Here is a 265,147-nt window from a genome sequence, read left to right as displayed (position 1 = left end):
GTTTCACTTTTTTGCCTTTTTAAGCCCCAAAAACGCCATTTTAAGCCCCAAAAACGCCGTCGCCGTCTAAACGAAAGGCACATCTGATAAAATATTTTTACGTTTTCACCCGCGAGCGTTCTCGTGTAAACAGGGCCTTAAAGTGAAGCTCTTTCCACTTGTTAGGTAACATAAACTTAGTAATGCCAGTCCATATATTAATAGTAAAAAGAGAAGGATAATTTAATTTCCATTTGAAAAAAAAAAAAAAAAAAAATGCTTTGGGATGACAGCTGATTTTCCTAATAAGAAATCTTATAATCCAAAAATTTGAACATTTGACATTGGAAAGCTCCAATCCTCCAATGGATAATTGGGGAATTTCACAGACTGATACTCTGTAGCTACAGTTTGACCTAACCATGTGCAAAAGTTTAGGTGAAATAGAATTAATAACCCAGTCATAAACTTTAGGTGAGGAATCTATGGAGGTAGATTTGTGTCTTTATTATTCAATCAAAAAAAAGGTTGCTTCAATCAAAAAATATATTTTCAATCAAAAAAACCCGTTTCAATCAAAGAAAAAAAGTGTTTGAATGCAAAAATATATTTGAGACTCAAAAAAATGCATTTGAACACTATTTTTTTTTGCTTGAAAATGTTTTTTTTGATAGAAGTGAAGGTTTTTTTGTTTGAAGCAACTTTTTTGATTGAAGTATTGTTGTTTTGTGTTTGGGCCATATTATGGGTAGGACATTTGTGTCTTTATAATTCAATCAAAAAAGAAGTTGCTTCAAACAAACAAAACATATTTTCAATAAAAAAATCACTTCAATCAAAAAATAAACCTTTTCAATCATAGAAAAAATGTTTTTGAATGCAAAAAAATATTTGAGATTCAAAAAATTGCACTTGAACACTTTTTTTTTGATTGAAAATGTTTTCTTTGATTGAAGTAATCTTTTTTGTGTTTGGACCATGTTATGGGTAGGACATTTGTGTCTTAATTATTCAATCCCAAAAAAGTTGCTTCAATCAAAAAAAAAACATTTTCAATCAAAAAAAAATAATTTCAATCAAAGAAAAAACTGTTTAAATGCAAAAAAAAAAAAAATCATTTGAAGTGTTTTTTTTTTATTGAACTTTCTTTTTTTTTTGAATGAAGTGAAAAAAGTTTTGAAGTCGTTTTTTTTTTAAATCATTTTGACACAAACGTACCGCAGTGGGGGCGGGTGCTTCCCCATTGGTCAGACATGCTTGAGTGACAAGTGTCTACACCAACGACGTCTTTCTGACAAGCAAGTCATGGTCGCCACTCGCCAGCGAGCCAGGAAGCAGTGGTGGAGTTGTTGGTAAGTAGATAAAACCGTATTAAAATGATTGGTGTCACGTTATTAGCCTACTCTGTTTGATATTTCGATTAAACATACAGCTTGCTAACTTAGCTCACGTTGACTAATTTGTGTGATGGTGTTAGATATCTGACGCCTCATATTGTCAGGCAGGCTAGCAGGGTGCGCTAACGGCTAATTGAATTGTTTATTTCACTTAAGTAACGTTACAGAGGCTTGCTATGTGCTAGTGCTATATTGTGTTATAATACGTAACGTCATTAGTGGTCAAACAACAGTCCACAGGCCAACTGTTGCCCACAGCGGTGGTATGCAACATTATTTTCCGTACGGGACGGCATATGTAAGCCCCGCTCTCAAAATAACAGCATCTGCCTCTGTGTCTGCGAGCATTTGACTGTGATGGTGGGGAGACCACTACCCGTGAGCGAGAGAGAGAGCGGGACGGTCAAATAGCTGTAATCCTGTGGGCTGTGTGAGAAGATAGACTCAGGCTCTGCATGACCTGTTGCTGCTAAACAGGCAGCGCTGTGGGCAACAGTTGGCCTGTGGACTGTTGTTTGACCACTAATGACGTTACGTATTATAACACAATATAGCACTAGCACATAGCAAGCCTCTGTAACGTTACTTAAGTGAAATAAACAATTCAATTAGCCGTTAGCGCACCCTGCTAGCCTGCCTGACAATATGAGGCGTCAGATATCTAACACCATCACACAAATTAGTCAACGTGAGCTAAGTTAGCAAGCTGTATGTTTAATCGAAATATCAAACAGAGTAGGCTAATAACGTGACACCAATCATTTTAATACGGTTTTATCTACTTACCAACAACTCCACCACTGCTTCCTGGCTCGCTGGCGAGTGGCGACCATGACTTGCTTGTCAGAAAGACGTCGTTGGTGTAGACACTTGTCACTCAAGCATGTCTGACCAATGGGGAAGCACCCGCCCCCACTGCGGTACGTTTGTGTCAAAATGATTTAAAAAAAAAACGACTTCAAAACTTTTTTCACTTCATTCAAAAAAAAAGAAAGTTCAATAAAAAAAAAACACTTCAAATGATTTTTTTTTTTTTTGCATTTAAACAGTTTTTTCTTTGATTGAAATTATTTTTTTTTGATTGAAAATGTTTTTTTTTTGATTGAAGCAACTTTTTTGGGATTGAATAATTAAGACACAAATGTCCTACCCATAACATGGTCCAAACACAAAAAAGATTACTTCAATCAAAGAAAACATTTTCAATCAAAAAAAAAGTGTTCAAGTGCAATTTTTTGAATCTCAAATATTTTTTTGCATTCAAAAACATTTTTTCTATGATTGAAAAGGTTTATTTTTTGATTGAAGTGATTTTTTTATTGAAAATATGTTTTGTTTGTTTGAAGCAACTTCTTTTTTGATTGAATTATAAAGACACAAATGTCCTACCCATAATATGGCCCAAACACAAAACAACAATACTTCAATCAAAAAAGTTGCTTCAAACAAAAAAACCTTCACTTCTATCAAAAAAAACATTTTCAAGCAAAAAAAAATAGTGTTCAAATGCATTTTTTTGAGTCTCAAATATATTTTTGCATTCAAACACTTTTTTTCTTTGATTGAAACGGGTTTTTTTGATTGAAAATATATTTTTTGATTGAAGCAACCTTTTTTTTGATTGAATAATAAAGACACAAATCTACCTCCATAGGAATCCACTCCAAAAAAAGTTGATAAATTCAGTGTAGGAATAAAAGCCATCCTTCTTCAACAAATCCAAAACAGAAATTACACCTTTGTCAACCCAATTCTTAATAAAGATTTTCACACAGCACATTCTGATTGTTCCATATAATACTCCTATGACGGGAACAATTGTGGGAAAAGGCAAGTTTACAGGCCTCCAAGGCTAAAATTAGCAAGCTTGACCGGAAGTTTGTTGCATTTAAAATCGCAAGACAAGAAAAAATTGAACCCCCCACATTTTTCAAAGATGAATTTAGGTATGTAAAACCATAACAAATTAAGAGTCAGCATTCAGGCAGCGTTTAATCCAGCCGACCTTGAAAACCTGACTGAGAGTAGGCTACTGAAGTCCATTCACACCTCCCTCCAAAGTATTTCTTATCAGAGTCTTCCTTTTAACATATTCAGGTTTATTTTTCCACAAGAATTTAAATAGTATGGAGTCGATAGATGAGCTGGTTTTCGGGTTGACATATAAAGACAAAGCTGGGTAAACAATCCTAGAAATGCCTTCAGCTTTAGATATCAAGACACGACCATATAGATGGTTAGATTTCTTTGTAGCCAGCAATTGAAGACATTCTTTAATTCAACTTTATTTTCAGGGTTCTTTTGCTGTTCTTTTATGGATGTGGCAGATCACGTTGCCCGTCAAGTTTCGTACACAATTACTCATCCAATAATGAGTATTGGTCCATATAGTGACTTGCGCTGAGAAAAGTAATAGACATCACGTGACAACACCATACGTCAGCAGCGATTTTCGTTTTTCTTTTATTTTAAAGCTGTAAATATGCATCAAAATAAATTAAATAAAAACGTTCACGCTGCAAAACCTATTTTAACTGAATTTCACAGCAATTCAATCGCAATTCCACCTGCTTGTTTTTTTTTTTGTACAGCAATCCTCATTAAACGTTACAACGTTTTGCCACAAGGTGGCAGCAGTAAATGTAAAGTCAACCATGGTTTGCGAAACTGTTTTGTTTTGTATTTCTTTCATTTGACGTCTTGCTTCAGTTAGCTGGGTATATAAAACTGGCTATATTAAAGAGAAACTCGAAACAGAGAGTAAAAGGCAATCTTCTTTCAGAAAAGTTTGATTATGTGGCTCGATACGATAACCCTTTTTTCACCCTGTTTCCCCTCTGATAAATGCGGATGAGTTTCAGAAACACCCGCAATGAAGGCCCCTCCCTCACCCAGACCGCAGAGAACATAAAGACACGAGGAAATAGATACAGAAAAACACAGTTCAGTGGGTTACAGTCTCTGGAGGTTAGAGGAGAAAACTGTCTCTGAACTGTGAATGTCTCTCATCTGTGCATATGAATTAGTAAATTAAAAGAAGCATCTGTTCATTCCTCATTTGAATATCCTCAACCAGCTGGGGAAAACACGAAGAGTTTTGCAGGTAATTTAAGGAATTTAAGGTTCTTGCAACATTGCGGGCTCATGTTTACTGAAATTTTTCCTTTTTCTTTTCAAATTTGTCACTTTTTGGGGGGTGCTCTAGTGGCTACTCATCTCACTTCTATGCTGTGTTTTTCTCTTCTTTTAGTGCTTTTGTTGTGACATGTTTTGAGTTTGTTTGCATGTGTGTGGAATGTTGAAAAGGGGGTGGTACACCGAAACTGTCTGGAAATGAACTTGCTATTTTGATACATTTGTCAGGGTTCTATGTTCATAACAATATGAATTCTTTTGTGATTTCCTGGCTTGAAAAACTCATTAATTAAATTTTGTGAGTGCAGTCTCTATAAAATATGTATCATATTATTAATAATGTAACCAATAATCCCTTACATTTGCCAAAATTATAGGAACCTTGATTTAGTTCTTCGTAACATTGTATTACATTTTCTCTACTGAAAATGTTACATTCCAAACATACTGATTTTTTTTAACAAAAAAAAAAAAAAACATTGTCCCTCTAACAAGTTGTTTATGCATGTTCAGTTAGTTCACAAAAAGTTAAAGTTACAATGGGTCTATGTGTTTTTATCGTATTTGACACATGATGCTCATATAGTGTTGACATATTAAGAATATGGAGGGGAAAAACACCTCAGTTTTATTCAGAGGCCCAAACTGAGCAAAAATGTGCATTTTGGTGCAGTTGCTGATTTTTATAAGGCCAAAACGTAAGAGGAGATTCTGATGAAAGTAAGATGAATGCATATAAGTATCAGTTGTCAACTTGTCACTGTATATCTCCCAATAATATGTCTTAAGATGATATGTAAATGCTTAGTTTTATCTGTAGTTTTTATTGTAGGGGCAAAACATATAATGCAATGCAATATGATTGAGAGATGGACAAATAAACGTTCCTCAGAAGCCTGATGGATCATATTTGATTTTCACAAGAATTGAACATGATTTAACAGTAAATGTTCATCTTGAAATATTAAGAGAAAAGATCCTTGAGCATTAGAGCAAGATAACATAATTTGATATGATATTTTTTAATGCAGTGAAACTGCCACATTTTAAGTGTCCAGGTATCAGTGGTCCAGGTACTTTCTGAGGCCTTTCAAACTGCCCAAATAAATATGTCACCAGTTGAAGACACACCCTCTTTAAAAACACACCATCGCTGACTCATTCTCATGATCCTGATAGTCGAGAATGAAGAGCCATGTGTTGTGAAAGGGATTTATATTGTGTTTGTCTTCAGAAACTAGGATCATTTGTGCTGTCAATTGGATGGTGTGGTTCCAGTCTAGATGGGTGTATGGTGTCTTAAACAGATTAATCTGTGCTTCATATCGATCTTTCCTCTCTCACAGTCGTGTGTAATAGTTTTACGGCTGTGTGGTGATGTGAGTGTTTGCAGATCCTGCAGGACGACCCCTGAGTGATAAAAAGCAGAACCATACAGTAAACGAAAGGAGGGGCCAATAGTGTTTATGAAACTTTTTTTTTTTTTCCCCTTTTTGGCTGTTCTGGTTTGACAGTGTGACACTGACTCATGTTTCACTGATCATGTGACTGATCATTATTCTGCATGAATGTTAAACAGTTTTACATTAGGAATAGTTCCTGCCATGTCATTCCAAACCCATATTCTTGAGGCGAGACACTACAGGCCAAACCCAGAGGCCTGAGATTTCTCTTCCATAACGTTTCTTCTTTCAGACTAGTGGAGAGAAAACATCCATAATGCACATTTAAGTGTTTGTTTTATTACACTTTATCTATTTGCATTTGTAGATTTCATTTAACCCATATATTTAATGGCCGTAATTTTTGAGACCGAAATCTCTACTTCAGCAGCTTAACATACACCATACTTTACAGGTGTATTTCTATTTATACTCTGAAGGTTTTTACAGAAGGGTTTGTTCATGTATCATTCACCTGATATGTATTTAACATTTTATTCCTAAAAACATGATTTATTTTTCTTTTCTGAAAGTATTTTCTGATTTATAGAGTGATAAAAAAACAACAACCCTGTAAAAAAAACTTTAACTCCAGTGTTCAGATGTCTATGCTGGACATTTATGCTATTGAGTATTTAATTAGATTAGCTCATTTGCATATTTAAACATAACAAATCAGAAAACTTGTAATACAAAACAATTGTCTTGTACTGTGATTAATACACTGGGGAAAGTATGGTGATATACAGTATATGCCATAAACCCATATTATTGTCTTTTACACAAAATTATATGTTTGGGAGAATGTCCAAGCTTCTGGGTTTTCATTTTTGTGTTCTTTTTCCAGAGATTTGCATTGTATGTTGAGCGTCAAACTGTGTTGAAAGTGATTCACGCCAGAGAAACGCATCCAGAACAGTGTTTCTACATTAGCCTTATGGGATGTTTTATAAATGACACTCATATAACTCGGTTCTTGTTCTGAATTACTACCCTATTTCCTCTGAAAACATTATGTAGAAGATATTGCAGTAAAGTAATCCCAGCAGCGCCGTCAGAACATTCCTGCATTCTGATCTTGTGTCTGTGTGTCGTTCCAGATTGCAGGATGTTCTCGTCAGTGAAGCCGTTTGAAGGGCAGCAGTTTTCAGCCCTGAGGAAACAGTGCCAGCAGAACAGGACTCTGTTTGAAGACCCACTCTTCCTCCCGGTGGACCAGTCGCTCTTCTATCATGGAAACCGCATTGGAAAAGTCACCTGGAAGAGACCAAAGGTATAAAGAACCTTGTTACCTGTTTTCCCTTTTCAAGAATCCCCTTTTCAAGAACTACAATGAATGGCGCGTTTCGACTGCAACACGATTTTTCTGGGTTCTTATGAAGTGACAATGTTTGTTTGACCTTCTTAAGGCTGAAGAATGTAGAGTGGTTAATTTATTTTTAAACACTGTTCCTGAACATTAAAACGTACTTGGTTACTAACGTAACCTCGGTTCTCTCTAGAGAGGGAACGAGTACTTGCGTAATATCTTACGCTAGGGGAAAACCTCTTTTCCTCGAGATATTGAAGCCAAAAATTATCCTTAATTTTGCAATAATGTAAAACGCATTGCAGCAGCATGCAGACATGGGCGAGACAGCTCGCGCGCCCATTGGCTGCTCTGCGGCAACTGCACCAGCCTATCGAGAGAGGCCCCTCATGACGTCAGAACCAATGAGGGTGCTTCGCGCCCACTACGTCATGTCCCGCCGAAAGCGAGTTGGGCTTGGGTTATAAATACGGCCCCGAGAAGCTGGTTTGGTCAGTTTTTCATCGCCGAAGCGAATCAGAACGTGACGCATGCACGGCAAGATACGCAAGTACTCGTTCCCTCTCTAGAGAGAACCGAGGTTACGTTAGTAACCGAGTACGTTCTCTTACGAGAGGTTCTCTCGTACTTGCGTAATATCTTACGCTAGGGGAACACAGTGTAAAACGCCGTGCGTGCTTGAGATACAACACTAAAGTCCCAAGGGCAGGTACCCGGGGCTCATATAGTGCCTAATCACAAGGGACTCACAGAGAATCCGGGAAGAGGGGCTAGAATAGCATCATTCCTATAATATAGAGCTCTAATAAGAGCAGATTATATCAAGTGTTCCACACAGCCAGGGCGAACTCGGCCTGGACTGATAAATATGGGGGACTTACGCACTGCCCACAGAAGTATACAGACGATCAGTGATCGACGCTCTATCAGTTTCAGCATCCTGAGCCGATAGCATCGGGCAGGCAACACTGAAAAATTAGACCGAGAGCAACTTAGCTTGTAAAGCGGGAACCTCGAGGTTATAAAACCTTATAAATGTAGACGGGGAGGCCCAGCCTGCCGTCATACAGATATCTTGCAAGGTAATCCCACTAGACCAAGCCCACGACGAGGCCATGCCTCTTGTGGAGTGCGCTTTGACACCTAACGGGCATTGCAGGCCCTTGGATGTGTAAGCTAGCGCTATAGCATCAACTATCCATCTGGATAAACTCTGTTTTGACGCAGCTAGTCCCTTAGAACGTCCGCTGAACAAAACAAAGAGCTGCTCCGTCTGTCTGAAAACAGATGAGCGAGACACATAGGCTCTTAACGCCCTGACCGGGCAAAGGAAGCCTGCGTCCCCTTCCTCTTCAGATACCGGCAGGGCCGACAGGGAGATCACCTGTGCCCTAAACGGTGTATTGAGGGATTTAGGAACATATCCGTGCTTTGGTTTGAGTATGACTCTCGAGTCATTAGGCCCAAACTCCATACATGCCGCGCTCACTGAGAGCGCTTGCAAGTCCCTTATGCGCTTCACTGAAGCGAGAGCCAGAAGAAACACTGTTTTGAGAGACTAGTTTCAGGTCTATTGGCTGTATTGGCTCGAATGGGGCACCTTTCATGGCTTCCAGAACCGTGGAAAGGTCCCAAACGGGAACCGAGGGAGGTCTGGGAGGATTCAGCCTCTTAGCTCCTCTAAGGAAGCGAATGACCAAATCGTTCCTTCCTAATGACTGGCCAAGCGGTGGTTCAGCGAACGCTGCTATGGCCGCCACATAAACTTTGAGCGTGGATGGGGCTCTGCCCTTATCCAGAAGCTCTTGTAAAAGGAAAGAACCTCTGGCACCTGTCGTGGATATTTTCCCTAAACCTAACTACCTGGGGCGTCTGCACTCGACACCCACCTGATCTTAATATCTCTGGCGTCTACACTCGACACCAATACCTTAAACTCTCTGGCGTCTGCTCTCGACACCAATACCTTAACTCTCTGGCTCTTGCGTCTTCAGTCGACAACTGGCCGAGTTTCTAACTAACTTGCTTCCCTAAACTAGTTTCCTAAACTAGCTTCCTGCGCAGGAATAAATCGACAAACAGACCTGCAATTGTCCTTTAAATGCTTTAATCACGGCCAGGAGATCTTCCCGAGCAGTTCTCAGGGAATCTCTCCCAAGAAGCAAGGCCGGAGGATCTCAGACAAATTCCATTGAGAATCCCACCGAAAAACACATATACAACAGTTTTTATAGAATCAAGAAAACAAATAAGACTAACATGTCACCTTCAATATGATTGGTTCAATTGGTTCAAAAGCCCAACCTTTTCCCTCTGTCACTGGCAAACTCTGATTACTTATCACAAGGTTTTTGCGAACTAGTCATGTCTAGTTTCAGTTCCCCTTTCTGTATTAATACCCATAGACACATACACTCAAAGTCACAAGTTTTTCCCCAAAGAGTTTGGAAACATTAAAAGCATATGAATGTTATTCCTGCAAGAAAAACAAATGTTAGTTAATTTTAAAGTTGATTAATTAAAATCCACCACACACCCCACAGTGTGAGGGTGAAGTGCCACGCGCTGTACACCAGCTAGTGAACACAGACCATTTTGAGGAATAGAGCCGCCTCGTAGATGGAGCTCTAGCCTGCGTGATCGTGTTTAACACTCCCGCTGGGAGGTTAACGGGTACCCGTTGATGGCCCACCCATGAAGGGACCAAAGCTCCGGGCAAGGATGCCAGATCGAGCCGTTTGCCTGCGAGAGGAGATCCCTCCTCACCGGTATCGGCCACGGGGCGGTACTCGTCAGCTGCATCAGGACTGGAAACCAGGCTTGGTTCGTCCATAATGGGGCGACGAGTAGCACTGGGCATCCGCTTTCCCTGATCCGCTCTAACACCTGGGGTAGGAGCGTGACAGGGGGAAACGCATAGAGCGGGCAGCGGGGCCAGACGTGGGCCAGACGTGGGCCAGCGCATCCCTGCTCTTGGAGAAAAATTCCTGACAGTGAGCGTTCTCTTGAGACGCAAATAGGTCTATTTTCGCTCTGCCAAATGTCCTCCATAGCAGTTTGACTGTCTGTGGGTGTAAAGACCATTCTCCTGCCGGAAGATTGTTTCTGGACAGTCTGTCTGGTCCCACATTCAGGTGGCCGGGCACATGCGCTGCTCTGAGCGAGCACAGATTGTGCTGAGCCCAGACCAGGAGGCGTTCCGTCAGCCTGTGAAGGGTTCTGGATCTGATACCTCCTTGGTGATTTATATAAGCCACCACTGACATGTTGTCCGAACGGACCAGGACGTGGTGTCCTATTATTTGGGGACAAAAGCGCCTCAGCGCGTTGTCGACTGCCATCATTTCCAGGCAGTTTATATGTAGAAGCTTCTCCCGTTCTGACCACTGGCCGAAGAACGGTCTGCCCTCGAGCAGCGCTCCCCATCCCGAGGTTGAGGTGTCCGTAGACACCACCTTCACACTCGAGGAAGTCCCCAGGCTTACACCTGACCGGTACCAGTCGGTCGCTGTCCAAGGTTTCAGAGCTGCGACGCATTTCTGATCGACCTTGAGGCGCAAGAGACCGGAGGTCCACGCTCTGCTATCATGTCACAATAAGTAAGCAAGAATTTACAGACAGTGAATCTGAGACTTTTATTTGTTCTGTTTGTGTGTCTTATATTTGAGAGGGTTGTCACTCAATGCAGAGAAATAAGTAATAAAAAAAGAGACCAACTATATGCTAGTGAAGGACTGGCTTTGCTTTGCTAGCGTCGTTGTCGCTAGGGTTGGGTAGCTACAGACAGCACCGAGCTAATACGGCACTGGTGCCTTAACGACCGTTATTTACCGGACCGAATATCAACGCGCATTTCTGTGCTTCATTTCAGTGCTACTGTTATGTCTGTGCTTCTCTTGGATGCTCTGAAAATGGACGTTAGAATAACAGAAACATCGCTTCGCTGCGCTTGACACTAGTAAGTCAGCAGTTAACTTTAGCATTCCGTTAGCTAGTAACGTTAGCTGGATTAAACACGGTTAAAATGCTGGCCAAACAGTAGTGTAATGTGTGACTGTATTTCACTGTAGATTAGGGGTGGAACGGTACATGTATTCGTATTGAACCGAAACGGTACAGGCGTCACAGTTCGGTGTATAAATTTCCACGGAGAATACACGCTATAAAAATAAATAAAACTCGCGTGCAAAGTAATGCGGAACTACTGTTAGATACGCGGGTTCTTTAGGGACACCTAATCTGTAGCCAGTGTTGCCAACTATTTTCAAAGGAAAGTAGCTAATGCCTCCCACGAAAAGTAGCTAAATGTCGCTAGATGACGTCATGCGTCAATTAGCATATTCATGACGTCATCGCGGCGTACTTGCGTTCTGCCTGCCTAATGTTTTTTCTCATTAAAATCATGCTCACATACTGTATTTTAATATAATATAATATAATATAATATAATATAATATAATATAATATAATATAATATAATATAATATAATATAATATAATATAATATAGGCTATATAGCCGAATGTCCAATAAAGCTGTTCTCATTTACTATATTTTTTTGTCAGACAGGCAAGCGGGCTGTGTTGTTGACTTGTTTACTGCAGAATACGCTGGAACAGTCGCAATTACTGGAACTGAGCGAGCGAGAAGTTTCGTTGGGAGTCCGGCCGCAGCGGCTAGGAATACTTTGTGTTGCCATAGAAACAGTGTTTGGGTGCAGGCGAGCGGGTTGTACAACGCGCTCGTTGGCTGCAAAATACACATCTGCAGTCGCCTTTAAGGGAACTGACAGAACGAAAGCATTGACGGCATAATTTTATGTGCCAGTAGACCCGGGATTCGAACACGGGTCTCTCGTGCGAAAGCCTTAGATTCCGCCGCTGAGCCACAGCGGGGGAACACATAAGCTTTCAGTTAGCACGAGCATATATGAAAAATGGAGGTTAAGTCCAGCCTCGGCGGGACAAAAAAACACTCTTTTCTCATTTCGCCGGTGAATGGGGCGCAACTAGGACGGGGTAGCTTTTCTTATAACGTAAAGAAAAAACTAACCCCGTGACCGTCCGCTTCCGGTCTCCCTTGTGAACGGCGCAGTTTGCGCGGCTCGAACAGAGGGAGAGAGAAAGCTAGCCCCGAGCAGATATCATCCCCCCCAGACGTGGCTTCTTGGTCTACATCCACGACGGAAGCGGCGGCACGCGGCGGCCGCTGTCCACCAGGAAGAGACTCAGCGAAGCAGGTTAAGCAGGCGGGCGCACCAGCGAGCTTTGCGGGCTGGGGGAGGTTCCGGGACCCGTTGAGTACGGCGCTTTTTACGGCGCGGTACCGCGGCGGGCGGAGGTGCTGTCTCGGAGAAGGATGCCAGGCGAGTCCTCAGAGTCACCGTAGGCATTAGCTCGCTGAGGGCAGCGCCGTCAGCGAGCGTGAGAGCTGCGTGATCCTTACCAGGAAAAGGGGTGTCTTGAAAAAGACGCCCGGCTCTTTTAGTGCAATGAGAGTGTGTGTCGCGGCGGCGAACACACACACACATACACAAAACACAGTAGCAGAGAAAAGGATATGTACGCCGGAAAGCGTGAGCAGGAACGGCGACTGAAGGCGGCGAGTTGTTGACCAGCAGCTTCAGATGCAGCACTAATCCCGCTGAGTGCTTCTATCAGACGGCGCGGCTTCTTCCTCTCGGGATCCAGCGATGCGTGAGCTTCGCTGAAGAGATGAAAAACTGACCAAACCAGCCTCTCGGGGCCGTATTTATAGCCCAAGCCCAACTCGCTTTCGGCGGGACATGACGTAGTGGGCGCGAAGCACCCTCACTGGTTCTGACGTCATGAGGGGCCTCTCTCGATAGGCTGGTGCAGTTGCCGCAGAGCAGCCAATGGGCGCGCGAGCTGTCTCGCCCATGTCTGCATGCTGCTGCAATGCGTTTTACATTATTGTAAAATTAAGGATCATTTTTGGCTTCAATATCTCGAGGAAAAGAGGTTTTCCCCTAGCGTAAGATATTACGCAAGTACGAGAGAACCTCTCGTAAGAGAACCCAAGCGTTTATCTGTGCGCTGCACATTTTTTGGAGAACAGCTTGTTTTCTGTTGCTTTTGTAAGCTCTCGCTTTTGTAAGGCTGTTCACCACTCCTTAGGAAAATTAGCCATGATTTTGCAATCGATTACTGTTTGTATTACCTTCGTTTTCCGACAAATATACTAAACCTGTCTCCTAAATAACCTGGATGTAGTCATTAATCATATTTGAGCTCTGTGCTTATGGAAGGTGTGGCTCTTCTGGCCGTAGATCTTGTGTAACTGTACACCACTTGTAACTTACGCATTTAAACTGATGCCAGATTTATGTGTTTGTAGTTAAAACAATAACCTCTACATGCAGTCCCCTGCTCGACTCTGTTGTGAATATTATATTTGGCCAAAGATTATAATAGTTATTGTTTAGAAATGTGCCTGAGTAAAGGTTTGTGTACAGGAATAATTTCCTGTAGCTGTCATGCTGTGTGATAAATGAATCTGTTTTTTCAGCATATAAATAAATCTGAACCAGGATGTATGTAGATAAACAATGCCAGAAATGGGTGGCTTAAAGTTGTTGATAAAATCTGTTTTTATGTGCAATATTTAGTACGCTGCCATTCAAGTTTGGGATCAGTAAGATTTTTTGAAAGAGTCTCTTCTGCTCACCAAGGCTGCATTTATTTGATCAAAAATTCAGTAATACTGTGAAAAATTATATTATAATATTATAACAATAACAACTGTTTTGTGTTTGAATATATTTTAAAATGTAATTTATTCCTTTGATGCAAAGCAGAATTTTCAGAATCTTTTTTTTTTTTTAAACAGAATTCTTTTGTAACTTTATAAATGTATTTACTGTCACTTTTGGTCAATTTAATACATCCTTGCTGAATAAAAGCATTAATGCCTTTCCAGAAAAAAAAATCGTACTAACCCCAAATTTTGAACAGTAGTGCATATTATCAATTCACAAAATCAGTAATTCATAGATAAGCACAATTTAAGCAAAAGCCTATAAATAAAAGGTCTTTAAGATAAATTTTGCTTAATTTCTTAATAGTACTATATGAAATGTATTGTGTCTCTTTTTTTTCTTACCTTCCCTACTGTTTTCAGTGTCTTCACAGCAGCAATTAGCTAAATCTCATCACACAAAAACAAGCCTAAAAGACCCAGTCCATTAAAGGCTGTGGGAAAAGTCCTTTTGGCATTCCATTAACTAGTTAAATATGCATGAGGTTTTAAGTAATCCACTGAATGGATTGTCAATGTTAGACAAGCTTAAAGGTTGTTTTAGCTAGTGAGCGGCTAATGTACCTTGTTTGCTCACTGATTTTGATCTGTAGATTTGGCTCTGGTTCATATGTGATTTATTGTTTTTTTCTACCTGTTTTATCATCCTCCAGGTGAAAATGGTGCTTCTGATGACTTAGTAAAGTAACAGTGACTCTCCTCAGCAAAGCGCATGATTTGAGGAATCATTCATGTCAGAAATACAAACGTTACACCTCAAAGTTTAATGCTAAGAATGAGCGGTTGCAAATACCACTAAACAGTCGGTCACACACACAGAGCAGTGTGTTTGCGTTTAGGGAGCATTGCTTCAGGACACTCCCTTTTTCACCGTCCATCATGAATTACGGTGCTCTGTTCGGGCATGTGAGTGCAATGCAGTTGAACAAGTGCAATACAATCATCCGTCCACTGAAGACCTCCTGTGTCATGAACTGCACCGTTTATACCGTTTGTCGAAGCAGCCGGTGGCGAATACAGACCTTCACTCATGAATGTCACATGAAGCAGCTCTTCCTCACTGCAGCTGTTGTTTTCTTTAGCATCTGAAATAATAATATCTGTTCTGTTAAGTCGGGAAGGGAGAAAGAATGCTTAGGGAAAAATTGAATTGTGATTTTTCTCTGTTTTATGCCATTTATTTTATGATTTATTTATTTATTTATTTATTTATTTATTTATTTATTTATGCAATTGGAGTTTAAAATGCATTTATTAGAGCTTCAGATTTGCTATGTTTGTTGTTTATAGGGCTACACAAAAAGGGGCAAAAATTATATTGTGTGTTTATATAAATAGCATAATAATATAATAGTCATTTATTATAATGATTATTTGTTTAGGCATATATTAGGCACATAATATAAACACCAATACAATATTACCATTGTAATAACTAGTGGAAAATCGTAGGGAACCCTTAAAGGGATAGTTCACCCAAAAATGGAAATTCTGTTATCATTTACTCACCCTCCAAACCTGTATGAATATTTTGAATATAAGATTGTCAGTAACTAAACAGTTGATGGACCCTATTGACTTTGATAGTATTTTTTTCCATAATAGTATGGAAGTCAATGGGGCATATCGACTGTTTGGTTACCAACATACTTCAAAATATATATATTTTTTGTGCTCAGCAGAATAAATTAATTCATACAGGTTTGGAACAACTTGAGGGTGAGTAAATGATGACCGAATTTTCATTTTTGGTTGAACTATCCCTTTAAAGTTTCTCCTTTGTTGGCATCAACACCTTTAGATAAATGAAGCTTCAACTTGTTTTTTGCGTTTCAGGAAAAAAAAAAACTAACCTTAAACTAATCTTATAAGTGGGTGTAGTTAGTTAGTTTTAGGGTGAACGGAATGCCATTTCAGTAGTACTCAAAGTTGTTGTGCCTCAATGACACTAAACAGGTCAACCAAGAACAGAAAAACATGGCTGGTTGAATTACAGGTGCTCGGTTTTCTTTTTTAATAAAAACACGCTGTCCTGCGGCTGTGGTCCTTCTGTAACTGGACTGTATGTGAGAATATGGAGCACTGAATCATGGGAATCTCTTTGTCTCTCTATAACAGGAGCTCTGTGAAGACCCACACTTGTTTGTGAATGGAATTAGTGCCCATGACCTGCACCAGGGGCAGCTGGGAAACTGCTGGTTTGTGGCAGCGTGTTCCAGTCTAGCCTCCAGAGAAGCTCTGTGGCAGAAGGTGAGTTCATGTCATTATTGTTCCCATACTAAAAACTAGGGCTGATCCAAATACCATGAACATCGAATATTCAAGGCTTCGGAGAGAGGGGGCTGAACATATACTTCTCTCTAATAAAGGCAGGAATCTCTATGTGTCTGTCTGTCCGTTTGCATTTTGATTATTTTGAGAACCGTTCATCCAGTCGACTTCACAAGGGAGTGCAGTGTCGCATTTGGGGCACATGCGAGACGCGACACATTCAGAATTAATAAACTTTTAATAAACTACAGAACAGCGTGAGCGGGAAGCGGCGCGCCTCACGCGAGCAGGGCTTATATGCTTCGAGAAAGGACACTGCACTAGTGATATAAAACACACACGCACACAGGTCTGTTTATTTAAGCAATACTTTTAATAAGGTAGTCTAATATTTTTCTGACTAACAAATTACTGACACAGTAAAGGGTAGATTTAAATAAAGCAAAGCCAAATTTAATTAAAGAAAAACGAAATTTAAATAAAGAAAAACGAAATTTAAATAAAGAAAAAACAAATATAAATAAAGAAAAACGAAATTTAAATAAAGAAAAACAAAATTTAAATAAAGAAAAAAATAAATTTAAATAAAACGAAATTTAAATAAAGAAAAATGAAATTTAAACAAAGAACTAAATTAAGTTAAATTAAAAACGAGATTAATTTAGATTGATAATAACGGGTAAAAAGGCTAATACATTTTGTTTCTATTATTCTATTTTCCACAATGTCAAAGCACAAACCCAAAACACAAGCTCAGGCATGCACTTCTGTCCACACACACACTCTGCTGTTCTGCGCTCTAGCGGAGAATACTCCCGTTGCAGGAACACTTTAGTAGGCCAAGAAGAAGCAAATATATTTATTAAGTATAACGAGGTTGGGTTCCTTCAACTGTCCATCCTATTAAAAATGGCTAGGCTATATAAGATAATTGTAAAAAAGAGTATTGTATTTCACCAGATTTTATAGTGTTAAACATATTCAAGCTATGAGAACGTTTCGAGGGGGATGCCAGGGGGCTGTTCCATAAACCAAGATTAGAGTATAAGCCAGGCTTATTTCGGTTAGTCAGGCTTATTGTCGGTGGATTCTGTTTCATAAAGCAAACTTAAAATAGTTCAAACTCAGTTACCCTGGCAACTTATGCTGGGAAACTAGCCTGGTCCAGGGCAGGCTAACTGTCAGGCTAAGCCTCAGTTGTTACACAGATCCTCTAACACTGACCAATAGGAACACAATGATACTACCACTGACACTCTCTCATACCATTATTGGACTTTATTAACCACTATTAGTCCAAAAATAAATACACAGTATACAGAAAATCAACTTAAATAAGGCTACAATGATAAATTAGACAATGTAGACCTATATATATATATATATATATATATAGATAGATAGATAGGCCTAAATACAGTATATATACTACAGGTTTTCTTTTTTTACTGGCTGAATGTTTTGTGCCCAAGATTTAATTAGATTGTTTTAAAGATTTATGAATACATTTCTCTCTGGTTTTGTTTGGCAGCTGTAGTACATGTTTATGATTATTAGAAGAACATTAGAACACAATCTGAAAAAAGCTTTGTAAAGCAGAAGTTAAAATCACAAAATTAAAAATAAATAATTACAAAAGCAGAGTATAAATTTTAACTGGTAAGATGAATCTGAGCTTAGTAATTGACAGTATTAGCCTACATTTGATTTACCCCATTACAATAGTCCCTTTACAGTTAATTGCTTTCATAAAAATATACACACAGGTTTAAAATTCTAAATAAGGCACATCTAATGTCCAAATATTTTATTTTATATATATATATATATATATATATATATATATATATATATATATATATATATATATATATATATATATATAAATGTACTTTATTATGTCTTTCAATTCAAAAACATTTAACACAATTATACAAATTGACAGTTCCTTTAAAGACATCATATTTTCCCCCAATAAATATTCCTTATTTTTCCTTCTACTTTTTTTCTTTTGTGATATACCCACCAACACATAGCCTAAAAACACACATGATTAGAACAATAACCAAAAAATACATAGACACTTTTACATATGATTTAAGGGGGAAAAGACAAAAAACAATAAATAAATAGTAATAAAAATGTAACATTAACATATTTATATCAAACTCTTATAATGACACATAATTCCTAATAGTTATTCAAGTAATATTATTTGAATATCAAATATTCAATATTAAATAAGTAAATAAATAAAATAACAAATAACTAGAAATAAAAGGGAGGGAGGGTTATATAAAAATGTAGTTAATGTAGGCTAATATATATTCCTTTATTTTATGAAATATTCTTTGATTTTAGAGTTGCACATATCTTATCAAAATGTATACATTTGCTCTTAATTTAATGTTATCCTCTCCATAATGTACTTTAGAAACTAAATCTACTCATTTAAAACTGGGGATTCTTGCTTTCTCCAAAAAAATATTGCATTAAAAGCTGTAATTCTCAGCATTCTAAATAAGTATACGTCATCTTTATTAAGTAGCATAGGTCCTATACCCAAAACTATATTTTATATCTCTATATATTTAGTTTCTTAAAAAAAATCTTCCCTGAATTATAGGCTACTTCACTGAAGTACTTCTGTTTGCTAGAAGTTCAGTGCAACTTATCCAACATCCTAAAGATAAATTATTATAATTAGAAGATATTTCTAGTGTTATAAAATATCGCATATTAATTTTCCAAGCAAAATGGATACATTTGCATGACTTTCGAACATTTACAGATGGAGAATATAACTGTAAAATGTAAGTTTTGAACTGAGGGGGGGGAAAAAACATGTCACAAACGCATAAAACAGCACACAATATACGCTGTTTGATGGTGGATCGATTTGATCCACGATCGACCTCTAGGGCTGCTTCAGAAACGTGTGCACACGCAATTATCTAGACTAGATAAACCTGGATCAAATTAGTGAGATTGCGTGAGCTTCAATTACCTTTTATGGAACCACTTTAGCCCCAACTCGTTTGTTAGGCTCATTCAAGTCCGGTTTTGGAGTTTAATCCCCGCTTTTCTAAGCGTCTTTTATGGAACAGCCCCCAGGTGTGCAAAAAAACAAACAAAAACAAATATTCGAAAATGTCAAATTTTCAAATCGAATACCAACCCACCGAACGAATATTCGAATAGTCGGGTCCAGCCCTACTAAAAACATGCCTGAATACCATAGTTACCAATCTATTTTAACTTGACATGGTGTCTTAAAATGTAGTGTGAGATATTGAAATATTGTTAGAAAAAAATCAGAGTCAGCAACGCCAAGGTCACAGGTTCGATTCCTGGAGAATGCATGAATTGATCAAATGTATATCTTGAAAGCAATGTAAGTCGCTTTGGATAAAAGCGCCTGCTAAATGCGTATACATTCAAACTATAGCACTGACAGAATGCAAGAACCCTTGCAGAATGTTTATTTATTTGAATTTCTTGTTTTGATGACAGTAATCGCTAAATGTAAAAAACATTTTTGGTTCCCCATAAAACCTTTCAGGGAACGGTTCTTAAAAGAACCAAGTGTGAAGAACATAATAAATTAAAGGACCTTTTCCACTATAAAGGACTAGCCTGACTTCGTCATACTCATATTCTAGTCAGAATGTGAGTCTGATACCGCTCCATATAGATTTGATTATGGGGCGTGTCTCAACCGAACTAGGAAAAAAAAAACCTCTGCACTCAATTGGATAGACCTACAACCAATCAGAGCAACGGAGTAAATGACGCATGTTCTTCATTCATATTTTCAACCAACAAAATGTCGCGGGCGCGGCTCTCTGTTCCTCTTTTAAAATGAATGCGCTGTCGATATCTTCTATAACAGACGCGATGGCGGAATCTACACATGATGTTTCATAAACAAAGTTCGGGAGGAGCACGTACAAATAATCAATCCAATATCAACTTGTCATCAAACAATACCATGTCTAACGTTACCGAGGAAGCATTGTCAACTTACCTAACACTCCTTGACAGTTTTTCAGCATCTCTCGGTCCCTCCACCACCCCGAATCCTCACTCTTGCCTTGTTCTCTCACAACCAGGAACACGGGGGGAGTATGGCTACCGAGCCCACAGCCCTCTCCTTGGACAGCACGTCATATACGCATTTATTCTATCTTACTTATTTGTGTGAACTCGTGACATCTCATATAGCCTACGCATTTATTCTATCTGACTTATTTGTAAATGTGAACTCGTGAAATCTCAATTCTCCAGCTGCAGTCGTCTTTGTTGTAAACTAATTCAAATCAAGCGCTCTTTGGTGACGTGGGTGATTACGTAACCGCAGACCATCTGTCCATCATCGTATAAAGCCCGCCCTGGCAATTTGATTGGCTCGGCCTTCTAGGAGCCGAGCATAATTACTCCTCAATGGATCGAGTCCAGACCGAACTTCCCGACCAAAAAATGTTGTGGGCGGGGTTCGGGCTGGCACCCAGGCTAATAAAGGACCTTTTGTGGAATGGAAAATATCCATGGATGTGAAAGGTTCTTCATGGAATTGTAGATGCAAGAAAACAAGCTTTATTTTTAAGAGTGTATGGTATTTTGTCTGGATTGATGGTTACTGTGATATGTTTTTAAGGATTTGAACAACTGCTCTGTAATCGTCGATATCGGCGGTTCATCTCAACGCCCACCCCCTTATCATTAGTTTGGTTAATGAATAGGTTAAATGTCCATGCAAGTTAATATTCCCTCTTGTAAGAATGAGTTCACTGATAAGCAGGATATACTAGTCAGAAGATGTGGGAAATATCATATGAATTATATCGAGCCTATGCCAGTGCTCGAAGTGGGCCAATTCTCTGACTGCCCACAAACCCCCTGCCCCCCCCAAACACAATTTCAAACAAGGGGGAGTACCTTGGGAGTACGGGCACTGTTTTTCCCACTTCAATCACTGGTTTATGCTGTGGGAAATCATTCTCCTTCAGTCTAGACTGGCACATTTACAACCTATTCCATTGCGTACTAGCTGGTAGTGAAACGTCATCATTGCTCGACCCCTTAGGGTTAATTATCATTGCCTGGAAAATATTACATATTTCACACTTGTTGACTTGTATTTTATCTGTCCTTGGTGTGTCGTCACCGATATATACTGTTTATATTTGCTAGAATCATTAAATTGTAAGGTTTCATTACAAAATGTTTTTGTTTTGTTTTTTCAAAAGAAAATCTAAATTTTCATAACCAAAATGACTGCATAAATTCATAAACACACTTCTGTTGAAAAATGATGGCCTATGCACAACATTATGCCATATAATGCAAAACATAACTGATTGATATTTTAGTATTATTTATATATTCTATATTTGCATCCGCATCCACAGTGAGCTCTCGGATGAGTTTCCTGTTCGATCTGGAGTTCGACAATGTTGTGTGGTTTCACCATTACTGTTATCGACTCGATCATGAGGAAAGCTTTCCAGGGCAGGACGGGTGTCCAGTTTGGAGATGTTGACGTTATAACCAATCTAATGTTCGCTGATGATAGTGCCGTATTCGCAAATGTTGATGAAGATGCCACTGATATTCTTACGATATCGCCAGTACAGCCAAACCGTATGGATCAACCATCAATATTGACAATACTGAAGTCATGACAACAGATGGTTCACAAGTCGCTGTCTACCTTAATGGCATCCAAATCGAACTAGTTAGTGAATTGCTGTGGTTCGGTCACGTATGCCGAATGAATGAACGACGTCTGCCGATGACTATGATGGCAGCGGCCTGCGGCCTGGAAGGTTCAATAAATGGCGCCCAAGAAAACCTGGACAAAACAGATCAAGGCTGACCTTAAAAACAAACGAGTCTGCCTCCCTGATGCCAAATATAAAGCCCTTATCCGCCAAGACTGGAAAACCATTGTACAAAATTTCCGTGAGTCAGCGGCACCTACAGCAGCATATTGGCTCCGGGATAAATCCTGTCCAAGTGTTTGCTAAGGGCTGAAGAGAGAAGAGAAATATTCTATTATTGTATTTATTAATATTTTGATTATAATTAGCATTTATTTAAGATTTTTCAGTTTCATTTTAATTATTATTTTAAGTTTTAGTTGATTTTTAGTTTTTTTAAATTTCTGTTTCAGCTTAAATTTATTTTTGTAATCCGTTTTAGTAATTTTAGTTCATGCTTAATTTCAGTTAGTTGCCAAGGCAACATTTCTAATTATTGTTTTTCTAAGTTTTTAATCTAATATTTATATTTTATTGCAGCCTTTTAACATTAACATTAACAACACCGTTGTAGTTTTTAACACATTTTTACTGATGCTTCCAAAAGTTTCACAAGCCATTTTTGCAATATTAACAGAACAATCAGACATGGCGTGAATGCAATGTTAGAATGGCACAGTTTTTTGAACGTTTGTCTGTCTAACAAGTAGGGCTGCACAATATATCGAAATTATCGAAATATCGCATATGTATATATCGCAATAGCTTGCAATAACGGGTCATGAACAAAAGACAAAGAGAAAATCACTCACAGCTCTTGGATGAATAACTTTTGTAGCTTTAATAAGAATCAGTATATATTTAATTCATACAGTGAAAACTAAGCAGTTTTTTTTTTTATTTTTATTTTTTTTTATTTGATTATTAAGTTTCTGTTGTTAAATAAACCTAATGTTGGCCTACCTGAAACCCTGAACCCCGTGGTTTACACTGATGTTAAAATAACACTTCCTATGCTACAGTAAAACTGCTGTTCACTTTCAGAATTTGTAGGGATGTTTTCTTGTCACAAAAGGAATGTGAATCCCGTATGTAGGTTATATAATTTTAAAGATAATTTAAGTTTATTTTACACACTTTAAGCATTATCGTATCGCATATTGAATATCGCATTATTATTATCGCATATCACATTTTTTTTCAGTATTGTGCAGCCCTACTAACAAGTAATAAATGTCATTTTTGTTTGCATTTTATGAAACTTGTGTATCATGAAAAAACCCTCAAACTCTGCTCAAGGTTTTCTTGTTACTGTTTTATTTACAGTGTTCCGATGGCTCCTCTATAATGTAAGGTCATCATTTCTCACATAATGTGATCTTTCCTCATTACACGGTGTCTGCAGGTACTCTGTAATCCTTATAAATTGAGCCATGGGATGTGCTTACTGAGAAAATGAAGCATTATTAGGACGAGTCTTGCTTAGACTGAATGAGATCGCATTGATGGCTTGTGACTAATTGGAGACTTGGGGTTATCACCTTGGCTTGCTCTATTTTCATTTGTGTCCACACACGATGCACAGTCGTGGACAAACATCAGATCCCACGAGATGACTTGTTTGTTTCCATGCGTTTCAGTTTTCCAGATCCAAATGCTTGGAAAAAGTTTTTTTTAAAGTACTTCCGTTTACTCGAGAGCTTACAGTCGTACGTCATCCGTCCATGTCGCTCCACGTAATTCTCATTAAAGAGCCTCATGGGACGTCCTGCCTGTCGCTGTCACACCGCAGCGCTTGCAGTAATGCACCTTACACGGATACAGTACGCTGAGCACTAGAATCCCTCCTTGTTGTGCGTTCTGTCTCTGCTCGACAAGTTGTTTCCTCCTGAGGTCTAATTACTGTCCGCTAACTGTTCCTGCGGTTCCCCTGAAGAGCCCCATCAGACACACACTCATAGATCTCATCTGGCCACACACTCATACCTAGTGAACTGCTTACCTAGGCATATAAAGGTGCTAAAGTTAGGTACGCGGTGACCTTATGTTGCAATTTAAGATCTCCTTTTGACCATATTCTAAGGCAGCATCACATCTCTGCTTTAACAATCCCAGAACCCATTGCTAATTAAATAAAATAATTGTTGACTTTTTACTTGATACTTTTTCAGTATCACTGTTATTTTAGTATTATTTACTATTATTATAGTTTTCTTAAAATTTTATATATTTTTTTGTTTATTTTCTTTTAATTTTGGCCATTTTTAATGCACTTTTGTTTTTTTGTTTTTTTAAATATTGCTACTTTATTTTTATTTCCACTGTAGTTTTATTTATTTCCAGTTAGTATTGTTATGGTTCAACTTATGCTTATTCTGGTTAGTTGCCAAGGCAGCGTTTCTAATGTTTCATGTTTTCAGATTTATTTAATTAACAAAAATGTTTATAATAGTTTTAGTTAACAATAATAAACCTGTTTAGTACTGCATGAAATATCAATAAAACTGTCCTATTAAAATGGTTTGTTTTTGCTGTCTATTTTTATTCTTCTTAGAGTGTTGCATAGTTATCTTGCCAGCAGCCATATCACCCTGTAGCCCAAGACTGGTTGCCCACTGAAGCTAAGCAGGGTTGAGCCTGGTTAGTACCTGGATGGGAGACTCCTGGTTGCTGCTTGAAGAGTGTTAGAGAGGCCAGCAGGGGGCGCGCACCCTGTGGTCTGTGTGGGTTCTAACGCCCCAGTATAGTGACGGGGACACTAAACTGTCAAAAAGCACGTCCTTCGGATGAGACGTTAAACCGAGGTCCCGACTCTCTGTGGTCGCAATATGGTTGGATGTTCTTCGAGTGAGTGCAGAGAAAAGCACTATATAAATGAAATGAATTATTATTATTATTGTTATTATAATTATTATTAAAATGCTAACTTGGGTATAGTTCACCTATAAAAATTTAAATTCTGTCATTTACTCACCCTCAAGTTGTTCCAAACCTGTATTACTTTCTTCTGCTAAACTCAAAAGAAGATATTTTGAAGAATGTTGGTAACCAAACAGTTGATGAGCCTCATTGACTTCCATAGTATGGGAAAAAATACTATTGAAGTCAGTGGGGCCCATCAACAGTTTGGTCATTTTTGGGTGAAAATCCCTTTAACGCTCTATTGGAATCAATTGGGATTTGAGGTCACACTTTATTTTAAGGTGAAATAGTTGTACTTTTAACTACATGTACTTATAGAGTCACGGTTAAGGTTAGGGTTTGGTTTAGGGTTAGTTTCTTGTAATTATGTATAATTCACGGTTATTACCATAGTAAGTACATGTAGTAATGTGTAACTATTTCAGCTTAAAATAAAGTGAGTGTGAGTCACGTTAGGTAGGCTTTTTTTGTGGCTTCCTTTTAAGGTTTTTGCCAAAGTCACATGTACTCTTCACAGTGCGGGAAACCCTCAAATGCACTGAAATGGTGTATATCAAAAATACTGTTTTTTTTCTTTTTTTTTAACCATTATTTGGAACAGAGCTATAGATGTTCACACCTGGGGGAAAAGTTTTGAAAGATAGTGAGAAAGTTACGTTGACACATTAACATTATTTCTTTGACAGGCACATTTAAATGATTACCATTTATTGACTGCTTAGTTGCCTTGTTTCATAGCACACAGAGAACATTTTGGAGGTTGTATGTGTGAGAACCGTTATTTTGCTGGATTCTTTCAATGAACCAGTTAAATTTTCAATTGAACTGAACTAGTTTGATTCTTATACAACTCACTCTCCTTTCATTCGTCAAACAAAATGTCAACGGAAACACTTGATGATGTAAAGGACTGAAGAATTGGCTTGTTGAACCGGTTCATTGAAACAAACTGTTAAAAAGAACCCGTTCATGGAAATGAGTCAGACTTCCTAGAACTAATGTGTGGCATTTGCCTGAAGGCTGGGCATATTGATTGCATATTGATCCAGTTTTGTGGTGGTTAGTGATGGACACTGGCCGAGTCTGTCTCAGTTGACCTTCCAGTCAGATGCCTTCACCATATCAACAAAACATTCACATACAGAAACAGAATGATTGACAACACAATTTATTTGACTGTAGATTCGCTCTATAAGCATCATACTGGCATTGGTTTACATGTGCACCAGACAAAATCATCCAGCAATAGCTTTCTGCATACAAACAATCTTACTACATTTTTCTGGACGGCAGGTTAATGAAACCATCATGAAGTTCAGGAAACTACAGAGGACAAGAGCTAAAGAAATTGAATGTTTTTTTTTTAACACAAAGGGCTTTCGTTGATTGGTAAAAGAAAAAGGTTTTGACTGACCATTACATAGAGCATCTAACCTGTCTGCGGTTTTAGGATTCGATCTGTCACTTGTTTTTGTTGAAGGTCAAAGAGCAAGAGATTTTCTCTTTCGTCGCTCCCTCCTTATAGGCGAATAGGAAATACATCACTTTCCGCACCTTCGCCAGCTCAGCTATCCTCTCTCCGAACTCCTGGATGTCCGCCTCCAGGCATTTGATGGGCAGATCGTCAGGATCTCCGGCGTTCCTCCAGAACTGGCCGATGGGCTCCAGCAGCTGCCTGGTCATCAGGTTGGTCAGGTCGGGCGTCCAGAGCTGGCAGATGCCGGTGACTGTGAAACGGCCCGTTCCTTGCAGGGTCACGTTCCAGTGGGAGAAGGTAAGCTCCTGCTCGCTGAAGTCCAGCCGGTAGACGGACTCGTACGGCAGGAGAAGCCTCTCGCCGTCCTGCCTCTTCTGACCCCTCTGCTGCAGCGACTGCACCCTCAAACGCATCACCTCCGTCAGCTGCAGGTCCTCGGTGAAGGTCAGCTCCATATCCGAACCCATGACCCGATAATCTTCAAGTTGAGGAAGGAACCGTCTGCTCGTGGCTTGTGTCTGTGTGCGACTGAATAAACTCTCTCCTCTTTCAACCTTCACTTTCCATCCCCACCCGCTTCTGTGGCCCCCACGGGCAAAAAGCCTCATTTAGTTGGGGACTTTATTGATTCTGCCTCACATGCTCTGAGCCTCTGGATGAGTTTTGGGAGCAGGAGGAGGAGCAAACCAACCGGAGACTCGCTGTTAGAGTTTGACGTATTGCAGCACTAGGCAACAGATGCTTGCTGCTGTTCAAAAAACTTTAAGGATTTTTTTTTGCAGGAGTTTTTGTTTGTGTGTGTGTGTGTGTGTGTGTGTGTGTGTGTGTGTGTGTGTGTGTGTGTGTGTGTGTGTGTGTGTGTGTGTGTGTGTGTGTGTGTGTGTGTGTGTGTGTGTGTGTGTGTGTGTGTGTGTGTGTGTGTGTGTGTGTGTGTGTTAAATATACATTGGATTAACAGCATTTATTTATTTACAATTAACCCAGCATTGTCATTAACAATGCATCTGAACATTTTACTTTATTATTATTTTTTATTCCATTGTCATACAGCAAAAATCCAAATATATAAGTTTTGTATTCCAATATTTTTTTTTAATCAGCACAAATGCAGTTGTTGTACTATGATTTAGAAATTGTTCACATACTGTATAATATGTTTATTGTTGTTGTTGTTGAGTTTAGTATTACGGTATTCTGAATTGCAGGGAGAAAAATATGCTTAAAATGTATTGAAATTCAAAAATTCAAGTTTTGTTAAAAAATTTGTGTTGTTATTGATACCTAAAAGTAAAACTATTACATTTTGTTTTCTGTAGTTGAAAGACTAAAATAAAATAAATATTAGATGAAAAACTTTTTAAAAAATGAAAAGTACTAAAATTACTAAAAACAACTAAACTGAAAAATAAATTCCAAATATGAATGAATGCTAAAATAATAATAATTATGTCATAATAGTAAAATAACAGTGCTTAAAAATAGGGTTAAGTTTTTGCAAAACAATTATTCAAGCAAAACAGTAAAATAAAATCTTATTTTATTTCTTTGATTTTGGAGTGAAATTTGACCTGGGCATGTTCTTTCATTTGATTCACCCATAAGCTCCTGTAATTCCATGCATTTTAATGTTTTTTTATTCACCATATTTTTCTGATCTACATCAGGTCTGTCAGTGTAAGGTTAAGTTGACTCCAGTTATAAAATAAACTGTATTTTGCTGTTTATAGGTTATTCCTGATTGGAAGGACCAGGAATGGGAGAAGGAGAAACCAGAGAGCTATGCTGGGATTTTTCATTTTCGGTTCTGGCGTTTTGGGGAATGGGTGGACGTCGTTATTGATGACCGACTGCCAACCGCAAACGGGAAGCTCATCTACTGCCACTCCAACGACAGTAATGAGTTCTGGAGTGCTCTGGTGGAGAAAGCCTATGCCAAGTAAGTACCACGACCAGTATAAACAGAAAAAAAAATGCCTTATTGAATAAAGCTAGCAGACATTTGGAGGGATATATCAGATATAGGTTGATGATGATGATAATAATAAGAAATGTTTTAATGACGTCCTTCACTAAACTGGTTTGTTTATCTAATCCCTCATTTATCAGGTTATGTGGATGTTATGAGGCTTTGGATGGTGGCAACACAGGTGATGCTCTGGTGGATTTCACTGGCGGTGTATCCGAGCCCATGGATCTGCTGGAAGGGAAGTTTAACCAGGAGGAAGAGGCCCGCCATCAGCTGTTCGAGCGGGTTCTGAAGGTCCACAACAGAGGAGGCCTGATCAGCTGCTCCATTAAAGTGAGTTTGATGTCAAGTCGCATGCATTTGTGTTTCATGCAATAAGAAATGTCATAAGCGTCTTTTATTGCAAAAGTCATATTGGAATATGCATGTTTCATGACTATACTTTTCAATGCAATGTGTATTTTATTGTTTATTCTGTTGTAATGTCCTGCTTCATAGACATCCATTATACGCGTGTTACTGTAAACACAATTTCTATTTTTTTTTTTTTTTTTTCTTCAAAATGGGTAATCAACAGCATGCTGTACACAGAGTTTAACTTTCATTTAAAGCTTTTTTTAATTAGTATGCAATGGCCAATTAAAGTTCGGCTCATTGACTCAAACTGAAACTCCTCATAAAACAAATGCATTTGTGTTTAATGCAATAAGAAATATGATGAATTCAAGTTTCATGCCATCCAGTCTCATGTTTTCACACTGTTTGGATTCTCTTTTCTGTAGGCGACCACTCAGGCGGACATGGAGGCCCGTTTAGACTGCGGCCTGGTCAAAGGTCATGCGTATGCTGTAACTGACGTGCGTAAGGTACGTCTGGGCACCGGCCTGCTGGCCTTCTTCAAATCAGAGAAGCTCTCCATGATCCGTATGAGGAACCCGTGGGGTCAGAGAGAGTGGAATGGAGCTTGGAGCGACAGGTTTGTGAACATCTGCAAGCTGTTAGTGTGTGGTTTATCGCTAAAGCAGACGGTACACATTTAAGCATGTCCGCATGATGTTCCAGCATAAATTTGCACAACTACAGGAGACTAAATTCATTACAGTGTTTTCTGCATTTGAACTGTCAGCGTTGTTTGTGCAATAGGAAAGGGAACTTGGCCTTATTTTTAGCTGGAATTTTCCCTGGCCTTCCTTGATGTAAATAGTTTGATTTGCGACTAGAGACACTTCAAATGATCATCTAAACAAATTTCCCATTTGGTAGAACATTTCCTATTAGGAAGAGAAATTAGGAAGAGAAATGATTTAAATCAAAACATGCTTCATAAATGAAAAAGGATTAAAGTATAAACGTTATTGTGTACCATGCATAATGCACATGCAACCATGTAAAAAAAAAGATGCAATGGAAAAAACAGGAAATATGCTGACACAGAGACGCTTTGTTTCAAACCAACGATTGTGAATTTTTTAAATGCTCTGTGTTTTTGTGCTCATGCTGCCTCCTACTGGAGGACAAACTGAACATCAGGTGTCGTATTCAGTATTGAAAAGGTGCACTAAATCATTTTTTGTTCATGCAAATACAGCAATTGTCTTTGAGTTTATTCTGATTGTGTTCACTTTGCAAGATTTTGGGAGTGAAAATCAGATTTAAATGTGAGAGAGAATGCCCTAAATCAGGGGTCTTCAACCAAAAACCACTTGTTGGACAGAAAGACCGTGCTGGGACCTTATAACATACATTTAATTCTATATTAATGTATTTACATACTTTTTATTACATACTTAACATAATTTTTACTTTTTGTCATGCTTACATTGCCAGTCCATTAAAATAATTATATTTTAATGTAGTACAAAGTCATATTGTTTATTAATTTTTATGTGGGAGGGACATTCAATCATACATTTTGATGACATACATTTGAAGGAAACCTCATTTTTACATTTGTAATACAGTATTTTACAAAGCCCCGCACATGATATGCACACAATTTTGTAGCCACGAATTAAGAATTTGTTTCCATGACTTATTAATTTGTTCCCTCGTTTCAGGAAATCGTGGCCACGTTGTACTAATTTGTTTCCTCGTTTCTAAAACAAGGGAACAAATTAATTAAACAAGGTAATGAATTATTAATTTGTGGCCATGATATTTTTTTTCCCCTGTATGTCATGTTTGGGGATTTTTCTTTAATGCATATTAAAAAAAAATTTCACCAAATTAATCTGGGATCAAAATCAAAGCAAAAATGCAAAAGCAAACATTTTCAGTTACCAGAGCCATTTGTGAAATGCGTTGTTAGCAGGCATATTTGTCAATTTTATTATTATTATTCTTTATTACAGTGGAAATTGAATTACCACACTATGGTTTTTTTTTTCTGAATCCATTTCTGTTTGTCTCTGAATCTGTAGCTCAGAGGAGTGGAAGAGAGTCAGTAAGGGTGAGCGAGAGCGGTTGGGTGTGACCGTGGAGGATGATGGCGAGTTCTGGTGAGATTAATATCTTTACAGGTTTTGCTGTGTTTCAGGACTTTGTGCATTAAAATTGTGAAGGACAATTAGAAAATCTGTTAAACAAAGGAATATTATGATCAAATCCAACTTAAGCTCCATCTGTGACATGGTGTCGATTACCACAGAAAATCATTTTGCGTCTTTCAGCTTGTCAGTAGAGCGTTAAAAAAGGGTTTAAAAGCAGAAATGTGACGCTTGTATTTGGTTAAAGCGCTTATACTAATTCTTTGGTGCAAAAATAAATGTTATCCTCCTGTTCTGGCATCTTTGCACGCATCATATGAAAGTTACTGGGTTTACCTGGTTTACATGGTTACCTGGTTTACAAGTTACAGGAGCACTGAAATTTTTTACAACGTTACATGTTGCATTGCATGTAACTTTTCACACAAAGTTAGTTTTATTGCATTATTCATATTTGAACGTGCATAACGTCTGGCGACTATACTTTTCAAAATGGTGTGTGTATTTTATTGTTTATTGTGTTGAAATATCCCATTTAATTTATTAAAACACACATTTTTCTGTAATTAATCGCGATTAAGCACACATAACATTAAAGTTTTCAAATTGTTTTTATATTGTAATAATTTCACATTTAATCTCCAAATAATGTAGAAACAACATAAAAACAGTTTAATGGCATCTTTTTATGAACAAAGGTCAGTATCACCGATACCAATACTGCTACTGATTAGGGGTGTAAATCGGACAGTTCATCACGATACGATACGATATCGATTCTCTCAGCCAGCGATACGATATTTGCCGATACCTCAAAAAATTCTACGATACGATTACGATTCGATTCGATTCAGGGCTATATCGATCGATTAATCGATATTTAGATATTATGTGCCAAGTGTCAGAGATGGGGGACTCGAGTCACATGACTTGACTCGAGTCAGACTCCAGTCGCAGATTTAAGGACTTGAGACTTGCTTGACCTAAATAAAGAAAATTACTCGACTTGACTTTGACTTGAGATCCAATGACTCGAGACTTGACTTGACTCGAACTGTATGACTCGAGAATGACTTGATATACATTTTTATATAAATCATCGCAACATCAATTGATGAACAAAATGAAAGCAACGGAACCATTGACGCCAGTCATCAGATTCTGCGCGATTGCGTGACGCTGCACAAGCCCAGAAAAAAACTACATCGCAGTGAGCGCGCGCTAAATACAAAAACATCTACCAGCATCGTTTCTTTTTGGATATAAACAGGGCTGCCAACTTTTGAGTTTAGCTTGGAGTGAGATTTTTTTGGGGGGGGGGGGGGGGGGATGCAATAAAAAACAAATATTGCATCACAATAAGTGTAATTGTGATTGTCAAAACATTTGGTAACTAAATAGAATTTTATGAAGTTTAGTGACAACATGTTACAATCAGTGTTCGAATTGAGGGGGGACTGGGGGGGTCCGGGACCCCCCATAAGCATCAAGGGACCCCCCATAAGGCCCAAAAAAATTACCTCGGGGGGTCCCCTGGTTTTTCATTAAAACTAAAATAATAGAAACATAATTTATTATATAGCCTATATATTTTTTTAATCAAAGTATTGCGCTGCCGCTACCATTAGAAAGTAATTCAAATTAGATTTGCGTCTGAAAAGACGCTCAAGTGCGCCACACGCTGTTTTCTGAAGGAATTTACTGACTGTTGAATTTATAAACAGATACATTTTATTTATCGTGCCATTTATACGGCAATTTTTTTTTTTTTTTTTTTTTTTTTTTTTTTTTTCTTGTAAATGATACGCACTGCAAACCCATTGGGTAGGATTAGGGTTGTGGAGTACGTGCGTATTACACGCCATAAAGTGTGTAGCCTATCATACTGTATGCACGCAAAAACTATTTTTGGCGAATAAATGGTAGCCTACGATAAATAAATTTCGTGCTATAGATAAGCACTTTCACGAGAGTCTGGCAGAGTGGATCCTCATTTTCACCTCACAATGACGGTAAGATAATATTTCTTTCTTTTATGATTGTTTGGTAATTTATTGATCTGAATAGAATTTCGACATTAACGCTTGTCCGGGACACGTGCGTGTGTTTTTTAAGGGACAAGTGAAAGAGAATTGTACTTGCCCAACCGGACAAATGCCCTGATTAAAACAATTTTCAATATCAAAAAAATAAAACAAGAAATAACGTACTCGGTTACTAACGTAACCTCAGTTCCCTGAGAGTAGGGAAAGAGTATAGAGAGTAAAAATTAGGGAAAGAAATGCCCTTTATAAAGCTAAAAACAACAGTGATGTAATGAAATATTGACAATTTAAGTTTGAAGGGAGTAAAGCCTTTGTTTAGGCTGGAAATGTAATTTTGACACAAGAAGAACTTTAAGAAGTACTTCAGTGTGATATTTTATCATATTATCATGCTTAACACTGAGAATTTTAATAATTGAAATGTGATGATCATATGCAGATATCTAAATCAGAGAATATCATAGGTTTGGGCGGTTGGCGGGTGGATTATTTATTTTTAACAGCAGTTTCGAGGGACTCAAAGTGCACCAGATTAATGAATTTATCTTTAAAATGTACAAAATTTTCTTCCGGGGGGGCATGCCCCCGGACCCCCCTAGAGGTACCGAGCTCAACCCACAAAAATAGGCTACTGTGGGATACACAGTCGGCTATATGATGTTCTACAAAAAATACACATTTTATTATCTTATTTAATACATAGTCGGGATTTTAGCACCTACGCCTCATTTTGAGCCAGGAAAAACCTGTTAATGCTCAGCTGCAAAAACATTTTCTGTAACACTAAAAGTTAAGTAAATGAAATTATAGTGTTATATGAAATAAATAAATGAAAATATGTATATTATTACGTTTTTTTGGGGGGCAGGGGCGGGGGGGACCCCCCAAGAGCTTTGACACAATTCGAACACTGGTTACAATGTTTACATTGTACAATGACTGGTAGGATACAGTTTTTATTATTGCTTGACAAAAATTTCAAGATTTCAATTCCATTCTTGTGATTTGATTCCGATTTTGATTCAATATTGACTAATTTGGATACATGTTTATTTTAAATTTTATTTAATTATTTCTATTAAAAATAACAAATTAAATTAAATATAATGCAGTTTTTGTTATAATAACAATTATTTAATGACACAAGTAAAAATATAATAAATATGTAATATAGTGCTCAGCAAAATCTCCTCTCTAGCTATTTTTTCTATTCAGTTAACGTGCTATGGTCATTAAATGGCTGTTATATTGACCTCTTTCCGTGGTTGAAAAACACCTATTGGTCGATATTATGTATACTTTCGGTAAGTTGTACTGCATCTTTAAATAAAAAAGTAACAGATGATCGGTTCACGTGCACTTGAACTGAGGCGCTCAGCGATCTGTCACGTCACATTTACAAGCGCCAAACGTATTTTTGTCTGAATTTCGTAATAAAATTGACAGAATCTAAGAGCTGAGAATTAGTTTAATATTAAAAGTACCTCTTTGCTCCGCAATTTTTCTGTGGTGAGAAATTGGATGTGTGGCGTGAGAGCGTGTGAAAAGTGTCAATTGCGTGAGTCTCACGCTCAATGCGTGAGAGTTGGCAGCCCTGTATAAACACTAAAACTGACCATATTCATACAAGAAGATTTGCTGCATGCATAATAACTGGCAAGGGATATCGGACGACCATCACAAGCTCGAACAGTCGAACTTCATTCACCACGTCTAAAAGTAAGACTTTTTAACCTGTTTGTTATAGTTAATTTGACTATCTTTAAATCTAGAGAGAATATTGGTCAAAACAGCATGCCTCTTTATACACAATTATGTTTTCAAATGTAGCTTAATGTTGTCAATATTCAAATGATAATTAATGATGGCATATGTTTTGTATAACATTTGCCACATTTCTTTCCAATCATACTTTAAAGCCAAATATGTCGTTCTTTCCAATGACAAAAAACAACATAGAAAACTGTTAATGTTTTGTCGTGTTTTATGTTTCTCTTAAAGCAGGGTTAGATGTTATCAGGGGTCTGGGGGCAAAATGCCAGCAGAATTGATTATTAATTATGCAGAATTGCATGTTAATATGCACCCAAAATTCAAAATGTGGTGGAAAAATTGCCCTAGTATGAGTTATTTTTATAATTATAACATATGATATTAAAAAATATTTCCAGAATATTGGCGCGATTGCAAATGTGATAATGATTTTATAAAACAGATCAGTAAACAAAGAGTGAATATTGTGATGTGACATTTTCGACATAAAATTCCAAATATTCTCTGTTTTTGCTCTATTTCTCCAATGACAATAGTTCCAAACAAGCCACAGAAAGAGTTATGAGTATTTGTGATTCAGTGACCTAGTTGCTTAGTTCCAGAACGAATCTGCCGTTTTGAACAAATCAGTTGAATGAATGCTTCTATGACTCGCACATTAAGACGGTGATTTGGCGGCACCTATTAGCGGTTTTAACTTCATAATTAAAAATAGCCTATACAACTAATATAAAGGGGATGCCAGTTTGAAGAATGCCATTTGGTGGCATAGGAACCATTATACTTGAATTGTGAATTGTTTAATACCTTTTAATGGTCTTCTGCTATGTTTGAGGCATATTTATTTTTTCATGCTTTAATGTTGGCCTAATTTCAGTTACATTTACATTTTAGGCTATGTAGTTTGAAATTTTATTTATTTTTTATTTTTTAGATTTTTATTGTAGTAAGCACTCAGCTGTATGTGTAAATGCATATTTTAAAAAATGCTGCAAATAAAACCATAGTCCACAGCTTCTGTAGTTTTAACTTATTTTAATATATAAATTCAGTAAAATCATCAAACGTTTGTATGACTTGCCAGTGACTTGTGAGCTACGACTTGACTTGCTTGACATAAAGCAGTGACTTGACTTGACTTGACTTGCTTTTCACAAAATTGACTTGGACTTGCTTGAGACTTGAAGGTTAAGACTTGAGACTTGCTTGTGACTTGCACATGTGTGACTTACTCCCACCTCTGCCAAGTGTACACAACCAGTTACATTTATTAACTCACACTAATACATGCAAAAATATATAACATGAAAGTTTAATTAAACTCTTTGAAAATTGCACACCCTCTCCCAATTGGGACATTTACAAGTTGTTTGTTACAAGTTTAAAATAAAAAACATGATATATGAAAATGAACAAGAACGGAGTTATCTGTTTTTGCAAATGAACTCTATAACAAGAGTTCATTTGCAAAAACAGATAACTCCGTTCTTGTTCATTTTCATATATCATGTTTTTTTTTATATTGTGCATTTGAATATCAATCAAACTGCAGCCATAATAACAAAAAAAAAAATACAGGTAACTTATAAAATTAAAGTTCATTGAAAGTATTTTTTTTATATATATATATATATATATATATATATATATATATATATATATATATATAATATATTTATTTATTTATTTATATATATATATATATATATATATATATATATATATATATATATATATATATATAATATATATATATATATATATATATATACGCAATACAGAGAGCTTTTCCCTCACCACTAACGTGCTGTTTTAGCAAGATTCCGTGAAAAAGTTTCAGCTTTTATTTTCCTAGGTTCAGAGAAGATATCACGGGTTCATCAAGTTCGCTGAAATCCATCCTCGATCACTTTTAGTCAGCTTTGTCGAAACTCCTCTCAGCTAGCGCGTCTTTTCTAAGTGACAAGAAAGCGAATACTGCGCACTGATTCGCTAAAACAGACTTTTCGGGGCTTGTCGTTTCTGCTGTAAAACATGAACTCGCGATGCCTTGACAGTGGAAAATATGGCTTTTGTGACAAAGGGTTCAGTCAATCTTGTCAGGCGTCTATTTCAGCGGAGAAAAGTTAAGTGAGGATGTGGAGTGTGTCAAAATAAAGGTAGGCTACCGTATAACGATATTTTATGTGTGGTATCGATGCATCGTAGCCTATCGTTAGACGTTTGATAGATGCATCGATCCATATAAATTATCAATCCCCCCTCAATTTTAGCCATTATAAGCATTCAGCATTACAGTATAATTAAAAGCTATCAATTTTAACATTTTATTAGGCTTTTAAAATATATAACAACTTTTAACGTTTTTAACCCTGTATAATAAATGTCACATTTACCTGTGCCCTTCAGTATATCAGGGCTCAAGTTTTTTTCTGTTGACCCAGTCAGACTGGTTCAGATTTTGATTTGCGCTTGTTTTCATTGTTTTTGAGCCATATAACCTTGTAAACAGTGCTTTAAGATTTTCAGGTAGGTCTAACAGAAAGGATATATACAGAAATTGCATAAAGTTATCAAACACTTAACAATTTTTTATGCATAAATTATAAATTAAATATAGGTTAATCCTTATTAAAGCTACAAAAGTTATTCAGCCAAGAGCAGTGAGTAATTTTCTCTTTTTCCTTTGTTCTTTGATTGTCCTAAATGACAGACAGAAGTGGGTTTATTAGGCTGCTGTCACTTTAAGATCTGACGCACATGACTCTGTCTGATCTGATACGCATCCCATTTTCTCACTTTACGTTCATTAAAGACTTCATTCAGCTAATTTAAGACTGTGCTTATAAGGATACTTGACATAATGGGCATTTTTTTGTGTGTTTTTGTCCGTTCAAGCGCTGTCTGAAGCTGCTTTCTGTGCTCACGAGTGTGTGTCACACAGACAGGAGATTCTCAGACGCGCGCCAGTACTGCACTGCCTTCTCTTTTGTGTCTTATCATGCTTGAATGATTTAAAAGCATTTGCACGAATAAGAGCGTGATCATATAATGCAACGCTAGCCAAAGGATAACAGATGCTGCGTTCATTGCGTTACATTTTTTTTTACACTATTTTTTTTTATTGTTCATGTAATTAACATGTTAATTTAGCCTAAATTAAATTCATTTTATTTCCAAAATAGATAAGTTGATATTTTCTGTGGTAATCAACCGCATACTGTACTGCATAGTGTTTAACTTTCATTTAAAGCTGAATTTTATGGATGTAAAGTATGCAATCAAGCCTTTTATTTTAGAATCAACTCGTGGACTCAAACTGAAACTCCTCAAAACTCTTCAGTACTGTCATTGTCTTGTTATTGATGGTCTTTTTTTATTGTACTGCTGTGTCGTAATCTTTCCTCTCTCAGGATGGATTTTGATGATTTCTGTAAGCATTTCACAGACCTGATTCTGTGCCGCTTGATTAATACGTCTTACTTGAGCATCCACAAGACCTGGGATGAGGAAGTGATGCGAGGCTCCTGGTGTCGCCACGACGACCCTTTAAGGAACCGATCTGGAGGCTGCGTTAACCACAAAGCCACGTTCCTCCAGAACCCACAGGTGCGACACTCATTCATAAGTGCGTGTTGTGGTGTAGATGTGTCGTGTACTGAAGAGCGTCACTGTGTTTTTCAGTACGTGTTTGACGTGACGAAGCCAGAGGATGAAGTTTTGATCTGCCTACAGCAGCAGGACAAGAGAACTCAATCCAAAGAAGGGAAAGGAGAGAACATGGCCATCGGCTTTGATATCCAAAAAGTATGTCAAGTCCCCTTTATTTGTATAGCACTTTAAATACACATTATTTCAAAGCAGCTTCATAAGTCATAAACCAGAAAAGATCAGAATTAATGGCAAATTCAAAATCTGCCATAAAGCAACTCTAAAAAGACATTAGTGTCATCATTCAAGTTGAGTCAGTGCAATGTTGAATCTATTCAGTTCAATAACATTGTAAAGTTCATCAATTATGAAACGAGTTCAATTCAGCTATAAGCAGCTCTACAGAAGACAATGTCATTATTCGACTCGAGTCTGTTCAATAGCTATTTTATGCACATTTTGGGATATTGCATAAAAAACGCTGGATAGAAACACCAATATGCGCATACATTTTAAAAATGTGCATAAATGAATGTAATGGAAACACAATTACTGAATAAATCCCTCGATGCGCAACATACTCAAAGGACTCAACAGAGGATGTGATTGGATAACTAGACTTATTAGCGGACCAATCGCATCGCAAAGCATCTCAAATGTTGGTTGGTTGGTCGTTCTGAAATGCATGAGTCAGTCTGTCATCAAAATGATTTGGTATAATGACTTCCCAGAAGCCTCTCACATGATTGCATTCCCAAAAACCAGGCATCCAACCGCAAGATAACGTGACAGAGATTATTGCATTGCATTATTGACAGAGACACAAATAATTAATGATGTACACACACTGTACACAGTGGCTTTCCCAACTGCAGCAACTTAAAAACATTTATTACAGATATTTTGTGTCAATTTCCAAGGAAGTGACGTTTTTTGTTCTCTTTAACACATTTGATGGAAACGGTGCTTTATTCACAAATGTTTTATGCAATATTCTAATTTTGCACACGTTAAATTGGCAACTTTGGATGTAAACAATGTTCGATTCAGTTCAATAACAGTGCTGATATTGCAAAATTAGTGTCATTATTCAGCTCAGTTCAGTTTTCAAAGTTTTGTTCTCGCCCAAAAGTGTCAGTGCAGTTAAATCGATAATTTTACTGAATTCGAAGTGTCTTTAACAACTTTAACTAAGCAAGCCGAAAGGTGACATTGGCAAGGAACCCAAACTCCATCAGGTGACAGAAATGGGGAAAAAACATTGGGAGTATGCACACATGCACACCTGTTTGAGCGAGATGTGTTCTCTGATAGGTGGAGCTCAACCGGACGTACCGCATGCACAGCATTCAGAAAACAGTGGGCAGCTCCATCTACATTAACTCCCGCAGCGTCTTTCTGCGCAAGGACCTGAAGGAGGGCCGCTATGTCATCATTCCCACAACCTTTGAACCCAACCTGCAGGGAGACTTCCTGTTGCGTATCTTCACGGATGTACCTTCCGCCTGCAAGTAATACGTAATATATTGGACATTATTTTCTTTTTTCATTATGAATAATGAATGCATCGATGAAGATTGTGTGGTTTTAAGGGAGCTGACAGAAGACGAGCCGCCCCAGACGTGTTGGACGGGGTGTTGTGGGTATCCAAAGCTGGTCACACAGGTGCACGTCCACAGAGCAGACGGACTCAAGGCTCAGGACGCAGATGGATGTAAGTCATGTCATGTTCTCTCTGTTTTTTTTACACAATACACCTTATAGAAATGCTCTGGATAACAGTGTCTTCGTAACGAGATCAACTATGATAGTTCTGAACAAATCAAGCATGTTCATGATACATGTAAGAACAACTAAGTTGTATAAAATGGGGGAAAAAAAGTCTAGTTCAAAATGCATGTGCCAAGTTTTTAGGAGTATGGTATTTTTTTTATTATTCATATTTGTTATTATATGCACTTGACATTTTTACATATTAAAAAAAAAAAAAAGGCTTGTAAATGATCTTTGCTTTTGAAATTCTTTTGAAACATTTACAGGGCTGCCAACTCTCACGCATTGAGCGTGAGACACACGCAATTGACACTTTTCACACGCTCTCACGCCACACATTCATTTTCTCACGCACAGAAAAATTGCGGAGCAAAGAGATAAAAATGCGTTTGGCGCTTGTAAATGTGACGTGATAGATCGCTGAGCGCCTCAGTTCAAGTGCACGTGAACCGATCATCTGTTACTTTTTTATTTAAAGATGCAGTACAACTTACCGAAAGTATACATAATATCGACTAATTAGTGTTTTTCAACCACGAAAGAGGTCAATATAACAGCAGGAGAACAATTATGTCACATAACGTTACGTTTCAGGAAAGCCATTTAATGACCATAGCATGTTAAATGAATAGAAAAAAATAGCTAGAGAGGACATTTTGCTGAGCACTATATTACATATTTATTATGTTTTTACTTATGTAAAGCGTTTAAAATAAACCAGAACTGCACGCATATTTAAATGTAATAATTTTTGTATGTAAAAGTGTAATTTAATGTAAAAGTTTTTTTTATGCCAGAGTTGAAAGCTCCATTCTAATATGTATAATTTAGGTAGGTATTTGAATGTCTATAAGTGACATATTGTGGTAGTTTTATTCTGAGTAGTAGTTTTATTTTTTGTTTTTATTTTTTATTTTGTTTAGAAAAGCCTTTCTAGGGACCTGAGATGCAAATTAGCTTTTGCTATATTCTCTATGTGCAATACATATGTTCCAGTTTTGACTGGGATCATGTTTTTTTGTACTGTCCCTATACAAATAAAGTTATAAATAAAAAAATTAATATGTCATTAAATAATTGTTATTATAACAAAAACTGCATTATATTTAATTTAATTTGTTATTTTTAACCTTTAATAATACCAGCAGATTGGGCCCTCTATGTTTACAGCATTAGGTGAGATTATTTTTTTAAATAAAATTTAAAATAAACATGTATCCAAATTAGTCAATATTGAATCAAAATCGGAATCAAATCACAAGAATGGAATTGAAATCTTGAAATTTTTGTCAAGCAATAATAAAAACTGTATCCTACCAGTCATTGTACAATGTAAACATGTTGTCACTAAACTTCATAAAATTCTATTTAGTTACCAAATATTTTGACAATCACAAAATCACCAATCACACCCCCCCCCCCCCCATCCAAAAAAAATCTCACTCCAAGCTAAACTCAAAAGTTGGCAGCCCTGCATTTACAACCATTTTTAAACAACTCTAAAATATTGTGTTAAAACTACCAAGTAAAATAATCAAAAAAATTCTAATAACTGAAATGAATGTCACTGTACACTAGTCTAGCATTCAAATGTTTGGGGTCTGTAAGATGTTTTAATGTTTTTTTAAAAGAAGTCTCTTATGCTCATCAAGCCTGCATTTATTTGATAAAAATACAATAAAAACTGTAATATTGTGAAATATTATTTAAATAACTGTTTTCTATGTGATTTATATTTTCAGTTGTAATTTATTTGGGATGCAAAGCTGAATTTTTAGCATCATTTCTCCAGTCTTCATATTTTTTGTGGAAGCTGTGATATTTCTGAATTCTTCTTCTTTCAAAAAACATTTGAATAGAAGTGTACTTGCTTTAATCTATCAAATTTATATTATTATAATTACTTTTATTGTATTTATGCGATTTTTAATCGAACAAATCTTGAGATACCATAAAAGATCAAATTATCTGATATTTTAAGAAACTTTGAGACAGTCATAAGACTACAGCCTGTGTTCTCTGTGATGTCATTTCCTATTTCAGGATTTGCATGTCACATGACAACTCAATGCCAAACTACTTATTACTACTATATTTCTTTGAAAAATGTTTAGCTTTTAATAAGACAGTTACCAACATGTGTATAATTGAAAATAAGTGCATTCAGATCTTGTCTTTGTGAGTAAATTGACCCAGTAGTTTGATGTTTTTGAATGGCTGAGTTTTCCTGTTGTTTCAGCGTCTGATCCGTACGTCATCATCAGCTGTGAGGGAGAGAAGGTTCGTTCTACGGTGCACAAAGACACACAGAGCCCAGACTTTGACGTGAAGGCTGTTTTCTACAGGAAGAAGCCGAAAGAGCCGATCTGCATTCAGGTGACACTCTTTTAGGAATCAGTTGTAGCTGTTTCCATCCACAAAATTCCATTGTGTAAAATTGGAATATCGCATAAAACATTTGCAAATAAAGCACCGTTTCCATCACATCTGTTTAAGAGAACAAAACTTCTTGGGAAATCGAAGCAAAATATCTAATAAAAATGGAAGTTGCAGCAATCGGGAAAGCCACTGTGGCTTTTTTCCCCTATACATCATAAATACGCAATAAATGCTATAGGGCTGGTCCGAACACCATTTTTTGAGGAGGGAAATAAAAAAATTATAATAAACGAGGCTCAAATATCCATTTTGTAACAGACACGCGTGTTTATTTGAGCACTTCCGTCAATGAAACAATTAACACACTAAAGCATGTAAAGCATTGAAATAAATATCAATAAATAATGGTAACTTAAATAATATAATAAAGTTAAATATTTAAAAAAGCTTAAATGTATAGGCTCATGCACAACTCTTTCGTCATGAATCAAAATGTTTCCATGGCTGCGATGTAACATTGCTAACCTATTCTTTATTTTGTAAACAAAGCTTTGTGCTTCACTCGTGTCATAATATTCATGTAAAACAGTTAAACAGCATGCACATACAAAAAAAATGGTGCTACTCGGCCACTGCAGTGGTGCGGTTGTCAACTTTACCGGCACAGCCCTAAATAACGAAAAAGGCTTATACGTTTTGTTTCTATTATTCTATTTTCCACAGTTTCAAAGCAATGCAGCTTAACCCAAAATACAAGCTCATGCACATTCTCTAGACAGAGAATACTCCAGTTGTAGGGAACACTTTAGTAGGCTAAGAAGCAGCAAATATATTTATTAAGTATAACGAGGTTGGGTTCCTTCAGCTGTCCATCCTTATAAAGATGGCTAGGCTATATAAGATAATTGTAAAAAGAGTATTGTATTTCACCAGATTTTATAGTGTAAATATTGAAGCGCAAATAAAAACCGTTTCGAGGGGGATGCCAGGTGTGTGAAAAAAACCAACAAATAAAAAAACGAATATTCAAATCCCAAAATTGAAAATCAAATACCAACCCACTGAACGAATATTCGGGTCCAGCCCTAAAATGCTCTCATGTTATATTGTTTACATGCTTGGTGTTTGGGTATGCAATCGTGTAAGACCATTCTGGGTATTTGAATGCGTATCAAGGGATTTATTCGGTAATCATGTTTCCATTATGCGCATGTCGTCTTATTGTATAAAAAAATGATCTGCCTCAATTGAGCCCATATATTTTTTATCTGCATTTTTACAACTTATTTGCATCTTGCCGTTTCTATCCAGCGTTTGTGATATCCCAAAATTCACATAAAAATAGATGGATGGAAACATAACTATTGTCTATTGTCTAACTATTGTCATAACTATTGTCATGATGAATGGAGTTTCCCTCCTCTGTAATCTGCCTGTTATTCTCAAGTCTTTGTTTACCTTTCTGTTGTGTCTGTCAGATCTACAACAAGAACCTTCTGAAGGACTCGTTCATGGGTCAGGCGACCTTGAGCGGTGACCTGTCTGACCTGCAGCAGCTTCACACACTTCACCTGCGGGACAAAGGAAACCGGCAGAACAATGACCTCCCGGGTCTCGTCTCGGTGAGCCTCAGTACCAGCGATGTCCTGACCAACATCTGACCTCACTCACGGTCAAGCTGTTCCTGTGGTACTTTATCTGGTGTATTACACATGTATTTACAGTCATTTTTTTCTTTTGAGAATGTTTCTTGGAAGGAAAATATACTTGTTTACAAGCACTTTTTACACCTTAAAGCTGTCATTTCCTGGTATTAGGTGCTTCCTATTGTGTTTGTCTTGGAAATATATATATATATATATATATATATATATATATATATATATATATATATATATATATATATCTCAGATATTATAGGACATGCATCCATCACTATATGAAATAGCATGCTGTATATGCATTTATCTAATTCCTCTCTCCACTATTCAGGTAAGGTAGTGTAGATATGTAGTAATGAATTTCAGTTTCATATTTGTATAACATAATTTGGCCAAACAATCAGTAATGGAAGGTAAAGGACTTTTTTCTGTTTAATCTCTGTTTACACTAAATATGTAGGGCATTCCTTTTTATGTATTTCTCTCTTTTAAATATTTGTCATAATCTAGTTTTGATTTTTTATGAACCTGTGCCAAGTTTGTCATGCTTTTGTGAAATGAAACATTTCTCCAAATTATGTTTTATCAGGTGTTTTTTACCAGAATCCAGGATTCCTTTGTTTAACATGGTCTTCGAAGTGAAGGTATCAGACAGACATGTGAAAATGTCCCTGTTTAAGGAACAGCTAATGTATAATACATACAAATCTGTTTGAGAGCCATACAGCTGTTCTATATAATTTTAAACATTAAATATAAATATTCTACTATAAATATTGTTTACTATGATATGTTATCCACCCCTTGAGAGGTTATCTACGCAGTGTAAAGACCAATTATAGCCACCAGGTGTCAGTATGTCATCAGAAAGTGAGAAGCACGTCACTCAGGTTGTGTTTTTTTTTTATTATTAATTGTGTTTCAAATGGTAACATGCAAAACTAATGTACTTGTGTTTTTATATATATATATATATATATATATATATATATATATATATATATATATACACATTTATTATACATTATATAAATATTTAGATTTGGTCATTTTCTACCTCTTCACACACTAATGATAATACTAGTCATAAACAAACTTCAAAAACTAAATAATGTCATCATCAAGCCAAATTCAAATATTATCCTCTGTTCTTTTTTTTTTCTTTGATACAAAATGCCAAGACACTTTTTACATCTGTGCCATTTTACAATCACTATGAATTATTTTCATTTCATGTCTTAAGTTTTACAATTTCTTTCCATGCAGTGCCTGTTGTTGTTTACAGATGAATAGATGTGCCTTATCAGAATGGGTAAAATAGCCAAAGAAAGCTTTATCATATTCTGTGAAAATTTTTGTTGATCTTTGTTTTTTTGTATATTTTGACTGATTTTCTCACTATTTCACAAAATGAAATAAAGTTTAATTGAATGTTCAGTTATTTGCCTGTAATTCTTTTTCTTGCACAAGTTTTGAACAGGGTTCCCATGATCATGTAAGACTTGGATATATATATATATAATACTTTCAGCTATTTGCAATGAACAAATCTAACAAAAGTAATTGAAATAGCTGTGGTTTCCCCAAATTCAACTGAAAATGCAACTTTTAATCACTTCTGCAGTCTCAAAATTATTCAACCCCTTCATTGCAAGCATCTTTAGTACTTAGTAGAACACCCTTTTACTGTTATGATCTGCTGCAAACGAGATGTATAATCAGACACCAGGCACCGTTTCTGAGGAATCTTAGCCCATTCCTCATGAGCAATGCCTCCAGTTCAATAATATTCTTGGGTTTGCGGGCTGCAACCACCTTCTTCAAATACCACCAGAGATTTTCTATGGGGTTCGAGTCAGGTGACTGTGATGGCCACTGTAGAATCTTCCAGGACTTCTTCTGAAACCAAGCCTTGGTGGAATTTGAGGTATGTTTGGGATCATTGTCCTGTTGGAAGGTTCAATGACGCCCGAGCTTCAGCTTCCATACTGATGGCATGATGTTTTCTCCTAGGATTTCCTGATGCTTCAATGAATCCATCTTGTCTTCCACATGCTGCAGGTTTCCAGTGCCAGAGGATCATTGAGCCCCCAACATGCTTAACTGTAGGCAGAGTGTTCTTTTCAGCATATGCTTCATTCTTCTTCCTCCAGATATAAAGCTCATTCAGGCCGAGAAGTTCCAGTTTTGTTTCATCGCTCCACAGAACAGAATCCCCAAACTTCTGTGGCTTATTTATATGATTTTGAGCAAATTTGAGCCGACTTTACTTGTGCTTTTTGGTGGTGTACGTCTTGGAGTTCTGGCATGTGTTTAGTATTTTCTGCCCCGTCCAGGTAGTGTAACCACTTTTCTTTTAACTTTGAATTTGCGAACTATGCTTCCAATGGTGTCTCTAGGAACATTTAGTGCCTTTGCTATCTTTTTGTATCCTGCTCATTGTTTGTGAAGGGCGATGATATCTTCTCTTAACTTTTTGGACCATTCTTTTGTACCATATTTCTAACATGCAGTCAAACGTGATACTCATCAAACCCAGCCAGTTCAGATATTTCATGTGTTCTAGCTCCAGCACACCTGGTGCAACTAATGAAGCCCTTGATAAGTTGCATCAGTTGTGCTTTAGACAACATTTGTTTTGCAGATTAGTGCTGTTGTGAGGAATTCTATTCAAGGGATTAAATAATTTTGAGACTCCAGAAGTCATTAAAAGTTGCATTTTCAGTTGAATTTGGGGACACCACTTGAAAATTTTGTTGTGTTGAGCTTATTGTTTATTGCAAACAGCTGAAAGTCTATATATATATATATATATATATATATATATATATATATACACAGTGCTATGCATAAGTTTAGACACCCATGCTAAAGTTGACTAAAAAGAGGAATAAAAAATCATCTTTTGGAAATTGAACTTAATGCCTTAATTAAAAAAATTAGGAAAAATCCAACCTTTAAGGACACCAATTTTCTTTGTGAATGAATAATGTATCGTAAATAAATAAATGTTCTTCCTTAAAATACAGGGTGCATAAGTTTGGACACCCCTATGTTAAATTCCCATAGAGGCAGGCAGATTTTTATTTTTAAGTATTTTTTTTTTATTTTTTTTTTAGGATACTATGCATCCTGATAAAGTTCCCTTGGCCTTTGGAATTAAAATAGCCCCACATCATCACATAGCCTTCACCATACCTAGAGATTGGCATGGTTTTATTTCAGTTAGCCTAATAGCTGGTTTGATTTGCATTGAGAGATGATCTTATGGAAAGTACTCCATGCCAATCTCTAGGTATGGTGAAGGCTATGTGATGATGTGGGGCTATTTTAATTCCAGAGGCCAAGGGAACTTTATCAGGATGCATAGTATCCTGGATCCATGAAGTAAGTCCTCCTGGGACTTCTTCCATGCAGCTCACTTTTGCTCAAAAAGCGATGGATGGTGCGATCAGAAACTGATGTACCTTCACCTTGGAGTTCAGCTTCTCTTTGGTTCTTTTTCTACTATTCGCACTATTCTACTATCCTTCTGTTCAGTCTGCGGTCGATTTTCCTCTTGCGGCCGCGCCCAGTGAGGTTGGCTACAGTTCCATGGACCTTAAACTTCTTAATAATATTTGCAACTGTTGTCACAGGAACATCAAGCTGCTTGGAGATGGTCTTGTAGCCTTTACCTTTACCATGCTTGTCTATTATTTTCTTTCTGAGCTCCTCAGACAACTCTATCCTTTGCTTTCTCTGGTCCATGTTCAGTGTGGTGCTATTTAAATAAGCTGAATGACTTATTACAAGATTGGAGACATGTATAATACTTATTAAATAAACAAATTAATTTGAAATATCACTATAATGCAATTATTTATTATCTTTTCTAAGGGGTACCAACAAATGTGTCCAGGCCATTTTAGAATGTCTTTGTAGAATAAGCAATAATTCATCTCTTTTCAAGAGGAATGAAGCATTATTTCAATGAGCTGTAAGGGTACCAACAAATTTGAGCACGTCTGTATGTATGTATATGTATGTATATGTAAATATATATGTATGTATATATGTATATATGTATTAGAGCTGTCAAACGATTAATCGCGATTAATCGCATACAAAATAAAAGTTTGTTTTTACATAATATATGTGTGTGTACGGTGTATAATTATTTTCTATATTTAAATACACACACATGCATGTATATATTTAATAAATATTTGCATGTATATACTGTGTATATATATTTATATTATATATAATTTATATTATATATAAATATTTTATATATAAATAACAAATTTTTCTTAAATATATATGCATGTGTGTGTATTTATATATAGAAAATAATTATACTCCATATACACACACATATATTATGTAAACACAAACTTTTATTTTGGATGCGATTAATCGCGATTAATCGTTTGACAGCCACAGAAACTGACGTATTTTTAAATGTGTGTGTGTGTGTATATGTATATATACATATATACAGTATGTGTATTTATTTATTTATTTTTAAATTCACCACAACCTAACTTAATAATTTGTACTGTTTAGTAAGCATATACACTTGAAATCCAGTCAAAAGTTTGGAATAATTAAGATATTCTGAATGATTTCTGAAGGATCATGTGACACTGAACACTGGATAAATTATGCTGAATTTTCAGCTTTGCTTCACAGGAATAAATGACAGTTATTTTAAATTGTATTTACAGTATTTTTGATTAAATAAATGTTATTTTTATAACTCCTTTTTAAGAAAGTAATGAATATGGCAGACTTGAGGAAAAATGCATGCACATCTCTGTATATTGTAGCCTACCACAACCGACTTATGTTATGAGAGGCATCCTAGAGAATCTACTTGTCATCTCCAGGTTTCACTGCAGTAAAACTTCAGATCTCAAATCAAACGGCCCGGAAAGCAGTGACCTTTTCATCAATAATACAGTTAGGCCTACTTGTAAAATACTGGCTGTTCATTTACATTGAGAGTTTGATTGTTGGACGTCTTTTTATTTAGTGTATCTCTTGCATGTTTAGAGAATGTTTCGTATTGCGTGTCTCTGTGTGTGTGCGTGTCTAACTTCTCGTGACTCGTGAGCCTCCTGCTCCCTCCTGTCACTCATTCTGTGTCTGTCCTGACTCCTCCCTCCCCGTGAAGGATCAGTGACCATGAAGGAGAGGACTGGAGAGTGTCGCTATCCCCATAGTCATCCTCATACAGCAGTGGAGGCAGGTGTCACACTCCGAAGACGACACACAGGCCTGTGCTCTTCATCCAGAGTCATTCTTCATCTCGTCTGACGCACCTGTGGATGTCTGGAAACACACAGAACAGAGTCTTTCCTGCGTTGTGGTGAGTGACCAGTGTTTGGTTCTTCATGTAGGTTTAAATCTTATTACTGAAATCATTTTCTACCCTTTCATTTCACTTTGTTTGTTTGTTTATTAATTCATTCTGTATCCCTTGTACAGTTAGTCATTAGTGCTGCTATACCTGTTTATATCAGTAAATCTGTAAATAGCACGATGGAGTAATTACATTTAATAAGCTATGGTTTTTTTTTTGTACAAAAAAAAAATATTTCTAAAGCATTCTGAAACTCACTCTCACAGCCATTACTGTTTATCAGATGTGTTTCTTAGATTTATAGAGGTGACTGTAAGCAGTGAAATTGGAGTATTTTGTCTGATGTATGCTAAATTACAGTGTCTTCTCAAGGACGAGACACAGATTGCATGGAGGTTTGCAAGTTTTTCTTGCTTTTCAGCATTTCGTTTATCCTCTGGCTTGTCAGAATTTGCTCTCCAGTTGAGTTTTCTTGCCAAAAAATGACAGCAACATCTAATTAATAATGCATTGATATTTGAAGCCAGTACAATTTAAGGAACCTGTCATAAGAAATCCACTGTTTCCAGTGTGAATACAGGGTGTAGAGTGTGTCTGTGAAACCTCTAACTTGTTACATAACCAATGAAAGATAAGTCTAAAGATCAGCTGTGGGTTTAAAATAGTCCTTTATTGGTATTTTGGGCGTTAAGATTTTTCTTTGGCCGCTTGAATCTGTCCTGTCATTGGTCAGAACAGGAATCAGATCGGCACCCTGTGGATTTTGGACTAAGAAGTTCTTAAATTGGCCTGATACAAATCATGTTTTAAACATATCCTGTACACGAAACAAGAAGGCCTCCATATCAGTAGGAGGTACCACAAGTGTTTTTTAATGTTATTTACAGTAAAGTTTATTTTACAGGGAGTTTTCAACATGTTTTTATTTATGTATTCAACAGCAGTTAAATGCAGACAGCTTTTATGTCTGAAGTTTACAGTTGGAAATGATTAATTGATTAGTCAATTGGATTTTGGTTGATAAATTGGTTTAGACGGCATCATCGTGGTTTTAGTTGATGTATAACAACCCTGATGTAATCAGAGAAGAACCTTTAAGGAAGTTCAAATGCTTAGAAAGTAATAGACACCCCTCCATTTTTTTTTTCTAGTTCAAGTCTAAAATTAAAAAAAATATTTTATGTATAAAATCAAACTTATTTATTTATTTATTATTTAATTTATTAGAATTTGAATAGTATGATATTCTTATGCTATTCTATGTTGTCATGTAAATGCCGTGGTGCGTGAATATGATCATCATTCAGTTGGTACATATCAAAGTACCATGATATTTTTTGCCACAGTACTTTTTGTGAGGGAAATGAAAAGAAATGTGTAGTGGCTCTTCAGCACACGGACCCAGTCCCGTATTTATTAGTCTGTTTAACCCCTCTCCCGTGCATCCAGAGTGTGCAGTCTTTATTCCCAGACGTCAGCTGGTTTAATTAGACAGTAAAATATTAATGTCCATGTGAATGCAGCTCTATTCAGCACATTTATCCTGTTCGCCCCTGCGTGTCCAGCCCAGATTAAACAGACTTGCAGGAACTACACCAGAGTCTGGACCAGAGTTAACTAAAACATTTTAGTTACTTGAAATAGATAGATAGATAGATAGATAGATAGATAGATAGATAGATAGATAGATAGTCTTGGTAAAGATGGCTTAAAGAGATCATGTTTATCAGGAGGTCATAGGTCAGCTGTTGTCAAAGGGAAGTTAAATAGAGGAAATGTGAGGCAGGTCATCCACGGCTGAATAATTTAGCATGAGAATGTTTACAGCTGCTATTGTCTTGTTTGTTTGACCTTTTTTTCCCTTTTTTTATACACTTTAATTTACTGCTCTTGCTTTTGATATGGTTATTGTTTGTTTCTGTTCACCTGGTTCTTAAAAGCTACGGAGGCAATGTGTTTGTGTGTCTGCTTGCACAGTAGTCAACATTCGAAGTGGATCCAAAAAGTTCATCAAAGTTGTCCTAAGACAAGAACGGGTATTGTTCAAAATTCATGTTTAACTTTGATGAAAGGTTTTGATCCACTTGAAATGTTGACTACTGTATTTCAGTGTTGTGTGTCCCATTGTCCACATGAAATCAAAATGGCCAATTCCTGTTTTGTTTTTATTAAATATTGCAATATTTATTATAAATGATTGATTTATCCATGCGCATCATTATAATCTTTAAACAAAATAACTTACCCTCCATCTTGTAGCTCATCTCTCCTCTGATGATGTGTTTTCTGGCGCGAGGGCGGGACAACCTGTCACTCACAGGAGATCTACCAATTGCAATCCACAACCATCTAATCAGTTCCCCATGGTCAAAATCAAATCCCGCCTTACATTTGTTTCTCATTCGAAAAGCCGTTTCACTCGTATTCATCACAATAGGGAAGCAACATCTGTTTCATGCTGATTTTATATATATTTATCTGTGTGTTTATCTGACTTTCAGTGCTTGACGTTAATTCAATTTCAATTTAATGTGCAACACAAAAACAGTATGAGTGTTGCATGAGTAGTTGCCATGTTGCTCCATCTAAAAAAAATAATAATAATTTTATGATTAATATTCTATATTTTTTATACATGCAGGCTTATGATCTCATATTACTTGAAAGACTATTTGCAATATTTGTACTTTTTTTGTCATACAGTATTTGTATAATAAAACAGCTAAATATTATTAAAAATTGTGAGAACTGAGAAATGGAAAATAAAGTAGGTTAGAGTTATGGGTAAAGTATAAAATAAAAAAAACAAGGTGAATAAATGTCAAATAATCATTGTACAAATCGAGTTAACAAATAGTATAGACAAATGAAATAAAGCAATGGTGTAAAATTAATTTTAAAGAGAATTTAATTTTCGAGTTTCGAGTGACAGATAATCTGAATCTAATGCTCTGTGCTTCACTATGTGTTTGTGTCGACCAGAAGCATTTTGTTGGTACTGTATTATGACGATGCACTTTAAAAGAAAGTTTGCAGATGTGTATGTCATGATTATGTCATGCACACTGTATGAGTGTTTTGGGTAGCACTAATCTTGATGTGTGGCTCTTTCTCAGGGCCTCGTGTGGTGACGTCTGATGTCCAGGAGGAAACACAAACAGCACAGTCATGGTCATTCTACAGCAGGTACACAAACACTTCTGCGGAAGTCTCTGAACCAAAAATGTGACATGAGACCTGAAGTAATTTAACGTCGTCTCATGTGACAGTTTGCAGACTCTGCTCAAGCTGTGTGCGTTCATGTGTTTTGAAAGAGGCGTAGCTTTGGAGAGAGCACTCTAAAAAGAGGGTGGGATCTCATGCTTTCAAAGCTAGCTTGAGTAAAGTATTTGAGTAAATGTTATTAGTTACTGTACTTAAGTATCTTTTTGGCTATTTGTAGTTTTACTGAATATCATAGATATAAGCAACTTTTCTTTCTTTCTACTCTAAAATTCTACTCTTTCTACTCTAAAACTTTCTAAAATTACTTTCTACTCTCTTACATTTTTGAATAAGTACTCTTTATTCCAATATATTTGTGATGAGTAATGCAACTGCTGAATTCGTAACCGCATACTAACATACTACTCTTACTATCTTTGCCAAATAAAGATATGGAAAATAGGAAAATACGTAAAATAGTAAGAGTAGTATAATACTGTAGTATGCAGTTCCGAATTCAGCAAATACTCCTTACGTTTTGCATGGCACCTAACTTTTTCTGCAGTAGCCTAGTTTATTTCTGCTACAAAATAAGCAATATCGCCATCTACAGGGCATTGAATGTACTATATCTTACTCGCTTGCTTACTGAGCCCTACTCACCTAAACTAGTCAACAAGGCTATTTTACACGAATGCGAGTGCAATAGCAGGTAGTTTTTTGAATCGCAGGTGTTTCATAAATGAGATGAGGATATAGCTGGAGCCGTTGAGGAGGCTGAAACCAAGTAGGCTTTGAATATTTCATTTTACTTAACATTATTTTATTTATCTATTATATTGAAGAGACCTTGAAGAGATTTTGGTTTACTTGTGCCTGTTTTGAGCACTTGAGCTTAACTGACCTTGACTGTTTGTAGACGTTTAAGAGACTCTTGTGTGGACCTTGATTTATTGGAGTTTTGAAGTGTTAGGTTTTATTTTGATTTTCGAAAATAAGCATCCTCACAAATCAGCCGTTTCTTGTTTTTCACTCTTAGGTTTTCAGGACTAGTGTGCGTCTCTGAGCCTACATTCAGTATGAGTAAAATACTTATGTTCATTTAAAACCAGATACTTTACTCAAGTCATATTGGAATTGGTGGTTTGTAACTTGTAATGGTGTAACACAGTAACGTATCTGGGTTTCGCTTTATTTTGATGGTCCCTTTAACACATTCTGTTGACTATATAAGTAAAGTTGCACCTACATTTCTACTAACTCTCATTGGAGTATTGGTTGACTGGTTGGGTTAGGGCTAGAATAAGTTGCCATGTACTTGCAAAGTTACTTATATTCAGTAGAATATCTGTTGGAGGACCATCAAAATAAAAAGGTAGCAGATATTAAGCAGACCGTCTATACTCTGACTGCTAGTTGACATGTCGTTGCAAAGTTACTTATAGGCAACAGAATGTTAAAAGGGACCATCAAAATAAAGTGTTACCGCTTTTACTCAAGTGTGGTTTTCAGGTACTCTTTACACCTCTGCATGCTGGCTGTGAATGTGTTTTGTTCTTTGGTGCCCGTAGAGGTCAGTTGGGAACAACACTGGTTTGACATTGAGACACATGTAAACACTCGGTCCAGAAATAAAGCTGCTTCAGTGGAGCGGAGAACGTAAATGCTGTTAACTAATTATCTCTAATCTGATCAGGGTCTCAGTACCATATACTCTGCCTCTGCCCTCAGTAATTTGTCAATCTGTATTGGGGCCAGTGACAAATAAGGTTTTCAACTGATAAAAAATTCAAATAGGTTAAAACTGCACATCAAAGTAGTTATTATCTTTATGGGGATGTTTTTTACTTATTACTAAAATCTCAATTTTAAACAATGTATTTTAAGCGGTTTAACTGAGAATCATGTGACAACACAATTGTTCTTTCAGCGTGTTGTGAATTTATCTTTCTGCTGTTTGTCTCGTTTAGGCTACTTCTTTATTAGTGCTGCTCGGGTTAAAGAAGTTGTTTGCATGTCTGGATTCTTGAGTTAAGACTGTTGTTTTCCACAATGTTCTAAAGACCCTCTAATTTTGTGATAAATGACAGATTGTGTTCTCAGTTCAACTGAGAACAACCTGAATCTCATTACCAGTGCTCATTACTAGCAGAAAGCTGTACAAAACAGTGGTGTAGGCGAGTCAGGGGCTGGTTGTCACACTTTTTACTGCAATGAATACTTCTCAGAGTTGGCTTATTTGTGAAGGTCAGTTTCTGTATAAACACAAATAGGACCACTGATAAGGACCAGGACTAAAAAAAAGAAAAAGAAACATTCACCCCATAGCAGGGCATGTTGTAAGTTGTCACCTTATACCTACTGTTTATTGATGCTAAAAAAAATAAAAAAATAAAAAAATTTTATATACAGTACCAGTCAAAAGTTTGGAAACACTACTATTTTTAATGCTTTTGAAAGAAGTCTCTTATGCTCATCAAGCCTGCAGTTAAAAAAAAAAAAACAACAAAAAAAACACTAATATTATGAAATATTATTACAATTTAAAATAATGGTTCTCTTTTTTAATATACTTTAAAATGTAATTTATTTTTGTGATGCAAAGCTGAATTTTCATCAGCAAGTACTCCAGTCTTTGGTGTCTTATGATCCTTCAGAAATCATTCTAATATGATAATTTGATACTCAGTTATTATCAATGATGGAAACAGTTGTGCTGTTTAATATATTTTTTTGGAATACTTTTTTCAGGATTCATTGTTGAGTAAAACGTTAACAGCATTTATTCATAAAAACAGCATTTATTCAAAATAAAAACATTTCTAACAATATAAATCGTTACCATCACCTTTTATCAATTTAACGCATTCTTGTTGAATTAAAGTACTAATTTCTTTAAAAAAAAAAAGTTATTGTTCCCAAACTTTTGAACGGTAGTGTATATTGTTACAAAAGATTTCTATTCTAAATAAATACAGTTCTTTTTAACTTTTTATTCATCAAATAATCCTGAAAAAAGTATCTCAGGTTATAAAAAAAATATTAAGCAGCACAACTGTTTCCAACATTGATCATAAATCAGCATATTAGAATGATTTCTGAAGGATCATAAGACACCAAAGACTGGAGTACTTGCTGATGAAAATTCAGCTTTGCATCACAAAAATAAATTACATTTTAAAGTATATTAAAAAAGAGAACCATTATTTTAAATTGTAATAATATTTCATAATATTACTGTTTTTTTTTTTTTGTTTTTTTTTTTTAACTGCAGGCTTGATGAGCATAAGAGACTTCTTTCAAAAGCATTAAAAATAGTAGTGTTTCCAAACTTTTGACTGGTACTGTATATATATATATATATATATATATATATATATATATTCAGAAACTTACCTTCACAAATAAGCCAACTCTGAGAAGTATTCATTGCATATATTTTATTGGATTGAAATTGAAACTGAAAAAAATGTGTAAAAACGATTCATTAAACATGAAAAAATGAAAAAAGGTAAATGCATTTTTGTCATGACAACTCTCGGAGTGTTTATGGATATGGCAATGTTAATATGTTTGGTCTTGGTGGAATAGATCTGCTACGCTGCTGCTGCTGCTGCTGTTTGTTTTTGCTGCTGCTACAGAGCAAATACGGGACTTGCTACTGCCAATACATACATGACTGCTGTGAGCAAGTAATGCCGAGTTCACACTGCATGATTTTCAAAGTAGTCGGGCCACTGTTCTTTTCACACTGCGTGACTATCTGGGGTAACATTCAGTTGCTGCTATGTTCACACTGCACGATGGATCGGCGACAGTAGGTTTCACACTGCATGACTTTACAAAAGAAAGAATCGTCGACAACTTCTGTCTGGTCCGCAAACTACATTTCACAACCAAACACACGCGACAAGTGATAAGGAAATAACGCAAGATATTGTGTGCGTGAGACTGAAATTGTTAAAAATGATAGCCTGCAAGAAGATTTGCGGCGAAAAGGAGAGAAAAAAAACCTGATAATGCAGGAGGAAATGGTTGGGGAGACGAGGGGAGCAAGGATTGTGTGTTCTTCAAAGAGAGTTGGGGGTAAATAAATGATTTTGCAATGTGCTGCTGTTGCTGCTGGTCAAGCAAATGTGTGTGCTTTGCTGTTTGATATAGTTGTAAATATATCTATTAAAATACTGACATTGTGGTCTATAACTCCTCCTTGGCTGTAGGTCATCGGTGATGTAGTTTTCAGTCAGAACACATTCACACAGCTGGATTATGAATCGTCGACAGGTCCAGATATTTAGCATGCCAAATATCTCACAGGCGTCGGCGATTCTCTCAGATCGCGTCTTTGATAATTCACACTGCGTGATTGTCACTCACGTGAACAACCACCGATTTGCCTACGATTTCGGACATTTGTCAGCGATCTCCCAAAACCTGTCGGCGAGCGAAAATCGGCCCTAGAATCGTTCAGTGTCTGTGAACTCGGCATAAGACATGCTGCTGCTGTACAATATAGCGTACATGAATTACCCGTAGCAGATCTATGCAGGTGGAGCTGGGGAAGGTGGAGGGTTTCTGCAAGCACACTGAAACTGCTACAGCAAAGCTGACCAAGTATTTGAAGGTTGATCAGCAAGCTCATTGGTTACTGATACAGCAGGAACCAATCAGTTGTGCCCTATAGAGAATGGTGTGATTGCAAGCAGATTGAGTTAAGGACCTATCAGCCTGTGCCATCTAGAGTTTCATGACAGAACTTTGTATAAATTGATGTTTTAAACAATTGTCCATTGGGTTGGCTAACAGAAATATAAAACAAATGTGACAACTTGCCCTATCTGAAATGTATGAAAAAATGATAAAAATAGTAAATAGTGACTCTTCACTTATTATATGTTAGTGTTTTTTTTATATATTTTTTTATCACAGCTAATACAAAAATGTTGATGGATTTTTTGACTGAAAAATGTAGACCTTGTAGATATCTATGTGACAACTAGCTCCAGTCTTACAATTCTTAATTATTTACAAGTCTCATAATTACTTACAATATGTTTGTGCAAATACGGAGAGTTGAATGCTTGGTTTGCGCTATATATACAATACTTTGACATCTACAAATCTCTGTCTCAGTACTACAACTGTAGTAACAAGGGTTATTTTTGTAGGTTATTTTAGAAACATGCTGGTCCATTGGCTCTACATGTCTGTAGGATGTGCCAGTGCAGTGGAAACCTCATGAACACAGAACACAGAACTCGTCTCATCTGCCTTTCTGTGTCTCTAATCACTGCTGACAGGACCTCATTTTTAGGACAAGAAAGTGGTCATTCATGGGCTGATAAATTCACAGGGGTACGACGAGGGAACCTCGCCTCTGTCTGTCACAGTGGAATGGTTGCAGTGATATGTCACCTTAAAGAACACAGACTGAAACGAGGGGTTAGCGGTCAGCAGGTGCCGTAACAGGACAGTGTGTTTGGAATGGGGTTGCAATGGAGATGAAGGGGGCTAAAGCACAGGAAAGGGATGTGAGAACGCGCAGACTGAGTTACAAGTATCTCACATTAATACAGGTAAGGCTGGGGATTAAAGACGTTAATGGTTTAGTTGCAAATAGGACTTTTAATAGCGTAAAAAAAGAGATGCCACATATTTATTATATTTATAAAAGTGGGATTGACTGTGAGTAAGAAATCATAAAAGGTGAATCTCACGAGAGCATTCCCAATTTATCCCAAAATTATATATTATATTTTAATTATATCATAATTTAATGACAGTTACTCTAAATAAATACTTTATTCGTCCGTAGTACTGCCTTTATATTGTTTATTTAAAAAATCATGTAATTTAAACAATGCAATCTAATGAGCATTATCACTGAAATTAATGAGGAAAAAAACTCAAAAGCATAAGATGAGACTGAGAATCTAGGTGAAAATGTGCTTAATCATTATGAAAATAATGTCAACATGTACAAAATATAATTTTTTTTACACTTATATTTTTCTTTCGATTTTGGGCTTATGTTCTTGACGATCTTTGTGACTGTAAGATTCACCCTACATGAATTTCATGAGGCAACACCTTGTATTTTTACCATATGTTATTTTAGTATTATTTATATAGTATTATAGTGTTTATTCATATTTTACATTTTTTAATAGTTTTATATATATATATTTTGTGGTTTCGTATAATTTTTTCTTTAGAAAAAATCTATTTAGCTTTAATTTATATTTATTTCAGTTTTAGTTTGAGTAACTTAAGTATTTCAACCTATTCATAAAATATATTTAATTCTTTCTAAGTTTGTTTTTTATTTATGTTTTATTTTATTTCAGCTTTATTTAAAATGAATCAAAACCATTTTTAATAGTTTTAGTTAACAATAACAACACTGATTATTACAATCTTTTTCTGGCTTATAATTAATTAGCATTGATTAATGAATGCATTCCAGTCTTTTAAGTGCCCATCCAATGACATCACCTGTTTCATTCTCCACCCACTCATAGTGAATTGAAAGTGGGCGGGGCCAACAGAACAGACACTCCCCCTGAGTGAGTGAGTGAGTGAGTGAGTGCAGTCATGCATGCAGAGCAATGAGAATGAGACCAGCATTCACCGGGTTCATGTCCATGTTGTTCTGAGAGGACAGATAGCTACAACATAACCCTGGAAACATGCTTTACATCTACACTGGTTTACAGTACCAGCTTATGAGGAGAGCGTTTAATGGTTTAAATGCAATAGTGGTTTAATTGCTTAGGCATGTTTTACGAATATTATGCTGTAATGTTCCAGTTTGGCAATGACACTGTGCACTGAGGCAGAACATTTGGCAGCGTTTTAATGGTGGTTGCAGTGAAACACCAGCTGTCCTTTAGAACATAAATTATCCTTTGTTTGACCTTTGCCTAATTTTGTCATCTAAATGCTAATTAATACCAATCCAGACCAAATTTTAAACTGAATGCCAAGACCAAGATGATTTAGGCTACTGTCATTTTTCGTGTTTGCCAAGTCAAGCATCTATTACTGCTCATGTTCTGGGTTAGCGGTTTGAACACAGTTCTTTTTTCTTTCTCAAAAGTTAACCAAAGACTTATGGGACATGCTAACAAGTTTGGCATTGCCTGACCATGCTTAGAAAATATGAAAATCTACACTTTATAATGCGTTGAATAAACTCAATTCTAAATGTTTTTAACTCCTCACAAATTCAAAATGCTTTCCTTTTTGCAAAAAAATAAAACGTATGACCAGTTGTTGCCAAGAGGGGGCGATCTTACGTGTAGATATGCGCTCTCATAAACTGATGCTCCAAGGCTTCTTTGTTTATTGTTTGTGCTGCCGCTCACTAATGTATTTCAGATTAGGTTGCAGAGTGTTTTATGACGCACATCCTTTACATCTATTGTAGTAACTGTAGTAGCCTACCGCATTATTGTTCGTCGGGGATAATGCATGATCTAACTAACACAAACGTCATTCGTCTTGTCGTGCTGATCGTTTGCACTTGCTGAATAATTTACCTGCGCTGCTGCAGTCTCATACACCTGTCCGGCTATAAATGTTCACCACCATGTTTTCATCTCATTTGAACTGGATCATCAACTGGGATATTAAATTAGAGGTCCAGTTTCTAAATGTTCTTCCAATGACCGAGCTTTGTTTCAGGAGCTTTGTTTTATGTTGTGCGCCTCATATAGTGTTTATTTTTATTTTTTTTATTTTTTTTTATTGCAGCCTCAATACCTTAAAAGGCCAAAATAATAAATTCCAGCCAAAATAATCACTAAAAAACTTGCTTTGTCCATTAGAGAATCACAAATGATTAAAAAAAGACCTTTATAATAAAAGTTTGAAAATCTTGTTGCATTAGGCCTATGTGAACTCGATTGGACAAACAGAAATCATTAAGCCAATTCATTATTTTCGGTGATTGTTCTTTATGTGTGAATGTAAGCATTCAAAAGTCTGTGGTCGGTAAGCTTTTTGATGTATTTGAAATCAGTCTCTCTATGCTCACAAAGACTTTATTTGAGCAAAAATACAGTAAAATTATGAAATATATTGATATCTTAATTTACAAACAATTAAATATTTAATATATTTTAAAATAGTCTAATTTATTCCTGTGATGCAAAGCTGCATTTTCAGCATTATTACTCCAGTCTTGAGTGTCACATGATCCTTCAGAAATCATTCTGGTAACACTTTACAATAAGGTTCATTAGTTAACTACCTTATGTTAACATGAACTAAGAATGAACAATACTTCTTCAGCATTTATTAATCTTAGTTAATGCAAATTTAAAAAATGTACTAATACGTCATTAAAATCAAAGGTTGTATTTGTTAACATTAGTTAATGCACTGCAGAACAAACAATGAACAGTTGTATTTTTATTAACTAACATTAACTAAGATTAATATATACTGTAACAAATGGATTGGTCATTGATAGTTGTAAATACATTAACTAATGTTAACTAATGAATCTTATTGTAGTGTTACCATCATTATAGGCTGGTTTGCTGCTCAAGAAGCATTTGTTGAAAACAGTTGTGCTGCTGTGTAAATGAACAATACAAACTCATTTCTATCATCATATGACAATTATTTAATAGAAATGATTTGCAGAACCCAAGTTGGTTTGGTGACATTTGATCTATATCTTACACCACTTGCTATAAGAGCTGTATTGTCAGTATACTGTATGTTCACAAAGTATTTTCTCTATTATTTTTTAGTTTCTGTTTCTGCACTCAGACTTTCAAAGTCTTGCTTTTCAATGAATACTTAATTGTGCCACATTTCTTTCCTAGAGTGCTCTTGTTTTAGCCTCTGATAGTCTGTTAGGAGGTTTGATAACGAAAGACAGAGAGGAGGAGTGAGCTAACAATGCAGTTGTTGTCTTGGCATGAATTATTCAGCCGTGTGTCGTTGCTAGGATTGTATCAGCGATGCTGGCTGGCAATGCTGCCTTCTCAGACGTGACAGCTGCGGCCAAACGGTGTTGGGTTCTCCCTCTACCTGTATTGATTTGCCTTTGGGGATATTTAGTTAATTAAAAAGCTCCATATTAACTGGGGATCCACCTCCACACCCAATGCAATGACCAACCCTTCCTCAATTGAAAGACAGGGACAGACACCATTCACACCATATACACAAGCAAGAGAGGAGACAGTGAGGCAGCAGAGAAAAAATGACTTAAAAAACAAGAAAGTGAACGGAGCAATAAATACAGAGAGGAACGATCCACACAGGATCAGGCTTTGGGCCTCAGATTTGGTTTCCTTTGTGCAAATGATGCCCTAGAGGAGACGTTTGTGTGTTTCAGGACATGGTGCAGACAACTTGGACTCCTGTTTTTGTCTCTACAATTATTTTTGTCCTGTTGTCAGACCGGAAAGGAAACATTTTTTTGCTGTTGTGATATCCTGGGTCTCTGGACGGCTGGATTTAATGCTCACACACCTGCTGAGGAAGTGAGGGTGTGGATGTGTGTGCGGTATATCAAGACGTTCTCGGTCTGGAGTTTTGCCATTTGCATGGATTAGAGTTTGATCTCGTGAGGATGTACAAGCGTCGGGATTACGTCGAACTCTACGAGAAGGATCAGGCAAAGTGGGCCTTAGTACGAAATGTCAACACTGTGTTCAAACACAGCACTCTATTACCGGTATGTGTGGAGAGTTGCCAGTTACGTGCAAATGCTTACCATTCATTTAATGGTGTCTTGTTGGAATTATATTTTGGTGGATTTACATTTGAATTCAGTTTGATTTTGATCTAACTCTAAGTAGTAAAGTGTGTTCAGTGTGTGCACGATGTCTTGCATGATTTGTCAAAAAATGTGTCTTATTTAATTGTAATTAAGTTTCTCTATTTCAAGTTGCTTTGGATAAATGCATACATAAATGTTGTTGAGGAGAGGTGTGCTGGTTCTTTACTAAGTGATCAGACTTGCAGGTTTGCAGCACTTTTTGAGTTGCATCGTGCACCGATGATGTCACAGCGTCTCAGTCTTCGGTTTTTGAATGAAGTGATGATGTCAGACTAATGTAATTTACAAATAATAAACTCTGTGATGCAGGGTTATTAACTGAAACTAAAACCATAAAATAAACATGTACTGTAAAATATTAAAAACTTAAACTTATTTTGCCAAGGCAACATTTCTCCTTTTAATTTAGTTTAACTTGAAGTACTAAATAAAAAATACTAAAAAAATATTTAGACACATTAAAAAACTACTAAAAAATGTTAAGTAAATAAAATAAAAATGTATTCAAAATATTAATTAAACCTATATGATCCCAGTCAAATCTAAAATAACACTTCTCTGATGCTCGATGGTCTGAATTGTGTTTCAGGGCGACTATGTCTGGCTGGACCTGAAGACAGGCCGGGAGTTTGAGGTCCCGATCGGAGCCGTGGTGAAGCTCTGTGATTCTGGTCAGATCCAAGTCTTGGATGATGAAGGAAATGTAAGTTATTGATCATTGCTGATCTGTTGGGCTGAAAAGCTGCTCTTCTTCTGGCTGATCTATACAATTTGTTGCATTGCATATGTTTCATTTCATATAAAGACTAGACATGTGACTTTGGAGCTAATAATTATTCTGAAGTTCTTTGATGTGGGTTTTTTGTGTTTTCTTTTGCATTGAATCTATGGATCTGCATTCTTTTCAGGAACACTGGATCTCTCCCCAAAATGCCACGAACATCAAGCCGATGCACCCCACCTCCATCCACGGGGTGGAGGACATGATTCGACTGGGGGATCTGAATGAGGCGGGGATCCTCCGGAACCTTCTCATCCGCTACAGAGAACATCTCATCTATGTAAGTCCTGCTGTCCATTCAAAGTATTGAAGGTCTATGTTTTGTTGCGTAAGCATACGACTAATGCAAAACTCCACATCATATGTGGAGGTGCAGTTTTGTGATTAATGGAAAGTATGTTTTGAATAGGTTTCTATTTTGAAGGTTTTAGATTAGTTAATAAATGTATAAATGTAAATGACCTGAATCAAATTAAATTAATGAAAGAAAAATAAATTATGCAGGTCCTCTAATTTAATCTGTTACTCATGTATATATATACACTATATATTGGGACACCCCTCCAAATCATTGAATTCAGGTGTTCCAATCAAATCAAGCACCTAGGCATGCATACAGCTTCTACAAACATTTGTGAAAGAATAGGTTGCTCTCAGGAGCTCAGTGAATTCAAGTGTGGTACCGTGATAGATTTCCACCTGTGCAATAAGTCCATTCGTGAAATTTCCACACTACTAAATATTCCACAGTCAACTGTTATTATATCAACTTTGTATTATAACAAAGTGGAAGCAATTGGGAACAACAGCAACTCAGCCACGAAGTGGTAGGCCACGTAAAATCACAGAGCGAGGTCAGTGCATGCTGAGGCGACAGTGCGCAGAAGTCGCTACAGACCTCCAAACTTCGTGTGGCCTTCAGATTAGCTCAAGAACAGCTAGAAGAGCTTCATGGAATGGGTTTCCATGGCCGAGCAGCTGCATCCAAGCCTTACATTACCAAGTGCAATGCAAAGCGTTGGATGCAGTGGTGTAAAGCACACGCCACTGGACCCTAGAGCAGTGGAGACGTGTTCTCTGGAGTGACGAATCATGTTTCTCTATCTTGGCAAACCGATGGACATTCTTTAAGATGGTTTGGCGGTTACCAGGAGAACGGTACTTGCCTGACTGCATTGTGCCAAGTGTAAAGTTTGGTGGAGGGGGGATTATGGTGTGGGGTTGTTAATCAGGGATTGGGCTTGGCCCCTTAGTTCCAGTGAAAGGAACTATTAAAGGGCACCTATTATGCAAAATTCACTTTTACATGGTGTTTGAACATAAATGTGTGTTGGCAGTGTGTGAGCAAAACCACCCTAGAATGATAAAAATCCACCCAGTGGTTTTTTTACAATCTCAATAAATCATAAGCACTGTCTCAGAATGAGCTGTTCTCAGATTCGGCGCAATGTGACGTAGAATTGAGCAGGCCCCTCCCACGACTGTTGAGTGACACTTCAGTTTGAGCCTAGACCCGCCCTGAGTGAGCTGGACACAGAGTCCACCATTGTTCGATGCTTGAGCAGCTGTAGACAAGAATGTCTCCTAAGCGATTGATGTGTGTTGTTGATGGATGCACTAGCGGCGCCAGGATTTTGATTGTAGGTGGGCCTCCAGAAAACTGGATGGGCCAGTTAAAATAAGCCAAAAAAAAAAAAAAAAAAAAAAAACGGGTTTCCCTTCATCTCCGTTTCAGCGCTTTTCTGCGGCACTGAGGACAGCGACTCATTACCTGAATTTAATGCGTAATTAGCACAGGTAAAAAAGAAAAGAAAAACTTAAACAGGAATTTTTTGTTGCTTTTAAAAAAAAAATTACAATTTCATTTAATGTATTGTTTAATAAAATTATAGGCCTATTATTTTTAGTTTATTAACAGCAGCAACAGCTGTAAAGATGAAGTTGTCGATCGTCAACTCCGTGAACGCGCCTATAGAGAGAAATGCACATCATGGATTGCATAATCAGAGAGTAGGCCTAGCCTTTTTCTTTTCGTTTTAAATTGTTAAAAAGACATTTCAAGCTTTAAGATAGATTTCATGTCTGTGAGGCATATGCTGAGTTTCGTTAAGTTAGGATGAGATGCGCTCCTGTTCACGAGCAATGCAAGTGACCGCGCGGGCGCGCCTCTTATATTGTCTCCTATTTGCTTCATTAAATACAGGCAATTGGTTGATAAAAAAAAAAAATATTAAAATTAAGATACAATTTATACAAAACGAAATTCACTTAAAAAAGGGCTTTCTAAGTTAATTAAGTGGTCAAAATCATGTCTGACCCGCTCCATGTCTCTCGATATTGTATATCCTATCTTACTCGTGCGGTTCACTTTTCATAATCAACTTAGATGAAAAAATAACATTATAATATTTGAACAAATATGAAACTAAATGAGCTTGATGGCTACAACACATATAGTAGGCCTACAGACTCTCTATTTGTACAAATTGCTGCACATTAATTTTATTCTGAATTTTGCACACATAAGTTAAAAGGCATTTGTTTGTGCATGCATAGTAAAACATATCTGCAACATTTATCAAGTCCACTGATAATTATGCGTGCATTTATTAATTATTATCTTAATGAATAATGTAACAAGGACGAAGCATGTAGGCTAAACTGCGTTGTTTGTTTAGAATGGAATGGATCGCAAATAGATCCGAATGAAGAAACGTACAAAACCATAGTAGAAAATGGGTGGGCCCGGACCTAAAATGGGTGGGCCCAGGCCCACCCGGGCCCAATGGTAGCGCCGCGGCTGGATGGATGTAAGAATGAACATAGCAGTCTTCATTTACTCCCGTTGTTACTCAAGGATGGATCTGTACTGTTTGTGATCAAGCTTACACTCTCCGGAGCAACAGGCCTAACGTGACTGGACACGGAAGAAATGAAAGTGCGAGCGCGCTCTTTATGACAGCTCTTCGAGTCATTTTACGGATATAAGGTTTACCAGTTTATTTAGCACCCACTGAAAAGGTGTGTATATTTGTTTACTGTTAGTTGTAACGAGTGTTTTGTGTACTTCGCTGTGTATGTTGTTGATAATGAAAGGGAGAGAGAGAGAGAGAGAGAGTTTATGGATAAGACTTTAATGTGCACTTCTTATACTATGTTTATTCAGCTCTTACAGAGATTCTCTGGAGTAAAACTAACGCTCATCTTTTGTGTGATGTACAATAAACTTCACTGAACTCGTCAGTATATTTTGGTCATCATTCGGACGGGTTTTGCTACAGCAGGCTTGTATTAGTGGATAAAAGCAGATGACAAATAAGTTATAACCATAATTAAACTAAACTATACCTGTTCTATGTCCATACAGCATATATTCTCTGGCTCTGTGGGCATTATTGTCCGACTCCGAGTCGAAATGAACACCGCAACTGAGAGTTTCTGTTCTGATATTATCAGATGAGATTGTCCTGACTCTGAGCGCGAGCTCGTGAGGCTCCGCCCCCTGTGCCGTGCAGCAGCAGTTAATTTGCATTTAAAGGGCACACACTAAAACAGCGCGTTTTTCTGAGCCCCAAAAAATTACAATTTAAACATGCTGTAAAAAATTATCTGTTGGGTATTTTGAGCTAAAACTTAACATACACACTCTGGGGACATCAGAGACTTATTTTACATCTTGTGAAAAGAGTCATAATAGGTGCCCTTTAATGCTCCAGCATACCAAGATATTTTGGACAATTTCATGCTTCCAACTTTGTGAGAACATGGCACCTTCCAGAAGAGTTAAAGCTGTTATAGCTGCAAAGGGAGAGCGATATAGTGTATATATATATTATATACTTATTAAATTACAGCAGAAAAATAGTCTGGTTTTCTGGTTTTAGAGGGGTTTTGGATACTTGCAGGCTGGCCAACCAGGTAAACCAGCAGAACACCATCTTGCGTCACCAGTGAGCCAGTGTGACTAGTTTAAACCATGTGTACTCTCTCTCTCTCTCTCTCTCTCTCTCTCTCTCTCTCTATATATATATATATATATATATATATATATATATAAATAATTGATAATGGGATATTTCAGTTATTCATTGTGAAAGATTTGCTGCCCTATTCTATGAGTTAAATTAATCAAAATAATTATCCAGGTCCACTAATTTGCTCAGTTGCTCAATACCAAATGAATAAATAAATTTCAAATATATTATACACAACTATTGTCAAAAAAATTAATTGGAATAAATAATGTGGTATTTCTGTTTCATTATGGTCATCGCAAAGACAAAAACAGTTTGTTGCCCTGTTCCATTAATTAAATCCATAAGAGCCTTTATCTACCCTGTTTTTAATAACTCCCTTTTAATAACTCCCCTCAGTTATTTGCTTTGGTTATATTCTCTTCTCTTCTCTTTCTCTATATGAAGACTAACTGTGGTGGTCGGGTGAGTATGCAAACATCATTTTCACACGCATGGCTGCTCGCTGTTCATTGCCTCACTCTGAGTGAGTGTGTTTTCATTACGATTCTCCATTTCAACATGGCTCTGAGGTCTGCGGTAACAGGACACTGATACATCCCACTGTAACAGCACCCTCCGAAAAGCAAGATGCCCGTGCACTCTCCTCTCATTGTCATATTCACTCGCTCTGCCTCGTAACCACTATGACTGTCTGTCTTGTGCCGTAACATGACTGTTGATTTCTGCATGTCCTCTACATGAACTAACGTGTCAATATTGCACAAAAGTAAAGAAAAACAAGTGGTTTATTTTTACCTTATACTGTATAATTATTCTGCAGTGTTGTAATGTCAAGAATTACATTCCTAAGAGGATATTTTATAAATTTTTACATCGTTTGGTCCATTAAAGAACAAAGAAACAAACATATCCACTCATGTTCCTCTGCTTCAGCTCTATTTCTGTATCCTTCGTAGACGTATACCGGGTCCATCTTAGTGGCTGTAAACCCGTATCAGCTGCTGCCCATCTATACGGCAGACCAGATTCGCCTCTACACCAATAAGAAGATCGGAGAGATGCCTCCACACATCTTTGCCATCGCTGACAACTGTTACTTCAACATGCAACGCAACAACAAAGACCAGTGTTGTATCATAAGGTGCGCAAACCTGTAAGACTCTGTTAGCAACGTTTGGTGTGAGTGCTTCCATTAAAGCTTGATGGGAAGACTTATATCTGTCTATCTATTGTTTAGGAACTGGATATCTTCAGGTTAACCCAAACCCTTTTCTTGAGCCTAACCCTATAACCCTAAGCCCTACCTTATTCCTGATTATGACCTCAAGGCCAATCCTGATCCCGACCCATACATAACCCTGGTCATTTTAAACCTAACGCCAACTTTGATCTCACCTCTACCAGTTTAAAATACAGGACAATATTTTTGATGCCGTTGACAGTGCTACTATGGAAGCTTGTCTCCGCCACAGAATAATACATTTTAAAAGATAATTGCGACTTTTTATCTCACTATTGCGAGTTTACATCTCGCAATTCTGACTTTATTTCTCAGAATTGTGAGATATAAAGTCAGAATTGCGTGATATAAAGTTGCAATTGCATGGTTTAAAGTCAGAATTGCGAGATAAAAACATGCAATTCTGAGAAAAAGTCAGAATTGCGAGTTTATTTCTTGCAATTGCGAGTTTATATATCACAATTCTGACTTTATAACACACAACTGCGACTTTATATCACGCAATTCTGACTTTATAACACAATTGCAACTTTATATCATGCAATTCTGACTTTATATCTCGCAATTGCGAATTTATATCATGCAATTCTGAGATAAAAAGTCAGAACTGTGAGATAAAAAGTAGCAATTACCTTTTTTATTTTTTATTCTGTGATGGAAACAAGCTTCCAAATAAGCTTCCAAAATTTGTGACTTATCTCAAATATGATATTTGATAAATATGATATCTCAGATATTATCTCAAATATCTACTTCTACTCCTAACCTTGGTAGCAGAAAGTGCATATCAGTTTCCCAGAACAAGGTTTACCATCTAGAGTCTAGACACAACCCAACCATAAAGGGATAGTTCACCCAAAAATAAAAAATTCTGTCATCATTTACTCACCCTCAAAATGTTTCAAACCTGTATGAATTTCTTTCTTCTGCTGAACACATAAGAAGCTATTTTGAAGAATGTCGGTAACCAAACAGTTGATGGACCCCATTGACTTCCATAGTATTTTTTTCCCCATACTATGCAAGTCAAATGTTCTTCACACTAAAACATTGTTCTGTTGAGAACTGTTAAGTGTTGACTGAAAGATTTTTTGGGGAACTATAAATGTTTAAATGGCATTGCTGCAAAAACCCTGTTTGGAACCTTTATTTTTAAGACTGTATGTTTACCTGTGTATATTTTCCCGTCAGTGGTGAGTCTGGAGCAGGAAAAACAGAAAGTACCAAGTTGATTCTACAGTTTTTGGCTGCTATCAGCGGGCAGCACTCCTGGATTGAGCAGCAGGTGCTGGAGGCGAATCCCATCTTAGAAGGTAAGAGAACCGGGACCATCTGGAGGGGTTTGAGCTCTAAGAAACCACATCTCATAATAATTTGCATAAAAAAGCAAATTACATTCCGGTTTGTTTAATGACTTTACCCAACAGCCTTTGGGAATGCTAAAACCATCCGTAATGACAACTCCAGCCGCTTTGGGAAGTACATCGACATCCACTTCAACAAAAGAGGAGCTATAGAAGGAGCAAAGATTGAACAGTACCTTCTAGAGAAATCCAGAGTGTGTCGACAGGTATGAACAACTTTGAATCCGAATTCTTTGGCTAATATATTACTGTTCAAAATTTTGGGTTTTTTTATGTATTTGAAAAAAGTCTCTTATGCTCACCAAGGCTGTTTATTTGATTAAAAATACAGTAAAAACAGTAATATTGTGAAATATTATTGCAATTTTAAATAACGGTTTTCTATTTGAATATATTTTAAAGTGGAATTTATTCCTATGATGGCAAAGCTGAATTTTCATTCTAATGCTAATTTGCTGCTCAAGAAACATTTCTTATTATTATTAATGTTGAAAACAGTAATGCAGCTTCATATTTTTGTGGAAACCATGATATATGTTTTCAGCATTCTCTGATGAATTTAAAGTTCAAAAGAGTAGTGTTTATTTGAAATAGAAATCTTTTGTAACATTATAAATGCCAATTGAACATCATTGATAAATAAGACATAAAACTTTTGAACAGTAGTGTATGACATTTCAAAACATTGCATTTTGGTTTCAGAAAGGTTATGTTGGAGTACACATTTCTTGAAAAACATAGCCAAAATAGTCTAGACTTCTGGTTTTAGAGGGATATACATATGTATGTATGTATGCATGTATGTATATATATATATATATATATATATATATATATCTCATTCATTGATCCTTATGCAACTTTCTAGGGTCATAGGTCATACTTACCTGGTAGGTTTTCTCAAAACATCATTATAATTTATTCTGTTAAAGTTATTATAAACATTGTATTTTTACGATTAAAATAAAATCAGTCCAAATGCCAATATTTGTGAAACTTTTTAAGTTCTATAATTAGCATCTTTTCTCCCACTCTTTCAGGCCCGTGATGAGAGAAACTACCACATTTTCTACTGTATGTTAAAGGGAATGACTCCAGACCAGAAGAAGAAACTAGGCTTGGGTAAAGCCGCAGACTACACCTACCTTACCATTGTGAGTGATGATCTTCAGTGTTCTTTAATGCTTTAATGTTCTTGCTGTGCAGAAAACATGTTGACAATGTACTTCAGATATTCAGATGATATAACCTTGACCTGTCATAACTCAGGGAAGCTGCACTGTTTGTGACGGTCGTGATGATCAGAAGGAATACTCAAACATCCGTTCGGCCATGAAGGTCCTCATGTTCACTGAAAAGGAGAATTGGGAGATTTCCAAGCTGCTAGCCGCTATTCTGCACATGGGCAACCTGAACTACGAGGGTGAGTTTGCTTGGACAAATGTGCCTAATAAACTCATTTTGGTCATCACTTTTTTTAGTTCAAAATAGCCTGAAATTTTGTATTTAACAACTTATGGTGTTGTCAACTTCCTCCTCAGCCCGCACGTATGATAATTTGGATGCCTGTGAGGTTGTGCGTTGCTCAAATCTCACCACTGCTGCTTTTTTATTAGAGGTAGGAATAAAAAAAAAAAAAATCAGTCTTTGAGGTATCTGACATTTGACTGTTCTTGTATTATCATGCTAGTACAAGAATGTGCAAGATCAGGTGTTTGTGTGCCCTCTAGTGACTAACATGGAAAGATAAAATTACTGTGATGGATTTAAGATTTCTACAGGGTGCAAAAAGTACAGAGAAAATGTATGCATAAGTTAGAAAATGTCTTTTTGACTGCTTAAATTCCTGTATTATTGTATGTTTTCATAGGTGGACATGAAGGACCTGATGAATTGCTTGACCAGTCGAACCATAATAACCCGTGGAGAGACGGTGTCCACTCCTCTCAGTATTGAGCAGGCGCTGGACGTGCGAGATGCCTTTGTTAAGGTAAAACCATCTCACACTTTCATCTACATACTTGATCCTGTTCGGTAACAGCATCTAACCAGCTGTGTGTCTCATAGGGTATATATGGACGCTTGTTTGTGTGGATTGTTGAGAAAATCAATGCAGCCATTTATAAGCCTCCATCCCTTGAGCTCAAAGTGGTGCGGAGATCCATCGGCCTGCTCGACATATTCGGCTTTGAGAACTTCACAGTTAACAGGTATAAAATATCACACAGTAGTATCCACAGGAGTAAATCACGCACATCTTATTTTCATTACGGGTGCTGGATCACAAGTATAATCCATGTAGTAGTCAGTAACAGATCCGCACACCGAATAAGCTCCCATTCAAAAAATGTTTTATTAGTGACGTTTCGGGCCTCACATGGCCCTTCCTCAGACTAATGGACTCAGACTTTTTGAATGGGAGCTTATTCGGTGTGCGGATCTGTTACTGACTACTATAAAATATCACACACACACTTACATACAGCGCAAATCCTGCAAACACCTCATTATAGTGTCCCTGTTACACATAAAAAAATATTTTCAAATTGAGTACTTATTCACTTACACACTAATCCTAATAATCATGCATATGATGGTTCATGACTACTTTTAGTCAAATTGTAATCAAAATGTACCTTAATGCACTTTCCTGGTCTAATTGTGTACAATTCATCAGTGCATATTAACAGAAAAAAAATTGCCTTCGAAATTCATTCTCATTGAATTTTAAATATTTCTGAAGCTCCACCTCTAAAGCAACTTTCCTTTTCAGAGACTGTTGCCTTGACTTGACTTGTAACCTTTGAAATGTATATTTGAAAATAATTAATATATGAAATATTGTTAAATAGGCCCGGTTTCACAGACAGAGCTTAGATTAAGCCCGAATTAGGCTACTTAGTTCAAATAGGGCATTTAAGTGGCTTTTATAAACATGCCTTAGAAAAAAAAACTACTGGTGTGCTTTTTAAGACAAAACAATGGCATTGACATATTTTAAGATATTTCAGTGCAAATTGCTTTCAGTTAAAACGACTCAAACATGAGTTTTTGTCTGGGACTAGCTTAAGCCTTGTCTGTGAAACACATTAATTATAAAAATTGTATTGCGTTATATGAATAAAATGAATAATAATTAATCTTTTTTTTATATTTAATAAAAAATTAAATAATCAAGTAATACATTTAATTATAATGAATATATCAATCATTATTGAATATATTAAATTAATAATGATATGTAATAATTAATCATTTATATATGTAATAATGCATAATAAAATCAGTTAATAGATTGATAAATTGGATAATGATTATATATTAATTATTATTAAATATTTTAATTTTCTTTAAAAATACTTAATATATTTAATATATATTTAAAAAAAACAATACATTAATCAATGCATTTAATATGAATTAATATATAAATTAAAATGTAATTATTAAATGAAGAATAATTATATTTAATAATTTATATGTTTAATAATGTTTAATAAATGTAATAATATCACACCCAGCTAAAATGTTTAGACATCTCCTGATATTGTACAGTCTCTTCGTAATGCTTGTATTTGAGTAGTGTGATTGGTGGCCCTCATGCAGCTGTATCTCTCTTCCAGCTTTGAGCAGTTGTGTATCAACTTTGCCAATGAAAACCTGCAGCAATTCTTCGTCCGTCATGTTTTCAAGCTGGAGCAGGAAGAATATAACCTTGAGAACATTAACTGGCAGCACATTGAGTTCACTGACAACCAGGACGCCTTGGACATGATTGCCATAAAGCCCATGAATATCATCTCTCTCATTGACGAGGAGAGCAAGTTTCCCAAGGTGAGAGAGATTGCTGACTTGTACTGTACGTTGACATACTGTATCCTGTGCTAATGCTGAACATTTATTTTTCAATCTCAGGGTACAGACACCACCATGCTGAACAAACTCAACTCTCAACACAAACTCAACACCAACTACATTCCACCTAAAAACACTTATGAAACACAGTTTGGCATCCAGCACTTTGCTGGTGTGGTCTACTACGAGACCAAAGGTAGGTATTCTACTCTCTTGCATAATTGTTTTTCACCTTGTGGAAAATAAAACATTGCAATCTTCAGTATACACTGTATATACTTGAGCCATCAAAAAACTCCTAGAAACCACCCAGAGCATCCATGCACTCATGTAGTTAATAATAGTTATGTGCATGATAATAAATGTATTTATGTGTCTGTGCAGGTTTTCTGGAGAAGAATCGTGACACCCTGCATGGTGACATCATTCAGCTTGTGCACTCCTCCAAAAACAAATTCATCAAGCAGATCTTTCAGGCGGATGTTGCTATGGTAACGTCTTCATCTCATTTTGGTCTTTACCATAGTCTTATAGTCTTTACTATTCACACTAGATTAATTTCAACACTCCCTCGGAAGGGATGATTCCGCCATACAGTGATGGTATCAGATGGTAATACCATGATCATTTGATATTGTACGATTACTATAATTAAATATCATCTATGGTACTTCAAAAAACATGCTGTTACCATAGTACTCCTTGAGCGTCTTTGAATATTAAAAATATATTAGGGATGCACCGATACCACTTTTCCCAAACGAGTCCAATACGATACTGTCATTTTTGATACCTGTATTTCCTCAATGCATTTGCAATTTTTAAATGTATTGGTGGAGAAACCAAAAGAATATAAATCATATTTGTTGGCTAACTTATTTGGCTAAGTTATTTTCATGCTTAATTAAAGGTGCTCTAAGCGATGTCACACATTTTTTTAGGCTGATACATTTTTTGTCACATACAGCAAACATCTCCTCACTATCCGCTAGCTGCCTGTCCCCTGAACACACTGTAAAATATGCGATCTCTGTAGACAGCCCAGGCTCCACAAACGGCAAGAAAAACAAACTGGCCCAGCCTGGACCACGAAACATAACAAACCGTGTTCCAGCCAATAACCGACAAGAATGATTTGTGGGTGGGGTTTGGGGGGTTAGTGCGCGTGCACATGAAGTGGGGAGTAGAGGAGAGAGAAGCATGAAGAGGGAAGTTAGCTAGAGGAGAGATGTCCTAGACAACGACAACGACTAACGTTAGAATTATATTCTCTTGAATTTTGATATGGACGACATTTTTCATTTAATAGTACAGCACATATTTAGAGCTTCTCCAGCAGTGCTCAGTGCTGAGGATTGGGTCAGTGGTACAAATGTTTAGACACAAGTCAAATATCAATTATTTGATATATTTTTTAATACTACAATTGGATGGACTAGTTCACATACATGCTTCCCTCTTTCTTTCTGTGATTGTGAAATGTGGTGCCAGTTTTTGTGTGGTTATGTGTCTGCTGACAGTCTTGGCAAAGCAGGTTCACTCCATAAGGTAAAATCGTGGTATACGACTAGTAGTTTACACTAACTAATACATAGTTTATGCTGTTAATAGTAGATACACTGCACCTGCTTCCAGTGTTTTTGCTAATATGACTGAGAATGACAATTACTAGCGCTTGTCCATTAAATTGGTTACAAATAAATAAAGTAAAAATCATTTCAAAATTCAGAAATCGTTTTAATATGCTGATCCGCTGTTCAAGAAACATTTCTTGTTATTATCAATGTTGAAAACAGTTGTGCTGCTTAAAATGTTTATGGAAACTTTGATACATTTTGTTGATGAATAAAAAAGTTCAAAAGAACAATCTTTTGTAACATTATAAATGTATTTACTGTTTCTTTTGATCAATACATTTTTGATCAAGTACACAGACTTGAAGAACTCTACTAACTCTTTTCAGCAACTGCCTCATGCTGCATCCAAAATTGCATACTGTATAGTAGGTACTACATTTGTTTTTAAAACCTACTTTGCGACCGTTAAAAAAATAAGTTCTTTACAGTATGAATGTGTGTAGTGTGAATGAAATTCGGACGTACTACATCCTCCATGTTGTCGTTGTCACGTGACCTACTGTGTCAGTTGCGTCACTTCACTTCCATTCATAAATCCTCTCCTGGGATAGTGAAGTGTCCACCGTATGCACACTTTAGAATTTTGTTGGAAGTAGTAGGTCATCCGGGTACTTTTGGCCTACTGTTTTATGAATACAATGAATTCGGATATACTACTTGGCTCACATACTGTTTTTCGCCTACTATATAGTATGGAAGTAGGCATATTTGGATGCAGCATTAGTCTTTTCTTAGCAACTGCATAACAATCATCAGAGCACTTTGATAACCACACAGCAAATTCCTGGCAAACACCCACAACAACCTAGCATCTTGGGAGCAGGTTGGCACAGACAAACACCACTTGAAGTGTCTAGCTATCTGAGCCTAAAATGTCATTCACTTTTTTTTATGACGCAACCCAGTTTGAGCTTTAACCCTTTCCACCTTTTTTTGTTCTCCTGAGTAGACAGAAATAATATGACCTGCATCTGTCTAGAAAATACAGTATAACTGTCCAACACAGTTCCTGAGGTGAGACCGTTTCCCGTTTAAGGATGGAAGAGCTCGGAACAGAGAAAAACAAAAGCAAATATTTCAAATCAAAATGAACCCAGTTGTTTCTTGACAGGTTCAACCCTAAAAACAGTCCTGACCTCTGCACACCACTCTTCCTGGCCTTCTTTTTAAAGTGTGTGTGTGTGTGTGTGTGTGTTTCCTGATGCACAGGGGGCGGAGACCAGAAAACGTTCCCCGACTCTGAGCAGTCAATTCAAGCGCTCTCTGGAGCTGTTGATGCGCACGTTGAGTGTGTGTCAGCCATTCTTCGTCCGCTGCATCAAACCCAATGAGTTCAAGAAACCCATGGTGAGTTAAACCAGTAAAACTCTAGAGCTAGAATGCTAAATCATAACTAGTTACACTTTACAATAGGGTTTCATTTCTTACCATTAGTTAATGCAATAGCTAACATGAACTAACTATGAGCAATATATTTGACAGCATTTGCTAACGTTTGTTGTTAGTTAATAAAAACAATACAATTGTTCAATGTTTGTTCATCTGAGTTCACAGTTCATTAACTTATGTTAACTGATACAACTTTTGATTTTAAAAATGTATTAGGGAATGTAGAAATGAATATTGACTAAGAATAATAAATGCTGTAGAAGTAGTGTTCATTGTTAGTTCATGTTAGCTAATGTAATGTAGGAATGTTAACAAATGAAACCTTACTGTAATGTGTTAACCCATAACTTAACTGATGATATTGGAGAATAAAAAATACTGATGTCAAAAATATATTGGAATGTTATAAAACTATAAAATGTTAGAAAAATATAAAACAAAAATATATTGGAATGTTTTTCAATTTCTAAAGGGACTCTTTTCTTGAATGTTATTTAAGGATAATATCTTCTGTATATTTATTTATTGCTCATTGATTTGCTTTTGTCTTATTTTACACTGTTTAACTGTTTAAACATAGCAAAATCTGTGGTATATTAAGTGTCTTTTATTTCCAACTTCAAGAATGTACATTTAATGATGTTTAGTGCTTTAATGTTTGTTAATGTTATTAATTATGATAGTTATTTTTAAAGTTGCCGCCAAATGTTTTTATGAAATAATCTCTCCATCTTTCTCCAGCTCTTTGATCTTGAGCTGTGCGTGAGGCAGCTCCGGTATTCTGGGATGATGGAAACCATCCGGATTCGCCGGGCCGGATACCCCATCCGCTACACTTTCGTCGAGTTTGTGGACAGATACCGCGTTTTGATGCCTGGAGTGAAACCTGCTTACAAACAGGTGAGTTAATGAATTCACTGTCTCTAGAAGAGGGAAATGCAGTGTGCTTCAACTAATCTTTGTGTAATACATGTTTTTGACCTTTTGACCTCATTTTATTTCGTTCTAATAAAGGCCTTGTGTTGGTTAATGGAAAGTGGGCATAACATTTTTTAAATTTTAATGTTCTCAAATAAAAAGGTCATCCTTTTTTTTTTTTCAATACTGCAGTATGACGTCTATATATATACACACACACACACACACACACAAACACTACTGTGTCTAAATACTAAAATATATAAATTTATCTTGGTGTTCACCAAAACAGTTCGTCATCTACCCTCATATTATAATGCTTTCTTGACCATTTTTGGTCGTTTTTTTCCTTTAGGAGGACCTAAGAGGAACCTGTCAGCGTATTGCTGAAGCCATATTGGGACGTGATGATGATTGGCAGATGGGAAAAACAAAGATATTCCTGAAGGTACTTAAAGCAGAACTAATATCTTATTATAGAACTACCAACTACTTATAACAACAAGGCACCATTTGTGAAATGCTCTTCACAATCAATAACAGAAGGCAATATTTAAATAATAAATAAAAAATATGATTCTTTACTTAGGTCATGGAAAAATAAGCTCATTGTTGTTGCTGTTAAAAAAACATGTCAGGGGATTTTATGCAGTCATGTCAAACTTAGACATTATTGACCTCAATATCCGTGTGTGTTTTTCTGCTGCCGGAAACGCTGCCCTCAGCCAGAGGTCAAAGATCAGGAACTAGCTTGTCCATTTCGAAACTGCCAGGATGAGTTTTCCAGGGATTAGGTTTTATCACACCTTCCAGTTCTCTAAAACAGGAAATCCAACTCAGCAGGAAGGAAGAGAGGGCAGTGTCAATACACGTTGACAGGAAGTAACGACACCAGCAGGATCAGCACAGATCAGATACAGATCAATATGAGCCTAATTAAATGATCTGGTGATCAATGGAACATCACAGGAGCGTGTTTAAGTTTATAGTTAGTTATTGTGTCCTTTAAATACTTCTCTACCTTTGTCAGGACCACCATGACATGCTGCTGGAAATCGAGAGAGACAAGGCCATCACTGATAAGGTCATTCTCATTCAGAAAGTTGTCAGAGGATTCAAGGACAGGTACAAATGACTGCTGATGTTTAGTTTGTGTTGCAAGAACTCTGGGGGAATATGCTAAAAATGAATTACACCCAGTGTTTACTTGCATTTGTTGTTCGATACACTTATGCAAATCACATAACGGCACAAACACACCACAGAAACATCATCTGGTCATCATTTGATGAATTCCTGCTGCCTTGATTGCTGTAAAATGTGCAAAATATATACCTTTAAATAAAAATACTTACATTTATGCACTGTACTGGTCATCTAGCAGTTTCATCATTGGTAGAATACACATTGGTGTAAAATATTTCAATACAAGCATTTCAGTTTTTTTGTGCTGAAATGTGCTTCAAACAGAATAAAAAAACATGGTCATCGTTCCCACAGATCCAACTTCTTAAAGTTGAAGAAATCAGCCATGTTGATCCAGAAAACATGGAGGGGTTATAACTGCCGGAAGAACTACTCAGCGGTTGGTCTCAAACATTCTCATATACTGTACAACTATGTGCAATTGTGTCCATCCAGTATCTTAACACTCATTTCCTGTCTGGTAGATGCGCGGTGGTTTCTCACGTCTGCAGGCATTGTATCGATCTCGCAAACTCTACCAGACGTACCATGTTACACGACAGAGAATTATCCTTTTTGAGGGCCACTGCAGAGGATACCTGGTGCGCCGGGCATTTCGACACCGTCTTTGGGCCGTCATCACCATCCAGGCGTATACGAGGGGAATGATCGCCCGCCGACTCTACAAAAGACTCAAAGGAGAGGTGAGTAAGACCGGATTTATTTTTTAGATAATGATATACGGTTTTATGATATAGAAAGCGCATCACTGTTTTTCCATCCATCTCAGTACCGGCGGCGTTTGGAAGCGGAGAAGATGCGATTGGCTGAGGAGCAGAAGTTTAGGAACCAGATGAGTGCCAGGAAGGCCAAAGAAGAAGCCGAAAAGAAGCACCAGGAACGATTGGCACTGCTGGCGCGAGAGGATGCCGAGCGCGAGAAGAAGGACCGAGAGGAGGCGCGGAGGAAAAAGGAAATGTTGGACCAGATGGAGAAAGCTCGACATGAGCCAGTCAACGACTCTGATATGGTGGACAAGATGTTTGGCTTTTTGGGAACCACAAACTCGTTCCCTGGTCAGGAGGGTCAAGCGCCTGCTGGGTTTGAGGTGAGGATGTGGATCTGTCGCTTTTACAATCTAAACTAGGTGTGTTTGACTTCATGCGGCACTGCGTCTACTTGAAGCAGTGCATGCCAGTTAGTCATTTTGTTCGCCATCACAGTACCTCGAGAGCAATTCGAGAGCAGTCGGCTGGCACATTCTTCGCACACTGCAAAAGATAAATTTCTTATTCAGTATTTTTGTCTTGTTTTTCAGTACAAATATCTAAACAAAGATACATTTACTTGAGAAGCAAATAAGATAAGATTGAAATAAAATATCAAGGATTGTTTTCTGGAAAATGTACTGTATCAAAATTAAGCAAGTTTTTGCTTAAAACAAGCAAAATTTACATTTATTTTTTTCCTCCTCTTTGGCAGATATTTTTCTTAAAACTCGCATAATTTCCACTGGTGCTCATAAATCCATATTTTTATAATTTTGTAATATCAGCGTGGTAACACTTTACAATAAGGTTTCATTAGTTAACTAGATTAGTTAACATGAACTAATAATAATGAACTGCACTTTAACAGCATATATTCATCTGTGTTAAAGGAGAACTCCGGTCAATTTTAACATTGAGCTCATTTTTTTGTAAATTTGGAGTGCTGTCAGTACAGAGGACAACGACAAAAATCGGTGTTGCCTACACAGTGTTATCCTCTTTTTAAAATTTGCACCCTGTTGACTTCAATGGGGCAATATTTAAACCTGCTTTTAGCCTCTTAACATCCTTGATGTGTCATTACAAGTGCACAGGTCATGTGAGTGATTCCTTCAGAGTGAACACGAGTGAATCTGACTGCAGTAGATGTGAAAGAAATGGATAAAAATGATGTTATTTAAGCCAGCGCAAATACCTGTATTTACATCCTGTTTTCGGTTGAAGTCCAAAGTAGTCGATTGTCGAGTTCACGCGCATAGGTTTAGGCGCTATGATCGTGAACTCGACAATCGACTACTTTGGACTTCAACCGAAAACAGGATGTAAATACAGGTATTTGCGCTGGCTTAAATAACATCATTTTTATCCATTTCTTTCACATCTACTGCAGTCAGATTCACTCGTGTTCACTCTGAAGGAATCACTCACATGACCTGTGCACTTGTAATGACACATCAAGGATGTTAAGAGGCTAAAAGCAGGTTTAAAACTTACCCCAAGTCAACAGGGTGCAAATTTTAAAAAGAGGATAACACGGTGTAGGCAACACCGATTTTTGTCGTTGTTCTCTGTATTGACAGCACTCCAAATTGACAAAAAAATGAGCTCAATGTTAAAATTGACCGGAGTTCTCCTTTAATGTTAATTTCAACATTTACTAATACATTATTAAAATCAAAAGTAGTATTTGTTAATATTAGTTAATGCACTGTGAGCTAACATGAACAACTGTATTTTTATTAACTATCGTTAACAAAGATTGAAAAACAGTAACAAATGTATTGCTGATGGTTAGTTCATGTTAGTTAATGCATTTACTAAAGTTAAATAAAACCTTATTGTAAAGTTAATGTTGTTGTATGCCATGTTTATCAAAATAAATGTGATAAGAAGTATAGACTCCACTTTATTGGTAACATATAGCAATAAATAGCATATAGGCATATGCTCAACTTTATTCGGTAACACTTTACAATAAGGTTCATTAGTTAACATTAGTTAACTACATTAGTTAGCATGTACTAATAATAATCTTTGTTCATGTAAATTTAAACATTTACTAATACTTTATTAAAATCTTGTTAACATTAGTTAATGCACTGTGAACTAAGATGAACAAACAATAAACAGCTGTATTTTTATTAACTAACATTATCAAAGATGAACAAATACAGTAACAAATGTATTGCTCATGGTTAGTTCATGTATGAACCTTATTGTGAAGTGTTACCCTTTATTCGTGTATATGCAGGTGCTGTACTAAGCAGTACATAAAGTATTACATTAAAGTGTTTACATGAAAACACCTGAAACATCTGTGTATTTGACAAATATTGCAGCTAATCTACTTAATCTGCAATAAAGTAGGCAAACACCATGCGAACGCTACAGGAACCAGAAAGTGTCCAACTTCACGTTTCTGTTTTCATGTCCTCCCCGACTGCTAGCAGCAAATCTCTCCGATTGGTTAAATCCAGCCGCAGCCCATCACACCTTTTGTTTCCAGAGACACAAGCTGAACTAATTAACCAGCTGATTAACTGATCCCTCACCTCATTAATGAGTTGATTAACTAAGCTCCGGTGTAATTGTGTTTTCCTCAGGACCTGGAGCGAACGCACAGGGAGCTTGAGGAAGAAGACCTAGATGAAGCTCTTCCTCTCCCTGAGGATGATGTGGAAGACTTGTCGGAGTACAAATTTGCCAAGTACTCGGCCACATATTTCCAGGGCACAACCACTCACACTTACGTGCGCCGCCCGCTCAAACAGCCGTTACTGTTTCACGAGGACGAAGGAGATCAGCTGGTATGTGACCTTTGACTTATGACACTCAAATGCACTTAGATGTTAGAAAGTTGTCTATGTAATGATGCTGTCTTCTAGGATACCTGCATTTCTAATGGTAACATTGCATGTATCCTTCACATAGGATCGGTCTGTCTGTCTATCTATCCAATATTTGTATAAATATACTATACATGTATATAAATACTATATGTATAAAAACAAATGTAAATGTATATTTTATATAAAATACATATTTTAATAAATATAAATATAAATGTATTTAAAAGTGAAAATATATATGTGAACATAACATTTATATATATATATATATATATATATATATATATACACACACATACATATATATATATATATATATATATATATACGTGTATATATGTGTATAATATATGTGACTAAATATACATACGTATATATTCAATATTATTTAGTAATTGAAAATGACTTCACATATTAAAAAACTATATGTCTCATTTGTTAACATAACATGAACTAACAATGAGCAATACATTTGTTACAGTATTTATTAGTCTTTGTTAATGTTATAAAAATACTGTCGTTCATTGATTGTTCATGTTGTTGTTTTTGTAATGTATTAGTAAATGTTGAAATTAATATTAACTAAGAATAATAAATGCTGTAGAAGTATTTTTCATTCTTAGTTCATGTTATCTAATGTTAACTAATGAAACCTTTAATGAATATTGTCAAAATAAAATATAAATAGCAAAATACTGAATATTTAAATATACAATATATTTAAAGTATTTACATGTACTGTATATATTGATTTTTTATATATTATTTTTTAAATATGTATACAAACATGTTTACATAAATACATTTTTAATAAATATAATTTTTATATATATATATAAATATATATATATATATATATATATATATATATATATATATATATATATATGTATACACAGTATTAGAACGTATACATTTAAATGTTTTATATTTAAAGACTTGTATGAGTATGATGACTTGAATGACTTGATATATGAATGACTTGATATGATACGATATGAATGAGATTTAATTGTTCGCATATAAACGTTTGTGTACTCCTCGTCCTGCAGGCTGCTCTGGCCGTGTGGATCACGATTCTCCGGTTCATGGGTGACCTTCCAGAACCCAAATACCACACGGCCATCAGTGACGGCAGCGAGAAGATTCCTGTCATGACCAAGATCTACGAGACACTTGGCAAGAAAACCTACAAGAGAGAACTGCAGGCTCTGCAGGGAGAAGGAGAGGTACTGGAGACAAAGAAAGAGTGAAGGAGAAGATTACTAATACACTGGGATAAATGAGGCAACATTAATGCACGTTTTCATGATTTATAAGTCACTTTATGCATCCATCTCTTACAGAACACTCACATTGACAGTCACAAAAAGAGCAGTGTGCGTCACAAGCTGGTGTCGCTCACCCTGAAGAAGAAGTCGAAGATTACAGAGGAGGTGAGTGATGCTGTTACCATGGTGATTTTATCATGGTTCACCTCCTTATTCCTTTCTTTCCACAAGCTCTCTTTTGGTTTTTGAACTCGGTGACCCTCTTAAGACAGTGATTTCACAGGTATAAGCCACTTCTATGCAGATATTCATTCCCCTGTCAGCAAAGGAGGTTATTAGGTGTCATGAACTTTCCTTCCACCAACCAGATGTGAAAGAACCAATCGGCTATTAATTGCACAAAAAATAACAATTAACTGGATGAAACCACAACCACCAAAAGTGTGTCACTGGATAAAAAACTTTAGATCTGTCTTTAAATGGACACACAACATTTTTATACAAAGATAGACACCTGTTATTATGAATCTTGATGCATTGAAAATGAACTGATCTGTATTGAATTTGAACCCATTCCCCTGCTGAACCTTTTATTTAAGTCTCCAACTTCTCTTATACATATTCAGTGTTTAATGGTGACTATTATCTTGTCTGGCCTAATGTTCCCCTTCTTACCCCCTAGACGTTTAATAGCCAAAGAGGGGCGTAACATCATCTCATCATGTTTTTTTGTGTTTTCTTCCATTCCTTTTGCTCCATCATGGATGCCGGGCCAGTGCTATTGTCAGTGAATGTTTAGCTCATTGTTAGTAATTTGTATAAAATTAAAGTTTAAAAAGAATAACCAACCAGCTTCCTCAGAAACAAAACATCTTGACTTTAAAGAAGACTGATCGATTTAGTAACTTTGACATCTACTGTACTATAGCTATTAAAAGTCTTTTAACATGTTCATTTAAATGAGTGTACAGTTGCTATATAAATGCTTCATTCATTCATTCAAATAAATGTCCATCTTTGTTGTGGCTATTTTGGTGGATTGCATTTAAAAATATATATATTTATACTTTTATATTTCTAGTGCTTTATCTGATGTGTTTTATTCATTTCAAACCTGATCCTGATTTAAAGTATTTTCCTCTTTTTTTCTCTCTAGGTAACGAAGCGTCTGAATGATGGTGAATACACAGTCCATGGAAACAGCATGCTGGAGGACCGACCCACATCCAATCTGGAGAAGCTACACTTTATCATCGGCAACGGCATCCTTCGCCCAGGCTTGAGGTCAGGCAATGGATATGAAAAAATATATACATTTAATCACCCACACAAAAAAAAAGAAATATATATGTATACACACACACATATCTATATCTATCTATATATATATATATATATATATATATATATATATATATATATATATATATATATATACAGTGCAATGCATAAGTGAATACACCCATGCTAAAGTTGACTAAAAAGAGGAATAAAAAATCCTATTTTGGAAATTGAACGTAATGCCTTAATTTAAAAAATTAGGAAAAATCCAACCTTTAAGGACACCAATTTTCTTTGTGAATGAATAATGTATCGTAAATAAATAAATGTTCTTCCTTAAAATACATGGTGCATAAGTGAGTACACCCCTATGTTAAATTCCCATAGAGGCAGGCAGATTTTTATTTTTAAGTATTTCTTTTTTTTTTTTTTTTTAGGATACTATGCATCCTGATAAAGTTCCCTTGGCCTTTGGAATTAAAATAGCCCCACATCATCACATAGCCTTCACCATACCTAGAGATTGGCATGGTTTTATTTCAGTTAGCCTAAAAGCTGGTTTGATTTGCATTGAGAGATGATCTTATGGAAAGTACCCCATGCCAATCTCTAGGTATGGTGAAGGCTATGTGATGATGTGGGGCTATTTTAATTCCAAAGGCCAAGGGAACTTTATCAGGATGCATAGTATCCTAAAAAAAAAAAAAAAAAAAATACTTAAAAATAAAAATCTGCCTGCCTCTATGGGAATTTAACATAGGGGTGTACTCACTTATGCACCATGTATTTTAAGGAAGAACATTTATTTATTTACGATACATTATTCATTCACAAAGACAATTGGTGTCCTTAAAGGTTGGATTTTTCCTAATTTTTTTAATTAAGGCATTACGTTCAATTTCCAAAATATGATTTTTTATTCCTCTTTTTAGTCAACTTTAGCATGGGTGTATTCACTTATGCATTGCACTGTATATATATATATATATATGAAGACTTCAGATGCAAAAGCCTCTAAGTGCCATTTGAAATTTTCTTTTAAAATGACCATTTTTATCAAGCTCGTATTTAAGTTCAGTTATTTCACTTTAATGACAATTAATAGTTAATTTTCATTGACATTAAAGTGAAATAACTGAACATAAAAATGCAAGCTTGATGAAAATGATCATTCTAGAAGAAAATTTCAGATGGCACTTAGAAGCTTTTGCATCTGAAGTCTTCATATATATATATATATATATATATATATATATATATATATATATATATATATATATATATATATATATATATATACACACATAAAAAATGCAGAAAGTTCTGTGTGATGGGTTGGGTTAGTGTAAGGGGATAGAATATACAGTTTGTAATGTACAGCATAAAATTCAGTGTCTATGGAAAGTCCTCATAAAACATGTAAAACAAGTGTGTGTGTGTGTGTAACAACAACCCTAAACAATCCTCTTCCTGCTGTTTGTTCCAGAGATGAGATCTACTGTCAGATCTGTAAGCAACTGACCCAGAATCCCTCTAAAAGCAGTCACGCCCGCGGCTGGATCCTCATGTCTCTGTGTGTCGGCTGCTTCGCTCCATCCGAGAAGTTTGTGAAGGTGAGAAATGCTGCTTATTTATAAACTCTTTTCTTTTGTCACTTTTCACACTATCTTCTCTTCTTGTTTCCTTTTCTTACATGTAGCTTTATCTGTGATTGGTGCATCTGTAATATTTCAACCACAGACAAATACTTTAATCATTTCTGGTAAATATTTAGGTACTTACTAATATATGGGTACATTTATTTGACCATAAGAGACTCAAGAAATTGCACAGTTTTCAAGGTTAAAAAATGTATTATAGAAGTACAGTACATGTGCTTTGACTTTGCCAATATGTTTGCCGAAACCAAGATATTTTAACGTGAAAGCAGCTTCTGACACTCTCTAAAGTTCCATTAAGCTACATTAAAAATTATTTGAAATATATATCTGTCATCTACTGTTTTGCAGTGTTTATAACACCTTTAACCTTATTATTTATTATTCTCAGGTTAGGTAAACTATATTGAGTCTGGCCTAAATTATAAGCATTTTAAATTACTTACACTTTGGTCTGAAGACATCTCTGTGGTTCGTTCTTGCTCAAAGCCTTACAACACTAAAAATCAAAGCCTCGTTAGTATTTTGTAATCAAATAAATTTTAATATTGTAATCAATATAATTTTTTTATAATAAACAAAAATGTAAAGGCAAAAAAAACAATTTAGTATAACTACATTATTATATCGTGCGCACAGTTTACTTAAAACAAGGGAACGAATCAGTAAATCGCCCCAGTGAGTTTCCGGTGGTTAATTCTGACCAATTATGATTATGATTATTGAAAGTTCAGTATGTCTTCCTGTAGTACCTGAGGAACTTCATCAGTGAGGGTCCTCCGGGTTACGCTCCCTATTGCGAGGAGAGACTGAGGAGAACGTTTGTGAACGGGACAAGAACACAACCACCATCCTGGCTAGAGCTTCAGGTATCAATAACTGATTTTACTGATGATATCTGCTCTATTAATAACCAGTATAGTTCTGCTGCTTTTTTCCATGCAACAAAAGTTGACAAGTGACTGTCAATCTCCAGGCACAATAAAAGCAGTCCATATGATGTCTTCTTTTCACAATTTTATCCAAGGCCACAAAATCAAAGAAGCCGATAATGCTACCTGTGACGTTTATGGACGGAACCACAAAAACTCTCTTGACGGACTCAGCGACCACAGCCATGGAGCTCTGCAACGCACTGTCCGACAAGATCAGCCTTCAGGACCGGTTCGGCTTCTCGCTGTACATTGCTCTGTTTGATAAGGTACACTCACTCACAACCAAGATCGTTTTGGTTCAGTTATTGTGTTCTGTTGTTCATTTAACCCTATGAAACCTACTGTATCATATTCGATACGCAAATTTCTAAGGCTTCTAAATGATCAGCATGACCAAATCTTGTGGAAAACCTGCTTCACGCAATCTACTTCATGCCTTCTGTCGTCTGATTGATAGTTTATACTTTTATTAGCAAGTAAAATGCCTTTTAGTGTAATTCTAAAAACGTCCACCTTAAGGTTCACGTGCCTTTACTGATTTTTATAAAGTGAACATAAGAATAACTTTTATATTGCTAGTAATATTTCAGGATGAAAACTTTACTGGACTGAAGCAACTTAGGTTTAACTGATTATCCATACATCTTTTTTTTGAAAAATCATGTTAAAATGTGAGAATCAAATATAATCTATCAGGAACCTTTATTTGTTCGTCCCTTAATCATCATTGCATTGCATTGTATGTTTTAAAACTACAGAGGTTTGATCATAAAACTAAATATTTAAAATATTTATATTTAAATACAACATATTCTTACTATATCGTACTATATGAGCCATAAAAGTCTGTATTTTTTTCTTCTTTTAGATTTTTTACAAATATTTTGTTTAAAGTTTCAATAAACATATATATATTCTGACTGTTATTTTATATGTCAGGCTTTACAGGGTTAAGAAAGCTTTTTTTTGGACTTAATTTGTGTCAGGTTTCGTCTCTGGGCAGCGGTAACGATCACGTGATGGACGCTGTTTCCCAGTGTGAGCAGTATGCTAAAGAGCAGGGCGCTCAGGAGCGCAACGCCCCCTGGAGGTTGTTCTTCAGGAAGGAGATATTCACACCCTGGCACGACCCAGCGGAGGACGCCGTCGCTACAAACCTTGTCTACCAGCAGATCGTGCGTGGCGTCAAGTTTGGCGAATACCGCTGTGATCGGGTATGAACCTCAGACACAGAAAACAAGCCAATAAATTGAGTTATCATTCACACTATATTTCTAAGGAGGGAATATTCTCTTTCTCTGCATCTTTCTCTTTTGCTTTTTGTCTGTTTTACTACTCTTCTGTTTCTCCTTTTCATCTTTTGATTATCTTTATTTGTCTTCGCACATCTATTTTTCTTGCACTCTTTCTGTATCTTGTTTCTTCCGGGAGGAGGAGGATCTAGCGGAGCTGGCGTCACAACAGTACTACGTGGACTACGGCTCTGAGATTCTTGTGGAACGCCTGTTAAGTCTTATTCCATCCTACATCCCGGATAGAGAGATCAGCTCGGCAAAAACCGTGGAGAGATGGGCTCAGTTCATAATGGCTGCACACAAAAAGGTTGCAAAAGTTCATCTCAACAGTCACATGAATGGACTTAAAGGGATAGTTCATTATGTCATCATTTACTCACCCTCAAGTTGTTCCAAACCTGTATGAATTTCTTTCTTCTGCTGAACACAAAAGAAGATATTTTGAAGAACGTCGGTAACCAGCCAGTTGATGGACCCCATTGAGTTCCATAGTATTTTTTTTTCTTCATATTTTTGGTTACCCATATACTTCAAAATGTCTTCTTTTGTGTTCAGAAGAAGAAACAAACTCATACAGGTTTGTGTAAATGATGACAGAATTTTCAATTTTGGGTGAACTATCCTTCTAAGGCCCATTCACACCAAGGATGATAGCTATGACGATATTGCTAAAGTTATAGTTGTAAAAATCACTCTGAATGAAAAAGAATATCAGAGTCCACACCACAACTATAACAATGACAGGACAGAGAAACAATATAGTTAGAATCATTTTAACAATGATTTTTTCCAGCTGATGAATGATAAGAAGATAACCTGTATTAACTATAATAACTGTAATAACTATAACCTGTATTTTTTTTTTAACGTATTTATGTATTTGTACCATGTAAGCTCAAACTAATTGCCCCACGGGTATAAATAAAGCTCTAAACTAAAAAAAAAAAAAAAAAAAAAACTAAAACATTGGCAGCCAATCAGAATCCATCCTGCTTTAAAGAGCTTTAGCATTTTTTAATTATCATTCTTGGTGTGAACAGGCCTTAGATGTGATATTTGGAATGGAAGACTAGTCTACTGCATACTGTGTTGTATATTCAGTAGTGTATGCTACCTGCTATTTTTTTTAAATAGCATGCAGTATGACATGATAAATGTTTTAAAGAGTAATGTGCTATATTGTGCCACATGATTTCACTAATTGCATTCAGCAAGTGGCGTCCAGTCGAGAAAATCTCACAATACTTGTCAAGAACATCTCCAGGTCATATTTCACCCAAAACAATAAAAAATAAAAATAAATTTTATATATATATATATACTATTCATTTATATATATATATATATGAGAATTCTCATTCTCTTCATTTTTATGCTATATATATATATATATATATATATATATATATATAGTAGTATAAAATGAAGAGAATGAGAATTCAGTTAGTTGTCACGAATAGGCTTTAAAACAGAAATTTTAAAGGCTTAAAAATTTAAAGAAAAATACATTTTTGCATAAAGAAATGAAAGCCTATTTTAGGGCCCAGGCCATATTTTAGACAAAAAGAAATAGAAAAATAAATAAATTATGTTTTGCATTAAGAAAAGCCTATTTTAGGAAAATGATAAAATCGTAAAAAAAAAAAATTTTTGGATAAAATGTGTCCTAGACATGTTTTTGTTAGACTAGCAATTTTTTGTCTTAACTTTTGGCAGTTCGGTCAAATGAGTCAAGAAAAACCCTTTCAGTGTTATAAAACACTGCTGCTAATATTACTGTCGGTTCATTCGTCACAATGGAAATGGAAAGTCATTGCAGCACATTGCATTGTGGGATACAGTATCTCACAGTGTACTTCGGTTGAATTCTGCACATTTTTGCAGATGAACTGTAGTAAGTATTTAATGCAAATAGAAAATAAACACCATGCACAGTATACACACTGCATACTTCTTTCCTTCAAAAGTAGTAGGTAGGATGCCATTCTGAACTCAGTCATCGTGATGTACAGCATTTGAATTGTCACACTACAATCAAAGAAGTTTTTAGGGGAAACACCTTACAATAAGGTTCCATTTGTTAACATTAGTTAACTATATTAGTTTATGAGAACTAACAATGAAAAATTCATTTCAACATTGACTAATACATTATTAAAATCTACATTTATGTCTGTTAATATTATTTAATGATCCTCAGCTAACATGAACTAACAATATTTTTTTTTTCACTGCGTATTGCGCATTGTTAGTTTGTAAAATGTTAGCGTTGTTAGTAACACATTGTGTTGTGTGTGTAGGGAATCTACACTCAGAAGAGGGTGGACCCTCAGAAAGTGAAGGAGGAAGTCGTGGATTTTGCTCGTTATAAGTGGCCTTTGTTATTCTCAAGATTCTACGAGGCCTTTAAATTTTCAGGTATTTCTTGCACAATTTATGTCACATTAATAAGGTTCTTGTGTTTTGTTCTGCATGTTTACAGATGGGTTTGATATATTGAATCTGTTTGAAGGTCCTAGCCTACCCAAGAATGACGTGATAGTGGCTGTAAACTGGACAGGCGTTTACTTTGTGGACGAGCAAGAGCAGGTTCTTTTGGAGCTTTCTTTCCCAGAGATCACCGGTGTGTCCAGCAGCAGGTACGGGTTTCACAGAGACTAGTTTGGAGGTTTGATATGATTTGAGCTTTGAAGATAAAAGCCTCTGTGTTTTCCAGAGGGGGCAAGCTTCAGGCCCAGAGCTTCACGTTAGCCACCATCAAAGCAGAGGAGTACACGTTCACCTCTAATAATGCAGAGGACATCCGGGACCTGGTGGTCACCTTCCTAGAGGGTCTCAGGAAGAGATCCAAGTTTGTTGTGGCCTTACAGGACAACCCCAGTCCAGGTTAAAGAAGCACAAACACATCGTATCAATGGACTTTTACACTTTTTTTTTTCTTTCATTTAAACAAATAAATCTTTAATACATGTCCAGATTAAATTTCAGACAAAAATCAATAGAAAAAAATGAAGAAATTATATTTTGCATAAAGAAAATAAAGCCTATTTTAGGGCCCAGAAAGAAAAATATATATAATTATATTTTTCATTATATATAATTGTATATTTCATCCTAAAATCAAAAGAAAAAATGAAGAAATTTTGCATTAAAAATAAAACTATATAAAAAAATAAATAAAATATACTTAAGCCCAAAATCAAAAGAAAATAATATGAAATTATATTTTATATGAACATAAGCCTAAGGCCCATATAAAATATTTTTTTGCTAGCCTATTTAGGGCCCAGATCATATTTTAGTCCGAAATCAAAAGAAAATGGTAACACTTTACAATAAGGTTTCTTTTGTTAACATTAGTCAACTAGAACTAACAATTGACAATACTTCTACAACATTTATTAATATCAATCAATGTTAATTTCAAGATTTATTACTACGTTTTTAAAATAGAAAGTTGTATTTGTTAATAGTTGTTCACAGTGCATTAATGATGTTATTAACTAACATTAACAAAAATTAATAAATTTTGTAAAAAATATATTGCTCACTGTTTCCTTGGCTTTTGGCTTGCTTAGTTGGGGACATTTAATACAATTAAATGTCTTTTATTTATTTATTTTACAATTACAATGGGGACAATATTATTGATCTGCCTTAATTTTAGGTGGACGATGATGCAATTTTCTTCTAGAAACAAACTTTGTTGTATTATTTTCATGTTACCACTGTGAAGCTGCTTTGATACAATCTGAATTGTAAAAAGCGCTATACAAATAAAGGTGACTTGACTTGATTTGTTAGTTCATATTAGTTAATACATTGACTAATATTAACAAATGAGACGTTATTGTAAGATGTTACCAAAAACATATGAAATTTTCTATGCATAAAGAAAATAAAACCTATTTTAGGACCATTAAGATTTTTTATGTGTGTGTAATTTTTTTTCCATGACAATTAAGCACATTTAATGAGGAAAAATATCTTGTTTCTCTATATTAAATAATAATAATATTTTGTAATATATTATAAAATAATAAATAAACCTTTCTGGTCACAATACATAAAATTGTATTTTTATTTTGTTTTTTATTTATTTTACTTTATTTGATTTTATTTCTGATTTACATTTCTTTGACATTTCTTTAGCATCACTTACAGTCGTTCTCTTCCTTCATGTAACTCATTCATCCTGATCAGCTGGCGATGATTCGACGTTCCTGAGCTTCCTAAAAGGCGACCTCATTCTGCTGGACCAGGACTCGGGCGAGCAGGTCATGACGTCAGGCTGGGCCCACGGTATCAACGACAGAACCAAACAGAAAGGAGATTTCCCTGCCGACTGTGTTTACGTGCTGCCCACAGTCGTTAGACCTGCACCTGAAATCGTGGTACTGATTTTTTATTATATTATGTTCAGAGGTCGATGCATATTTATCATTTCAGTCTTGTATGATTCATGTCTCTACTTAAACCTTCTCCCTTTCTCTATCCCTGTCTTGTGTTCTCTCTCTCTCTCTCTCTCTCTCTCTCTCTCTCTCTCTCTCTCTCTCTCTCTCTCTCTCTCTCTCTCTCTCTCTCTCTCTCGTGCACTCTCTGTGACTTTACGGCTCAGGCTTTGGTTACCATGACACCAGACCAACGTCAGGAGTCAATCCGGATTTCCCATGTCCCTATAACGGAGTCGGAGGAGAGGATAAAGCCGTACACTCTGGAGGAATTCTCATATGACTACTTCAGGTGAACAGACACCACTTCTGTACCTACATCGTTTTAGTGTAACCTGTTTTAAATAATAAAATACATGGTTATGCTGCAATCTGGACTCTTATTAGAAGTCTTTACTTTTGATTTTAAAGGCAATGCAAAATTGTTCCTATTTACTTTCTTAATACATGTTCCTGGTCTTATTGTGCACTATTCATCATTGCAGGTTATGCTTAAGAAAATACAATTTAATTTAACAAAGAAATCAAAGAATATACACAATTAACTCATGCAAATACGTATACATGACCCTCATTGACCCTGGACCCTCTCCACTCATCCAGGCCTCCGCCCAAACACACTCTCAGTAGAGTGATGATCACCAAGAACCGTGGGAAGGACAAACTGTGGAGCTGCACTCGAGAACCCATCAAGCAGGCCCTTCTGAAGAAGTGTGTGGGCCATGAGGAGCTTTCCCAGGAGGCCTGCATGGCCTTCATTGATATCCTTCAGAAAACAGACACAGACGCATGAAAAATATTATTCATATCTTTTTTTTTCATATTTTACTTGAATTTTTTTTCCATTTTTTTTTTTTTTCTTCCTGAAATATGACCTGGGCCCTAAAATAGGTTTTATTTTCTTTATGCAAAATATAATTTCTTTTTGTTTCTTTTAAATTTGCCCTGAAATATGACCTATGCCCTAAAATAGGCGTTATTTTAAAGGGGGGGTGAAATGCTATTTCATGCATACTGAGTTTTTTACACTGTTAAAGAGTTGGATTCCCATGCCAAACATGGACAAAGTTTCAAAAATTAAGTTGTACGTTTGATGGAGTATTTCTGTGCCAAAAATACTCCTTCCGGTTTATCACAAGTTTCGGAAAGTTTTTTTCGAGTATGGGCCATGGGCGTGTGTGACGTCAGATGGGGCGGAATTTCCTTCTACGGGTCCTAAGGGCACTTCTCCCGGAAGGGCGCGCGCACACCCGTAGACCAGAGCGAGAGAGCGAAAGCAGTACGCCCATCAAAGCGCTGTGCTCGGCTTTAGGGAAGCAGAGCGAGAGAGCGAAAGCAGTACGCCCATCAAAGCGCTGTGCTCGGCTTTAGGGAAGTCATCGGCTGCGCTGCAGTCACAGGACTTAAAGAAATAAACAATGTCACCAAAGAAGTGTGTTTTTGGTTGCCAGGGCAAGACAACCCTGCACAGATTCCCAAAGAACCCAGCGTTAAGGGACCAGTGGATGGAGTTTGTTTTTCCAGAGCATCAACGGAGTTGTGCAAGTGTTCTTGTTTGTTCCCTGCATTTCGACGATGATTGTTTTATAAACAAGGCCCAGTTCGACGCCGGATTTGCAGATCGTCTAATGCTTAAGGATGCAGCAGTCCCAACGATAAAGGTTCACGGTCGTGCGTTGGCGGTGAGTAAAGCTGCTTCAAATGTCTCTGTGTTGTTAGCTATCGGCGCGTAAGCACAGCAAGTAAACACGGCGCTCGTGATTCTTTAGCTCCGCCCACACGGCACGCCTCCAGCCGCTCGTTTTTTTCCGGAAAGACTCGGTACAGCCTATCTTTCTTTTATAAATATAATAAAACTAAATACTTTTTGGAGATATGAAGGATGCAATACTACTCTATAGGTACTCAAGATTAATATGAGATTGACTGAAACTGAGTGTTTCACCCCCCCCCCCCCCCCCTTAAACATTAAATATTAAATATGTTCTTTTGCTAGAGAGTAATGTGATTTAATTTGGTTTTATTCTTAAAGTCCCCCTGAGGTGAAAATCAAGTTTTTATTGTTGTTTATATGTCTATGTGGTGTTTTTAATATGTTTTAAGAAAAACCATGTTCAAATTCAGAAATCAACACCATTGCTGAGTATTTTCTGCTTAAAACTGCAGTGAACCAAAGACAGTCTCAAAAACGCGGAGTCTCTTTGAAATCACCGGTGTTTCTGACGTCACAAACTGCCTTGTAACCAATCAGGTCAATGTGTGATCGTCTGAGCTGGTTTGAGTGAGTGGAGGCAGGGCTAATTTGCATATTCATAGAACTGCGTATACTAAATGAGGGAAGCGTGTAGAGTTACATTCAAGCTATTTTAAGACTTTTTTTTTTTTAAATATGTCATTTTGGTGATTAAAGATGAGTTTTAAGGGATAACATTATTGACTACAGGGGGACTTTAACACTAGAAGTTCATGAGTATTATCTTCTTTCTGAACGTTAATCATCCTTGACCTGCTCTCCTGCACCTATAATGAAATATATGGGCGATTATCCATCCAAGCGGACACGTTCTGTGAACGAGCTCACGGATCAGATCTTCGAGAGTGCGCTGAAGGCGGAGCCTCTTAAAGACGAGATCTTCTGCCAGATACTCAAACAAATGACTGACAATCACGTCAAGTATGTCACTCCTTTACAAATCTAGCCAGACACTGTGATTTCTTCCAATGACCACGACTGTTTTGAAAGAAGTCTCTAATGCTCAGCCGTTTTAAAATGACCGTTTTCAATTTGAATACATTTTAAAGTGTAATTTATTATTGTGATGCAAAGCTGAATTTTCAGCATCATAACTCCCGTCTTCAGTGTCACATGATTCTTCAGAAATTATTCGTGCTGGGCAACGATTAATCTCGATTAATCACATCCAAAATAAAACTTTGTTTACATAATATATATGTGTGTGTACTGTGTATAATTATTTTGTATATATAAATACACATGCAAGTATATAAGAAAAATTTGTTATTTATATATAAAATATTTATATAATAAATGATGTATAAATATAGTATATACATGCAAATATTTCTTAAATATATACATGCATATGTGAGTATTTATACAATAGTCAACATTTGAAGTGGATCAAAAAAGTTGATCAAAGTTGTCCTAAGACAAGAACGGGTATTGTTCAAAATTCATGTATAACTTTGATGAAAGTTTTTGATCCACTTCAGATGTTGACTACTACAAAATACAAATACAAAATAATTATACACAGTACACACACATATATTATGTAAACACAAACTTTTATTTTGGATGCGATTAATTAATGCGACTACTTATTATTGTTATCAATGTTGAAAACATTTGTGCTGCTTCAGGTGTTTTTTTTGGATACATTTTATTTTAGGACTAGATAGATATAGAGTTTTCAAATGAACAGTGTTTATTTGAAATATAACTCTTTTGTAACATTATGAAAGTCTTTACTCTCACTTTTGATCAATTTAATACATCCTTGCAGAATGAAGGTTTTCATTTCTTAATGACCCCAATCTTTTGCACAGTATTGTGTGTTCGGCTCGCTGTCATTCGTGATTGTTTAAATGCAATGTTTTGTCTGTTTGTGTAGGTACAGTGAGGAGAAGGGCTGGGAGTTGCTTTGGCTGTGTGCCGGTCTCTTTCCTCCCAGTAACGTCCTCTTACCACACGTCCAGAGGTTTCTACAGTCGAAGAAACATCACCCGTTGGCTCCTGACTGCATGCAGAGACTGCAGAAAGCTTTACGGTGACAACACTCCCTCACCTCACGTACAATTGCATGTACTGTACATGCACAAACAGGCATGCATATATTTATATCGCAAAGATAGTCGTATCTGAAGCAGCATATATACCACGAAGAAGAGCCTTTGCAAAAAAGACTTCTTAACGTACAATTTAGTCCATGTCAGAGGCATTTTGTCTGTCAGAGAGAACAGTAAATGTAGTGTGCCTGGTTTGTTGAACTGGCTTAGAAGGGCACTTCTAAGACCGCTTATTTATTTTATTATATTTTTATTTCTTTGTTTTCAATTCTTTGACCGTTTCGAATGGTTACAGCTGTTGTCTTCCTTCATATAACTTATTTATCACGATCAGCTGGTGACATTTCACTGCTTTTGGAGAAGCAAAGACAACATAAACTCTCCGACATATAATGGTGCATTCAAGTCATGTCAGAAAGATCATATTTACCACTTGAATGCACATGAACACCAAATTCGACAAAGCCATAATTATGTATTGAAACTCTTTGAGCCCCAATGTAGGATGTGTGAGTGAAAAAACATGGCAAATGAAGGTAAATAATTAGCAAAACTCGAGAGCACGTAGATGTGAATTTGAGAACTTGTACAATAAATATTCGTACTTGTACGCTAGAACTTACACTCACAGCTCCAATGTGAAAACCTGTAAAATACAAATCTGAAGTTAAATGTTGAGATTTTCACTCGCAGACAATAGTCACAAACCTGTATTCTGAATTTGAAGCTGCAGACAATTAGTCACAAATGTGTAAACTGCCATTCACAAAAATACAATGACAGACACAAACTTGTAGTACATAGTTGCATTTATTCTTTCTGTGAGTGTAAATTTTAGCGCAAGTACAAATTATTTATTGTAAAAGTTCTCAAATTCACATCTACATGCTCTCGAGTTTTGCTACTCTTTTACCTTCATAAAGCATTTGTGATGCTTTAGTTCTGATGAATATGAGACGTCTGTGTGAGGAGCTTTATAGTGGGAATGACTCATCGTGGACGCCGTATGTTTGTTTGTGTGCAGGAACGGATCCCGAAAATATCCCCCTCACCTGGTCGAGGTGGAGGCTATTCAGCACAAGACCACACAGATCTTTCATAAAGTGTACTTCCCTGATGACACAGATGAGGTGAGATAGGCTTTCATATGCTTATGACTCATCAAACATATTGGGATCTTGCTGTTTTGACAGTGATTCAGAGGTCACAATGATATACTGAGAATTGTTTATGAATGCTAAAGTCAGAAATGAAAGCTTCACATTTCTGCTTTTAACCCTGTAAAGCCTGACATGAAGTAAAAAATCGTATTCATTTAAATGCATCTGGAAGTGTTGGAAACGGTTTTTGGATGGGTAAAGACAGACTGTGAAGGTTCCCGTTGTCTGTTTTCAGGCGTTTGAAGTGGAGTCCAGCACGAAGGCCAAAGACTTCTGCCTGAACATCTCCACCAGACTGCTGCTCAAATCACCTGAAGGCTTCAGTCTGTTTGTCAAGATCTCCGATAAGGTAAACATCAGACTGTGAGGAAGAACAGCATCTGTGGGATTTCAGTGGGATTTTGCTCATGTAGCACGTTTGTCCTTGAACAATCTTTCATGCCTAACCAACTCTAACCATTAACTAGGTTAGGTAGGTTATGGGAATACAATAGTATACAATTCTTATCAAGATGAATATAATATTATTTGATCTGGTTTTATGCATTATAGGTGATAAGTGTACCTGAGGGAGATTTCTTCTTTGACTTTGTCCGCCATTTGACAGACTGGATTAAGAAAGCAAGACCCGCTAAAGAAGGTACAACCGGGAATCTCTCATGTGCACTAACAAAACATTACATTAGAATTTTTTTGGATGCTCTGGGTTGGTAAGAGCTTTTTTCTTTCAAAAACATATAAAAATAAGGCTGCATTTATTTGATCAAAAATACAGTAAATACTGTTTTCTATATGTTGAAATGTAATTTATTCCTGTGATCATTACTCCAGTCTTCAGTGTCACATGATCCTTCAGAAATCATTCTAATGCTGATTTACTGCTCAAGAAAGATTTCTTATTATTAATCAATGTTGAAATCAGTTTTGCTGCTTCATATTTTTGTGTGCATAAAAAAAATAAGGTCCAAAAAGAATAGCATTTATTTGCAACATTGCAAGTGTCTTAACTGTAATTTAACTGATTAATTTAACACATCCTTGCTGAATAAAAGTATTATTTTGTTTAAAAAAAAAGTTTCTGATCCCAAACCTTTGAATTGCAATGGTTTTACAATCGCTGGATCCACTGCCAAAGTGTAGTTTTGTATTTTTAGGAAATGCTCAGTAAGTAAACACTGTAACGTAACGGCTCTTCCTCTGATGTTCAGGTATAGTGCCTTCATTGACCTACCAGGTGTTTTTCATGAAGAAGCTGTGGACGACCACAGTTCCAGGCAAAGACTCCTTCGCAGACTCCATCTTCCATTATTATCAGGTGAGCCTCATAAACATCCAAATACTACATCATGAAACCACAGACACTGGGATAAAAGCCTGAATTATATATATCAGCTTATCTGTATAACACTTCCCATGTAAAGGAACTTCCTAAGTATCTCCGTGGATACCACAAATGCTCCAGAGAAGAGGTTTTCCAGCTCGGCGCTCTGATCTACCGGGTCAAATTTGAGGATGACAAATCCAACTTTCCCAGTATTCCCAAGATGCTGAAGGAGCTGATTCCTCAAGACCTGATTCGCCAGCTCTCGCCTGACGACTGGAAAAGGGTTTGTGTCACACTTTCAATGGCTGTGTGCGTCCTTTAAAAACACATCCTTGTAGTTGTATCGACAAAATATACAGTCAAACCAAAAATGATTCAGACACCAGATATCATTTTTATATATTTTTTTACTAGTGGGTGCAGGACACTATACAGTGGACTACCAGTAAAAATGATTACAATTTGGGATCAAAAATTATTCAGACACTTTGACCTGACCATGTTTTGCTTAAGTGACTTTTCTTTAATTGCTAATGCAACCTTTTTACACCAAAGACTAAACAAAATGAAGCATTGCTTGGTAATTGGTTGACCTAAATTGGTATTACCTAATTGTGTACTTAAATTTAACAGCGGACAGCTATTCGACCTAATTCATTTGTGAGACAGTCTAACAGAACGATGGACAAAACCAGTGAAATATCAACTGATTTGATAACTTTGATAAATTTGAGTTCTTGTCATATTTATTTACCATTTTCTAAACTATATCGAATAAACTGTGAGAATGTGAGAAATGTTGAAGGTGTCTGAATATATTTTGGTTTGACATCATTTTTATGATCCAATTGGCTTGTCCTCATCTGTTCCTTCTCATGTTGCAGTCGATTGTGGCGTTCTTCAACAGACAAGCTGGGAAATCAAGGGAGGAAGCCAAGCTGATGTTTCTGAAGCTCATTTTCAAATGGCCCACGTTTGGTTCAGCCTTTTTTGAAGTGAAGGTAACTGTGCTAAATTAACTTGTGGTTTGGAAAGCTGGCACTTTCCTACTTGCTATAAGCTTTTGGAGCTCAGTGTTCAGCATGTGCTCCAGATCTGTCTTCTTTTTTTCTTTGGATGGACCAATCAGTCTCTTTTGATATTTTTATATTTGCAGCAAACCACCGAACCACACTTCCCCGAGATCCTGCTGATAGCCATCAACAAATATGGAGTCAGCCTTATCGACCCCAAGAACAAGGTGTGTTTTCTTTCTCTTTTTGTTGTTTTGACTAAGTAACGTTTTTTATAGTCTGAAATGTGCTGTGACTTGTATTCCAACACAACTTATGTAATGCAATTAACGTCAAGCATACAAAACATTACCAGAGCGCACACATTTGGATTGGGGCCGAATGAGAGAGGAAGTGAGTCCATGTTTATATATATATATATATATATATTGTAAGGGGATTTACAGTCAAAAATCCAGAACTAGATAGGATGAATGAAGACCCGGAGTCAGAATTATAATAACTTAAAGTTTTACTGAAGATAGTTTGCAGTTTCATCAGCAGAAGTCGACTTCAAGACTCACACAGGAGTTCGTAGGCCGCCCCGCTTACAGTTACAAAGATCACAGCAGTTATACCCTTCACCAAGGTATAAGCTACGTGCTTGCTTCAGGTTAAATGATTCTCATTGGCTAATAAATAGATAAACAGTAATTTTCCACACATATACAGATAGACTGAAGTATATCTCCATCGATTAGGCAGCTGACACTCGGACCCTGAAGTTAAGCATGTCGTGACCTTCCAGGTCGCAGATTTGGGTTGCTGGGCGCCAGCCAGCATGTCCAGAACAACAACTCAGTCAATCTCCAATAATGCCAGAGCTTCCTTAACCTGTAACCAAGAAGACTAACACACACACCGACACACAGCTTTTCCAAGGTTGGATCTGGCCAGGCTCTAACTATAAACAGGAGAGTTGTCTCAAAACATCAAGATAATACTTTCTTTCTCTCAAGGAGAGGACACTTTAGTCTAACTGGAAAGTAAGGCTTTAACTGAGAAATGGTCCCTTAAACTATAGACTTCAATGACTATAGTTGTCAGAGTACCCTAGAAAAGCAGATGTATGTATTGACACGTTAAAGACATTTCTCAAACACAAAACGAGTCCGTATTTCATTTCTGGAAGCTGGGGTAAATGAGCAAGCACTGTTACTGCTTTCAGATATCAAATACAGACATTAGAGAATACATGAAAAGGACATTTTCGATAATCACACTGGTAACTTCTGTAACAAAGTAAAATCTCATAAGCCTAGAGAAGTCATTCAACTCATGTGATGTTTAAAGGAAAAATATTGATTAATACCTTGATTATAATCACTCATTACATATACATTTAAGCAGCAGTGGATTCCAGAATCCATCCACTTCAATATACACAGTAGTCAACATTTAAAGTGGATCAAAACCTTTCATCAAAGTTATACGTGAATTTTGAACAATACCTGTTCTTGTCTTAGGACAACTTATATATACACAGACATATATATATAAATTTAATTACGTTGAGTGTTTTGTCTTTCTTATTAGTCATTGTCTTTTTAATATGTGTATATAGTTTTTTATATATATATTTTAGTTTTAGTAGTATAAAGTTAAACTAAATGAAAATGAGAAATGTTGCTTTGGTAACTAGCTTAAATAAAACAAGTTTAGGAATAAACTAGAATGCATTGCAAACAAACCAAGTGTAGTTTAATTTTAGTATTATTTATATACTATTATAGTATTAATTACACACTATTATTTATATTTAGTATTATATACATACTATTGTATGCTTTTATTTTATATTTTCATATTTTAGTTTTACAAAATGTATGTGTGTTTGTCATTTTTATTAGTTTTTCATATTATTTTAGGTAACGTTTATTTTATTCATTTTATTTCAAGCTACAATTTTTAATGGTGTGTTTCCAGTGTTTTTGATCCCAGTGTGCAGTGATGTTTGCGTTTCCTCTTTCCTTGATCCGCAGGATATTTTAACCACATATCCCTTCACGAAGATTTCCAACTGGAGCAGCGGGAACACGTACTTCCACATCACTATCGGGAACCTGGTTCAGGGCAGCAAACTTCTGTGTGAGACGTCACTGGTGAGAGAAACTCAATGGCAAATAGCAGCACAGTTGCATCATACTATTTAATGAGGTTCATAAATGATTTAATAAAGAAAATTTGATTTGATTGCAAATGTTTTCTTCATAACAGGGCTACAAAATGGATGACCTGTTGACGTCCTACATTAGCCAGATGTTGACCACCATGAGCAAGCAGCGTAACTCCCGCGGCCACAGCAAGTGAACGTTTGATTGGCGTGAGGCGGTGGAGCTGGTGCGTCTGCTGCGCCCTATTGGTCGGCCCTGTAGCTGGGGGCGGGCCTTCGCGTCCCAGCTGTGGCGAATGAGCCGCACTCCCTCTGCCAGCTCCCAGGGCTCCGTGTACCCCGATGAAGACTCTTCATCTGCCTCCAGTGAGGATGACTACCTCTGAGCAAAGCTGAAGGGACTTTGCCTCCTTGGAAATGGCGTGAAGAACCTGATTTATGTGTCTTTTGTTGGATGGTTTGCTCCAGAATATGTATTTTATGACTTGATGCACAATTTAGGTACCATTTAATAAGTTTTGTGAAATCCAGCCAAGTCAAACATGAACTGGAATGGCTTCGCTACATGCATCGCAAAGCGTTCATCAACATTTTGGAAATTTTCGAGTGAACGAACAGTTTTTGGATTCTTTAGGTGGTAAACAACACTGCAAATGCACAAGAAAAATACTTGCCTGAGTTTCTGGGGGTTTTGACAGAATTCGAGAATTCTGTGATTTCAATTTAAGTTTTTAAAATATTGTTAAACTGCATGCCTTACTACTCTTTTTTTGGAATATTGGTAACTGTTTTTACAGGCTTGAAAAACTGTTACATGTTCAACATTCATGCAGCTATGACTTGTAGTGTACTTTAGGAAGGAAAAAAGAGAATGGTAAAATACATGGCCTTAAATATCGCATCCCTAGAAACAAGCCGAGAACTGTTTCAGATCGTATTTCACCCATTTCAGGCAAAAGAAAGAAATTATATTTGTTTTTAGAAAGCTAGTTGTAGAAGTCTATTGGTTGCACTGCCTTTAAAGTAATAAAAAAGTGCATTATAATGCATAAAAATGTCCAGAAGCACTGGGCTTAATTGAGATAAAAAAAAAAAAAAATTTATACAATAAAAAACAAACAAATCTACATGCTTTTGAAAACAAGATTCAATGTAAAATTAAATGTTGTCTTTCTTTCTTTGAAATGATTTTGGCTTGAAATGTGACCTAGACATGTTTCCACGAGATTCGCCCAGTAGCTGATAAATAGATATGATAGAATGACGCCGTAGTTTTCCATTTTTGAAACTGTTGATGCTTGTGTATATTGGAAAGAGTTAGACTTTTTATTCAATTAATTTATGGCCTTTATTTGCACCAATATGACCTTCAGCACAATTATTTGACTGACTCACTGTAACATCAGACACTAACCTGAACTACAGAACACGTCTGTTTCTTATGTTTGTGTGTGGTAATTAGCAGATAAAGTTCTGACTGCTTTTGCCACTCTTTTATGTAACGCACCAGTTTAGTTATAAATAAAATTTTCTATTAAACATTCCTGTAAAAAGTGTGGCGTTTATTACATGAACTAAACATGGGTTCAATATTTCTGTGATGTGATGCTGATATTCTCACATATAGATCAAACCTTTTGTAAAGATACGCATTGAGGCATATCTTGAGTCTGCTAAAAATATTTTTATTTAGGCTATTAGTGCTGATGATAGAGTAACAAAAAGAGACAACAAAAAAAATCTGATAATATCAGATCAGAATATCATTTAAGGTCAGTTTACAATCATATTTACAGTCTTAAGTTACATCGAAAGATTAAGTAAATAGAAATCACGCTAGGCATTGCATTTTATACAGGCAGGAATGTTGCAGCATCCCATGAAAAGAGCAAGAAAACATGTTCATCGTTTTAACATGCTGCACGTCTGCGGGACGATGAGGAGCTCACGCATGATCACTTCCAAAATAAAGACGCTTCCAAGTTCATCAGTAGCCTTGTGTTTTCAGAGGCTGCTTAAATCCAGCACTTCTATAGAACTCAAGAAGTTGCGTGCGAATTCACTTCAGCGATTCCACTGTCAAAAATCCCAACATCTAAATCTTTCAAATTCAGATTGTCTTTTGGCTTTTAATCATCTTCCTGATTGTAAATGCTTGTTAAATTATTTATCACGCCATGCAATGGATCTGACATCTTAAATATTTCCGAAACACTCTTTGCGATGTCTATTTTACCATGCGTCATTCTGCAGTAATCAGGCTTGCATTGAAAAATAGGCAAATTCTGTCTTTGATAAAAACGAACTTCACAGAAGCAAAAGAAGCTGGATGATCGATTCATCTTATGCCACCAATTCAGAAAATAATTGGCCAAATACATTTGATATTTTTAACAAAATATCACTAACATATGTTTTCTATGAATTACCTCTCAGAGTACCATGTAAACACCGTGGTACATGAATTTCAAGGTACTGCCAAAGTATAAACCCCAGAATATATATATATATACTGTATATATATTGCACGATGATGCTGATATAGCGATGATGCTGACGGCGCTGGAGCTCAAGGTGCTCTGCAGGCTTTATGCCTTCCACAGATCTCTCTGTTGTCTTTTCAGATGGGCGGTTCCTCAGAAATGGTGGGCAGATTGGGAGTGAGGGGCGAGCTCTGAGCCTCTCCACGGACACTGATGCTGGAGATGGACCAGACGTCGCTCAGCTCTGCCGTACAGGGGAGGGAGAGAGACGATGAGAGTGATGGAGGGTCAGATGGGTACGGGGAAGCCATGCACAGGGGGAACATGCACAGGGTCCAGGGAGAGAGACGGCCCGTCAAAGAACAGAGGGTTCCAGCGGATGCCTTGGACCTCAGACCGTTCTACAGCACAGAGAGTCACATTCAAACAGCGCCACAGGACACAGAACTAAGGTTTCTGGGACGGTTGCTGGAAAATCTGACTACTACGATTTGTTTTCTACTTCACCTTTGCTAAGAAATGGTTTACTATTTAAATCAGGGATTTCCAAATCTTTTTTTGTCATCTGAACCACTTTGAGCTAAAATATTTACATGAAGCCAGGATTAGTATCGTTAACTAAAACTATTCTATAAAACTATTCAAAAAAATTCTGTTAATTGAAATAAAGTTGAAATAAAATCAAATATAATTAGTAGTTAAAATGCTACAAATCTTGCCTTGGCAATAAACTAATATAAGTTTAAGAAATAAATACCTAACCTAACTAAAAATACATAAATTAAATAAAAAATAAATAGCCATATTAAAACAATAATAATAATAAAAAGGCAAAAGCACACATTGAAATTACGAAGAAAATTAAACTAAAATTAACATGAAAACTAAAAATATAAAAATAAGTCAATTCAAAATATTAATACAACTGTAATCAAACTAAAATAAAATCTCAAGGTGGCTTCAAGCAGTGTTATTTTAGTTAAGTAAATATATATTTTTTTAATTATATTTATTTTAAGCATTTTCGTTTAAAAAACTTTATTTTTAATTTATGATTTAATAATTATTCTTCAACTAATGAACCCGATTTAGATTTTAATCTCACTTCAGACTTTCATGCAAAAACTATTTTTGAATAGTTTATATAATAATATATCTAGTCTATATATCAAATATTTACTAATTAAATATTGGTATATTATTATAAATATGTATATACACTAGCTATACATAAGCTATACATACATGTGTGTGTGCGTGTTATATATACATATACCGTATACACACAATATATATTTTTTATATGTAATGTGTATCATGCACTATTTACATAATACATATTGCATATCAACCATAACATACACACTGAGTACACAAGAACATTCTGTCTGTTTTCAGAATGGAAAGCGTAGTATACACTTTTTTAAAGCACCATGTAGCAAGGGTACAATATGCAACAATAACAGAAATAATTTATCAGAAATAAATTTGCTTATTTTGCATTTATATTTTTGTCATTAGATTGACCAAAGATACAGATTGCAGATTTGTATGATCGTCTGCCATTCTGAAAATAGCCACCAATCTGTACAGCACATGCAGGACGACGTGCCAAAACCATGGCCAATGGGAGACTTCCAGCCAAAAATGAACAACTTACCAGTCCTGAACTTGCTGTACGGTCCATTCTCATTCACTTGTCTACTATCGGACCAGAAGGGTAAACCTCGCTCACGCCACCTGGAGGAGGAAACGCTCAATTTATCACAACAACAAACATCATGTTGGCATGCTTCCTTTTTTAAGCCAGCAATTTGAATTTTGAGGAAAAACATTGGAAAAGACGTGGAATAACATGCTTTTAAAGGTCCCGTTTTTCGTGGGTTTTTGAAGCTTTGATTGTGTTTACAGTGTGCAATATAACGTGTTCATGTTTCGCGTGTAAAAAAACAGTATTTTTCACACAATTTACTTATCTGTATACCGCTGTTTTCACTGTCCTAAGAACGGGCTGATGACTTCCTTGTTCTATGAAGTCCCTCCTTCAGAAATACGTAACGAGTTCTGATTGTGCCAGCGGTTCCTGTGTTGTGATTCGACAGCAGCTTAGCGCACATTGCCCGAAAAGGTCACGCCTCTTACCATAACGTGGAGATGCCATTGATCTCTAAGTACAGCGTCCCTGGGAAGGCCAAACAAAGGTGATTGGACTCCGGGATGAAAATAACAGCGTCTCGAAGACATGGCGACAAACACGCTCTACAAACGCAACTCTTCCTCTTCTCCGTGGGAGCGCAACAAGACCACGCCCCCTTTTTTTGTGTATTCCTGTGGGCGGAGGTTAGTCAAAAAACTGTTCTAGTGACGTCATTAAAGAAGGAAGTAGAGGGATGAAGTCCAAACCGGCCGTTCACTGTAGTCGACTTCTGTTAAATAAAATATCTCGCTTGGCATTGAACTTTGAGCTTTATAATTTTACAGATATTTTTTATTCTCTAACAACAACATTACACACTAACTAAAGTTTGAAACATGGGATCACGAAGGACGGGACCTTTAATAAAACGATGGAAAGAAATCTCTTATTAATCAAACAAATAAACAGTGCACTGAAAATAGAATACCAAAGGTGTTGGTATAAAATGGTCATTTTTCCAGTGGATTGTTAAATTGTTAAAATGCTTTTTAAGGCTATAATGTTACCCATAATCTATGTTTTGGTACATACTGCAATTGATGCAATTCTAATTTTGCATACTCTTTGCGAGATATTAATCAGATATTATGCAAATTAGATCGGGAAGATTTGTAACCTGTTGACAGCCCGGTTTGAAAACAGATTTGGTTGTATTTGGTTGTAACAGAGATGGTTGTAATTCATGAATGCATTGGAATACAGACTTTTAAAGAAGACACTAAAGATTATTGCAGAAGTGGACAAAAGTTCTAGACGCTTAACATTATTGTAGCAATGCACAGAACTAAACATTTTATATTTGATCCAAAATATATATTTTACAAAATAATTTGTAGTCTAAGGTTGCATGTCTAACCAAGTTGTGTTCCAAATTTGAAGTTGATATCACAAAAATTGAGCATCATCTATTGTGTTACCTTGGAAGCAGTCCTTTGAGTGTTTAAGCTTTCGAATGATGCCTAGTGATACTGGGACATTGACAGTTTCCAGACTACACATACTTGAACGTGTCATGCATGTATGTTTGATTAGGTTTGAAACTAAACAGCAGGTTAGTCGAAGCAGAACTCACCAGTGGAATATGAAAACAGCAGTGATGAAGAAAGCAGAGACAATATCTGTCAGGATCCACATCAAACTGTATTCGTCTGGAGTCTGCACCAGGATTTGGGAGGAAAAGATTTTCATGGTCCTTTGAATCATAGAGTTTAATATTCGTGATCTCAATGCTAGGCTCAACTCACCATGAGGAACAGGGGGCGCTGCAGTTTCTTGAGGATGTGCAGGGCGTTGGTAGTGACCGAATGAACGCCGGCGCACCATGCCAGTGAATATAACCACGGCTGACTGATCACGTACAGGTTAGTGCTGATGTTCACAGAGGCGTACTTACTGAAATCAGAATCACATTCACGAGAGGTTCATTCAGGTTAGCGGACCGTGTTAAGAAGTTTCAGGCTTTAATTGTAAAGCTTTTCTCTGCAATGCACCAGAAGATTACATTAGAAGACGAAAAGCAAGAACAACATCTGATGTGTGTTCATTTGTGCCCTCGAGCTAAAATGTGTTTTCATTTCAATCATCGAAGATGCATTGTTTATATCTCAGAGGAAAGATGTGCATCTTTGTTTTAAGTAGAATTATTTACAATTACAATAATATTTAACAATATTTCTTATTGTGTGTATATACAGTATATATAACATATGGTTTGCTCCAGACACACTACACACTAGGGGGCTGTTGAATGCTTGAATCTGATTGGTTTACAACGTTCTATGGTGTGCAATTATTATCAGGGAAACGCACAGCTAAAGTAGTTCCAGGCAGGTCTTGACCGCATTATAGTTCCATATCACCTCACCAAATGATTTCAGTTAATTACAACATTTTTACAGCCTACAAAACCAAAACCCACAACGACACTGACAGAGCAAATAAATATAGTAAACAATAGGATAGAAACGACAAATTATTTCCATGTTTTTGCCACAAAATTGCATTTCATTAGGCACGGGCAGCACATACTCTCTCACGCTCTCTCTCCACTCAAACACACACACATACAGTACGAACACAGAAACATGTTGTCAGCGCTGCTCTGACAAGTTTATCATTAAAATAGTTTACCAACTTAAAAGCTACAAGACATTTCTCACTAGCGATGTAATAACGGCGCTGTTCTTGGAGCAGAACGCTGGGACTACATTGCATAAGAAATTAGTCCTACACACAAGAGCGTTTTAAGGACAAAAACCTGACAAATGTCTTGAAATACATCATCTGAACAATGTGAGATGTGGTAGCCATAGTATAAGCGGAATAATTGACTCCGGGCCGTTGAATTATTGAACAATAATGCACGCGATACAACCTGACATACCTGATCTGATCCTGTGACATGTAGCTGTAATGGAGGTTGAGTCGGACTATATGTTCCTCCTGCAGCTCCTCTATAGACGCATGATCTCCAGACGTCTGCTGCAACTCTGGATCCAGCTCCTGTACCACACTCCTCTGATCGGCCGGCAGCCACAGCACCTAGCAGAAAAAACACACCTTTTTTCTCTTTTTTTTTATAGAACAGTTTAAAAATGGAAACACAAAATGCCATGAGGTGGTCACATGACATGGCATTATAATGCCATTGTTTAAGGTTAGAAGAAAAAGTCAGCATCCAACTAGGGTTCATGAACTACCTGACTGGAGTTAATGAAGGACTCGTTGTGTATGACCTCCAGGGTGCGAGTGATCCACGTGTCCCTGTACGGGTGGCCTCGGGGTGGACGTCTGAGGTCAAAGATCACCAGTCTCTCATGCTGAGCGGCCAGATTCAGGAACTCTTTCAGTGTTGGTACAGTCTGGTTCCGGACCTGAAACCTCTCATCTAGATCAAGAGAGGAGGCTGTACTGAAAGGATCCCTCTGAGAGGAGATAGAGAGAGAGAGAGAGAGAGAGAGAGAGAAGACTGGTTAACTTTAGTCTTTACACCTCAGAGTCTTGCCAAATTAGTCTGACAACAGTTTATAGATCAATTAAGATCCAACATCTTAGGAGCCAAAAGATGATGCATTATACACCTTTAAACTACAATCCACAAGCAATTTACTTGATCAAAGGCATGAATAACTGCCTCTATTGATCTTTAAACTGGGTGAGGTTGAGCATCGTCTTTTAGGGTTGGAACAGTGACGCAAGGCACATACTGGCAAAGCCTAATTCCAGCTAGAATCCTTTAATCCCGATTGATTCCACACAGGGATTTAAGAGGGATTCTGAGTTTAATTAAGGGGCCAAGAACCAAAGCATATATGGATGTGCACTACATTATCATTTTTGTTATAGTATGATGGGGTTTTATAAACCATGAGTGGTTTCTATTTGTTTTTAATCTGTTTTGACCACAACATCCTAAAAGAAACCAATGATTTCTCTAAAAATACGAACGCATACGGTGTGCTCTCTGATAAAAATGGATTTTAGTATCCATAATTATCCTGAAATAATGATGTGTCTGGATAAAATATAATATAATATCCAGCTTTGAAGAAAAACAAATATAATCAATCATCGCTTCTCTAAAATGAAATACACAACACATACAAAAACAAAACATATAAACAGCAAAAGAAAACAAAAGCTTTGGAATAGCATACTGCTTTTACTCTTTCTGCGGTATACGCTTATTTTCTGCATATTATGCTAATTTTCTGTTTGCATGGAATGAATACTGCATCCACAATGCATTGCATATATTTGCAATGATTTTTAATTATTTTTTATTTTAGTTGACTCATTACTTGATCATACTGTCTAAAGTTAAAACATTTTTTATTAAATATTGTAAATATTTACATATAAAAAACACATCCTAAAAGAACATTTCAATTGAATCGCTAATCATCCACATGGGCCATTTGTGCTTGGACCACGATGATTGCCGCTTGCGTCCATATTTTGTTTTTAATTATAGTATAGATGTAGTATATGTGTTACAGTATAGATGTCTGAATGCTTACTTGCTTGCTTTGGTTTTACACAGTCCTCATGTGATTATTATAAATAATTGTCTAGACCACCCTGGAAAGTAGGCAGTAAACAGTAAGCTAGTATAGCATTATGCACACATCTTAGCCATCAATATATTCATATGACTGATGGTTCATGAGCAGGAACAGAAGGTGCTGGATCATTACCCGAAGAAACCAGGATCCAGCGCTGAGCATCTCCAGCTCTGCCCAGGTGAACATGGCCGCCGGGTCATCCGTCCGGTTGGGAAACACTTCATGCACGTTGGTTGTCCTCCTCAGGGTGCTGTCATGCATCAGGAACGGGACGCCATCATAACTGCAAAGAGGAATATTGTGTGAATTTTAGCATGCTCAAATGTTTTTGCATTCTGTGAAATCCACTTCAGTTTGTTTTAGAGAATTAATTTTTTCCCATCTAAATGATGAAAAATGTATTAAAACCAACACAAAGATAACGCAAAGTACTGTGTTATTTTAGTATTATTTAAAAACCATTACAGTATTCATTTTGTCACATCTGCTTGTGGTTTTGTTCATGTTTTCTTGTCTTGTCTTCTTGTCTTGTCATGCGTGTCCCTTGCTCCTCATGTGATCGTGTCACATTCTTCCCTTGCTTCATGTGTGATGTTTTCATTGGTTGTTCTAGTCATGTGGTTCTCTGTTCTGTTTTGTCATTGGTTCATTGTTTATTGCTTTTAGTTAGTCTTGTTAAGTCCTTAAGTTAAGTGTTTGTTCGAACACCTTCAATTCCACTAATGCTCACAAATCAGTTTTTTTTAAGACAGTAAAAGCTCTTTTCATGTAGTTGCGATGTTATATTGTGTCAAATTTGACTAAATAAAACAGATAAAAAACGTAGACCCCACTACATTGGTATTTAAATAGTAGTTTTAATAGTAATAATCACATTCACAAAAAAGATATGGATTTGATACCGGGTCCCCTCTAATGCTAACATCTTACACTTGTATAGCAAACTTGTTTGTACTTCATGTTGTATTTCATCTAGGCAGGACTGCAGGAAAATATTCACCTGGTTGAACTAGAAACCTAAATCTGTTACTTTACGAACGATAAGTTGGTCAAACACAAAGTAAGGTGTTTGCTAATTCTGTTGGCCAGATTAACCTAGTTTCAATCCATACCTGACACACATCTATATTTGTGAATGGGGTCAGGGGTTGTTATCACAAATAATCTATGATAGAATCAGTGGGTCCCATTCATTAAATGCCAAGCAATGTGTGAAAACCATTCTTGAGTTAATTGTTGCTTTTTTCTGCTTGTGCTCCACTGGGTTCTCTCAAAATTGACCGCACAAAATGCACTGTTTTTGGATTTAAGCTGCCCATTTTCAACTTAATTCTTAAGAAGTTGCTCCAGATACAGTAGGGTTTTCCTGAGCATGTGCGAGAACAAGATGTGTCAGATATGGCTGATAAATACATGACTGACAGTGTCAAGTCATCAAACCTGCGTAATATAAGCTGCAAACAGACAACACGCTCCCTCATCTTCATCCATGCTTCCTAGGGAGCTTCCCGTCGCTCATGCAGTAAAGATGAGAGCGCTAACAGGATTAGTGTTCAGCTAATCACCTTAACCTGAGAGCAGTGACTCATCCAGGAGCGGTTAGCGTCAGATCTCCATTTATACGCCTCTTGGTTAGAGCAGACCTTTGTGTAGAGGAAATGACCTTGCAACCTTCTATTTTAATAATGTATTAGTCAATGTTGAAAACATTTAACCAAGAATAATAAATGCTTTAAAAGTATTTTTAGTTAAACTTTATTTTAAGGTGCCCTTGATACAGTGTAATTATATAAGTACGGAATAATATTAATTGACAACATACTTACTATATGATTAGGATTAGGTTTAGGGTTAGTTGCTTATAATTATTATGCATAATTTACTGGTATTACTACAGTAAGTACATGTAAGATGTATAACAGGGACTAATGCTAACAAATATAAGCTTATTGTAAAGTGTTACCGACAACAACATGATACTCCAGTAAGCATAAAAATACATTGCACACACAAATATTGGACAACACAGACAATTTTTATATTTAGATTTGAACCATTTTTGATCAATCGTCAGTATCAACTGATTGAAATCTACCGCAAGTATTTGTAGGATTTGCAGAAGATTGCGTTGTCGGTGAAAGATCCTGCCTTAGAACTAAATGAGGTTTCTTATAAGGCTGCATGATTTAGAGTAATAGATTTTTTTTAGCTATCACAATCATGTCTTAAAGCCAAATATTTTCTTAAATTTTTGCAGTGTAGATCACAGAAGTGGCAAAATGTTTACATTTATGCATTTGGCAGACGCTTTTATCCAAAGCGATATGTGTTGCATTCAAGGTACACATTATATTAGATTATGCATTCCCTTGCAATCAAACCTAAGACCGTGGCATTGCAAGCACCAAGATCTATAACCACTTGAATGCCTAGGAATGATAATAAAAGAAGCATGTCTTAAAACTTAAAATGCTTTTATACAAATACAGTAAGTAGGCATGTTAAAGATACTCACCTGATTGTGACGTCCGTCTCCAGCCCCTCTCCTCCTACTTCTACAGCCTTCTCAAAGGACATCTGGGTATTTTCTGGTGCAAGCTGTTTGAAAAGAATCAACAACGTCAAACATTTCGAGTCTTAACCATTGTAATCGAATCCATTAATGGTCAAACATAAGAATAAAAAAATAATAATTCAAGTTAGTATCAGAAGTTTACTTTTGAAAGAGAAGTCAAACAGACATTGATTTTAAATGGCATGCTGACTTAAACCCACACAAAATCCACATGTGCTCTTTCAGTATTACACAACAGGGATCTTAAAATATCATGAGGTAAAAATACCACACCATGGGTGCTCCTCTGTGCCCGATGAGGGTGGGTGCTGGCCCCAGCGTGCCCTCCTCTTTGATGCAGGGGGAATACATGCCCAACGGCACCAGATACAGGGCGAAGAGAACCGCCAAGTACAAGCTGAGGATAGCCACCTGCCTCACTGAAACACACAATATACCCTCAATGAATACATGCAAAAACTTAATGAATGAAAGACAAATCCAACTGTTACAAAAACATATTGCAACTTTTGCAAAATATGATGAACCGAATTATAGTTATTAGGGGCTCAATCAAGAATACTTCATCGTCAGGTGGCAGACTATGGCAGCCCGTAGAACTGTTTAGGGATGGTCTCAATATTCCAGATGCCAATTTTGGGGGCAGTGTCTTAAACCCTGTAGTGCCACCAACAGTTTCATATGCATTTTAGCTCATAACCAGAATTGAATGTCCCAGGGGGGGGGGGGGGGGGGGGGGGAAGAAAAAACATTTTTGTCTGATTGCTTGGGACCTCTTGATGGATGAATCTTGACATTGTCATTCTGGAATATGGCCATGATGTGTCTTCCTACATGGATGTTTAAGAAATTAAAAGCTACAGACACTCCATCAATTAGGGTTAGAAGAATTGTTGCCAAACATATAACATGCTAGAAACATAATCACAGCAATAATGATCCAGTCATAGACTCCTAAGTATTTGCCAATTTAAATCCACACAGCAACTTTTTTTAAGCCATGTATATATATATAAATTATGGTATTTTCAATGAGCAGGAAGCTTCATAGTAAGTCAACATTTGAAGTGGGTCAAAAAAGTTCATCAAAGTTGTCCTAAGAACGGGTATTGTTCAAAATTAATTTGATCCACTTCAAATGTTGACTACTGTACATACACATACATACTGAAGCTGGTTAAATACAACCATCATTTGCAAAAGTTTCAAGGTTTCTGATCTAGGCAAAATGCCATCAACATATTCCCCATCATAGCCAAATCCACAAAACCACCTCTTCATTGCCAAATACATAAAAAAAAAAAAAACATCATACCGGCCAATACAATACCACTACAATCATTTAGCAGCCTGAATAAACTTCAGAATTACAGATAATAGATCATTAAAAGATAATAGCGCACTGACAGGGTCCACTTAGTTACTGCAGCACCCGCTGGGTCGCCTGTAATGAGAGTTTATGTCACCTCTACACTGGCACGGCTCATCTCAAGAAGAGAGAGACGTTGTCTTTGTGAGAGAGGGATGATGGGACAAAGAGACGTCTCTGGGTGGAGGCGAGCGTCACACAGCTGGTGTGAGTTTAGCCTCAGTCCTGCATTTGTCTTTCTGACACGTTCGTCATGCTTTCAGTAAAGCGCAAAGAGATAGAGCCGCAGACATGACTCAGCCGAACATCAGCCAGATGCAGAGAGTGAGGAGAGAGAGCAGGAGAAAAGCCAAAGGGAAAGAAGAAAAGGAGGACAGAGAGGAACAAAGCTTTTGGAGGACAAGCTCTTGGTTTTTATGAGTCTGACAGCACAATGAAAAGAAAGGACAGATGCAGCAGCTGTGTTAACAACAGATAATGAATGGATCGGAGTCACTGACACCAACAAAATGACACCATTTCCATTGACTTGAGAGCAGGAATGATGTAACTGACTATGGTACTATGGTATAACCTGCCCATAACTAACATGGACATCATGGTTTTTGTTTACAAATTATTTTACTGGGATATCATGGATAAAATGTCCCTTCTACCCCGTGTTGTTATAATCTAAAATTAAACCATTTCAAATAACTAGCCTTGGTAACTTGGTAACTAACTAAAATTAAATATGTTTTAAGTTTGTAAAAATAGGACCCATTGTACTGTGTTAATATGGATGAATTTTCCAAAATAATTTTACATTTTATACCTGCATTTTGAATTACACATTGCATTGTGTTTCAGGGTTAAGCGAAATGTCCGTAAATTGAACAAATAAATGTCTTTCTAATGTCCTCTCATTTTAGTAAATCGTGGCCAATATTTACTAATTCCTTCCCTTGTTTTAAGTGAAACTTGCGCATGTCATGATATAATAATTTGTTCCCTCGTTTTAATAAATTGTGAGCACAATATACTAATTTGTTCCCTTGATTTAGTAAGTCGTGGACACATTGTACCAATTCGTTCACTCGTTTTGATTTAACTCAAAAAAGGAACACATTATTATATTGTGCGCACAATTTATTAAAACGAGGGAACAAATTATTATATCGCGTGCACAATATACTTAAAATGAGGGAACTAATTAGTAAAAAATGCTAACGTATTATTAAGTAGTGGGAACGATTTGTTAATTTCTCTAAAGAGTTATTCACCCAAAAATGAAAATTCTGTCATTAATTACTCACCATCATGTCGTTCCTAAATCCAATCTGTTCATAATATAAAGCAATCGACTCTCTTTAGAATTTTTTTACAGTAGTTGTGTAGTTGTCGATGGAGAGCACAGAACTGGCTCAGATTTTGTTCAAAATATCTTCATCTGTGTTTCGAAGATGAACGAAAGTGTAATGGGTTTGGAACACGAGGCTGAGTAAATTATGACAGAATTTTCCTTTTTAGGTGAACTAACCCTTTAATATTTTTACTGCATGTCATGTGCGGGGCTCCGAACTAGATAGCAAAATGTCTGAAATCACTTCCAGCACCTTAAAATATACAGATGGGGAAATGAAAGTGGCTTGAGTTAATGTGCAGCACAATAACAAATAGGAAAGAGGTGTCTGTCAAATAAATGTTTGCTTGAGCATTGCCGTGCAACACTGGGCGATAATATTTGGAGCAATCTAGTTTTGTAGCATCAATTTAGCCAGAGCAAGCTGCTTTTTTGTAACAACATGGTGATTACAATCACCATCTATCCATCTACCTATTACCATTTCAATCGTATCCAACTCTTTGTGATTCTATGGCCATCTCCTGCCATTCGCAAGATACTGTCCATGAAATTTTTTGGCAATGATTCTTCCGGTGGGGGGTTGCTAGGTCTTTCAAAGTCAATCTTCTCCAACCCTCCCAATAACATGGCTTGGTACTCACACACACGCATTCACACCTACAGACAATTTAGCATCTCCAATTCACCTATACTACATGTTTCTTGGATTGTGAGGGAAACCGAAGCACCCAGAGGAAACCCACACAGACACAGGGAGAACATGCAAACTCCACACAGAAAGGACTCCTGACAGTACTACCCACTGAGCAGAGGCCATTTTTCAGCCCAGAATCTTTTTTTGTCAAAAACAACTAGAAGATGTGTTGGTTGAAATAGGATATGACTTTTCATTTGTTGCCAGCATCAAAAAGGATCACATACCTCTCTTGTTCATGCGAAAGAAGTGTAATGCTATTGGCCAGGACAGAAGTGTCATTAGTGAAACTCCGCCCAGGTGCAGAAAGGGTGCTGTGATCTGCACACAAAAATGGAAATACATAAATGCACACTGCATGAACTGCACTTGATGTAAAATGGAAAGCTAATTCAACTGTTTGTCCCAATTGCTGTGTCGAGTGAAGAGACCCACCTGAAATGAAAGGAGCAGCGTCGTCCATTCTTTGCTCCATAAGTCAGAGAGCACAGCTGTGGCACTGATAGAGAAAGCTAGAGTCACCAGGATACCAATCTGTGAAAAGTCCAAAAATACAAAACATATATATATATATATATATATATATATATATTTGTTTATATATGTATATATGTATATATATATATATATATATATATATATATATATATATATATATATATACATACATACATACACACACACACACACACATATATATATATATATTTTTTTTTAATCTAATATACATATATAATAGCAGTTTATATATATATATATATATATATATATATATATATATATATATATATAAATAAATAACATAGCAGTTTTTTTATTGTTACTTAAAATTTAAAAAACTTAAAATAGTAAAAAAATGTTTGTTAACTGAAAGCTGAAATAAAATAAAATAAAATATAAATATAAATATTAGATGAAGCTTAAATGAAAATTAGAAATGTTTATTAGAAATTAGAAAAGGTGCATTGCGCAAGTCTCTGAGTTTTTGCAGAACTATGCCCCCTCTGGTGACAAGCGAAACTGCAACACTGCAACTGAACGCGCGTGACGTCACGCCCAGTCTCAAATTCCGACCCGAATCCCTCTTATTTATTTTACTGTACAGGATTATAGAGGCAATCGGTGATCAGAGAAGGGCTCATTCAGCCCATCAGGCAATTGTTTAAGCATGTATGGGTTAGAAAAACGGGTATTTTTAACATGAAATGTTGCGCAATGCACCTTTAATAGCAAAAAACTGAAATAAAAGTTTAAGCTGAAAAACTAAAGAATGGCTGAAAACAAAACAAATACATATAAACTAAAGCAAAATAATAATAAAAATAATAGTAAAAAAATGCTACAGCACAATTACTAAAATGACTAAAACTAAAATTAAAAAAATAATAGTTGATAAAAAATATAAATAAATATTAAAATAGCAAATAAATAATCCTAAAATAAGATGTAGTGTTTTTTCCTTAATCATTATAGCACAGCAAAACGTTTCTGAATGGCATTTTGGCTAATGTTGCAACCAAAAACCACTACATCAACAACATTTGTGTTAGGAGAGAATAAAATAAAACTTCAATTATTTACAGCAGCCCCCAAAATTGCACTTAAAAATGCCATGTTTAAAAAACATGTCAAATTATTTCACTGTAGGTTCAATGCAATCTGAATCATATGAAGCTGTTTCTCTGGTAACGCAGATATGGAATGAATACAAATGTGCGCGATGGAGTGTCATTCACAGTAAGAGTGAATGATGAAAAGACTGTTTCTTTGATCACCTTGTGGCTCCAGTGGAGGTAAAGCCTCTGTCCTTCAGAGAGAAGGCACACCGCTAGGACCTGCAAACATCAAGACCACAACATTAATTATGAGGACAGGCGGAGGCTGAAACGCTTTGTTGTTGTTGTTCAGTGTTCTCACCAACAGGAGGGCGATGTAAGTGAAGAGGGCGGCAGCGACCACCAGCAACACCACTGACCACGGGAACCAGAATCCCAGGTTCCCGAAGTTAAACCTGCAGGAATAAAGATCAGATTTTTTTAAATAATAGATTTGAAGGTTTTTTTTGCTTGTTTGAGAATATCAAAATAAATCAATCAATTAATCCATCCCTCTGCATCATTCTCAGGGATTGGTGCCAATTGTATCTGAAAATTTCAGGATGTTTTTTTTTTTTACTATACTATATCACCCAAATATGTCTAATCATAATAAATTATTAAGAACTGTTAGCAATAAGCTTTATGCTGAACGCCACATGAAAAAACAGGAAAACAAGTCTCATAGCATCTGCTTGTCGGAGAAAGTGTTAACAGAATGAGTACAACATGAATCGATGGCGTTATCTATGGACTTTAAGGTAATCAGCTGACCTAACAAGTTATTTTTATTGTGGCCATTTTATTCAATTTTAATATCTGAATGTTAGTGAGAAGAAGAAAAATAAAAAACTTTTAGTATGTGACTGCATGAACTGTAGCCTGGAAATCCAGACCTAAATCTAAAAGATTAATGGTCTGGCGTCGACTAATGAAAATCGTCCAGCTCGAGGGGTGGCACCAAGCATGCATTTGAAAATCTCACTCCACGCAATTGGATAACACTACGACCAATCACAACAAGTTATCGCTTAGCTACCAGCAGAGCTAACTGGTAGATTAGACTCTTACCGTATCCGGTCGTCAAAACAGCAAAAACGCCCTTCTTGCAAAGGAACGATTCGAGCGCCGTACTTCTGTTCCTCTTTTAGATAAAAAGCCAAGTCTAACTCGTTCATTGTAGCGGCCAAAGCCGTTTCAAACAACTGGTGTTCATCCATAGCCATCTTGCAATGTTAACTAATGACTTCAACGTTACAGCGCTGTCGTCATCTGATTAGCTCGCCTCTGGCCCGCCTATTTCAGATAACCCAATGTGATTGGTGCAGCTCGGCTACAAGGGCATATTTAATGAGAATCATTACTCGACGCCAGAGTAACTCGCTGAGCAAACTCAACTTGTGCTCTCGCGAGAACTCTGGATTTCCAGTGTACATGAACTGATTAAATGTCTTGAATGCATTGCAAGTTTTATTAGATGAAAGCACCTGCATATATGTAAGGGATAATGTATAGAGAGCTTATTACATGGCTTCCTACAAAATAAATAAATAAATTGACACGAATTATTGATTTAAAAAGGAGTTTATTGATTTAAAAACGATTGTATTGCTTCCACTAAAGAAAATAGTCCGTTCCGCGTCCATAGCAACGCGCTGTTTTTCATGGCAACGGTCTGTTATACTTCGCAGCGGTCTGTTATCAAGAAATAGAAATCAAGAAATCAAGCCAAGCCATGTAATAAATGTATATATATATATATATATATGTGTGTGTGTGTGTGTGTGTGTGTGTGTGTGTGTGTGTGTGTGTGTGTGTGTGTGTGTGTGTGTATATATATATATACATTTTTTTATAATGATATATATATATATATATATATATATATATATATATATAAAACATTCAAATATAATGGAAATGAAGAGATATGCAAATACCTAATATTTTGATGAAAATAGTTTTTTTTTAATAAAATGTGCAGTGTTTCTTTCTTTTTTTTTTAAGAGTGTCTGTGCCTTCTATAATGTAAATCAAATCAATCAACAAATTAATTATTTATTTATCAATTAAATATGAATTATTTCATTAGTAAGCCATATGGACACAGAAATGGCATGGTTTTCTTTGAGTGACCCATCAGTCTAATTGTGTGTCAGTCCATCTGTCTGTCCATCCCGAGACACTCACCAGTCAAAGTCATTGTAGTCATTCTGCGCCTCACTCCAGAAGTACAGGAATACCAGGGTCAGGAAAAACGTTACGATGAGGAGAGCGAAACTACCACACTCCAACTGCAAAACAGAGCCATCATGAGCCGTGATAACACCCACACCCCACCACAGTTACTCAACAGTGTGAAAACTCAAGAGGAGGATCAAATTGAAGCACCACATGAGGCAAACGCAGACTTTGAAATTCAAATAGTTGCTTTCGAGCCGTACAGGACGGCCCAGCTCAGCGTGCAGCAATAATACAGTGAGTCATCAGGCTGGTTTTAAATGACTCAATGAATGATGCTTTCTGAGTCATACTGCAACTTATCGGCACTGAAACCAGCTCGATTTAGAAAGCAGCCCACCAGCTGAACAAGAGCTGCACTCGCTGTGTTCAAGAAAACTAATCAGCACATACAATAAAAGTGCACTGATAAGTGCACTTTCTATTGAGCAGCATGAGTGTCTTCAGCAGACATTCTGGTTAAGGGGAAATTATTCATAGATCTTCACGAAGCAAGCCCCTTGAGAGAGAACAATATGTTAGAGAATGGAAACACTTGATATATGTGGTGTACTCAATACCAGCATGCACTGGGTTTATTCATCTTAATGTCTTTGCATATAATGGTAATATATCAACATCAAAATAAAGGGTTAAATTCTTGATATTTAATTTAAAATATTGTTTATAAACGTATAAATGCCCTTTCAAAAGTGATGTATGAAGCAGTTATTTTAGTGTATTATATATGAATTATTACTATTATGTTTAATGTATTTTTCTTTCATCTTTAGTTTGTTTTTATTTACTTCCAGTTAGTAATATTAGTGCTTTAACTAAGTTTTTCATCTAATATTTATTCTTTATTTCAGCTTCATTTCAATTACCAAAAATGTTTTTAATAGTTTTATATAATAGCTCTAATGAGAAATAACTGAAACCTACGGTGGCTGAGAGAGCTCAACGCGCTGCAACTGAAGAAAACACATGCAAATAGAAAAGAACACCCGCAAATTAAAAAAACATCTTCATCAGTTTCACAACACACGTGTGCTCCAAATACTCACAACTCAACCAAATACAGAAACGCTCTGCAAAATGCACAGAACACAATGGAAATGTTTCCAGGGGAACCAAATAAGTGACGAACCCGGCTGGGACGTGCGCTTACAGCTCAAAAGTCTACTTTATTTTATTTTATTTTATTTCTTTTAACTTTTTTCATTTGTTTTGTTGCAAAACATTTTTATGACACACAACTTGTACACAATATACAAAATTTATTAACAATATGTTCAATGTCATCAGAATACAAATGAGAAAAGAACAATGAACTGAAAACTAAAATAAATCAAAAAAGATAGAGAAAAAGAACATGAGGGAAAGATATTAATCTATACATCAGTTACACTGTTCAAATTTTTTCATGTTATGTTTAAATTTTCATAAAGAAAAGTTTCATAAGAAATGTTAGGTATAGGGTCCAAAGTTTTAAAGTTGAGACAGTCACACGCAGATATATAGCGCATATTTTAAAAGCTTTTTTGTTAAAGAAAAAAAAAATAAAGTATATATATTTGCAACCGTTATGTTAACAGCATTATATTTCTGTTCGTAAGAACAGCTATTCAGCTGATGGACATTGCTTTGGGAGCTGCTGCGTTGTCATGGGAACATCCCAGGTGAAAATAATGAGGAAATTACATTGTCTTTCATTGCTCCCTTCATCAAGTGCATTCCAAACGGCTACATGATGGCACACTAGTGCCCTGCTCACTCCAAAGTCCCACTTCAAGGGCTCTGCCGTCTGCCCTTCGAAGGAAGTAGGGCATAGGGATGCTCACGAGCAATAAGCACGTCCCAGCAGGGTTCGTCACTTATTTGGTTCCCCTGGAAACATTTCCGTTGTGGTCTGTGTTATTTGCAGCGCGTTTCTGTATTTGGTTGAGTTGTGAGTATTTGGAGCATGTGTTTTCTTCAGTTGCTGCGCGTTGAGCTCTCTCGGCCACCGTAGAAATGTGACCCTGGATCACAAAACCAGTCATAAGTAGCACGGGTATATTTGTGGCAATAGCCAACAATACATTGTATGGGTCAAAATTATCGATTTTTCTTTTATGCCAAAAATCATTAGGATATTAAGTATTGTTCCATGTTCCATGTTCCATGAAGATATTTTGTATATTTCCTACCTTAAATATATAAAACATTTATTTTTGTTTGTGAATGCGGCACAATCGCGAACATAAAAGGACAACATTAAAGGCGATTTTCTCAATGTTTAGATTTTTTTGCACCCTCAGATTCCAGATTCTCAAATAGTTGTATCTCGGCCAAATATTGTCCTATTGTAAAATTTACCCATGTGACTGGTTTTGTGGTCCAGGGTCACAAATAGTTCATAGTTTAAGCATCTCTCAATCAATGATATGGGCTAACAGTGTGATAATCTAATAATCATAAAATACATATACATGATAAAAATACAATATCTGAAAATAAATATTGTATTTTTTGCCTGTGTCTGCCTTTTACTGAACTCACTACAGTAGATTGCTAGAATTATAATTTTATAATCTGACCAAAATAAGGAATCTTATAAAGCAGATTATGTTGTTCATCTTTGAGCAACCTATGATGCCTAATCATGCTGTCTAGGTAGAGAGCACACAATGGCCCGGTTTCACAGACAGGGCTTAAGATTGAGCCAGGATTAGGCCTTAGTTCAATTAGGACATTTAAGTGGCTTTTATTAAAGTGCCTTAGAAAAAAAAATTACTGATGTACATCTTAAGACAAAACAATGGCACTGACATACTGACATATCAGTGCTTTCAGTTAAGTCAGCTCAATCATGCATTTTAGTCTGGGACTAGACTTAAAGGTGCACTGTGTAATTTTTAGCGTCATCTAGTGGTGAAGTTGCGAATTGCAACCAACAGAAGTTACGGTGGCTAGAGATGCGCGGTTGGCGGTTATAGCCGCGGACTCCGCGGATAAACCGCGGATCGGGCGGATGACGTGATGAAAAATAATATTTTAATTAAATTCGGGCGGGTGGCGGGCGGTTGAACCAATCAAATCAAAAATATATGTATACATTGTTAGATGTTGTTATCTGACTATACCTACATCCAAAAAAATCGCTTTTGGAATTTTTTGCAAAGCACACTTTGAAATAGTCAAATTTTCTCGCCTATGCAGAGTCTATGCATACTGCTTGTTATTATCAGATGGTAACACCGGCGAAGGAGGTACGTGACAAACTCAAAAAAGGAGAATTAAAAACAAAGGAAATAGAAGGTTATCCATACATTTTTTTTTTTAACAAAACGCTATAAATCCATACATTTTTTCCAAAAATTGATGGTTTGTCTTTTTTAAAAAGTCTTTTGTCATTTATTTTTCGTGTTTGCATTTATGAGGAAAAAACAATGTTACGTGACAGTTCTCCATTTGCGACCGCTCTGAGCAACATTCAAACTTTCACAGAGACCTCAAACAGAAAGCACAAAGCCCTTCTTTAAAGCGAATTTCGTTTGGTATTAATTGTATCTTAATTTTAATCCATGTTTCATTAACTAACCATGTCCTGGATTTAATAATTAAAAAGTAAATAGGCTATCTTGATTGTATAGGCTATTTTTTCATTATAAGTGTAAAATATTAGGCTGTGTAGACATGGATCAATTATTCATATTAGATTTCATCTGTCTTTTGTAGGCATAAGCCTAGCTGGCGCACCAACGAAAAAGCCTAAATGATGTGCCAAAATGCGTTTTCTATTAGGCTACAATGAAAATAATGTACAGTAGCCTATCAGATAAGGTCGGTTTTGCCGAAACACGTTTAATTTAGGCTATTTATTTATTTATTTATTTATTTAAATTTTATTTATTTTTGTCCCTGTGCGCCGATCGGAGACGGAGTTCACTGCTGATATTCTGAAGTAAGAGCTTTCTAGTCTCGCGGCTGTCATCAGCAGCGCCTTGCATCTCCCAATCAGCGGATGGCGGGCGGTTGCGGTTTTGAAAATTGGTCAAAAACGTTGGTGCGGATGGATGGCGGACGGATGATGAGTTTTGTGATGCGGTTGCGGATGAAATAATAGCCCATCCGCGCATCTCTAACGGTGGCCGACAGGAAAAGACGTCGTCGTCTGAGACAGCAGAGATTAGCCAGGTAAGCACTGAGTTTTCTTTACAAAGGTAAATTAAGAAATTAGGTTTACTTAATTATTCAGAAAAACGATATGTTATTGCGAATATTATTGTTACTTGTTCATCATTGTGTCAGTGTTTTATTCGCTGACTTTAGCTAGCTTCTTTGCACGGATAACAACATAGTGACGAAACGCGTTTGTCCATTTAGGGCTACTGTAGAAACATGTCGGCGCATTTCAATGTAAGGGGACCCACGGTGTATGTAAGGGATAATGTATAGGGAGGCGGTCGTTATAGCGAATAACAACCCCGACAGGCTGAACGGGACCCCGACGTGAAGCGGAGGGGTCTTGAATCAGCCTGAAAGGGTTGTTATTCGCTATAACGACCGCCTCTCTGTACATTATCCCGCTTATTACATGGCTACCTACAAAATAAATAAATAATTTGACACGAATTATTGATTTAAATAGTCCGTTCCGCGTCCATAGCAACGCGCTGTTTTTCATGGCAACGGTCTGTTATACTTTGCAGCGGTCTGTTATCAAGAAATAACAGACCGCATTCTACATTGGCCATGTAATAATTAGATAGAAATGGCTCATTCTAAGGTAATAAAAACATAACGGTTCATTAAGTAAGGTCTTTATACACCACTGAAAACAGTTATGTATATGATATTGCATTTCTGTCAACAGATCCTCCTAAATATAAAGGTACACAATGCACCTTTAAGCCTTGTCTGTGAAACTGGGGTTATGTTTTGGAACAGAACCTGAATGTAAACCATCATAAAGAGGAGTTTATAAGCAATCTGAGGGACTCCAAGCATCTTTTCTCACCCGACTACAGCAGCATTCCCCCGGCTGGGCTTTGGCACGCTGGTAGCGTCTCCACTGGCAGCCGTACAGGCCGGCCAGACACGAGACAAACGGCTGGTGCTCATAGCGCTGCAGCAGCTGCCGCCGCACCACCTTTAGCTTCCCCAGCTTCAGTCTGGACAGGCTCACCGGAGAGCGGCCCATAGATCAGCCGCTCCCCTGCATGGAGCGGCCCGGAGCAGACGGATGGAGACAAAGAAAAAAATCTGCAAGAGACAAAGAGAGAGATCGTGAAGATTTTATATTGAATCCTATGGAGTGACATATCAAGCTACAGCGAGAGAATAACGATCATAATAATTACATTGACAATTCCTCCAGTCACATGTCAACTCTACCGTGTTTCCTGACAGAATGAGGCTTGTTAACAAAGAACCCTTCAAAAACCTTTAACAATCAGCAAATAAACTACAATCTGTAAGGGCCTCCCATGGGCCCCTGCCCTGCCAGAACACTCACATCTTCTCCACATAACCACACAGATCACACATGAAATCACCAATTCTTCTTTTTTATGGAATACTACAGTATATCATAAATGATTTATCCGTGCACTTCATTATTATTTTTTTAATTCATGCGACCTCGGAATCTTGCATCAAAATATCTTCCCCTCCCTCTTGCAGCGACATCATCTCTTCTCTGATGATGTGTTTACTGGCGCAAGGGCGGGACAACCTGTCAATCAAAGGGATCCAATAGCAAACCACAACCATCCGAACAATTCTAATCAATGAAATCAAATAATCATGTTAACTCAGGGTTTACAAATGTACAATAATGTTCAAAAGAGGTTTTTAAAGAAATGTAGACTTTTTAAAAGAAAATTAGACTTTTATTTAGCAATTGCATTAAATTGATCAAAGTGACAGTAAAAACATTTGTTACAAAAGATTTCCATTTCATATAAAGGCTGTTTTATCAAAATATCAAGCAACACAACTATTTATATTAATAAGAAATGTTTCTTGAGAAGCAAAATATTAGAATGATTTCTGAAGGATCATGTGACTCTGAAGACTGGCGTAATGATGCTGAAAATTCAGTTTAGCATCACAGGAATACATTACATTTGAAAATATATTCAAATAGAAAAGAGTTTATTTTAAATTTCACAATATTACTTTCTTCACTGTATTTTTGCATGCAGCCTTGGTGAGCAGAAGAGATGCATATCTTACCAACCCAAAACTTTTGAATTAGAGCACATGGTAAAACATTGAACCCAGAATTAAATTACATTTCAAGTAAGAAAAGCTCATTGCAAAGTTTACATCAAGTTATTCATCCAATTTACTGTTGCTTATTCATTTACATTTCTTGTTTAGACACTGCACAATGGCTCGACTCAGAGATATGGACTGGATCGTTTATCATCTTTGTCCCAGACTGGGCGGTCCGATAGAGGATCTGAAAGGGGAATTCAGTGGGGAATAATGCCTGACCCGCCTCTGATCTCCAGACAGACACATCAGGAGAAGAGCAGCTTCCCCTCACAAAGCAGATAAACCGGTTAGTAGATATTAAGACGGCGGATTATAGTAAAAACAGAAGAGATGTGATCCAGAACGCTCACTGCTCAAGTAAATCGAGACAAAACAGATACTGATAAACTCTAGCAAAAAAGCGGCAAAAGCAAAGACATTATGGTAGGCTGTATTACTAAATCTGTTTTATTTCTTGAGTCAGAACAGCATTTAGAACAAACATAGTTTTCATTTAACACTCTTCAATGCACCTTTAAGTGAAGTAAGTACATTGAAGTTGTCATTTGTTCGCTTCATGAATAACGAGATCACAGAAGCATGACATAACCGCGTGTTTCCTTCCGCTGGGATGTCATAGTTGTCAGCGTACCACGTGTCGTGGCCTTCAGGGTTTAAACTTAAGGGAAGCGAGAGACATGCTTGAGGTCTTTGGCTCGTGTTGTAGTAGTTTGATGTCGAGGTCGGCTCTAATGAGAATACCTGCGCTTAAGCCCCGTCCTGACTGGCTGTTGTCATGGTGATGACTGCCCTCGAGTGAAAGTGTCCCATCAGGATGTGTATCCGCGGAGGGAAGCGTTACATTAGCTTCATTCGAATAAACAGACATTTATTCCCAGTTTTACAGCAAAAAAAGTCATTTCTTAATACTTTTTTGTCTTCTTTTGCAGTAAAAATATCTATTAAAAAATGTATATCCATAAAACATGAACGATGTAGTTGATAAGCAATACTGCATGAGATCTTAAAGGGATACTCCACTTTTTTTGGAAATAGGCTCATTTTACAACTCCCCCAGAGTTAAACAGTTGAGTTTTACCGTTTTCGAATCCATTCAGCCATTCAGGAGATCCCGGGTCTGGCGGTACTGATATGACGCAGCGCCTGAAAATAGGTCTAATAGGTTAGACAAACTTAGTCCCGGTCACGTTGGAAGTTACCGAGCTGGGGACTATTTTCAGGCGCTGCGTCATATCATTACGCCTGCTGAACTCATGGTACGGCAGCAAAGTTTCTTGATTATTACGCAGGAATGAGAGTATAGTTCCTAGCCATATCAGCCTAGAAAATCGCAACTTTTCATTTTCCGTCGGTCTTAGTACACGATGTAACTACAGAAGAGTCAAGTTTTAAATAGGAAAAATATCGAAACTCTTTGGTCATTTTTTTGAGAGAGATGCTAATGGTCCTGTCCGATTCAATGATCTATGCTAATGCTAAAAGTGGTACCGCCAGACCCGGAGATCGGCTGAATGGATTCGAAAACGGTAAGACTCAACTGTTTTAACTCTGGGGGAGTTGTAAAATGAGCCTATTTCCAAAAAAAAGTGGAGTATCCCTTTAAGGCTCGTTTTAACAAACTTTTGTGATGCTAATGCAAAAAAATTATAATAATATACATATTTGTTTTTAAGTAATATATATATATATATATATATATATATATATATATATATATAGCCTAGTAATTATATTAAGTCAAATTTGTAATGTATTGTAGTAAACTTGACTTTTTGCGTCACATCTTATTATGACACAATGTCAGTGATAAAATATTCATAGTCATTCACTTTTATGTACACAAGGCATAATTTCCTGAAAGGTAAAATATGATGTTGTAACTAAGATATCCACAATGCAGATGAGATAACAGACGAAATTTAGTTTTGCATGGTGGGTCACACAATCATAAACTAAGAAAACACTGAACAAGCCAAAGATGTCACACGCTGACAAAAATCAAGTATACATATATGAAGTATATAAAGCAACATCATAAAAACACTGTTGTTTGATTGACAGATTTTGAATACCTCACTGATGTAGCCATTACATCAAACAGTATAGCCTGTGAACGGCAGCCCTTTAAAGGGACACTTCACCCATGGGAACATTGATCTTTATTGAAAGTGGGTCATATATGTAGTCGAAATGTAAAATAAATTTTGAATTTGGTGCCTTCTTGACCGAGGAAAGAAAGAAAGAAACTTCAGGACGCATTTGTATGAAAGACAACAACTCCCACAATGCACCACATTGCACAGCTGCGCAAGCCACTCCCACTAATCCAGAACAGCATGAATCACTCTTCCGTCTATAAGGCTAGCTACCACCGGACCGGAGCTTGAAATTCATTTCACACAAAATATCTAACGTTAGTTAGTTGGCGAACTCAATAGTGAATTACTCCTCATTTGTATTTCTTTCGAAGTGGTGAATTATTGCATGCATGGTAACGTTACCTGGATGTTCAGTCAGATGCGGTGGTTTCACAACACAAACACCCGTGTCCTCGTCTGATTCACAACACAAACGCCCGTGTCCTCGTCTGATTCACAACACAAACGCCCGTGTCCTCGTCTGATTCACAACACACACGTCCGTGTCCTCGTCTGATTCACAACACAAACGTCCGTGTGCTCGTCTGATTCACAACACAAACGCCCGTGTGCTCGTCTGATTCACAACACAAACGCCCGTGTGCTCGTCTGATTCACAACACAAACGCCCGTGTGCTCGTCTGATTCACAACACAAACGCCCGTGTGCTCGTCTGATTCACAACACAAACGCCCGTGTGCTCGTCTGATTCACAACACAAACGCCCGTGTGCTCGTCTGATTCACAACACAAACGCCCGTGTGCTCGTCTGATTCACAACACAAACGCCCGTGTGCTCGTCTGATTCACAACACAAACGCCCGTGTGCTCGTCTGATTCACAACACAAACGCCCGTGTGCTCGTCTGATTCACAACACAAACGCCCGTGTGCTCGTCTGATTCACAACACAAACGCCCGTGTGCTCGTCTGATTCAGAGATTTCGTGCATGAGAAATTGTCATTGTTGAAATTCTTTGCCGCAGACGGACTCTATCTCTGTGTTCATAGCGGTTCGTAGTGAGATCACCGGCGCCACCAGTCCGCCCTAACTCGAGCCGGTCCGGGCTCCTCGTCCGCGGCAGGCAGGTCTTCTGCCTCGGCTGCTCTTCGCTATAATGCGGCTTGATAGCCACAAACACCTGATTCAAGCATCAGACTTCCGAAATCCTCTTCTTCTACATCATATTGAGTAACGTTACCCTCCGCTATTGTCATAACTTTACATCTGTCTCCACAGCGCCTGTTAGCTTAGCTTCAAACAAGATGGAGGATATTGCTTTCAGTTTCAGAGAGTAAAGTCCCACCCACTGATCTGTGATAGGCCTGTAGCGTGAGCATGAGCGCCCCCTGGAATAATGAGGAGCTAGTGTTTGTAGTCTCTACACTTTTCAATGAAATGTGACTTCCTGCTTATTATGACGCAAAATGACGATTTTTACGTCAGAATAAGCAGGAAGTAAAACACTTAAATCCTTAATTCTCCCATCTCAGGGAAAAATAAAGGAAAAATCCACGATCATTATAATATATGACTGGGTTTCTAACAATACAAAGCTTAATGCAAATGGGTGAAGTGTCCCTTTAAAAGCACTACAGGCTGCAAGAATAAATAAACGACACAGGTTTTTACAAATATTCTAAGAATATTTTATATACTTTGTCAGTTTTATTCTATTTTCTAATTTTATTTAACGTTATATAAAAATAGATTAAGAAAAAATACAATATTATTAATACAGTAATATTGTGAAATATTATCACAATTGAACTTACAGTTTTTGTTTTGTTTTTTGTTAATTTTTTTCTGTGATGTCAAATCTGAATTTTCAGCATCATTACTCCAGTCTTCAGTGTCACATGATTTCAGAAATCATTCAAATATGCTGATTTGCTGCTCAAGAAACATTTATTATTATTATCAATGTCGAAAACAGTTGTGCTGCTTCATATTTTTGTGGAAACCAATCAAACCATGATACATTTTTCTATTATGAATGGAAAGTTCAGGAAACATTAGTACCATTATAAATATATTTGCTGTCACTTTCATTTATCAATATAAATAGTAGCCTAATAATTTCTAATATATATTATTATATGTATTATTAACCCTTTAATAATACAAATACTAAATATTATATATCAATATTATATATTGTTATTATATTTTACATATTAGAATGATTTCTGAAGGATAATGTGACACTGAAGACTGAACTGGAGTAATGGCTGATGAAAATTCAGCTTTGCATCACAGAAATAAATTATATTGTAAAGTATATTCAAATAGAAAACCATTATTTTACATTGTAATAATTTCACAATATTACCGTTTTTTTCTGCATTTTTGATCAATTAAATGCAGGCTTGATGAGTAAAGAGACTTCTTTTAAAAACAATAAAAATGGTAATGTTTCCACACGTTTGCCCGGTACGTATCGTATATCGTATACTTCATAAAATATATATTTTAAATATAATTTTAATGTAATATGCATTTATGCATTATAAACTAAAACCCTCAACACAGAGGAGACACTGATAACAAGCTTGTTATCTGAACTTCATGGGCGCAGCCTTGAACACGAAGACTTACAGATTGTCATGAGGTTAAACAATGTTTAGATCAGCAGCTCCTGTCTTCTCATTAGCTAATGGAAGATCATGCCATCTTACCTGCGACCCAGAATACATAGCGCTACGGTGCTCATTTCTGAATATCCGTCCCACATAAATCCAATTTCCTCATTATAGTGATATTTAGATGCTACTAAAAAAACTGAAACCATAAACAGCTCCCTGACACAAAGTAAAAAAAAAAATCCTTTTGAAAGTGTTAATTTGACAATGAAATGTAATGTAAATATTACAACATCTTTGTCATGCCCTTTGACCGAGAATATGCAATTAGGCACAGTAAACCTCAGCAGTAAAACATTTTCCTCGCCTAGTATCTAGCATGCTAAGTAACTTTAGCTGAAATTACACAGTAAAATGTATTGCTGACATCACAACTTTAAACAGTCCTCAGGCCAACAGTCAAATGACTGAAACAGATCTCAGTCCCATCTCCACCAGTAAACACATAACAAGAGTCTGAAGGCATTTGGATTGTAATAGAAATGGTACTGGTTTTCTGTGCATGAGGCCACAAGTCTTTAATATGGAATGACTGAAGGAGATTGAGTTATGCGTCTAATTAATCAGAGTAAAAGCATTCTCACGCGCCGTCTCAACGGTGTAAAACACAACGCAGCAGAGAGAGGCTGCGCTTCATGCTCGCCGAGGCACAACGCTTTGTTTAGACATAAATAAACAATGCACACAAATAATGAGCGCCGTTAGTGGCAGGACTATTGTTCATTCTTGCCCTGAATCACTCAGGGCAAGTCTCTCCCTCCAAATTCAATTCAATAAAAGGCTTTATTGGCAAGACTATATAGGCTACTAAGCATTGCCAGATTTTAGTTTTCTAATATTACTGTATGATTTATCTAATGTAGTTTTGTTATTTCATCCAAAGCAGTGCACATTGCATTCAATGTATTTATTTTATCAGCTCATGCATTCTTCGGGAATCAAACCCATGACTCTGGTGTTGCTAGTGCTATGCTGGGGTTTTATACACTGTCAAAAAAAAGGTTGCTGCCTTATATTTTTAAGTACAATCAACTTGGATGTTTAAGTCATTTCAACTTAAATTACATTAAACTAACTTAAAAAATTAGTTGAATATTGTAAAACTTATAAAAAGTAGAAAATTGCCTAACTTATTTGATAAGCAATGTAAAAACGTCATAACTTTTTGATCATATCATTTTAAGTCAAAAGAGGGTGTCTTTTAGTACCTTACCGTTCTAGATGGTTCTAAGCAATTACTAGTTAGTTGCTAGTGTTTTTTTTGTGGGTTTTTTTTTTTTTTTTTTTGAGTTGTTGCTAGGTGGTTACTACTGGCCCAGCAAGTAGCAAGATTTGAGATGTTATTCATGCCAGTGGTGATGCGGATTCAGTTACGGTTACATGATACTGAGGGTTAGAAGTGTATTCAAATCACTAACCCTCAATATGAGCAGTCGTCATGACTTAGCAAATGGCACTAAAAAAGAAAGAAAGAAAAAGAAAGAAAGAAATCCCTTTAACACTTTGACCTGAACTCTCTCACACACACCAGCGCTTAACTATATCTATAGGAAATGACCTGTTCGGCCAGATACAGACAATCCTCTTACAGCCGTATGTCAAACCTCTGGCGCCAAACCATTCTGAATTAAAACAACACAAACATGGATTGATTTATCCCATTTTGTCTGCTCAAACGGTTAAGTGTTCTATTCTTTAAAAATATAAAAACTATAGGCTACGGTGGTATCAAATAGTAAAACTGTGGTATTTGGATATAGCCTGGTACTGAATAATTACCATATTCATAACGTTACAGCAGGGTAGTTGAAAAGTCACAGAACTTCTACAAGGCATAGCTAAAAAAAAACGCTTTATAACAAACTAAACTAAACTAAACTAAACTTAACTGAACACGAACACGAACACACACACACACACACACACACACACACACACACACACACACACACATTTGTTTTCTCTGCATTTCCAGAAGCGTCTGAACACTAGCTGTAACTGCTCTATTCAGTGACACTGTCATTCATTTTCTTTGACAATAAAACACCTGATGGTGACTGACACACAACATCAAGAGTTCGAACGGTTACAGGCTCATCGATGACGCCGCGTCGCCAAAGTAACTGATCATCACTGAAAGACACGTAGTTTCACTCACCAATCTTTCAGTGGTTATTCCGGTTATTAGTGATCATCGGCCGTAGTATCGAAAGATGATATCAGCTCCGAATCGATCAGAGGACAGTTGAAGCGTCTCTCTCTCTCTGTGTGTGTGTGTGTGTGAACTGCAGCTGCTGAACACCTGTTACTAACACACAGCAACACACTCACAATAAACTCCGCCCAGAGACACTCTCTCTCTCTCTCTCTCTCTCTCTCTCTCTCTCTCTCTCTCTCTCTCTCTCTCTCTCTCTCTACTTTGCATATTTTTTGGTTTATCTAAGGGGGTTTATATTTCACATTTATATTTAGGTATATAAATATCAACACTGTAGGCTATCAACACTGAACTGACTTCAGCTGAAATAGGCCTACTCTGTATTGTATAAAGCGCTAATACTGTATAGGTGACTTGACTTGACTAAACGACAGCAAACCTATATTGTTTTTGTCACTAAATCGGTTAAAATTGTGACTGTTTGTCTGTGAAGTTTTATATAAAGAGAATATTTAGTTATCAATATAGTGTAGGATTATTTTTTTAGAAGCAGTCACAATTGATTCAAATTACAAATGACAGCTTACCCTGACCTCAAAAAAAGTTCAACATTTGTGTTAAAACACACCATCATTATATAGTGACTCTTGTTTTACTGTATGCAATGATATGATCATATTGTAATTTTAGTTTATCAAAAATAACCCTACTTTACATTGTTTGAAACAAAACAACAACAAACAAAACCACAGCTATTAAACCAAGCATTTATGTACCTGGACTTTTGACTGAAAATCTCATAATTATGAAAGCTTGTGATAGCTTCCCTATGTGACAACTAGCCCGGTCTGCCTTATATATAACATTAAATATAAATAAACATGTATTCAGTGCCCCATTCAGCTTGTCATACTGTATTAGACTCATTTATTGTGCAGAATGATGACTGAAGCGTTTCAGTGGCGATCAGAGCAACAGATGGTGACTGTGTAAATGACATCTCACGATACTGATCATATGCCTCTAAACTGCTGTTCTCACTTCAGTATTTCATTACAGTCAAGATTACAGTCATTGCAGCTTTTAGCTTATTTAGTTAAGCTCCCTCTCTCTCTCTCTTTCTCTCTCTCTCTCTCTCTCTCTCTCTCTCTCTGTCTCTCTCTCTCTCTCTCTGTCTCTGTGTGTGTGTGTGTGTGTGTGTGTGTGTGTGTGTGTGTGTGTGTGTGTGTGTGTGTGTGTGTGTGTGTGGTAGCCTGATCTCCCTGAGACAGGAAACTCAATCTATGACACTTTTAGGGTATAAAAATACAATAGTCTTCAAACTATACTGCGTGTAAACTTGTACACTGCAGTCATTGAGTAACATTCTGGCTCAGTTGTATATGGGTCATGCTGGTACTTTTAAGCAGGACATTAGCAATCCATTTTCCAGTGGGTCAGTCGTGAAGAAAGCTAATCATATTTTCTGGAATAACAGGCTCAGTAGTGAGAGGATGAATAAATATTGTTCAGGGGAGATATGATTTAAACCCTGTGTGAATCTGTGGCTCTGAAAAACTCCTCAGCTCTACTTCTGTCTCAGATCCAGTGGCTTGAATTTGTAATGCGTTTATGACGAAACTCAGCTGTGACGCAGGAAGTTTCATTTCTCTCATATTTGCTCTCCAATTTGCATGTAAGACTGCACTGTGCTCACCGGGAGGTTCCTCATCTGTCTGTTCCCATCATTTGATATGACACATCTCACCGATGCACCCCTGATGATCTCACTGGCTTTGAATACAGACCTGAGTTTCCATTTAATAAAGTATCCATAGTGCTTCATGCCCATAAATCCATGATGTATTGAGGGGACGGTGGGGAATAAATGGTGAAATATAGCTTGATTCAGTGCAATGGGATAATATGAAGTCAGGCAATAATAAATTCTGACTTTATACTATATTTCAGATTCCAGAATGAAACGACAATGGCTATACATTATTTTTTCACTGAAACTGCTTGTTTTGTCACACCATAGCGAACAGATACACCGCTCAATGTGTATGGCAGAATACAATAGTCCACATCTTTACTTAATATCCTAATGATTTTTGGCATAAAAGAAAAATCGATAACTTTGACCCATACAATGTATTGTTGGCTATTGCCACAAATATACCCGTGCTACTTATGACTGGTTTTGTGATCCAGGGTCACATATGACAGCTACAGAGATGGCAATTGATCTAGATTGTAGGGTAGGAGCTCACTTAATTGCATGGTAACATAGTGGCGAAGCCATGGAGCTATAAAGCTCTGCGGTCCCACACAGCGCTGCCTGGAAACAGTCCTGCCGTATCACCACAGTGCCCTTGAGCCCAACACTTAACCCTGTGTGGCTCCGCTGGGGCGGCCCTTGCTATGAATGCAGTACAAGACACTTGTGACAGAGACCATCTGTGAAATGACAAGCAACTGCACACATTACATCATTCAGGTGTTCCCCTGCAGGTCGATGTATGGACTGAACAGGAGGGAAAACACCTCACTGCAGCCAAATGAATCAGAGACACGCATGTGCATGTGTACGTCTTCTTACCTCTGTATATATATAAAACTAGAGAGAGATGGATGGATGGATGGATGGATGGATGGATGGATGGATGGTATAGACAGATAGATAGGATGGATGGATGGATGGATGGATGGATGGTAGGCTATATACAGATAGATAGATAGATAGATAGATAGATAGATAGATAGATAGATAGATAGATAGATAGATAGATAGATAGATAGATAGATAGATAGATAGATGGATGGATGGATGGATGGATGGATGGATGGATGGATGGATGGATGGATGGATGGATGGTATAGACAGATAGATAGGATGGATGGATGGATGGATGGATGGTAGGCTATATACAGATAGATAGATAGATAGATAGATAGATAGATAGATAGATAGATAGATAGATAGATAGATAGATAGATAGATAGATAGATAGATAGATAGATGGATGGATGGATGGATGGATGGATGGATGGATGGATGGATGGATGGTATAGACAGATAGATAGGATGGATGGATGGATAGATGGATGGATGGATGGTAGGCTATATACAGATAGATAGATAGATAGATAGATAGATAGATAGATAGATAGATAGATAGATAGATAGATAGATAGATAGATAGATAGATAGATAGATAGATAGATAGATAGATAGATACAGTGCTATGCATAAGTTTAGACACCCATACTAAAGTTGACTAAAAAGAGGAATAAAAATCATCTTTTGGAAACTGAACTTAATGCCTTAATTTAAAAAATTAGGAAAAATCCATCCTTTAAGGACACCAATTTTCTTTGTGAATGAATAATGTATCGTAAATAAATAAATGTTCTTCCTTAAAATACAGGGTGCATAAGTTTGGACACCCCTATGTTAAATTCCCATAGAGGCAGGCAGATTTTTATTTTTAAGTATTTTTTTTATTTATTTTTTAGGATACTATGCATCCTGATAAAGTTCCCTTGGCCTTTGGAATTAAAATAGCCCCACATCATCACATAGCCTTCACCATACCTAGAGATTGGCATGGTTTTATTTCAGTTAGCCTAATAGCTGGTTTGATTTGCATTGAGAGATGATCTTATGGAAAGTACCCCATGCCAATCTCTAGGTATGGTGAAGGCTATGTGTTAACATAGGGGTGTCCAAACTTATGCACCCTGTATTTTAAGGAAGAACATTTATTTATTTACGATACATTATTCATTCACAAAGAAAATTGGTGTCCTTAAAGGTTGGATTTTTCCTAATTTTTTAAATTAAGGCATTAAGTTCAATTTCCAAAAGATGATTTTTTTATTCCTCTTTTTAGTCAACTTTAGCATGGGTGTCTAAACTTATGCATAGCACTGTAGATGGATGGATGGATGGATGGATGGATGGATGGATGGATGGATGGTATAGACAGATAGATAGGATGGATGGATGGATGGTATGGATGGATGGATGGTATGGATGGATGGATGGATGGATGGATGGATGGATGGATGGATGGATGGAATAAACATAAAACAAACAAATAAATTAATACATTTGTGTTGCTCCAAGAAAATGTTTCTTTCTAGAAAATCTGAAGCATAGACACGTATAACCCAATCACACAGCACACAGTGAGCATCCTTCATGTGAGTGTGGAGGGTGAGAGATGAACAGCTGCGCACGTCACTGTGAGCTCAAAGGCTCAATTCCTTCTCCCCTGACAGTGGAGAAACCTTGAGAAGTAATAAGCAGAGCGAACAGGCGTATTCCTCCTTTATGAAAACCCTCCTACGCTCATCAGCTCCTGACATGACGGATGGAGCTCAACTCACAGAGTAGAGTTGGAGAAAAGAAAGATGCCCTTCACCTGACTCATACTGTACCCTCATAAAAACCAAGCTTGAGAAACTGCTGAGCAGTGAATATTAAAGCATTCATCACATATTCATTTATAAACTTGCATAATCAACAATGATAAATGACAAATTGTAAACTTAAAATCATTGCATAATTCATAAAAATAACAACAACTTTTAACAGTGTTCATACAGGATGCTATTAATTACAATGGCAATAACAATACCTCTACGCAAACACATTAAATAAACAATAAAGTGTGACCATCAATGCATATTAAAATATTGCATAACAACCCTGATAAACAATCCTAAATGACTGCAAACTAATAAACACCTATAATTAAATAACATATAATTCATTTAAGCAACATTTTGTGGAGCTATTCCTAATCATAATAACACATGGGCGCTGTAATGCAAAGCGCTAGCAAACATTGCATAAGCAACATTCATGCACAGTTTTATCCAGCAGTTTCAGAGTAGAACGGTATGAAAGGCTCACCTGATGTTGCAGTGTGTCTCTGCTGCAGTGAGCGCATCTGTGCATGTGTTCAGCATCAGCACCACAACACGCTGAAGACACACGCAGCGCTGTTACACTGACGCGTGGAGCTGAAGGTTTCACATTACCGCAGTGTCTCGACTGCCTGACTGCAGCGCTGCTGATGCAGGGACTCCACCGAGCTCAAGGGTATCCATCACTCTTATGTAATTCAGCTCTCATGGTGCACAATGAGAGCTGGCAAGAAAAAAAATAAAGGTTTCGGTTGTAATAATTACCTCTGCATTCTGACGGGCATGTATACAGTCAAATCAAAAATGATTCAGACACCAGATATCATTTTTGATATTTTTTTTTACTAGTGGGTGCAGGACACTGTAGTTCATTTATGCAAGTGAGGATAGCAAAATAAAGTAAACTGTGACATATTATACCTAAAAATTCTTCATACAGTGGACTACCAGTAAAATTGACACTTTGACCTGACCATATTTTGCTTAAGTGACTTTTCTTTATTTGCTAATGCAACCTTTTTACACCAAAGACTGGACAAAATGAAGCATTGCTTGGTAATTGGTTGACCTAAATTGCACTGTAAAAAAATATCTGTTAAATTTACTGTAAAAAACTGGCAGCTGTGGTTGCCAGAAATTTACCGTAAAAAATACAGTAGCACATTTTAGATTTTACAGACTTTACTTAAATTTATAGTAATAAACCGTATTTAATTATCAGATATAATGTTATAATGTTTACTGACTTATTGAAGTATTCATATTTGTTTTGTACCATAGTAATACACTGACAACCACCAATCACAGTGGTGATGAAAATCACATGATGAATTAAAGTTCATCACAAGCAGCAGCTCTTTCACAAGAAAGTTAATACTAATATATAGAAGCTGCACAGTGTCATTCACACAAACACTAAACACCATCATGAAATTAAAAAAATGCAATAAACATTAATTTAACAACATTAAATGTAATAGAAAACCCTAATGTCATAACTGATTAGAAAAATCTAAGAAAACTATGAAGAAACCGTAATTTCAACAAAAATTCATCAAATGTGAAGTGTCACGCAGGGAATTGTGGGAATGTCAATTTACGGTTTTTCACTATAAATTATACATTGACTTGTTCTTTTTCACTTCCAAAAACTGTAAAATTACATTAAATACCGTTAGATCTATCACAGTTGTTTACCGTATATAGTAAGGAAACTTTCTGTTAACCAATTAACATTTCACTGTAGCATTTTTACAGTCTTTGACTGTTAAAATCACGATCATTTTTTACAGTGTGGTATTATCTAATTGTGTACTTAAATTTAACAGCGGACAGCTAATTCATTTGTGAGACAGTCTAACAGAACGATGGACAAAACCAGTGAAATATCAACTGATTTGTTAACTTTGATCAATTTGAGTTCTTGTCATATTTTATTACCATTTTCTAAACTAAAGCGAATAAACTGTGAGAATGTGAGAAATTTTGGTTTGACTGTATGTTTGTTAGTGTGTGATGCACTATATAATACATATTTACTTATAATACATATTCCAATGCATTACCCAGTCCTAAATCATTCTAATATCAGTCAGTTATAATACATACCATTTGTACCTTGAGTTTCTCAGTGTTAACACCGGTTATAAATGGGGAGGCTTTTTAATTGACTGTTCATAAAAATAATCTCATAAAAAGAGCTACTGTATGAGCTCAAATGCCAAAATCCCAGATGTTTCATGTTTTGAAAGGCAACTTTAGATGCTCTTGTTGTTTAATGCAGAAAGCAAGTATGAATTACCATTGGTTAGTTTAATCCATTAAATTCAACGGTGTGTTTGCCTTTCTCTTCTTCATTATTCATTTCTAGGAATATATACAGTAATGTACATGCAGTCTATTTCCATCCAGTACTTTAAATGCTTACCTAACCTAAATGTTTACAGTATCTCTGCACTGGAAACTGTGTGGGTTTATGAGAAGTCTGTGTGTTCTGTAAATAAACAGTGTATAACAATAATACAGTGATTCTAGCCTCGTTTGAGTTAAAAAGGCTCTATGGAGCCATTTCAGTTTTTCAAGTAGCCTAGGTACCAGAAAACAGCTGCCAAACATGCATATTGAACACCACTCACATTTTATTGGCTTTGGAATTAATTTGAACTTTGATTAAACCGCTGGACCTTTATCATTTCACTTTTTCTATAGATTTCATGTACAGTACGTGTGAACCTGTGAAAAGATGGATATAATAATTTTAGTGATTATGTCACCTCTCGTTTGGCAGAAACATTTGATGCAATGCAATGAGATTACGTGCAAAGATTTCCAACAACGCACACACAATAAAATGTTTTACAGCTTCTATATTATTGTATTGACTAAGCACCCCCCCCCCCCCAACCCCCACCCGCCAAGTAAGTTACACTAGATCATTTCCTCGCACCGTCACTAGAATGAACTGGAATCCTTTGTCTTTCCAGTGTTGTGTGTGGCACTGGCAGATTTCCAACCCATTAAATGCCACCTCAGCAGAACCTTGGAAATGATTGCACCAAAAGGAAGGAGAGAGAATCGACAAGGGGGTGTTACAGTCACTCCTTTACATAAACGCACGTGAGGAGGGGCACTGCTGTGTTTCTACTTGACAGATAATAAAAAACCTTGCTGAGCCTCATTCCCTCTAGACGATCTGCAGTGCTGCAGAGGAACACAGATACACCCGATTCACACTGGATGCGCGAGCAGAACAGAAGCAACGCAGACGCATAGCCTACTATAGGCCTATATACATATAAAATGCCGTATATACACTCACCGGCCACTTTATTAGGTACACCTTGCTAGTACCGGGTTGGACCCCATTTTGCCTTAATTCTTCTATACAACATTATGTGCTGGAAGTTCCTCAGAGATTTTGGTCCATATTGACATGATATCACACAGTTGCTGCAGATTTGTCAGCTGCACATCCGACTCTCTCTTTCCAGCACATCCCAAAGGTGCACTATTGGATTGAGATCTGGTGACTGTGGAGGCCATTTGAAGATAGTCATTGTCATGTTCGAGAAACCAGTTCGAGATGATTTGAGCTTTGTGACATGGAGTGTTATTCTGCTGGAAGTAGCCATCAGAAGATGAGTGGTAGAACAATACTCATGCTGAGGTGTTTAAATGCTCAATTGGTACTAAGAGGCTCAAAGTGTGCAAATAAAATATCCTCCACACCATTACACCAACACCAGCCTGAACTGTTGATATTGGCAGGATAGATCCATGCTTTCATGTTGTTTATGCCAAATTCTGACCCTACCATCATCAGACCAGGCACCATTTTCCCAATCTTCTATTGTTAAATTTTGGTGAGCGTGTGTGAATTTTAGCCTCAGTTTCGGTCACCGGTGTGTTCTTCTGCAAACCTCGGTTGTAACAAGTGTTTATTTGAGTTACTGTTGCCTTTCTATCAGCTGAACCAGTCTGGCCATTCTCCTCTGACCTCTGTCATCAACAAAGCATTTTCACCCACAGAACTGCCACTCACTGGATATTTTCTCTTCTTTACACCATTCTCTGTAAACCCTGGAGATGATTGTGTGTGAAAATCCCAGTATCATCAGTTTCTGAAATACTCAGACCAGCCCTGGCACCAACAACCATGCAACGTTCAAAAACACTTAAATCTGGTGAATGGAGGTGAGTGGCTGGTGAGTGCATGTAGTTTATATGATAAAACTAATCTTAATGTTAGGAAATAATTCTAGTTTTAATCATTTAAACAGGCTTTTGAGGTTTGGGCAAAAAACTCATGGCAATTATGTGGTTTTGTGTATTGTATTTAGGCAATTTTTTCACAGTGCTGAAAGTCATATATATGGCCACTGTGAAACACAGAACACCTTGTATGATTTTACACTGAAATGTGTTATTTTGACCATGCACTGTGGCTTTAATTCACGTTTGTGTGAATAGCCCCAAAAAATAGCTGCATTTTTGTTTGCGTGTGTGTAATTTTCACTCAGAAATAGCTTGTAAATTGAACAAATCATTACAAAGAATCAGCCAGTTAAACTTATTAAAAAGTAGAAAGACTAAAATAGTTTTTTCTTGTAAAATGCACTCCAATTATATTTATTTTCAACTTTAAAATGTTTTTTTTTTACAGTGAGTCCCAAGAGCTCTGACCATGGAGCAAATGGACTGTAAATTGCCTTATCATCTGTTAGATAACCCCAAAAAAGTAAGCAGTAATGCCAAACAAGCAACCAAAATCCTGCGTTGCATAAAAGCCATTCAGCCATTCTGGTCCAGTCCACATCCCAAAATCCATTTCACAGACCCAAGAAAGCAGCTTATACGTCCAAGAGCATTCATAAGATTGTTTATAAAAATAACACAAATCTTTCATTGGTTGTTGGGGGAGGTCAGAGATTAGCATGTGGTGCGTTTTGTGTCTTGCAATGTTGTTGTTTTTCAGATCAGGATTATTGAATGCCATTTCATTGCAACAATTCACAAAAACTCCCTCTCAGAGAGGCTATAAAAAGAAAATTCTCCTATAAAGGGCTTTTCTCTAGTGATCATGCTTCAAAAGTGTAATTCTAGACAGAGATGATGATTTTATTAAGCCTTATTGCCTCAAATACAACTAAAATGCATAGGATTGCTCAGAAAAAAAGAAAACTCTGTCATCATTCACTCGTCTTTATGATGTTCCAAACTTGTTGGAAGGCTTTAACAAAAGTAGTTCAGGTTGATCATGTCGTGTCTTTTTGGAGTTTCACAGTGTAAATCACCATTGTTGCATAGAAAAATACTCATACTTCAACATTTTTTTTTGTGTTTGACAAAATAAAACATGGGTTTGGAACAACATGAGAGTGAGGTTAAAGACGATTCTTGGGTGAACGATTCCTTTCACAGTCCAGCTATTATCACAAAAAGCAGACAGTGGACAGAACATTTTTTTGTTCAAACACTATAACCAATTCACATATGCTTTTGCAGTGTTTTATAACAGTGAGTGGGTCTCTGGTGATTTCCAGCTAATCATCTCAGAAGCGTAACGGAAGTGCACTGAAATGAAAATTAAAAACTTAAAACCTATTTGACCCAAGTTTTATGGGTTAAACACATCTTTGTGAATAATAAGCAGAGTACAGAAACATACTTAAAGCCATTCAGTTAAGTAAACAGTGACTGTGTTCAGAGTAGGAAACTAATGCATTGCTTACTTTGCAGTACTGTATGCACTGTAAACATAATAAAAAACAAAAAATAAATAAGGTTACACTTTATTTTAGGGTATTCATGTTCAAGTATACATTTAAGTACTGAGTAATAATAAACTATACGTACTTTCTTTTTAGGGTTTGGGTTAGGATTTTGGTTTGATTTAGGGTTAGTTGCATGTAATTATGTATAATTTATAGTTATTACCACAGTAATTACATGTAACGTGTAACAAGGACACTGTAAAATAAAGTTACCAATAATTATTGTGCATTATGCACACAGTACAGATCTGTTATCATCTCAGAAAAAAATCTATTTTTTTTATCAAATCAAAATTGAAAATCTTTTAACTTTTACCTATAATTTTTTATATATTTTAAAGAAAATCCTCATTATGTCCAGACTAACATCCAATTATAATCTCTCTACAATCTCATCCAATTATAATTATGAAAAATATTATTTATTATATTTATTATGCATTTAAAAAAGTGATTTACTTATTTATATTTTAATAAAATTTTGTGTGAAAACGCTTACATTTTTAATTAATAGTGAATTTAATCACTTTTTTACTCTTATATTTTAACTTTTTGGAATTTACATACTAAATTAATCTTTTTTGATGAAAAGATTTAAAAGTTATTAAACATTTGCAGTCGAGAGCATTGCATTGTGGGATACAGCACATGCAGTGTGCCATTCTGAACACAGACAGCAGTTACAACACCAAAAAAAACCCCGGACACTGTGATTAATTCTGAAGTTTATTCGTCCCATTTCATTAAGAATTTCGATTTGTCAAAAGGCCTTATAAACAGTTTATGGCTCGCAGAGATACTGATTGCTTACAGGAAAGATTTTCTTCATAAACAAATCCCATCAGTCCATTGAACTGGCAACAGATTGCATCTTCGTGGGTTGTGCCATCTTCGTACTATTCGTTTAAGGCCAAAGGGTACATGAACGCAGCATCAGAAAATTTCAATTTTATTAATGTTTGTGGCAACAAACCATCTTAATGCACAGAATGCATTGAGGTTTTTTTCATTTTCCGACATGTGGAGAGTTAACAGGACAGAACGGACCTCAGGTGGTCGTTTCAAAACTGCATCTGAAATGCAGTCTCTTCATGCACAGGCATCCTTCATAGTACCTTAAATCAATAGTCTGTTACAGATCATTAAGTTTCAATATCAAAAAACGTGTCTCGGACGAGATCTTTCTGTCGATGAGATCGCGCTACAGTCGTGCCGCGCATCAAGTCGCGATCTCAGCTAATCTATGAGCCGACAAACGCACATACGCACTCTCACACATACACAAACACTTTAAAAAAAAACATTGTAAAATGAACAAACAAATAACCGACATGAAAACATGAATCATGTTCCCATGATTTGACAGGCATTAAACACAAAATCAAACAAAAGAGCAATAGAAAAACTGACAGTGAGACCCAGAGAAAGTCAGCCGGTGAAACACGGGGGCAAATCCCCATAATGCTTTGGGCCTGACGCACCGTGACCCTTTATTTTTCAGTGATGTCATCATTCAGAGCCTTTTTCGGAGACCGCAGCAGTGACTGCAGACACCCCCTCGGACCCCATCACAGCAGCGCTAGAGGACGAGGGACGGATGAACCCTCGGCATGAGAGCTCCTGACCGGGGCGAGAGAGAGAGAGAGAGAGAAAGAGGGCTGACGGGACGGGGCGGAGGACAGGTGGGGCCGGGGGTCGTCCCGGGGGGGGGGGGGGGGGGGGGGGGGCTAGCGGTTGTTCTTGGCCGCCTCTTTAGCCGCTATGATCAGTGGAGTGAGGCTGGACAGAGGCTTGGCCACTTTCAGGAACTGGTGCTGCAGGGAGAAGACAGAGACGTCTCTTATTAGGCTCATCGAGGCTGCATTTATTGGATCAAAAATATTGTTATTGAAACATTATTATTACAATTTAAAATAACTGCTTTCTATTTGAATATATTTTAAAATATCATTTATTCCTGTGATGCAAAGCTGAATTTTCAGCATCATTACTCCAGTCTTCAGTGTCACATGATCCTTCAGAAATCATTCTAATATGCTGATTTGCTGCTTAAGAAACATTTCTTATATTTATCAATGCTGAAGACAGTTGTGCTGCTTCATATTTTTGTGGAATTTTTAGAATAGCATTTTTTTTATGAATAGAAAGCTCAAATAAAGAAATCTGTAACATTATAAAAGTCTTTACTGTCACTTTTGGATCTTACTGACCCCAAACTTTTGAACAGTAATGCATATTGACAAACATGTTAAGGGTTCTATTATGTATTAATTGTAAAAATGTAATATTTATTAAGTTTCTTTTATTGTCCATACATCACATGTATTTCAAAAGGTGTTTAAACGTTTTAAACCTGTGGCGGCTAGAGTGTGATCTGTGGATTTCAGTTCTTATTGTGAAAAATCCTTTCTATTTTCTGCTCCCACTCACTCTAATAACTGAGATTTCCAGCAGCTTTTCACATTCTTTACACAAGTTTCTTCATCCGTCTTATTTAATGCACAATTGAGTCATATAATGTGTTACACAACATCACTACTGATGCTCTCATACTTTCTCTAGAAAGTTCTGGCAGCACTTTTATTCCAACCAACAGACGTGATTTTTCTAAATCAGATGTGAGTGTGGGAGTGACATAAGAGCAGGAGGGAGAGATGCTTTTATGGAGACCAGACTGAATGAGATTACCAGAAAATCTAAAATCATTTGAGAGAATATACACAGTACATAACATAAGCAGCCTTTTAATTCTTTAAAATGTTATAGAAATTATTGCTACACATTAAATGGGTCAAAAATGCTCTCTAAGTAGGCGGCTCACTAGGTTTTGAAACACACATGTAATGTATGAAGGACAACAAATTATACTTAAAAAAAATCTAAAGATCAGTTTATTAAATAAATGTTTTATCAGTAACTAAATACAATTAATAAATAAATAATAAAAAACTAAATGACTTTCTAAATTGACAAATATAATAATTTATAATAGCCAAACAAATTATTTGAAATGCACTTTTAAATCTTTAAAAAAAATGTAATTTGCATGATTGATTTATAAATTGATTTATTTTTTACTTAATGAACTGATACAGCTGTATTTTAAGCCACTATTCACTGATCTATAAAGGTAAAGCATTAAAGATTGATACTGGAAGGTAACATTGTTTTTGTAACATTGACAATCCATAAATAACTCTAACACACACACACACACACACACACACACCTGTAAGAGCTCCTTGGCCGAGTCTCTCTTCTCCACGTCCATTTCCAGACAGCGGTTTAAGAAGTCGCGAAACACGGAGGAGAGTTTCTCTGGGTTCTGCAGTTCTGGAGTTCCATTGGTGGCGATGAGGTACAGAGCCTGGACAACAGCAGGGGTTAAAGGTCACACAAAAATCATGAACATTAACTACAGCACCCGTTGCTTTCATTTAAAAGGCTATTTGAAATGTTCTTGTCTAAATTAAACTTGAGGAATAACCAATCCAGAGGTTTCTAAGAATCTACAAACAGTCCAATATTTGCCCCATTGTTGCCAAATACTTGCCTCAAGTTCACAACTACTTCTCACTAGTAGTCACTACTACTTCATTTCTGTTTGCCACAAACAGTTTTTGCAACGTCATTGAAGATCTGATGGAAGTCGATATTAACTCGCTTTCTGTCCAAATGAAATCATTTTCCATCATTCTTTCTGATGCTGTTGACATCAGGGAAGCATCTCTGATGTCACTGGTGCACATGAGGCCATCATTGAAATAATTCAGTGATTTGAAACAAAGATTGGATTTCATCATCATCAACTTGGGATCACAAGTGAACAGCATTAGGTCCATATTACTTTTACCATATTACCACATTACTTATTTGTTTTATTTTTTTCATTTTGTAGGTAAACTGCTAAATTTTAGCATTAAAATATTATATAGATTTAGACAGAGTTTTGTTCCACTCTTTAAAAGGCTTTAAAAATGTAGCATTAACAGATATTACGATTATGTTTCTAGATTTAGCATTTTTATTAGTATTGAACAGAATGGGTTTTTCAATTGCATCTACTTATTTGAACTTTTTTTTGTAATTATGCGTCTTAAAATCTATGTAATTTGATTTCTTGCTTTATTTTTTCATTTTGTATGTAAACTGCTACATTTTAGCACAAGGGAACAGATATATTATTCAAATATTATATACATTTAAATAGTGTTTTGTTCCATTCGTTAAAAGGTAATAAAGATAATATTAATAAATACAATTTTTTTTACATTATGACATTGTCGCATTATGAAATAAATGTTTTTCAACAATGTTTGACCACAATTGTTGGCACCCCTAGAATTTTTTACGATTAAAATATCTCTGAAGTATATTCCCATTAATATTTACCTTTAATAAGTTGAATAAAATCCCCATTTTGACCATCAGGGCAATAATTAAGAAGTTCCAATCAACTAAAGAAGTTACGAATCTGCCAGGAAGAGGACGACTAAAAAATGAAAACTAAAAAAATGATGAAACTAAAAAAAGGGCTTTTTGGCAGCAAACCCAGCAGATGTGTTTGGTGCAAACAGGGATAAAAAGTACCCCATGCCTACGGTTAAATACACTGCTGGATCTTATATGTTGTGGGCCTATTTATTTGCTGGAGGTCCTGGACTTCTTGTTCAGATACATGGTATTATGGATTCTAGCAAATACAAACAGATAAAAAATCAAAACCTGACAGCCTCTGCTAGAAATCTTATAATGGGCCGTGGTTGGATCTTCCATCAGGTCCAAAACAAACATCAAAAATCAACACATGGAAATGGGTAACTGAGCACAAAATGAAGCTTCTGCCATGACCGTCCCAGTCCCCTAAACTGAACCCTATAGAAAAAGGGGGGGCTAACTGAAGAGAAGAAGCACCAACATGAACTTGTGAATCTGAAGGATCTGGAGAGATTCTGTATGGAGGAATGGTCTCTGATCTCTTGTCAGGTGTTCTCCAAACTCAGAGCTGTTATGTTGGCAAAAGGAGGTTGCAAAAAGTATTTAATAACAGGGTGCCAACAATTATGGCCAGCATGTTTTGGAGAAAAGCATTTATTTCATAATGTGATTTACCCCCCACTTTCAATTCTTTTACTTCAATGAAAGGTTAGATTTTTGCAAATTTTTTGAATGAAAGATCAAAAGGATAAACAATGCACATTTATTTTTTACAGCCATTTTTGATCATATTTACCAGGGGTGCCATTAATTCTGACCGCAACTGTATATATCAAAGTACCATGGTATTACCATCTGATGCCATCACCATGGCATTGTTTTGTAGTGTCTATTATTTTGTCTTAGGTGTTCCAGCAGAACTGTCTAATTTGAATATTGCTACTATTACAGGAAAACTTTGCAAAAACTTCTGAAGTGACTTGATAAGGTGCACATACTATTGAGTTAGGTTTAGATGTCTTTAATCTTACCCTCAGAGGGTTTTCGTTGAGGTACGGCGGTTCGCCCTCTATCATCTCTATAGCCATGATGCCCAGGGACCAGATGTCCACTTTGGGTCCGTAGGCCTTACGGGTCACCACCTCCGGTGCCATCCAGTAGGGCGTCCCCACCATGGTGCTTCGTTTGCTCTGTTCAGGAGTGATCTGAGCGCAGAAGCCGAAATCAGCTGAGGGACACAGACAGACAGATGTTTAGACCGCCTGGTGTGATACAGTCACTTCATGCGATTTCAAAAATACAGCAGAAATAGTGAAGCATGGTCATAAAATGGATTCTTGCTCCCTCTACTGGTCAAAAGTTGCACAGGTGAAAACATCACATTCAGGCTTCCTTTAAATCATAACGTTAGCCTCATAGCATAATTGCCTAAGTCATATTTCAATGTCTTTGGAAAACAAGAAGAAACAAAAAATGACTTAGGCAATTATGCTATGAAGCTAACGATAATCAAAGTCAACGGTGAAAAACGTAATAATTATCAGTAAGACCTTATTTAAACAGCACTCAATGCCAATGTTTAGGTGCATATGTCACTAATATGCATACAATTTACAATCCAGAATGGCCTTAAATGTTTTAGATAGAAAAACTGAAACACAGATTAGAAGACAAATATTTGTAGATGAGTTGTGCACTCACTGAGTTTGACAGATCCGTCCATGCCCAAGAGAATGTTGTCACTCTTGATGTCTCTGTGAATAACCTGATTCGAGTGAAGAAACTCCAGGGCTTGTAGACACTGCGTGGACAAGAACAACCCAGTTAGCACATTAAAACATGTGACCTAAAAGCAGTTTCAAACACTAGTGAGCTGCCTAGATAGACAGCATGCATTGCAAACAAGCTCTGTGCAGTGTTATTTTAGTATTATTTATATAGTATTATAGTTTTTAGTAATATTTTGAATTTGCTTTTATTTTATATTTATAGTTTTTAGTTTAATTTGAATTTACGTTTTAGTAATTTTGACAGGATTTTATCAGTATTTCATTTTTATTTCAGTTTTACAAATTTTACCCCTGGTTTCACAGACCAGGCTTGAGTCTAGTCCCAGACTAAAATGCATGTTTGAGACGTTTTAACTGAAAGCAACTTGCACTAGAATATCTTAAAACATGTCAGTGTCATTGTTTTGTCTCAAGATGCACACCAGTAATGTGTTTTTTTCCAAAGCAGGTTTATAAAAGCTACTTAAACGCCCTAATTGAACTAAGGCCTAATCCTGCTTTAATCTAAGCCTTGTCTGTGAAACAAGGCCTAAGAAATATTGCATTGGTAACTAACTGAAATAAGTTTAAGCTGAAGTTTTTCATCTAATATTTGTATTAGTGCTGTCGATTGGTGATTAACATCTAACATAAAAGTTTTTGTTTATATAATATATTAATATATGTGTGTATAAATATATATATATGTGTGTGTGTGTGTGTGTGTGTGTGTGTGTGTGTGTGTGTGTGTATAGACACACAAGCTTTAATAATTTGGGTGCACTGTCTATGTTTATGATAATTAAAATATTTTGTTAACAGTTACATGAGTTAACAGTTAATGTTAATGTTAACTAACATTAAACTCTATTGGAATTAACTGATTCTCTGTGCGTTTTTTTCTAAGGAACACTATTTGTGAGTTGCTGCCAATGCAGTTCCATTTCACTTAGGATTCTGCCATAGATATCTAGACAGCAAGGCAGCTTTTTTTGTTTTTGAGAGAGTTGAATAATTACACACTCACTTCCCGACAGACAGCGGCGATCTGCGCTTCATCCATACAGGTTTCCGTCACCACATCTGTCAGGGAACCTCCAGCCAGATACTCCATCACCACCCAGAGCTCATCCCCCACCAGGTAACTATGGCAACAAGACAGCATCGTCAACAGACGCCACATCGCTGAGTGATGCAGCGGCATCGCCGTGACAACAGAATTATTGGATGTGTCTGCTTTTATTAGTGCAGACATGAAGCAATTCACCATGGACACAGAGAAAAGCTTTGGATCAAGCTTTTGATTCTTTTGAGATAACAAGCCTTGTTTTTAAAGAAAAACTATTTTCTTAAAATTTGTTTTTTTTTTTGTCTTGAGCATAATCTGAAAAAAAAAATTTGCAGGCACAAAAAGCAGAAAGATTTTTTTTTTTTTTTTAGAAAATATAACTTAAAATATTAAATAAAAATACAACAAAAAATAAAAAGACAAAAAATAAACAAAAAATAAGATCACTTGAAAATGAAAAGAAAATAACAAAATTTAAGAAAAAATAAACGTATATAGTACAAAAAGAAAAGAAAAAGGAAAACAACAACAACAACAACAACAAAAGAAAATACAACTTAAAATAAAATAAAACAGATAAAAAATAAAAATAAACAGAATTCTTTTATAAATTCTGTGAGAAAAAAAAAAAAAACGTTGACATAATTTTGCTTCTAAAGTATAAAAGTGCTATAAAAAAAGGGTATTTTAACAGGAAACCCAGATAAATTATTGATTAGGAAAATGATTTTACCTGTCCAGGTAATTGACGATGTTGGGGTTCTTGTTTTCCCTCATGACTAAGATCTCGTTGATGATCAGCTCTTTCTTGGGCTGCTGCTGTAGGTTCATCTGTTTGATGGCCACCTGAAAGACCAAACATCAGAATAAAAGCTTTTAGACACGACTGAAGATTAATCCGAGAGTCTTTGGCTCCATTAGGCCCGTCTCTGAGCATCTCTCCATTAACATGAGTGAGAGTTAGCTTTGAGATGAGCTCTCTTTGTGTGTAGGTAAGATTACAGCGCTCGCTCAGCTCAGAGGAATGTCATCAGATCAATAACACATGCCGTATCCCCTGATTCATTGATATCGATCAGCCGAAAATGTCGAAGTCTCTGTCGGAATCGCATTAATGATGACGATAGGTGCCCTCTATTAACCAAAAGAGCATGTGGACACTGAAAAGCCTGTCGATATCTCCAACTCCATGATTGGAGTTCTCCAAATAGACACAAAATCATTATCCCTATAAGCAATAATAATAGTGATGCTTGCCTTATTAGTGGTGTTTGGTAAATAGTGACCTAGTGAATCGATGTACGTCACATTCCATTTTAAAGGAATAGTTCACTTAAAAAATTAACCTAAAAAATTTTAACTTATAAAATTTCAAACCTGTATGAAGATATTTTGAAGAATGTTGGTAACCAGACAGTTGATGGACCCCATTGACTTCCATAGTAGGAAAAAAAATTACTATGGAAGTCAATGGGGTCCATCAACTGTTTAGTTACCAACATTCTTCAAAATATCTTCTTTTGTGTTCAGCAGAAGAAAAACAAATCATACAGGTTTGAAACAACTTGAGGGTGAGTAAATGATGACAGAATTTTCATTTTTAAGTGAACCATTCCTTTAAGCATTATATTTGTTGGAATAACATCATTTAAAGCTACACTGTGTAGGATTTTCTCCCATCTAGCGGTGAAATTGTTTATGACTACCAACTGAATATTACTTTCTAGCCCCTCCCATTCCAAGGGCATTTTAACTCCTACGGTGGCCGTATTATTTCAAATCTGCCGGCAGTCGCGAGTAATCCCCCCCTCGCACACCGTGACGGTGCCACTGAGTGTAAAAACGCGAAAGGCGAAGCTTGAATTTCCAGGTATGTCCCTCTTTGGCTAATGTATTTTCAAGATGGAGGCGCAACATGGCTGCCGCCATTCGAGCGACTCGCTCGTATGTATTCTAAATGGCAGATTCTACGCTTACGAGAATACTTGATTAGTTGGTAGAAGTAATTACACATTAATGAGCACATATCATTTTTAAAGAATAAAGTGTTTTTTGCTAAGAATCAACTTAAAAAATTACACAGTGTAGCTTTAACGTCTGCACTACGTCATGCATGTGTTGAATGTTGTTTTAACCGAAATCAGGAAATGTTATAATGGCATATTGCAGATGAAGAAGAAAACACATGTCTAGATGACGTATGTGGCATCAGTGGAGAAACGCATTTCTGGCTGGCACCTCAAAAGTCTCACCTCTTGTCCCGTGGCGATGTCTATGGCTGTGTAGACTGTTCCAGACGCCCTGATGAGGGAAGAAAGTGAAGATTTGGATGAGTGTTTGAAGATTGTGGGATTTGGCATAAATGATAAAATATCCATCATAAAACTCACCCCTGGCCAATCTTCTCAAATCGCGTGTACTTCTTCTTCGGGTCACCCACGCTGACTATACTTCCTGTGGAGTGACGGTCATATGTTATCTTCAAAGATATAACAATAAAAAACAAACACTACAAAAAAGAGAGAGGGGAATGGTGAGGAAAAACAGCAGCATTTTAAAAGACAGAAAGAATGAAAATGTAACACTTCAGGGTTTGTGACAGAGCTGCACAACTTATTACATTTATAATCAAAATCGTGACATGATTTTGTGCAACTATTAAACTGGAGATTAGAAGGTGAGGCTGAGAGAATTTGAAATATCAGACAAAGGTTAACTGGAGGGCCTTACAATCATAACATAAAATAATATAAAAAGAATTTATGCTGTTTATATTTTCATTTTATTTTATTGTAGTAAGAAATATAAACTTATTTCAAAAATATTCTGTTTAATAATCTATTTAAATATTCTAATAAATAAATATAAATATAAATATAAATAAATATATATATAATTTTTTATTTATTTATACACGATTTTGCTTCTTTTTACAGGTAAACAAAACTGAATATTATGTTTATTTTATTTTAATCAAAGTACCTGTGTTCCAAACAATGTGTGTGAAACGTTAACCAATTAACCATTAGCTCTGCTCAACTTTATGACATTGCCAATGGTCTCCGTTGCTTGCGTTTAGCTGGAAATCACCAACAGCCATCACTTTATAGTTCTTTTCAAATGCTTTGTTCTAATAGTCTTTTATAATGCCATTTGTTTAATATTTGTCAAAAAGTGTAATATCACGTTTTCCAAATCAGGCAGCCCTAGTTTGTGAGGATCAACCGAATCGTTCCCCTCAAATTGGTCCCGTATAAGAAGAGGGATGCTCAGCTCTAAGAGGACACTGAGATCAGACTTCAGTCAGACACATGCTGTGGAGTGAGAAGCAAACGATCGTTTCCAGTCAAAGCGAGTTGACCTAGCAGAAGAATGAGAGAGAGTGGGGGGATGAAAAGGCCTCTAAACCTTTGGGAAAAGAAAGATTTACAGGCAGTGAGGTAACAGAGGCTTGGAAAAGACAGAAAGGAAGAAGGCCGAGGGCTGATCAGAGTTTTACGACGTCTCTGAGTCTTAAATTCAGGCCACATAAGGGAAAGACAGGAACATCTTCAGTTCGACGTGTAACCCGGCAACCGTTGATGAATGGATGTTTTGGATGAAGAACGACAAATCTTTGGCCAAGAGGGGCCTGAAGTGACAGAGTGGGGCAGGAAAGACACACTGGATGGCTGCAGCAGCATCCCGTTCTTACCAGTAGAGGGCGATCTGAGCACGTCTGTAGCATGGGGTTTTTAATAAGATACAGGTTCTTAGAAAGTCATGCATCTCTTGGGCCGCTCATAAAAAAAAATGACTGGGAATAATTTCAGCCAAAATTACATGCTAAATAATAATAATGCATATAAAATATAATAAAAAAATACAACTTAGATGCACACACAAAAAAAATGTATGAATGACTCAAGCAAGAAATAAAAGCATGTTGGAATTTCTCAAAAACAAATACACCACACATACTTTATATGTCATATAATGTGACAGTCAAACCTGAAAAAAAAATAAACCTTGACAGGGTGACGGCACCTTGACAGCAATAATGACTTGCTGACGGCACATTATCCTACTTATTACAGGCCTGTTTACTAAATAAATTAATAATTGGACATGAAATATTGATTTGTATGTAAATTATTACACTATTATAATAATAGAAAGAGACCCAAAGAGAGACATGTAACTAGCATAACTATGTGAAAACTCAGCTGTCAGGAAATCTAAAAAAAAAAATAAATAAATAAATAAAATAAAATCAATAAAATAAAATTTTATACGAATAAAACAACAACAAAAACATCTGGAATACTTTATATAATATTATTATTTATTTTTTGTTAATTTGTGTGTGTGTGTGTGTATGCATGTATATACAGTGAGGAAAATAAGTATTTGAACACCCTGCTATTTTGCAAGTTCTCCCACTTGGAAATCATGGAGGGGTCTGAAATTGTTATCGTAGGTGCATTTCCACTGTGAGAGACATAATCTAAAAAAAAATTTAGATTTTTTAACTATTTATTTGTATGATACAGCTGCAAATAAGTATTTGAACACCTGTCTATCAGCTAGAATTCTGACCCTCAAAGACCTGTTAGTCTGCCTTTAAAATGTCCACCTCCACTCCATTTATTATTAGGGATGCAACGATACCATTTTTTCAGAATCGATCCGATCCGATACCAAAAATTCTGAGTATCGGCCGATACCGATCCGTACCGATACCGGCGCAGTTTTTTTTTTAATCAAGTAGAATTTCTATAACTCCGTGTTGAACTGATAAAAAGAACTGAAAAAAAGAAAAACAACAACAAAAAATATATGATCATAATCTGCCATAAATGCTTTTATAAACTAGGTTAGTGGATAATTCAGCAGTAAAATTTAGTCTAGAAAAATCACGAGTGCACAATAATTGTATAAAATCTGAACATTTTGTGAAAAAAAAAAATGTTTAGTGGGGAACAAATTAGAGACAATAAGTGTAACACTAAATCTGGTAAAACTTTACACATTGCTCTTTGTATTGTTGTAAAATACATTCATGAAAAACAAGATAAAAATCAAAAATAGCAATTATTTTATATATAGCCTACTATAAAATTGAGACATTTTTTAAATGTATAGCACAGCTGTTTAATGAGGTAGCAACATATGATAGATAGGACAGAACAAGAAAGGCTATTAATAATCTTTCATTGCGTCCCTGTATTATGATATGAAAGACTCCAATGCAGTGCGGCACACAGCGCTTATGCGCATCCCGAGCGCAGAATGATGCGCTTGAAGCAACATGAGTCACAGCGCGCAGCGCGTCGAGTCCGCATTGAAAAGTTTAAAGCACAAAGAAAATACATATTGATGCGTAGTTTCAATAAGCAAGATAAAGTTGTTTTATGCGAAACCATAGACCTTTATCTACAGATCAAGTATAACAATAGTAACATTGAATCATCTTGGAGAGAGTTTCATCGTGTTAACTGTCGTAACCGAACGCGACGCGCTGTTTGAATGTTGAATGAAGAATGATTGACAGCCGCAGCTGAGGGAAACGTTTACGTGATCTTGAATGTAACGACTTAAATATTCATTTATATCTCACATTATACTATATAATGGCTTCAGAACACTTATAATGTTGTGCACGAAAACTTATGGTGCTTTATAATGTTTGTGTGCCTTTTGTGGAGCTTAACAATAACACAGAATAGTATACGCACAATATCGGATTTGGATCGGATTTGGATCGGCCTTGTCTGACCGATACCCGATCCGGCAAAAATGGCAGTATCGGAGCCGATACCGATACTGAGTATCGGATCGGTGCATCCCTATTTATTATCCTAAATTAGATGCACCTGTTTGAGGTCGTTAGCTGCATAAAGACACCTGTCCACCCCATACAATCAGTAAGAATCCAACTACTAACATGGCCAAGACCAAAGAGCTGTCCAAAGACACTAGAGACAAAATTGTACACCTCCACAAGGCTGGAAAGGGCTACGGGGAAATTGCCAAGCAGCTTGGTGAAAAAAGGTCCACTGTTGGAGCAATCATTAGAAAATGGAAGAAGCTAAACATGACTGTCAATCTCCCTCGGACTGGGGCTCCATGCAAGATCTCACCTCGTGGGGTCTCAATGATCCTAAGAAAGGTGAGAAATCAGCCCAGAACTACACGGGAGGAGCTGGTCAATGACCTGAAAAGAGCTGGGACCACCGTTTCCAAGGTTACTGTTGGTAATACACTAAGACGTCATGGTTTGAAATCATGCATGGCACGGAAGGTTCCCCTGCTTAAACCAGCACATGTCAAGGCCCGTCTTAAGTTTGCCAATGACCATTTGGATGATCCAGAGGAGTCATGGGAGAAAGTCATGTGGTCAGATGAGACCAAAATAGAACTTTTTGGTCATAATTCCACTAAACGTGTTTGGAGGAAGAAGAATGATGAGTACCATCCCAAGAACACCATCCCTACTGTGAAGCATGGGGGTGGTAGCATCATGCTTTGGGGGTGTTTTTCTGCACATGGGACAGGGCGACTGCACTGTATTAAGGAGAGGATGACCGGGGCCATGTATTGCGAGATTTTGGGGAACAACCTCCTTCCCTCAGTTAGAGCATTGAAGATGGGTCGAGGCTGGGTCTTCCAACATGACAATGACCCGAAGCACACAGCCAGGATAACCAAGGAGTGGCTCTGTAAGAAGCATATCAAGGTTCTGGCGTGGCCTAGCCAGTCTCCAGACCTAAACCCAATAGAGAATCTTTGGAGGGAGCTCAAACTCCGTGTTTCTCAGCGACAGCCCAGAAACCTGACTGATCTAGAGAAGATCTGTGTGGAGGAGTGGGCCAAAATCCCTCCTGCAGTGTGTGCAAACCTGGTGAAAAACTACAGGAAACGTTTGACCTCTGTAATTGCAAACAAAGGCTACTGTACCAAATATTAACATTGATTTTCTCAGGTGTTCAAATACTTATTTGCAGCTGTATCATACAAATAAATAGTTAAAAAATCATACATTGTGATTTGTGGATTTTTTTTTTTAGATTATGTCTCTCACAGTGGACATGCACCTACGATGACAATTTCAGACCCCTCCATGATTTCTAAGTGGGAGAACTTGCAAAATAGCAGGGTGTTCAAATACTTATTTTCCTCACTGCATATGTGTATACACACACACATAAAGAGAATATTTTAGAGAATATAAATAAATAAATACATTTTTAGTATTATTAAATATAGAATTAATTTTGTTACCTCCAATTTTAGTTAAGCTATATCTCGTGCATCACTTACGCAGTTTCTCGAGTATCTCCTCGTCGGTCATCTTCTTCTTGCGTGTCTTGTCAGCACTTTGCGGGGTGGAGGGTGTGGGGGTGCTAGTGGCGGTGGTGCTGGAGGGTGTCGGGGTGGGACTGCCGGCATCAGAGGTCGCGTTGGCGATGGGCGATGTGGCGGCGTCTTTGGTGGAGAGCGGAGGAGGAAGAGGTTCAATGACGGAGCGTGTGTAGATCTGTGGGGTGCACAAATGTGTTGTATTAGCAGTGGATTATATAAAATAAAATAGTAACTAGTCCTGACCATTGACCACTAGAATAAACTGTATCAGATCACATGGGGCCCAAACGGAGCAATGGATGATTCACAAGGCATTCTGGGAAAGGACCCACAGAGACAATAAAACACATATTCCAGAACAGCTCAGTCTAAAGTGACTCAAGTGAACATAATTCTCTCCTCAGACATTCTCAAGCTGAATAAAACCCTCTACATTTCTGCTCACTGGAGCCTCGGGTCTTAATCTGTTCAAACAGAACCAGGATCAAGTTTCCTGCTCTTTTCTTAGAAGACTGCTTTACAACACAGGGGTTGGGCTTGTGTTCATTAATTCATTTTAGAGACAAAAACACAGGGCACAAACAAGTGGCCGAAGAGCTGAAGTGTGCAGTCAGATGTTGACTCACCACGTGGAAACAGGGTACCAGCAGCTTGACACTCATTTACATCACACACACATTCTCATAAAAAAATAAAAAAAAAAGATTAAAGGACAAGTTCGGTATTTTACACTTAAAGCCCTGTTTACAGATTGTTTCTGATGAAATAGAACGGTTAAGATTAAAATTTGGACACATGCTGCTGTCCCGAGAATTTTAGGTTTCTTTCGCTTCTCCCCCCCACCTACAGAATGGCTGCCTATGGGCACTGGAACAATCCTTCCTAAAAACGCATTAAACTTTCGTTTACAAAGACGTGAAACTCACCGAGTGGTCAGGGGTGTTCACTGATATGCTCACACAAAAATCGCTGGAAAAGATGCTTTCCAACAGGTTTTATCGTAGTTTTTGTCAAACACACAAAAAAAAAAACCTTGGACAAAAACTACGATAAAAAAAAAAAAAAAAAAAAAATTTTAATAAATAAAAAAATCCAGAAACTAATTAAAAGACACAAGCATTACTGAATATTCTTCTGTTTTTCTCAGAGCCAACTTTACTTTTCTGAGACATTTTTGCAATGACTCTAAACACACTCTGAGTGATGTAATCAATATATATCCTATGTTTTCCCGAAAATATTTTATTTTATGTTCATTTTGGTTTAGTTTTTAGCAAAGACTAACCTATAGATAAGTTCAAAGTTATGAGACATGCACTATAAGTCACTTGTGGCCACTGTAGCTGTAAAAAGCAGCATCATGTGAATGTGTGCTTGAACACATTATAGGACATCATTCATCTCCTCTGGTTTAAAAGCTGACATAATGAGGGTGAAACCCCTTCGAATTGAGAGATGACAGCTCACAAAACTATACAGGAGTGCTGATGGAGCATCTTTAATCATCCAGGCGCCTAAAAGCCCAACAGGCTTGATCCCGTGATCTCCAGACAGATCAAGGGAATGTAATGAGGCTTCACTGCACCCCAGACGGCCCTCAGTCGCTCTCTCCATCAAACACACACGCCTGTCCTCAGTGCAGCTGTAATAAACCTCCAGTCACCTACACACCTCTCTGAAGACATGCATATTTATTCGGTAATTACAGGTTAGCTTGAAGGCGCCTAGAGTCAGAGAACTCATTATTCCAGACTACAGACTTGACAGTCATGCAGCTGCCCAGCCAACACCCACAACACGACACCTTACACCTGTCTGTCTGTCTATCTATCTATCTGGATGTCTATCTATCTATCTATCTATCTATCTATCTATCTATCTATCTATCTATCTATCTATCTATCTATCTATCTATCTATCTATCTGTCTGTCTATCTGTCTGTCTGTCTATCTATCTGGAGATCTATCTATCTATCCATCTATCTATCTGGAGATCTATCTATCTATCTATCTATCTATCTATCTATCTATCTATCTATCTATCTATCTATCCATCTATCTATCTGGATGTCTATCTATCTGGATATCTATTTGTCTGTCTGCCTATCTATCTGGATATCTATTTGTCTGTCTGCCTATCTATCTGTCTATCTATCTATGTGCCTGTTTTTCTGTCTGTCTGTCTGGATGTCTGTCTAGCAACCAACCACAACAATCTACTAGCCAAGCCACCTTGCAACTACTCAGAACACCTTAGAAAACACCCTTAGCAACCATCCTATCCATCTATCTAGCAACCACCTAGACACCAACCACAAAAACCTACTAACCTACTCAAAATTAAACTAACAATGACAATATTTACTTTGCACAGTATTTATTAATCTTTGTTAATGTTAGTTAATAAAAATATAGTTGTTCATTGTTTGTTCATGTTAGTTCACATTGCATTAAGTAATGTTAACAAATACAACTTTTATGAATAATTGCTGTAGAATGAAACAAATGCTGTAGAAGTATTGTTCATTCTTAGTTCATGTTAACTAATGTAGTTAACTAATGAAACCTTATTGTAAAGTGTTTCCCGTTTTACTTTACTATTGTTATTTTACTTTTAACTTTTTTGTCTTTTTTGGACAAAACACATGTACTGAAAAAAATGGTATATGATTTACTTAGAATTTTCGATTGCTAGTAAATTTCACAAATAATTACCAAGAAAAGGCTAGCAACACACTGGATGAAATATGAAATTTTTAAGAACAAACACTAAAATTGTATTTTCTTGTAAAAAGTACATTGATAATCTACATTGACAACTTTGGCATGACAAACACTGCATTTTCAGTCAAGCACATTCAACGAAATGATACAGACAGTGAAAGAGAGACTAAATCAAATCAAGCAAAAAGCACTTTTTCCCATATCCCGTAAGCAAATACTCACAGATTTGGTGTGCTCGGGACGGGGTGCGATCGTGGGTGGGGGCGTGGCTTCATCCTCATCATCATCCTCGGAGACAGTGGCCACGGCAGGGGGCTCGGAAACGGTCTTGGAGTTCTGAAACAAGCCAAGCAGGAAGTGAGGCTGACCGACTGACATCACAACATGGCTGCAAAACAAACCCAACGCCAACATGCCAACCACGAGAGCGGCGATGCGTTATTCACCGCAGAGCTCCACAGGCCTCATCATTCCACTAGATACACCATAACCAGTGCATCCACTAAAAGTTTACTCTCCATCTTGCTCTGCAGATAACCTGTTTCAGTCGCAGCACTACTCACTACAGCAATACTCAGCAGGAGAACTGCACAAAAAACATGCTGATTCACAGTGCAGAGAGAGAGAGAGAGAGAGAGAGAGAGAGAGAGAGAGAGAGAGAGAGAGAGAGAGAGAGAGAGAGAGAGAGAGAGAGAGAGAGAGAGATGAACCCGCTGGCATCGCCTGGAGTGGCTGGCATCAATTCTGTCCTTCTGTTGAGTGGGCAGCCCTTACGGGACTCTGTCACCTTGTTGTTCACTGCATCTCTCCTGTTTTAAACCCCCCATATCAGCTCTCAGTTCCCTCCTCTCTTTCGCGCTTTCCCATAGCAAACTTCCTTCTGTCCGGTCTTTTGTCAATCTGTCATGTGAGTGGAGAGGACATTTGTCCACATTCCCCTCCTGACCTCAAACTTCTCTCAGCATGTCATAAATAAAGCTGGAAAACACAGTCACAATGACTCACCACTGCGTTGGAAGAGCTGTAGTTATCCACACCTTTATCTGAAATTAAAAAGAGACGAATGAGCAATGGGAAAGTGTCATAGAAGTAATCTTTAGACAACATCACACTGATACTGTTTTTTTCAACTGCTGTTGCTGATTTATAAAGGATTCGGTGGCTGATGGCTGATTTAAAGCCATTGTATTACATCATAAAATGATCATATTTATTTGACACAGCAAAACACATTATGGAAATTGTGACACTGAATTGAATTAAGAACGGTTTTATGAAAGATTTACAAATCAATTCATTCTTCGGTCTGCTCATCTGTCATGAATGAAGCCCAGTATTACAAACCAAAAAAATCTACCAAACAGACTAAAAAGATCAAATGTGATTATCCATTGACAAGATAGTTGATAAATAAATAAATATGAAATTGTATTCATTTTATATACAACGTACACATATTTATATTAAAACTACACATAGGAATACATATAGGATATATTCATTGCATTTATTTATATATATATATACATACACACTCACCTAAAGGATTATTAGGAACACCTGTTCAATTTCTCATTAATGCAATTATCTAATCATTATCAATGCATTTAGGGGTGTGGTCCTGGTCAAGACAATCTCCTGAACTCCAAACTGAATGTCAGAATGGGAAAGAAAGGTGATTTAAGCAATTTTGAGCGTGGCATGGTTGTTGGTGCCAGATGGGCCGGTCTGAGTATTTCACAATCTGCTCAGTTACTGGGATTTTCACGCACAACCATTTCTAGGGTTTACAAAGAATGGTGTGAAAATGGAAAAACATCCAGTATGCGGCAGTCCTGTGGGCGAAAATGCCTTGTTGATGCTAGAGGTCAGAGGAGAATGGGCCGACTGATTCAAGCTGATAGAAGAGCAACTTTGACTGAAATAACCACTCGTTACAACCGAGGTATGCAGCAAAGCATTTGTGAAGCCACAACACGCACAACCTTGAGGCGGATGGGCTACAACAGCAGAAGACCCCACCGGGTACCACTCATCTCCACTACAAATAGGAAAAAGAGGCTACAATTTGCACAAGCTCACCAAAATTGGACAGTTGAAGACTGGAAAAATGTTGCCTGGTCTGATGAGTCTCGATTTCTGTTGAGACATTCAGATGGTAGAGTCAGAATTTGGCGTAAACAGAATGAGAACATGGATCCATCATGCCTTGTTACCACTGTGCAGGCTGGTGGTGGTGGTGTAATGGTGTGGGGGATGTTTTCTTGGCACACTTTAGGCCCCTTAGTGCCAATTGGGCATCGTTTAAATGCCACGGCCTACCTGAGCATTGTTTCTGACCATGTCCATCCCTTTATGACCACCATGTACCCATCCTCTGATGGCTACTTCCAGCAGGATAATGCACCATGTCACAAAGCTCGAATCATTTCAAATTGGTTTCTTGAACATGACAATGAGTTCACTGTACTAAAATGGCCCCCACAGTCACCAGATCTCAACCCAATAGAGCATCTTTGGGATGTGGTGGAACGGGAGCTTCGTGTCCTGGATGTGCATCCCACAAATCTCCATCAACTGCAAGATGCTATCCTATCAATATGGGCCAACATTTCTAAAGAATGCTTTCAGCACCTTGTTGAATCAATGCCACGTAGAATTAAGGCAGTTCTGAAGGCGAAAGGGGGTCAAACACAGTATTAGTATGGTGTTCCTAATAATCCTTTAGGTGAGTGTATATATATATATATATATATATACACACATACATATATACATATTCATATATATACATATATATACAGTATATATATATATATATATATATATATATATATATATACACACATATATATATATATATATATATATATATATATATATATATATATATATATATATATATATATATGCACATACTATATTCATTCATACTCTATTCATGTTATGTGTTCATACTGTTCATACATCTACACTGCTATAGCTGTAATATATGAAGTGTGCCAGACCTGTAAAGCTCATGTATTTCTGGCTGTTGTTTGTTTCTTTAGAGTCGTAGAATTTAAGGACATCTAGAACCGCCTGAGGATTCTTCTTCTGCTCCAGTTTGGTGATGTTGGACGTCTGGAGTAACCGTGCCCACTGCTCAGGCATGCCCTACATAGAGAGCCACAAAAAACAGAACTGAAAACTGTCTAAACCCTGTTAATCAATCATTATTAGAGTGGCAATGAGGCTTTCAGAAGCACACTTGTGGCAAAAGCAAAGGTAAATTAGACAGACAGATAAATAAAGTCACAGTACAGCTGTGTTCTGATCAGAGGTGGGTGAAGTGGTGAAGGCACGCTGCGTGTTATCTGACCATCGGCGTCAGTTTAAGGTCTAATGGACTGAAGTAATTTAAACGTCTCTGTTGGCGAGGCAACGTGGTTCTGACCCACCGGCTCTCATTAACACTCATTAGGCACACTGAACTCCTCTCTGTTGTACAAAGGGGAAACGTACAGCTGATTTATGTTTCAGACAAAGAGCACAGCTCATTTAATATCTTATCAAACATAATAAACCAATTGTAAAGAGGAAGATAGACCTGGACCCAGAGGTTAATGCTGTGAGTTTATTCTCACTATTTGAGAACTCCAGTGTCAAATCGGTGGAATCTATCTTTAGCGATTTTTCTTTCCGTTTATCCTTTTTTCTTGCTTGTGTGGTAGATTTTTCCCCTACACACCTGACTTAGGTTGAACCTGATGTCCTTGACACCTGAAAATATTTATACACTACCATCACACTTGCTTTGGCATTTTCTATTTATAATCAGGTGGAGTTTGTTCAAATTTTAGCCTCAGTGTGCTATTTAAGAAGTTCTTATTGAATTTTACTTTTATATTTAGCTAGAATTTGTCTTAGTTTACCACTGTAACATGGATTATCTTTATCTTTATAGTCTTTATAGTCAATAAAAGTAAAAATTTTGTTCAAAGTGTTTGGATGAAAACTATTTCATCTCAAACTATCCAGATATGCAATTAAATGTTGAGTCACAAACAGATTGTGTAATTATACAGAAATATATGCATGTGAAAAAATGGCATGTATAGAATTTTTTTTCTACATAGACCGTGTGAGCATTGTGATGAAAAAGATTTTTTTGCTCACACTTACAGTGAACTCTCCGGTGACTGCGTCAAAGCCAACATGGATGGTGTGCTCAAAGTCCGACGGTAGAGAGATCTCTGGACGCTCCTTCTTCTTGTTGGCTGAGTGACGAAGATAAGGGTGGAGACAGTTGAGTGGGAGAAGAGAAAAAAGGTCAATGGATATTTGAATGTAGATGATTCCAATTATTTACTGTAAAATTACAATCCATCTTTATTAGACTTTGTCCACATAATTTAACTTACTTTAATTATATACTCAGCAAGGATACTATATTTAAAATCCAAATAATCTTAACAGATCTTTACTGGAAAAAGTTAAAAACCAGGAAGTGCCTGCCACAGCCCTGCAGAGTTTAGTTCCAACCCCGCTCCTGTGGTTTTCAAATAAGCCTAAAGGACATGACTAACTGTTAGGGTTGAAGCTAAACTGCAGGAACCCTTGGTTTAAACAATGTTTTTAATGCTTGCTCATGAACAATTTTTGCACATTAACCTGTTTACAAGTGTTAGACAGTTCAAATAACTTAGGACACTCTGAAAAACACCAGGAGAAAGGTGCTCAGGGTCCCTGCTCTCCTGCATGAACCTACCATAGTCCCGCTGCAGGAGGCATGAGGGACACAGATGTGCCCAGAGCAATAAAATGCAATATCCAAAATGTAAGACGCCTAAGACAGTGCCACAGGGAGACAGGAAGAATGGCTCATCTTCCTTGCAGCGCCAAACCACGTGTAACCATATGTCCCCTCAGATATGGTCAGGAAATTGTAGGTGTTATTGTGGAAGAGTGAAGTAACATCTTACACCAATAACTGACAGATCTGTCTCAGTCCATGAGGATGAGATGCACTGTAGTGCTTAAAGCAGCTGATGGCCACAAAAGATATTGACTGCTACTTTTGATATTGACCACCCTTTATTCAGGGACTCATTAATCCATTTGTTCATTAATCCATCTGTGAAATTTGTTCAGTTTACATCTCAGTTTTTGAATTCTGAATGTTCATAATATCCACACATGTGAAGAAACTAAAAAACAGTTGAAAGTTAGAGGTTGTTTAGGGCATTATTTGATGGGACATCCATTTGTAGTTGTGTCCGAAACAAAATGGACTTGAATGAGTGCACTCATTCAATCCCATATTGCACCGCAATAACGAGTGTACAGCCAATGTACAACTCAACCGAATTCGCTCCCTCGTTTTCATTCACTCCTTCAAGTGAACTGTATTAGTGGACTAATGTAGGAAATAGGGTTTGAGCGTTTAGGGGGCAATTTCGGATTCAGCCATGGTCTGTCTGAGTACTCGATTCTGATTGGCTGGAAGGTGTGCAATAAAACCGTTTAATGAACAAGTAGTTCCAGGTCACTTTAATCACCGTACTATATTAAAGGGATAGTTCACCCAAAAATTAAAATTAGCCCATGATTTACTCACCTTGAAGCCATCCTAGCTGTATATGACATTCTTCTTTCAGACGAAGTGAAGGGCTGTTTGACTTTGGAAGTCCATTAAAGTGCATCTATTCATGATTAAAGTGCTCGACACGGATCTGTGGGGGTTAATAAAGGCCTTCTGAAGTGAAACGATGCGTTCGTGTAAGAAAAATATCCATATTTAAAACTTTATCAAATAAAATAACTAGCTTCCAGCAGACGGCCGTACGCATTGATTTACGCCAAAAGAGTAACCCTTGAACTTGGCGCACATTTCGATTGTTCTTATTGTACATTTATTTATTTATTTATTGATACTTCTGGAATATTCTCTAAAGGATCACATCAACCCCTAGTTTTTGAGAAATCTCCTTTTAGTAAATATTTAAAACTAGCCTGCCATTTTAGGCTCATTCGTTTTTTGGATCAGTGCTGATTTTCATAAAGACAATATTACAATATAAACACGGTCTGGCACAGTCTCAATGTAGCTATTGCGTTCTGCTCCAGTTCCTGTGTGAGTCGGATCTGAGCGGATGCTGCTAATGCCTATTAAACAACGGCTGGATCTCATCCTCATCTGCTCGACGCTGAAGCCAGGCAGGGTCTTTAATATTAATGATGTGTTAACGGGCTGGTAATTAACACAAAACAGGCTTCCTGAAACACAAGCCGCTCAGGACGCAGGAGTGCAAGAGCGAGACGAACGATTGACACGGAGACATGAGTGGACGCATGTTATCAATTGAGAAAGTGTGAAAATCGGATGTCCCAAATTAAGGGGAAATGACGCAACAGAACTGTGTTCATTATTCTGAATAAATGAAACATCAAAGGTCAAAGGTCTATGGCCATAAAGTTGCTGTTTGCTAAACAGATATCTAATAAACTGCTTGTGCTCATCGTGACCTTTGACCATGAAGCCAACCCTGAATGATTGCCAATAGAATTTACTCATTTAAATAATTATTTTTCTGAGCTGCCAAAAGGCCTGTTGAGGAAGATGATTTGTATCCTTGTAGAAAACAATACTAGCTAGTGGCAATAATTGTCACTCACTCTTGTCTCCTCCTCCGGTGAGTATGGATCGGATGAAGCCTTCTTTTCTCCTCTTGTCCTCTGGGTTGGGCGGCAGAGGTTTGGAGCCGTGATTCAGAGGGCCTGAGTCTTTACTGGACGAGCCAATCATTGTGCTGGTGTTTCTCATGGGCGGAGCTGGCGGCTTGTCTTCTACTTCCCCATTGTCTGACATCTTCAGCTGTGGGCGTGGCAAAATCTGAAACAACCATTTAGAGCTAGAGTTAGTGAAAAGGGGACGGGCTTAAGTAAATCAACAACATGGGTTGCTGGAATGAAACTGAAGACATAATTAGATTTAACAAATTACCACCAATCTTCTTTTAATAGTATTTAGTATTTAGATTAAACTAGGACACAGCAGGGGGAAAAAACAAGCTAAGAGAGGAGGGAAACACCCACTGAAGCATCACGGTTTCCACAAAAGTATTAAGCAGTTCAAATGATTTCAACATTTATAATAATATGAAATATTTCTTGAGCAGCAAATCAGTATTTTAGAAGGATTTCTGAAGGATCACGTGACACTGAAGACTGGAGTAATTATGCTAAAAATCACAGGAATAAATGATATGTTCAAATGTATTCGAATAGAAAAAAAAATGGTTTCATTGCTATTTTAAATTGTAATATATTTCACAATATTACTGTTTTACTTTATTTTAATCAAATAAATGCAGCCTTGGTTAGCCTAAGAGACTTGTTTCAAAAATGTGTGTGAGTATGCATGTATGTGTGTGTGGGTTTATTCAAATCACTAACCCTAATATGAGTAATATTAATAGTAATTTGTCCCTTATAAACCACAACAAACTTAAGCATAAATGAATGTAATTGAGTTTTCGGTAACACTTTAGATTAGGGAACACTATTCAATATTAACTAGGCTGGTTGCTTATTAGCTTGCATATTACTAGCATATTGGTTGTTTATTAGTACTTATAAAGCACATATTAATGCCTTATTCTACATGACCATTTCCTTGATCCCTTAATCTTACCCCACACCTAAATGTATCCACAACTACCATTTTACTAACTATCAATAAGCAGTGATTAGGAGTTTATTGAGGGAAAACTCATAGTTAATAGTGAATATGTGTTCCCCAAACTAAGGTGTTACAGGGTTTTCATTTATGAATATTTTCTGAAAGGAGCAAACAGTCCAAAAGCAGCACCATCTTTGCTGTAAAAAAAACCCCCACATAACTCATTGCAGTGAATCTGACATTAGTCCTGACTCCTTGACTCAAACCAGAGTTATGTAATATTGGACAGACAGCATTATTTTTGGTTTGTGGCTGGTTAACATTAAATTCTTTTGGGAATCTGACATGTCCTGTAGCTTGACATGTTATTCTCCATTTAAAACTATTATTATCATGTATAGGTTTTACTTTTATGTGCTCATACTAATGCTTATACCGAGACTACATGGAATATTTGTGCTTTTAAAAAATGCACAAACCAAGCTGGACATTGACAAAACAAACAATATTTATCTAAAACACATACACAATGCCAGCAGTAGTAGTAATATGATATGTGTTAATCAATGCCAACAGAGATATCTAGAAAGCAGAATGCTAATATACACACACAATACAATTTTACGACATCTTTTTAGAATTTTGAGAAAATTGCTTTTACACAACATTTACTCAAAATGACCAAATATAAGTCTATCACTAACGACTAGTTGACAACAATAAAAAAGCTGAATCTGAATAGTCTGTAAAACTTCACCTTACCAAAAACCTCTCGGCATACCGACAAGGAAAAAAAAGCACCTCCAGATCCCGCTGGACGCTGAGAGAGTGTGTGAGAGAGACTGTGTGTGTGTGTTGGCTTTAAGAGGCTGTGCCTTCCCTGATGTGATGTCACAGGTGAACAAAAAAAACTATGAGTTTGATCTGTGACTGACTCGCCATGAATGGTGTAACATGATAGCAGAGATTGAGAAAAACACACAGACAATACAAATAGGAAACTGTATTACCTGTAAACACACTTTAGCCACAAGCAAACAGACATTGAAAAGGCAGCAGGGCAAAAAAAAACACACAATCAAAAACAACACGGGTGTGTTAAAGTCACAGAAACACTAAACGCGTGCACACACAGCTGGTGAATGACTGTTTGAGACAGACAGGGTCCATGTGGACGTGTGAAACCCTTTACGCTTTCATGTTTGCTTTTCTATCATGGTGGGGGACTTTCAATTGACCTCTATTGTTTATAGCTGAGCTAATGATATTTTATATAGCCTAACCCTAAATCTAACCCTCACACAAATGTTTCTGCATTTTTATATTTTTGTGAAAATGTTTATTTATGCATTTATTCAGCCATTTTCCACTTGGAGATTGTTGACTGGCCTATAGCTGATTCCAGGTTGAACTATCCTTGTGGAGACATTTAGTCTTCTTCACAATAGACACAATAGACCTGACCCACAAAACACACACACACATACAGACAGACTAACAACACCCATGTGGACTCAGATTTCAGACAGCACTGTCACATTTAGCAGAGGCCTGTCATCACTGTGGTCTCTTTTATCTCTCTCACACACACAGAGACACACACACACACACACACACACACACACACACACACACACACACACACCTTAGTTACACTAAAAAAAGAATGGAGGTCTTAAAATCTTTATGACAATACAATAATACAATTGCATTGAACACAATACAATAATGTGATAACTAAATACATAAATAAATAAAAAATACATAGATAAATTGGTAAATAAATAGTTCAATACAAAAAAATCTGAGAGAAAGAGTGATTGGATAATGAAATTAAAAAGAATTAGATAACTAAATACATGTTGGAGCTTGAAGCCTCGTGGGCAGCATGCCGACAAATAGCACGAATGCGTTTCGGGTGACCCGAGTTCGAGTCCCGCCTCATGGACCCTTCCCGATCCCGTCCCCCTCTCTCGCCCATTTCGCTTCCTGTCTATTCTATACTGTCCTATATACAAATTTGAAAAAATTACAAATAAATAAATAGTGATACAAATAATAATAATAATAATAATGGATGAATACAGAAAAAAACAACGTTTTCCATTGATTTGAACAAACGTTGAAAATTACAAATAAAAGTCACTGATATTTAAAGTTGCAATTATGAGAAACAAAGTTGCCATTACGAGATTTAGACCCACAAAGTCACAATTTTAAACACAAGTGCACTAGTTTTAAAGACAAAGACCAGTGAAACAGCAGGAATGAGGAAGTGAGTGAGTCTCAGGGACTTTGGTCTGGTCTCTGGTAATTAAATTAACCTCAGTGCTGTTACACACACACACACACAGACACACACACACACACACACACAAGCATCTAACAAACCTCAGGTGCATTTCATTCAAGTAAACAAAGGGCTTCATTCACAGTTGAACTTGAGTGTTCCCCCAAAAATAAGAACCAAGTTCTGAAGCATGAAAACCACCATAGGAAGATCCCAAACATATACCGTAAGAGGAAGATGTTCTAGTGCGTAACTGTGACTATTAGGTCAAGGTCGTCCACACTTAAATGACATGATAACACCTGATGATTTTCCTGTGCTGCTTTAGCACGGTGTGACGTACTGGCGAGACATCGAACATGTGGTTCGGCCTGTGCTTAGTCATGTGTTTGTCAGGTACCATTACTGATCGCTTACAGTATTTCACTTCTTCATCCTCACCTGCTGCATTCAGCTCCCCTGATTTTCCTTCAAACATCAGCGGAATTACTTCAATTTCCATGTCTTCAGTTACAATCAATGGGTTCTGATTAAAAAACATTCACTCAAAATCCCATTGATTTCAATTGAAATACTGACTGGAAACAGGCAAAATGATGCTGATGCACAAATCCCACCTGCTTCAGCCTTAAAGCTGCAGTCCGTAAGTTTTGTGCTCGAAATATACAAAAATTATAAAATGAGCGAGTACATCATGAATCCATCTTCCAAACCGTGTTTTTGTCTTATCCTGAATCAATACAGTACACCTATAATAAATGTTTATATTCTAACTATTTTAGACTGGTTTGGGTCGTACCACTGCGGAGTAGCCCAGTCCCTGAGTGACTTGTCATAGACACAAACAGAGAGAAGCAGCTCCGGCTACTATGTTCTTCCGCAAGACGCATGAAGTTCTGTTTATTAACTTCTAGAGCGTCAAAAGTTACAGAAAGATGAGGTGGAAAACCGTGGTACTTTACATATTCATGGCACTTCAAGGAACTTCTAAGACCAACATGGTGGTGTTAATATGGTTCTAACTATAGATCTGTGATTCTCTTCATTTAATAAAACACAACAACAGTTAAAATGAACAACTAAAACTCAATTAGCAATGTGTCTCAACAAATAAACTGGAATGTTACCCAGCCAGAATACCGTGTGGAGTGTCGTTATTTTTAACTACAGCTAAAATTGAATTAAAATGTAATGGTTATGGCAAGGGGCGTGACATTTCCCAAACACGCTCGAAGCAAATCACAACACACTGGGCCAGCTGACCCATCAGAGCACATTGCACTTTTCGGAAGGAGGGGCTTCATAGAGACATGAACTAAACAGAGCATTACTGACAGACTGGAAAAAGAGGTGCTGCAACAATGTCAAATATGTGAAAAATAAGGTGTTAAAGGAGAGCTCCGGTCAATTTTAACATTGAGCTCATTTTTTTTGTAAATTTGGAGTGCTGTCAGTACAGAGAACAACGACAAAAATCGGTGTTGCCTACAAGGTGTTATCCTCTTTTTAAAATTTGCACCCTGTTGACTTAAATGGGGCAAGTTTTAAAGCTGCTTTTAGCCTCTTAACATCCTTGATGTGTCATTACAAGTGCACAGCCATGTTGAGTGATTCCTTTAGAGTGAACACGGGTGAATCTGACTGCAGTAGATGTGAAAGATATGAATAAAAGTGATGTTAATTCAGCCAGCGCACATACCTTTATTTATTTCCTGTTTTCGGTCGAAGTCCACAGTAACCGATTGTCGAGTTCTCCACTGTTGCTTAGCTACCTATGATCACGCGCGTGAACTCGACAATCGACTACTATGGACTTCCACCGAAAACAGGAAGTAAATACAGGTATGTGCGCTGGCCGAGTTAACTTCATTTTTATTCATATCTTTCACATCTACTGCAGTCAGATTCACCGCGTTCACTCTGAAGGAATCACTCACATTGGCTGTGCACTTGTGATGACACATCAAGGATGTTAAGAGGCTAAAAGCAGGTTTAAAACTTGCCCCATTGAAGTCAACAGGGTGCAAATTTTAAAAAGAGGATAACACGGTGTAGGCAACACCGATTTTTGTCGTTGTTCTCTGTACTGACAGCACTCCAAATTTACAAAAAAATGAGCTCAATGTTAAAATTGACCGGAGTTCTCCTTTAATGTAGGTGTCTAGTAGACCCCAAAAACTAAATCAAGGCATATTAGGTTCTCTTTAATAATAATAAAACTATATAACTAACACTAAAATGACAATGCATGCGGAGGTCCTGACTCCTGACAGAGATCAGATGGGGTTTTCTTAGCCCATGTGAGATGAACAAAGACACATCATTCATCAGGATAAGAATAGCTCTGATCTCTCTAGAGGTGTAACAGAGCGAGGTGTGACGGAAGCACAGAGGCTTCTTCAGCTATTTAAATAGCCATTGCTATAAATGTAGGAATCCTGTGAATTTATGGATTGCCTTGTTAAGCAGGCCAGTTTGTACGTGTATGAAAAATTGAATTCTGGACAGGATATAAGCGGGGTTTCTGATTACTCCTCGCACATGCTAATCACTGTTGTGGCATTCTTTCAAGTCACCGGACAGGTTTTAGTAAATGTTTCCTGAAGTCATTTCTCTGACATGTGGCTAATTTGCCTCGGGTTGCGAAACAGCCTTTATGAGACCTGCAACGCAAGGCCAGAAACAGATTTTCATTACCTTTGTGAAGCCATGCAGAGACAGAACTGGCACACATGCGGTTTAATCTCGTGTTCAAGCTGGTGTTAAGAAAATTATACTAAACAGAGACACGTGAGAGAATGTGTATACACAAGATGTCTCTTCCTTAGAGTAAAATTGCATTGAGAGCATCTTAAAATATTCACAAGTCAGAAATACATCACAAAATCATATTTTGAATTAGCTTTTATTTTTATATTTTCAGTTTTCACTTTAATTTTAGTTTAAGTTTTAGTCTATTTTAATTCCTTTTAAATTCTATTTTATTTCCTTTTTTGGTCATTTTAGTGTTTCAAGTTTAGGTTTTCATTTAATGTTTAAATTTTGTGTCAGCTTTATTTTAATTAACAAAAAAAGTTTTTCTTTAAATGACTGGAAAAAAAAATGAAGAAAATAATAGAAAATGTGTAGAGTTTGTAACCATAATTTCTGTCTGTACACACGTTAAAGACAATTTCAGACATATTTCAGAAAACAAAGCATCATACAAAAATCATGGCACTAATCTTGGAAAATTGCTGTAGTTAGTAAAAACTAAATGCATCAACCATATCTGTATCTTGTGCATGACAATATGATATCTATGACCAATATGCATTTATAATTTTAATGAATATGCAAGGTGTATAGGCGTTCAGTCCCGAGGCTGACTGCTTTTTTTTGTAGCTCTCTTCCAGTGAAGACATTGCATATAAATGAAATGAACCTGTCTCTCTCCTCCAGAGGATAAATTTACACTCGTCTTTCTGTTAGACCTCGTTTGAACTTCTGTGTGATGTCCAAACACTTTATGACACAGTGATGGGCTCACAGACATGACGGATCCGTTTCATAACAAGACCACTGAGACCTGACTGCACATCAGAGTCTCTCGACGATCCATTCGACTCTGGACAGGGGAGAGACATTCACAGTGGCCTTTTTAAGTCAACATTAAATCATTTTTTGCTTTCCTAATAAATGTTCCTGGTCATAATATGCATGATTCATCGCTAAACATTATTGTAAAGGAAATAAAATAATTTAATAAGTTTGTTTTCACAGTCTTTTATCAAAATGTGAAAATGTCTAAAATGACTTTTATGCTGATGTATTAGAATGTGTTAAAAGTATTCGAGTCCTCTTGGAAAGAGCAAGTTATACATTATTTCCTGATAAATATTCATTTTCAATGTGCGCAAATGCATTGAAAATGATAGTTGATGATGCCTGTAAAGACAGTGGTACTAATCAATGGATTTACCATTCCAACTCAAAATTTAAACTATGTGATATTGGAACAGTTGAATATTCATAACTTTCTGAAAACTGTATGACAGCGCCATCATGCACAGAATGTATCACATGGGCGATCAAACTCTGCGTTCAGTGGCGTCAAACCTCTGTTGTTCCCTGGAGATCCAGCTTTTAAAAAAACATCTCCCCAGAAGGAGCAATGCGTGTGTGTGTGTGTGTGTGTGTGTGTGTGTGTGTGTGTGTGTGTGTGTGTGTGTGTGTGTGTGCGCATAGCCTGGCATCTGTTCAAACCAAGAGAGATGATCACAACAGCGCCAGCGATCGGTGTTACAGACGGAAAAACAGTGTCGCAGCTTTATGTACATGCTAATGATCTACACAGGGTGGGGTGCAGGCAGACACTTTTAGTGTATATTTTATCATATATTAAAAAAGCACAGCTCCTCAATTTTCCCAAGACACGAAGGAATATTGAACTCACAGATTTGAAGTTGAATTTGCTGGTAATTCTTATCAGGCAAACAGCACTTTATGAACGTTCTGAAAACATTTATTATTATTATTAACTCCTGCCCTGAATTATCCGCACAACAAATATTCACATTTAATTCACAAAACAAATGATAACTGGATTCACACACACATTATCTCGTTCATTAGTTTACATCCTGGTTCTTAAAAATCACGTGTTGTTCCTCCGAGCATCAATATATTTGTGACAATGTTTAAGCCCTTCCTGAGAAGTCAAGCTGGATCTTAACATCACATAGACACAAAATTTAAAAGAGTTGGTTAAAGTTGTGTAAATACATTCCAAACCATATTTACATATATGACATGAAACTATTTATGTCAAATAAATAAAAATAAAAACAAAAGGCATTTTCTTTTTTAAAAAGATAACATCTAGATTGTGCAAATGGTATACAAACCTGTGAGAGAGAAAAAGCACCACATTATAATGCCTGCAATTAGTATAATGTAACTTACAGTATAGTGTAAAGTAAATATATAGTATTATATGAATCAGATGTTAATACTGAAAGATAACCATATTTAATGATCCACTATATTTACATCATACCTCAGGGTATGTAAATAATGTAAATAAAGTAAATAATGCTGTTTGTTATTCAAACAAAATTACATTTTGGGGTTTAGGTTAATGTTAATAGAACAAATCTAGTTTAGTGTGTGTGTGTGTGTGTGTGTGTGTGTGTGTGTGTGTGTGTGTGTGTGTGTGTGTGTGTGTGTGTGTGTGTGTGTGTGTGTGTGTGTGTGTGTGTGTGTGTGTGTGTGTGTGTGTGTGTGTGTGTGTGTGTGGCGGAACTACAGAGATCATCCAATATCTGGTGTCCTGAAGCTGCCACGGCCAGAGCCCAACTAGAGCAGATGGTACTGAAGAAACATGGCCAATTTACATAGAAATCAACAGACAGAGAATGAAATGACGACCTACAACACAAGATTTCCTCAGTGACCATAACAATACTCAAACTCAACATTTGTCAGACTGGTTCAAATTGGCTTAGCTCTTGGATTAGTCTTGGATACTTGGATTAGTGTTGGATAAACTTGAGCATAACATGCAAACACACAAATTAACACAAGTGAACTGTCCAGACCATCATTTTGTACTGGTCATGGAGGATGGAGGGAGACTTCATCACGTCTGTCTCTCTCAAACACAAACACGTTTACTTTCCTTAAACGTCTACTGTTTCGAAATAAAGCTAATAATAAATACCAAAGCCACTTGAAGGCAAGCCTGCAAACTTAGCCAAAATAAGTGTAATACCTGCTTATGCTGCGGTACGCAGGGAAGGAGACGAGGCAATTTTTTTTAATGGATGTTAATGGAGGAGAGGCTTCACTACGCTTTTGTGAGGAAAAAACTTATAATTTAATGAATCAAGAGCCCATAGGCTTATCTTCAACATGTTTGCACTTAAACATTAGTTCTGGATTTATCTATTTTTAGAGTTTACACTGAAGAAAATGCTGTTTTATAAGAGAAGTCACAGACAATTGCGCGTCGCGACAGGTATGATTCAGTTTACGGCACTTCTCATTCATTTCTATAGTATCCACAAACAGTGACTGACTGTCGCACAACTCTGAATGAAATTCAATGACGTCAAGGATGTAGTGTGATTGGTTATCAAGGCACACGTGATCCAAGTTAGCCATTACGCTTTCTCCAATGGTAGAGCCACGGACCCTTGTATCTCCCAAAAATAACGTCTCTGTAAATACTACAACCTAACCGTAACGCAAAACTTTCTGCATTTTAAAAATTGTTTAAAGAAAAAAAAATAACTACTTATATATTATTTTTTCAAAAGAGGACATTCCCAGATATCCCCCAAAAGGATTTTTTTTGGTCAAATTTAGCTGACTTTGGGCGATAAATTTGTACTAAGAGTTACAGACAAACACAAATACAAGAAATTCTTGCTCTCAGCTGGCTTTGGGCTTTAGGCACAGATTGGACATCAAGTGGAGACTGAACAAGAAAACAGTACCAAAATTGATTATTGTATAAAAATATTGTAAAATCAATACTTAAATGTAGGGATGGATGATTTGGGAAAAATCAAATTGAACATGGCAAAAACTCAAGTTTATTTTTAGGGATGCACAATTTGGTCAACGATTTTGTGATAACTCTCACATTCTTAAATTTAAACACTTTGTATAAATGTTCCATCAGATGCTTTTTAAATAAATCTCACATTTCAATTCATGCATTTGAATAAAACTAAACTGACTTTTTATGTGCTTTAGTCATAAAGAGAGATCATACGGTTAAACATAGACATGCTATGTTTGGATTCCTCTATCCTGAGTCTCGCTGTAGCCTGACAAGGAAGAATTACCCATGAGTCACAGTATTGATCTGAGATCCAGAGCCCATCTTACAGCACTCAGCAGTACCGAGCTAAGGAAAAACCTTGAGCCAGAAGCAGATCAATAAAATCGACCTAACAGACACTGTCTTTAGAGTTTCTAACAGGCCATTCTGTTAGTCAAACTCCTAAATGTGCCATCACAGATCCACTCTCTTGTCCTGTGCAGCGAACCTGGATATAATCCCTTCCCCCTTGAGTTTAGAGTCCCGTAGAGACCCTCCCTTCCACCCCCAAAAAATAGATGCTATTGTCTCTCTTTTTCGTCTCCCAAAGGACTCTGCAAGCAAGATGGCCGTATGTTCCTTAAACTAACATTTCACGGGGGGTCTCATTAATAATGCCCCTCTGAGTGAGCGACACACATAGATCTAGACTGGAGCTTCACGCCGAGATGTGCCTCATAGATTATGCCGGTGCATTTGAGGTCTGCCGTCCCTCCAAGCATCAGGGATGAGCCCCGTCTGTTGCTGGACAAATGATGGGACATAAATTGAAGTTTTATGGCTCCCCTGAAAGTGTGTACTTCCTGTTTCCCATGTTATTTTTGGTAATGATGTGTTTATCTGGTTAAAACGCAGCCGTCGGGGACGGATTGGAGCCGTGTGGTTGTCACATGGTGGATTGTGATCTAAAATTCTTATTAAAAAAGTTTTGCATATTGTTTGGTTTATGCAGTTCACGACAATATTAATACACTTAAAGGAAGGGTAGGCAATTTCAGAGAGGCTAGCAATAGCAAGCTAGCTTTGAAAGCATAAGATCCCACCCTCCCTTCGAAGCATCTCCAAAGCCACGCCTCCTTCAAAGCACATGAACGAACAGCTAGAGCAGAGTCTGCAAAGTGTCACGTGAGATGACATTATTACCTCATGACTCAAAGCCCATAAAATTACAATAATAATGAACGTAAACAACTTACAGAGCTCTTGTACAACCTGATTAGATTAGTTTCAGCGTTGTGTTACCAGTGAAAGGCATGAGGACGTGAACAACTCCGAGTAGAACTTCACGGGTTGCCATCTTATAATTACGGTTATGTAATGATGTGAACGCAGCATAAGCTTGTTGTTTTGGTTCAGGAGGATCTGTAAAAGGTGGCTGGTATTTGTTGACAACTCTGCATAGCATTAAAAGTGCTGATGACGGGTGATGTCTGCGCGAGCATTTTCTATCCAATGATTGGATGAACAATTCTTTATTTTTTGTGTAAATTTTTTAATATTTACATTTAGATCACTATTGCTTGCTATCAGGATTTGAAAAGAGAGTTTCATCCAGTATAGCAAAAAAGTGTTTATTAAAAAAAAAAAGCCTAACCTACCTTTAAAGGTGCTCTAAGCGATGTTGGGTGACGTCACTTCTTGTTGACGTTCGAAGTATTGTCAAACAAAACGGAGGCTAGCTCGACCCTCCCTCCCTCCTCCTCATCCCATCCCCTCCCCCTCCTTTCCGTTCTTCCTTTTCCCTCTTCTTTGCTATTTGTTCATCGGAACGTCGTCTCTTTGGTCGTGTGTCGGCCATATCAAAATACAAAAGAATATAATTCTAACGTTAGTCGTTGTCGTTGTTTAGGACATCTCTCCTCTAGCTAACTTCCCTCTTCATGCTTCTCTCTCCTCTACTCCCCACACCCCCCCTTCATGTGCACGCGCACTAACCCCCCAACCCCCACCCACAAATCATTCTTGTCGGTTATTGGCTGGAACACTGTTTGTTATGTTTCGTGGTCTAGGCTGGGCCAGTTTGTTTTTGTTGCTTGTTTTGTTGTTTGTTTTTGAGGGAGCACCTTTAAGAAGGAGCGAACAATTTATCAAATTAAAACTGAAATAGTGATTATCAAATTGTGCATTTGGGAACGCATTTTTATTTTATTTTACAGTGAAATATTAACATTAGTAATATTTTTTATTTTTATACCATACTGAATAATAATTGTATTTATTTATTTAGTCATATACACTATATTGGACATATATATCATGTCCAAACTATTTCAACCCTTTACTCAACACAATTTTATATATATTTATATAGCATCACTGACAAAAATATCTTATCTTGTAAAATGTGTGGTCAGTAACGCCGCTCCCTATACACAGAGTACATGAGATTGTGAATTCTAAACCCAAAGTGAAAAGCGAGCAAACATTCAAAAGCGATTTCAACAATACCCCGCATATATAGATAGCGGCACCCTGATGCCTACGAATTATAGGTCAATACACAGAGTACGCGTGATCATCTCTCTCTCTCTCTCTCTCTCTCTCTCTCTCTCTCTCTCTCTCTCTCTCTCTCTCTAACCTCATTGTCTTGTATTATTCATAATATTGATGAGCAATAACGTTAATAAACACAAAGCCAGAAAGGACTCTGCAGCGGTCACGTGCAGTACAGACATTTGATTTTCCTGCCATTCCTCCTCTTAAATAAATCTCTCTCAGTCTCTCAGACAGTAATGTCAGCAGAGCAGGAGGTTTGGCTCCAGTGCCGATGGAGCAGATTGGGTGTAATATCGCTTAATGTTCGTACCCAACATAAAGTGAGCAGCACAGTCGTAAGATAAATCACAACTACCGCTGATGTCAGGAAATCTCTATAATGCAGAGATACACATACACATGTTGGTGTGGACTTTCCCATTGACTTCCATTGTTTTATACTGGGCTTGTTTTATACTGGGCTAATGGTATTTTCTATACCTTAACCCTACCTGTACACTAACCTTTTAGCATTTTCTATTATAAGAAAGACATTATATCTTATGTTTATTAAGACATTATCTCATAGGAACTGTTAAGTGCCCACTACTATGCAGGTGATTTCAGGTTTTACTATTCTTGTGGGAACATTTAGTCCTCTCAACGTAGGCAATACCGGATCACAAAAACGAAAATTACTGCGGCTCATGCACACATACAAAACACACAATGGCTTTTACGGCTTCTTATTCCAAAGACAGCAAAATGATGATCATGTTACTAGTGCTTAAGGGAGACACATCAGCTCAATTTAAGTCCCGTTGCTGTAGTTATGCTGCATGTATCCCAGACTGCCTTGCGCTCAACTTTTTGCTCAAAGCCAACTAAAACTCTGTTTTCTCTCTAAGGGCCCGTCAAAGTACTGTAATCTCATGACATCATGTGCAAAACATTCCCTGACCCACCCTTGGATTCCTTTGGAATCAAAACTAGAATTTTTTTTTTATAGAAATGCAAGAGGTGAATGCACACAGAAACATCACATGATGCTAATCGTATAATGCTAAAATATTTTCGCTGGTTGCCAGGATATATATACCTATATATATATATGTATATATGTATGTGTGTGTGTGTATATGTATGTGTGTGTATATATATATATATATACACACACACATACATACATATACATAATACAGTACTGTATAAAAGTCTTAGGCATGTTAATACCCCCCCCCCCCCCCCAAAAAATGGTTTTAAGTCAGTTATTTATATCTTTTGCTGTAGTGTGTCAGTAGGAAATATCAGTTTACATTTCCAAACATTATTTTTGCCATTAATTGTAATAATCCAGTGAGATTTGTGTATGCACAAGGAGTCTTGCAGGAAGGTTTCTTCAATTATCTTGGAGATGTTCCCGCAGTTCTTCTGGATTTAGTCTGTCTCAGTTTTTTCTGTTTCTTCATATACTCACAGACGGACTCGATGATGGTGAGATCAGGGGCCTCATTTATAAAACTTTACGTAGGATTTGCGTCAGAAGTGGCGTACGGATGAAACATAGGACGTGCGTACGCACAGAAATATTCGGATTTATAAAGCCGTGCGCACGCACATCCTACGCAGTTTTCCCTTAATAAATCACAATCAATTCTAAATGTAGCGCAGCTTTTGCGGCTTCATGTCACGCCCATAGTTGCCCATAAATAGACCGTGAAACGCCCACAAGTTAATATTCATCGATTGTGAAATCATGGCAAAAACCAAGAAACGTAACTTCACTCACGCGCAAGCGTGAAGCGCAAGATCAGCCATTGTGCGTCATTACGCATTGTGATGGCATCATGGCATTTTATTACCATCCATTTTATCGCATCTGACAAGTTACAGATGTGTTATGAGGATGAATTGCATAACATGCTAATATTATTGCAGAACATATTTATATCTTTTTGCAAATATGTGTTAATTTGCATTTCTGTTGTAATCTTCATTTGATTTTGTTTGTTTTACACTGCAGATCGATCAAACGGGTGTAATTGTAAGACTTGCTTTGTGAAGTCTTCATGTTATTTATGAGAGGCAGTATTGCCATTTCTTTTACACAACGGTCTACAGTTTCACACACTTTCACGTGTTTCTTCCATCTGCCGATGGTGTCGCCATTTCTCATTTCACCTGTTTTTGTGCGTACGCCTGGGTCAGAGCTTGCGTGAAGGACCGCACATTTTCCCGTCAAGTTTGCTTTTTATAAATACCAATTATTGCGTAGAGAGCGGCGTACGCCTTCTTTTGTGCGTACGCAACGTTTATAAATGAGGCCCCAGATCAGATCATACCGGCTGTTGTCAGGCTCCTTGTGCATACACAAATGTCACTGGATTATTACAATTAATGGCAAAAAGAATGTTTGGAAATGTAAACTGATATTTCCTACTGGACTTAAAACCATTTTTTTTTGGGGGGGGGGGGGGGGGTATTAAAGGTAGGGTAGGTAGGAATTGTCTAAAAAACTTATTTTCCAAATTTGTTTAAACCTTATTTATATATCAATACATAATTAAAATGTAAGTACTCTGAAAAAGAAAGTATAAAAATCGAGTGTCTGTAGACCTCTCACGACTGTTTTAAAGACAGCTCATTATTTCCATTCACTCCACCCCCTCCCTTCTGGGCTCCTTCCAAAGCCACGCCCCCAAAACACATGAACGCGCGACTCCGACCGCTGAGCTGGAGGACGCATTATTTACCTGAGACGAGCGGAGAGGAAGGAGCACAGTGCATGTAGTGACATCATGTCAGAATCACATGTAATAAAAAAATCTAACTTTATCATTATGAATATAAACAAATAAGATGTATTTTAGTACTCACTATCAAGCTAGCATATTGATATTGGTAAAGTTTAAAAAAAATTTTTTTTGATTCACTAACGAGCTAGTTATATCTATACGGCAAAGCTAAAAACAGGTTGCATTGATACACGTTTTTCCATTACCATCAGTTACACTGTGATGAAGATGAATTTCGTGTAAGATTCATAACATATATGGTGTTCTGCATGTAAGAGTTTCCATGATGAAAACATTGTTGACTCTGATGAGGACTACACTCCAGAGACAAGTACCGCATCGTCAGCTCGAGGACAGGTCCGGGGTCGAGGGCGAAGCAGAGGAGGTCGTGCAAGAGGCCGTGCAACTTGGGTCTGAGGATATTGACACGCGTTTTATTTCTTTGTTTATTCAAAGACTTTTTGTTCATTACCTTTTCTAGTACTGTCTTCCTTTTTTGCCTTTGTTTGCCTTCGCTAACTGCATATGCCGGTAATGTGAATTTTGATTGCTCTTTCTCTGTCATTGTTTTGCTATTCCTAGGTTCCGTGCCTGTTGAATTCCTCAAATCAAACGGGTTCGCGCAAGTGGGCAGATCCTGTGTGGCAAAAGGGTGGTTGCCATGGTTGCGAGAGAGTGACAGTCGCCTAAGCCAATCCTTTGTTTCGTCCCGAATGGAAATAATGAGCTGTGTTTAATGCAGATTAAACGGTCTAGAGTCACTCGATTTTTATACTCTTTTCTTCAGAGTACTTACATTTTAATTATGTATTGATATGTATAGAAAGTTTAAACAAATTTGGAAAAAAGTTTTTTATAAAATTCCTACCTACCCTACCTTTAACATGCCTAAGACTTTTGCACAGTACTGTATATCTATTCAACAGCTGGATATCTGAAAGTCTGATCACACCTCTCCTCACACTTATGAGCAAAAGTAATAGTAATATTTGCCTTTGCAAACACCTCTAATAATTATATTTTTACTCAATTCTATAAATATTTCAATCTAAAAAATTAATTAAAAATGATAAAAATATAAATAAATCAATATTTAAGAAAATAAAAATAAATCAATATTTTAGAAAATAAATCAATAAGAAAACAAAAACATGCATGTAGAACAAACTCTCTCTCCTGTCTATGAACTTTCTGGTGTGTTTGGGAGCTTGGGAGAGATTTTAGGAGTGAAATGAGAACAATGCATAGCCTGTGGAGGAATAGATCTTTTCTATTATTCATCAAACCACCCCCACCAACCTCACTCACCTCTGCTGCTATAACAGAAGCCTCATAGGTATCAGGTATATAGTGCTGAAACCAGAGAAAGAGACCAAAGAAAGAGAAAGAAAGACTAATTGTTTTGTGTCCAACTATGGTGCATGTTTGAGGGGAGCAATTTACAATGATTTTTCATAGATGAAAATATATATGACCAAATATTCGTATTTTATACTGGAGCATAAGTGTTGGAGATTTTCAGTGACTCTTTCTGCAGGAAACACTGACATGCCAGTATGTGGCGACAAATGACCGTCTTAATGAGTGAGTCACTGATTTATTCATTCAACTGATTTGTTCAAAAACACTGATGAATTAAACTCAGGAACAAAAACATGTGGCTTTCTTCATGAGTTAGTTGAATTATTCACTAAAAGTATTTGCTCAAAAATATGGATTCATTCTGAAAAAAAAAAAAAAAAAACACACACACAGTTCCAGCTGTATGTTGCTCAGAGATGCACAAGGTTATTGGACCCTTTTCAAAACTGTAGTGAAGTAGTTCCACAACAATTAACATCACATTAAATATATTTTATTGTATTTATATATTTATGTGGCCTTTTATTGTGGCCAGCCTAAGGCACACCTGTGCAATAATCATGCTGTCTAATCAGCATCTTGATATGCCACACCTGTGAAGTGGATGGATTATCTCGGCAAAGGAGAAGTGCTCACTAACACAGATTTAGACAGATTTGTGAACAATATCAGCATGAAAAATGGGGGCAAAAACAAAAGTGTTGCGTTTATAATTTTGTTATACACACATACACACAAATAACATTGCTATATATTATTATTATTACATTATTATTATATTGATATATATTGTATATGCAATAGAAATAAAGCTATGTCAACCAGACCCGTTTGTATATAGGGGAAACAGTGAAATACAATCATGAGGAAAACAGGTTAGAAAATGTGTTGGGTTTCCAGCAGGATGTTTTTTATTTTATTAAATGGATCACTTGATTGGTGTGAAATGTTGTGACATTCTAAGACAACTGCTAATAAACTGGTTATTTCACATTACTCTGGATTTTAGATCAAAATTAGCTACACAACAAAACAGAAACCACTTTTATTACATGCCTGCAACAAGCCAAGAGTATAACCGGTGCATGGACTTCTAGGATGAAGTATGGCTTGAACTCTGGTTCGGACCGAGCGATCGAACCAAGTGTAAAAACAGCCTCTGAGGTCTGCAGATGGACTATTTTACAGCACTCTTGAGCAGAGATCAAGGGGAAAAGCAGATAAAGTGCTCCAGACAGGCTATCCCACAATGCACTGGGCAGGCTCCATCACTTTTAAGTGGATAAGCATGAGAGTACGAGTACGGTGCAGAATGCAGGGAATGCTGGGTGATTGATGGCCGTCTGAGTGAATAATGATGAATGTGTACAGCGAGTGCACAGTGTCTGCTCTGGCACGGAGAAACAGATTTCCCAGCAATCATAGTTTGAGAACAGCACGTCAGTCCCAAAACATCTCCAGCCCCAGATACACACCTGTTTGGCAGCTAAACCTAACATGCACTTGCATTTGATTTGGTATAATAAGGGAACTTGTTCAATAATAACAGCAATAAAGCAGAACACTCAACCGTTTACCTGCTTAAAGACCATCAATAATGAACATTTGAGCCAAACTATAATTTCAGAACAGAGCAGAGAACCCAGGGTGTGATCTTACATTCTGAAAGAAAGAGAGAAAGAAAAGAAAGAAAGTTTAAGGAAAACTCCTTTGGGAGTTACTGATATGGGTCAGACAAGCCAATGGCCCGTTGCATGAAACTAGCTGAACAAACTTTGAGTTTCGAATTAGGTTTAGAGATGACAAAACAATACAAATCCATCCTGATTTAGATCAGGTTCAGCGGGCTCACAACGCTCTTTATAACTATTCTCTGTCAACCCAGGGTTTGATGAACTCTAGAGCACATGCACTTGAAAGAGTTACGTGCTGCGAACAGATAATCACACTTCTGTGTGATTGTCTGTTCGCAGCACATCACACTTTCAGTCGATTCACTTCTATGATGAAGATTAAGAGATTATGAAAATATTGTGTATTTAAATGCATTGAAAGGCATGAACAAACACTGCTGCTGCAGTGAAAGTTTGAGAAGGCAGCTGAAAGAAAATGTCTGACTATATCAATGCAAGTGAATCAACTGAATTTAAATAATACTAATTTATATTGGTTCACAAAGAGCTCAAAAGAGAACAAGTAAGCTTAATAATTTTAAAAGCTTTTATATATAAAAAAAATAAATAAATAATAAATATATAATAAAACTTGTATATATATATATATATATATATATATATATAAATGCAGTTTAATATTAATCGGTTTATAGAATAATTATATGAATATATTGTACTAATTATAATGCATATAATATAAATATAATAAATAATTAGCAAATAAGTAATACTATTAATTACAAGTTAGTAAATAAAAAAAACATAATATTTCCAAACTTTTGGCCTGTACTAATATATATATATATATATATATATATATATATATATATATATATATATATATATATAGAGAGAGAGAGAGAGAGAGAGAGAGAGAGAGAGAGAGAGAGAGAGAGAGAGAGAGAGAGAGAGAGAGAGAGAGAGAGAGAGAGAGAGAGAGAGAGAGAGAGAGAGAGAGAGAGAGAGAGAGAGAGAGAGAGAGAGAGAGAGAGAGAGAGAGAGAGAGAGAGAGAGAGAGCAGGCCAAAGTTTGGAAACATTACTATTTTTAATGTTTTTGAAAGAAGTTTTTTCTGCTCATCAAGCCTGCATTTATTTGATCAAAAATACAGAAAAAACAGTAATATTGTGAAATATTATTACAACTTAAAATAATAGTTTTCTATTTGAATATACTTTAAAAAATAATTTATTCCTGTGATGCAAAGCTGAATTTTCAGCATCATTACTCCAATCTATCACATGATCCTTTTGAAATCATTCTAATAATATGATGTATTATGAGTGTTGGAAACAGTTCTATTTTTAAAACATTTGCTTCTTTTTTTTTTTTTTTTTTTACTTTTTATTCATCAAAGTATCCTAAAAAAGTATCACAGGTTATGAAAAAATATTAAGCAGCAGAACTGTTTCCAACTTTGATAATGAATCATCATATTAGAATGATTTCTAAAGAATCATGTGATAGACTGGAGTAATGATCCTGAAAATTCAGCTTTGCATCACAGAAATAAATGATAATTTAAAGTATAATAAATTGAAAACCAATTATTTTCAATTGTAATAATATATCACAATATTACATTTTTTTTCTGTATTTTTGATCAAATAAATGCAGGCTTGATGAGCAGAAGAAACTTCTTTCAAAAACATTAAAAATAGTAATGTTTCCAAACTAACGAAATTATTCAACCCCCATTCAACCCTCGTATAGTATATCTAATATATACTATAGCATACTATCTAATATATGGTATGGTATATATACTAATTATTAATTAGTATTAATAATGCTAATATGCCAATAGCTATTATTGCCATATTATTGCCAATAATACCAAAGAATATTATTGCTTTGATAAACTAAAATAATTAAGTTATTTTCAGTATATATTTATTTATTTATTAATAAATAAATAAATAAATAAAATCACAATGGATATACCATATGCTTATATTGCTTTTATAAATAAATAATTTAAATAACAAATAACCACAAACAAATAAATCACAACTGGTAGTGTTTAGGCTTTTTTTAGCATAATTTTTTAGTGCGGTCAAATCGAACAATCGTGATTAATCATATATACACACACACACACACACACACACAAACATATACACATATGTGTGTGTGTGTGTGTGTGTGTGTGTGTGTGTGTGTGTGTGTGTGTGTGTGTGTGTGTGTGTATATATATATATATATAGCCTATGTGTGTGTGTGTGTGTGTGTGTGTATATACATATATATATATATACATACATTTACAGATTTACAAATAACCCTAATCAATTAATAACTCACAACTGATTACTCCATTCCCAACTTTATTTTTCCTCCACTTGTGGATGTCACTAGAAGTTTCCAAAAGCAAGTTTGGTCAGATTTAGCATATTTCATAAAGTAAGGTAAAAAGCTGTTCCTTGGTGACAAAATTGTCCACAGTAAGAAATCTGCAAAATCTGACAATATTTGCTATCCCACCCCTCACACACACTGAAATGAGGAGAATCCGTGACGCAGCTGTCTCCATCCACCAGCTGTCCAGCTCCTCCCTCATGAAGCACAATACTCAGAGGTACCCATCGCCATGACAACGCGCTGAATAATGCACGCCTGCACGGCATGCTGGGAGTGAAGCGCTCCAGCGGAGCACACACATACTTCTCTGTCTTCTGCCTTTGAGTTCACTTTTCAAAGGGGCTCTATTTCACACATTTCTAGCAGTTTATTCTTTCCTTGAAGTCCACTTATGCAGAAGTTTCTTTTACAAAAAAAGTTTCATTAACACACTTTCTCCAATCCATGAGTATCTTTTTGTTTCCCAGTAAAAACATACAAAAATAAATAAATAATAATAATACAAATAATTAAAAAAAAAAAAAATCTTGAATATCTGCCAATGCCACAAAGCAAAATACACTTATATTTAAGATACAATCCCAGTTTTGTTTCTCAGGAAGTATATATTTTTATTTGAAAACAAGACAATGTGACATTGAGTATATTATACATCAAAGATGAGCATGAATTACAGTAATAGGCTCTTGTTTCCTGCTCAATCATCTGATAGCCTATGTTTCTTATGAAAGTAATTTGAGGTGCAGAGGTTTAAATAAAAAAGGAAGTCTTCCTGATCAATTCTAGCTATTCATTCACTCACGCTTTATAATTGCAGCTTTAAGAAGCATCTTAAGTCTAATCACGAGATCTGACAAATCCTCAGTCCCGGGTTGTTTTACACGCAACACAGCTTCATTTGTCATTCTACTTAAGCAGACGCTCCAAAGTGCTACAGTCCTGAAACAGGCATCTTTAAACATCTTTAAATACCCTCCAAACAAGCGTTTTGAGGCCCTCAGTCCTTGTTTAATATATCTCTTAGGTCATTTAATATGCTTTTTGCAGAATATGCAGAGTAATTAATAAGTAAATCAAATAAGTAATAAAAATACTAAATACTTGAAATTAAATAATAAAAAATAAAGTTTCCCTTCCCAACCATCAACTGATTGCAATTTTGCAAAGGAAGAGTCTTGAAATGCATTAATTTAAGTTGTAATTTCTTTCCACCTGAGCTGTGATACATGTTTTTAAATTGGCCATTTAAAAAAGTATCATGGTTTCTACAAAAATATTAAACGGCAAATCATCATATTACAATGACTTCTGAAGGATCAAGTGACACTGAAGACTGGAGTAATGATGCTGAAAATCATCATTATCGTGATTTCTCTGATGATCATTATCTTTATCGCATTAATTTTGAAATTTATAGCGTAATTATGCCACAACTTAATATGCCAAACCAGTTCATGGGATTTTAAAATATTCTGGTGCTCATATCCCAGTATATGATGCTTTATGATGTCACTTAATCAAAATTATGTCAGAGTACACCTATATGCCTGTGAGCCTAAACATTTAATAATACACTTTATGAATGCTTACTTATGCATTTTGGAATAAAATAAAAAACATATTTAATCTAAACATGTTAACTTCAAGAAAGTGTGTGGGCCCATTCTGAATGTTGAATGTTCCTCAAAGAATTGTGCATGTGGACTCAGTTCTCAGTCATATCAGAGCACATAGAGTGGGTGGAGTTTGTTTTATGGTTTATATTGTGGGGGTGTGAAAATGAAGTTCATATTTAAAGGATTCTGCTGGAATATGAGTGATGACAGAATACAGTCACCTCTAAAATAAGAAACAAGAAGCTTGGGACTCATAAGGTCATACTGTGAATTAGAACTTAACACAGAGACAGTTTAGAGGAACTCGAGACGTTTATGAACTTCCTGTCTCTGTCAACCGCTGCTTGAGAGGTCAAGAGTGAATCACACTCATGAGACTCTCATCCAGGTATTTATTTCCATTCCAAACAATGACTGATACACAAAGCAGCTCTGTGATGATGACATTATGCGATGTGAAACAGGTGTAAAAGCATGAGTCACTAGTTCATTCTTGCTATATACCCACACAGGCCGCAGCATCCTAACAAGACCTCTGATTGATTTGACACACTATATAGTAAGCATGAGAATTTGGCTAAAATAAGCTATAGCTATAGCTTTTAAAGTCGCCATAAAATAAAAAATGACAAATCTTATTTTTTATGGAATATTGCATTATAGAGCAGCACGCTTCTGGATAAACTGAGAATCACGATTCTGAACAACTTAACAAAGTATGTAATTTACTAGAGGATCTGACAAAATGTTAATTGCTACAGTCTATTTAAAATGTTTAATTAACTTGAATGAATGAATGATTCAATGACTCACTAATAAATACTTCACTTGTTTCATTACTGGATGAATCAGGGTTTTTGAACGAATCTCTTGAATGAATGATTCAATGAAAAATATTTTTTTAAACAGTCACTTGTCGCCACCTACTGGTGTAATGATATATTTGATACAATCGTTATTTGAAGCATCAAGTTGCTTTCAAAAAGTGATTTGCTCCGTTTTGATCGCTTCCGTAGACATCAGTGTTTATATCGAAGCTATAAACTTCTATCCCAGTACTTATGTGATAATATGAGTATTTGTTACACAGATATAACAATACTGTGTGTTTGAAAAGACTGTCTGTGAAGCGGTTTCATACATGATCTGCTCTCTCTGACTCAAAATCAGCGCCAATGTTTCGCTGTGATTTTGTCAACAGACACAGGCGAATCGTTGTCATTTTGGAATATGATCGCGTTGGGTGTTTGTTTGGTTGTTTGTTTTTTAACGTTATGCCAGCTTCTGTGGCTTTTCGTGGCCAGAAAATTTATGGTAAAACTATATCAGGTTTTTCGCATGGGTGTTTGAATCGAGATTGTGATTTTTTTTATTTTTTTTTTAGATTAATAGTGCAGCTCTAGTAAATGTGCATGGGAATTTGGCTAAAACAAGTATCATATAATCTGCCTATAGACACCATGAAAATAAAAATGTAAATTCCTATTTTTTATGGAATATTGCAGTATTTATTATAAATGATTATAATATCATAATATCAAGTGCATATCATTATTTTATTTTTTTTAATTCATGTGCCTTCATAATCTTTAAACAAAATAACTTCCCCTCCCTCTTGCAGCGACATCTCTCTCTTCTCTGATGATGTGTTTACTGGCGTGAGGGCGGGACAACCTGTCACTCACACATGACATCCACCAATAGCAAACCACAAATAACAACCAGTTTTATGTAAGGGATAATGTGCATCCATCCGGTTGTTATCACAGAATAAACCTTGACAGGGTTATCAGGACCCCGACGAGAAGCAGAGGTTACTTGATTATTGTTACACGGCTACTTGCCACATAAAGTAAATAATTGACATGAAATATTGATCGAAATATTTTATTTGCTCTCTAAATGCAAAGCTTCCGAGAAGAAAGCAGTTGCTAGCAAGCAGCAGGTTCAAATTAGACGAACATTTAAGGGATACGGTACAGTCATACCACTTATTACACTGCATTTCACCACATAAATAATTATGGGGATAAGAGATACTGATTTGAGATGAAATCATTCCTGTTTGTTATGTTATAATCCATTACAGTGTGCAAAACAATCGTCGCAAAATGGCAGCAGCTGCGTTTGTGTGAAACAAGAGATTGAGTCTCTGAATATATCCGAATGACATAAAAATGTTGAATTGACTTTTAATTTTTTATAATAAAATGTAATTTTATAGCTCACCAACTGCAAAACTTTCACAAGGAAAAAACGTTCCTAGCAAGCGTAAAGCGCTGCTGACTTCAGTTACACGGATGAGCCTGTTATCAGTTTTTACCGGTTGTTATTGGGGAATAACATACCAGTGCGGTGTCATGCCATCCAATTTGGCAGATCCCATGAGATCAACATAAGAAGCATTAACAAATACAGATACAACACAAGAGAGGATGAAAGTGGAATAACATATGCACATTTCTTTTTAACAAAGTAAAGCTCATGACTAGCCTGGGAAAACCCAGACAACTTCCGGCAAATTCAGATTTGCTCGAGAAGTAGTCTGGCAAAGAGCTCATTCAAGCCCATTTCCATGGCCTAGAAATCGCGGAACCAATCAGAAACGTTGAGGCGGGCTTTACACAATGACGATTGCTCTGATTGGTTTTTGGTCTATCCAATTGCGCCCAGAGGCATATTTGAGCGACGTCCGTTCAACTTTTAAATGCATTATTATATTCAAATTGCAAACACATGAGGACAGTCTCCATGAAAGACCCACTGGCAGATGAACGTGCTACTACATTTCTCTCCGAAACGGTAGGAAATTAAATTAGATTTAATAGAGGATTTTAACTGTGACACGATGATTGACAGGGCAGTTTAAGTGACAGGATGCACGCGACAGATCCGTCCGATAAAGATGACGAAGTAGTATGTCCCAAAGCTTGCCTACTTTTTTGCTACACATTCAAAAGTAAATACCTTTTCTTCACAAAAAGAGTACATACTTTTATGGTCTAGGCTATCCAACTGCGCCCAGAGGAATTTGAGCGACGTCCGTTGGTGACGCCCCTTTGGAAATGATTTGTCTATGGAGCTTTGCCAGACCATAACTCAGTTACTACTGAGAATGGTCTGGTTTTAACCAGGCTAGCTCATGACATGAATGCAGCATGTTATACAGTAACTATTTATATATCAACAACATAAAAAAATTAAGATTTTTGTAAAACACACTGTCATAAAAGGGCGTGGGATAAATGCCAGAGTGTTGCTAGTGTTGCTATCCAGTTCCTAAGGTTGTTTAAGTAGTTTCTAGCATGTTGCTATGGAGTTGCTAAGGTGTCCCAAAAGGGTTTCTAGCATGTCACTATGCAGTTGCTAAGATGTTCTGAGCGGTTTCTAGCATTTTGCTATCCAGTTGCTATGGTGTTTTAAGCACTGTTAGGGTGTTCTGTGTGGTTTCTTACTGTCCTGAGCATGACAGTTCAAAACCAATGTGCCATACAATACAAGCTGAGCGGGAAAAAGGGTGAGGAAGAGTTGGAGTCAGGTTAAATAGAGGGGGTTAGAAGAGGAGAAGCGGACAGAGATGCCGTGGCTCTTTTCTTCTGAACTCATCTGGGGGACTTGTGCTGAGATGATAACGTACAGTGACAGGCATTACATAACAATAAAAAAAGCAGGGGAAAATGGGCCACAGGAACGCAAATTCAAAACCTGCATGCATGCAACAAACTCACTGAACCTTCAAAAGGTACGCAGGGACTGTACTCGCAGAAGTAAATTAGGTTATAAAATTCTGAATGCGGCATCCAGCTCTTGTTATACACCTCCTGAGCAAAGTCCATCTTAATATGAATACACAAACTACATAATGGGTGTGCAGTATTGTTTCGTTGCACCAAGTTGGCATTGTTTGTCTTTAAATGTGGGTGGAACGAGACATTATTTCAGCTTAGTTTCATAATCAGAATACAATGAATTATTTCAGAAGATCAAGGGAAATCTTTCTACTGATTATATGACACTTTTAAGCAGTCACATGAAAATCACAACGGCAAACAGGCATCTGACCAGTGACACTAAAGGACCGAGCCCACTACTGACTCCTACACTCTTCCTGTGCAATGCTTCTTTTTTTTATAGACGTGACCTTAAGATTAAACCCTTTTTTATTCCCTTCTCTGCAACGGTATAGAGTAGATGCATTGTCCGCCGCTGTAACTGGCTAACACAATCTGCATTCTTGCTTTTGTTAGTAACAGAATAGATAAAAAATAATATTCCCACATGCTTCTACTTTCATCAGTAGAAGAACCTCCTTATTTTTACTCTAACTTGTTTCTTCCATTGTTTTTCTACAAACAAATTAAAAAAGATAATCACATGTAAGCTCAGAAAGATTCTTTTTGAAAAGAAATTAATCATTTTAATCAGCAAGAACACAAGAACTCTACACCCTTGCTTCATTTCGTATATGTGGAACCATGAATATGCAAATTAGCCCCGCCTCCACTCACTCAGACCAGCTCAGAGATCCACTCGGCCAACTTACTGAGGTAAACGCTGCACAATGGTATCACTCACTACAACGTCGGACACATAACGGTAATAAATATATTTAGTATTTTGCTTGACTGTGTTATCAAACAGCTAATAATGTGCTGCTAATGTTACACAAACCATGTTCCCGTTCGCCATCTCAGAGTCAGGCGGCTGCGTTCTAACAATCATCAGAAATGCTTTGAACAACTCGCAAGATTCGCATTTAGGAGATATAAGCGTTCAAAGTTTACGTCTCTCACTTCCGCCAAAATGGATCAACAATTTAGATGACATCACTCTGCACTTCAGCTTCTCATCAGATTTTCTGTCCAATCAAATGCTCTCTAGAATCTAAAGCATCCCACCCACTACATTATAAAGACTGAAATTGGTCACTTGTTTATACAATTACTATTTTCTATATGGTGAATGGCATATAGTGCACTATATTTTCACGATAGCACAGGGCGGAGTCATCATATCCGCGAGTCGGCACAGACCACAAAACCAATCATATCCATTTGAATTCTACACAGAATCTTACATTTTAAAACGATATGGAGGAGATTAGGAGGAGAAATGGTTAGACAGACTTGGCATTAGAAACAGCACTGACAAGTAGAAGAGATAACACCGATGCTATGCACCAACATAAATTACACACTTTTTTAAACTACACATCCTCAGCACGATTACATTCATTGTTTTGCTTTAGTAACAGTTTCATATTAAATCTAAAACTGGAATCTATTAGACTATGGCTGTCATAAGCTGTCAAATGCGGCTTTACTGAGCTCAAAAGCTCTGGCCAAATTGTGATATAAATGAAACGCTATTGGCTATTTTAAAAAGGGGAGGAGCTGCTCAATATGTCACGCGCTGTCATCCTGTTTAAGTGGAAATTACATCATCACATTGAATAATGCTGCGTGTTTCAAGGCACTTCAGTGGGCCTTTAAAATATACTCAGAAAGAAAATAGTTACTTTAAATTGTTGTATTTCACAATATTTCAATTTGATCAAATACATGCAGCCTTGGTGAGCATAAGGGTACGTTTACTTGACAATGATGTACTAAAAAAAGAAAAGTTTTCCTTTGCTTTTTTTTGCGTACAGAGTACAGACAATAACATTGTCAAATCGATTATCGTTCACACACATTTGCAAAAAGGACTAAAAACGCTGTATTATGCTGCCAGGCCTGTAGTTGGCGATATCACTTTGTAAAGAATAACTACGTGCCTATAGACTAAACACGTAATACACATGCGCATGGCGTCACCGTTTTCACAAATTCGCATTTTTGTAGTTTACATCAAAACAATAATGGTATTGTTTTCAAAAACTTGCACTTTGAAACCCTCATTCAAATTTTGCGTTTTCAGGCCCCCAAAACACTGTTGTCGTGTAAATGAACGGACAAAGCGCATAAAAAGTTTTCCGTTTTAAGTTTAAAACGGTGTCGTGTAAACGGCTCCATAAAGACTTTTCAAAAACATTAAAATACCGTACCGACCCCAAACTTTTCTAAGATATTGTACATCCTAAATAATAAAAAGGGGTATTTAAAACATTTATAGCAACTTGAAGGTTTTAGCTTTCAATTTTCACAACCATCCATAATACCCTAGCATAATGGTGACGAATTTTGCACTGGTAAGCGGTATTTACATTTTCTGCTGAAGTCTACAATATAAAATCAAGTTTGCTTTCGCACGTGGTGTAGAAATTACATACTGCACTTTAAAATAGAGAAACTTTCTGTGTGTACGTGCATAGATTCTGATTTGGTATATAAATCTCATAGTTATATCCAAATTGCACAAATTTTATCCACAACACCACAAGTGTGTTATTTGACCTTAGTTGCTGTGAAACATGCCAAAAATTTCCACATCATCCTTCCACCATAAAATGCAAGTTTCCCAGAAAGATGCGCTTTAATGCGCACAAAAAACCAAAGACAGAAAATACACATTTACTGATTATAGAAATCTCTTGCTTATCATTTGTTTTTTAACTAACTGTAAAATGCTTTTGCAAATCTGGTCAGATCAAAAAGTACAGTCAGACACACTCACATAACAATGAGTATGAAGTCACTGCAGTGCTTCTAGGCCAAATACACATCTGTGAGGGGGTGGTTGGGATGTTTTTTGTCCCATGTTTTGGGATGATAAACAGGGTGTTACTGAAACCATATGGTGACGTGTGGCCCAAGGGTGTGCTTACTTCTGAATCAGCGACCCCCACTTCACACTGACAGCTCCCCAACCCCAATAAATGAATAGGTTTGATACTATCTACAGATCTGCAGACGGACGCTGGTACTTCATGCATGCGCTTTCAAGCAATTAGAGTCCCACACGCAAAAATGCTTACATCACACCTAGACAAAATTAGACTGGATGAGCATTTCAACTCACTCAAAACATACAACACAATGATGCCATCTCACTGCTAAAAATACTCAATAAACGATGACGACAACGTTATGAGAATGAAAACCCTGTGCTCCACAAACCAGAAGCGATACTGCAAAAGCCAATTGGTTGGTTCAGAAGTAAAACATTGGAATGATGAACTTGTGCTGTTTGCCACTTCCTTGTTCCCTTTAAAGCGCATATATAGGAGAGCTTCTAGAGGCCTTTTACAGATATCAGGCCTTGGTGTAATATCCCGGAAGAAACACGCGCTTGACTTAACTGGTTTAAGGATTTTGCTGATACGTGACCCCATTCAGTCCAAAGTGAGCTGAACCATTGCTCTTATCTCACACATATACTATTATGTCAAACAGATCCACCATACTGAAACACCACACAAATAACCCTAAAGATTTTGTTCTGAATTTATGCTTTTAAATAAACACACTTGTAAAAGCGTCAGCATATTAGGAGCCTGTATATATATATATATATATATATATAGCCTATATATATATATATATATATATATATATATATATTATTTTTATCTGATGACAAAGGCCAAAACCAAACTCACTAACCCAATGTAGTTCGATCACTGACAAGGTTCATGGCTTTTTAAAAATCCTGAGGGAATGCTAATGGTATTTAAATCATAATTTGGAAACGATCCAAGAGATCCAATAAGAATCCAACACCCACTGGTGAACCTGAGATTCCCAATTTTGGTTCATCCAGTAGAGCTGAATCTTTCAGATTCTTGGATCTTACCAAAATCTTTATAGAATCTTTTCCAAAATATAATATACATTCCATCAGCAATCTTGTAGTATTTTTGGACGATGGACTTCTCATTAGTCCAGTCTCTGAACACAGTCATGAGCTGCTTACACGCCCAACAGTGTAAACAGTGCATGAGCATATTCAGACTGTTGGACAACTAGGCCCTTATTTTTACATGTATATTTATGCATTTAGCAGACTTACAATACAGAAACATAAAAAATTCATCAAAGGGCCAACAATATAGTGTTTTACATAAAATGCATACAGTAACCCATAAATGAGAACACACATTGACAATAATGATTTTAACAATAATTGTGTAATATTTATATTTACTATTCATTATTATTATGTACATAATACATATTGAATTTATGTTTTTATTATTACATATTGTATTATATGTAAAAAACGAACACAAATTACACGTTGATATACATTACACAGACATTATTAATAGCACTATTTAGTTATATTAAATATATAATGTTGATACATTTATATATTAAGAGAAATATTAATTTATGTATTACTGTTTTATTTAACGTTTATATTGTAATTGTTTATAAAATAATATGTTGAGAAATATAAATATCACACAAATATTGTTATAATTATTATTATTATTATCCAACATGCATACATTTGGATGTTGTTAGATTGAATATAAGGCAAGCATACCTTCTGCTGCTGGAGGCACATGTAACTAAAGCAGAGATCAGACGAGTTATTTGATCTCAAACCACATAAACGAGGAGAAGAATCACTATAATCCGAGCAATTCCTGCTGATAAAGCCACATCCTTGTGCTGTCTGAAATGAATAAGCAGCGCTTTCTCTGTCTGTTCTCCACAGACACGCGCCCCACGCCAGCCAGCGCGTCTCCGCGTCACGCAAGATCCCGGTGAACGCGACTCGCGTGACAGCAGTAAAGAGCAGGCGGCACTCACCTCTGTCCAAAGACGCGAATGTGATTTTCCCCGAGCAGACTCTCCCTCGCTCTGTCACGCATTCAGTGTCTCCCCGCGCTCATTTGCTCCAGTCTTCCACTGTCTGTCTTTAATGTCTGTCTCACTGCTGTAGAGACACACACAAACCTGCTGCGTGAAGCGCCGCCCACGCGCGATCCCAGTGGTCATCAGTTCCCCACGCAGCGCTGCGCTCACGAGACGCGTCACCTGCACCAGTGGAGGAGGAACATGCAATATTAAACACACCACATGTGTGCTGAGGAGGATGAGCTGATCTCATGAGACAAACTCGAGATATTTGAATAAGAAATAGAAAAGTGGCCTTTAGACAGACAGACATATTAGATAGACAGATAGATAGATAGAATTATGGGATGTCTAAATGTGGTATGCACTAGTTTAGGCAAAGTATTAAATGTAAAGCTAGGATATGAGTTCATTCTGGCTTGTACACGTAGAAAACTAGAAAAATAATTTCTTGTTGGCTTTGCATTTATCTGATCAAATTACTAGGTTCATCTCCAATGATGTCATGCGAAACCCCATTATTAAGTATTTCAGCGCCCTCTGCAGGTAATTAACAGTTAACAGGCTACTAGTCAAAACAAGGTGAACTCAATGCACCTATGTTTAATAAACAGGTTTTTATTATTATTATGGATAATGTATGCAATATCATACAAATAAACTGATTATTAAACGGCTGTTATAATCAAAGTACCTAATAATAATGCTTCATGAAAACTGTTGGTTGGTTTGGTTCTTCATATGTCTGTATGTGTGTTTTTAACTGGTTTAATTTCAATATTTTTAAGGCATAAATAACAAACAAAACCCATATAGCTAAAGTCTCTTAGACCTTTTCAGTTTTTGTCATGATTGCAAGAGAGGAGACAATAGTAGGTACAAAGTATGTTTATTAGAAATAAACAGAGTGGTCAGAGTCACACACACGACACACTGGGGCGGGAGAGTGACACAGGGACTTCAATAGGTAACCGGCTGGTGAAGGGTGATGGCAGAAGTGACGAACCAAATCCAGGAAGATGACGAAGGTGAGTTGAGACGAAGACACAACGAAAACTCCACAGGAACACAAGTCACAGCCAAAACGGGACAGGAACAAACACTGCATACACCACAAGGTTCTGACAACAGAGGACACCAGTCACAGAGAATATAAAGGTGAATTAGATGTGAATCAGCTGGCGCTGCTGATGAGCAATGATCAGAGGACACACCCACACTAATTAACACACAACACCACAATCACACGAGACAAGGAAAAAGCAGTGAATTCATGAACCGTGACAGTACCCCCCCTCCTAGGAACGCCGCCTGGCGTTCCCAGACACCCTTACCTGTCGGTTGTAATCATCGATAAGGGAGTGATCCAGGATGTCCCTAGCAGGAACCCAACTTCTCTCCTCCGGACCGTAACCTTCCCAGTCCACCAGATACTGGAATCCGCGTCCCCTCCGTCTCGAGTCCAGAATACGGTTAACCGAATAAGTAGGTTCCCCATCTACGAGTCGCGGTGGAGGGGGAACCGGGGCAGGTGGGTTAATGCGAGAATAAAACACAGGTTTTAATTTGGACACATGGAAAATGGAATGAATTCCTGTACGCCGGAGGAAGTTTGAGGCGGACTGCCACCGGATTAATGATCTTGGTGACAGTAAACGGGCCGATAAATTTGGGAGCTAGTTTGTTAGAGACAGAATGGAGCGGAATGTTCTTGGTTGAAAGCCACACTTTTTGACCAACGACGTATACGGGAGGCTTCGACCGGTGGCGATCGGCCCTAGCTTTGGTGCGCGCCCCCACCTGGAGCAGAGTCTCACGGGCTCTGGTCCACGTGCGGTGACACCTCTGGACGAAGGCGTGGGCGCAGGGGACCGCGACTTCGGATTCCAGGCTGAGAAAAACTGGTGGCTGGTAACCTAAGCTACACTCAAACGGAGATAGGCCCGTGGATGACACTGGTAACGAGTTGTGCGTACTCAACCATTGAGAGCTGCTGACTCCAGGAGGAAGGATTCTTGGACACCAAACATCGCAACACTCTTTCCAAATCCTGGTTGGCTCTCTCGGTTTGGCCATTGCTCTGGGGATGAAACCCAGAGGACAGACTGACAGTCGCTCCCAGTAATCTACAAAATTCTCGCCAAAATTTGGACACAAATTGGGGACCCCTGTCGGAGACCACGTCTATCTTTGGCAGAGGGTAATTTAGGCAAGGGAATAAAATGAGCCACCTTTGAGAACCGGTCCACTACGGTCAAAACGACCGTCATGCCCTGGGAGGGTGGGAGGGCAGTGATAAAATCTAGCGCAATGTGGGACCAGGGTCTCGAAGGGACAGACAGCGGTTGGAGCAACCCATCTGGGGGTCGATTGGAAGTCTTACCAGTGGCACAAACCGAGCAAGCCAAAACAAAACTGCGAATGTCACGAACCATTAATGGCCACCAGAATCGTTGCCTGACCAAAAAATTGGTGCGATTAACTCCTGGATGACAAGCTACGTTAGAACAATGCCCCCACTGAATAACGTCAGACCGTAATCCCTCCGGTACAAATAATCGGTTCGGTGGACCACCGGGCGGAGGCGTTACACCTTGTAAGGCCGTCTTGACCTTCGACTCGATCTCCCATGTGAGTGTGGAGACAAATAGGGTCTCTGGTAAAATGCACTCGGGAGTGAACGGGCGTTCGGAATGGTCAAAAATACGCGACAAAGAATCGGGTTTGATATTTTTGGAACCCGGGCAGTACGAGAGAGAAAAATCAAAACGACCGAAAAAAAAAAAAAAGAACCCACCGAGCCTGCCTGGAGTTGAGTCTTTTGACGGTTCTGATATATTCCAAGTTCTTGTGATCGGTCCAGACGATAAAAGGTACCCCTGACCCTTCTAACCAATGACGCCATTCCTCTAACGCCAACTTGACCGCCAACAACTCTGTTACCAATGTCATAGTTGCGTTCAGCAGGAGATAAATGATGGGACAAAAACGCGCAAGGATGCATCTTGTCGTCTGTGGGAGAACGTTGGGAAAGAACTGCTCCTACCCCCACCTCTGATGCGTCGACCTCCACCACAAACTGACGTGAGGGATCAGGAGCTATCAAGATGGGAGATGAAACGAAGCGACTTCAGTTTGGTGAATACAGCCTCCGCTGTATCGGACCACCTGAACGTAGTTCTGGGGGAGGTCAAGGCAGTCGGAGGAACGGCTAGTTGGCTGAAATTGCGAATAAAACGCCGATAGAAATTGGCGAACCCCAGAAACCTCTGTAGGGCCTTATGGGAATCTGGACTTGGCCACTCTACCACAGCCTTAACCTCATCAGGATCCATACGCACTCCCTCAGACGAGACGATGTACCCTAGAAAAGAAACAGACTGTGCATGAAAATCGCATTTCTCCGCCTTGACAAAAAGCCCATTCTCTAGCAACCTCTGAAGTACTCGTCGGACGTGCTGCACGTGTTCCTGGAGAGAAGACGAAAAAAAATCAATATGTCATCCAGGTAGACATATGAACTGATTAGGGCTTGCACAGACTAGTCGAGTAGTCGAGAGATCGACTACTTCAATCACTATTCGGCGCTGTCGGAAACAATCGACTACTCGAGCGCCCATTAACCATAAATGAATTCAAAATGGCGAACGTCACCAACAGACACCACACATCAGATGTGTGGAAGTATTTCATCAAGGATGACAAAAATAACGTAATTTGCCAACTCTTGTAAGGAGCCGTTCACATATCGCGTCTAAAAACGCTCTCCTTTCCACAAGTGCTTACGCTCCCATGGCGTCTGTCGTTGCTATGCAAACATGAACTGCGCTGACGAGGAAGTATCAGCAAAGTATTAATGATTTCTAGTCCTTGCATTAGCTTTACCACTAGATGGAAATGAGAAATAAAACCCCACCCTGTACAGCTATGATCAGCTGTTCGGCCGAGCTTTCGATGTTGTTACGGAAATACAAGCTTATCGGTTGGCTTTTGTCGTGACAGTTTTGTCTCATGATCATCTCATAGACTCAAAAACATGTTCCAATATGACTTACTCTCTCCACCAGCATCACTTTGGAGAGCCATGTTCATTTATATTATTAGTCACACATTAGCTTGGGATTTTCAAAAATCTATTTAAATCTAATAATCTAATAAAGAATGTTGCCTGATTATATATATTTTTATATTATATTTTAACATTTTATTTTACATTATTTTACATTATATTATATTATATTTTATACAACAGTTCTTTCACAGGCTGTCATTGCATTTTCAAAAATACTACTGTTATTGTGTCACTAAATGTAATTTTTAGAGTTTTTTGTGTAGTTATTTAGACCTCAAATATGTGACTAGTATAAAATCATAGTGCCTATTTTACAATCTGTTTGACTGAATTGTTAGCTTGTGTTTATTTCCTATTGTCTTTTATAATGGCTATTATTGTTAATTTAAATATTGTTTATCAATAAATATTATATTATATTATATTATATAAATAATACGCCGTATTTGGTATTGAGAAAGGGTCGTATTTTGGACTTCAGTGAAAGTTACATTATTACGCCATTAGATGGCGGCAAAGACTGTCTTTATAAGTGAGTCAGAACAAGGAAGTTGTTTTAATGGGAAGGACAAAGACGAACATATCGCTTTCGGACATTCAAACTGATTTTTTTTTTGGATATAATATTATGGACATCGGCCTGAAGAATGAATGCTATTTCAGATGCAGGTAATACACTCGTTTAGTCGATCTCGGTTCTAGATGTAAGTTGCCTGCAACCCCAATTCATCCTCAGTGTGCAAGGGCCTTTATTCATGATACGGCACTAGCCTCAAGTGCCTTCGCAGCAAACACAGAACGTTGGCACAACGTAGCCAACCTTCTAACAACGTTTTAACAACATGGCCAAAAGGTTGCTATAACTACGTTGTGTGGGGAAGGTTGTTACAGCGTTGTCACAATGTTGACATTAAACCATCGTTCAGGGCCGTTGCTTAAGGTTGTGCCGAGGGTGTCTGAACAACCACTGGACTACATAATGTACTCGTCACTGCCCTGAAGCGGGAAAATCAGCCTTTTAAATTCCAACCACCTGTTGGGCTCATTGTGTTCTCATTCATCATCGAGCAAGGATACGTGAGTATTGCGTTTAGCCGACCTCAGCTATCAAACACAACCTACAACTTTAATTTCTAATGTGATTAATGTAGCATCGCTCGCACTGTTTAGTTTTTCGTTTGATTTTTCTTTTTTTTTCGCTATTTAGTCTCATTCGTTTCTTTGCTCCTCTGGATTTGTGTATGTTTCCCCTGTGACACCTGCTTTCGGCTACTGTCTGCCACACAGACCCGGATTTGTTCATTAAATGTTCTGATCTGCCTTTGCTTTTTTATACTTTTATTTATACTGTTTTTATTTATTATACTTAAAATAAATTTGTATATTCGTTTATTTCTTTTTTTTTTCACAAATGTATGACTTTTGGAAGTGCAATTTGATTATATGCAGTTTTAATAAAGTTGAATTAACGAAACCTTCTGTCATTTTTACTCTTCAAAGTGTAGGCTACACTTGTAGGTGTTGATAGCCCCATTAAATAATAATATAGATAAACAATAAACGATAAAAAGTATATAATTAACACGTAGACAGCGACGTTGCCATAGCAGAAATGCAACGTGCCACAGACGTTGCCACAACGTAAATGTGTTCGCTGGGTTAATGCTTTCATAAAAGTGTTGCCACACAATAAAAATATTAAATCCCAAAAATATGTATCAATCACTTTCATGAAGTGACTAAATCACTAAAAGCCTTCCTTCCGCTTGAGTAAACAGCAACATATGTTACATTAGGGACCGTTCGGTATTTATGGAAGGGGCCACCGGAGGAAAATAGGGGAGGGTCATGTCTTTTTATTCTTTGTTGAGGGGAGGGTCATCCAACTTTTTTTAGTCTAGGGGGAGGGTCACCCAACTTTTATATTCATTAAAACAGCAACATTTCAAAGTGGCTTGTTTGGTGCTATTTTTTTCCATTTAGCTCCATGTTGATCTCGCGTTATCAGCCCCCCTTCGATATCAGATGGGTCTGACCCAACAAAAATCCAGTTTGGCGCTGTTTGACAGTGTGCGCTTCAGTTCGCGCTTAGAAAAAGTGCATCATGTCAGAACAGAATGCCAAAGAAATGTTTACCCGGCAAAGCTTTAAAGCACGAGCAAATAATGAACTTTTGTTAAGTGCACAGTGTCCTGTGAGTGTAACTCTACCGCTGCATTAACATGTGATGTGAACGTACGTCGAGTTTAACAGTATTGGGACTGAGGCGCCAGAACTGCTGTGCGCTGTAGGGCGATAGGCCTACTGCATATTTTAGTTTCCATTCTTATTTTGTTTCCACGATGTGTAAGATGTAGGGCTACCACCAGCCGCGGCGCTACCATTGGGCCCGGGTGGGCATTTAGGTCCGGGCCCACCCATTTTCTATAGCCTATGGTTTTGTACGTTTCTTCATTCGGATCTATTTGCGATGATCGATCCAAATTCTAAACAAACAGTTTACATGCTTCGTCCTTGATTCATTATTCATTAAGATAATAATTAATAAATGCACGCATAATTATCAGTGAACTTGATAAATGTTGCAGATATGTTTTACATGCATGCACAAACAAATGCCTTTCAACTTGTGTGTGCAAAATTCAGAATAAAATGAATGTGCAGCAATTTGCACAAATACAGAGTCTGTAGGCCTACTGTGTTGTTACCATTAAATAAGCTCATTTAGTTTCTTTTTTGTTAAAATATAATAATGTTATTTTTTCATCTATGTTGATTATGAAAAGTGAACCGCACACACGAGTATACGCAATATCGAGAGACATGGAGCGGGTCAGACATGATTTTGACCACTTAATTTCGTTTTGTATAAATTGTATCTTAATTTTAATATTTATTTTTTTATCAACAAATTGCCAAATACCAAATATAGCAGACAACACAATCATAGAGGCGCCCGCGTGGTCACTTGCACTGCTCGAGCGCATCTCATCCTAACTTAACGAAACTCAACATATGCCTCACAGACATGAAATATATCTTAAGAAAGCTTGAAATGTCTTTTTAACAATTTAAAACGAAAAGAAATAGGCTACTCTCTGGTTATGTAATGATGTGCATTTCTCTCTATAGGCGTGTTCACTACGGAGATGGCGATCGTCAACTTCATCTTTACAGCTGTTGTTGCTGTTAATAAACTAAAAATAATAGGCTTATAATTTTATTAAACAACAAATTAAATGAAATTTTTATTGTATTAAAAAAGCAACAAAAAAATCCTGTTTATCAATATTGTGTGTGTGTGTGTGTGTGTGTGTGTGTGGAAATAATTTGTCCGCTGCTGCTCAAAAAAAAAAAAAAAAAAAAAAACCGGTCAAAAACCCCACTGTCAGTGTTTTGTAAGGAACAGGCAAATATGTTCAATATAGCAGGAGACATTTTAATTGTTTACTAATAAAACAGTTATTTTTTATGTCAGTGTCGGCTAGACGAAGTTGACGACTCGCGATCTTCGCAGCGCTACCACATCTTTAAATCACTATTAGTAGGCTATTATTTAAGTTAACATAAAATACATAGACCTACACCACAAAAACTAGTTTAGGATAAATTCGTTAAAACTGGGCGATTCCAGTGAATGGACGTGACATTTGCAGTCAAAACTTAAAATAAAAATTCTCAGAAAATGCATTTATTTGAAACGTCTGAAAGGAGTCAAGACATTAGAAAAATATCAGTCTACACATGCGTTTTATATTTAATATGAGGGAAATACACATGTGACGTGACACAAAAAAATCTTTAACTTTTAGGTGGCAAAATATTTTTTAGTAATTCTTTAAATTACACTGTGCAAACCAAAATATATATACCCACCGGATGAATAAAGATCGGCCTCCAAAGAAAATTAAATTTTTTATTATTTTTATTTTATTTTTCGTGTTTGCATTTATGTGAAAAAAAAAAATGTTACGGACGTGACAGTTCTCCACGGACATGACTGCTCTGAAGCGACTTTAAAAATTGCACAGAGACCTCAAACAGAAAGCACAAAGCCTTTCTTTAAAGTGAATTTCGTTTTTTTATTAATTTTATCTTAATCTTCAATGTTTCATCTGGATTTAATAAATAAGAAGTAAATATAGTAGAAAATAGATAATCATGACACGGAGACGCGGGCGAGTGAACTGGGGTGCGTTCTCCGATAACGTTGTCTCTTGCGCGCTACGAAGACTCAAAAGGTACACCTTTACTACAGGTATACCTTTCCTACGTGTGTTCTCCGAACTATACCTTAGGATGTTGCTTAAGGTAAACCTTCTTAAGTTCGACCTTAGCAGGCGCTGTCCATGGTGGAGGCGCTGAATAGGTTGATATCGATGCCTCGATGATCGATTGTGCGCTCTTTCCTTCACAGCGGTATAGGTAAAGTATTGAGAAAACAATGTTCTTTATAAAGAAGCGTTTTAGAAATAGTACAAACTGCATTTATCGGGCTCATTGAAATATGTACATGCAGAAATAAATATGAGTAGTCCTATGTGTTTATAATTTAGCAAGTGTGCAATCCCAAACCCTCACGGCCATAAGTGTGTTAATGTTCTCCACAACGTATGCTGATTATCCACCAGCCATGTAGTTGACATACACTAACTGGCTCCGCGGACGGCGCCGTCTTTGATTTAAAACAAGTACTCGCTGTCTCGCTGCCATAGCTATAAAGTTTGTGCAACTCATCTTTCTTTATATAGACTCCTAAGCCTTTTCTGTCAAATGGTTCGCCAGCTGATGTGCCTTAGGATAGTAATTAAAAAAACTAACAACCATTAGTGTATGGAAACTTTATTAATGAAAACACTATACACTAGGTGTAGGCTATAACAACAAGTATTTTATGTGTAAAATTTTAAAGTAAAGTAAAAATGTAATTTTAATACTAAATCAGATTTTATATTAAATGTTCATAATCAATTTTCTATGTGTAATTAAACTGCGATGTAAAAAAGCTTTTTGCGTAGTGGTGGCCACTAGCGGTATGAACCGTCAGCAGCGATAAGGTATAGCTAAGAGCGCTCCAGACCAACCTTACGAACGTATGACTTACAGAAGGTATACTTAACTAAGAAGGTTTCGGAAACCACGTATTAACGATAAGGTACTTCTTAAGGTACAACTTAAGAACGACGTAGCGTTAAGGTAGTTTCGGAGAACGCACCCCTGGACTCTTGTCTCATAAATGAACCGAAACTCAGCGTAGGCTAAGGTATGCTACTTGCCTCATAGACCTGAGAAATATAGAAAGCTTGAAATGTCTACTTTTAAACATGCAGAACAATTCAAAACGAAGGAAAACAGACTGCTTTCTCCTTATGAAATGTGCATTTCTCTCTGGCGCGTTCTGAGACGATCGCGACGCATCGTCAACTTCATCTTTGCAGTCGACACAGAAAACACTTGTTTATTAAAAACAATTAAAATGTCTAGCTATATTTGACATATTAATAATCATTACTTTTGCCGGTTCTTTGTGACAGATTTAAGATGCTTTATTCGCAACGCCACCCACATGTTGAACGCGTCACACCGCATCAGCACCGAAAACATGATCTTTTTTTTTTTCAAATCTAAAATAAAAAATCGTGATACGAACCGAATCATTGGTCTATCGTTACAGCCAAATGAGAAAGCAAGAGTTTATGGTTTAAAAAACAAACAAACAATGGCTATCTGGACATCTTTGCCAAGCGCAAACCAGTACAGAAGTAGGCTAATCAATAAATTATCGGGGAGGGTCATGCCTTTTTTCACAATCATTTTGGAGGGTCATAGAAAAAATTATTGCTGGCGAAGGGAGGGTCATGTCTTTTTTGACAACAGATCTCAAAACTCCTCCGGTGGCCCCTTAAATAAATAACGAACAGTCCCTTATTTCGCAAAGACGGTTCCCTATCAAGGCTACGGAACTCGACATTACGGATGTCGTATATGGGAACTCCTCTCATCCTTCACTTCCGCTGAAATCTTATAGGCTAACGCCAGCAGAGCTGGCCAATTGACGCAAATATGCAAATACTGAAACCCCGTTGCAGATATAATGCAAGTGCAGCATCAATACCCTTTAGAATCTCTCTCTTCACGCTTAAATCGTGTGCTAGAAAGCTGATATTACAAACTTACTGGATTATATTCGCCGTCGTTGAAGTTGCGCCGGAGATACTCACACTGTCTCCTGCATCCGATGGCAGCTACTTGCAATCTATGCTCGGCCCCCATCGCCCCCACTGACACGCAATTGTTCTGCATCGCGTGCTTGGGGCTGGCCCATGCTGAGTCTGCCCTCGGGGACGAGGGGTCCTGTGACCTCTGCGCGGACATGCCCCTTCGAGTCCTCAGAGCCAGGAGGGAGGAAGCTCGCGCAGCAGCGGGGATTGGGCCTACCGCCGCCTCCGAGCCGCTGGTAGCCCCCACCCCCCCCAACCGCAGAGTCGAGGTCCGCTTCCCGGTGAACTTCCCCGACCCCACCTTTCAACCCCCGCGCGACGTCTCTGACTTCGTTTCCTTCGGGGCGAGTGAGGAGGACGACTCCATGTCGTTGTCGGCCTCCGAGATCGACTGGGGTGCAGAGCAGGCCGCACCGCTGGCGGCCGCGGGGCTGGACGCCCCGGCGGACCTGCAGGACGAGCTCTTCCGTATCCTCTCGAAGGCCGTCGAGGAGCTCGACCTCGATTGGAAAGCTCCTGAGGAACCTTCAAAGAGCAAACTGGATTCGTGGTTCCTCCAGTCGAGCCGCCGTCAGGCCGCTTCGAAAAGAGGAACACCGTTTTTTCCCGACGTGCACGAGCACGTGGTGAAGTCGTGGGCGGCCCCGCAATCGGCGCGCACCCTCACTTCCACCCAGGCCATGTTTGCCCCCGTGGACGAGGCGGGGGACCACGGCTACCTCAGCATCCCCCCCGTCGAGGAGACCGTCGCCGCTCACCTCTGCCCGTCGGCTCCCGCCCTGGGCTCGGACCGCAGCCTGCCGTCCCGAGCCTGCAGATTTACGGCCCACCAGGCTAACAAGGCCTTCGGTGCCGCGGGGGAGGCGGTATCCGCGCTGCATGCCATGGCCCTTCTCCAAGTGCTTCAGGCAAAGCAGCTGAAGTCTCTGGATGGCGCCGCCTCTATTGACGCTGACGCCATCCGGGATCTCCGTTCGGCCACGGACCTCGCGCTCCTGGCCACGAAGCGCTCGGCCCAGGCGATCGGCCGTTCTATGGGCTTCCTCGTGGTCCTCCACAGACATCTGTGGCTCACCCTGTCCGACGTGCAGGAAGCCGACAGGAAGACGCTCCTGAACGCGCCCATTTCCCCGGCAGGCCTGTTCGGTGACGCTATGGAGAAAGTCACCGAGCGTTACTCAGAGACGCAGAAAAAGGCCAAGGCTATGAGCCACGTCATTCCTCGAAGGGCGCCGCCGCCGCCACAGCCGCGCTCCCGTTCGTCCTCAGCCTCAGGCCGCCAACCCCAGGCTGCGGCCGGAAGACAGGCAGCGCCCCGCTCGAGACAGGACGCCCGTAGAGGCCGCAGCGGTCAGTGGCAAGGAGCAGGTAACAGGAGGACGCAGAGGAGCCCGCGCAGAAAGCCCACCGCATCGCCTGCGAGGCCCAAGCAGTCGTCCTGACCGCTCGGGCAAGAGGAGGAGGAAGCGGCAGTTCGGCCCCGCGTCCAAGCGACGCGCTCTAGTGCACTTGGTCCCTCAGAGTTCCGTGAGCGACGCGTGCACTTGTTTTGTGAATGCAAATGTTTTAAACAATGTTGTTTCAAAAATAAAGCAAATCACTACTTCACAAACAGAGCTTTTTTCTCCTCTTGCACCACACACTGTGTTACCCGCCCTGCCTTCGAGCAGCGCAGAGTCACGGTCAATAACCACCCCCAGCACTCACACAGCGGCCATGACCGCAGCGGCGATGACCGCAGGTTTAGATCAGCCCACGCTCAGTCGTTTTCAGGCAGCGTGGGAAGCTATTCCGGGCATTTCACCGTGGGTGTTGAATATAATTCGGCGCGGGTACACACTTCAGTTCAAACGCAGACCACCCCGCTTCCGCGGCGTAATTCAGTCATTAACTTTGCCCCAAAACGCTCATGTGCTGAGGCAGGAAGTGTGCAGCTTGCTCGAAAAGAAGGCTATAGAACCAGTTCCCCCGAGCAAGCGGGACAGCGGGTTCTACAGCCGCTACTTCGTTGTGCCGAAGAAGGGAGGGGGTCTCCGCCCCATTCTGGATCTGAGACCTGTCAACAGAGCGCTTCACAAGCGCGCCTTCAGGATGACAACACTGAAGCAAATCCTGGCGCAAATTCGCCCCGGGGATTGGTTCGCTTCAGTGGATTTAAAGGACGCTTACTTTCATGTTCAGATAGTGAAGCGTCACAGACGATTCCTGAGGTTTGCGTTCGAGGATTCGGCGTACCAATATACGGTACTTCCGTTTGGATTGGCCCTAGCCCCCCGAACGTTTTCGAAATGCATAGACGCGGCACTTTCACCCCTCAGATCGAGCGGAATGCGCATCTTGAACTATCTGGACGACTGGCTAGTTCTCGCTCAGTCGAGAGAAACGCTGATCAGCCATGTGAATGCCCTCCTTCGACACTTAGAGATGCTCGGTTTGAGGGTGAACGTCCAAAAGAGCGTGCTCACACCGAGCCAGACTAACAACATTCCTGGGAGTGTGCTTGGATTCGGTGAGAATGAGAGCGCGCCTCTCCCCCGAGCGAGCGGAGGCTCTGAGTTCTTCTCTCGGTCTCTTCAGACCGGGCAGGCTCGTCCCACTGAAAGAGTTTCAGAGGCTACTGGGACGGATGGCAGCGGCTTCTTCAGTGTGTCATCTGGGGCTGCTGCATATGAGACCGCTTCAACTCTGGCTGAAAGCGCGCGTTCCCCCGAGTGCGTGGTATTCTGGCCACAAGCGCGTCATGGTCACCGGCGGATGCGCCCGCGCCTTGGTCCCGTGGAGGAACCCAGATCTCTTCAGCTCAGGTGTCCCTATGGGCTTAGTGACGCGGCGAGTGGAGGTCCTGACGGACGCTTCATCCACCGGTTGGGGAGCGGTCTGCTTGGGCAAGCCCGCCTCGGGTCGGTGGTCAGAGAAGCAGATGGAGTGGCACATAAATCGCTTGGAACTAGAAGCGGTCGCTCTAGCTCTAAAAGCTTTCCGGTCTCAGCTGGAACACCAGCATGTGTTGATCCGGACCGACAACACTTCTGTGGTCTCGTACATAAATCGCCAAGGCGGTGTACATTCCAAAGCCCTATTCAGGCAGGCGGAATCCCTTCTGCTATGGGCGGACCGGTTTTTCCTCTCGGTGAGAGCGGCGCACATCCCCGGTGTTCTAAATCGCGGGGCGGATATGCTCTCGAGAAACGGGATTCCCCAAGGGGAGTGGAGGCTTCACCCCGGGACGGTTCAGCTGATATGGAATCGTTTCGGCAGGGCGGGGGTCGACCTCTTTGCGACGAGCGAGAACACGCACTGTCAGATGTTCTTCTCGCTGTCCCGTTCCCCCCGGGAGGTGGACGCGCTGACTGCACGATGGCCGAGAGTCTGTCTCTATGCTTTCCCTCCGGTAAAAATTTTGCCCATGGTGTTGTGCAAAATCAGGGAGGAGAAGGCGGCGGTGACTCTGGTAGCCCCGAACTGGCCGAATCAGCCCTGGTTCGCGGATTTGGTAGAGTTACTAGCAGGGCAGCCATGGGAGATTCCGCTCAGGAAGGACCTTCTATCTCAGGCGGGCGGAACGATTTGGCATCCCAGCCCCGGGCTGTGGAGCCTCCATGTGTGGCCGCTGCAGGGTCGCTGAGCGGGCGGGACGCGCTGCACTCGCGAGTTTTGAATACCATCGCAGAGGCGCGAGCTCCGTCCACCAGGCGTCTGTATGCTCTGAAGTGGGGTGTGTTCTCTAAATGGTGTCAGGATGTCAGTATAGACCCAGCGGATTGTTCTGTGTCGGATATTCTACGCTTCCTTCAGTATAGGATGGATGAAGGGAGCCTACCATCCACCCTGAAGGTGTACGTGGCTGCTATTGCCGCGTTTCACCCCCCTGTTGACGGACAGTCTATCGGTAGACATGCGTCGGTGACACGGTTCCTTAAGGGAGCTAGGAGATTGTGCCCTGCACGGCCGCCTTCTGTGCCGTCCTGGGATTTAGCTTTGGTCTTGGAAGCTTTGTCACGACCGCCTTTCGAGCCCCTTGCCTCGATTGCCATTAAGGAGCTATCGGCTAAAATGGCTCTGCTTCTCGCTCTCGCCTCGGCGAAGCGGGTTGGGGATTTACAGGCTTTCTCTGTAAGTGAAGATTGTATTCGCTTTGGACCGGGAAACTGTAATTTTACTCTCAGACCGAGGCCAGGTTATGTTCCTAAGTCGCTCAATACCCCGTTCAGAGCGCAGATCGTTTCTCTACCTGCCCTGTCCGCTGAGCCATCAACCTCTCAGGGTTCGGATGCTCAGAGTGCTATTTGCCCAGTCAGAGCGCTCCGAGAATACATTTCTCGCTCGGCCGCGTTTCGACAATCGGACCAGCTGTTTGTGTGCTTTGGTGGATGCAACAAGGGACGGGGGGTCTCAAAACAGAGGCTTGCTCACTGGATTGTGGACGCTATTGTTTTGGCTTATGATTGTCTGGGACAGGAATGTCCCCTGAACATCAAGGCTCATTCGACTAGGGCGATTGCCTCCTCGTGGGCTTGGACTAAGGGTATGTCTATTCAAGATTTATGTCTTGCGGCTGGCTGGTCTTCTCGGAACACGTTTGCCAGATTTTACAAGTTGGATTTGCCCTCTGTAGCGTCTCGAGTGCTTTCAGTGAGTTGATCGCTTACACAGCATTAGAGAGCTGCTCTGCGCTTTGCTTATGAGTTGTTCTGTGTGCTATTGTGTGTTATACTATTGTCACCGCTATGCGTTGGCTTTCTCTGTTGTTGTTGCCCTGTTGGTCTACAGTGCAACCTTCCCCCGTTTATACTGCCCGGGATATGCAAATTCCGGTAGTGTTTGTGAGCTTGTGATTGGTCCCTTTGGACCTATCGGAGGTTAGAGGTTCACTATTGGTCAATCTCGGCCTATCAGGCGCTTACATTCTGGGGGCGAGGTTTGTATTGGGTCTGTTCAGTGGTTTGCTGCCACGGCGGGATTCTATACAGTTCCCATATACGACATCCGTAATGTCGAGTTCCGTAGCCTTGATAGGGAACGTCTCCGGTTACTTTCGTAACCTCGGTTCCCTGAAAGGCAAGGAACGAGACATTATGCTCGCCGCCGTGTTCGCTATTGATTTAGCGTTTGTTCGATTCTAAAGGGTATTGACGCTGCACTTGCATTATATCTGCAACGGGGTTTCAGTATTTGCATATTTGCGTCAATTGGCCAGCTTTGCTGGCGTTAGCCTATAAGATTTCAGCGGAAGTGAAGGATGAGAGGAGTTCCCATAAACGACATCCGTAATGTCTCGTTCCTTGCCTTTCAGGGAACCGAGGTTACGAAAGTAACCGGAGACGTTTTTATGAGTGAGTCAGTCAGTAGAGAAGACTTTTATATTGAAAGGACTGAACTTGTTGTTAACACGAAGCAAGACGCAATTGACAAATGATTAGCCTGTAAGGGCAAGGAAAACCCCGTTAAGAGGACAATCTATCCTAACGTCCTAATCTTGAGGACGTTCAAACTGAGTTTTATTATGAATATAGGACTGTCCAGAAGGAAAATGCTATCTACTGTAAATGCAGGTACACTCGATCTCTCACAATACTCTACTCCATAAGCTTCAATGGTGCGTTCAAGTCCTCCTGGAAAGTTCGTATTTACGAGGTGGGAAGTCGTGTTTACGACGCGTTCAAGTCACTTTCGTCGGAGTAAGATGGCGGCGTAGCCTACATTCTCTTAATTACACTGAATAAAATTATAAACGCAACACTGTTGTTTTTGCCCCAATTTTTCATGAGCTGAACTCAAAGATCTAAGACTTTTTCTATGTACACATAAGGCCTATTTCTCTCAATTATTGTTCACAAATCTGTCTAAATCTGTGTTAGTGAGCACTTCTCCTTTGCCGAGATAATCCATCCACCTCACAGGTGTGGCATATCAAGATGCTGATTACAGCATGATTATTGCACATGTGTGCCTTAGGCTGGCCACAATAAAAGGCCACTCTAAAATGTGCAGTTTTATCACACAGCATGTTCATTTCTCTACCATAAGCCGTCTCCAAAGGCGTTTCAGAGAATTTGGCAGTACATCCAACCGGCCTCACAACCACAGACCACGTGTAACCACACCAGCACAGGACCTCCACATCCAGCGTCTTCACCTCCAAGATCGTCTGAGACCAGCCACCCGGACTGGTGCTGCAACATTCGGTTTGCATAACCAAAGAATTTCTGCACAAACTGTCAGAGACCGTCTCAGGGAAGCTCATCTGCATGCTCGTCGTCCTCATCGGGGTCTCGACCTGACTGCAGTTCGTTGTCGTAACCGACTTGAGTGGGCAAATGCTCACATTCGATGGCGTCTGGCACTTTGGAGAGGTGTTCTCTTCACGGATGAATCCCGGTTTTCACTGTACAGGGCAGATGGCAGACAGTGTGTATGGCGTCGTGTGGGTGAGCGGTTTGCTGATGTCAACATTGTGGATCGAGTGGCCCGTGGTGGTGGGGTTATGGTATGGGCAGGCGTATGTTATGGACAACAAACACAGGTGTGCCCTGCCGTGCCATACCACACCCATACCACAGCCACTCCCCTCCCTTCTTCTCATAGCCATCCACGCCCATTTTAAGTTGCATTTTTCAAAAAGATTGTGAGCTAGACTTGAGCTGAAATAGGGGGGTTTCATGACCCTTTAAAGAAAATCCAGAGCTTCCCACTCGTATTTACGACATTGTGGTGGCATTCACGTGCGTTCAACTCGTAAATACGACATTTAAGAGTCTGTAATTTGTAAAGTAAAAATTCCCCCGCAAATGACCTACCATATTTCGCCGAACATCGAGGTCCTGTGATAATATTAGTCCGTGTGAATCCTTTCGCGAAGAATGGAGGCTGCGTTGGAGTGTTTTGATAGTATTTTGGGTGCTGGGTCATATCGCTATACACCATGATACGATACAACTATACAATTTGGAGAAAAAGAAAGCTGAAAACCATCAGAAGAGCAAAAACAAAAAGAATGATTAGATGGAGATGGATGACATGTATAGCAGCATGTGGTAAGGAACATTCTTCTGTTTATGATATATCATACAGCTAGACCTATAACAACAAGACATTTCCAAGCAATAGCCTATTGACATCATATCCGGGAGATAAGTCAGTAAAATCACAGGCTTCGCTTATCCCGTGCGAATGCGATGTGGGTGGGTCATTTCTAAATCACACGAGGTCCCCAGATAATATTAATCCAGTGCGAATAGGGCTATAAGAGTGGTTGCTAGGGGTGTTGTGTAGTGATCGGTAGTGATACATAGAACCGTTGGGTGAAGCGGTCAAGAATCAGAATCAAGGATTGGATATTGTTTTATAAAATATAAGCTTCAGTCAAGTGACTCAACGTTCTTTTGTTACTAATTCTAAAGTGACGTTTTCGAATTAGTAACGGAAACTTGGGTCCACTGTCAAACTGTCAACTTGAGATTTGAATCTATGGCGGAAGGAAGTAGTTCTGCACAAAGAGGGGTTTAAAAGACACTCCATTGTTGTTTCTTATTTATTTACTCACGTGTACTTACTCACGTATAAAAGCAATATCACTCTAGTAGCCTCGGCCGAATCACAGCCGTGCTGATATACAGCCATATCGCACTGCTGCTCGTGTGATATTGCTCATATATTATATTATATTATATTCAGGGCTTGACCATCGATATTTAACGGGGAGAACTACCAAATAGACATCAGTCGTTGCTGTTTCACCTAGTCTCAGCATCAGACGTCACGCCCACGGACCGTTTGCTGAACGTCTGATGCATATGGCACACTTTTCTGGAAACACTTCAGGATTTTCGAAGTTGCGATCTGATTGGTTGAATTCTACAGGATTTCCGGGAGACTTGTGTCGCGCTCTTTTTTGGTTCGCCTGGAAACAAATGCCATGACGCAAAAACCCCTAGTGGAAGAAGAACACCATTGTGTTTACAACTCTCACCATTGTGCCCCCAAAATTCAAGATATGGGTCAAAAATGTCCTTGTATGAGCTCATTTAGAACAGGCCATAGAGTGCCGTTTTCCCGAATATCAACACAATTGCAAATGTGATAGCCTATTGATTTCATTCAACAGTTCAATAAAGTTAATGTTAGGTGACTTTTATTTTAGTCTAAGAACATTGTCTGTTTTTGCACTATTTTACCAACAAAAAGAGTTTCAAACAAATCCACAGAGCCATTGAGTGTCTACATGTGGGGCCTCCAACTGTTTCTTTGAAACAGGCCTCTAATTGCAAAGGCAATTTATGTGTATTTGACTGTTTAGGCACAATAGGCAGCGAAAACAAACTCAATTTAGAGGGAGCTTTATGTGCACTTTGGTTGTGAGCTCATAATTTGCGTGAATGTGTAAATTTATGTGCAATAAGTGCAATCCCACACTAAAATTCAAGCCCTGGAACAGCAACAATATTCATCCTGAGCAAATGAAACTAGTGAGTGAGGGGAGGCGGGTTTATGAGTCAACTCGCTGTCAGAGAGAGGGAGAAAGGTAGGGGTAGGGGTAGATATGGACGTTAATAAAGACTCCGACAACATGAATATGATGCTGGTAGCACAATCTGATAGGTAGCATTTTTCAATGTCGAATTGAGCTGTAATTACATCCTTATTGTAACAAATGTAATAGTTAAACAATTAGCCTACAAGAACTAGCATATGCTATACTTTTTCATAAGGCCAAGGACAAGTTAGAATCAAGAGCTTTAAAGTATGGACCTTCTTAAATTAATAAATTATAGACCAAAAAACTGGTTTTCCCCATGTAAAATGTGTTCTGATAATAATGAGAGATATAGTAACCTGGCATTCAGATGTTCCAAGAGATGCAGGAAAGTGGTTACCCACTCAGAGCACCTCCTCACTCTTAACCTCAACCTGCCTATATTATAGCCTATATTATATTATTATAAAGAAGCTTAAGGTAAAACTGCCCGTCTCAACAGTATAATATTCTGTTAGATTAAAAGGGCATACAGTGATTTGGGGAGTCAATATTTGTTCATTTCTGGTCAGATTTATTTATTTTGCAGATAAATGTTTATTCTGGTAACCTCTGGCAACACCAGACGAAGTTCTTTTCAAATCCTACTACGGTAGAGGATTGAGTCATGCATATTTTTACGTAACAATACATTCTCCTACCCGATTGGCTGAAGGACAGACGTGGGTGCTAGTCAGCTGACGAAATCCGAATCGCTGTTACGATAAAGGTTGGATCATTAAAATCAGAGAATGTAGACGGGCTCTGTTAATATGAAGAAGGTTACGTGCTTGAGCACTCCCGGAAGCAAGTATTTAATATTCATGAGTCAAGTAGCTGCACATATTGAATTGTAGTAGGCGGGGTAAATGGCGCAAAGGCGGAACCGCTCTACACCAAAGTTTCCTGACAGGATTGGAGTTTTGAATGATTATTCGTAGCGAGGCCGTAAGGAGCTGGCAGAGATGGCTTATCTCACCGTCTCTCTGTCCTTACTGGTGGGAATTGTAGTTTTTAGCGAGGTGGCAAGAAGGGCAGCTTCATATCTGTTCCCAAATCGTAACTGGACCACCTATGTGCTGGAGTTTATTTCCACTTTTCAGTTGTGCGCGTGCACGCACGAGTTAAAGCTGCTCGCGGAGGTGGGCAGACTGGAGCCGCAGATCGGACTGACCCTCACGTACCTCATCTCGGTGATCCACGTGCTTTCTTTCCACGGTGCGATCTGTAACCCCACCGGCTCTCTGGAGCAGCTCTACCGCGGGACTCAAACCCGCAGACGCGCATTGGCACAGATCTCATGCCAGCTGATCGCGGCTGTGGTGGCACGGCTAGTGATGCCTCGCCTGTGGTCACTGGCGCTCTCTGACCTGCATGAACTGCACACACTGATGGACTTTAAATGCACGAACAGCCCCATTAATGTCCCTCTGCTGCAGGCCGCCGCGGTGGAGCTGAGCTGCGCGTTTGTGATGCACTCTGCGGTGTCGAACCTGGATAAAGTGGAGGAGAAATATCGGGTTCATGCAATAGCGGCTGTCATCACCACTTTAGTCTATGCGGGTGTGTGCACGAATCTAAAATTCCACATGGTACCATGGTTCAAATATAATAATTATTCAGGACCACCACAGTACTGTATGGCCAGTGCAAGTGTTTTTATTGTCAAATCATAGCTAGCTATCTATCTATCTATCTATCTATCTATCTATCTATCTATCTATCTATCTATCTATCTATCTATCTATCTATCTATCTATCTGTCTATCTATCTGTCTATCTATCTGTCTGTCTGTCTGTCTGTCTGTCTATTCTTTATTAAAGCATGCAGATCTTGTCTATTGATATTTCAGTATCATTCATATGCTGTTAACTGCAGTGCAACTGTGTTCAGGAAGCTACTGTGTTTTGTAAAGGTGGACATCTCACTGGAGCTGTGTTCAACCCAGCACTGGCATTCTCTATACAGTTCCCCTGTCCTGGAAACACTTTTGCAGAGTACGGTTTTGTGTACTGGATGGGGCCAATAGCAGGTGAGCACGATTACAACATTACTTTGACCTTTGGCCAGATCCATAAAAAAAAAAGAGACTGAGACTGTTGTGTGATCAACTGATGGTATTATTTGGTAGAAAAAAAGTGTATCCTGTCAAACACTTCACAAGTAATAACACATAATAAGACAAAACAATAAAATGTGTAACACTTTACAATAAGGTTCATTAGTTAACTACCTTAGTTAACATGAACTAAGAATGTACAATACTTCAGCATTTATTAATCTTAGTTAATATTAATTTCAACATTTACTAATACTTTATTAAAATCAAAGGTTGTATTTGTTAACATTAGTTAATGCACTCTAAACTAACATGAACAAACAATAAACAGCTGTATTTTTATTAACTAACTTTAACAAAGACTAAAAAATACTGTAACAAATGCATTGCTCATTAGTTGATTAGTTCATGTTAGTTAATACATTAACTAATGTTAACTAGTGAACCTTATTGTAAAGTGTTACCAAATGTCTTTAGTGCCAGAATAAAAACACATTTGCATGTTACAGATACAGCCCATGGATGTTCACTCATATAGTAGTTTGTTAATAACAGCAATAAATTTACAGTTCTCTGAGTTTCAACAGTATATTCAGAGTTTCATGCTGGTTTTCCTCTCTTTTTGTGTCATTACAGGAATGACAGGCTCTCTGCTTCTTTTTGACAAAGTGATCCCAGCCATTTCAGGGAAAAGCACAATTCCAAAGCACCCAAAATCTAATGGACTCAAGAAGAAAAAGATGAATTAAGACGGTTTAATAAAATATAAATAGTAATTACTCATCCATATGTAGTTATATACGGTGAATATACAGGACACTGTAATTTTCCAGCTCCTCTTAAAGTAATAATGAAACTGGAGGGACCATACTGTTCATTTTTAGAAGGGTTTTACTGACATTGCTTTCAAAATGTCTTAAATGTCTTTTTTTTTTTTTTTTTAATGACAGCATGCAAATTCATGAAGCACAATGATTATGTAATGACACATATCTGCAGGTTTACAGCACATAGTGTGCCGAGAAGCATTTGTGACCATTACAAACTGTCATCTTAACAAATGGACATTCCTGGAATAAGACACATGGGAAGTATTCTAACAGTCCTGTTGGGATACTATTTTGTGTTTTGTTATATTAGCGATGATTCTTAGTAATAGGTAAATGTTACTGTATTAGTAATCTTAAGAATAAAATAAATAAAATCTATTTTGCCAATTTACTTTATTTTACATGCTGAACCTTTATAGTTGTTTTCGAATATTTTTATATTTACATTGTGTGATTGTTTTGTTTGTTCGTTCTATGTATGAAAAGTGCTAAACAAATAAATGTTTATTATTATTATTATTAAGCACAGTTTTGCAGTGCCTTTGGATTATGCTGGGTAAAATAAGCAGGGTGAACCAGACCAGATATAATGCCACGTCTACAAGCAAATGCAAAATGTAAAATATGGCATAACACAAATTCTGTGTTACAAGAAATTAAATGATGGAGTACTAAAACCTATTTATTAGTCTTTTTTGTTAGTATTAAACCTTACATAAAACACATGGATCTGTGGTTATTTAACCTGAGAGGTCAAACAGGCAGACCTTTGAACTCAGATGTCTTGATCAAAGTGATATGGCATTTTGTTTTACTAAGCTGCCAAAGCAATAAAAGACAAGCAAATAAAGTGAAATATTGTGAGATGTTGGTTGCATAAGACATTCACTCATGAAAAATTGTTGACATAATGGACTTGTGCTGTCAAATTCCAGCTTTAATCTTACCTTTGAGTACTGGAAACATACTTTCACATTGAAGGCTGGTCAAATCGCACAACGAAGGACAATACTCAAATAGTCTTTATTTCATAATCCAACATTACTCAAAACGCAGGAATACATAAAAATAAGTTGCTGCCTTAAATTTTTAAGTTCAATACAACTTGGATGTTTAAGTCATTTCAACCTAAATTACATCAAACTGATTTAAAATGAATTGAATCTATATAACTTCTAAAAAAAAAAAAGTTCAAAATTGCTTAACTTATTTGAATGAGTTAAAGCAATGTAAAAACATGTCATAACTTATTGATCATATAATTCATATTTGTTTGTATTCGACTGGAATGTAATATGCAACTGCAATCGCTTATGTCTTGCATTGGGTAAATAACTGTCCATTTATTATGTTTGAACTGACTGTTTGTTCCTTTACTGTTATTGTGAAGTGTCCTTGAGCTTGGAAGAGGCGCTATATAAATGAAACATATTATTATTATTTGTTATTGGAGAAATAATACTTAATCAGACTTAACATAAGCGTTAACGAAAACTGACAACAGTGGACTGAAACACAGGGCTATAAATACATGAAAAGAACAAACTAATGGATCTATAGATGAACTGGTGAACAGAATCTAATAATCAATGATTAACCTTGCTGGTTAAGAGAGAGTGAATGAGTAACCATGAACTAATTATGAACACAGGCAAACAGTGTGAAAGCAAAACCAAACCAGAACTGAACATACACGTTATACATGCAAATCATTCTTTGTGAAATATACTAATGAAGTCTATTTATAGTTAGATTCAGGAAGTGTATTAAGCAGGTATACAGCATATTTGTTTAGTTGTGGTGCATTATTAGAGGTGCTTTAATTACAGACATATACATCGATTCATTTAGCAGACACTTTTATACAAAGCCACTTACAAATGAGGAATACAACAAGCGATTCGTCATAAAGAGGTCATAAATGCAAGAACTGCAGGTAATACAAAGTTTCAGACATTGTTTAGAATAGTACAAGAACAGGGAGAGATTAAGAAATAGTGAAAGTCAAGTCAAGTCACATTTATTTATATAGCGCTTTTTTACAATACAGATTGTTTCAAAATAACAGTGATGTTTCATTTTTGTTTTAAAAAAGTTATTAATTTGCTTCATTTATATAATATATAGCTGCTCTGGAGTAAACCGTGATGTCATTGTCCAGCTCAGTTCAGTTCTTGTATAATAGTGTCAATGCAGGCAGATCAATATTATTGTTGAATATTTGATTAAATGTTACATTTAATGTCCCCAACTAAGCAAGCCAAGCCAATGGCAATAAAGATGGAAAAAGGCGACAGAAAGCATAGACGTTTTTTGGGGTTTTTTTGCACTGTTTGCTTCTTTCAGAACTATTGCTTGTTAAATGAGTAGTTGGAAGGTTCAGTTGGTGTGTGTAAAGCATAATTCGTACTTAGAATAAATCCGGAGTTCATTTAGAGAACAACAGATAGATATGATTTTAAGATAGGAGACCAGGCAGGGACGTCGTTAGGCCTATTTTAGGGGGGCTGAAGCTACCCCAAAATGTTCCTAAGCCCCCCTAAATGATAATAAGAACAACAATAACAATTCGATTTATCAATAACCGTATCCTCATTCATATTTAGACGCAACAAATGATATATTTCCAGCTACAAAAAATAGCCGAAAAGTCGGAAGTTGGACCTGCCAACTCTCACGCATTCACCGTGAGACACACGCAATTAACACTTTTCACACGCTCTCACGCCACACATACACATTTACTCACTCACAGAAAAATCGCGAAGCAAAGAGGACACGGAGACCGACAGACTAAACAGAGCAGGTTACTTATGATATAAAAAAATCTCAGCTCTCAGATTCTGTCAATTTTATTACGAAATTCAAACAATAAATAGCCTACCGTTTTGGCGCTTGTAGATGTGACGCGACAGATCCCTAGCGCACCGATCATCTCTACTAGCTAATAGTAAAAAAACACGAACACTGTTGAAAGATACAGTAGTAGGCTACAACTTACCGAAATGTATATTCCTCATACATAATATCGATCAATCAGTGTTTTTTATCAGCGTGAAGAGGTCAATAACATAGCTGGAGAACAATTATGTCACATTTACCTCAGGAAAGCCATTTAATGACCATAATATAGGCTATAGAGAGCCTAAGTCCCGCCCCTCCGCTTCCGGCTCATGGGACCTTATTTCGGAAAAAATATGTATGGAAGTCAATGGCGAGAGATAACTTATCTTTTTATTCCGTCTGAACTGTGCCCTGAACTACACATATGATGTTTGTCAATTTAAAAGGTAATTATGAAAGTCAAGAAAGTCGCAGTTTGTCATAAAACAGAAGAGTAACGTTTAGTTTTATGTGAAAATCGCTCAATGAAAGTTCTACATCTCTCGTCTCGCACTATGTACGTCACAAGATCCATTGCTCGTATGTGTGTATTCTGGCTCAAAACACTCAGGCATGACGGCGTAACGTTACGATTATAATGTAAGACTATAGAAAACATGACAGACATTAGCTTCAGTAAAGTTAGCTTCATTCATTGAGAGAAAAGGTATGACGTCGCATGTGCGCCTTCTGGGTTTGTAGTCTTTGTAATTACGTATTTTCACAGTCTTATACCTCAACAGTTTTACATCAAGCTGCGACTTTCTTGACTTTAAAATGTATCTTTTAAATTGACAAACATCATATGTGTAAATCAGGGCACAATTCAAACGAGATCAAAATATTTGTTGTCTCTCGCCATTGACTACCATACAATATTTTTCCGAAATAAGGTCCCATGGTGGTCGACCGGAAGGGGAGGGACTTAGGCTCTCTATAGCACGTAGTTGGCAAGACAAAAAGAGCTATAGAGAGTATTTTGCTAAATATGTGTTCTATATTATATATTTATTATATTTTTACTTATATCATTAAATAAAGTTGTTATTATAATAAAAAAACGCATTCTATTTAATTAGAGTTATTTTTAACCTTAAATAATACTACCAGCTGATAGGGCTGTCTGTATGTTTACAGAATTGGGTGAGTTTTTATCTTGAGAAAAAATAACGCCTATGTAGCCTAATATTTATCCAAATGAGTCAATATTAAATCAAATTACAATAATTGAAATGAATTGAAATAATAAAAAAGCGTAGCTTACCAGAAATTGTACCATGCACCATAAAATTTACATATTATTTTACACATATGCTATAAAGCCTGAAATGGGCACTTTTTGTGACAGCAACCCTATCATTTTTTATCAAAGATATGGCTTAACTTCAGAATTTGAACTAAAATCAGTATTCTTATGATTGCTCTGAACATTTCTGACTAAGTTCAACAAACATTAAATTACTTATTCATAAACTTAAAAAAAAAAAATATATATATATATAGGTGTGACAGGGTTGAGACTAGGGTAACAGGGTTGAAAATGGTAACGGGGTTGAAGAGACAAATACAGCTAAACATATACATAGTTGTTTTTTACTCAAATGCACTGTAAGATTTTTAAATACTTACAAATTTACAAATACCCTGGGGGCTAAGCCCCCCCTGTCTTCCAATCCTAGTGACGTCCCTGAGACCAGGTATGGTTGTAACAAGTTGTAACCAGCAATTCCACCAATTCCACCAATCAGGGATAAGCTAGGACCCCCATGATCATTTCAATGTTTACCCATTGTTTACTTCCTCCCAAATCCCATATGAATGGTTGTAAAATAGTTACATGCCGAAAAAACAACAACAGATTTTTAGGTAAGAATGTCTCTTTTTTTTTTTTACTAAAACTATTTTGTTTAGTATTTTGTTCATTTAACTCATATTAGATAAAATTGTAGTTTCTCAGACAAATTGTGATGCATTTTTAACCAATATGCTAATATGGCTAGCTAAACACTGGCTGACAGGGGTGGGGTAAGGTTGTAACACATCTTTAAAAAGTGGTACAACCATCCCCTTACATACAAGAATAATTTTACAGAATATGTAGACCGTGGAAAAGAAAAACCGATAAAGGTTTAAAGGAACTGGTGAGGTTTCAAAGAAGGGCAGGTCAGTCAGATCAGTTGCGAAGAAAATGTTGAAAACCAGTGCTGGGGATTCTGAGACCTCAGAAGGCACACCATGTGTTTGACAGTACAACTGTGGGTGCTTTGTATCAAACATTTCTGAGACTGTTTGCACTTGTGCAAGTTTTAGCCATGGCTTATTCTGTGTACCACACAAAACTGGCACAAATACAGTGAAAGGACATCAGCAAAATGTCCTTTCACTGAAAAGAGAAGTCATTATCTGAGCATAAGCATTTACATTTAATCATTTAGCAGACGCTTTTATCCCAAGTGACTTACAAATGAGGAGAACAATAGAAGCAATCAAACCAACAAAAGGGCAACAATTTGTAAGTCATGTACATATCCCAGTTAGTCTAGTACACTAGCAAGGTGCTTTTTTGGTAACACTTTTTATTAACTTTCATTAATAAATCATTAACAAACAATAGATAATGCTTAACAGATCATTATTCACATAGAAATATGAGATAATGTGCTTGTTAATGTTTACTGATGAACTTATTAACTGATTAACAGATTTAATGTACATTGAAATGTCATTAAACTTGCAATTTATATGATCATGCACTTTTTAAACAATCTAATGATTTTAACAGATAGTTCACAGTGATTAAGAACTCATCTGCTTTGTTAATAAATCATTAACGGAATCACTTGAGGTTTTTTGCTCTTTTTCTGGTTATTCTGTTAATTGGGAGAAGAGTGTATTCATGCCCTTGGGTGAAGGGTTTCTGAGGTCTATCCTTTTAGAATAACAGAGGATCACTTCACTTATTTAAGGTAAGTCATTCCTAAAAAAAAAATGAAACAAATTTTCAGTATACATTTCACAGAAGCCATAAATAAGTTAAAAATATCTATTGCTAAATGGAGGGTGCTTCCCTTATCTTTAATTGGTTGGGTCAATGCTAATAAAATGGTCGCTCTGACTCGCTTTATCTTTTTCAGAACCTGCCTATATTTGCCACAATCTTTTTTTAAACAATTAGAATCTGTCATTTTGCCATTTATTTGGGGTTATAAAGCACATAGAATTTCTAAGGCCCGTTTGCAGAAATGAAACAGTTGGGTGGTCTAGCGCCTCCTGTTATCCGTCATTATTATTATTGGGCTGCTAATGCCAGGGCTGGTGCTCTGGTGGATTAGTGATCAAGCTGCTGATAATAACTTGATGGACACCCAACCCAAGTGCTGTACATGGAGGCTCAGTCAGTTGTTGGTAGCTCCCTTCCTTGTATTCTTTTCTCGAACCCTGTATCTTTCACAATGTAAAAATGTAGATCCTGATAAGGATAATGATACTGGAATTAATATCTCAAACGAGATTTGGGAAGAAGGACTGAAGCGAATTCAAACCTGTTCTATTAATGCAAGATTACAACTTATTCAGTTTAAAGTGTTGCATAGGTTACACTATACCATCTAAACTCAATAAAATGTACCCTTCAGTTTCCCCGTTATGCGATGGATGCAATACTCGGATGGGACGCATGCTCATACTTTTTGGTTTTGCCCTGAGATTTCGGAGTTTTGGAAGAATATTTTTCTGTGATACTTTTTTGGAGAAAATATCAGTCCAGATTTTGAGTTAGCTTTTGGATGTTCTGACCCTATATTTAGCATTGACACATTCCCAGCAACTGTCTCTTATGTTTGGTATGGTGGTGGCTAAAAGGGTGATCTTGATGGAGTGGAAGTCCACTCTAACACCCAGCTTTCATAAATCTCTGGCTGAAATGATTGCTGCCCTCAAGCTCGAAAGGATTCGTTTTTCTCAAGTTGATGCTTCTAAAAAATTTGATAAAATCTGGGGCCCCTTCCTTAGGTATCTTTTTAAGAGTTGAAATATGTTTTGGCACATAATGTAATATGGATAACTTCACTCTTTCACTCCATTGTTAATGTTTTGTTTAAGTTCGATTAAGTATGGCTTTATGGTGTATATTTTTCACTGTATCTGGTGCGGATTGGGGTGTGGGGGTCTTTTTTTCTCCTTTGTTTATTTTAAGTATAACATACTTTTTGTATACATTTTATGAGACTTTGATCTGTTTTGTGTTTGTATGAAAACTGTTATAAATAAAATACACATAAATAAATCATTTACAAGCATTATATAATACTTAACAGATCATTAGTTAATGTATATTCAAATAGCTACGAGATAACATGCTTGTTAATGTTTAAATAAGCTCATTAATGTTTAAATAAGCTCATTAAAGAATACGATTAACATTATTTTATGTAAATAAAAAGCTAACAAATCTTATTAAACTTTGATTCATATATTTTGCACTTTTACACATTTACAAATGTAAATGTTTGGTCTTCATTTGTTGTGAATTTGTTTACAAATCAACTATTCGTTATTTGTAAATGTTTATCATTTCAACAACTAATAATGTTTTGTGCGTTTATGAGCAGTCATCACTATGGCAAAAAGATGGACTGATTCACCAGAAATGATTTTATCTCCTGTGAGGAAACACATAGGAAATGATTAGACAGGAATGTCTCAAACATCTGACTAGTACAAACTGAGAACAGCCCAAAATGAGCTAAATTTGTATTTTTAGCACACTTTAACATTACAACAAATTTAAAAAAGAATGCCTGATTGAAGATATTTCAAAGAGAAACAAAACACCAAATATGGGAAAAAAATGAGACTTTGGTACAAAAACAACTATTTATTGAAATCTCTAACAAACACATCAACATGGTCTTCAGGGAAACCTACAAAATACATTAGTGGGATCTACACAAAGCTGTGGCTGAGGGTAAATTTACAGCCGTGGTGTAAAACAGCCCATTAAATTCAAGCGAGGAGAAACAGAAATGCTATAAGAGCTTTGAGAGGTGGGCTCAGCCAGTATCCCAGCATGCCCCACTGAAGTGCTTTAATCGGCAGTAGAGAGACAGTCCATCTGTCAACAGATTGAAAAGTCATGCATGAGTTTCAACACAGATCCACCCAATAGCATTATAAGATAATAATTCTGATAAGTATCATACAGGTTTGGTGTAAATAATGATAGAATTTACATTTTCTGATTAATTATCTTTTGCATCACACAATTCAAAGAATGGACAATTCCATGGATTTGGTATATATTTACCAGTGATCCACATCGGCGTCATCAAACTGTCCAGCGATTGAGCTCGAGTCGACTTCCATTCCATCTGAACGCAGAAAAAAAAAAATAAAAAAAATAAAGTTTAAGCACCGTATTAAATTACGAGCATCCTGCCCTGCACTGCTCCGCTGGGCTTTACACATTACAGGTCCATTAGCTTTCAGGAAATCCTGCTCATTACAGACCAGCTAAACAGTAACGTCTGGATCCAAGAATGCTTGAATTCACACTCTTCCTCGACTGACTGAAATAAAATCATATGTACACACACACCAACACAAGATTCACTGAATAAAACAATCATACATGTAAAACATCCTAAATGTGACTCTTTTAGCATCATGTGAGGTATAAAGTTGCATAACTTTTCTGTCTCTGCCATTTTTGTGGCTGCTCATGTGCATAATGATTTTTTTTTTTCATAAATAACATTTACAATCGAGTAAATTAACCTGGGATGTCCATCAAACAGTGTGAGAAACTCTCTCAAACTTTCTTACATTCTTTTATTTGTGTTTTCGAAGACCAAGTTACCACAGTTTTACATGCAATGTTTTCATATATATATATATATAATTAGTTAAAGTCCTCCTGTGGTGAAAATCAAATGTTTATGTGGTGTTTTTAATATGCTTTAAGTCAAACCATGTGTAAATTCATAAGTCAGCACCATTGCGGAGTATTTTCTGCTTAAAACTGCAGTGAACCAAAGACAGTCTCAAAAACTGTTGAAATTTTTTTTTTTCTGATGTCTCAAACTAGTTTGTAACCAATTACATCAACGAGTGGATCTCTGAGCTGGTGTGAGTGAGTAGAACCACGTATACTAAATGAGGCAAGGGTGTAGAGTTACATTCAAGCTATAATAAGGCATGAAGAAGGAAAAAACTTTTAAATGTGTCATTTTAGTGATCAAATCTGAGTTTTTAGGGGTAAAATGACTGACTACAGAGGGACTTTAACTACATTAGTTAAAGGTGCAGCAAGTATTTTGTATCTTGTTCACTCTCTCCTCCCCCATCATTAGTGGACACGCCCCCTACTGCTGATTGGCTACAAGAGTGTTGTGGTGCTCTGTCCGATCCACTTTCAACAACGTTTCTCAGAAATCACTTGCTTCACCTTTAACATGAACTAACAATGAACAATACTTCTACAGTTTTTAAAAATCCTCATTAATATTAACTTCAACATTTACTAATACATTTTTTAAATCAAATGTTGTATCTGTTAAGATTAGTCAATGCACTGAAAAAAAAAAAGTTTTTATTAACTTACATTATCAAAGATTTAAATGCTGTAAAAAATACACGTAAACTGTATTGAGACCTTTTGTATAGTGTTACCTTTATTTAAATAATATATATATTTGAATATTATAATAATATAGACCTTAGTCAGGGTAGCGCTATATTTAAGTTTTGACAGGAATGAAAACGATACTGTGAGGGATAGAATCACAGTGTGTTCAATGGATTGTACCATATGCTATGTACAATAGCATACCGATTGTTCAGCTGATGAAGCTCCATTAAACAGTTTTAAAAGTTGTGAGATGTAAAAATCATGTGATCTAGAGCTTTATACTTGGCATGCTATTGTAAAGAATAAGTCTATTCCTTCCTAACAACTTAATTTTCATCCGCAATAAATTCAATATGCAGTCTAACCTTCAATAAGGTCTATTGTAAACTACAGTTACATGTGCAACATTTTTGTGAGCTAATACAACAAACTCCCCTCTCTTGGACAGATAAACCATCACTACTGAAATAAATCATATGCATAATGAGTTTCAACACACACAGACCTTCAAATGCTGTTGAAGGCTCGTCGGTTCTGACTCCGGCCATGTGGTACTGCTGTGCGACTGACTGGGCCAGCATCCCCTCCAGTCTGTCCAGTGTGGCCTGACCCTCTGACGTCAGGTGAGACAAGCCCTCCTCATAGGTGTAAAACGTGGGAACGTCTCCATGACCCTGCTCTTGCTCTAAAGAGAAAAGCGTGTAAGAGGAACAATACAAAAGCATTGAGACAATGTGTGTGAAAGCTTCAGAAGAGACACCAAACTTCAATGGAGAACTTCAAAATTATTTAAAATAAGCTAAATCAGCCAAAAATCCAGGTGTAAGCTGACATCACATTTCTCAAATGATTAATAAAAAAAAAAAATCCAAATAATTTTTTTTAAAAACAAGGGTTCTCACTGTCTTGGGAACCCTGGACACACTTTTTTATATTTGTATATTTCTAGACCTTGAAAAGTCATGGTAATAGGTAAAATCTTTAATATAATGAATATACATTCTATATGAATATACATTTTTCTAGTTATTTCAAGCTATAATATATATATATATATATATATATATATATATATATATATATTATAATATAATAATATTTTATCATGTAGAAACAAGCTGAGATATTGCCATTAGAGATCATTATTTTAAAAAATATTTAATTACATTATTTGAATTTTATTTATTTATAAATGTTACTTTATTATTCTAGAATTAAGGAATTTAGTTATTTTAATGATACTTTACTATACTTTAATAAATTGCAACTCCTGGTTTGTACAAAAAAAAAAACTGCCGTTTTTGTCATCAGTCACAGTAGCTTTGGTATAACTTTAGTTTAGGGTCCAATTCTCACTATCAATTAGTTGCTTATTACCATGCATATTACTAGGATTACTGGCTGTTTATTAGTACTTATAAAGCACATTAATATAAATTAACACATATTAATGCCTTATTCTGCACGTATATTCAACATACCTTAATTCTATATAATACTACCCAATTCCTAAACTTAACAACTACCTTACTAACTATTGATAAGCAGTCATTAGGAGGTTATTGAGGCAAAAGTCGTAGTTAATAGTGAGAATTGGACCCTGATCTAAAGTGTGACCGCAGCTTTAATAGCAGAAATATCTTTGCCTATATGGAAGGCCTTTGAATATTGCCGTGGACAACAGGGGACCTTGGAGTCAAAAAGGTTGAGAACCACTGCACTAGATGCATTATGGGTCCAAATGACACTTACCCGCCTCCTCTACGTCATACTCCTCTCCCTCATAATCGTCCTCATCGGTGTCAGCGTCCTCGGGGTCCGGGTGCAGGGCCTGACATTCACACATGGCGGAGAACATGGGCTCCACTGCACACACAAACACACGCTGTTACTCTCTACAGGAGTGACGCTCACACTGAACTCATCTGTGTTCGTTCCACACACTCACAAGCGGCTTTATCACTGGGCACAAAGCGGATCTCTGTGATGGTTGCTGAGTCTTCACTGTCGCTGTCACTCTCCTCATCATCCTCTGGAGCTTTGTCCTGCTGCTCCGCATCACCTTCATCTGGAAGACACAGAATTTCAGAACTCAGACTCAGAAAAGAACCGCTGGCCAAAATGTCTAAAGCAGCGCATCTCTATTTTGTGTGGCATTTGGAAGGTGATGCCTCACCGTCCAGTTTTGCATTGACCATCACATACAGGTGCTCTTCTGGAAAGGAGCTAAGATCTCGTGAGATTGCATGCAGACTGATGGAAGGGTATTCAAGACAGAAACCCATCCCTGAACCATCAAACCAGGACAGATGCCTGCAAGGACACAGAACAGCTGCATTAGTAAACATAGGTCACCAAAACATCATGAGTGTACTATGGTAAATGCCCTAAAGAACATGGTAATGCATAACATAATCAAATACTAAATAATATAAATATAAAACAAATAAAAGATAGAAAGATACACCAACTGACGCTATCACTGTACTATTGTTCTAAAACAGTACTTTTCGTAAGTCGTCTACTACCCTTGCTAGGCATGATATGTTTATTCTTAGAGTTTATGCATAAATAAATGACTAAATGTGTCCACAGCTGTCACCTGATGTAGAACACGCATACCACGTGTACGCAACACTTATGTTTTAGTTAAAACGTGCAGACACTCACGCCTCAGCCACAAACAGAGTTCCAGATCCCAGTCTTTTCCCGTCCAGAACCGCGGTTGTTTCGGCTTGCTGGAGCCGCACGCCCTCGCTGGGTGGAGGTAAACTCTTCAACACTACCATTCTGATGAATTAAATCACCGTGAAGATGCTGAATGCACTAAAACTGATGCTCTAGTGAGACAATACTCAGTCACAAAGCACTGCAAAAACAACAGTAACTCTCATTCAAGCGTTACCAAGCTTTCTCTTTTAACTTCATTAATGTACAAGTAAAATGCGACCGGTTTGCGTGGCGAGAAACTTTCAAATGGGTTTTATAGTTCAAAGATTCGGTGTCATGCGTCACTTCTGTAGTTCTCACTCATTGTGCGATAACTGTTTCCTGTGGGACACACGGCTCATTCCTGCAGGGGGCGCTAAGTGGCCCACAAAGACTGACTCTTCATTGACTCACATTGACGTCTAAATACGTTTTTTTTGTCTTATTGGAGATGTTTGTGCAGTAATAAGTACAATTATTTAAAATATGTTAATTACAAAGATAAGTATACATCAAACAGACGAGTATTCACAAGCGCAATCTCTGTGAAATGATTAAACAAAATGTATTAGTATGTGTAATCATAACAGATTTTCATTGGTCCACTCCTCAAAACGCGGAGAAAAGTAACAACTATCTTATGATACCGCTGTTCGTTTGCTACGTCAGCAGCGGTGTAAATAAGTTTACACTTGAAAGATAACACCGCAACGTTAACATGCATTGAAATGTATTAATTATTTAGACACAATTTAGCTGACTAATCACAAATGACGTCCGGGCCGCTAAGCACCGCCCATTGTAAAACTTATTAATCCACTCTACCAGTTATTCATTTCCATTCATCAGAGACATTCGCGCCGCTTTATGACGCAAGAAAAGAGCGCGTGCGTTTCACACCACAAAGCAAAACCGTAGCGCCTCCTCAGGATCGGAGGAGATACAACACAGCAGACACAAACAGTAATAATCTGCATATTTTGGTTCATAATCCTTTGTGTACATTGCATCATTTAAATAGATTAATTTATTGTTTGCATATGGGTAGTTGACCAATAAACATTTCCATTATTCCATCATTCTTATATTCAGTTTTTATGACCTCACATGGTATTTCTACTCTCAATATCAACCACGTCTACATTTGTATACTTTCCTTTATACAGTACATGCATTTTAACCTAAAATGTTGATGTTGAAAATGAAATGTTCATGTTATAGGTCAACTAGCCATAAAAGTGAATGCTTCTTGTGTCTTGAATCCATTGAAGGTACTTAAAAAAAAACAAAGTTCAAGCCAGGGACATTAACAGCAACATTAAGTTTATTTTTGTTTTGTGAATATTTTTTTTTTTTTTTTTTTTTGAAATATGGAGACGTACATCTGTAAAGTAAGAGTAAAATAAACTGAGAAGGAAAACGAATTCCAGTAGTACAAGGCTCAAAAACACATTCTTTAATTCTTACCATAAGTATTCTAGTGCTTGTGGTTTTTGTATTTATTCTGTACTGGGGTGGATTTGTGTTGGAATGACTTCCATAGTGTTCTAATTCAAACAATCCAGCATAAAAGACACCCGCTTGGAGTCAAAGAAACCTTTAAAAACAACTCTATGGAAAGAGCGATCCAGACTGCCGTGTTGAACAATGCGGTTCCAAACGGCACCATCAAAGGTGCTTGATCGACAAGTGCATTCAGTTGACACATGAAGCTCAGACAGGGACTTAAAAGTGACTGAATGTCTCCGTAAACGTCCTAAAATTTCAGCAACAGCTTTCAAAGTGCAGAAATTTCATCATTTTAAAAATAATTAAATAATATTGTTTTTAACATTACATACAATGTTATTTTAGTAAAGAGAGTATATTAGTCTTTTTAAATTAAAAAGATTTCATCGAAATGACAGATCTTTAATATTACGATCATCATCCAATGTGTTTCGTCCTTTTTTGCTGGTCTACTAACTAGTTTAATTCCACCCCAAATTGAAAATTCTGCCATCATTCTCACCCAGAGGTTCAACGCTACTCGTTTCCATACAACAAAAGTGAAAATCTCCTCTTGTGCTCCACAGAAAGTCATGTGGTTTTGCAATGACAAGAGGGCGAGCATATGATGTCAGGATTATCTTTTTTGGGTAAACTATCCCTTTAAGCCTTTAATTGGATGAAAGCATTTAGGCAAAGTTCGGCATCAAAGGTTAATGTACAACGCTTTCATGTACAACAAAGAATAAAACATTAATACAGAGAATGTAAACCTCTAAAACTCCAGTCTAAAACTAACAGAACACGTAAGCTTCAATTCAGTGTCTCTGGAGGACGACAGAAGCCGCTTTATACAAACAAAACTGTACTGGCCGTTAATGACAAAGTGCTTTACTCTGAGGAATGGTTACTGTAGTATTAAGGAGACCCTGTTCTAATCTGGGAAGGATGATACATGCGGATGTACGGAGTGGATTCAAACATCTGAAACGGACAAATACGGCATTCCTCTGGAAGCTTCATTTTTGGTCCACTACACCCAAAAACTACGGTGGCTGATGAGGGACATTCCCGTGACAGGTGACTCTCAGTCGAAAGGCTATGAGAAAATAAATGCATTTTACCTACAGAGCACATCATGACAACTGTTCACTGTCGAAAACAAAGTTAACAAGGTCCGTGACGCCAGTGAACTCTTCCTCGTCCTCATCGTCATCGTCATCCTGAGCTGCGGTCCTCAGCGGGACCAAGCCGTTGTGCCGTCCGGGACCTCGGGGGCCCGCAGTGTTTCTGGCCGTGTGCCTCCACCTGACATTTCCACGTGTGTTCTCCTCTTCCTCCTCCTCCTCCTCGTCTTCGTCTGTTTCTATGCGGTTCGACCTTTTGCGGAGGGGCTGTTCATCATCCTCAGAGTCCTCTGTCTCTCCTCTGTCCTCCTCCTCGTCTTCACTGGAGCTTTTCTGCCGAGTCCGTTTTATTAGTTTGTGCCTGGGTTTGGAGTCTTCCCTAGTCGACTCGCACTTCCGTCCTCTTTCTGGTCTCTTGAGTGATTCCTTTGGCTCAAAGTCTTTAGAAAGCGTGGACTCTAGAAATATAGGATGAGACGCAAACAATTTAGTTGCAAATTAACAGTATAGCTAACAATAATTATTTAGTGTGATGATGTGACAAAACGGTGCGATTCACAGATGCAAAAAAATGTATGCTGAAAATTTGCCATAAATAAACGACTATGGGTTAAAGCACCAGTACTTATTACAAAAAAAAAAAGAAAAAAAAAAGGCCTTCGGTTATTTTAGAACGAAAAATGTTATGTTTTGAATCTTAAAAAAAAATTACACACACACAAAGGAAAAACAACATTGTCTAAAAAAAAAAACACTCTTGATCTTCAAGGTAAAAAATGACCAGCAATCGCAATGAATCGGAAATACACATATACACAGCAATGTTTAAAGGGATAGTTCACTTTGAAATTAAATTTTGGTATGTTTTAGCTTACCTGAAGGGCATCCAAGATGTAGGCGTCTTTTTTTCCGCAGTAGTTTCAATTTTGATATTTTTAGGTCAAACCGTTCATGTCTGACAGTCATATCATGCAGGTCTATGGTCACGGTCTCAAAGAGCATGCACAGAGTCCAAATTAAAACAATTCCCCATCGTCCAAATTAAACAACTCCCCATCGTAAGTACACATTGATGGCCTAAGACACGAAATGAGCGGTTTGTGTGATAAAATAAAGACCAGTATTTATATCGTTTTTACCTCTTATAACACAGCCAAGTCCAAGTGATCTGAGGGCGCGGGCGCTTCCTGCTGTGTGACGTGTACGCAGACTGGTGCATAGATATATATACACTAGATGTCGCATTAAAGACATTCGTTCCAATGAACTGCCGTAGCCAAGGCGACATCTAGTGTATATATCTATGCACCAGTCTGCGCACACGACACACACCAGGATGCGCGCGCGCCCTCAGATCACTTGGACGTGGTTGTGTTATAAGAGGTAAAAACTATATAAATACTGTTCGTTTTCTCACACAAACCGCTCGTTTCGTGTCTTAGGCCATCAATGTGTACTTACGATGGGGAATTGTTTAATTTGGACGATGGGGAATTGTTTTAATTTGGACTCTGTGCATGCTCTTTGAGACCGTGACCATAGACCTGCATGATATGACTGTCAGACAAGAACGGTTTGACCTAAAAATATCAAAATTGAAACTACTGCGGAAAAAAAAGACGCCTACATCTTGGATGCCCTTCAGGTAAGCTAAAACATACCAAAATTTATTTCCAAAGTGAACTATCCCTTTAACAACTAGGAAATATACAGCCATATATATTTTATTTTATTTAGAAATAAATGGTGCACAATTTAGAGGTGAATATTGTCTAGTACAATGAAATCCCCTCAATATACTAAATATACAAGAATAAATATTATATAAGTGAGGAATATGAGAGAGATGACATTAACACATATTAACATATGTGAAAATAGGAGTGTGGTGGAGCTCACCTTCACTGTTGGAGCTGGACAGTCGTCGACGGTGAGGAAGAGTGGGGTGTTTCTGATCGGACACCTTCCGTGATCCCTCAGACTCTGACGTCTCGTAGTAGTTGACCTGAGAGTTCTGTCTCCGTCGCGGACGCCTTCTGTTGACGTCCACGTCGCTGTCGCTGAACTCATTAGAGCCTTCTGTTTCTGCCAAATGAACACACAAGGAAAAACTGTGAGTAAAAGACATCATTTGACAGGGCTCTACCAAAAACCTAGTGAACTGCTTACCTAGACAGCACACCTCCAAAAACAGAAGCAGCAAAATTATGCGGTCATATAAAAGTTGCTGGCTGCGAAGACCATTTCAAAGTGTGGTTTTATTTAAGTTACTTAAGGATTCTGTCTTAGAAGATACAGTAGAAACAGCTTTGAAATGGAGTAAATATGTTATTCTTTTAAGTAGACTGGATATGAAAACTCAAACAGACCCATTTCCTCTTCCTCCTCCTCTTCCTCAGAGTCTAACAGGTCCTCCTCTGAGGAGCCTCTTCTTCGAGCGGGAGGTCTGCGTTTGCTCCTCCTGCTTCTCTGGGTGAGTGTGGTTCTTCCTGTTCTCCTGGAGGCTGGTTGATTCTCAGCGCCACTGTCACCACTGCCCCATTCACTCCCCGCATCACCATCAGACGCACCCTCTCCCGAAACCACGAATTCCTCCTCCTCCAGGCTAGCATTACAAAAGCATATATATATTAATGCTGCTTCTGACCCAATTTTATGTGGAAATCTATATAGCATGAAAATCTATATAAATGCCGATCTACTGAATTTCTGAAAATACAAATGCATCACTGTTTCCACAAAAATAGGCAGTACAACTGTTTTCAACATTGATATTGATGAGAAATGTTTCTTAAGCAGCAAATCAGCATATTAGAATGATTTCTGAAGGATCATGTGACACTGAAGACTGGAGTAATGATACTGGAAATTCAGCTTTGCATCACAGGAATATTACAACTGAAAACAGTTATTTTAAATTGTAATATTCAAAATACTGTTTTTTTGATTAAATAAATGCAGCCTTGGCTGAAACTTCTTTCAAAAACATTTAAACTAACCATCTAACCACAATTTCTACCAATTTTTAGGACAAATACGATTTTTAAGTATTAAGCATATTTCCCCCCAAATTCTTTCATGGCTTTTTTTGTTGTTGTTGTTGTTGTTGTAATTCTCATTATTTCTCACGGTGATTCCCATGGTGATCCTCAATAGATGTAATAGAGTCATTTTAGTTTATAGCACAAAATACTGTTATGAGTGACTGACACAAGTGACGTTGATTTAAATTAAGCAGTGCAACAATGTATAAATAACTAACAACTTTGCATTAAACTAATTTTAATGCAAGATGTGCTTAATGATCATGAAAAAAACCTATAGTGGTCCTAAAAATAGGAAAATATAATGTCTTTTTCTTTTGATTTTGGGGTAAAATATGACCAGGACAAGTTCTTGACAGCTTTTGTGAGATTCACCTATAGATCTGAACTAGATATTTTGAAGAACTGGTATAAAATCCACCTGATTTGAACCCCAAAATCCCAAATTTGAACCCATAGTATTCTAAATATTCGTATATTTTAAACACACACCTATCACTGAGCTGAAACTCGTCCTCGCTCTCCTCCTCGTCCACCGTACTGTCACTGTCCAGGTCATTGAGTCGCCGGCGCTTCTTTCGCGGCGCGAGAGGTTTCACAAGCCGCCGACTCTCTCGGCTCACCGTGTTCCGCTGCTGACTCGTGACAGTCACTACAGGTTTACCGTGACCAGCACCTGCAGAACACACCAGCAGGGAATTTAATATGCAAAGACACACATATTATAAAGCATGAAACAATATCTCATATGACCAACCTCCTCCTTCTGAATCTTGGAGGTCTTCCTCTATTGCTTCATCAATGGCTTCATCAAAATCATCGAATCTGGTGGTTAGTAGTAAGAAAATCAAGAATTAGTCAGACTTATATCTTCTCTTAGAGTCTATTTCTACAAGAAATATGGTAAAACTTTACAATAAGGTCCCATTAGTTAATACATTTACTAACATTAATTAACAATAGGCAATACATTTGTTACAGATTTCTTAATCTTTGTCAAAGTTAGTTAATAAAAAAAACAACTATTCATTGTTCATGTTAGCTCAGGTCCATTACATATTAACAGATACAACTTTTGATTTTAATAATGTATTAGGAAATGTTAAAATTAACATTAAAGGTGTCCTATTATGCTTTTATACATGTTCAACTTTCTTTAGTGTGAAATGTTGCGGTTTCAGCTTGAAAAAGGTCTGCAACGTTAAAAAAGAACAAAGTATATATTCTCTATATCAGTAATCACTGTTTCTGAACTCCCTGAAACACCTTGAATGTAGTCTTGAGGTTTCTTCCTGGAATGAACACGTCACAATATTCCTCATTTAAATAATTCCCACCCAACGCATACGCAAAATAAAGGGACGAGGCCTGGGTGAGTTGCGCTAGTAGTGTGTTGAAATGGTTATGGTAAGGGCTGTGACATTTCTAAAAAACACTCGAAGCGTTTGACAAATCACAACACACTGATCAAGCTGACCAATCAGAGCACGTTGTGCTTTTCAGAAGGAGGGGCTTAATAAAGACAGGAACTAAACAGAGCGTTACTGACAGACTGGGAGAGAGCTGAAACAATGTACTTTTTGAACATTCAAGCATGAAAACCTTTTCTAGTAGACCCCGAAAACAAAATCAAAACAACATAGGACATAATAGGTCCCCTTCAACTAAGATTAAACAATGCTTTAGAATGATTTCTCATTGTTAGTTTGTTAACTAATGCAGCTCACTAATGTTAACAAATGGAACCTTATTGTAAAGTGCTTCCAGAAATATTGATTACCTATAACTGATGGATTTCTTCATCCTAGTCGATCGCCTCCCCAGATTCTTACTTTTCTTGGCATCCTTTTTCTTCTCTGTCATGGCATCTTCTTCATCACCATCCTGCCATGATGAAGAAGTGCAAATTTAAAACCAAATAAAGGTAATTAAGGCAATTTAAATCCCATCTTATTAATTTGTATAATTTATTTATCTTATATTAATTTAGATATAGCATAGCATACTTTAGCATAATTTAGCATAAGTATGGCATATGGTACAATACAGTATGGCAATATAATATAATATAATATAATATAATATAATATAATATAATATAATATAATATAATATAATAATATAGGCTGCATACTTACTGGATTGGGTATAATGTTCTCCACGCTGATGCCCACATACACTAATCGCTCACGTCTGAAAGAGAGAAAACAAGAAAAATCTTAGAATCAGACTCACATGAGGCTATTCATCATCCATGATGATTCATGGGAATGATGATAAGCTGGTGAGACCATTTATGAGGTGTGTGCATGTATGTGTGTGCGTGTGTGTGCGTGTGCGCGTGTGTGTGTGTGTGTGTGTGTGTGTGTGGATTTATACCTTCGTTCAGCTCTCTCTTTCTTCTTCAATGCAGTGTCCAGATTCAGAAGCTGTTCTTCCAGTCTCTGACAGAGAAGCTTCTGTAAATGACAAGAATATATACTTGATTAATATAGCTCACATACACACACAAGGCATTTACACAGGGATTTAAGCCCTTACATGCTGACAGGGAGGGCAGAACCATTCTCCATCAGGAATGATCATTAGAGGAGGTCTCAGACAGGCCGTGTGATATCCACTGTCACACATGTCACAAAGAAGGATCTGGGACAAAAATACACAAGAGAGAAAATGTGAAATTATGTTAAATTAGAATAGTAAATAAATAAATAGTGCCTTAGAAAGTACTAGGTAATGTAAGATAACTACATGGGTTAAGGTTAGGTTAAGGGGTTGGTTCAGGGTTATAGTACCTAGTTATTGCATTCCCTATAATAAGTACATAGTATGTACATGGGGAACAGGACAGTACAATAAAGTGCTACCTTTGTTTCTTCTAATCTTTTGCATTTGACAGACAATCTCATCTTCTAGCTTAAATCATTTTAGAAACCCATTTGTGCATCAATTACACTTTATATTGTTTACACTGTTTTTGTTCAGTAACGTTGTCTGAATAAACCCCTATACGTACTGCATGTGTTGGAGTTAACAAAACATTTTACCCAAAGCACATTCTGTATTGTGTCTTTTTTTTTTCTTTTTTTTTTTTGCTTAAGCAATTTGGCAAGTTTTTCACCATAGAGACAATAAAACAGGTGAAAATCAGATGTTATTTTAGCAATATTTACATATTATTATGGCATTTTTTTTTTTTACATTTTTTAATTTTCAGTTTCCATTTTCATTCTAGTTCAAGTTTTAGTAATTCTGATGTGCTATTACAAACAATAACAATAACAAAACTAGGTGACTTGCATTGAAGAGAAGCACCTTAAGTAACCAAACTAACAAGTAGCCACATAGAACCGCTCTAGTACTGAGTTTTACATAAGCAAGCACCACTCATGTTGCTGTCATTTGATACTGTGGTTGTACACAGTGCATTGAGTCAAATTTCCTTATTGGGACATTAAAGTCTAATCTATTTTCAATTCTAAAGTAGTAGTCTGAATTGATAAAAGAGAACTCACTAGTTCTGGGTGGTTAGCGAGCCCACAGTGTTTACAAGCATCTTCAGGTTGAATCTCGTTGGATTGGTCTGATTCAGTCTCACTCTTGTGGTCTTTTCTCTCTGATTTGGTGTCTTCATTGTTTGCGTCTTTGTCGTCGGCCACTTCCTCCTCCCGATCCGGAGCTCCTTTGAATTTGCTATTTTTCGTACGAATTTTCGACCAACGAGTACGCCTGTGTCGCCGTTTGGCCTAAAAGAGTAAAAAACAACATTTGCATAAATAAAAGCTTTCTGTGCAATTTGTTGGACTGGATATAAAAAGCTTTTGGGCTACCTTCAAAGACTTAGGCTGTCCTTCCACGTCCACTTTTTTGTGCATCTCCTTGGGATCGACATTCACCTCTTCGTCGACTATGCGTTCCTCTTCATCCTGTGCTTCTGAGGAGGCCTTCAGTTTCCCATCTTGCTTCTTATCTCGACAATCTGCCAATTTGGGGCTGGGCTTGCAGATTCTGGCAGATCTCCGTAGGGATCTCCGATTGCTGGTTTCCGACTCTTCGATGTCCTTGTGCTGGAGTTCAGGCGTTCGCCTATGAAGCGGGATCTTGATTTTCAGGCGAATCCCTTCCTTCTGAAGCTCCGACGATACCTCTTCGTTATCGTTGTGTCCAATTTTTTCACTGTCTCCCGCATCCTTCACCAAAACCTCACCAATGCTGGATAAGAGCTCAGTGTTTTGGTTGTCTTCTTTTGCTTGGAGCTTGGATTTGGCCTTTTGTGACCTTCTCTTTCTTGGGCTTTTCAGACGTTTGTCTTTGCTGTCATCCTCAACCACAACATCAGTATTTTCCCTGGCTGACAAAGCTGCCGTCTTGCTGTTTTTGAGTTCTTCTTCATCTTCTTCATTGTCAATTTTGTCAACCTTTTCCTCAACTGAAGTCTTTTGCATCTCTTCAATCATTGGCGACTCCTCAACAAGGTTTGATACTTTTGCTTCCACATCTGGGCTCTTATTGCAAGCATCTTTTGACACCAGATCCTCAAGGATACTGCATGGATGAGGACCATTGTCTGCTTTAACCATGGATTTCCCAACAAGTACAGACTGTCTTACGCTATCTGTGCCTCCAACTTCAGTCTTCAAGACATTCATATTCCCATGATGACCATTTGAAGAATTATCGTTTTCATTCAAAGGCCTCTTTCTCTCAATGGGACCTTTGATAACTCCAACACCTACGTATTGTTCTTGTGATACCGTTTGGTAAAGATCAACAGGTGAATGCTTCCCAATTAGCTTTTGTGGGACAGGGATGATGGCCGTTGGTCCTTTCTCCTCATCAGTTGGGTATTCTCTTTTGATTTGCTGCTCCTTCAATGGCAAGACAGCAGGATTGCGAACGATGATACCTCCTGTGCTGATGCTGCCATTGCTGTTAAGATTGTTGTTGCTGTGATTGACGTTGCTGTAGTGATTGCTGACATCATATCCTCCACTCCTTTTCAACTCCCTCTTCTTCAGCGGTATTTTAGCCTGTTGGTCGCTCTTTACAGTTCTAGCCACATTCCCAAACATAATCTCTTTCTTGTCATCGTGCATCTCGGATCTTTTTGCCGGTTCGTGTTTGATGGAAGCAGGAGGCATGACGACAGAAATGGCATTCCATGGTTTGGGACAATCTTTTGGTTCTTCTTTGACAAGAGTTTTGATCGTACTAACCCTGTTGTCAATGACCAATTTAGGCTTGGAAATTTCAGCAACTTTCTCCTCTTGCTCTGGTTTAACAGGATCCATTGGTGTTTCTTTTTTAATGTCTTTAGGTATTAACCCAATTTCATTGGAATTGAAGGTGGTATTGGTAAAGTCCCCTTGTCCCGATACATGGTTTCTCAAGTCCTCAGCCTCACCTTGAATACAAAACAATACAGTAAACCCCACAGTAGTTGACAACTAGTCTGGAAATTGTAGGAGACATGTTCCTCTCAATGTCTGTGGTGCTTACAGCCCTAAATGGGAATGATTTTCCAATGAGTTTTACCTTTAACACCTTCAGTCTCCATATTTGGGCTGGTGGGACAGCCTTGCGTCTCTTGGTCAGTCACGGGTGGGTCAATCTTGGCTTTAAGCTGTTCTAGTGTGTCTGCAAGATCATTCCTGTTCCTGTTTAAAGTAAAATGCATTTCTTATTCCTTGATAAACTTCAAAGGAGGTTTAACTATTATACTTCTAGAAAAGAAATTCTGAGGAAACACATAACATTCAAATGTAGAGCTTGAATAGAGTTAGTGTTCTTTAACTTAAGATTTTATGTTCTCATAACTTGAAACTTGATGTAAAAAATGTATCTTTTGCTTATCATTTTGATAAACCATTCTGGTATTTTCCCCACGAATTACTTACTTCGCAATGCATTTCCAGGAGGATCCATCTAAATCATCCTGTTCTTCAGAATAAACACGTATATTCTGTTCTTGATCTAACTGGAACCAGTACAGAAGACCTTCCTTGTCTCTACCGATGGGTTGTAGACGCATCTTGTCTGGGTCTTCCTCGTTGATTAATGTCTTAAACTTGAGATTGTCATCAAACTGGCACTCACACAAGTACTGTTAATGAAATAAAGAATAAAGGTAAATCTCATTAAAATAAAACATATTAAGGGCACACTTTACTCACTTTATTTTGGGGTAAAATATGACCCGGACATGTTCTTGACACGTTACATAAGAAGCAATACGACTTCATAAAGTGATATTTCCATCAAAACAAGTCAAACTATTATTGATGTATAGAAAATAAGTCCCCTGGAAAATACTGACCTTTAAAATGCCTGTCTTACACTCAACTGTCATTTCTAGGTAGCTTTTTCTCTCCATTTCCCATGCCCAGGTGCTGTTAAATTCCTGGCACACCTGCATCAAAAATGATTTAAACAAACAGACAGATTTGCATGGATATTTCCATTTTCACTGCATATGATTTAAAACTAAAACACTTACCTTTACAAGATACTTCTCCCATCTGTCTGGTGTGACTGTTTTGCCGATCTTCCGCAGTAGTTTGACATGGAGCTCAATCAATGGCCGAGGAACTAAATTGTACAAAAAATTGTGATTATTTTTGAGCAGTATTTCAATTATTTTAGCATTTAAAACTTCACATTACCATAAAACCTCTTTTTTTTTTGAGAAATGAAAACCATGCTTGTGCTAACTTTAAAAAAAATATAATATTATATAAGAATAGCAACTGTTTTCCTGTCCCTTGCACTTTTCTTTCATTTTGCTCATTACTGTGTATACCTTTTATTTATTCTTTAAAATAAATGCATTATAAACATCTCTCATTACAATATCATCGATTTATCCAATCAAATAGCAGCAATGTCAGAGCGAAAACATAATTATGCAGTGACGTTTACAAACGCAATTCTCCTAAATGACAACATTAGTGTTGTGGAGCTCACATTCAGCTATTGTTATAAGAAACCTAGGAGTACACAATTAATACAGTATTTAAAGTGGACTGAACGTAAACAAATCTGTGCAGCGATTCTATTATTACAGTTAGCATAGGAAGTTTGACAGCGGCCTGCGCATGTGCAGTGTGCGGGTACAGTAACATCGTTGTTTATAATCGGAACGTAAATGTATATCAGACCAATTTATCGTACTATACTGAGGTGTCTCTGTATTTAATGGTCACCAACAGCATGATAACACCCTTAGCAGTGCGTATAGTCACTCTGACGGCAATCATACACTGAGATTAATCTTTAAATGTGATTTTTCCACTGGGAAAGGGTGGAAAAACCACACATGACTGCTTTAAAAACACTTCGCCACAGTCCATCTGAAGCATCGGGGACACGATTCTCATCCAAACAAAGACTACGAAGGTACAACAAGCCAAACTTTAAGTGATCAAACCCCTGATGGGCAAAGATGCGGAGCCTGTCGAAATAAACACAAACCCAGCCTCTCCCTCAGCTCACCCGCTGATGTATCTTGTAAGTATCGCTCCAGCTGAGGGAACGTCAGCTCGGGCAGATCCAGAACAGGCCCGTAGCGCTCCAAAAAAGAGCAGACCACCGCAAACCCGGGACTGAGCGCTGGAGGAAGAGCTGCTGTGGTGCCCGGAGCAGCCATCTTTCCTGGAGATGACGAGCTATGCTCTGCTTAGACCCAAAACTGCCCACAATACACCGCGACACCCACCCAGAGCATCATCCAGAGGGGCATCTATAGTGTTTGTGTGTGTGTGTGTGGATCACCACAATGCCACAATCATCGTCGTCATCATCTTCATCACAATAATAACATATATAAAGTATTATTGTTATTGTGATGAAGATGACGCCACACTTTTTTTCCACGTACACTATGCTAATAGAAAGAGTGTCGTGTTTGTGTTTATTCATGACCGGAATGAATAGTTAAATAAATTAATATGTAATATTTAAATGTAAAAAAAATAAAATAGAACAGAAAATCATATTTATTCATACTGCTAATATAATAAGTGCTGCTTTAACATGTCACACTTGTTTCGCTGACACTCCTCAATTATAAACTGTCGTGCTTGTGTTTATTAAAATATTTATATATATGAATAATTAAATAAATAAATTATATTTAAATGTAATAAAACTTAAAAGAACAAATTATATTGATTCAGTCTGACATAATATAACACGGTTATTTTATTTATTCCTTTAAATTAAATAATTTACTATATTATCCAATTCATATATTAATAATATTATCCGATTTATCCAATCCTACTGGCTGCTGAGAGGATGTAGTAGACCATGCCGTTGACTGACTGACTCCAGCTTTTTCTACGTCACTGAACGGCAGCCAATCAGCGTAAAGGGCTGAAGCGTACGCTGGCCAGTAACGTACGTGGTGGGCGTGGCCTGACGTCACACGAAGAAAAGCACAACACAAGCGAGATTGAGCTGCAGGCTAACACCGTGTCCTAACTACACGCGATAAAAGGTATCTTTTCCATGTTAATCAGAGTTTTTGTCCTAACCAGGCGCGACGGCGACACGCGACGTTTCTAATTTAGAAACGGTTTCTATTTTTCTGCGACGTCGCGCTGGAACAACAAACACAAAGTGTGGCAATGATAATCTCAGGTACTGTTTATGTGCTTTATTTAATGTTAAAAGCGTGTAATGTGACTTTGAATGTCATTTAGTGCTCCCAGCTTTGTAGCTGTTAAAGCAACAATGGATAATTCACCTCAGATCTTGAAATTAAACAAATGGAAACAAGAACGTTAAAACTGTGAACAAACAAGTATTATTTGACAAAGATTGTTTTAGTAACTCAGTATCCTATGTATTTTTAAATGGTGTAATATTTGTGAATTTGATTATGTAGCTATACTTATCCATTTTCTTGCGAGTGCCGTCAAGATTACTCTCTAGTGCTGTGCACTCGCCGCGAGACTCCGCCCACACGCTGTTCTGATTGGCTGTGACTTTTGATTGACGTTGTGGCGTCTCACAATCGCGTCGCGTCTAGTGTGGACCGACCCCAAGCTATATGAACATTCTGATCTGAAAAATGAAGCCTACCCGGAAGTGCGAAAAACTGCAATACATCGAAAATCCGCTAGGGGCAGGTCCCAAAAGGGAGCAAATGTCCATAGACCCCATGTTAAAATGTCCGTTCTCTTACGAGAGGTTCTCTCGTATTGCGTAGTTGCTACGCTACGGGAAAGCCTTTCTTTCTCGAGATACTGAAGCCAAAAATTATCCTTAATTTTTATAATCTTGTCAACGCAGTGCGGCAGCCTGCAGACCTAGGGCGAGCTACTAGCGTGCCCATTGGCTGCCCTGCGGCAACTGCAGCAGCCTACCGCTGAGCCCTTGGCGTGACGTCACGACCAATGAGCGCGCTTGGCGCGCTTACTGCGTCACAGCCCGCGAAAAGGGGGGTGTGGCTTAGCGTATATAAACAGGGCTCGGAGGCTGCTTCTCTGATTTCTGTCTTTTCAGCGAAGCTCTTCGCATCGCTGCTCTCCGAGGAAGCCGCCGTTGAATCAAGCGACCAGCACGCCGAGGATCTCAGCCTGAGGACGCCGGCCGCCTTCGCCGCCTTCAGCCTTCCCTGCCTGCTTCGCTATCCGGCGAATATATCCTTTACTGCTCTGTGTTGTATGTGTGTGTGTGTTCGCCCCGCGACACACTTTGCATCTAAAAGAGCGCGAGGCGTTGTTGCAAATGCCTCGCTCATCCTGTGGCTCGTGCAGAGCCTCGCTCAGCGACGGAGACCGCCACGTGGTCTGCGCTCTCTGCCTGGGCCTCGACCACGCAGCCCGCGCCCTCTCCACGGGCGGCTGCGAACAGTGTGAGGACTTGCCGATGTCGACCCTGCGGGCTCGACTCGCCATGTTTGATGATCCTCCACCTTCCCCGGCTGCCTCTTCAGGGCCGCGAAAGAAGAAACGCCGCTCTCAAAGGCCTCCCGAGCCGGTGGTTATAGCTGAGCGCTCGCCGGAGCCCCTCCCGCGAGCCTCGCTCTCTCCTTCTCCCCCGCCCTTCACCGACGCGCAGCGGCCGGCCACTGCCTGCACTGCCGTCGCCTTTGGGGATGAAGCAGATGACGCCGCTGACAGCTGCTCTCTGCTTGCTTCGGACAGCGAGGAATGGTCGGGCTCTCACCGCTCCGCCTCCTCGACTCCAGAGTCTGGCAGGTCCCGCTCCAGTGTTGACGCGGAGCTTATCCGCCTCCTCACCAAAGCGGTCGACCGACTGGGATTGGACTGGTCCCCACCCAAGGAGCCCGCGCCGAACCGACTCGACGGGTGTTTTCTGCCTAGCCGCCGCCAAGCGCCAGCCTCTAGGTCAGCACCCTTCCTGCCCGAGCTCCATGCGGAGCTATCGAAGTCGTGGAACGCGCCCTTCTCCGCTAGACTCCGCTCATCTGTCTCCTCGGCCCTCTCCCAGGTGGACGGGGCCGCCGAGAAAGGATATACCGGCATCCCTTCCGTTGAGGAAGCGGTGGCAACGCACCTTTGCCCGCCGTCTGCTAGATGGCGCTCAAAGTCTGCCCTGCCGTCCAAAGCCTGCAGGACCACATCAGCTCTCGCCGGCCGCGCATTCGCCGCCTCCGGCCAAGCTGCTTCCGCCCTGCACTCGATGGCTGTTCTCCAGATCCTGCAAGCCGACCTCCTCCGTGAATTGGACGAGAAGGGCTCGGATCACACAGCCTTAACAGATCTGCGCAGCGCGACGGACCTTTCGCTCCGCGCTACCAAAACCGCTGCACAAGCCATCGGCAGATCCATGGCCGCGCTCACCGTCATCGACAGACACTTATGGTTGACGCTGGCGGATATGAGTGAGTCAGAACGCGCTGTTTTCCTCAACGCCCCGCTCTCGCCCACTGGCCTCTTCGGCCCTGCGGTCAGCGGGATTGTGGACCGCTTCTCTGAAGTACAGAAGGCGTCGCAGGCTATGAATCTCTTCCTGCCCCGCCGCTCGAGCCCAGCCGCAGGCCGCTCTCAAGCTCAGCCTCCTGCGCGCAGCTCCACACAGCGCTCGTCTCGGCCACCAACTGCTTCGCAGCGACGCCAGGGCGGCCGCCCTAGGTCGCGCTCAACCAGCCGTCACAGACCGCCGCCCCCCCGGGGTCCGCGTCCCAAGATAACGCTGAAGTCTGAGCCCGCGAAGTCCTCCTAGCACCCGCAGGGAGGAAAAGATGGCTGAGTCCCGCTGCGGCCGGACCGCCATCAAAACGCCCAGCTCTGTCAGTCCCCTCAGTACAGGCTACTGCAGCAGCTTACACCGCAGCCAACGAGCCAGTAATAACACTCGCTCGCCTGCACACAAACGCCGTTTTTACGGCGGCCCAAATAAATCTCAGAAAGAGTGTAAATTCGGGTTTTCCGGCTCCGGCCGAAGGTGTTGTAAGTGCAGAAAATGTGCCCACTCCCACGTGCTCACTGCTTCACACAAACACGGTCCCCATGGTAACGCGCTCAGAGCGCTCTCTCATAAAGCGGTCACACACCGCTCGAGTACTAAGTGTAGTAAATGTGCCCACAACTCTGTGCTCACATCTACCCGTAACTCGCTCTGTCACTCGGTTACCCCGGGCAACAACGGCTCAGGCCGAGAGTATTATAAGTGTAGAAAATGTGCCCACTCCCATGTGCTCACTGCTTCACACAAACAGGGTCCCCATGGTAACGCGCACAGAGCGCTCTCTCATGAAGCGGACGCAAGCCGCTCGAGTATTAAGTGTAGAAAATGTGCCCACAGCCTTGTGCTCACACCTACCCGCTGTTCGCTCTGCCAATCAGTTACCTTGGGTCACAGACCCTCTAAAGCTCCCAAACACTGGCCATGTCATAAGTGTAAACTCTGCGCCCGCTCACGAGCACGCGCACTCACTTTTAGACATTATAATCCCCACGCCACTCTCGCGCCTGGGATGTTTGACAGCAAATCACGCTCCATCCGATGGGACCGAGCTACTGAATGCTGTTCAGTCGGCCAATACTGTTTACCAGCCCCCGTGTTCGAGCACCAGCGGCGCGCACGCCGCTCCATCCTCTCTGATACAGGTTCCCCATCCCGCGCAGCGCGGCGATCTGAACCCAGAGACCATTCGACCCCTAGCTATGCATGCGAAAGCATGGGAAGCGATTCAGGGCGCGTCAGAATGGGTGCTGAATACTATAAAACACGGCTATTCGCTTCAATTCGCTCGTCGCCCTCCGCGCTTTACAGCACAGACGGAGACGAGAGTGAGTTCAGAAGCTGCGCACCTGCTTCAAGCAGAAATAGCGAAGCTGCTGCGCAAAGGGGCTATAGAACAGGTTCATCCTTCTCTGAGCGAGTCGGGCTTTTACAGCCGCTACTTCCTCGTACCCAAGAAGGACGGAGCGTTAAGACCTATTTTAGATCTGAGACATCTGAACAAAGCCCTCATGAGACGGCCGTTCACAATGATCACAACCAGAAAAATCCTCGCGCAGATTCGCCCAGGAGACTGGTTTATCTCTCTCGATCTAAAAGACGCATACTTTCAGATCCAGATAACTCCCCGTCACAGGCCATTCTTGAGATTCGCCTTCAACGGTCGAGTATATCAGTACACAGTCCTGCCCTTCGGCCTGTCTTTGGCACCCCGTACATTTACGAAATGCATGGACACGGCCCTCGCTCCCCTGAGAAAACAGGGAATGCGAATACTGAATTATCTGGACGATTGGCTTATTCTAGCGCAGTCAGAGACGGAACTTGTGTCTCACAGAACAGCGCTTCTCAGCCATTTGGAGGAGCTGGGTCTCTCGGTCAACTGGACCAAGAGCTCGCTATCGCCCCGTCAGTCAATTTCCTTTCTTGGAATAGAACTGGACTCGGTGGCTATGACGGCCAGACTGTCGGAGCAGCGCGCGCGCCGCATCCGCCTCCTCGCCGCATCCCTCCAAATAGGCAGCCGGGTTCCGCTGAGGACATTCCAGCGTATCTTGGGGCATATGGCCTCAGCTGCAGCAGCGCTCCAGCTGGGCTTACTGCGCATGCGCCCGCTTCAACGCTGGCTGAAAGCGCGCGTGCCCCACCGAGCCTGGGCGGCCGGCGGCTTGCGAGTCAGAGTGAATCAGGGCTGCATTTCAGCCCTGCAGCCCTGGCTGGCAGCCGAATGGTATCTCACGGGAGTGACTATGGGAGTGATTTCACACCGGAAAGTTGTCTCGACAGACGCTTCCAACCTAGGTTGGGGAGCGCTCTTCGAAGGCAGACCGGTCTATGGCCGCTGGTCAGACCAGGAGAATCTCCTACACATAAACTGTCTAGAGATGCTCGCGGTCGAGAAAGCGCTCAAACACTTCCTCCCATTCCTCCACGGTCACCATGTTCTAGTCCGCACGGACAATACATCGGTAGTGGCCTATGTGAATCGCCAGGGCGGTGTCAGATCAAAGACGCTCTGCACCCTGGCGGAACGCCTCCTCGTGTGGGCTCAGCACTCTCTGCGCTCGCTGAGAGCCGCGCATGTGCCTGGCCACCTGAACGAGGGTCCCGACAGACTGTCCAGGGACAACGTTCCCCCTGGGGAGTGGTCTCTACACCCCCAAACAGTCCAGTTACTGTGGCGCCGTTTCGGCAAAGCGAAAGTCGACCTTTTTGCGTCAAAAGACAACGCTCATTGCCCAGAGTTCTTCTCGAAGAACGAGGACGCGCTGGCCCAGACCTGGCCCAGCGGCCCGTTGTACGCTTTTCCCCCGGTCTCTCTGCTGCCTCAGGTCATCGAGAGAATCAGGGAAGCGCGCCACTCAGTGCTCCTCATAGCCCCATGCTGGGAGAACCAAGCTTGGTTCCCGGATCTAATACAGCTGGCAGACTCAGCCCCCTGGCCGATACCGGTGAAGAGAGACCTTCTCTCTCAAGCCCGCGGCTCGATATGGCATCCCCATCCAGAGCGCTGGTCTCTGCATGCGTGGAGCCTCAACGATTACACGCTGATCTGCCAGACGGGGTCATGAACACGATCATACAATCTAGAGCCCCCTCTACGAGGCGGCTCTACATGTCGAAATGGTCAGTGTTTAACAGATGGTGCACTGCTAAGGGGCTCAATCCACAGACATGTGGGGTATCGCGAATTCTGTGTTTCCTTCAAGAGCTACTGGACGCGGGCAGGTCCCCCTCCACGCTCAAAGTCTATGTTGCGGCCATTTCAGCGCTCTCTGTTTCAGAGCGGGGCCGCGCATTAGGAAGGAACGAGTTCGTCATCCGCTTCCTTAGGGGAGCCAGGAGGATGAACCCCCCGCGACCCCCCGCGGTTCCTATGTGGGATCTTTCTCTGGTCTTGGAGGCCCTGAGAGCGCATCCCTTCGAACCCTTGGAAACTGTGGATATGAAATACCTCACGCTCAAAACCGTTTTTCTGATAGCACTGTCTTCAGTCAAACGAGTGGGAGACCTTCACGCGTTATCTATTAACGCCGCGTGCCTCGAGTTCGGACCTAATGACTCCAAAGTCATTCTCAGACCGAGGCATGGGTACGTTCCCAAAATTTTGGGCACTCCCTTCAGAGCACAGGTCATTTCCCTCTCAGCCCTGCCAACGCATGGCAGCGAGGCCGATGGTAATCTCCTCTGCCCGGTCAGGGCGTTGAGGAACTACATTTCACGGTCCGCCGCTTTCAGGCGCTCGGATCAGCTCTTTGTTTCGTTTGGTGGGCGCACCAAGGGTCTCGCCGCCTCGAAACACAGCCTGTCCAGATGGATAGTGGACGCTATTGCTGTGGCTTATGCGTCTAAAGACCTGCAGTGCCCATTGGGCATTCGAGCTCACTCCACCAGAGGCATGGCCTCGTCGTGGGCGTGGTCCAGCGGGATTCCCATTCATGACATTTGTGCAGCGGCAGGCTGGGCCTCCCCCTCTACATTTGTTAGGTTTTACAACCTGGATGTTCCCGCCTTGCAGGCGAAAGTGTTATCAGTCTAAGTCTCGCGTATGCCGGCCCACTATCTGTGCGCGGGCTACGGTGTGTGATTTAGCTCTACTGGTTGAGCTGCACTATGCAGGGAATTGTCAGTTCGGACCGGCCGTGCCGCTCCAAACCCCCTAGTGTGTGCTTATGTACGGCGCTAGCCCTCTTTAGGCCGCCCGGCTCTCCGCTATCACGTTCCCCGGGCTCTCCCTGGGACTCATTCAGTGGATGCTGGGCGCGCACGGCGTTGACAAGGGCGTTCCCGTAGCGTAGCAACTACGCAATACGAGAGAACCTCTCGTAAGAGAACGTTTCGGTTACTCACGTAACCTCTGTTCTCTCTAGAAGAGGGAACGAGTATTGCGTAGCCCGCCGTGCTCGCGCCACGAGCTCATTTCGCTTCATGCGACAGAAACCAGAGAAGCAGCCTCCGAGCCCTGTTTATATACGCTAAGCCACACCCCCCTTTTCGCGGGCTGTGACGCAGTAAGCGCGCCAAGCGCGCTCATTGGTCGTGACGTCACGCCAAGGGCTCAGCGGTAGGCTGCTGCAGTTGCCGCAGGGCAGCCAATGGGCACGCTAGTAGCTCGCCCTAGGTCTGCAGGCTGCCGCACTGCGTTGACAAGATTATAAAAATTAAGGATAATTTTTGGCTTCAGTATCTCGAGAAAGAAAGGCTTTCCCGTAGCGTAGCAACTACGCAATACTCGTTCCCTCTTCTAGAGAGAACAGAGGTTACGTGAGTAACCGAAACGTTTTCACAGCATAAATTCATGTTTTTACAGGTTGGTCCCATGGACTTTTATTGTATTTTTCGATAGCTTCCGAATGCCTGACAACTGTGAGGGGGGTGAATTTTTTTCTGACTCGTTAGTTTAGATCGTATTTAGATATAAAATGAATGACAAATAAGGGCGTGGTTAACTTTGATGGACAGCTTGATTGACAGCTTAGGCTGCGCCAAGGAGAATGACAACATAAGAAGCGCCATTTTTTAACACAGTTGAAATATAATACTACTGTTTCTGTATCATGAAATGTAGTTTTAAGAGTTTTTCAGGCGAGAATGTAGTTGTTTAAAGCTCAAATCTGTGGTTTATTTAAAGATTTATGAAAATTTGATCCAGTTGTGAGATCCAGCGATGACCGGGCGCTCGGCGCATGTACCCCGCCTGGAACAGCTTTTCCTCGGCTAACGTTAGTCGTTCTGGCGTTTGCCGCGGACTCTGGCGTCTCTGTAGTGGTTAAACATGAGATATAATTCGTCTTGTCTATTTCTAATGGGCGATTTTTGGTCTTGTGAATCTATAATTTGTTCCCTGCCAATCGTTTTGGCTGTGGGGAAGTTTCATAACTTTATAAGCTATTTAACTTTATTGTATGGTTAGACTAGAGCGCTGACTTTGTATGTTTGACTGAATTGTTTGCTTTATTTGTATAGCTTCTTGTACCTTTTACTTATACTTTTATAATGGCTAATATTGATAAAAGTGAAATTTAACAAAAAGAGACTGGGCTTTGTCCATATTTTTTACAGTATAAAAAACATTTATAGTGCATGTGTTGCACGTGTATAAAGTTGTTTTTATAATAAAAATTATTAGTTGCCTGAATAAAAAAACTCGTCAGAGAAAGCAGGTTTTATGACATGCATGCGTGTACGAGTGCTGGGTAGGTTAAGGTTTATGATTTGTAAATAGTTTTTTGTAAGTTAATTAAGTGTTTAAAAAAAGTAGTCAGGGTTTATTAGAGTGACATCCTGTACAAAGATGGTAATACTATGGTACTGAAAGATTAACATTGATTTACCAATGATTTTACATGACATTTTAAGGAACTAGCATGGCACTTGTACAAAAAACATGGTATTATAATATAGTAATATAGTATAATACAATGTAAAAAGTCAAGAAAAAGACTAATACATGCATCTGATTTGTCTTCCACTCTGTTACAGGAAAGCTGAGCATGTCTTCTCCAGAGATTGCTTCCTTATCCTGGGGCCACATGAAGGTCAAAGGTTGCTCTGCATCCTATAAAGACTGTAAAGTGTGGCCAGGTGGCAGCCGTGCCTGGGACTGGCGTGAAACCGGCACAGCTGTAAGTTGAACACCAGATCACACTGTAAAATCACCGTCATCTTTATTACATAGTTCTGGAATGAAACTCTGAATGGTGCATGCTGATAGGTCTTTAACATATTGGTAGTAATCATGTCGTTATCTACATGGCACAGCTGATTGGTTGCTGTTGCATCAGCGGCCAATGAGCTTGCTGCTCAAACATTAAAATACTAGGCATTGTTTTCTGTCAAATACTTGGCATTGAAACAGTCTGCAGTGTGCTTTCAGAAACCCTCCACCTTCCCCAGCTCCACCTGTGTAGATCTGCTATGGGGTTAAATCATGTATGTTACATATGCAGCAGCATGTCTTACATGCTCACATCAAAGTCTGTGAAGGTATTCGCAGTAATACTTGCTCTGCAGCAGCAGCGTAGCAGATCTATTCCGCCAAGACCAAATTCATTAACATTGTCATATCCATTACCATGCCAATCTCTATTACCATACCAATCTCCCGAGAGATGTCATGACAGAATTACATTATCTTCTTAAAATTAGAAATTTTCATAAAAACAGCATTGTATGCTTTGTAAAATCTGTTTTAGTATTCATTGTACTTTTATAATAATTACATTTATGCATTTGGCAGATGCTTTTATCCAAAGCAACTTGCATTTTATTCAAGGATATTTCATTGCATTCTATGAAATAACACAAATAGATATATGGGAACTATGTAGTGACCAAAAATGTTCAATATATCAATATTATATCTTGTATTTCAACCAGTTTGCTTTATTAGAGATGTGTCTAACTAAGCACATCTATGCTCCTGCCAGCATTATCCCGGTGTCCAGCCAGCTGATCTGGAAGAGGTCGTGAGGAAAGGGGTGCAGACGCTGGTCATAGGAAGAGGGATGAGTGAAGCTCTACAGGTAGGATTGTGATTTTGGTGACTGTCCATGATCTGAATATTTCAATCCTTAAATAAGCGAATCTTTTTGTCTTTTACGTTTCAGGTGCCTCCCTCCACCGTAGATTACGTGAAGAAGCAGGGTGTAGACGTCAGGGTGTTCCAGACCGAGCAGGCTGTTAAAGAATATAACGCTCTGGCGGGACAGGGCGCTAAAGTGGGCGGGGTCTTCCACTCCACCTGCTGATGACATCATCAACACAACCAGCTAATTAATTTAATGCTGTGTTAAAAGTGCCTTACACTTCAAATTAACATTGTCTTCTAGATAGACGCTTAATAATTTGCTCTCTGGGCTATTGGAGGAAATATTTTCCTTATTTTTGGTGAAAATGTTATTTGCTTTATAATCAAATGAAAATACCCCATTATCACACACACCAGTGATACAAATTAACAAAAAAACGATTTATTTAAGATTAAACATAATTGTGAAAACATTTGATTTTGTGTTGGCTGTTAATTTCACACTCACACACACTCACACACACTCACACACACTCTCACACACGGGGTCAGCGACGAGCTGGTTTGGGCATAATGAAGACTTTAACAGGTTTGCTGAGGTGGATAGTGCCCTCAATTGAGTTCTCGCTGGTGGGGAGACCGTCCATACTCTCATTCCACGCAGGTTTAGAGACATATAGTTTACAGCTGCTGGTGCTGTAGGCCAGAAGCAACCGCACTTCAATCTGACAGGCCTCTGAGAGTAAAAACACAGACATGAGATGCACTTCAGATTACATTCTACTTTACACTGTGAATGTACTCTTGAAAAAAGACTGGGATTGTAACAAGATACTAGTATGATATATATATATATATATATATATACTACAATTTTACATGGTAATCCAAGGTGCTTTTGTTAGTGTAGTATAACAAAACGCTTTAGTTGTAATGTCTTTCTGCAATTTGTTAGTAAGCATAAAACAAAGGTCATAAATTACACTTTTTCACTTTGGAATAACATGCACTGATAAGTTGTGTACAGTGGCCCTTTTGAATTATTTTCCAGTTATTAACATCATAAAAGGTTTATGTTAGAATTTTTGATAGTTTAGATACATTTATAACACAATACTTTGTGTTTTGATACCTTGCTATTAAATTACAGAAAATGGTTGAAGAGGACCTTTTGTGCCCTTTTTAAGAGTTTTGATTTTGTTTTTGTGGTCTATTAGAATTAGGTTTTATGGTTGAATGTTCAAAAAACATAATTTTTCCACATAATTGACTGTTGCAGCACCTCGTTTCCCAGTCTGTCAGTAACGCTCTGTTTAGTTCCGGTCTCTATAAAGCCCCTCCTTCCAAAAAGTGCAATGCACTCTTATTGGTCAGCTGGACCAGTGTGTTGTGATTGGTCAATCGCTTCAAGCAAGTTTGGGAAATGTCATGTCCCTTGCCATAACCGTGAGTTTCAACGCGCTACTAACACAATGCAACCTTCCCCCTTTTATGCTTATTGCTTTAGCTGGAATTATTTAAATGTAGGATATTGTGAAGTGCTCGTTCCCAGAAGAAAACTACAGTTGAGGCTTTTTTACACACTAAAGAAAATTGAAAATGTAAAAAAACCCATAATTTTCAGCTGCTGCATGAGTGTTTCTAATACCAACGTCTGAGAGAGTGATTGAAAATTTGACATTAATCGATCTCAAAAATGTTTTACTCTTTTGGAAAGTCATAGAAACTCTATTGTGGATTTTTAGCTTTGCTATTGGGGGCAAATGGGAACATTTCCGTTCACCAATATAGACACTATATGACTAAAGCAGAAATGCATTCAGCCTCAGCTGAGGTGCTCAGTATTCTGGTCACACTCACAGATATAAAATAACTCGAGCAATATGCTGCCTTGTTGGACTAGATGCAGTTCTATTTATATCTGTGGAACTGTGAAGGGTTCATGCTGTTCGCTACCAGCAGAGAAGGATTTGGCTTTGTGTTTGCATCATTATTTTATACAAGGACTAAACACAAAGAATAGCTTCAGCATAATGATACTTGACCAAAAATACACAACTGATGTCTTGATGTGCATGTGTCTGTTACTATCAGCAAAAAAACACACATTTCAGAAAGGATACCAACCTGTCCAGGCAGAATGAGAGAGATAAACCTGCGTGATCAGTCGCACACGTCCAGGTCCCGGGGTCCTAAAATCTCCAGGTTTGGGGTGGATTATGTGAGACTGTCCATCTGGATACAGCACCTGTGGGAGGACGGGAAAAAAAAGTGATTAATGTGTGTAAATTGTACACAAATTGAATTAAACTGATTTAAGTAAAACTGATTTTATGCCTGAAACAATGGAAGAGTATTGACATTTATGCAACGGGCAGACGCTTTTATGCAAAGTGACTTTTTTAAACTTTTATCAGTTCAAACCCATGACTATGAATGATTGAAAAGCTGAGGTCCTTTTTCTTCAATAAATTATAAAAAAAAAACCCATTAATGTGCATTATGAAAATAGAGTCAGTTTTTCTTTGCTTATATGTGATTTGACTGAAAAGAAATGAGGTTGGAGCATCTAACCTGCACTTTGACTGTTGTCTGTGGGTCTTGTACATGTTCAAGAGTAGCGTCTATATCTAACGCCACCACCAGACCAGAGGTGAATCTCAAAGCGTTGTCTGATTCTCCTGTCGGCTCGATAATTGTTGCTGACGCCCTGTGGATCTAAACAAACCGAAATAAACGGAAAAAAGGGACAATTCAAAACACGTTTGGGAACAAACAAGCTGTTTCCTGTATCTTCTTGAATCTGCGCACCTGCTCAGGTAGTTTGAGATGGATGAATCTGCTTTGCCGCAGTGTGGTCTGAAAGATTTTAACCAGATCATGAGGTTTGCAGGCCGTCAGCCTGGGCATCAACTCCAAGAGTTTCTCAACAAAACTGTCCTGGAAATGGGGCAACTCTGCCATGAAGAGCCTGAGAATGGAAAGACAAGAATATTCAGTGATTCCTCACACGTCAACGTATAGATTGAGTTCTGTCAGGACCACTATCGTCGAATACGATTGACAATTAGCATACAGTTTGGATTGGCGGTATGGTTCTGTTCTGGGCAAGAACTCCCTGCGCATTCATGCAGCCTAGCATGGATAAGAGCAAGGAGAGCAGCATCTGTGATTGCTCAAGACAGGCTCAAATCACGTCTCTAATCTGCTCATACTTAAGGATAGGCGACCACAACGAGCATCAATTTAACCGTGATCCGGGGGTTTGTCACAGACCCTGGAAAAGTCGTGAAGTGTTTGCTTGCCTTAAAGGGATAGTTCACCCAAAAATTACAGTTCTGTCATGATTTACTCACCCTCAAGTTGTTCCAAACCTGTAACAACTTGAGGGTGAGTAAATCTCGACAGAACTTTCATTTTTGGGTGAACTATCCTTTTAACATGAAGTGTTTTTACTAGTGGTGGGCCGTTATCGGCGTTAACGCGCTGCGTTAACGCGAGACTCTTATCGCGCGATAAAAAAAATATCGCCGTTAATCTATTCCCCAAGTTGGGTTGGGAGATGATGACGCAATCTACCCGCGGCCGCGAGGTAAACCCGGCTGCAACGCATATTCGTCGTCATCTTAAGTAAACACGGCTGAAAGTGAAAGCTGCAACATCCATTATTTGGACTTGGTTCGGATTTAAGCCGTCCGACAAACAGCAGCAAGTGTGTGGGGTAACGGTTCGGTAAGTTAACACACGACTAATCCGTACCACCTCAAATTCAAAACGAAACATGATATCACTGAATACCAGCGCGCGCGTATTATTCTCATTCCAATATATCTTAGTGGTGTAACGTTAACACATAATCTCTGTCTATGCCCGATTTTAAGATTCGTTGTTGTGTTTCTTTTTAACTGAAAAGACATCAGTTAGACAATATTATCACTTTAAATTTGGGGTTTCATAAGCTCAAAGCTATAATAAACATTAGACCTACTTAAGTCTCTGCAGCTAGTGTACTTACATTTTATTTATCTGCAAAATTATGTTGTATACTTACAGTTTTGCACAATATATGTTCTCAAAACTACATATACCCTTTAAAAAAAAATACATTTAGCAGTTGTTTAGCAGGGTCTGTGTAACCTGTTCTGAAATGGTTTTATTATAATATACTGTATATCGTTATCGCAAGAGGCTGCAATGTATATCACAATATAGATTTTAGGCCATATCGCCCATCCCTAATTGATAGCCTATAGTAGTTGATAATAACATAGGCCTACCTAATGTTGCCTATGGACGGTAACCTTTACAGTCTATGAGTAGAACAGCTTTCTCAAGCAGTTTGTGATGCATTGTGGAAACAGGAGATGAGCCCCTGGTCTAATGCGCCACATGGCTTGAGAAACCCGTTCACAAAGACTTACTTTTATAGTCATTATTTGGGTAGCACACATATTCTGAATGCCTTCGGCAGAATTCAAATGAGCCATTTTAATCTAGATTAATCTAGATTAATTTCAAAATTAATCTAGATTAATCTAGATTAAAAAAATTAATCTATGCCCACCTCTAGTTTTTACCTTTGAAATGACTCCACATCCTGCAGGAACTTCTCACAAATTCCAAGAACATGATCAACCCTGTTATTCAGAAGAGTAAAGATCATCAGTTTCAAATCTTTAAGATTTTATTGCTTTAGAAAGTTTATTGGTAAGTGCTGACCCTCGTTTGGATCGTGCTGTAAGGATGAGCTGTAACGCTTTCGCCTGCAGTCGCACGTTGTGAATTGTGGCGATCTGCTGCGTCTCCAGACCACTGTACAAGAACTCCAGCTTATAGGTCTCATCCAGGATCTGTCACACATCACAAAATGACAACAATGATACATCAGTAGTCAAGTTTGGTGGGACGGCTGTGGATTGAATGAACTGGGGTAGGATGTACCTGTCGAGCGGCTGTTGAAACTTTGGCGTTCTGTTTGAGACAGAGCGGAACAGCCATGGTCCATAACTTCTCCTGAAGTGCCTGTGGTTGAAAGAAAAAACAATACAATACAGTTGAACAGTACAAAAGAGTCTTTAATGCTCATCGAGGCTCAAAACTAAAGTAAATAAAAAATCTGGTCAAGGTTTGATCAAAAATACAGTTTTTTCATTTCTGTGAATTTTCAGCATCATTACTCCAGTCTTCAGTGTCACATGATCCTTCAGAAATCATTCTAATACACTGATTTGATGCTCAAGCAACAATGTTGAAAACAGTTGTGCTGCTTCATATTTTTGGGGAAACTCTGATACATTTTTTCAGGATTCTTTGATGAACAGAAAGTTCAAAAGAGCAGCATTTATTTGAAAAGAATTCTTAGTTATAAATGTCTTTACTGTCACTTCTGATCAATTTAACGCAGCCTTGTATAATAAAAGTGTATTCACCTTGGTAAGCAGTAGTTGGCAGCGCAAATATGTGGCACAGAAATCTGCAGAACCGGCCAACTCAGTCTGCAGCTCCCCCAACCTCTGCAGATCTCTGCATGTGGAAATAAAAATCATCTTTACAAACACCTTATGAAGAGAAGAGACCCTTAAAAAGAATACAGGTGTAGTTTATTAAAGGTTTGAACCTGATGGTAAACTCCAGCAGATCCTGAGCACCGGGTGTTTCCAGGTTCTGAAGGGCGCTGACCCGAATGAGACTGTCCTGAAGGAAGTTATGTGCCGAATCCAGACTGCCTGAACCCACACCAGACGCCTCCAGACTAGCAGTCTGCTTTCTGCCTGGCAACTGAGAGAGAAAACATACAGCAAAGATATGGAAGATAAAAAAAGAAATTAATGATGAATCATACATTGATAAAACAATATTTAAAGACTTTTAATAGGGTTTTATTACAGCACTAAAATAGCATACACAAAGGTTTGGGGTCGATAAAGAGTTTGTAAAAAATATTTAAAGTCTCTAATGCTCACCAGTGCTGCATTTATTTGATCAAAAATACAGTAATATTGTGAAATATTATTAAAATTTAAAATAACTGTTTTGTATTTGAATATATTTTAAAATGCAATATATTCCTGTGATGGTAAAGCTGAATTTTCAGCATCATTACTCCAGTCTTCAGTGTCACATGATGCTTCAAAAATCATACTAACTTGCGGATTTGCTGCTCAAGAAACATTTATTATTATTATTGTTATCAGTGTTGAAAACAGTTGTGCTGCTTTATATGTTTTTTTGCTGCTTCAGTTTTTTTAGGATTCCTTGATGAATAGAAAGTTCAAAAGAACAGCATTTATTTCAAACAGAAATATTTTGCATCATTAATGTGTTTTCTGTCCCTTTTGATCAATTTAATGCATCTCTGCAGAATAAATAAATAAATAAATAAATATATATATATATATATATATATATATATATATATATATATATATATATTTTTTTTTTTTTAAATCTTACTGACCCCAAATTTGTGAACAGTAGTGAATATTATATTTAAATAAAACGAAAGGCTGCAGGCAGGTTTCTCACTCGGAGGTGTGGTACCAGGTGGGACAAGCTGTCACGCAGGTAGGCGTAGTGCCGAAACGTGTGGTCTGAGAACAGCGCTGGCATGGTGGGACAGGTCTGGGCCGCGTTGAAGACCAGAACCAAAACAGCGATGTCTGAACAAACCCAGTTTAGGACAATTTGAACAGAAACATCTCTGAACGAACAGGCAGCAGAAATTTATCCAGCTTAGTTCAATTCAAGTGTGAACAGCAAATAAACACATGAAATCAAATGTCTGGAAATGCGTTTAAGCCTTAATATTCAGATTAATTTCTATGTTTTAGGATTCAATTCAAATTACATATGTTGTATTATTCATTATTTTTAAGACATTGTTGACAAAACCAAAGTCTAAATGCAAATACAAATAGTAATATGCATTGACGTTGTCATGTCAGATGTGGAGGATACAAGCAGGGTCGTCCATGTCTGGTTCTGGAGTGTCGAAATACGGATGTGTGCTCAGCAGCTCAGGGACAATCGGCAGCACTAGGGTTGGGTGTCGAGCACCGAGAAACTTCAAACATCTGGATTAAAGGGGGGAAAAAATAAAGAAGTCAGAGAATGGGACCGAATGCCAGTGAGGAACAGGCAGGAACAGCCACTGGAACTCACTTCCAGACTGAGTTGCGGTCGGTTGGGTACTTGGTGAGGTTCTTCAGGAGTTCCAGGAGGGCCAGCTGGATGCACTCTTTAGTGGACACGTTGGTGTAACACAGCAACTCATGCAGGGCCTCACGAATGTCCCGCGATGAGTCCTGCAATGAATGGTCAGTTAATTGGCATGATATTAGGGCTGCACTTTTTTGGGGGAAATCTAATTGCGACTTTTCTGATCAAAACGAAAAAGTGCCAAGTTTGTTGTGTTGTTGTTGTTGTTGTTTGTAGGGCTGCACAATAGACCAAAAGTGTGATTATATTAAAATATGACTATAAAATAATAATTATTATAGAATAATTATATCAAATTATAAATGATTATTATTTATTATTTATAAGAAACATTACTATTATGATATTTCAATGTAAAATACAAAAAATATTTGCTGCTCATTACATGGGATGATGATCGGCGCATGTTGCATTCTCAAATGCACCTTATAAGCGACCTAAACTCATTTTTTCTGCGAGCCGAGCCACTCCGAAACACTGAAACACAGCGCTGCGCTTCACTCTTGAAACATGCAGCGCATATATTTATTTAATTAACACAGCCTTAGTGATTTGATAATGGCACTAAGCCATATTGTGATTTGAGTTTTATTTTTCTTTCTTTTTTAAGCACCTCCAGCACTGCGAGGACAGTATCCAGCTGGTCTTCTCTGAGGG

The 265,147-nt window shown here is 37.9% G+C and overlaps 10 protein-coding genes across 20 annotated transcripts in view; 4 read left to right on the top strand and 6 right to left on the bottom strand.

The window, feature by feature from the left end:
* The first annotated feature begins 4,096 nt into the window (after nucleotides 1-4,096).
* On the top strand, nucleotides 4,097-44,396 carry capn5a (calpain 5a). Of its 2 annotated transcripts, XM_079873960.1 has the most exons (13): nucleotides 4,100-4,479; nucleotides 7,054-7,226; nucleotides 16,158-16,289; nucleotides 28,199-28,407; nucleotides 28,578-28,770; nucleotides 29,220-29,413; nucleotides 30,858-30,935; nucleotides 38,155-38,350; nucleotides 38,426-38,548; nucleotides 39,707-39,903; nucleotides 39,985-40,106; nucleotides 42,405-42,541; nucleotides 44,023-44,396. In XM_079873960.1, exons 2-13 carry the CDS (start codon nucleotides 7,062-7,064, stop codon nucleotides 44,203-44,205), a joined length of 1,929 nt encoding a protein of 642 aa, XP_079730086.1. In that variant the 5' UTR covers nucleotides 4,100-4,479; nucleotides 7,054-7,061; the 3' UTR covers nucleotides 44,206-44,396. The 2 variants fall into 2 exon arrangements, with proteins under 2 accessions (XP_079730085.1, XP_079730086.1); XM_079873959.1 differs by having other exon boundaries at nucleotides 4,097-4,479; nucleotides 38,155-38,548.
* Nucleotides 25,622-27,158, bottom strand: ompa (olfactory marker protein a). Its single transcript, XM_079873967.1, has one exon. It carries the CDS (start codon nucleotides 27,077-27,079, stop codon nucleotides 26,456-26,458), a length of 624 nt encoding a protein of 207 aa, XP_079730093.1. The 5' UTR covers nucleotides 27,080-27,158; the 3' UTR covers nucleotides 25,622-26,455.
* A 5,087-nt stretch (nucleotides 44,397-49,483) lies between the features above and the next one.
* Nucleotides 49,484-104,412, top strand: myo7aa (myosin VIIAa). Its single transcript, XM_079873636.1, has 48 exons — nucleotides 49,484-49,561; nucleotides 52,672-52,741; nucleotides 63,151-63,264; nucleotides 63,470-63,622; nucleotides 68,276-68,460; nucleotides 69,751-69,872; nucleotides 69,987-70,129; nucleotides 70,964-71,077; nucleotides 71,193-71,346; nucleotides 71,465-71,541; nucleotides 71,794-71,913; nucleotides 71,991-72,133; nucleotides 73,547-73,757; nucleotides 73,839-73,974; nucleotides 74,163-74,269; nucleotides 76,625-76,762; nucleotides 77,546-77,704; nucleotides 78,078-78,170; nucleotides 78,753-78,847; nucleotides 79,223-79,307; nucleotides 79,393-79,611; nucleotides 79,698-80,015; nucleotides 82,281-82,484; nucleotides 83,579-83,755; nucleotides 83,873-83,962; nucleotides 84,954-85,081; nucleotides 86,565-86,691; nucleotides 87,486-87,605; nucleotides 87,764-87,937; nucleotides 88,658-88,885; nucleotides 89,103-89,273; nucleotides 91,267-91,384; nucleotides 91,479-91,605; nucleotides 91,683-91,852; nucleotides 93,170-93,360; nucleotides 93,585-93,709; nucleotides 94,021-94,178; nucleotides 95,938-96,091; nucleotides 97,053-97,208; nucleotides 98,252-98,357; nucleotides 98,623-98,736; nucleotides 98,940-99,027; nucleotides 99,596-99,702; nucleotides 99,809-99,994; nucleotides 100,596-100,712; nucleotides 100,868-100,951; nucleotides 102,746-102,865; nucleotides 102,981-104,412. Exons 2-48 carry the CDS (start codon nucleotides 52,724-52,726, stop codon nucleotides 103,071-103,073), a joined length of 6,537 nt encoding a protein of 2,178 aa, XP_079729762.1. The 5' UTR covers nucleotides 49,484-49,561; nucleotides 52,672-52,723; the 3' UTR covers nucleotides 103,074-104,412.
* Nucleotides 104,413-104,416: 4 nt separating this feature from the next.
* gdpd4a (glycerophosphodiester phosphodiesterase domain containing 4a) lies at nucleotides 104,417-139,680 on the bottom strand. 4 transcript variants are annotated; one of them, XM_079873627.1, is made up of 17 exons: nucleotides 134,627-134,754; nucleotides 133,887-133,924; nucleotides 126,424-126,668; nucleotides 121,389-121,492; nucleotides 119,521-119,614; nucleotides 119,379-119,438; nucleotides 118,039-118,137; nucleotides 117,831-117,924; nucleotides 114,469-114,614; nucleotides 114,136-114,218; nucleotides 111,753-111,903; nucleotides 110,256-110,480; nucleotides 109,940-110,097; nucleotides 108,801-108,948; nucleotides 108,629-108,711; nucleotides 107,020-107,099; nucleotides 104,543-105,603 (listed from the first exon to the last, which is right to left on the bottom strand). In XM_079873627.1, exons 3-17 carry the CDS (start codon nucleotides 126,604-126,606, stop codon nucleotides 105,497-105,499), a joined length of 1,815 nt encoding a protein of 604 aa, XP_079729753.1. In that variant the 5' UTR covers nucleotides 126,607-126,668; nucleotides 133,887-133,924; nucleotides 134,627-134,754; the 3' UTR covers nucleotides 104,543-105,496. The 4 variants fall into 4 exon arrangements, with proteins under 4 accessions (XP_079729750.1, XP_079729752.1, XP_079729753.1 ...); XM_079873624.1 differs by lacking the exon at nucleotides 133,887-133,924 and having other exon boundaries at nucleotides 104,417-105,760; nucleotides 134,627-134,776; XM_079873626.1 differs by lacking the exons at nucleotides 133,887-133,924; nucleotides 134,627-134,754 and adding an exon at nucleotides 139,530-139,680 and having other exon boundaries at nucleotides 104,423-105,603.
* A 5,851-nt stretch (nucleotides 139,681-145,531) lies between these two features.
* Nucleotides 145,532-219,793, bottom strand: pak1 (p21 protein (Cdc42/Rac)-activated kinase 1). Of its 3 annotated transcripts, none has more exons than XM_079873629.1 (15): nucleotides 219,723-219,793; nucleotides 168,817-169,033; nucleotides 166,324-166,418; nucleotides 165,168-165,315; nucleotides 163,165-163,202; nucleotides 162,382-162,495; nucleotides 159,394-159,610; nucleotides 154,482-154,545; nucleotides 154,344-154,392; nucleotides 152,825-152,937; nucleotides 152,050-152,167; nucleotides 150,955-151,054; nucleotides 150,285-150,481; nucleotides 148,046-148,183; nucleotides 145,532-146,630 (listed from the first exon to the last, which is right to left on the bottom strand). In XM_079873629.1, exons 2-15 carry the CDS (start codon nucleotides 169,007-169,009, stop codon nucleotides 146,544-146,546), a joined length of 1,671 nt encoding a protein of 556 aa, XP_079729755.1. In that variant the 5' UTR covers nucleotides 169,010-169,033; nucleotides 219,723-219,793; the 3' UTR covers nucleotides 145,532-146,543. The 3 variants fall into 3 exon arrangements, with proteins under 3 accessions (XP_079729755.1, XP_079729754.1, XP_079729756.1); XM_079873628.1 differs by lacking the exon at nucleotides 219,723-219,793 and adding an exon at nucleotides 199,686-199,864; XM_079873630.1 differs by lacking the exon at nucleotides 219,723-219,793 and adding an exon at nucleotides 199,417-199,607.
* On the top strand, nucleotides 219,207-222,291 carry aqp11 (aquaporin 11). The gene is made up of 3 exons (XM_079873634.1): nucleotides 219,207-220,101; nucleotides 220,455-220,571; nucleotides 221,235-222,291. Exons 1-3 carry the CDS (start codon nucleotides 219,504-219,506, stop codon nucleotides 221,345-221,347), a joined length of 828 nt encoding a protein of 275 aa, XP_079729760.1. The 5' UTR covers nucleotides 219,207-219,503; the 3' UTR covers nucleotides 221,348-222,291.
* A 6,876-nt stretch (nucleotides 222,292-229,167) lies between these two features.
* clns1a (chloride channel, nucleotide-sensitive, 1A) lies at nucleotides 229,168-234,522 on the bottom strand (the record flags this gene model as incomplete). Of its 2 annotated transcripts, XM_079874977.1 has the most annotated exons (7): nucleotides 233,610-234,522; nucleotides 233,116-233,252; nucleotides 232,888-233,007; nucleotides 232,692-232,805; nucleotides 231,445-231,624; nucleotides 229,617-229,680; nucleotides 229,168-229,424 (listed from the first exon to the last, which is right to left on the bottom strand). In XM_079874977.1, coding segments are annotated over exons 1-7 (735 nt in total). In that variant the 5' UTR covers nucleotides 233,729-234,522. The 2 variants fall into 2 exon arrangements, with proteins under 2 accessions (XP_079731103.1, XP_079731102.1); XM_079874976.1 differs by lacking the exon at nucleotides 229,168-229,424 and having other exon boundaries at nucleotides 229,613-229,680; nucleotides 233,610-233,981.
* A 766-nt stretch (nucleotides 234,523-235,288) lies between these two features.
* On the bottom strand, nucleotides 235,289-247,046 carry rsf1a (remodeling and spacing factor 1a). The gene is made up of 16 exons (XM_079874518.1): nucleotides 246,799-247,046; nucleotides 245,804-245,895; nucleotides 245,624-245,716; nucleotides 245,205-245,410; nucleotides 244,843-244,964; nucleotides 243,138-244,711; nucleotides 242,823-243,053; nucleotides 241,849-241,953; nucleotides 241,687-241,766; nucleotides 241,446-241,500; nucleotides 241,088-241,191; nucleotides 240,065-240,132; nucleotides 239,800-239,983; nucleotides 238,633-238,868; nucleotides 238,163-238,348; nucleotides 235,289-236,721 (listed from the first exon to the last, which is right to left on the bottom strand). Exons 1-16 carry the CDS (start codon nucleotides 246,950-246,952, stop codon nucleotides 236,273-236,275), a joined length of 3,939 nt encoding a protein of 1,312 aa, XP_079730644.1. The 5' UTR covers nucleotides 246,953-247,046; the 3' UTR covers nucleotides 235,289-236,272.
* A 671-nt stretch (nucleotides 247,047-247,717) lies between these two features.
* On the top strand, nucleotides 247,718-257,748 carry aamdc (adipogenesis associated, Mth938 domain containing). The gene is made up of 4 exons (XM_079874523.1): nucleotides 247,718-247,947; nucleotides 256,225-256,367; nucleotides 257,172-257,267; nucleotides 257,352-257,748. Exons 1-4 carry the CDS (start codon nucleotides 247,935-247,937, stop codon nucleotides 257,490-257,492), a joined length of 393 nt encoding a protein of 130 aa, XP_079730649.1. The 5' UTR covers nucleotides 247,718-247,934; the 3' UTR covers nucleotides 257,493-257,748.
* Nucleotides 255,984-265,147, bottom strand: part of ints4 (integrator complex subunit 4) — a 14,482-nt gene continuing 5,318 nt past the window's right edge. The window contains exons 11-24 of one of the 4 annotated variants that reach the window (XM_079874520.1): nucleotides 265,104-265,147; nucleotides 264,434-264,576; nucleotides 264,230-264,345; nucleotides 263,798-263,931; nucleotides 262,890-263,050; nucleotides 262,702-262,795; nucleotides 262,214-262,294; nucleotides 261,992-262,122; nucleotides 261,850-261,909; nucleotides 260,084-260,243; nucleotides 259,847-259,990; nucleotides 259,400-259,520; nucleotides 257,813-258,008; nucleotides 255,984-257,488 (exon numbers count right to left, since the gene is read on the bottom strand). The exon at nucleotides 265,104-265,147 is cut by the window's right edge and continues 162 nt beyond it. In XM_079874520.1, the coding sequence (XP_079730646.1) occupies nucleotides 257,821-258,008; nucleotides 259,400-259,520; nucleotides 259,847-259,990; nucleotides 260,084-260,243; nucleotides 261,850-261,909; nucleotides 261,992-262,122; nucleotides 262,214-262,294; nucleotides 262,702-262,795; nucleotides 262,890-263,050; nucleotides 263,798-263,931; nucleotides 264,230-264,345; nucleotides 264,434-264,576; nucleotides 265,104-265,147 (1,577 nt within the window). In that variant the 3' untranslated portion in view covers nucleotides 255,984-257,488; nucleotides 257,813-257,820. Of the gene's footprint in view, nucleotides 257,489-257,800; nucleotides 258,009-259,399; nucleotides 259,521-259,846; nucleotides 259,991-260,083; nucleotides 260,244-261,849; nucleotides 261,910-261,991; nucleotides 262,123-262,213; nucleotides 262,295-262,701; nucleotides 262,796-262,889; nucleotides 263,051-263,797; nucleotides 263,932-264,229; nucleotides 264,346-264,433; nucleotides 264,577-265,103 lie in introns of all 4 variants that reach the window. The other 3 variants (XM_079874521.1, XM_079874522.1, XM_079874519.1) reach the window with 3 other exon arrangements.

This window comes from Squalius cephalus (assembly GCF_949319135.1).
Source record: "Squalius cephalus genome assembly, chromosome: 6".
Classification (NCBI taxonomy): domain Eukaryota; kingdom Metazoa; phylum Chordata; class Actinopteri; order Cypriniformes; family Leuciscidae; genus Squalius; species Squalius cephalus.
Note: the sequence above shows the minus strand (reverse complement) of the source record. Positions and strands in the feature narration are given on the sequence as shown.

Bases quoted from the DNA above. Each gene is read 5' to 3' on its own strand.
- aqp11 (XM_079873634.1), top strand. From the start codon at position 219,504: ATGGCTTATCTCACCGTCTCTCTGTCCTTACTGGTGGGAATTGTAGTT. The intron at 220,102-220,454 runs GTGTGTGCACGA...TGTTTTGTAAAG, and splicing joins CACCACTTTAGTCTATGCGG to GTGGACATCTCACTGGAGCT. The intron at 220,572-221,234 runs GTGAGCACGATT...GTGTCATTACAG, and splicing joins CTGGATGGGGCCAATAGCAG to GAATGACAGGCTCTCTGCTT.
- myo7aa (XM_079873636.1), top strand. The intron at 87,938-88,657 runs GTACACTCACTC...AATTTGTGTCAG, and splicing joins ACATTGCTCTGTTTGATAAG to GTTTCGTCTCTGGGCAGCGG. The intron at 100,952-102,745 runs GTGTGTTTTCTT...CTTGATCCGCAG, and splicing joins TTATCGACCCCAAGAACAAG to GATATTTTAACCACATATCC.
- pak1 (XM_079873630.1), bottom strand. From the start codon at position 199,437: ATGTGCCTCCAGCAGCAGAAG. The intron at 151,055-152,049 runs GTGAGTGTGTAA...TTGTCCACGCAG, and splicing joins TCGCCGCTGTCTGTCGGGAA to TGTCTACAAGCCCTGGAGTT. The intron at 150,482-150,954 runs GTGAGTGCACAA...TGTGTCCCTCAG, and splicing joins GGACGGATCTGTCAAACTCA to CTGATTTCGGCTTCTGCGCT.
- gdpd4a (XM_079873624.1), bottom strand. From the start codon at position 126,606: ATGGGCCGCTCTCCGGTGAGCCTGTCCAGACTGAAGCTGGGGAAGCTA. The intron at 114,219-114,468 runs GTGTGGTATTTT...CTTTTCAAACAG, and splicing joins GGCACAGAGGAGCACCCATG to CTTGCACCAGAAAATACCCA. The intron at 110,098-110,255 runs GTAGTTCATGAA...TTTTTCTGCTAG, and splicing joins CCTTCATTAACTCCAGTCAG to GTGCTGTGGCTGCCGGCCGA.
- aamdc (XM_079874523.1), top strand. The intron at 256,368-257,171 runs GTAAGTTGAACA...TGCTCCTGCCAG, and splicing joins GGCGTGAAACCGGCACAGCT to CATTATCCCGGTGTCCAGCC. The intron at 257,268-257,351 runs GTAGGATTGTGA...TTTACGTTTCAG, and splicing joins GGATGAGTGAAGCTCTACAG to GTGCCTCCCTCCACCGTAGA.
- capn5a (XM_079873959.1), top strand. From the start codon at position 7,062: ATGTTCTCGTCAGTGAAGCCGTTTGAAGGGCAGCAGTTTTCAGCCCTG. The intron at 7,227-16,157 runs GTATAAAGAACC...TCTCTATAACAG, and splicing joins TCACCTGGAAGAGACCAAAG to GAGCTCTGTGAAGACCCACA. The intron at 16,290-28,198 runs GTGAGTTCATGT...TGCTGTTTATAG, and splicing joins GAGAAGCTCTGTGGCAGAAG to GTTATTCCTGATTGGAAGGA.
- ompa (XM_079873967.1), bottom strand. From the start codon at position 27,079: ATGAGGCTTTTTGCCCGTGGGGGCCACAGAAGCGGGTGGGGATGGAAA.
- rsf1a (XM_079874518.1), bottom strand. From the start codon at position 246,952: ATGGCTGCTCCGGGCACCACAGCAGCTCTTCCTCCAGCGCTCAGTCCC. The intron at 245,896-246,798 runs GTGAGCTGAGGG...TGTACAATTTAG, and splicing joins CTTACAAGATACATCAGCGG to TTCCTCGGCCATTGATTGAG. The intron at 240,133-241,087 runs GTAATCAATATT...ACTAACCACCAG, and splicing joins AAGAAATCCATCAGTTATAG to ATTCGATGATTTTGATGAAG.